Below are 284,359 nucleotides of genomic sequence, written 5' to 3'. Positions count from 1 at the left end.
CTCGGTCTAGTAGAAGGAGAGAATGGGACAAAGTTCGGAATAGGCTCACGTAACAATCAATAGAGGAAAAGTTGCTCTGATCACCTTGACAAAATATTTTACAGTAAGCACTTATTCTGAGATAGTCTCATCTCTTTTTACCACAACCCCCCCACCCTCAAACTAGTCTCCTCACCTCCACAGTCATAGTCCATGGTTTATATTTGTGGAATTGGTCCATACTTGTGAAAATACTAAAACCATCTTCCAGCATTTTTCAGCCAATTTTGTATCCACATTGCTCCTGTCCCTTTTATTCCATGAGCAATAACTTTTCTCAAAAGTCTGTGGTGTGGCACTGTATCAAATGCCTTTTGAAAGTCCAAGTACACCACATCAACAGCATTACCCTCATCAACCTTCTCTATTACCTCTTCAAAAACCTCCAGCAAGTTAGTTAAACACAATTTCCCCTTTAGAAATCCATGCTGGCTCTCCCTTATCAACCCATATTTTTCCATGTGACTACTAATTTTACCCCAAATAATTGTTTCTAGAATCTTGCCGACCACTGAAGTTAAGCTGACTGGTCTGTAATTGCTGGGATTATCTTTACAACCATTTTGAACAAGGGCGTAATGTTTGCAATTCTCCAGTCCTCCGGCACCACCCCTGAGCCTAGGGAAAACTGAAAGATTATGGGATATGCCAATGTATGGCATAGATGATGATGTACCACTGACATCAGTCTGTCAGGTGTTAGACTCTCTCTCTCTGCTCCTAGGCATGACTTGAGAGAGGGAGAATGTGCCTATTCTGTAACCTGTTTAGATGGAGTGCAAATAAACAGGTTTTAAGCAGAACTGAGTCCCACGCCTACCATCAAAGATAGGACACATCTCAGACAGGGCCATAGCAATGAAGATATTGATGTAAAAAAAAAACACATTGGCGTTGTCAAAGGGATCACGGAGTGAAGAGACCTTTGAAAGAAGCTTGTAAAAATTTCAGTGGTAGAAGGCACACCGGAGGGAGGCAACGATGAACGTACCTGGTGAGCAGTCCCTGTCTTTGCTCTGCCCATTTGACTGCCTCGAGGGCCTGCAGAGAGGCCAGAGGGAGTAAAGAAAATGCCATTTTCCCTGATATCAAACAGTTTCAGGCCTTCATGAAAACAGAGCAAAAAACTTAGTTCCTTTCTTTATGCAGTAGGTCCAGTAGCAGACAACGGTCTCTTAAGGCAAAGTGTGCAGGAGTTCACCACAGACTTTGTGTCCACAATTAAAGCCTTTTAAATCTATTTTAATCTGCCACAGAAACCAGTCATCGAGTAGGCGGTTCCGTGTGCGACGTGGCCCGAACTTCAGGTGCCGAATCACGCTATGCTCCAATGTGACTCCGAAGCTTCACATGTCTCCGTAGATTGAGTAGGCCCATTGGAAGCAGTCCCACCAATAAGAAAGCCTGTCAAACTGGGCAAGAGGGCGTGAAAGAGAAACCAACATAGGCTCCAAGACCGCCCAGCAGTGGAGCGGGCATGGAATGTTTCCAGTGTGGCAAACCTGGATATTTCAAACACTTGTGCAAATCCAACAATTTTAATCAAAGTTGAGGACCAGAAAATATTTTTGAAATGCATTCCAACCAATAAATGGAAAGTCAAGAAAAAGACAAAATTACAGAGTTCCTAGGGGAAGTAGATGGTCTCAATCCAGGCTATCGGTCAGTTACGGTCCAAGTTCAAGGCTTCAATACCACATTTAAATTTGATACTGGAGCTGCTTTAACATATCAGCAGATGACATCAACTGGCTTCAACCACTGACTCTTCATCCATCAGCTGTTAAGTTACAAGGTCCAGGCAGCATAGATCTTCCAATCAAAGGCAGGATTATTGTTCCTCTTAGCTACGAAGGGCGACAGATCATTGTATCTCTCTATGTTCCTCACCATCAACATACAACATCAATGAGTGGTGATGTTGACATATGTCTAGCAATCCTAGAAAAACCAGATGATGCTCATAATTTGAGCAACTCGCTGTCTTTCACGCAACAATCTTCAACTTTTTATTTAGAAGTGGTGAAAATTCATCCTTTAGAAGCTGAGGACATGTATACACTCAACAATCAGTTCCTTTGTTTCAGAGACACCATCCACTAGACTCTGGGCAGAGGTTGAAGTTAGGAATCTCTCAGTTCTTCATGAAGTGAGGCAGAGGATACAGAAGGCACTGTAGCAGACAGGGGGAGGTGATGGCATAGTGGTATTGTCACTGGACTAGTAATCAAGAGACCCAGGTTAATGCTCTGGGGACCTGGGTTTGAATCCCACCATGGCAGGTGATGGAATTTGAATTCAATTAAAATCTGGAATTAAAAGTCTAATGACGACCAAGAAACCATTGTCAATTGTTGTAAAAACCCATCTGGTTCACTAATGCCCTTTAGGGAAGGAAATCTGCTGTCCTTACCTGGTCTGGTAACTGACTCCAGACCCACAGCAACTCTTCACATGCCCTCTGAACAAGGGCAATTAAGGGTAATAAATGTGGGCCTAGCCAGCAACTCCCACATCTAAATAATAAAAAAAAAACTGCTGGAACTAGGACCAGGGAGAGTAATCATGGACCCTGGTGCTTCTCCAATTTCCATTCCCCTTATTCCACACCCACACCACCCTCCACCCACTTAATCATGCATGATTTTCTTCCCTTCAAGATTCACCAATCCATTCACCAATCACAGGAAGGCACTAATAAAATGATGGCGCCCCATTGTTGGCATCTGGTTACAAATATTGTCCGATGTATACATAGGCCATTAATATTAAGAGCAGCAACAATATATGTTTTGTGCATATCCTTTAAGTGAACCCACCATGACTATTAAACAAACCAGAGTACAAATTTTATTTTACCAACATCATGCAATATTGTTGATTTGACAGGAACATATCCCTTTAGTTATTCATAACACTGTGCAGGTCATAACACTGATTTTAGTGACTGCCTCAGTCCTCATTAAATGTTCTGCACATTGCAGCATATGAATACAGAGGCAGTAAATTCATATTTGAGGGGAAAATTCAATACTTGCAACCCTGATAAACTGCACAAGGTTGTTTCCCATTCTTTAGAAGACTTTCTCCTGTCTGCGTGCATGATATTATTCAATATGATTATTTCTTAAAAAGGGTGTAATTGGATTCTATTTTATCAGTAATCTCAGGGTATAAAGATCAAATGATCCCTGAGCAACAAAGCGGAATGATTGAACAACGTAGGTCTTCTCAACAACGAGAAGCATTAGAGTTCTCAGGAGTCTCTGTAAGGCACAACTTTTAAGAGGCTGGAAGACACAGACTGAATGGTTCACAATTGTATCTGTGCTTTCCTGATCAGCATGTCTGAAGACTGCTGATTGCTGCTTTTCACTAAAATATATTTTAATACCTACTATGCAACATTACTTCATCACAATATTGCAATACCTCAAAATTCTCTTAAAAGCTCTAAGATAGAGTGGGATAGTAGATAAGTAGACAAAGGACGATATTGAAGTCAATGTAAAAGATTCTTAAGAACCATGTACAGGATAAAACAGGTTATTGATCCACTATGAGCCCATTACGCACACCTGTCCTGGCAATTTCACCCCACAAAGCCTGCTAACAGTAAACTTCCATTAACAAACAGAATAAACAGAACTCCAATCATGATTCCACACTCTGCAAGATTATTATGGATGATAGTCATGCACGCAGTCATGCACGCAGACAATTCATTCACCCAGAATGACATACACATTAGGAGAAGGAGTAAGCCATTTGGCCCCTCAAACTTGTTCTGGCATTTGATAACGTTGCTTACATTTTACCAGTGCTGCATTCAAAAGTATTTAACTGGCTGTGAAGTGATTTGAGACATCATGAAAGTTACTGTATAAATGTAAGTTTTGTCTTTCTTTCATTATATCTGCACGCAGTAGGCAGAGTGACTGTAGCAATGTTGAAATCGGTGGCCCAATGCAGATTCTCTAAGGACAATTAATCAAAATTGATGTTGGAAAGAGGCTACAAAGAAATCACTACGTTTACAAAACAATTCAACTCATTAGCTAATAGAATCTTACCATTCTGACTTCTCTGGTGCCAACCCTCAATATACCATAAATGGCATTTGCTCCTTTTATGCGAATGACACTACCTCCAGGATTTGACGATCAGACATCTATCAAGCAGCTTAAGGGAACACAGTAGGCTGAATTGCTAATGTGATTTTTCAGAGGAAAATGTTAGTGCATTAATTTCTGCAAATGCTGAGTTTTTCCAGAATTTTCTGCTTTTATTTCATATTTCCAGAATCTGTAGAATTTTGCTTTTATTTTATATAAATCCAGTACAGCCTTAACTCAAGAACTGGATTGTTTCCCCTTCCCCCAGAAACTGTCAGACAAATTATGTTGTACACTGAATTTACAGCCTAAAATGGAATAATGTAATTAGAACATAAGAAATAGGAACAGGTGTAGACCATTCGGCCCCTCAAGCCTGTTCTGCCATTCAATAAGACCATGGCTGATCTTCTTGCGTTTCTATTTCCACATTCCCATCTAACTCCGATAACCTTTGATTCCCTTGCCTAAGAATTTACCTACCTCTGCCTTAAAAATATTCAGTGGCCTTGTTCCACCACCTTCTGAGGCAGAGTTCCAAAGTTGCACAACCCTCAGAAAAAAATTTCTCATCTCTGTCCTAAAAGGGTGACCCAAAATTTTAAAACAGTGCCCCCTAGTCCTGGGCTCGCCCACAAGAGGAAACATCCTTTCAACGTCCACCTTGTCAAGGCTGTTCAGGATCTTGTACACTTCAATCAAGTCACCCTCATTCTTCTAAACTCAAATGGAAACAAGTCTAGTCTGTCCAACCTTCCCTCATAAGATAATCCACTCATTCCAGGTATCAATCTAGTAAATCTCCTTTGAACCGCCTCCAACACATTTACATCCTTCCTTAAATAAGGAGACCAAAACTGCACACAGTCTTCGAGGTGTGATCTCACCAATGCCCTGTATAACTGAAGCATAACATCCTTACTTTGACGTTCAATCCCTCTCGTGATAAAGGATTTCTTACTAAATAAGAAACTCCAGCAAAATAAAAAGTGACATCCCCCCGCCTCACCCACCCCCATGCTACCCTTGCCACCTGTTGTGGAAGGGTCTGGTACATACAGGGTTAATATGGGACTGAGTACAGTACCGCCTCCACAGTGATGTAAGAAGGTGCATAACCCAGAGCTAGGGTGTGTGTGGCATTGGACAGAGAAGTGTAAAGACCTAGGGTGGAGACAGCTCCAGTACTGCATATGTGCATATAATCACAAGTAGTTATGAAAACTTGCTACCAACATACAGAAGATGACAAAAACATTTTTCATGGTGGCAGCTCTGGATTATAAACACTCATCCCCACAAAAGTGCTGAAAAATGCTGAATAAAAACTGAGAAATAGGACACCTTTGACAGATTCTGAAGCTCTCAACTGAAGCTACAGATGCTGAGAAAGTTCACCAGATGAAAGTCCCAGAAAGCAGAGCCTGGAAGCTAAAAGCAGAAGTTTTCCTGCAGTAGAAGACTCCGCTGAATCTCCCTTGGAAGTCCAACTTCAGCAAGCAGAGATTATAGCCTGCCAGAGTGCAATAAATTCTTTTAATTTTCAGGGCAGCCAGTCCTGAGAAATCCTCTTTATTAATTCAGTTAGAAGCTTCGTTTGAACGAGCGGTCGCTAATACTAACCCCTGCAACCGAGCTTCAACACGTGGCCTCCCAGTTTAAAAAAAAGAAAATAATTTAGATTAATCAGCCTCTCAGGAACCAGGCGACTGTCCGATTCCTTAAACAGCAACCTCGTGGCTCTTTGAAAATTTTGCTTCCTTACCTCACAATGCTGCACCGCTCATGGCGTCAGGTCAGCAGCCAGTTGACCCATGCAGCCATTATGGAAACTTCTTCCTGCAGCTTGCTGCCGCCATTTTGCGAAGCCCACCAAAATGGCAAGCGCCGGAAATCCACTGATTGACAGTGAACAGCGACGCCACCTTGGAACCTTGCATGCTCTTAAAGCTGTACTCTCACTTTTTGAAAATTTTCAAAAAAAAAGGATCACAATTCCACTGGGGCTCACCTATGGCCCCAGGCTGCTCATAAAAATTTGAATCTTTGGAGAAATTATTTTTTGATGGGACAGCGTTGCTCCAACTCCAGCAAAAAATTCTGCAGATCTGCAAGCCAAGGGTTACTTACCCTAGACAAAGCAATCCAGCTAGTTAGGCTGCCTGAGCGACATGAGCAACACAGGAGAATCTAAGGGGAGAGCATACAACATGGAGCAGGAACCAACCCTCATTTCAGCACATAAAAGGTCAAAGACACAGGGACAGTCCAAGTCAGGGAAAACAATTCCTGAGGCACCCAAGTGTGATCTTACCCAGTGCTGTGGTGTGAAGCGCCCTCACGGGAGAGGTCAATGTCCTGCGAATACAGACCAATACTTCCACTGCAACAGACAGGCACACTTTGTAAATTGAGCAAGTCAAAATCCCAGCGCAGCACAGAGAGGCCAAAAGGTCATCCATGAGGTTGAGACTGAAAACCCCAGAAGACACATAACTGTGCTGCTTGGGTGAGGTCAAAGAGTGCGGCTCTTCATCTCGGAATGCTTACATCTTGGTAAATGGTAATCTAACAAATTTTAAATTAGATTCAGGTGCCAGTGTGACAGTCCTGTCAGACGAGGGACCGTAGCTCCAACACCTCTGGATTTGAACAACAGACGCTTCATTTTATGGGGTAGAGGGAGTCCGACTTCTGGTCATTGACATGATCCTGGAACCACAGAGCTACAGCAACAAACAGATCTTTGAACTGATGTATGTTGTCCATAATCAGCCTCTCTCTCTCCTGAGCAGGGATGCCTGTGTAGTCCTAGAACTCCTCCAGATGGCAGCTGAGGTCAAGATGAACACTGCCATTAGCCAATCAGAACAGCATGGTGCTGAGTCCTCAAACACTAAAAAGAGTACTCAGACTCTGATCCCAACTGCGATCTTCCTTCTCTCTTTGTGGAGTAGGTTTGTCTATTATCATTCCATGTCCCAAAAAGTCCCCAGTGGTCAGACCAACCTACAAGCTTACCCACAAGAGATTACCATGGCACCTCTGGTGGAAGTGGTGCCAGAGAATGGTCAGCAGTCAGAGAAGCCTCTACGATGATGATACAGGCGGTAGACACATCAACCACTGTGGACACTGCAACTTCCAGCCAGCATGCCACAACCACAATGGATGCTGCAACCGGGTAGAAGTCTATCACCATCAACAACAAAATGCTATTCAATCTTCTTCTCACCACAGGAACACCCTTCCTCAGCCTCAGAGCATCCAAATGGCCCAAAAGGAAAATGAAAAGGCACCGTCAAGTAGACGAATGCCATTTCCATCCACCCTGTAAGAAAGGATCCAGAGTAACAACCACCCTGCACTGCCAAACCAGCCAAGCATGGTTTAACATCTAGCAATGGAAGAAATGGACGAAAGATTACTCAAATGCCAGTCCAGCCTCCAAGCCAGCTACAAGAACCAGAATCAACAGAGCCTACCAAGCGACCAAGGTGTGGAAGGGTTGTAAGGCCTCCTGAAACTCGAACTTCAAGGACTTGAAGGGGGTAGATAGGGTAGTCAGAATATTGTTAATGTTAATACTGTAATATCAATAAGGTTGGGATAGCACTAAGGTGAGATGATCATTCCAGAGCAAGCAGGTTTCCGCCCCGGCAAATCAACAACAAGCCAACTGCTCAATCTCACACAACATATCGAAGATGGTTTTGAGCAAGGGATGATAACAGGTGCTGTTTTTGTGTACCTGTCAGCAGCATATGATACAGTAAACTATAGATGTCTCCTCTGCAAGATCCTAGAGATGACAAAAGATATTCATTTAACAGAGCTGTTACAAAGCATGCTTCAGAATTGCCGGTTCTATGTTGAACTAGATGGGGAAATGCAGCAGGTGGCTTATTTAGAAGAATGGTCTGCCTCAGGGAAGCGTGCTTGTACCGCTGCTGTACAACATCTACATGAATGACCAACCTATAGATGGTGTCACACGCCATTTTATATATGCTGATGACTTGTGTCACTGATTTTAACACCGTGGAGAAAATGCTTTGAGGCCTTGGAGGGACTAACATCCTACTATGAAAAAAACCACCTTCGCACAAACCCATCAAAGATGCAAGTTTGTGCATTCCACCTCAGAAACCGTGAAGCCAAACGCCAGCTTAAAGTAACCTGGTGTGGAGCAACACTGACACATTGCAAGCACCCTATCTACTTAGGAGTCACCCTTGACAGATGCCTCACCTTCAAGAACCACATCAAAAAGACAAAGGCAAAAGTGAGCGCACGAAACAACATCCTGAATAAGCTAACACAAAATGGGGAGCAAGCTCGAAAACATTGCGAACCAGTGCACTTGCTCTTTGCTATTCCACTGCCGAATACACTTGCCCTGCATGGGAAAGATCTACTCATGCTAAGATGATGGATGCCGCAAGCTGCCGACTTATCACAGGTTGCTTAAAACGAACAAACACCAACAGCCTATATATCCTGGCGGGTATCGCTTCCCCTGATATAAGTAGAACAGTAGCCAGCAAGAAGGAGCAACTCTGTCAAACATCAGATGAGAGACACCCTCTACATAGTCATACACCTACACCCAGCTGTCTAAAGTCAAGGAAGAGCTTCATGAACAGTGTTTTTACATTACAATCAACCCCATCTGAAGCATGCATTGCCTTCTGAAAAGACCGGCTCACCAGTCTCGAACAACCCCCAGCGATGGAAATTCTACCGGATGAAAGCCTTCCCCCAGGAGCTAATTGCAACTGGCCAACCTGGTAGTGCCTTAACAGACTTAGGACTGGTGTAGGTCGTTCAAAGGTGTCACTAAGCAAATGGGGATACACAACCAGCCCGACAACTTGTGAATGTGGAACTGAGCCACAGACTATGCAACATCTCCTACAATGCAAATCGCTAGAGGAACCCTGCATTGTTGCAGAGCTTGCTGAATTCAACAAGGCGCAAAAATGTGTCCAGTTCTGGCTGGGCCATGTATAGACTGTCCGTGGACACGATTAAAAAAAGCACTAAGGTTGTAACAATAAGGTAAATGCATTAGACTTATGACAATGTAAGACTTGAAGTAAAGTAACTCTATACTTCAGGGATAAAGATTTTGGGGGGTGGGGGAGGAGGTGTATTAGAAGGGTCTGGTAATGTGGGACTGAATATAGTACCACCCATAGATTGATGTAAGAAGGTACAGGACCCAGAGCCACGACAACTCTCTATTTTTGCTTCACTTGTCCACTCCTTGCCTATTGATGGCTGTGATGTCCTCTTAGCCAACAATAGGACAGAAATATGGAATTTGATAACTCCCAAGCCTAGATGTGAAGGATACACAGAGCCAAGGATGTTTAAGTAGAGCATTTTATTTCTCACTACAGAGCTAACTACATGGTTAATCAGTGATACACAAGGTATTGCATAGATAGGTTCAGTGGAATAACGATCTGAATGCTGCTCCACTGCAGTAATTGCAGCTGGCTGCTCAAAAAAGTCAGAGATTTCATATGATTCAGCTGTCAAGTGGAATGGTTAACCAACCTCGAGGACCTCATCCTCCAGCAGATCACTCAGTGCTACAAGAGCCTCTTCCTTATTACCTTCTTCAGGAAAGGGTCAACCCAAGCCCAAATGGTCTTCATGCAGATGGCCACCGTCTGCCTCACTGCCTTCTGTATCAGCCACCTCTGGCCTAGCTGTAAAAAGAATGGAGATCCATAACCTCAATATCCACCTGGAGTCTAGTGGAGGCCCTCTCTTGGAGTGTAAACCACTGCTGATTGAATAAACCTCTCAGCTGCTGTCGGCTGAAAGTCCACTGGCTCTACAGATATGAAAGGCATCTAGTTGTCCAAATGAAGGTCATCACCCAGTTTTTCCAGATTTCCCAGTAGTATGGCAACATCTCCTCTCAATAAAGATGTGCACTGATTTTCTCCATGTTGTTCACAAAGATAATTGCCCCTTGTAATGAAGAGGGACAATTATCCTGCCTTTTTTTTTGGGAAGGTCTGTGCCATCTGGACCTTGCAATTTAATATCTGATGGATGGAGCAGTATTGGCTGAAGCCAGTTCAGATGATCAACTAGTATACTAACACCAGCTCCAGCATCTGTCAAAGCCTTTAATTTGCATTGTAACTGACCAATAATCCTGATTAAGACCACTTACTTCCTCTAGAAAATCTGTAATTTGGTTTCTGCATTGATTTCAAACCTCTTGGCTAGAGAGAATTTCATAAACATTCTGGTCTTCTTCCTCAATAAAATTTGTTGGACTCAACGAAGCGCTTGAAATGTCCAGTCTTCCCACGCTGGAAGCACTCTGCGCCTCCCTGCTGGGCAATCTTGATATGTGTTCTTTGCACAATGTAAATATCTCAAAATGGCTGCTGTGGGTTTCCTGCCCTTTCGCTCATCTTGGTGGGCTTTTAAGTGGGTGGGGCCACTAATAGGAGTCATCTAGAACCTTGGTGTCACGACAAATTATAGCCCAATTTATTTGAGTTAGGCTGACTCATGTATTGAACAACTTTATCTTAAGATGAGATCATCCTTGGTCTGTAAAAAATCTAACTGCTTTTCATCATGGACCCTAACGGTGATGTAGTCGTGAAATGGTTCATCTTTCAATAACCCAAATCTGCAAGAGCTAGCTACGGGATATAGGTTGGTAATAAATAATTCAACCAATCCCCTCGGTCTTTGGGATTTTTGATTAGTTGCTCGATCACAAGGATTCAGTTACAGGTCAAGGCTGTGAGGATGGTATTGAAGTCTGCAGAGGTCTCCTCCTCCACCACCCTGTCTCAAGAGGGTATTATTGGCTACCAGTTCTACAGCAGAAAGGTTCTTCTCTTTAGTACGGAGGCTCAATGCTGCTTAATATTAGAGAAGCGTTTCTTCCATAACTCCTACATTTGGCCTGTGGGCCATCAAGACTTTTGCATGATCAAAGTAGGGGTGTCCGCTCGCCAGGTATGGACATTGTTACTATTTTCCTGTTTGCCTCCTTCTTTGGCAAGTTTGTAGATTCTTCCTTCTGGCAGTTTTTGCACTCCCTTTCCATGGTCCCCTTGGCCACTTAGTGGAGTTAACCCTTCTCCAGATTGGTATCACCACTGTTGCTACCATGTTTCATAGACTGTGGCTTGGTTGCTGGCTATTGGTATGCATGGCCTATCTTCTCTAGATTCTAGTCTTTCTCTGCTACGTGCTTCAAATTGATTTATTAACTCTATGATAGAAAAGTTTCCTGAGTACAGGGTGTTCCATCCTCTGAACATCTAGCACATGTCTGCTGAGCTCAGCAATACAGCATGGTCCACAGCACATGATCATAGCTATTCCATTAGCCCATTACACTACAGGCTAAATCAACATTTATTATCTACCCCCAATTGCCTTTGAGAAGGTGGTGGTGGTGATGAGAAACTGACTTGAACTGCTGCAGTGTGTGTGGAATGAATACATCCACTGTGCTGTTAGGGAGGGAGTTCTAGGATTTTGAGCCAGCAATAGTGAAGGAATGGTGATATAATTCCAAATCAAGATAGGAATGCCACCAACTGTAACACACTATGCATTTGCTGCCCTTGTCTTTCTGGGTGGTAGAGGGCAGGGGTTTGGAAGGTGCCGTCAAAGAAGCCTTGGTGAGTTGTTGCAGTGCATCTTGTAGATGGTACATATTGCTGCCATTGTGTGTTGGTGGCAGAGGGAGTGAATATTTAAGGTGGTGGAGGGGAGTAATTAAATAGTCTACAGAATTCCCAGCCTCTGACCTGCTCTTGGAGCCATATTATATGGCTGATCCATTTCAGTTTCTGGTCAATGGCAACCCCCAGGATGTTGATAGGGGGGGGATTCAGGGATTGTAATGCCATTGAATGGCAAGGGGCAATGGTTAGATTCTCTTATTGGAGATGGCCATTACCTGGTAGTTCATGGCATGAATTTACTTGGTCACTTATCAAGCTGATCCTGAACCTTGTCTCCACTCTTACTGCACATGGACACAGACTGCTCCAGTACCTGAACACTGTACCATTAGTGAATATCCCCACTTCTAGATCATGCTGGAGGGAAGATCATTGATGAAGCAGCAGAAGATGGTTAGGCCTAGGCCACTAGCCTGACAAACTCCTGCAGCAATGGCCTAGGACAGAAATGAAGTGTTCCTGGTTATATTATTGGTAAGAGTTAATTGTATGTGAATATATACCGTAAGGTGCCATGTTCACTGTTGCACTGCAGTTATGTGTTACGTAGCAATGTGCATTCTACCAGCTCATGGGGCAATTGAAGAAAAACATGAAGATCCAGTATCAACTTTTAAATATGATTATTTCAAACTCGTGGAAAGATGTAACATGGTGACAGGTGAACAAAAACATTTAAAATGAATTCAATTAGAATTAACCCAATTAGAGCCAGAGAGAAAAAAAGGCTGAGTGAATCATGTTAAAAATAACCACTGCAGCAATCATAGCTCCAGCTCAGTGAATTAGGAGGCTGATTTCATCACGAAGCTTTAACAGAAGGGTGGAGTACAGTAACATTTAGTAGCTTTCTAAATTGTACTAGTGAAGAAGTGTTAGTTACATCCTTCTGATATCAGGAAAGATTTGCTTAATTGTTGGGAGCAGAGTGAAGATGACAGCAGAAACCCAGGCAAAATAAATAATTTCAAAAATTTAGTACAACTCCAGCAAAAAGTCAAATCATTGGATCAATTGCTATGAATTTCAAGGCCTGACACAGGAACCAGGTGGGCCTGTTGACAATTTCATAACAGGACTGAAAAATGCAGCCAGAAAATAAATTTAAGGACACAGGTGAAAGGCTGCTAGAACAGCTTATTTGCAATTCTGCAAACCCTGAAGTACCAATAGAATTGATCGGAAATCACACCCAATATAACAGTCTGTAGACACTGCCAGAGTACATGAAGCCTTGAGTAGAGAGGTGAAGACCCTATCCAAATGGCTAGCTTTCAGCTTAGGTCAGTAGAAAGGCAGCAGGGTTGATGCAGTGAAAAGGCAACAAAAAGTACACCAGACAAAGAAACATGTGCCAGATATATCAAAAAGCACACAAAGTAGGCCCTGCATATGGATCAAACTGCAGAGCTTCTTGAAAATTAATCACAAGAAAAAGATGTCAAACCAAAGAAGAAAATAGTAAGAGCCAGAGACAGTAACAGGGAAACCAAAACAGTCTATTCCCTAGAAGATGCGCTTGAGTATACAACAGACATAGGAACCATACAACTGCATGAAATGGATGGATGTGACACTTCCCAGAGGAATGAAATTCACAATTTCGAGAGGGTTAGAAAAGTCCTCAACCATAAATCTGAACCTGACCAAGATCTTCCCTGAAAATCAGAAAGACGCTCTGAAACTCAGTTCCCTCTATTTGCAGTTAGTGACAATTGCTGAGCTTTGACAGATAGGAACAGCCAAAATCAAAAAAGGGAAAAGGAGAAAGAGATGTTAACTGTATGTTCTACATCACTGAAAGATGGCCCAGCTACCCTGTGGTTGAGCAGTTCTGAAGAGCAGCAGCTGATCAGAAACCATGAGATGAAGATGGCTGCATTGAGGGCTAAGGTAGCAGTCATTGAAAAGCACCCACCAATCAGAAGCAAGGATGATCTAGTCTAATTGAACTCAGTTTGGAAAAGACAGTTTGAAGACTGCATCACCTCACTGTTGAGCATTTCCTGGAAAATTCTATTTGCATTCCCAAAAGGATTTCCTGCTTCGCTGTAAATTGTGAGTGGAGAAAATCTCATTGTGTTTGTCATTAGCAAGTGGCAATACAGAAATCTGCTGCTTTCCCCTCATCCCTGTAGACAAAAGGCATGTGATCAAAGCTTTGAGGATGTGCCTATATAAAATTTAGTACAATTATTCCACAGTTCACAAAAACCCACCATCTTTTACACCACATTTGATTTGACAAATATTGAATCACTTAATTTGCATTTTACTCCTATTCAGTTTCAGAAAGATGAGAAATTTAAGATGGGACATTAAAGGATCACTGTAATTCTTTGATATTTTTCTCCAGCTGGTCCACATTTGCTCCAACAACTTCAGTTACCTGAAAAGAAATTGATAAAGCTAGTTAATGTTTTATGTAAATGTTTTACAACAGAAACAGGCCATTCAGACCAACAGGTCTATGCCAGTATTTATGCTCCTCCAGCCTCTTCACACTCACTCACTATTAGCATATCCTTCTATTTGAAGAGAATATCTAGCTTCCCCTTAAATGAATTTGGACCATTCACCTCAACCACTCCCATGTGGATAGTGAGACATTTACAACATTCTCTGGGTAAAGGAATCCAGGGGAACTTAGTGATTATTTTAGGCCCTTGTTTTGCTCTTCCACACAATAACAAACTAATGTTGGACATTCAACTCAAAAGAGAGAGATAAGTGAATGTTTTGGTTTCACAATCTTTCATCAGAACTGGAAGAAACTAGATACAAGATGTTTTGAGCAGGTAGGGAAAGGGAGAGAAAGAGCTAGAGAAAAAAAAGATCTTCAATAGGATGGGTGGTAGGAGCAATTAAATGACAAGGGGACAATGGTGCAATTAAAACTAACAAAAAGGAAATGATAAGAAAAAAATGGATGTAACTAGGTGACAATTTGAAAGAGGAATCACATGTCTTGGGAAAATTGTTAAGTCATAATAGTCTATGCTGCCAAGAGTCATCTACATCAAGGGAAGCCATTTGGCCCATTTGAGTCCATGCCAGCTCCCCTAGGAGCTATCCAGGTCATTCCCACTCCCTTGCGTGATTCTGTAGCCCTGCTACTTTACATCCCTTTTAAGTGCCCACCCAATTTCCAATGATAGCCTCTGCTTTCACCACCCTTGAGTGGTCAGTTCCTGGTCATTCCCACTCACTAAAAAACTCATTCCTCCTGCATCTTGACCCAAAACCTTAACTATGCCATCTTACAGTTAAAGGAAGAGTTTGTCTTTTGTCTACATTATCTAACCATGTCAAACTTGAACACCTCCATCAAACCTCCCCTGCTCAGGGGAGAACCCGAGCCTTGCAACGAAATCGCCTCAACCCCTCCATCTCTGGACCATTCTGGTAAATCTCCTCTGCACCCAGTCAACTTCCATGCTTTTGTAGTTGATACCTCTATTTATGAATTCCAAGATCCCTTATGCTTTGCTAACCACTATGTATACCTCCTTATTGAGGGAGGTCAGCTGAATAATACAAAGAAGAACCAGGTTCAAGAGGGGAAGAAAGAAAGTAAATAAGACGCAAAAGGAGTATGAAACAGACTGGCAGCTGTCAAAGGGGAATCCCAAAACCCTATGGTATATAAATAGTACAAGTGTGGAAAAAGGAGAGAGAGTCAATTAGGGACCAAAAAAAGGGGATTCCTCTTTGAAGCTAGCCCATTGTCTAGTGGCTGTTTTTCCTGCCAAACTGATTCCAACCCATTTGGTCCAAATCCATTCTTACCCTTTGCAGGAAGCTTTCCCCCAGTTCATTATTCTCACTAGATTGGTCTTTGTCCTTTTCCACAGCCAATGTAAACCACATGATACTATGATCACTGTCCCCCAAATGTTTGCTACTGAAGATGACATCAGAAGGCTACAAAGTGACATAGGTTGAGTGAGTGGACAAAGATCTGGCAACTGTGAAATGGTTCATCTTGGCAGGAAGAATAAAAAAGATTTAAATGGTGAGATTGCAGAGCTCAGATTGAGGGATCTGGGTGTCTCAGTGCATGAATCACAAAAGGTTAGAATGCAGGTACAGTAAGAATTAGGAAAGCTCATAGAAACATTTGTGTGGAAATTGATTACAGAAATAGGGAGGTTATGCTTCAGTTTCAGGGCATTGGTGAGACCACGTTTGGAGTATTATGTACAGTACTGGTCTCCTTATTAAAAGGCAGGATGTAAATGCATAAGTAGTTTAGAGAAGGTTTACTAGGCCAATACCAGGAATGGGCAGGTTGCCTTGTGGAAAGGCTGTATAGGTTAGGCTTGTATCCACTGGAATTTGGAAGAGTAAGAGGCAACTTGATCAATTCTTACAATAGATGTGGAAAGGATGTTTCCTCTTGTGGGAGAATCTAGAGCTAGGGGTCATTCATTAAAAGAGATGAGAAACTCTCCCTGTGGGTTACAAGTCTTTGGAACTTTCTTCCTCAAAAAGCAGTGGAAACAAGTCTTTGACTTAAGGCCAAGCTAGATTCTTGATTAACATGGGGATTAAAGAGTATAGGGTAGGTAGGAATGTGGGTTGAGGTTACTTTCAGATCAGCCATGATCTTACTGAATGGTGGAGCAGGCTCAAGGTGCTGAATGGCCTATTCCTGCTCCTAATTAGTATGTTTGTATATCATTTGATCCACTTGGCCCATCTCATTCACAAGTACAAGGTCTATAGCTCTTTGATTGGAAACCTACTGTAGAAAGTTTTCCTGAACACTCCAGGGACTCTTGTCCCTGCCCTTTTACATTACTATTCCAGTCTATATTCATATCATTAACAGTGACAGTGAAACCATCAATTGTCATAAAAACCAAATGGTTCACTAATGCCCTTTAGGGATGAAATCTGCCATCTTTACTTGGTTTACCCTACTTGTGACACTATACCTAGGGCAGTTAGGATGGGCAAGTGTTGTCAGTCAATGGCACCCATATCCCATGAAAGACTGGAAATTAAATGCCAAGGTCTCTGTTCCTGCATGCTTTAGATTCGTGCTATTAAGTCTATATTGCCTTTACCTATCCCTTCTACAAAAAATGCATCATCCTCACACTTCTCCACTAAATTCCATGTGATATTTGCCTGCCCATTCTACTACCCAATGTCCTGTTGTACACAACACAGTCATTCCAAGATTGATCTCATTGGTGAAATTTCACTCTGTAATCCAAGATCTACATCATTTATGTAGCAAATAAAAGGTGACCCCAGCACCAACCCTTGAACACCAAATACCATCCCCTGGTCTAAATAAAAGCCATCTACCACAACTCACTGCTTTGTCCTTAAAGGAATTTCCCAGTATTCTGGCCTTAGTCTCCTACCCATCATAGACATCCAATTGCTCTATTACACCCTTCCCCCTCACCAGGACCCCTGGGGATTCTCTGCTTGTCTCTTGAACAGTGGTGTTCTTAACAAAAAACCTCCACTTTGAGCTTAATTTATTCAATCATAATATACCATCAAGTTTCTAAAGCAGGATTAAAATCATAGATTTGATATTTAAATTCAAGCTCCCAACATGGAGTAACACTGGAAGAGATCATGGATTAAAAGATCCAGTTTTGTGTACCCTTAGAGTATGGTGTTCCCTGAGCACACAGCAATCCTGGGTAGAATCCTGAATTTATCAAAAGGGGACAAATCAGCTAAGACTTAGAGGAAGTGTGATTAATGTACAAGCCTAAAATACCATCACTGTACCTTCTTTCCATTCTTATAAAAATGGAATGTTGGCATGGCACTGATTTGACATTCTGTAGCCACGTCCTAAAGGGGATAAACAAAAATACACAGTTATAGAAGATTACAGCACAGAAAATAAGTCAATCAAAAAATCAAATCTGTCCTAGGGCTGTTTCTCCATATGAACAAACTATGCTAATCTCAATGTCCCTCTATTTGCTTCCCATATTATTTTAAGTGGTCTTCATTAGATGAGTATAGATCTGATAGAGGTCCTTCCCCTTCCAGATGGATCTAAAAAACCCACGTCCCAGTGCCTTGGCCAACTATGGCAGCCAAATGGTAAAAGGCTGAGTTGTTCAAATCAGAGGGAAAATTGAAACAACTGTCATAACCCATTTTTGCAATTTGTATATTTTGAGATGCAGTGAGTTCAGTAGTAATAGACCAGAGTCAAGTTGGAAAAAGGTTGAGGTTTTTACAAAAACATTAATACAAGATTGTAAGCACATATGTAATATTTCATCTGCTCTTGAGCTAGGTACTTAAATGCAAATTGCCCCCTTTACACTTCATCTATTTCCCTATGTTTTATCTAATTAACAATTCAAACCTACCACTCATCTATTCAAAGTCTCTAGACCAACTGGCTTTAATCCAATTGAGACAGACAACTAAACTCTATTTTAAAATAATTTCCAACATGACATTAGTCATTCAACAATACCTGATTATCTGATCATTCATCTCATTGTTGTTTATGGAATTTTGCTGTTCAGAAATTGGCAAGCACATTACCCAGTGTATACTTGAAGCTATGAAGTGCTGTTGGATGTCCTGGCCTCATGCAAGGCTTTTCTTCCAACGTTAATGTCTGCAAAAGTGCTTCTTTTCTCCTCTCCCAGGTTACACTGATCAATGTCTCCCCAATCACCTCTACTGGGATAACAGACAGGGGTAATGTCACTGGATTAATAATCCAGACACCCAGGCTAAGAACCTGGGGACAAGGGTTTGAATCCAATCCATTGGTGTCATTTGAGTTCAATTAAATAAAATCAAATCTGAAATTGAAAGCTAGTCTTCATTAAGGCAACCCTGGATCGAATGCCAATTGTTGTAAAAACCCATCTGGTTCACTAATGTCCCTTATGGAAGGAAATCCGCCATCCTCACATGGTCTGGCCTATATGTGACCCCAGACCCATACAATGTGGTTGACTCTTAACTGCCCTCTGAAGTGGCCTAGCAAGCCTCAGTTCAAGGGCAATTAGATTTCTGGCAAAGTCCACATCTAAAAAAAAGTGTTAGAGAAATTTGAACAGCGATTAACTAAGGAATTATACCATGAGACAAAACCTCTTATTTAAAAATTTAAATCAACCACCAGTAAGACTCAATCTATAAACAGTTCCACTTTTTACTGCTGCTACCCCTGCCAAAGCTCCCCAAAAATCTTAAATTCTCCTTGGTATTCCAGCTTTTGCTTGACGCACAAGATTTATGGGCATCCTCTGCACTTTCGGCTAAGCGAGCCCCTAAATTTCTTTCAAGGCCTCAAAACTGAAGACTCCTCAGTTCAAGCATTGGGTCTCACTGCATACTTGCTTAAGCTTTCTAATGGATTCTATACACCGTCCCATAGCTTTTGCTGATCAAGCAGACTGCTTCAGCTAAATGCAGACTACCTTCTGCAAGCAAAATACAAAAACTAGACAAAGGAATTGCCCTAACCATCCCATAGTGCATCTCATGAATAATTTATAACTCCAATGGATAAATATTGGTTTCCCTACAGACTTGCTGGCATCAAAAAACCTCAATTGCTTGGAGAAGTGTCTTTGTGCACTGTGGCTTGCCATTGTCATGTGAGCTGTTACAATCCCAGCTGACAGGATCCATCAAGCTGGAATCAGGGTAAGTTTGTTCAGTAGCTACTGTTTCCAAACAGAATCAGCTGATGAACTTTTAAAAGAAAACATTTAAATGTGAAAAGGTGAACTATTTAAAAATGGTCCTTCACACACAGCTATACCTTTTATAGAGACAGATTTGAGGATAACAAGTTAAAAAACTATACTTTTAATGTCCATGGTAATTACACAGTTCATGTACCAATGGTACCCTGTGGTCAGATACACCATACTGAAACCAAGTGACAGATAGATACTTAGTCTACTGCATTCGTCGCTCCCAATGTGGTCTCCTCTACATTGGAGAGACCAAACGTAAACTGGGCGACCGCTTTGCAGAACACCTGCGGTCTGTCCGCAAGAATAACCCAAACCTCCCTGTCGCTTGCCATTTTAACACTCCACCCTGCTCTCTTGCCCACATGTCTGTCCTTGGCTTGCTGCGTTGTTCCAGTGAAGCCCAATGCAAACTGGAGGAACAACACCATCTTCCGAATAGGCACTTTACAGCCTTCCGGACTGAATATTGAATTCAACAACTTTAGGTCTTGAGTTCCCTCCTCCATCCCCACCCCCTCCCTTTTGTTTTTTCCAATAAATTATATAGATTTTTCTTTTCCCACCTATTTCCATTATTTTTAAATATTTTTAAATCTTTTATGCTCCCCCCACCCCCACTAGAGCTATACCTTGAGTGCCCTACCATCCATTCTTAATTAGCACATTCGTTTAGATAATATCACCAACTTTAACACCTATGTGTTCTTTTGTTCTGCTGTCTGTGACATCTTTTGATGATCTGCTTCTATTACTGCTTGTTTGTCCCTACAACCAGGCCAACACCTCCACTTCTCTCTCTTCCCCCCCCACCACCCAAACACACCTTAAACCAGCTTATATTTCACCCCTTTCATGGACTCACTCAAGTTCTGTCAAAGGGTCATGAGGACTCGAAACATCAACTCTTTTCTTCTCCGCCGATGCTGCCAGACCTGCTGAGTTTTTCCAGTTAATTCTGTTTTTGTTTTGGATTTCCAGCATCCGCAGTTTTTTTAGTTTTTTTGTTTTTATCTGTGTTTAATTGACTGCCACTGCTCTTCAAGAAATGCCTACCTCCTTGAAGAAGTTCTGTTCGTCTCTGTGACAAGATTTCAGTATCTCTCTTTTGCCTTGCTCACCTTCATTGCTTTCCATTTCTCTCCTGGTGTTTGACAAGGTGTTTACTAAAACCTGCTTTCACAGCCATATCTCCTTTCTCAGTGACTGTCTCCGTCTCCGACTTACCCCACGTGGATTTCAACTGAAATTCCACCCCTCATGTTTCGAACCCACCCAGGATTACAGGTATCTCTGGGACATAAAACATTTCTTGGACTGCTGTTCCCGTCACATTCTGAAATCCACACTCAGTGCCATGCACCGCCATATATGAACACACTCGACCTCTCCCTCCAGCAGCACCGCCGTACCCTTTCTCAAAGCTGCGCGTGCCCCCAATTTCATTTTATTCTTTGGCTCATCTGACGCCTCAACAAGAAACTTTTTCTCTTTCTCTCAAGTGCTAAGGAACGCAAGCTCCAACAACTCATCGACACCAACACCCATCTAGGACCCTCCACCCCTGCCTGTCCCTCCGTCCCCACCCCATCTTCCAATCCCAGCCGTGTATTCACTATACCCTCTGACCTTCCCCTCTCCAATGCTGAACGTTCAGTGCTCAGCAAAGGACTTAGTTTCATACCCTTATGCCCTCACCTCAATGAATTTAGAGCTCGGCAGGATGAACTCTTCTTCCTCCGTCTTCGTCTCCAGGCTCACTTCTTTGGGCAGGAGTCCTCTCCCAGTTCAACAGATCCTTTCACCCACCTCCAATATTCTCCCTCCACCTGGACCGCTCCCTCAGGATTCTTACCTTCTCTTGATCTTTTCATTGAGAACTGTCGGCACGACATTAGTCATCTCAATTTCTCTGCTCCTCTCACCCATTCTAATCTCTCTCTCGCTGAACTTACTGCACTCCATTCTCTCAGGTCCAACCCTGACATTGTCATCAAACCCACTGACAAGGGTGGTGCTGTTGTTGTCTGGCGCACTGACCTCTACCTCGCAGAGGCTAAGCGTCAGCTCGCAGACGCTTCCTCCTACCTCTCCCTGGACCATGACCCCACCACTGAACATCAAGCCATTGTTTCCAGGACTGTCACTGACCTCATCTCCTCTGGGGATCTTCCTCCCACAGCTTCCAACCCGATAATCGCCCAACCTCAGACGGCCCTCTAACTCCTACTCAAAATCCACAAACAGAACTGCCCCGGTAGACCGATCATCTCAGCTTGCTCCTGCCCCACAGAACTCATTTCTCGTTATCTTGACTCCCTCTCTCCCCCCTTGTCCAGACCCTTCCCACCTACATCCGTGATTCCTCTGACACCTTACATCACATCAACAATTTCCAGTTCACTGGCCCCAACCGCTTCCTCTTCACCATGGACGTCCAATCCCTCTACACCTCCATCCCCCACCAGGATGGTCTGAGGACCCTTAGCTTCTTCCTCGAACACAGAGGCCCAAACAATTCCCATCCACCACTGCTCTCCTCCGTCTGGCTGAACTTGTTCTCACACTGAACAATTTCTCCTTCAACTCCTCTCACTTCCTCCAAATAAAAGGTGTGGCTATGGGTACCCGCATGGGCCCCAGCTATGCCTGTCTCTTTATGGGGTATGTGGAACATTCCTTGTTCCAGTCCTACTCCTGCCCCCTTCCACAACTCTTTCTCCGGTACATCGATGATTACTTCGGTGCTGCTTAGTGTTCTCGTCAGGACTTGGAAAAATTTATTAATTTTGCTTCCAATCTCCACCCCTCCATCATTTTCACATGGTCCATCTCTGACACTTCCCTTCCCTGACCTCTCTGTCTCAATCTCTGGTGATAGACAGTCCACCAATATCCATTACAAACCTACCGACTCCCACAGCTACCTCGACTACAGCTCCTCACACCCCGCTTCATGTAAGGACTCCATCCCATTCTCAGTTCCTTCGCCTCCGTCGCATCTGTTCCGATGATGCTACCTTCAAAAACAGTTCCTCTGACATGTCCTCCTTCTTCCTTAACCGAGGTTTTCCACCCACGGTGGTTGACAGGGCCCTCAACCGTGTCCGGCCCATCTCCTGCGCATCCGCCCTCACGCCTTCTCCTCCCTCCCAGAAACATGATAGGGTCCCCCTTGTCCTCACTTATCAACCCACCAGCCTCTGCATTCAAAGGATCATCCTCCGCCATTTCCGTCAACTCCAGCATGATGCCACCACCATACACATCTTCCCTTCAGCCCACCCCCCCCCCCCCAAATCGGCATTCCGTAGGGATCGTTCCCTCCGGGACACCCTGGTCCACTCCTCCCCTCCATCACCCCTTACTCCTCAACCCCCTCCTATGGCACCACCCCATGCCCACGCAAAAGATGTAACACCTGCCCCTTCACTTCCTCTCTCCTCACCGTCCAAAGGCCCAAACACTCCTTTCAAGTGAAGCAGCATTTCACTTGCAGTTCCCCCAACTTAGTCTACTGCGTTCGTTGCTCCCAATGTGGTCTCTACATTGGAGAGACCAAACGTAAACTGGGCGACCGCTTTGCAGAACACCTGCGGTCTGTCCACAAGAATAACCCAAACCTCCCTGTTGCTTGCCATTTTAACACTCCACCCTGCTCTCTTGCCCACGTCTGTCCTTGGCTTGCTGCATTGTTCCAGTGAAGCCCAACGCAAACTGGAGGAACAACACCTCATCTTCCGACTAGGCACTTTACAGCCTTCTGGACTGAATATTGAATTCAACAACTTTAGGTCTTGAGCTCCCTCCTCCATCCCCACCCCCTTGCTGTTTCCCCCTTCCTTTTGTTTTCTCCAATAAATTATATAGATCTTTCTTTTCCCACCTATTTCCATTATTTTTAAATATTTTTAAATTTTATGCTCCCCCCACCCCCACTAGAGCTATACCTTGAGTGCCCTACCATCCATTCTTAATTAGCACATTTAGATAATATCACCAACTTTAACACCTATGTGTTCTTTTGTTATGTTGTTTGTGACATCTTTTGATGATCTGCTTCTGTTACTGCTTGTTTGTCCCTACAACCACACCAACCCCCTCCACTTCTCTCTCTCTCCCCCCACCCAAACCACCCTCCCCCCCCACCCACACCTTACCCAGCTTATATTTCACCCCTTTCTTTGACTCACTCAAGTTCTGTCGAAGGGTCATGAGGACTCGAAACGTCAACTCTTTTCTTCTCCGCCGATGCTGCCAGACCTGCCGAGTTTTTCCAGTTAATTCTGTTTTTGTGTTGACAGATACCACAACCAGATGCAATGGATCTCAACAGCCCCAGATACTTTTCACACTGAGCTAACCAGTCTCAATGAATTCTGTCCTTCACACAAGGGTTTCCAATCTCCATTAACCCACCTCGGAATTTTCTTCCAAACTGACTCTCAGATGCCTTCTGCAAGGGTTCACCTCCCAGGTTTTGAACTCTTCTTTCGATGTTTCCTTTCCCAAGCCACCATATGCATTCAAGTTTCCTATGCATTGACAGTCAACATGTGCTTCACATGCCCATAGCAAAGAGTTAAGCCTTCAGCTGTCTCTTCGGATCTTCTTGCCTCTTGTAAGTTCCTCATTTTTTAAAAGCTGCTTTCTACAGCTTCTCTAAATCTGAAACTTGGAGTCTCTCTGCCCCTCAACTGCACAGGACCTTTTTCCAGTTCCAGATCCCTGTCCTTCCTACAGGAAGATCTGCTTTGAACTTTCCCCTCACTCCCCCGGATTTTCAGGGTTTTCCTTAGCCAGTCCCAAGCTCTGTTCCCTTTGCTACAGTTTCTCTTGGCAACAGCTTCAAAATCAACTGAACTTCAACAGTTTCCAAAACTAACAGTTGTTTCTACTCTGGGCGGAACCTGCCTCTCTGGCCCTATTGCTAGGCAAAAGCAAGTTTACTGTTTGTTTACCTTCTCCTTAGGAGTCAAAACACTTAAGGGTACTTGCATTTCTACAGTGAAAGTAAAACCATTTGACTTTTTTCTATAGCTCTAAAAATGGATCAAAGGGTATGGGGAGAAAGTGCGAACAGGCTGAGTTGATGATCAGCCATGATCATAATGAATGGCAGAGCAGGCTCAAAGGGCAGAATGGCCTATTCCTAGTTTCCATGTAAACACAAATCAAAAGTTTAAAGCTAAAACTCATTAACACCCACAAAATACCAATATAACACTTCAGTTATTTCGTAATAGTCATCCTTGTGTATAAGGCTTATAGCTCTGATGTCATCCTTGGTATAAGGGCTTATTGAGCAGGAGCCATTTAATCCACCACTGAACACCTACATTGACAAACTGCTTCTAGCCTATCTGGGGAACTTCAGGAATTAAATTTAAATCCCTGACTGAAATAACTACAGATGTTATGGCACTACCAAAGCTATGATTCCTCCCACTTCAAGTCTGACATTGAATTAGCAAAGGTTACCTTTCAAATTAGTTAGATTTCTAAAGCTTTATTTCTTTGTCTAAAAAAAACAGCACGTGAAAAACCAAATATTCAGGGTGCATTGCAAGTAACCCTCAATTACCCCTTGTATTTGGGCAAGGTTTCACTCCATAGTCTTGCAGTGAATTTTCTCAAGAGGTGCACAATTCAACCATCAGCTACAATTATTAAATTGAGGCCAGATTTTCCAATGAGTCCTTCAATCACATGGAGATTAACAGTTGTGCAAGATTCAACTACCTCCAACATACCAAAACTACAACTCCAAGAGCAGGGAAAAAGCTTCCTCTGTTGCTGGACTTGCAAAGACATATTGAACCAAAAGAGCACTTTTTTTTTTAAAGTTATGATGGGTGACTTGCGTAACACTTTCAGGGTGAGTGTGAATAAAGTCATTTTGTGAAAACCCACAATCTGCTGCTGGTACCACACTTAGTAGATTAAGAAATTAAAGTCCTTAATTTCTAGCTCTTCTCCCAACCCTCCACCCAGGAAGCACACTGCAGCATACAGTTGGAGCTTCTGACTATGAACCTGAGCTGATATACTGCTTAGAAATATTTAAATTGTCCAAAAAGAGGCACAACAAACTCAGTTTTGGAGACTGACAGCCTAGTGGCATGACTAATCAGTAAGACACCCAATTACTCATGATACAAAAATAAGTTGCCTGATATTGAACTCCCTCAAGGAGTTTAATGTTTTTAAGCAGTATGTGGACCCCAAGCAGCTATGCCATAAAATTGTGTTGTCTGATGACTGCAGCTTTTCCATCAGTAGTTGGAAGTAATGGAAGTTCAGTTTCACAAACTGAAGGATTTGAGGCGGCTTGTCAACCATATGGACAGGCAAGGAGAGAAACCAAATCCTCCTATCCCCTTCTGTCCACAATCTCTGCTTTTTTGAAAAGTAGATGTGTTTCTTAACCTAAGTGTGGTACCAGCAGCAGATTGTGGGTTTTCACAAAATGACTTTATTCACACTCACCCTGAAAGTGTTACGCAAGTCACCCATCATAACTTTAAAAAAGTGTTCTTTTGGTTCAACATGTCTTCGCAAGTCCAGCAACAGAGGAAGCTTTTTCCCTGCTCTTGGAGTTGTAGTTTTGGTATGTTGCAGGTAGTTGGATATTAGGCTTACTACAGATTAGTAGTGAGGTACTCCAATTCCTTGAAAAATGCTCTGGGACCACAAGCTCCAGCTTTTTCCTCATCATCCAACAGTAACTTATCCCCTATATGCAGAATTGGTATTCCAGTGTCACCCTGTTTTGATTTGATACACTTCAAAAATTTCCTAGGGTCTCTCCCCCCGCCCCCACTGGGCTGATTTAATTTTTATTTGTGCTTAGCTTGTCAAATCTCCATTGACTAGCTTGGTACTGTCTAAAAAAAACTTAATCCAGGCTTCCACTTTCTTCAAAGGAAATCCTTTCCATCAGGAATATTTAGCGTGCGTATATATAGTTTCTCCATATGGAGAGGAGATAGTACTCCTAAGAGTAGATTTGAGCAACACAGTTCACAAGATAATCATGCACATTTGGCAAACATCTTCTAGTTCCTGTCCTGAGGTGGGACTCAGTTGTTGAGTAACTTGTCAACGTAGCGGTGCCAATATTCAGACTGCAGAATGGGTCACTTATCCCAGAATGGAGTCTGGCAGATCCCAAAGCCAGATGCATAATGAGAAGCTGATGCAATATATTTGCAGTTACATTGGTGCACCTCCTAGTAAAAGTCACCTTGCAGAGATACTAGTGGGATTATATAAATCTTCATTTTCAGAAGCACCAGCTCATGGTATTTTTGGGGCCAGGTCCCAAAAGAATATCCAACAAAACAGCAAGTGAGCAAGGATTAATAAACCCAGGATTGGATTTGCCAGTCTGCAATTTTTGGTTTGGTCAAAATGTTGACCACACCAGCTCAAAAGATTGTGCAATTTGCATTTGCTGTGAACCAAGTTGTGATGACCTTAATTAGGTCCAAAGTATCACATGAAGCAGATCTCATCCTTAAAATTATCCACCCCCAAAATTTCATTGCCCTGGCTTCCCAAAAGTGGAAGTTTTCTGACAAGTGTACCCTTTCAAAAGCCCTTCAGAATTAATGAGCTTTATCAAGTTACCCCTCAGCCTTCTCTTTTCCCAAAAGAGGACTTAGTCCAGTCAGCTTTTTCCCCCAGATTTGTGCTGCTCCAAATGGGAAAACAAATTTGGTTCCAATGTAACAGTCTCAAGATGAGCCCCAACACTTGAAGTGCCTCCATTAAACTGGATCAGCACTTTTTGGGTGGCGTATCTAGACAAAAGTTCAGTTTATGTAGCAAATCCAACTTACCTCAGCCTCCTCCACATTTACTTTATAGAAGATCACATTAGTATGCTGCTTGGAAAGTGCCTGGAGGAAGGAGAGCAGAAGACATTAAAATTATCCAGGTAATAGTTTCTAAAAATCCTCAATATTTTCAAATTAAGTTAATTTGAAAATACATTTGTAAAATTCCTGTGCCCTACTTTTTGTGTTTTAAAAGCATTTAAATTTTATGGTGCAATCTATGAAGCTGCTCTTGATTTGCTTATTCATGAGTCTTGATTACATTTTAAAGCCAAAGTTACACTTACATGACAATAGAGAAAAAAAAAGCAGCAAAAAAAACCCATGTCAAATAGACTGAATTCAGTTAAGTCAGTCCAAGGAATCCACACTGAAAGTTTCAATTACTTCATTGAAAGCAACAGTCAATGCCCAATATTCACTGGCCTACTCTGTATTCCCACCCAGAAGGATAAGGGCAGATGGCACATGGGAACACCACCACCTGCCAAATTCCTCTCCAAGTTACAACACATCCTTTTTTGGAATTATATCACTGTTCCAAAAATCCTGGAACTCCCTCCCCAACAACCTATACTGCATGGACTCGTGGTTCAAGGTGCCAGCTTAGCACCATCTTCAAGAGCAATAAATGCTGGCCTAGCCAGCAATGAACCAATAAAATATCTGTGAAAGATAGACTATCCCCAAGAGCTGTGTAGAGAGGGTTTCCCTAGAGTATAGAAAAACCCAGAGGGTTGGGGAACATATAAACAAGGTTTGTCCTAAGCAACAGTTTGATCCTGTTGATATTTCTTAGACCAACTGCTGTTGGGCTACAAAGCTATTAACAAGACGGGTTTAAAATGATGCCATCTCAGGATGAGTTTAAGGTAACAAGTCCATCCTTAGTATCCATTCCATGGTAACCTGAAAGTAGTGGTGCTTTATGTACCTGGGATTGTTCACCTTGGAGCAGAAAGTGTGACTGGTTGTTCAAAGGCAGCAATCGCTCAAGACAATTGTAGGGGGGTTGGGAGTAAGTTTGACAAAGGGCAACTTCCTGCAATTAAAAGTGGTCCTAGACACTATTTAAAATATCACATTCCTACAATCTTACTGTTGAGTTAAGATCAGGAGTTTGTCAAACAAACTTTGTGCAGGAGGAAGTTATTGATGTTAAGATATTTGGCACAGTAACAGGCCATTCAGTCCAACTTGACCATGCCAGGATTCATACTCCTCCCCTTGAACTGTCAGCATAACCCTGTTATTCCTTCTCCCTCAAACCTACTTAGCTTCCCCTTAAATGCATCAACATATGTGGTTCTATGGAAGTGAGTTGCTGTGATGTGTCATGTGCAATGTGGACTATTAGTCCTTTTAAGTTCAAATAGAGCAGCTGATGAAATTAAGGCTTTTGCCAAGCAAAGACAGACTTTGTTGCCACTGGTCACCAGGCATGTCTGTAATTACAGGTTGCAGAATTTCTATAAGTTTCAATGGGGGTTACAATGAGGACATACCAAGGCAAACCTCTTATGGATTTTCACACCTGCTGTCAAGAATTTTTCAAAGATGGGTTAAACTTGTAAATGGCTATCACCATTATATATTGCTATGCAACTACATTCCATGCCATCAGACAGACAATCTACAAAGAATGGCCAAGATGAAGGTGTTGATATGTTCTCCTAGCTCACAGGGAAAGAATGGGCCATTCAATAGTGATGGACAGGACAAGGAAAGCTTATCACCTAGACTGTAACAATAGCCAAAAGCAAAATACTGCAGATGCTGGAAATCTGAAACAAAAAAAGTTATATGGACTTGAAATGTTAACTGTCTCTCTCCAGAGATGCAGTCAGACTTGCTGTTTTTGTTTTTATAAAAATAGCCAAGGTCTCACCAGCCATTAGCTAATTAGTTACCTTCTGTAGAAGATACTGAAATTATGGGGAGAAATCATGTGACCAGAATCACCATTAGCAGTCAAGAGAAGAAACAGCTAAAAGCTATGTATCTCTTTCAACTGAAGAAACTCTGCCTACTTAATCATACAGGAGCCAGATAGACAAGTTCTGAAGGACAATTCCAAAACCCACTCAGGTTAAAAAAAGCATAAGGACCACAAAAATGAAAAACAGCCTCAGCCACAAAGTAGTAGAGGTCTCAGCTCTTATAATTGAATCCTAATTTCACTAAAAGTTAACTGCTTTTTATAACATCTCATGCTTGTGTTGCAAAGGTCAGGTCATGTGATAAACCCATGGTTTTAGCTCAAAACTCACATTGTTTAAACTCAAGTCTGTTGGATGAATTCTTTGCAATCAGAATGTGTCCTTTCACCTGATAACAGAGTTCTTTTGACATTTATGAACAATTGAGAGGAGTGTGAAAGACAGGGCAAGTCCTGACATCAGTGCTCACTGTCATAAACTGGTCCACATTCACGAGTCTGTGAACAGGTACACAGAGGTTTCTTCCGAATTCCCCATTAGATTTCTCAGTGGCTCATTTTTGATGGCCTCTGCTCTTCCCACAATCAAGTGGAAATATTTTCTTCATGTCCACTATCAAATCTTCCCATAGTTTTGAAAAATTCTATTAGAACCACCCTTCAGCCTGTTCATCCACTTTTGATAGAGATACCCCACATTATTGTTAGCATTACTGTTTGGTTTTGCACCCCTCTAATGCCAGTTTAGAAAAAAATGACCCAAAATTGTACACAGGACTCGAAATGTTGCCTAACCAATATTTGATACAAGCTTATCAATTCTTTATTTATTCCATTGTGTCCCCCTAGAAGTAAACTAATGCTTAGCTTTTTTTAAAAATGTGGCCTTGTTAACTGGTGTCTCTACTCTGCAATGTGTATTCCCAGATCCATTTATTCCTCTGGCCCATTTAGATTATGTTAATACTTCTTTTGGAAATTCATTAGCCAACTCTGCAAGAGTGTTAGTATTTTTAATTTGTTCCATGTAACACTTAAGGAAAGTGACGAAGGCCATTAGTGCAACATCTATTATTACTGGAACTCATTAAGTGAAAGGATACTTAATCAAGCCATGCTGACTCTGTAGAAAAGGGAAGCATTTGACAAATTTACTTGGATATGATAAACAGACTGGATAGTGAAACCATGAAGAGTGTGGTGCATTTTGGATTCCTCAAGGCAGAAAAGGTTACTACACAAAATTTTGGCAGGCAGGGGGTGCTGCTGCTAAATTAGCATTGGTACAGGGCACCAGCAAGATATCACTTGTACAGTTTTGGCCTCCCAAGGGGGAGATGATAATACTGGAGGCAGTTCAAAATCAACTCCTGGGTGAAGGGGTTTGTTTTCTGAAAAGTTGACCAGGGTGGGCCTGTATACATGTGCACTTTAAAAAATAGTTTTACTGAAACATGATTAGTGAGCTTGACAGTAGTTGATGTTTACCCTCAAAGCAGGAGACATCTAGAAGCAGTGGGGGTATAGTTTCAAAATAAAGGGGTCTCCTATTTAAGACAGATGAGGACAAATTAATCATCAAGCTTCAGAATTCTCTACTCTGGGTCATTGAATATATTCAAGGCTGAGAGTTAAGACAGATTTTTGATAAAGCACAAGAGTCAAGGGTTATGGGACGCAGACAGGAAAGTGGAGTTAAGGCCACAATGGATCAGTTCAAGGGCTGAATGGTCTACTCTTGCTCCTGTTTATGTCCTCATGTTCCTTTGTAATAACTGTCCTCCTGACCACAATTTGGGGTTTTATCTATCTTGTGAACAATAATCCCAGCACCTTGAGGTACAGCACTTCATTTAAACCACAGAAAATCTAGCCTTTTACCCTCCTACTGTCTTGAAGCCAGCTTGTTATCCATTCTATGACTTGCCCACCAACACCATATGCTCTGACTTTATTAAAATATCATGGAGCAGTTTATCAAAAGGCCTTTTGGGAAGGTAGATAAATTACATCTACCTCTTAAAAAAATTCTGCTGGTCAAGTAAGACTCTCCCCTCCTGAAATCCACACTTGACTATTCAGAGTTATTGATTTTCACTCTACTTACCCCTTGAGATAGGTTTTTCACCTACCACAGATGTTTAGGCTGATTGGTCTATATCTCACCTTCCACCAGTATAATGTTACTTCATTTACTATTCACTGGTTCTCTGGCACTACACCTTCTCTCCTTCCTATGCACAAGTAAATCTGTCTTAACTAGGGGGCTTAGTTAATATTTGTTCTTTGCTCTAAAATATGGCTTGCATTTCATTATCCATGTTCGCATATCCTTTCCCTTAGTAAATACTGTTTTTCTGATGTTGCCTGTGACACTATTCTGTTAGTCATTAAGTGGCCCTATTCCCATGGGAAAAACCACATTAAACACAAGACAGTTGCATGTGTTCAAAATATCTAGTACAAGATTGTTTTATATGCAAACTTTAGTTTTGTCCATCCTAGACTCAGTACATTACAAGACTGTGGAAAAATGGTCAGGTTTATGGATTTGAAGCTGAGCTTTTAAAATTCAGGAACTGATGGGCAGATTGGGTCACATGGGCCACTAAGATCACTTGCCAAGTACTCACCTCAAATTTTGGTGCAATTTGCTTACAAGGCCCACACCAGTCTGCAAAGAAGTCAATCAGAACTAATTTGTCTCCAGCCTCTTTCAGTTTGGCCTGAAAATCAGCCTGAAAATTTAGAAAGCATTTTACTCAAATTAAAATGGTCATAAATTTGCTTAAAACATGCAGCTTCTCATCCTTAGTAGGGAAGTGGGGGTCAGGAGTTGGCATGGGAGCAAAATTTGGGGGGCGGGGGGGGGGCGGTTGCAGGGGTGTGGGAGGATGGAGAAGCTGTAAACAGGAAAGCTTGTTGGGTTTAGCAGCCAGTCCTGTTCCTCCCAAGCCTACAGAGGATACTTCTAATAGTCCCTACCCTCCCTTCACCCACAGGGGATCACCAGCCCTTGGAAAGCCAGCCTCCATGGGTTCAAAAATAAAACTAGGGACAGTTTTCTTAAAAAAAAAATCCCAGATAGATCTGCCTCAAGACCAGGCCCAGTTCCATTTCCAGTAACACCACAAGTGAGCGGAATAGATTCCTTTCTTTTAAAACCCCTTCTCACCCAATCCACCCTTACAAACAACTCTTCAGTATTGCAGCATGAAGATTTACATACATCACGTCAGGAGATGTGAGCATTCTACACAAAAATTAACACTTTTCAGTGACTTGCGTTTCTGAAGTCGGAAGTTGTAGAGAAGTTAGCATTTAAAAACTTCCACTCCAATTCGCCAGCACTCAAGATTATTTGAAAAAGTTGAGTCAGACCCAAAAATACCATTAATAACTCAAGAAACTGTGGGCCTTCACAAGGCCTACTGTTCTCACCATCTCTGCAATCCTAGATGTTGCTACTATTTAGATAAGAAATTATGTTCTTACTCCGAATAATCCACTTCAAATAATTCACACTGCAAGGCTTTTTAGGACGAAACAAATAAACTCGCTCCAAATTTAAAACAATGCTTACCTCCTTACTACAGTCAGTGCTTCTTTAATCACTAACTCTCTCTCTCTCTCCTAACAAGAGCTTGTTCAATCAGAAATTGCTTCCTGCTATTATTACGTGCTTACTAAAACCAACTGCTCAATACGCAGCTAAATTACTTTGTTTCCCCTCTCCAAAAATAAAAAAATTTCAGGGAAGTTTCTGAAATTATAGTTAAGATGGCAGATCGGGGGAATTTTTCCCCAGCCGAAAAATTCCCCGTCCTTTCCCAGAGATTTAAACGTAGCCTCGGGACTCAGTCAAGTGAGGAGGAAGAAGGGGACGTTCTGAATAGCCTTCGCTTCTGATCAATTTTAGGGAAATGTTACAGTAAACGCTTCCGACATTATCTCGCTGCTTCCTTCCTTATCACATACCACCACCCCACTCCAGGGTTCATGCTTGTGAAGTTGGTCCATTTTTGTGAAAATATTAAAACCACCCTCCAGCATTTAAGTTAATAAAACTAAGATGCAGCTTTCTTAGCCGAGTTTAAGCTAATTTTGGGGCCTTTGCAGAACTATCCAATTTCTGGGGTTTAGGCCCAACTTTTTTGGGGGGGTGGGGACAGGGAGAGGGCATTAAAAAAAATTTGAAATAACATTTTAAAGAACAGCCGAAAGTTGCGATATATACTTTAAAAGTTTCTCGTTCACGCGTAAAATCCTCGATGTTTCGAAAGAGATGTTGCGTTAACTCAAACTGTAGTCACAAGGACAGACTTCCCGACCGGTGGAACACACCCGTCCGCGTTCAGTTCAATTTCAGTGGTATTTCCTCATTATGGAAGAATTAAACATACACAAACACACACACACTCACTATTCTTATTACTTCAACAATCTAGTTAAATAGCTAGAACTTAAAATAGCCACATAAGAGTTACAGCGTTTGGGGATCGTACACTCAACACTCGCTGTATCAGCATGACAAAGCAGATTCTCAATTCAGGAAATGAAGAACATCTACATTAAAATGTCACGATGAAATCTCACACACAAAAGAATAAATTGAGAAGGAATATTGGCTTCAAGCTTACCAAGTTTTCGATATGGCAGACCATTTTGCCCGATGCTTTAACGCCTCCAACTGTTACTTACTGATCTACAAACTACCCTCAGCAGTTTGAGGAATTCTGCAATTTATACTGAGAGGAGGGACGCAAACAGGTTTGGGTCACGTGAGCAATAGGAATGTGTGCCTTATGGTGTGATAATGGTTACTTTGAGAAAGTTGGTGGAGCTCAATTAATCTTTCTCCCCAGGTGAGCAGGAGTATGAATTGGTAAGATTTAACCAAAAACCAGCTTTAATTCATAATGTTTTGGTAATTCCTGTCCTTAATCCTTATTCCTGGCCTATCTGGTTGGCATTCTTTCACAGATTTATGTAATGGGATTTGATCTTTAACACCAAGCCTCCTTCCACAGAAACTTCCAGACCTGTGACCCCTGCCAGAAGAACAAGGGCAGAGGCACATGAGAAGCCCAGTCCCTGCAAGTTCCCCTCTGTCACATCCCGACTTAATTGGAAAAAACATCACCATTCCTTCACTGTTGCTGGGTGAATAACATTGATCACCCTCCTAAGAGCACAATGGGTCTACCTATGCCACACGGACTACAGCAATTCAAGAAAGCGGGTCACTGACACCTTCTCAGGGGTAATTAGGGATGGGCAATAAATCCTGGCCTGACCAGCAATGCTCACCTCCCATGAATGAATTCTTAAAAGTGCAACATCAGCTTAGTCATGCAGCCTCAGCACAATATGAATGAAATTTTTGTAAGTGGGTCTCGTGTGTTGAAATACATTTGTGAAAATTAAAACAATGGTAGTTAATTATTAAACTGGGAATCTTAATAATACCAATGGCATAAGGCCTTAAAAGAACAAAGAAAAGTACAGCACAGGAACAGGCCCTTCGGCCCTCCAAGCCTGAGCCAATCATATTGCCTGTCAACTAAAACATTTTGCACTTCCAGGGTCTGTATCCCTCTATTCCCATCCTATTCATGTATTTGTCAAGCTGCCTCTTAAACACCACTATTGTTCCTGCTTCCACCACCTCCTCTGGCAGCGAATTCCAGACACTCACTACCCTCTACGTAAAAAACTTGCCCCGCACATCTCCTCTATAGTTTTCTCCTTCCACCTTAAATCTATGTCCCATAGTAATCGACTCTTCCACCCTGGGAAAAAGCTTCTGACTATCTATTCTGTCCGTGCCACTCATAAATTTGTAAACTTCTACCAAGTCGCCCCTCAATCTCCGTTGCTCTAGCGAGAACAATCTGAGTTTCTCCAACATCTCCTCACAGCTAATAATCTCCAGACCAGGCAGCATCCTGGTAAATCTCCTCTGTACCCTCTCCAACACCTCCATATCCTTCTGGTAATGTGGCCACCAGAATTGCACGCAATATTCCAAGTGTGGCCTAACCAAGGTTCTATACAGCTGCAGCATGACTTCCCAGCTTTTATACTTAATACCCCTGCCAATGAAGGCAAGCATGCCATGTGCCTTCCTGACTACCTTATCCACCTGCGTTGCCAATTTCAGTGACCTGTGGACCTGTACACCCAGATCCCTCTGCCCGTCAATGTACTTAAGGGTTCTGCCATTTACTGTATAATCCTTGCCTGTATTAGACCTTCCAAAATGCATTACCTCATATTTGTCCGGATTAAACTCCATCTGCCATTTCTCTGCCCAAGTCTCCAACTGATCTATATCCCGTTGTATCCTTTGACAATCCTCTTCACTATCTGCAACTCCTCCAACCTTAGTGTCATCTGCAAACTTACTAATTAGCCCAGTTACATTTTCCTCCGAATCATTTATGTATACTACAAACAGCAAAGGTCCCAGCACTGATCCCTGTCGAACTCAACTAGTCACAACTCTCCATTCAGAAAAGCACCCTGCCATTGCTACCCTCTGTCTTCTGATTGTGGCCAATGGCAAATCTGCAAAGGGCCCTCATTTTTCTAATGCTGTGCTGGAGGTTTTGGTGAAGGAGGTTGGCAAAAGTAATAGAAGAGAATCTCCAATCCTCCAACGGGCCAGAATATATGAAAGCAAGCTGTGTGGTATGACTGTGCAAAGGTGGAAGAACAGATAAGTGCCAGAAATATCATTCCTAGAACTTAGCTGCAATGCAGGGGGAAGTTGAATAGCCAGGGTAAGTTTCCTGACTCATTTCTTTCATTAAATTCTGCATAGATTTTCATTACATGTTGCATCAGTGCTCACAATCCTTCTCCTCCCCTGATAAACAGCACTCTCCTACCACTGTAACACTCTTCACCGCTATCTATTCCCACTAATACTTTCTTCAGGAGCTCACTAGTACTTCCTTTACCTCCTCACATCTCTGCCATCATTTATACACCAGAAACATCATGCTACTTTAACAAGCATGCCCTCAACTTTCACTTCAAACTTTGCACTACTCTAATACTGACCCGCTTCCATTCTTCTTATAGGGAAAGTTCAAAAACAACAGAGACCAGGCAGCCAAATGACAAGGCCATCTTTCATTATGTGCTGTCTCCATGCTAACCACAAGTGGTGGACATTGTGGACAAAAACGCAACAGGAGCTTTCAATCTGATGAGGTTGGAGGACAAGTCCTGCAGGATTTTAAACCACCTTCTCCTAATTCCCTTACCACTAAAATCTCACATTTTCACATCGTGCATGATAAATTGTGCCGCTTTCAGAAACCACTCAGCTATTTCTGCTTACCCATGTCAATAAAATTAATCCTTATTCCTTTCTTCCAATGCATATCCAGAAGCTCCGTGCAACCCTCAGAAAGCAGAATAGAGAGCAGATCTGCAGAAGAGGATGCATTACTCAACCTACAGACTTTCAGACACAAGCTCAGAGAATGGCACTGGAGAATAGTTCAGAAGGCTTTTCTTTATTCGTTCATAGGATTCAAGTGGCTCCAGCAAGGCCAGTACTTGTTTCACATCCCTAATTACCTCAAATAGATGGTGGTGAGCCAGCTTCTTGAACCATTGCAGTCCATGTGGTGTAGGTACACTCACAGTGTTGTCAGCTGGAAAGGTCTACATGCGGAGGCACATCCAAACAGCAATAAGTCTTCAAGGTTGCCATCTTGACCATCTCAAATGCCCTCAGTCAAAGTTCGACAGTTGTGCATTTCCCAACCTGTAGCCACTGAAAAACCACCTCATAGAAACATTAATAGGTAACCTAACAACAGAGAGGAACTAGGATTCTGCGTAAGGATAATTTGCAAAGAGCCAATGGTTATGCAACTGTTTGTCAAAGTAAAGTCTTTTGGAGCAATGTAATAAAATGTTGTCTTCTGGTTTAGCTGTTGGTCTTCATAAAATTAGTCATGTGATAGGAAAACATGAGACATATTATTTTAGGACTGGGTTGGAGGAGGAATGACGACGACTCTGGGCAGGGGAAAGGCCATTGAACCATAGAAAGGTTACGGTGCAGAAAGAGGCATTTAGCCCATCATGTCTGTGCTGGCCAGAAAAAGATGAAGAAACTAGCCACTCATCTTAATCCCACTTTCCAGCACCTGGTCTGTAGCCTTGCAGGTTACAGCACTTCAGATGCAGATCCAAGTACCTTACAAGTGAGCTGAACCTTTCAGCCTCAACCACCGATACAGGCAATAAATTCCAGACGTCCACCATGCGTGAAAAAGTTTTTCCTCATGTCCTCTCTAATCCTTCTACCTATCACCTTAAATCTATGCCCCCTGGTAATTGACCCCTCAGCTAGGGGAAACAGTATTTATTGTCTACCCTATCTAGGCCCCAGAGTACACCTCAATTAGGTCACCCCTCAGCCTCCTCGGTTCTAAGGAAAACAACCCTAGCCTATCCAATCGTCCCTCATTGCTGTAATTTTCAAGCACTGGTAGAATTCTTATAAATCTTCACTGTACTCTCTCCAGAGCAATTATGTCCTTCCTGTAATGGGGTGACCAGAACCATACACAAAATTCGAGCTGTGGCCTAACCGGTGTTTTATACAGTTCCATCGTTACATCCTTTTGTATTCAATACCTCGACCAATAAAGGAAAGAATTCCATATGCTTTCTTTACCACCTTATCCATCTGTCCTGCCACCTTCAAGGGTCTGTGGACGTGCATTCCAAGGTCTCTCACTTCCTCAAATATCCTCCCATTTATTGAATATTTCCTTGCTTTGTTTGTCCTCCCCAAATGCATTACCTTACACTTTTCCAGATTGAATTCTATTTGCCACTTTTTTGCCCATTGAACCAAACCATTGATATCATTCTGGGGACAACTGCTATTCTCTTCACTATCAACTACATGGCCAATTTTGGTGTCATCTGCAAATTTTCCAACCATACCTCCCATACTTATGTCCAAATCATTAAATTATACAACAAACAGCAAGGGCCCCAACACTGAGCCCTGTGGAACACCACTGGAAACCACTCTCCATTTGCAAAAAAATCCATCAACCATTACCCATTGTTTCTTGTCGCTGAGCCAATTTTGGATCCAACTTGCCACCTTCCCCTGTATCTCATGGGATCTCACTTTTCTGACCAGTCTGCCATGTGGGACCTTGTCAAATGCCTTACTAAAGTCCAGGTAGACAACTTCCACTGCATACCCTCCTTGTTACTTCCTCAAAGAATTCAATTAAGTTAGTAAGACATGAACTTCCCCTAACAAAACCCTCCTGAATGTCCCTGATCAACCAGTGCCTTTCTAAGTGACAGTTTATCCTGTCTCAGAATTGATTCCAATAATTTCCCCACCACTGAAGTCAGACTGACTGGTCTATAATTTTCTGGTCTATCCCTTGCACCTTTTTAAAATAATAGTGCAACATTTGTAGATCTCCAATCCTCTGGTACCTCGCCTGTATCTCATGAGGATTGGAAAATGATCCTCAGAGCATCCGCCAATTCCTCTCTGGCTTCCTTCAACAACCTGGGATACAATCCATCTGGCCCTGGTGACTTATCCACTTTCAAGGATGTCAGTCACTCCAATACTTCCTCTCTCACTATGCTTATTGTATCTAATGTTTCACACTTCTCCTCATCAACTAGAATGTCTGCATCATCCCTCTCCTTAGTGAAGATGGAGACAAAGTACTCATTGAGAAGCCTGCCCACATCTTCAGCATCAACATACAAGTTACCATATACATCTCTGATGGGTCGATAGTTATTCTCTTGCTCTTAATGTACTGGTAAAACACCTTTGGGTTTTCTTTGATTTTACCTGCCAATATTTTTTCATATCCTCTCTTTGCTTTCCTACTTTCCATATTTCCCTCATCCCTGTACTTTCTATACTATACTAGGCTTTCTACAGACTTCTGTGACTGTTATAAGCTTTCTTTTTCTGCCTTATCTTGACCTGTATGCTTCTGGATAACCAGGGGGCTCTAGATTTGGCAGTACCACCCTTTTTTTCTGTGGGGACATGTCTACATTTTGCCCACAGAATCTTTCTTTTGAATCCCTCCCACTGATTTGACACTGTTTTCCCTTCTAATAGCTGCATCCAGTCCACTCTCAACAGCTGACCTCGGAGCTTCGTAATATTTGTCTTCCCACAAGTTAGGACTTTCATTCCTATTCTACCTTTGTCCTTTTCCATAATGATGTTAAATTTAATTGTATTATGGTCACTATCTCCAAAATGGTCCCCCGCTGCTACTTCATTCACTTGCCCAGCTTCATTTCCTAAGACTAAATCTAGAATTGCACCCCCTTTCATTGGGCTTGTTATGTGCTGGCTAAACAAGTTCTGTTGAATGCAGTTCAATAATTTTGGGCCCACTGTGCCCTTCACACTGTTCATATCCCAATTGATATTAGGGTAGTTGAAGTCCCCAACTATTACTGCCCTATTGTTTTTACACTCAAAAATATGCCTGCATATTTGCTCTTCCAACTCTCTTCCACTAATTGAGGGTCTATAGTACACTACTAACAGTGTGTCTGCCTCTTTTTTATTTGAGCTCAAACCATATGGCCTCATTTGATGCCTCATTTAGTATATCATCCCTCCTCATAGTTGTAATTGACTTTTTAACCAATAATGCTACACACCCACCTTTTTTACCCCCCACTCTATCCTGCCTGAAAACTCTATATCCAGGGACGTTAAGCTGCCATTTTTGCCCCTCCTTAAGCCAAGTTTCCATTATAGCAATGATATGTTGCTATGTGTCTATCTGTGCCCTCAGCTCATTGGCTTTATTTGCTATACTCCTGGCATTTACATATATACACTTTTAACACTACCAAATTCCTGTGCTCTACACTTTTTATCCTGTGCTTCTTCTGGCTTTCAGAGTCACTCACTAATTCTCCATCCCCCGTTCCTGCTCCGACTTTGCCCTCAGGTTCCCACCCCCTGTCAATCTAGTTTAACCATTCACCCACCCACCCCAACTTCCTCAACAGCACTAGCAAATCTTCCTGCAAGGATATCCATCCCAGTTCTGTTCAGGTGTAGACCGTCCAGCTTGTACAGGTCCCACCTTCCCCAGCACCAGTCCCAATGCCCCAGAAATCTGATGCCCTCCCTCCTACACCAGCTTTCCAGCCACATGTTTAATCGCTCAATTCTCCTATTTCTATACTCACTTGCACATGGGACTGGGAGTAATCCTGAGATTACTGCTTTAGAGGTCTTGCTTTCTAATCTCCTTACTAGCCCCCTAAAGTCTGCTTTCAGGACCTCATCCCTTTGCCTACCTAAGACATTGGTACCAACGTGGACTACGACCTCTGGTTGATCACCATCCCCCAGAAGAATGTCCTGCAGCCGCTCTGTGACATCCTTGACCCTGGCACCAGGGAGGCAACATACCATCCTAGAGTCATGTCTACAGCCACAGAAATGCCCGCCTGTTCTCCCAACTAACGAATCCCCTATCACTATAACTCTTCCTTTCTTCTCTCTCCTCTCCAATACAACTGAGCTGCTCCCATTCAGGATCTTCTTAATTGTCTTATTACCCTGGTAATCCCAATGCTGCTGGATTGTGCTCTCTCTCAGTGTCTTCTGGTTCCTCACCTCACTCATTATCTTTCTGCTCCACTTCTTCCTTCTCAGGCAGCTCTACAGCATCTCGGCTTTGAGTGGCAAGGTTGTAGAGCTTCGTTTCTCAAACTATTTTCCAACGTGACCCTGTTGTAACACTTGAAAAGTAATATGACCCCAGATGCCGGTAACAAAAACAGCATATAAGGCAGCATAGCAACATTTAGTATATAATTATTAAAATTCTATTTTAGATCAACATAACATCATTTATGAAAATCTCCACATCCCACACATTCTCATCAGCCCCTCTTTTGGTCTAGTTGCCAGTGCCTGTGACTGTGAAGCAGACTCACTAGCTCAGGGTAAGGAGCCTGTGCAACAGACAAACAGGAGCAGAAACACAATAAAGTTTAAAGCCACCACTCAGCTTCCTGGCTCAGCCACATGACCCCCCGTTTATTCCTGCACTCCGGACACAGTCATTCTCTGCTGGTCTCTGCCTTTGCCATGTTGGCTCACATACATCCTGGGCCCGTTTGGTACTCGCTGCTAAAAGTGTTTTCTGAAGTTAAAGAGTAGTTTGGGCTCACCATCTGCCACGTGCTGTTTGGTGCAATTGATCCAGTGGGTCCGGGGCTGTCCTGCCTAAGTGTCCAAAGTGGATTGTCTCCTCTCCGCAGTCACCATTGCTGTTCAGAGGAAGAGGAGCTTGCAACCCCAAATGTGACCTCAGCAACCCCTTGAGGAGTCACAAACCACATTTGGGAATGGCTGCAAGCAATTATGAATCTTGACAATGGCTCTGGGTTATACTGAAGGATCCCTTCCGAGCTGCCGGACAGTGGATCCAATGTTTCGGTATGACAACGGTTTGTTCAATCAGAACCCTGGTTGCCGTATGGTTCTTACATTGATGCTCAGCATCTGTAACTGAATTCCTGCAAGAGCCACTGGTGAGGGGAAAGCTCTCATTCCCAGCAGCCAGCATGCCATATGGGTAGAACAGAGGATTATTGAATACTGGGGTACATGAAAATATCATGATTATGCCATAAAAATAACAGACCTACATGAGTCACAGCCACAACAAACTGAACATTTGGCGAATGGAAGTCCTTCCTGTTGAAACATTGCTGGTTCGGGATGGGAAGCATGCAAGCCTACATGCATGTGGTCCATGATGCCCTGGACCAATGGGAATGCAGGCAATTCCTAGTGCTTTTTTACTGCTTGTCAGCCTAATTGGGGAAGGCAATGAACTGCTGACACTCAAAGAGCGCAGCAACCTGCAGGATCACTGAGCGCACAACAAGTAGGCTGATGTCACGAGAAGCAGTTTAGAAGGAGCTAGAGGGATACAAGTTTAGTGTCAAACTGACCTTCATTTTCACAGGCAGTGCAGTGCATTCCCTAATGTTAGGCTCTAATTCTCATTCTAACAGGAGGCACAGGTAAGCACCTGTCTCCCATCGCCTTATACATTGCTCCATTGAGATTCAGGTGTGATGTTCTGTTCCTGCAAACACAAATATTGCAATGGCTCCTTTGCCCTCTTTTTGCAGTTGGTGTAGATCTTTACTGCTGCTCGTCCTTCTGATTTAGGGGCCTAAGTGGTAGATTCTGCAGCATTTTCATGTTCAGCAATTAAGAACAAGCAAATCCTATGATTTAGTTCTTGCCCTCCACAAGTTCACTCTACAAAAGTCTCTTAAGATGAATACTTGCCAGAAACCTGATCTAAAAGGACCCAGAAAGATTAAATGGATCCAGAGGTTTAACTAAATAGAGGTGAGAATTCTTTTTAAATAGCACTGGTGCAAGCTGCCTTCTGCTATAATCGATGGGTGAGTTAAGGAAACCACATTTTAGGTGTGCAGGAACATTAATTTCATAAAAGGGTCCCATTTCAGGGCACAGTACCTTTATTGACACATTTAACAATTCCTATGTTTTGTTTCAGGCAGCCAGCAGGGATGGAAATCAAGTACCAAAACCAGTATGCTGTTGTGCATATATTGAATGTCAATATAGTATGGAAAGTCATACTGCAAAACTTATCTTTGTGGTATCCACTTGGACCTAGAAATTTGTGCGCAGCACATATTAATTTCTACTCCTGTCATATATAAATATGCAATAGTACAAAAGCAACTTAAAAACATACTTTCTGTCGAAGGGTCATGAGGACTCGAAACGTCAACTCTTTTCTTCTCCGCCGATGCTGCCAGACCTGCTGAGTTTTTCTGTTTGCTGAGGTAATTCTGTTTTTGTTTTAAAAACATACTTTTTGGCAGGGACTGTTTTCTGGAGATTCCAAAGCTTAAGGGTGTGGTCTTCAGAAGCTGTAACCAGCACAGACTCTACAGGATGGAAAGCTAAAGCACATACTCCAGCAAAGTGACTCCATAGTGTGTACTTGGGATTCCACGTCTTCCTAAGTGCATCCTTATTAGCCGGCAAATCATAACTAAACTAGTGTGAGTTTTATACAGCATTGATGTAAATGTTACATTTGGGTGGGCTTTGGGGGAAATCATTTCAAATAATCAAATCCCACATAGCCCATTTTTAAAAAATTCATTAATGGGATGTGGATGTCGCTGGCTAGGCCAGCATTTATTGCCCATCCCTAATTGCCCTTGAGAAAGTTGTGGTGAGCTGCCTTCTTGAACCGCTGCAGTCTCTGTGGTGTAGGTACACCAACAGTGCTGTTAGGGAGGGAGTCCCAAGATTTTGACCCAGCGACAGTGAAGGAACGGTGATATATTTCCAAGTCAGGATGGTGAGTGGCTTGGAGGGGAACTTCAAGATGGCGGTGTTCCCATGTGTCTGCTGCCCTTGTCCTTCTAGATTGGAGCAGTTGTGGGTTTGGAAGGTGCTGTCTAAGGAGCCTTGTGTCTTCTTATTAATAAGAGGAACTTTATCTTGCCAACAGGAAGCACTCATCACTGGGTAACAATGAGGCTGTTAATTTTCCAGTTGGCTGTCAGCAGGCAATTTATTTAAGTGCATGGTCCCTTTTAAATTTTTTTAAGGCAACTTAAGTGGGTTGACTTGTGTGGGAGGTTTCAGGTTGCTGCATAGTTGTGCACTGTAGCAGGAGTATTGGCAGAAAGTTGCAGCATAGTGAAGATGGGTGTGTTGGGGGTGCTGGTGGTGTGTGAAGATTGGGTGTGGGGAGGTTGAAGGCAAGAAGTTATGAGGCAAAACCTCATGGAATTGGTCCAACCAGATTTGACAACACCATTGCCAGCCAGCTAAGGAGTCTGAACTTTGTGTGTGTGTATGTGTGTGTAAATGTGTTAACTGGACTAAAGGCAACTGGTCTGAAGGCTTTGATGTAAACATGGGGGAAGTTTAGAATGTAAAGTGTAAAAGGACATTTGCATTTTTAAGTAAAGCAGACTAGATTGTTTCCAAAGGAGGGGGGAAATGTGTCACCTAGTCAGGTGAAGTTTAGAAACAGCGGGCAGAATTTTGGCCTCCGGTAAAAGCAAAATACTGCATTTCTGGAAATCTGAAACAAAAACAGATAATTCTGGAAAAACTTAGCAGATCTAACAGCATCTGTGGAGAGAAAAAAACATTTTTCCAGCATTTTCTGTTTTTGTTTCCGAATTTTGCCCTGTTCGGGCACGTGTGAGTCCGGGAGTGGTCGTAAAGCCAATCGGGCCCCAACATGGATTTCATGCTGAATGGCTGTGAAACGCGTGCTGCAGCACTCAGCACTGCCAGGGTAGGGGCAGGAGGAGCGCAAACGCGGGTGTGCGAGCAGTAAAAGCTCCCTAAGGCACAGAGCTGAAGATTTTTAACAATAAAAACAAACATATTAAAAATAATGAAAACATGTCTTCTCATGTCACTCCGCCACATGAGCAGGGACATGTTAAATATAAGTGTTAAAAGATTTTTAAAAATTTTTCATCGCTGGTCAAAAACTCATCCTGCCCGTGGATGAAGTTTCACCAAAATGCAAAGGCTGCTTGGCCTTTTTGCCCGCCCATCAGCCAAACAGTTGGACAGCCAGTGAAAAATTAGGTTCTTAAGGGCCTTAATAGGCCATGTAATTAATAAGACCATAAGACATAGGAGCAGAAATTAGGTCATTTGGCCCATCAAGTCTGCTCCGCCATTCAATCATGGCTGATAAGTTTCTCAACCCCATTCTCCTGCCTTCTCCCCGTAACCTTTGATCCCCTTATCAATCAAGAACCTATCTATCTCGGTCTTAAATACACTCAGTGACCTGGCCTCCACAGCCTTCTGTGGCAATGAATTCCATAGATCCCCCACTCTCAGGCTAAAGAAGTTTCTCCTCATCTCTTTTCTAAAAGGTCTTCCCTTTACTCTGAGGCTGTGCCCTCGGGTCCTAGTCTCTCCTACTAATGGAAACATCTTCCCCACGTCCACTCTATCCAGGCCTTTCAGTATTCTTAAGTTTCAATCAGAGCCCCCCTCATCCTTCTAAACTCCATCAAGTATAGACCCAGAGCCCTCAAACGTTCCTCATATGTTAAGCCTTTCATTCCTGGGATCGTTCTTGTGAACCTCCTCTGGACACTCTCCAGGGCCAGCACATCCTTCCTGAGATACGGGGCCCAAAATTGCTCACAGTATTCTAAATGTGGTCTGACCAGAGCCTTATAAAGCCTCAGCAGCATATCCCTGCTTTTATATTCTAGTCCTCTCGAAATAAAGGCCAACATTGCATTTGACCTCCTAACTACCGACTCAACCTGCAAGTTAACCTTAAGAAAATCCTGGACTAGGACTCCCATGGCATGGCTCCATCTCCTGCACGCGCCCACTGACCAAAATGTCGCGCAAGTGATGATGCAGTACGTTTGACCGACATCATCTTGTGGCACCTTACGCTCATTTGGTTCAGGCGTACATCTGCCCAAGGAGCGAAAATTTCTACCCAGTGTTTTTATTTTTCCCAAAGATTACTGGTAAAACTTAGTGCTATGAGAGATTATTATCAGGAAGGTAAAGTCCAAAGACATAGTGAAACAATGGGTATTTGCATTCAAAGGGGAAAATATGTATAAAGGATCAAAGGCTGTGTGTAAGGGAAGGAAGTCTAAGAGTCAACAAGTGTGAAATGCCTTCAGCCTGTATGTACCAAGCTGCTGCCTTCAGGGACTGAAGTTAAGAGAACTCACTTTGAATTCGACTGTTCAGGGTATCATTTACTTTGCCTGGGTCTTTTAAAAAATATGTCTTACTCTTGCCTTAATGAAAGGGTAACTGGGAGTTAAATTAATTAGGGGATTTAGAAGTTATCATAGTAGTAATTTGTAGACCTTTGCATGTATTTAAAGTCATTTTTTCTATTAATAACTGTTAATCTAGTTTGTAAAAACTTATAAGACTTGGTGGTCTTATTACCACTGAATTCAAGGCACGCACCTTGAAATTTATACAAACGGCAAAACAAGTTGTGGCAGTTGTTTCACGTTTCCCTTTGGGATTTGAACAACTCAGCATTTACCATCAGCTGTGCCATAACACCTTGGTAGAGATAACAGGCCTACACTGTCCTGAGAGAGAGAGAGCTTTTTTGTGTAATATTCAATATGTTTCTTAAGATTTTATGAGATTATTAGATGGTAATTTCTTACAGTGGAGAGGCCAGAGTCCACAGGAGCAGGGTGTGTGGGGGATGGCATTGGCATTCCACATTAGCATCTCTTGAGGTGCTCAATACTGTCAGCCCACTTGCACCTTTGCCAACCCCCAGCCATTTTCCACCATGGTGCCAGCAAGTCAGCTGGACCAGACTACCTTGGCAGCACTCGAGGCATATTGCACCTTGAAGTCAGCAACCAGAAGCATCTCAAGGGTCCCAAGATGAGGAAGAACATCGGAGCACCTGTAGGATTAGTAGATTTAGGAAACCTTCATTGAAGAAAAGGGGGGTGCGTTGATCACTTGTGAGAAATGAATAGAAAGTAACGATTATGTTTACCATTAATCACCCATATCAGATTTTCCACATTAGTCCGCGGTGTGTTTTGTAGTGTGTTTTGAATCTGGATTGTCAGTTTTTCATTGATGATTGCCCATCTCCTCCCCCAGCCCCTGCTTATCAGCTGCTGAAACCATCATTCAAACTTTTGTTATCTTCAGACACAACGATCCTAGTGCTGTCCTGGTTTCTGATACATTTTCAATACATTCAAAACTCTTGTTGCCTGTGTTCTAAGTCGCACCAAATCCCATTTGCCCAACACCCCTGTGTTCACTGGCCTACATTGGCTACCAGTCCAGCAGCATCTCAAACTTAAAACTCTCATCTCTGTTTTCAAATCCCTTTGTGACTTAAATCATCCCTATTACTGTAACCTCCTCTAACCCCACAACCCTCCGAAATGCCTGCGCTTCTCTGATCCTGACCTCTTGCATATCCCCAATTTTAATTGCTCCACCATTAGCGGCCGTGCCTTCAGCTGTACAGGTCCTAAGCTCTGGAATTCCCTCCCTAAACCTCTACCTCTCACTCCTTTTAGACACTCTTAAACCCTTACTGTTTGGCCAAGCTTTTGGTTATCTGTCCTATAACACCTCCAGGGTCAAGTTTTAGTACAGAACTATTCCTGTGAAGAGTTTGGATCATTTTTGTTACTTTAAAAACAATATATAAATTCAAGTTATTTTGAAAGAATCTTGACAGTTGTGTTACCAGGAGAAAGAATTAAAAAAAACGCAATATAACCACAGGATATCCCTTTTATTGGTTTTATTTGTATAATCATGTGATGGATGAAAGAAGATATTCTCACACGACTTATTTCACTTACTGAATCCATATATACACATTTGTAAAATTAAAATTGGCTACTTGCAATGTTGTCACTGTAGTTCCTTACAATCAAGTCAAACAGATGCAGCCTGGAACATTTTGATGGTGTGTTTTTAAGTGATCATGGCTCTCATGCCATTTTGAAGCAACTTGAGACACAAACATTTTATTGATTATTGTGAGTGCTACTTGCTGTTGCAAAAGCCAGATAGGGTAAAAACCTGGCTCTTAAAAAAAATTACAAATCATGAATTAAAATTTTACAACTTTCACTTTCTAAAGTTAATCTATTTGACCTGTAGCTTAATCTATACTGTTGAGTGTGTAAAAATGCAAATTTATGATTCGTCAAAGATGCCCTTAAAACATTATACAGTATTTTTCTTAAAAATCATCTTGCATATGAAAAAATACAGCTTTGTTTTACAGAATTGTATCAAAATATATCAGGATTGCAAACAATACACAATGAAGTGGTGTAGTTAAATGCCATTGTAGTGTCACCTTTGCCAGCAGTTCAGTTAAAGCAGATACTTGAGAGTCTTTGCAGGTTGTGACATTATTTAGGAGAGGGAGAAATAGGCAGACTTTCTCTTCCTGAAAGTAAAACAGAGTGAAGTGCTGTGTTATTATATGCTGCATTACAACTGATTGTACTGTGATTGTCAGCTGTGGCCCAGAGGGGTTAGTGTTCTTGTTCCCCAAATCAGAAGGATTTGGAAGCCCCCTCTACTGACTTAAGCTGAGTACTCTGCTACCTTATCAAGTATTTAAGTTAGTATTTCCGTGGATGCAATAATTTACACAATGGTGTTTCATCATATTGGTTGGGACATAGAACATTCATTCCAGAGCGGTGTGTGTCATTATTGCTGCCTTTCCAGATTTTCTCTATGGTATCTCCATAACTCCACAAGGCACATTCTCAAAAGTGCCCCACCCAAACACCCCTGCCCGTAGCCCCCTACTAACGAGAGAAAAATTGGCAGCAGAAACAGCCACAAGTTTTCAACAAAAATGTTTAAAGGAGGAAGTAGGTGGGTGGGACCACATTCCATTTAAGATACTCGCCCTCATTTACCAATCAACATTGTTAAGAACCACATCCAAAATGGGTCCAGTTTTATTTTTTAAACTTGCTCCTAAAATAGCACTCAAGTCAGGTGATGAAAAAAGTTGTGTTGGGTGGATTGGTAGAAAGAACATTTCACCACAAACATCTAGAATAAAGCAGAACAACAAAGGTAAGTGAAGCAGGAAGGTCACTGCTGCATAGAATGGGCGAAAAGAAACAAAAGACGAGGAGAGCTATTCAAGCATGAGACATTCACACACCAGGGCGGCAATAGAAGCACCATAGAGAGCTTTAAAGGTACTACATTTGGAAGTCTTAAAGGGACCACGTTCCATTAATTTCCACTACTGAACCAATTGGCAACATCCACCAACAAGTGACAGTCAACACTGGTCAGCAGCATTAACCTGAGCCGCCTGCTCAGGCTCATTGTGGTCAGCACAATGATACATGAATATGGCAAAATTGAATCAGGTTTGTGGAAATGCAAGATTTCCTAAGCCTGTTATGTCCCCCTTTTCTCCTGGCCAATATTTATCCCTCTACCAACATCACTGAAACTTCACGTATGTTGTTGATTGTGAAATAAATGGCCAGATAAATTGCTGTTGTGTCAGCTCTGGATGAGGTCATGGCGTTCTTGCCCCTGAGTTACAAGGTTGTGGGTCCAAACCCCACCCCAAAGATCTAAATCCAAGAATTAGGCTGACATTCCAAGATAGTACTGCAGTGTTGGAGGTGTGTTTTGGATGGGGCATTAAACCAAGGCCCCGTCTGCCTCCACTGACTGTAAGAGATCACATAAGCACTATTTTGAAGAAGAGCAGGGAAGTTCTCCCTGGTGGCCTGATCAATATTTAACCCTCAATCAATATCACATAAATAGATTATCTGGTCGTTATTGCTTTGTTGCTTGTGGGAGCTCACAGGGTCTGGGGGAGGACTGTGCATAAGGTGCAAAATACCAGGGGTCCATACCCTCAGGGGGGTGGCCGGGGGGTGGCAGAGGAACCTGGGCGCCACTCACAGCTTTTGACTTTGCCTTTACTGGCAGGCCCATCCCCCCTCCAATGAAGGAAAAACCAGTACAGCTTGGAAATGACTGTAACTGGTCTGAACTGGAACTCCATTTTGGAGGTGTACAAGACCAGTTCAGATTAATACCAGTCTTTTCCCAAATTTTACTGGCCAGTACTCAACCTGTGTGTTGAGCTGCCCATGGGCATGGAGACGGGGCTGGGAGAGCTTCCCGCCTTCAGCGTGCTGCCTTCTGCCTGCTACGACCCCACAATCCTGGAGAGCGTCTGTAGCATGGTGGTGGTGCAACGGGTCAGTGACCTGCTGGCTTTCCCCCAGAGCACCGGGGAGCTGCTGCAACTTGAGTTCCTCTCGTCCAACATCCAGATCCCAGTGGTCGGCATCGTGGGCAAGCAATGCCCCTGGCATTCGAAGGTAAGGCACCCAAAACTTTCAACCCTGGAAAGCAGATAACTTTCAAAAAGGGGAGAATTGGATAAATATCTGAATGGGAGCAAATGTTGCAGGAAAGAGCAAAAGAGAATGGGGCTTAATTGGATAACCCTTTCAAATAGCTAGCACAGGCTTGATGGGCTAAATGGCCTCCTGTGTTGTACCATTCTAAGATCTATGACACAATGTGTAATGTCCACCATGCACTCCACTCCAGGACAAAGGTCCAGTGTTCAAAATCTGATTGTACAGGAATGAGAGCCTGAGTCCGTGTGGCCATTTGTTTAGGCAGGGTGAATTCTGGATGATGTAGTTTGCCCTTGGCTGTTCTCTTGCTCTCCCGCACAGACGCCAGCCCACTGAAGGACTGTAGGACCCAAAACGCATTGCAAAGGCACTGGACAGAAGCCAACAAAACATGTCAGGCCCAACAGTTCATGAGAGTAAGGTAAAACCATCCATGATTGAGCATCTAGACCTTTAATTAAAGAAACTTGATTGGTGAATCTTGAAAAGGGGAAAATTGAGGAAAGGGCTCTGGGACAGGGAGGGGTGATTGCAACTGAGGGGCTCAGAAACAGGAGAAGCACCAGGGCCCAAGGTTTTACTCCCTGGCCCTGTGAGCTTCCTATGTGCAAACTAATTGCCACATTGGCTATATTTGTAGCAGCGACTAAACAAGTATTCCATAGACTGTAAAGTGCTTTGGGACATCCTGAGGTTGTGAAAGACGCTATACAAATGCAAGTCTTTCTTTCACATTGACTGCTCCATTTCCTACATTATGCATGGAGTGGTTGAGGCAATTAACATAGATACATTTAAGAGGAAGCGGGGTAAGATCATGAGGGAGATTAGAATAGAAGGATATGTTGATAGGGTGAGATAAAGGAGAATGGAAGGATGCTTGTGTGGAGTATAAAGACTGGCATAAACCATCTGGGCCAAATGGCCTGTTGTGGGCGGTAATGCGGGCTTTGGGAGTGAAGACATCAGAGATGCGGGGAGGGGAGTATGGAAGGGGCAGATTAAAAGTGAGCTCTTGGTGTTTGCTCAGCTTCATTTAGGACTGAGATGAGGAGACATTTCTTCATTCAAGGGGTTGTGAATCCTTTGAATTCTCTACCACAGAGAACTGTGGCTGCTCAGTCATTGAGTATATTCAAAGTTGAGATAAGATTTTTGGACACTAAGAGAATTAAGGGATTTGAGGGTTGGGCGGGGCAATGGAGTGGAGGTAGAAGATGAGCCACAATATTGAGCACGCTCAAAGGTTGTGTCGCCAACTCCTGCTTCTATTTCTGATGTTCTTATGTTCCCCTGAAGAGCGGGTGAAGGTCAGAGCTAGAACTGCGACATTGAAAGAAAAGAAAGACTTGCATTTATATAGCAACTTTCACAACCTCAAGATGCCCAAAACACTTTACAGTCAATGGAGTGCTTGCTTGAAGTGTATGGCATGGGGAGATGTGTAAGGGATGATGGAAAGAAGGATTTCATAACAAAAAGACACAATTTGACTTATTTGTAGCATTTCGACATGCTACATTTATAACCTCATTCTCTAGCTGATTTTCAAATATTGCCTTTTAAACTAGGACAGGAATTATTAAAATTAAGAAAATGGACTCACCTTGAGCAGTCATTGCCACTCCAAGTAGGTAGACAGTGACATCGATTAGGCCGAATGCATTTGCCACCATTTAAACATGGAGATTGACACACAGCTAATTAACGGAAAGAAACCATATCGGTTAAATTAGACCAACAAGTCACCTGACTGTTCACACATTTAGCTCTGTGTTCCTCGATATGTGATACACCCCTATTAAAACACCCCCAAGTGAACAAACAACTCATGCTGCCTAATCTTTCAGTTTCCTAGCAATAAAGACACAAATAAGCCACTGTCTGACCCGCAAACAAAATAAAACAACTTGATATGGTTCAGGAGTGATTCATTAGGTGGCTCGTTAAAGTTCATGCAAGGAGACCAAACTACTTTTGCACAGAGAGCTTGGCCTAAATAGCCAAGTGGTTATGGTACTGGGTTTGTAACCCCAAGATCAAGAGTTCAAATCTCACAATAGCAAACTATGGTTCCTTTAAAAGCTTGGCCTAAATAGCCAAGTGGTTATGGTACTGGGTTTGTAACCCCCAGATCAAGAGTTCAAATCTCATAATGGCAAACAATGTAACTTCATCTGAAACAGATGGAAACAGGTTTACTCAAAAGAGTATAAGCTTGGCCTAAATAGCCAAGTGGTTATGGTACTGGGTTTGTAACCCCCAGATCAAGAGTTCAAATCTCATAATGGCAAACTATGAAACAATGTAACTTCATCTGAAACAGATGGAAACAGGTTTACTCAAAAGAGTATCAAGAGTTCAAATCTCACAATGGTAAACTATGAAACAATGTAACTTCATCTGAAACAGATGGAAACGGGCTTGTACTCGAAAGAGTTACTTTTGCACAGAGGTTGTAGCCCAACACTATGGTGAGTGATCATAAAGACTCCAACATTTCCTCCATCACATATCTGACCAGGAATCTCTCCTGCTCTTACTGCCTGCTATTGGTGTGATTTGTAGGTTGCTGCACAACCTATTTGGCCACATTATGAACACACCTTCCTTTTGCCATCAAGTCCTGGGGTGGGACTTGAACACAGAGCTTCTGGCTTAGAAGGTAGGGACACCACCCACTGTGCCACAAGACCTCCTAGATTTAAGGGAGGTATTCAAAATCACAAAGCGTTTGAGGATAATCAGGAGAAATTATTTTCATTGGCAGGAGGGCCAGTAACCAAAGGGCACAGATCTACTTCCATTGGCAAGGGGAAGATGAGGAGGAATATTTTAATGCAGCGAGCTGTTGTGCTCGGGAATGGGCACTTTTGAAATGGTGGTGGGAGCAGATGCAAGGATAACTTTCAAATGGGAATTTTATTTATTCTTTTATGGGATGTGCATGTTGCTGGCAAAGCCAGCATTTGTTGCCGATCCCTAACTGGTCTCAAACTTAGTGGCGTGCTCAGCCTTTTCAGAGGATAGTTAAGAATTAACCACATTACTGTGGATCTCGAGTCACACGTAGGCCAGTCCAAGTAAGATTGGCAGATCTCCTTCTCTAAAGGAACATTAGTTAACCAAATGGATTTTTTACAATATTGGTTTCATGGTCACCAATATTAGCTTTCAATTCCATATTTTATTAATTGAGTTTAACTTCCAACAACTCCTATGATGGGATTTGAACCCATGCCCCCAAGGTATTAATGTGGGCCTCTGGAGCAGTAGTCCAGTGATGTTACTACCACGTCACCATCTCCCCTTAATTAACTAAGGACTTGAAAAGGAACAAATGTGTAGGGGAAAGAGTAGGTCGGGTGGCAGGAGTAATGGAAATGGGATAAAATGGGTAGCTCTGATGAAGGACTGTCATGGGCAGGATGGGTTGAATGGCCTCCCCCTGTGCTGTACGATTCATTTCAGAAACCCGTGCACTGTAACACATTGGAACCGGAAGCAGCCTTACCACGCTGGCAACGTGAACCAGTCCAACCTGATGGGCAATCACATTTGTACGGTGCTAAACAGAGGCCTCCATTCAAGCATGGTAGGATGCAGCTTGCTGTGGTAAATGGGAATAAAGACACATTTTACACAAAGAACACAAAATATGGCCACAATATTGCCCATGTTTTGCCATTAAACTTGGCAGTTTCATTATTTCAGGCATTCGCTAACGGCCTGGCAGGTAGGTAGGTGGAGAGTTCATGGTAAGTACTAATGGAATATTTTCAGATTCACAACACAGCTTCCAGGACTCAACGCTAAAGAAATGCTATATTAATGCGGTCTGCCTTGGAAATGACTTGAATATATTAGCAAACTTACTCTAGTTCTATGATGCTGTTTTTCATAGCTTACCTGGAATGCACAGAACCCACTGACTCATGAACAAACCATGCAAAATGAAAACTGCAAAACTGGCAGGCTGGATAAGACTGGCTGGTTCATCAGGTCTGCCCCACATACACACAACAGCTGGAGTAATCGTGACTAAATACTTCCACCCTTGCTGCTTACAAGACAAAAAATGGCAAGAAAATGTGGCGTTAAACAAAGAAAGACTTTAATTCAATCGTGTCTTTCACAACCTCAGGACAGCAAATGAAGTACTTTGTTGAGTCACAGGGCAGCATTTTCCAGCCAGGACACTGGCAGGCATGGTCATGGATGGACTGGGAAAATTTGGAAAGCATTAACTTTTAACGGCTCTCCAGATTTTCTTGTCCCACCCGCAATGATGCCCACTGCTGCCGGGGCTGGTAGATCCCAGCCATAGAGTCATGGAACCATTACGGCACAGGAGGAGTCCATTCGGCCCATCAAGTCCATGTCAGTGCTCTCTCTGTAGAACAATCCAGCCAGTCCTATTCATCCATCCTACTGCAAGTTCAGTCAATATTGTAATGTGGAAAAAACGGCAGCCAACTTGCGCTACGCAAGCTCCTACTAACAGCAATGTGATGGTGACTAAATAATCAACTTTGTAGCATTGTTGGCTGCGGGATAAATATTGGCCCCCAGGAGACTGGGGAGAGCTCCCCTGCTCTTCCTCATTTAACGGCTGCATGATGCTTTGTGTCCAGCTGAGGGGATAGACAAGGTCTTGATTTAACAAAACAAAAACAAAAATAGCTGGAAAAACTCAGCAGGTCTGACAGCATCTGCGGAGAGGAACACAGTTAACGTTTCGAGTCCGTATGACTTTTCAACAGAGCCTTCTGTTCTGTTGAAGAGTCATACAGACTCGAAACGTTAACTGTGTTCCTCTCCGCAGATGCTGTCAGACCTGCTGAGTTTTTCCAGGTATTTTTGTTTTTGTTTTGGATTTCCAGCATCCGCAGTTTTTTGCTTTTACCTTGAGTTTACAATTCTTCTATCCAAATCCCTACATGGCCTTGCCCCTCCCTGTTGCTGCAACCATCTTCAGATCTATAATCTTTCAGGATTTTGTTGTTTCCACAGTTCTGGACTCCTGAGCTTCCCCTATTTTCACCATTCTACTATTGGCAACCATAACTGCCTGGGCCCTGTGCTCTGAAATTCACTCCCTAAACCTTGCCACCTCTCTCTCTCCCTCCCCTCCTTTAAGATGCTCCTTAAAGCTGTCTCATTGACCAAGGGCACCTGCCCTAATATCCCTTTTCATCTGACAGTAAACTTGTTGGGCACCTTGGGGCGTTTTACACAGTAAAGGCGCTATATAAATGCATATTGCTGTTGTACATGGTACCCTATCCTTTTCCCACTGGGTGATGAATGAATATATAATAGAGTTCCAGGCAGACCCAAGTGTAGTCAGTAATATAGGGGCTTGGAGAACATTAATTTAAACATTTTTATTTTTTATCAGAAACTGTATTGGGCACCAACAGTGACATTCAGACAAAACGACTTATATCATTCATATTGAGGTCTGCATTGGAGTTTATCTCAAAGTTGTTTTTTAAAGGTTACACAGGGGTCTCTCTTACTAGCTTCTTGGCCGGTTTCCTGTCACCTGTGATTCAGTTAGAACTCTGACCTCTGATTCAGATGGTTGTGGGTTCAAGTCGAGAGACTTAGGAAAATAATCTCGCTGACATCCCAGTGCAGTACTGAGTGAGTGCTGCACTGTTGGTCATGCTGTCTTTTAGCTGAGTAAAGCTGAGGCTGAGTTAAGATGAGGCCGAGTTAAGATGAGGCCGAATTAAGATGAGGCCAAGTTAAACTGAGGCCAAGTTAAACTGAGGCCAAGTTAAACTGAGGCCCAATGTGCTTTCTCAGGTGGATGTAAAAGATCCCCTGGCATTATTTCAGAGAAAGGCAGGAAGGTTCCCTGGTGTCCTGGGCGATATATATCCCTCAACCAACATCACTTAAAAATAGGTTACCTGGTCATGTTCACATTTGCTGTTTGTGGGAGTTTGCTGTGCAAAAATTGGCTGCTGCATTTCCTATATTACAACAGTGACTACACTTCAAAGGTAAGTGGCTTTAAAGTGCTTTGGGACATCCTGACGTTATGAAAGACATTATATAAATGCAAGTATTTTTTTGACTTTGTGTGGTTGTGTAAAACTGACAATATTGTTTCAGTATTGCTGAAAAAAGAGACATGTCGAAGCTTTTTGTCTTGCACTCATCAGGACACTTCACAAGAATACCAATATAAAGGGAAAACAGCAATTTATACTGTATGAGAAGAGAGTGCTGATTGGTTGGCACCATCACAGGTGCATTCAGTCAGTCACCATCACCAGTCAGTGACCATGCAACACCTCTACCAATCAGAGTCCACTTGCCAACCAATCAGCAGTGGTGGTGGGAGGTGGTGTTCTGCAAAATAATGTGAGTATTCTGATTGAGCAGGGCCTGCAGCAGCCTAGGACACTTGGATCTCATCATTTTGGCTAAAGCTGTGTGTGAAGCGATACAAGCGTTAATGGAGCCTCTAGCCTTTTATGCTGGGGCTCAAGGAGATGCATAAAACTGTGAAAGACAAGTCCTAGCCTGTGCTACAACTGGTTTTTCAATGCTCTGCTGGATTACTGCTTTATAGGCTGCGTAAATCAAATTCTACTCCTATTTTCGTAGACATTCTGGAGAACCATATTCTGCAATTCCATCTTTTCAATTCCATTATAAACATGAAATGTTAGAATGAGTGTCATTGATAAACATCAGTCCAGGGAGAGATAGACTCCCTAGCGATAAACAGGCATATCCATCTCACTGGCATCTATAAGTAAATACCTGTCTTCTCAAAAGAAAACTAAAACACTCCTTACACACAATACTTTTATGTTGAGAATTATATAACTTTAGAGGGTTTTCCAATTACTAATCTATTTGAGAAGAGGTCTTTCAAATATAAGTGTTTCAGAGCCACTGGATGAAACAATGAATTTCAATTATTTAATGCATATACATCTTTATTACATGGGGATTGTTAGTTCAGTTGACTAAATGGCTAGTGTGTGCTTCAGAATAACAGCAATAGTGCAGGTCTGATTCCATTCAAGCTGAGGTAGACTTAAGGACCTGCCTCCTCGTCCTGTCCCTGAGTGGAAGGCAATGGCAAAGCACCACTGACAAAACCAGCTCAGGGTAAAGCATCAGTGGACAATGAGCTAAGGACTTGCCTTTGGGCAGAACGTGCATGGAATAGATACAAATCCTCTGATTATGGGGAGAGGCATATGACTCAACTTACATCAGTGATGTGTGTCAAATCCCTGCATGTGCACTTATGTGGAAAGATTAAACTTTTGATTGCTGGTTTCATTGTTGAGGGCGTGGTGGTGTGTTGAACTTTTTCGTGTGTGAGGGAGGGGGTGAACACTGTTGGGGGTTGAGGGAGAGGTTTGAGCATTGTCATGGGGTGAAGGGTGTTAGCAGTCAGTGGGGTGACGCTGTGCAGTGTCAGGGGTAATAAATGCACTTAAACCAGTATAAGTCAATGAACTGAAGGCATATCTTCGGGGGATGTCTTCAGTTCATTATGAAAAAAGGGGGCATGGATGCACTGGAATTTACTCACTACTTGGCTGCCTGATTTTTTTTGTCTCTGCATCCCTGCCTGAACTGGCAGTGGAAGATGCAAAAGCTCCAGTATAAAATGGTAAGTGGGCAGGTTAAATTGCAGTCAGTGTCGGATGCTCCCTCTCTAACACTGACTGGAAGTTCTCTATATTATAATGTCTAAAATGCATTTCTTGTTTAGCCTTTTTAATTTTTATTTCCTTTCTTTATCTTATTTTCTTTGCTCCCTCTTTCATTTCCCATTTCTCACTTCTTTCTTACTTCCTTGTTCCTTTTTCAGTTATTTTCTAGCCACACACCTCACTCACTCGCCTCATCTTCTCTGTTTCCATAAATTTCCACCTCCCTCTCGGCCACCGCCGTGACACAATGTCAGCCACACAAATGTATAATTTGACCTATGTTTCCATTTGCTACAGTATAAGATTTGTAATATGTAAAATGCAACAAAGAATACAGTGTAACTCTTTGGGACTGTGAAATATGTTACACTGTAACATATTCTGATGTTGCTGCACTGTCCCTTTCAAATCAATGTAGCAGGTACAAACAATCACTTTGGGAGTTTCAGTTTTACACACAGATCTCTGGAGGCTAATTACAGCAACAAAACAATGGATAGCTCCATTCTCACATTTCACAAGTCAGTTTCAATATGAGTAAAGTATCTTTGCAATCCAAATTCTAAACTGTATCCTATTATTTGGGAATCTTCTGGTTGAGTATTGCTGAAAAAAGAGACATGCCAAAGCTTTTCGTCTTGCACTCATCAGGACGCTTCCCAAGAGTATCAATATAAGGGGGAAATCAACAATTTATACTGTATGTGAAGAGAGTGCTGATTGGTTGGCAAGTGGACTGTCAGTCACCATCATTGGCGCATTCTCCATGGTGATGCCTCTACCAATTAGAGTCCACTTACCAACCAATCAACACTCTCTTCACATACAGTATAAATTGTTGTTTTCCCTTTGTTTGGTATTCTTGCAAAGTCCCCTGATGACTGCAAGATGAAAATCGTTGACATGTCTCTTTTTCCAGCAAAACACAGTATGAGAAATTACTAAAGAACAGATAACTACGTGTAGATGGCCCAGTGGATTGCACTCTTGCCTCTGTATCAGGAGGTTGTGAGTTCAAGTCGAAAAGTGCTTCCTTAGCTCTTTCCCACCTTTTCACTGGTTTTTTTGGAACAGGATTAAAGATCGGTCAGTGAGATGGCCACCATTAAAAAAATGCAAGGATTTATAAGTGCCTTGCAGCTGTTAACACTCGGCTGGGGCTCGTTGGCAGACTTTGCTGCCTCGGCACTTGCAACCCCAAAATTTTGACTCACAATCCCAGTTATGGTTGTGACCACAGCTTTGGAAGCCCTGCTCCAGGCTGGTTCTTCCAGTGCCACTGCTGAGGAAGATACAGTTGCTGAAATGTGGTGTTAAATTGAGGCCCTCAGGTGGATATAACGATCCCATGACACTATCTTGAAGGTGAGCAGGGGAGCTCTCCCTGAGATCCTGGCCAATCTTTGTCCCTTAATGAAAACAAATTATCTGGTCATTATCGCATTGCAGTTTGAGGGGCTTTGCTATTTGCAAATTGGCTGCCATATTTCCTACCTGTTTACACTTCAAAAGTGATTGTGAAGTGCTTTGGGACATCCTGTGGCTGTGAGAAAGGTGCTACATAAATCCAAGCTCTTTCCCTTTCCTTCAAAGCTGATTGTTGAATCAGGAATTTTGCTATGTGACAAATCAATTGCACATTCCAGATTTTCGAAAGGGAAAGTGGAAAGTGACCAAACAAGCTCAAGAACTTTAATCTATGTAATGACAAATGATGCAGAAAACTAAGCCATGTGCACATTAAACAGATTTTCCTAAATAAAAATGGAAAAACTCAGCATGTCTGGCAGCATCTGTGGAGAGAGAAACAGTTAACGTTTCGAGAGCTCTGAAGAAGAGTCACATCAACGCAAAACGTTAACTCTATTTCTCTCTCCACAGATGCTGCCAGATCTGCTGAGTGTTCCCAGCAGATTTTGCTCATTTATTTTGATTTAAATAAGGCTGTGTTTGATGCCAATGGAATGCATGGACAATTGTAAGCTTATGGGAACCCCAGTTTAGTGGCCACCATCTGTATAGGAGACAATGTGCAGCAGGACACATGCATGGCTGCCATCGTTATAGGGGACAATGAGCACCACGGCTAATTTGCAATCATATAGGTTATTCTGCCCCTAACAGTCAGGTCTTTGCTGGTACTGTGTCTCCTAAAGATGACATCATTGGTGTCCGTGCATGCGCAGAGGGGTGCGGGCGGACATCTTGTATGGCCATCTTGCCGGGGAAGACAGTGGCCAGGATTTTCCCCTCGGCGATTTGGGGGCGGTTCCCGCTCATTGAGGGGAAAATGATGCAGGATGATGTTGGGAGGAACCCCCAATGTCATCCCGGTCCCTTTAAATTTTTAGGAAGGCGGGCGGACAGCGAAATCAGCTGTTCACTCACCAACCTGACAATGGCCAATTGAGGCCATTGACAGGCTAATTAAGATAATTAAAGACCTGCCCGTCCAACCTTAAGGCTGGTGGGCAGGCCAGGAGCCCCAGCGGGCTCCAGATTATTCATGAAACTTCATCCACTGGCGGGATGAAGTTTCATGTCTGTTTTTTAAAAAATCAATAAACTTTATGTGCTTCTTATTAACATGTCCCATCTTGTGTGACATTGTCACATGAGGGGGACATGTTAATAATTTTAATATTCCTCTATTTTTTGACTTTTCTTACCTGTCAGTAAACTCCCTGAGACAGTACTCTGCCTCAGGGAGCAGAGCGCTCTTTGGAAATATCTAATCCTATCAGCATATCCTTCTGGTCACAGAATGGTTGCAGCACAGAAGGAGGCCATTTGGCCCATTATGTCTGCACCAGCTCTCTGAAGAGCAATGCGTCATTCTCCCGCCTTCTTCCCATAACTCTGCACATTCTTCTTTTTTGGATAATAATCCAATTCCCTCTTGAATGCCTCGATTGAATCTGCCTTCACCACACTCTCAATGCATTCCAGATCCTAACCACTCGCTGTGTGAAAAAGTTTCTCCTCATGTCTCCATTGCTTCTTTTGCCAATTACCTTAAATTCTGTGCCCTCTTGTTCTCGATAAAGGACCTATGTCTGAAAACAGTGATCCAACCTCTGGCTAACTTTGCATCAGTTACCCCCCAATCCCTTAAATGCATTTATACTATTCACCCCAACCATTCCCTGTGGTAGCAAGCTCTGCATTCTCACAACTCTCTGGGTAAAGAAGTTTCTCCTGAATTCCCTGTTTGATTTCTTGCTGACTATCTTGTATTAGTAGCCTTTAGTTCTGGACAACTCCCACAAGTGGAAACATCTCTATGTTCCTCCTTTCAAATTCTTTCATTATATTGAAGACCTCCATCGGGTCATCTCTTAGCCTTCTGTTTTCTAGAGAAAAGAACCCCAGCCTGTTCAGTCTTTCCTGATGGTTATAACCTCTCATGTTTGTAAATGTATTTTGCACCTTCTCCAGTGCTTCTATCCCCTGGTTTTCTCCAGCCTATGTGCCAGTACTCATCCTTTATTTGCATGTTCCTCCCTTTACTGATATCCTCTAATTGCTCAGTAGTATCCTACTGACATAGAGGGAGGAAGAGGAGAAGCTGCTGAGAGATACCCAACAGGTCAGGCTATCCAGGAGATGCCCTACACCCTCCCACCAGTGCCCTACTTCTTGGATAAAGTCAGAAAGTTGCGGTTTCAAGTCCCACTCCAGAGACTTGAGCACACAGCTTGGGTGATACTCCCAGCATAGTAGTGAATATTAGAACCATAGGAAAATAACGTGTTGGAGGTGCCTTCCCTCATTTTAGATGCTAAACTGAAGCTTTGACTACCATCTCACGGAGGGTGTAAAAAGAATCCACAAACTCTATTCTGAAGAAAAGGAGAGTTCTCCCTGGTGTCCTGGTCCAACACTTATCCCTGAATCAACAGTTGCAAAAGGATTATCATAGTGTGGTTTGTGGGATCTTGCTGTATGCACACTGGTTGCCTTGTTTCCCACATTACAGCAATAACCACACATTAAAGAGAGCTTCATTGGCTGTAGAACGCTGCAGTTCAGGAACAGGCACTATATAAATGCAAATCCTTTTTTTTTGAATGTTGTGAAGAGGATGATATTGCACCCATGGGCTTCCTCTTCCCAAATGAGATCACTCTCAGATAGATTTCTGATGGCAGTACCAGGAGATACACTACATGCCCCAATGTATAGTCCCAAGCTCTCAGTTGATCTAACTGGGAAATACAAACTAACAAATCAACTGCAAGTACTGGAAAACAGAAAGTGCTGGAAGTACACAGTGCAAAGAGTAAAGGAGACTAATTGTTGTTTCAGGCAAATGATGTGTAACCTCTACTCAGAATATTAACCTGTCTTTCCAGTTTACAGATACTGAAGGCAACTCTGGTGTACATTCTGCATTTTACTTCATTGGCTTGTTCAGCTGCTGACTCATTCCTCATGTGACTACCCATCTCCAATATAGCACCTGTAATCACATATACCAATGTCTTGCTGATCCCTGGACAGTGAATTAACCACTTGACCCATCAAGAAAGGTGATATGGTTATTGGTGGTTGTTGGTCCATTCCAGTGAGCAACGGGTTGGGCCTCAGGAAAGGCTGAGGCTGAAGGTTAAGTGTTCAATAGCTGATACCTAAACTTGTTTTGAATGGGTGCCACATCCTGATGCTGGCATAGTGGTAATACCATTCAGCTAGTAATCCAGGGGCCTAGGCTAATGTTCTGGAGACATGCGTTCAAATCCCACTAAGGCAGCTGGTGGAATTTAAATTCAATTAATAATAGTTACAATCATGGTGACCATGCCAATTATCATTATTGCTGTAAAACACCCATCTGGTTCACTAATCTGCTTTAGGGAAGGAGATCTGTCATCGTTACCCGGTCTGGCCTACATGTGACTCCAGACCCTTGATTCTTAAATATTCTCTGAAATGGCTGAGCAAGCCATTCAGTTCAAGGGCAATTAGAGGTGGACAATAATTGCTGGCCTTGCCAGCGACGCCCACATCCCATGAAAGAAAAATCCTCGGGGAGAAGGGCTGTTCAAATGATCAAGCTAACCCTCCATGTTTGCATTGGAGTCTCCAGGACTTGAAGGTTCAAATCCAGCTGCGAGAGACACCCAGGAGATACATTACTGGTGTCTTCAATAAAATTGTACTTTTATTTCATCCTTTTTGAATGCTTCCATTTATTAGTGAGGAAAATTTATTTGATGTGGGATGGTTGTTTGACCGACAGCTAACATTTAATTGTCCAATTGGGTAATAGAAAGCCTGCTCGTTTTCCAATTGGCTGTGGCAAGGCGTGACACCTAGAGGATGGACCAATGGCAAGATTGTAGGGGTGGGGCAGATGCAGCCGAGAGGTCATGTGGAATGCATCCTGTTAGAGTTGGCAACCTGGTTGCTAATCCTGTGCCCAGACTTGAAAGGATGGGGTTCTAACATACAAAAAGGATGGGAAATACGTAAACTGTGTGTGTGTCAGCTTGCCTTCATGTATTCGCCTTATGTTGCATCTGGGAAGTGTTGTACAGATCCAGAGGCTGGTTTCCAACTCTGGTTGGACATATTCCTGGAAATCTTATCACCTCACGCCTCTAACTGCCTTGCTCAGTCTAAGCCGTCTTTTCTTCCCCTTCTCCAATGGTTTTATAACGAATAGACAAAAGCTATGAAAGAAATTGGAAAATATTTTTGAATGTCCTCTAACGTTTTTATCCTGGGTGTTTTGCTCACAAGTGTCCAGGAACTAAATCCACAAGTCCCGAAGAATCCCAGGACAAAACTGAAGGATAGCAACATAACCCAGTCTGTTTCTAAAGCTGGTTGTTAGCTTTAGTGCTGTGCAGCAGCTTACAGTGTTCCAGAAAATATAAACTGCCAATGAATTGACGACTCTTTCCTCATGTGACTATTAATATTTCCAAGATAACTGTGGCCTCACAGCTCTGCAGCTTCCTCAATTGAGAATTAACTGCTTAACTGCTGGGATCAATTTGTAATTAGCAAATTGGACAAAAGGGCTGAACTCCCAAGGTGAGGTGAGAGTGACTGTCCTTGATATCAAGGCTGTATTTGACTGAGTGTGGCATCAAGGAGCCCTAGCAAAGCTGGAGTCAATGGGAATCAGGGGGATCACTGGTTTTAGTCATACCTAGCGCAAAGGAAGATGGTATGGTTGTTGGAGGTCAGTGACCTCAGCTCCAGGACATTACTGCAGGATTTCTTCAGTGTAGAGTCCTATGCCTGACCATCTTCAGTTGCCTCCCAACGCAAGTCAGAGTGGGGATGTTCGTTGATGATTGCACAATGTTCAGCACCATTCGTGACTCCTCTGCTACTGAAACAGTCCATGTCCAAATGCAGCATGACCTGGACAATATCCAGGCTTGGAGTGGCAAGTGGCAAGTAACATTTGCACCACACAAGTGTCAGGCAATGACCATCATCAACAAGAGAAAATCAAATCATTGCCCCTTGATGTTCAATGGCATTACCCATCACTGAATCCCCCACTATCAACATCCTGGGCATTACCATTGACCAGAAACTGAACTGGACTAGCCATATAAACACTGTGGCTGCAAGAGCAGGTCAGAGGCTAGGAATCATGCAACAAGTAACTCACCTCCTGACTCCCCAAAGCCTGTTCACCATCTACAAGGCACAGGTCAGCAGTGTGATGGAATACTCCCCACTTGCCTGGATGTGTGCAGCTCCAACAGCACTTAGGAAGCTCGACACCACCCAGGACAAAGCAGCCCACTTGATTAGCACCCCATCCACAAACATTCACTCCCTCCACCACCGACCCACAGTGGCAACAGTGTGTACCATCTACAAGATGCACTGTAGCAACCCACCAAGTCTCCCCTGACAGCACCTTCCAAACCCACGACCTCTACCATCCAGAAGGATATTAGCTGAAGTGATTGACTCTGTACCAGGTGGAGTGGTATCGCTGCAGCTGGCAGGGTGACTCAATCCTGTAATACTCACGTGTTTCACAGAGACGCCCCATCCATCCTTCAGGACAAGTGCACGTGTCGGGTCTTTCACAGGTGCCACCATTTTGACAAGGAAACCGACAGACAGCTAGTGGAGTGGAAACAAGCAGTAAACGGTTAGTGTGAAGCGTTTTATAAAATGAAATGTAGGACTGACTCCAGATAAATTCTGTTCTACTATTCTGTACCATGCTGAAAATGTTGGCACAATAGGAATTGAGTAGACGGAATAAAAATAATGGGTGAGGAAATACTGAGAGGTTTATCACTTTTGAAAGTGGGTAAGCCGCCAGGACGAGATGAAATGTATCCCAAGTTGCTATAAGAAGCAAGGGAGGATATAACAGAGGCTCCGACCATTCATCATTTTGCAATCCTGTCTGGCTACAAGTCTGGCGCTGGAGGACTACTATTGTTATACTATTGTTTAAAAAGGGATATGCTGCATTATTATAGGCCAGTCTGCCTAATCACAGTGGTGGGCAAATTATTGGAAAAATATTCTGAATGGTAGTGGTATTGTCGCTGGACTAGTAATCCAGAAGCCCAGGGTAATGCTCTGGGAACCGGGGTTCGAATCCCACCACGGCAGATGATGGAATTTGAATTCAATAAAAATCTGGAATTAAAAGTCAAATAATCACCATGATTGTTGTAAGAACCCATGTGGTTCACTAATATCTTTTAGGGAAGGAAATCTGCCATCCTTACCTGGTCTGGCCTACATGTGACTCCAGACCCACCGCAATGTTATTGACTCTTACATGCCCTCTGAAATGGCCGAGCAAGCCACTCAGTTACATCAAACCGATACAAAGTCACAAAAAAAGGAATGAATCCAGACGGACCATCCGGCATCAACCTAGGCACCGGAAATGACAACGGCAATCGCAGCCCTGTTGACCCTGCAAAGTCTTCCTTACTAACATCTGGGGTCTAATGCCAAAATTGGGAGAGTTGTCTCACAGACTAGTCAAGGAACAGCCTGACCTAGTCATCCTCACGGAATCATACCTTACAGATAATGTCTCAGACACCACCATCACCATCCATGGGTATGTCCTGTCCCACCGGCAGGACAGATCCAGCAGAGGAGGCAGCAAACTGGTATACAGTCAGGAGGGAGTTGCTCTGGGAATCCTCAACATCGAATCTGGATCCCATGAAGCCTCATGGCATCAGGTCAAACATGGGCAAGGAACCCTCCTAACGGCCTCCATCAGTGATGAATCAGTGCTCCTCCATGTTGAACATCACATGGAGGAAGCACTGAGGGTGGCAAGGGCGCAGAATGTACTCTGGCTGGGGGACTTCAATGTCCATCACCAATTGTGGCTTGGTAACACTACGGCTGACTGAGCTGGCCAAGCGCTAAATGAGATAGCAGCTAGACTAGGTTTGCAGCAGGTAGTGAGGGAACCAACAAGAGGGAAAAACATACTGGACCTCATCCTCACCTACTTGCCTGCTGCAGATGCATCTGTCCATGACAGTATCGGTAGGAGTGACCACCACACAGTCGTTGTGGAGATGAAGTCCTGCCTTCACATTGAAGATACCTTCCATCATGTTGTGTGGGACTACCACCATGCTAAATGGGATAGATTTTGAACAGATCTAGCAACTCAAGACTGGGCATCCATGTGGCGCTGTGGGTCATCAGCAGCAGCAGGATTGGAATCAAACACAATCTGTAACCTCATGGCCCGGCATATCCTCCACTCTACCATTACCATCAAGCCAGGGGATCAACACTGATTCAATAAAGGGCGCAGGAAGGCATGCTAAGAGCAGCACCAGGCATACCTAAAAATGAGGTGTCAACCTGGTGAAGCTATAACACAGGACTACTTGCGTGCCAAACAGCATAAGCAACAAGTGATAGAAAGGGCTAAGTGATCCCACAACCAACAGATCAGATCTAAGCTCTGCAGTCCTGCCATATCCAGTTGTGAATTGTGTTGGACAATTAAACAACTCACTGGAGGAGGAGGCTCCACATATCCCCATACTCAACGATGGGGCAGCCTGGCACATCAGTGAAAAAGCTAAGGCTGAAGGATTTGCTACAATCTTCAGCCAGAAGTGCCAGGTGATTCATCTCAGCCTCCTCCAGAGGTCCCAAGCATAAAAAATGCCAGTCTTCAGCCAATTCGATTCACTCCCTGTGATATCAAGCAACAGTTGAAGGTATTGGATACTTAAAGGCTATGGGCCCTGACAATATTCTGGCAATAGTACTGAAGACTTGTGCTCCAGAACTTTTGCGCCCCTAGCCAAGCTGTTCCAGTACAGCTATTACACTAGCATCTATCTGGCCACATGGAAAATTGCCCAGGTATGTCCTGTACACAAAAAGCAGGACAAATCCAACCTGGCCAATTACCACCCCATCAGTCTACTCTCCATCATCAGTAAAGTAATGGAAGGAGTCGTCAACAGTGCTATCAAGCGGCACTTGTTTAGCAATAACCTGCTCGCTGATGCCCAGTTTGGGTTCCACCAGAGCCACTCAGCTCCTGACCTCATTATAGCTTTGGTTCAAACATGGACAAAAGAGCTGAATTCCTGAGGTGAGCTGAGAATGACTGCGCTTGACATCAAGGCAGCATTTGATCGAGTCTGGCATCAAGGAGCCCTAGCAAAACTGGAGTCAATGGGAATCAGGAGAAAAACTCCCCACTGGTTGGATTCATACCTAGCACAAAGAAAGATGTTTGTGGTTGTTGGAAATCAGTCATCTCAGCTCCAGGGCATCACTGCAGGAGTTCCCCAGTCGAATCACCTTCAGCTGCTTCATCAATTACTTTCCTTCCATCATAAGGTCAGATTGGGGATGTTCGCTGATGATTGCACAATGTTCAGCACCATTCGCGACTCCTCAGATACTGAAGTTGTCCATTGTCCAAATGCAGCAAGACCTGGACAATATCCAGGCTTGGGCTGACAAGTGGCAAGTAATGGTCACACCACAGAAATGTCAGGCAATGATCATCTCCAACAAAAGAGAATCTAGCCATCGCCCCTTGACATTCAATGGCATTACCATCACTGAATCCGCCACTATCAACACTATTGACCCGAAACTGAACTGGACTAGCCATATAAATACTGTGGCTACAAGAGCAGGTCAGAGGATAGGAATCCTGCAGGGAGTAACTCACCTCCTGACTCCCCAAAGCTTGTGCAGCATCTACAAGACACAAGTCAGGAGTGTGATGGAATACTCTCCACTTGCCTGGTTAAGTGCAGCTCCAACAACGCTGAAGAAGCTTGACACCATCCAGGACACAGCAGCCTTCTTGATTGGCATCCCATCCACAAACATCCACTCCCTCCACCACTGATGCACAGTAGCAACAGTGTGTACCATCTACAAGATTACACTGCAGGAACTCACCAAGGCTCCTTAGACAGCACTTTCAAAACCCATGACCACTACCACCTAGAAGGATAAGGGCAGCAGATAGATGGGAATACTACCACCTGGAAGTTCCTCTTCAAGTCACTCACTATCCTGACTTGGAAATATGTCGCCGTTCTTTCACTGTCATGGGGTCAAAATCCTGGAACTCCCTCCCTAACAGCACTGTGGGTGTACCTACACCACATGGACTGCAGTGGTTCAAGAAGGCAGCTCACCAGCACTTCCTCAAGGGCAATTAGGGATGGGCAATAAATGCTGGTCTAGCCAGCAAAGCCCACATCCCGATGAATGAATAATAAAAAAAAGCATAAACTGTCATTTAAAAAGGCACCAAGGACAATCAACATGGATGTATTAAGGGAAGGTGGTAACTTGATTGAGCTGTTCAAAGTTGTAATGGGAAGGTCGATGAGGGGAATGCATTTGATGTACTTTTTTTTTATTCTTTCATGGAATATAGCACTGCTGGCAAGGCCTGCATTTTTTGCCCATCCCTAATTGCCCTTGAATGGAGTGGCTTGCCACACTATTTCAGAGGGCGGTTAAGAGCCAGCCATTTGGGTGTGTGTCTGGAGTCACATGTTGGCCAGACCAGATAAAGTTGGCATATTTCCCTCCCTAAAGGGCATTAGTGAACCAGATGGATTTTTGTGACAATAATTTCCTGGTCACCATTAATGAGAGTGGCTTTCAATTCCAGTGTGATTTGAATCCGTATCCCCAGAGCATTAGCCTGGGAGCCTAGTGATGTTATAAATATACCACCGTCTCTCCCTACATAGATAAGGCTTTTGACAAGGTCCACATGACAGACTGGTGAGAAAAGTCAGAGCCAACAGAATCCAATGGCAAGTGGCAAGTTGGATCCAAAATTGGTGACAGGAAGCAACGGGTTAATGATTGATGGGCATTTTTGTGATTGAAAGGCTGTTTCCAGTGTGGTTCTGCAGGCCTCAATACTAGGGCCCTTACTTTACATGTATATATCAATGATTTAAAATTAATTTTAGGGGCCATGATTAAGAAGTTTGCAGACAATATAAAAATTGGCTATGTGGTTGAAAGAGAGGAAGAAAGTTGTAGACTGCAGGATGATATCAATGGATTGGTCAGGTGGGCGGCAAAGTAGCAAATGGAATTCAATCTGGAGGAGTGTGAGGTAATGCACTGGGGAGGAGAAACAAGACAAGGAAGTATACAATAAATGGTATAATTGTGAGAAGTATAGAGGAACAGAGGGACCTTGAAGTGCATGTCCATAGATCCCTGAAGGTAACAGGATAGGTAGACAAGGTGGTTGACAAGGTGGTTAAGAATGCACATGGATATTTTCCTTTATTAGCTAAGGTACAGAATATAAGAGCATGGTTCTGCTTGAATTGTATAGCTCGAGTGATGCCCACAGTTCCGGTTACCACACTTCAGGAAGGATGTGATTGTATTAGAGAGGGCACAGAGGAGATTTATGAAGAATGGAAATGTTTTCCTATGAAGAAAGATTGAATAGACTGGGGTTGTTTTCTTTCAAATTGATTGAAGGGAGATTTAAAATTATGAGGGGGCTAGATAGAGTGGATAGGAAGGACTTAATCCTATTAGCAGAGAGGTCAATAACCAGGGGCCATAGATTTAAAATAATTGGTGAAAGGATTAGAGGGGAGTTGACGAGTAATTTTTTTACTCAAAGTGGTGAGGGTCTGGAACTCATTGTCTGAAAGGGTGAGAGAGGCAAAAAAAACCTCATAACATTTAAAAGAAATACTTGGATATGCACTTGAAGTGCCATAGCCTGCAAAGCTAAAGACCAAGAGCTGGAAGATGGAATTACTCTTTAATTGGCAGGCACAGACACAACAGGCTGAGCGGCCTCATTCTGTGCCATAAATCAATCAATGTTTCTATGTAGTGTCTATATGGCACCAGATTCAGGGGATTATGGTTCAATAGTTAAGAATGTGACTCTAATGATGTTAAACAATCCATCTTTCAGATAAAATGTTAATAGTCGTTTGGTATACAGAACTTGAGTATTGCGGAGACAAGAGACTTGTTGTCAAAGCTTTTCATCTTGCACTTATCAGGACAATTTGCAAGAATACCAAATGTAAAGGGAACAATTATTTCGTATCCTTGCGAGTTGTTCCCGATGAGTGCAAGATGAAAAGCTTTGACAACAAATGTCTCGTTTCTTCAGTAATACATAAGATGTTTCAGGAGATGCTGTCTGCCTTCCTACCAGGACAGGCACTGTTTGAATTGATATTAGCTGTGCCTAAGTGGGTAGTGCTCTTGTCTCTGTGTTGAAAGGCCCTGGGTGCAAGCCCCATTCCAGACAGTTGTGCTTATGATCCAGCCTAATGTTCCTCGTGCCTGTATGGTGGGAGTACTGCTCTGTTGGAGGTGCTGCCTCTGTCACGTGAATTGTTAAACCAAGGTCTTATCTGTCCTCTCAGGTAGGTGTAAAAGATCCCATGGCCATGCCTGGAGCAATATCTACCCCTCAATCAACATTGCAAAGTCAGATTCACTGGTCATTCCATCTGACTTTGGTTGAGGAATAAAGGATTCAGGCTTAACAAAGATTCCAGTTCAAAGATTCAAGTTCCCAGTTCTGTCGAAGGGTCATGAGGACTCGAAACATCAACTCTTTTCTTCTCCGCCGATGCTGCCAGACCTGCTGAGTTTTTCCAGGTAATTCTGTTTTTGTTTTTAACAAAGATTCCTCTGCTTCCATTCTCAGCAGGGTGAGAGAGACAGGAAACTCTTGATTCCGTCATGGTGTTGGGTGAACATGCTTCCACTGTTTCTGAGGTAAAATAAAACTGAAGCAACTTACTTGTTAGAACTCAGGTTTTTTTTAATTTTTAACTTCCACTGCCTATAAACTAAAACAATGGTAAGTAGCAATGTGCCAGTTGTTTTGTATTTTCCCCTCACTTACCAGTCTTTTGTAATCTCAGTTTAAATTTCCATTGCAGTACCTAAGCAACAAAACTTCCAGAGCAACAATACCTTTGCATTTATATAGCACCTTTTAGTGTGGTAAAACAACACAAGAAGGTGCTTCACAAGAGTGAATATCAAGCAAAATTTGTCACCAAGTCATGTAAGGAGATATTAGGACAGGTAACCAAAGGCTTGGTCACAGAAATAACATTTAAGGAGTGCTTTAAAAGTGGAGACTTGAACACATAGACCAGGCTGTGTACTCGCCAAGAGTATGAGCTGGCCTGTTTCGCAACGATAAAATATTTATTGATTTATGATAGATGTTGGCACATAAAAGTCAACATTAGCCTTGAAAAATTCCTCCAAAAGTGTGATGAACCGCCAGAGAGGGGTGTGGGAGGTCGCCATTTTCAAATGTCATCAGCATCCGACAAAAAGATTGGGCATGTCTTAAACACCTGTGCATTTTCACGACACAACCCATACCACCTGCTTGATTCATTTGCACCTAGTTATGAGGTGCTGAGTAGTAAAACATGCATTTGTGAGGTAAAAACGGAGGCTGACTACCAATGTCAGTATAGCATGTTATGGCTTTAGAGACGGGGGTTGCGGGGGACGGGGGGCGGTGGGATGTCACCTTGCACATTGATCTTATGCGATACCATGACTTTTGGGGCTGGAAAAATGGGGTCGTCTTTTACGCTGGGTTGACTTATATGCCGTGACTTACGGTATTTTAAACATGAATAAAGATGAGTGACTGGCACGATTGGATCAGTTGTGAAGTCTCCTGTGATGGAAGAGCCTGCAGACACTGGAAATCAAATCATCCAGCAAGGCCGCTAGTACCGGTGGGTGACTGCGGCATTCATGGAAGTGTTATTCCAGATGAGGCAGTGCCTTTAGGGGAGTAGGGGTAAAAAAGTGAGAGAGAGCGAGAGAAAAAAATGAGTACAACTGTGCAATGATTAATGCCAACTAACTGCAGTTGGGTCAAATTTGTGATCTTTCAGTACCTCTGCAAATGGGAGGTATGCTCCAAGTTCCATTCTCCAGGCAGCTACTTGCCCTTGACCCTTCCAGCATGTATCCGCTGTAACAGGAGTACATTGCTATGTCTCCCACATGATAAAACGCTCCTCGGACAAATGCATTTTTCACCTGAACTGGTGCTCCGCAAGATATTTCTTTGACAAAGAGAGAAAAAAAAGAGAAATTATAGTTTTCAAAGTATTGCTGAAAATGGAGACATAGCTTTGCATCTTGAACTCATCAGGACAAACACAAGAATGCAAAATTTCAAATGATCACCACAATTTATACTACAGCAGAAAAAAGGATGCTGATTGATTGGCAAATCAACTCTGATTGGCTAAGTCGCTACCATGGAGAAAGCCATGGGGAACTATAGGCTCCCCAAGCTTCCAGATAATTTAAGAAAGACACAAGGCTTGAACATATTCCTTTTGTTTGCAGAGAATGGGTTCCTGCGTATGAATGTATTTTGCTTCCAGCAAGCATAAATGAGCCACGTTACGAGCTTGACTGATTATCTTAAGTTGGTTGCTTTTGTAGCTATTAGTTATTTACAAAATACTGTTATGTCACAAGGGATGCAACTGGTACAGTAATTTCACCAAGAATGTCACCAAATTGCAAAGAGATTAAAGAGCTCTACAAAGTGTTGTGTGAAACAAAAAGGTGACTCTTCAGGTTTTGGAACACCTCTCATGTGTTTTGTTTTTGTGCTCACTGAGGTAAAGAATGATTGGAAACTGTGTCCGTCCTGTGTGGACTATTACACTCCAACACAGCGAACCGAGTTACCAAAAATGATCAATTAATTATCAAAAATTGCCGTTTTCCAGTATGTTTTACATAAACTTTCAGATTGGGACCATGACCGAGAGTTATACTGGTTCACAACACTTCCCACCCCATCCACATCCCTCCCCAAGCCCACTATTCTGTAATGGAAACACCACAAAAGCAAATACTCAAGATATGATTCCAAGTCAATAGATCTCAGGCTGCACACCACAGAAACTAAGGCACCTTCCACAATACGTGGTGGACAACCACATTGTGGTCTGTGGGGAGGTAATTCCCCCTTCCTATTTGTCTTGACTTTAGCAACACTGATTACTCCAGTAGGAAAACCCTGCGTCTCAAATAATGTCACTAAAAAAAATGATCCGGTCATTTATTTCATTGCTGTTTGGTGGGAGCTTTCTGTGCACAAATTGGCTGATGCATTTCCCCATCTTGCAACGTACTAACATCAAAATTAAGAGCTGGAGTAGGCCACTTGGCCCTTCAAGCCTGATCTACCATTCAATAAGATCATGGCCAATCTTCTAGCTCAACTCCACATTCCTGCACTACTCACATATTTCATAATTCCCCAAGTATAAAAAAATAGCCTAAATATCTCTGTCATGAACATACTCAATGACTGAGTACCCACAGCTCTCTGGGGTACAGAATTCCAAAGGTTCTCAACTCTTCGAGTGAAAAAATATCTCCTCACCTCAGTCCAATATGGCCAACCCCTTATTCTGAGACTGTGACTCCATGTTTTAGATTCCCCAAAAAGAGAATATGTTTCCTTAGCATCTACCCTGTCAAGCCCTTTAAGGGTTTTATATCTTTCAATGAGATCATCTCTCATTCTTCTAAACTCCAGAGAATACAAGCCCATTTACTCAATTTCTCTTCACAGGACAATCTCCTCATCCCTTGAACCAGTCTAGTGAATCTTCAGTGCGCTCCCTTTAGGGCAAGTATGTTCTTCCTTAGATAAGGAGACCAAAAGTGCACATGGCACCCCAGGTGTAGCCTCACCAATACCCTGTACAATTGCAAAAAGATTTATTTACTCTTCCACTCCAATTCCTTTAAAACAGAAGCTAACATATCATTTGCCTTCTTAATTGCTTGCTGTAGCTGCATGTTAGCTTTCGCTTATTCCACTTCAAGGACACACAGCTCCCTCTGAATGCAAACATTTCCCAGTCTTTCACCATTCAAAAAATATTCCATTTCATAGTGGCTGCAATTCAAAGGCACTTTATATCCTGGGACTTCAGGTGTCCTGTAGTTGTGAAAGGTGCTACAGAAATGCACGTTCTTTCTTTGTTATTGTTTTAGAGTAACTCACATTGCCTACCCACACAGACAATGGCACAACTTGGAGGATATAACAATAAGCCTTCCTTTGTCAAGTGAACTACGGACTGTTTGTCACACATTCTGTTTCCTGGGTGTGGGACATTCTGGCAGGACTGTGGATGGCTGTGAGAAGATATTGTCTCAGGCGAACGCTCCTTGATCAAGTTGAAGTACCTACACAAATACACAGAATAAATACTGTGGCTACAAGAGCGGGTCAGAGGCTAGGAGTCCTGGAATGAGTAACTCACCTCCTGACCCCACAAAGCCTGTCCACCATCTACAAGGCACAAGTCAGGAGTGTGATGGAATACTCCCCACTTGCCTGGATGAGTGCAGCTCCCACAACACTGAAGAAGCTGGACATGGTCCAGGACAAAGTAGCCTATTTGATTGGCACCACACCCATAAAATTTCACTCCCTCCCATCACTGACGCATAGTGACAGCAGTGTGTACCGAAGGACATGAAACTGTTAACCTCGACAGACAGAGGGAATAAGCTAATTGACTCATGATTGATTTAGAGACGGGACAATGTCAGAGGTTCACTGTAATTACGAATTGGGTGTAGTTCCTGTTTTGAGAATGAAAGGAGCATTTACACCTGAATAAGCTATGAGCTAAGGGCTCCTTACGGTGGGAGAGAAATCATATTATCCTTCAGTTGTGTAAGCAGCAGTTGCTGTTCTGCATAGCTCAGGACACTGAAAGGGCCAGGGTAAAGGGGTGCGAAGAGCTGGGCAATCCATCGGAATATTAACAGGCTCTACACCTGAGGCCCAGGTGTGTGATAGAGTGACTTGAATAGTATAAAATAGGGACAACCTTGAAGTGCGGAGACAGCAGTCAGGAGATGGAGGACGGGGACCGGTCATCTCCAGATCCAGGCCCACAATCAACATTAGAAGCGTCTAACTGCGTAGGTGATTGTGACTTTCAGTCAAATCGTAAAGGGGTTTGTACTGTGATTTTGAGAGTTCAATAAACAAATGAATCTGAGGTTGAGCCAAACGCTGTTGGCTGCATGCATTCTGTCTTCGTAATCCTGAGGTCCAACAACCACTGTAAGGAAGAAGGGTACAGAATCTCTAACAGATCTTGGCAATTGCAGCAGGACCTTAAGGCCAGGAATAAAATGATGAACAAGGCCAAAGGCAAGAAACCCTTGATGGAGGATAGGATTTCCACGTTTGTGTCCGGCAAGGTAAACATTTCTGAGCCACAGGTGTGAGAAACGATTCACTCTGAAAATCTGTTGGAAAAGGTGGCAGACCAGACAAATAGCAGCAACCATAAAAGACAGAAAGAGAAGGCGATTTGGCTACTGAGTTTACAAAAACAAAACCAGATTCTTATGGAGAGAGTCACGCAGCTAGAAGAGGAGAAAAGAAAATTGGAGAGTTGGGCTAGTGACAGAGAGGCCGTGGTGAACTGGGTGACAAAAGGTTTAAGTGATGAAAGACAGGAAAGGAAATGCAAGAAGAAACGGCACGAAATACGGTGGAGTACTTACAATGTCAGGGTAGAGAATGTAAGAGGCAGTGCCAGGGTCATTGCGAGGAAAGTGCCAGGAACCTACAGAGAGCCTACAAGGGCAGAGGAAGGTGGCATATAGCGTAGCTCAGAGTCAGGGGTATGAAGAGGCTGATCACGGGGCCTGTAACGAGAAAATGTGTGCAAACATCCTAAGCATTATCCAGAGCCAGGGGTATGGCTTGTCTCATGGTGCTGGGAGAATCTGGAGAAGACTGGGATGAGGACGGAAAGGAGCCCGACGATGGGACCCAGTATAGTGAGGGTCAGCCAGCTCCCCAGGCACAGGGGTGACCCAGACTGACATGTTTCCTGAAACAGCAGAAGAACGGTGCACCGCCGGCAGATGGTGGTCCAGCACTGTTGCCCAATGATGCTGTGCTCCCATATACATCCCTCTAGCTGCAAGAAATGCTGACTAGTGTGTTAAACTGAAGCATGGAAGAGACGACTCTGTCCACTTTGCTGATGTAGAACTGGTAGGTGGCATCAATAACTGCAACGATGATGAAATGAAGAAACTGAGACTGTTCTCCCCAAACAAGGAGTTGGATCAGAGTCTGCAGGTAACCATTAAATTAGAGGGAGGTGGGGGATGGAGGGGGGAAATCCATGGATGGTCTGAAAGAAGAGAATCTAGTGGCACTTGGACATGGTAGCCCTTTCTTCCAGGTTGAGCAGATGAGACAGCTAGCAGGCGAGGTGCCAGATGATTTTGCAGATAGATTGTGGCCCGTATACTTGAGAGTGACTGGGGGGAAATCTAATATGCGCGGATTTAATAGGGACTCCCAGGAATAATTGGCTGAGGACCACAGTGGCCAACAGTTTGCTGTGGATCAGAGCGAGGGCTGAATCATGCTTTGACCCTGGGGACAATACAAATACGGAGGTGGACGTGTTAAAGAAGCTTACTTGGGCTTTCAAATCCGACTGAAGGGAAGAAAATAATCAAAAGGGGAAGTTGTGTGTTAGTGAAAGGGAATTGAAGTGGTGGGGGGTTGGGGGGAGGGGGTGGTGGGAATTGTGGGCAGATCCCAGGCATGTTTCAACTGTGGGAAAACAGGACATGGAGTAAAGAGTGCAGGTTCCCACAAGGGGGGAAACCAGGATACAAGGATTTCTGGTGGTCAAAACCATGGGTGGTGGAGGTAGAGAAAGAGGAGGTAGAAGGCCAAGTGAAACTCCTGGTGGCCGCAATGCAGCAGGTGGGCAGAGATCAAGGGAAGTTGGGCACTGCAGTGCACAACAGAGGATCCCGCATGTCTGGCCCCCACTGCAGTGACAGGGCTGCACCCAGACCAAATACCTGGGCCCACTCACCCATGATGAATGGGGCAGGCTGCGTGTGAACATCAAGATACAGACCGTTTGGGGGAATATCTAGTGGACACTTGGGCCTCCAGTACGGTGGTCCATTCACCAAATCTGATCACTTCTCCCTGGACGAGCAGAGTCCTGTTTATCTGTAAAATTCATGGACAGAATTTTGCCATCGGCGAACAGGGGGCGGGGCCCACTTGCCGACGCGTAAAATGACATGGGGTGATGTCAGGGGTTCCCGCCCCATTTAAATTTTGAGGAAGGCGGGCCCGCAGCAAAATCAGCTGTGCACCCACTGACCTGTCAATGGCCAATTGAGGCCATTGACAGATCAATTAAAGCACTTAGTTTACCAACCCGTCCAACCTTAAGGTTGGCGGGCAGGCCAGGAGTGCTGGCGGCAAACAGATAAAACATGAAACCTCATCCACTGGTGGGATGAGGTTTCATGCAGGGTTTTAAAAAGTTTAATTAAGTTATCATGTAAATTATGAACATGTCCTATCTCATGTGACATTGTTGCATGATGGGGACATGTTAGGGAATTTTTAATTTTATTTTTAATCTTTTTCAAAGTGGAAGCGATCACCCTGAGGCTGCACTTAGCCTCAGGGAGATGTGCGCTCTTTTGTGCGCGTGCGCGAAAGAGCGCACTCTCGCTTTTAGGAAATTCCCCCCCACCGCCCGCACAGAGAGCACATAGCTCTTCCCGCCAGACGTAATGCTGGGCGGGCCTTAATTGGTCCGCCCACGTAAAATGGCGGTGCGGCCCACTTCGCTGGCAGGGATCGGCTCCCCGCCCACCGGAGATTGGGTTGGGCCCGCCCGCCCGACAGGCAGAAAATTCTGCCCCATCGGTTTTACAGGTAATGAACAGGCTGGGGTGGTATCGATATCAGGGACAGACAAGAAAGTGGATTTCAGGCGACAATCAGATCAGTCATGATCTCATTGAATGGCTGAGCAGGCTCGAGGGGCCAAATGGCCTACTCCTGCTCCTAGTTCATATTTTCTTATATTACTCACACAGAGTTGGCTTGATAAGAACAAAGTGGCGTTATCACACAATTAAATCACTACTCTCTTCAAGAGTCTTGCAAATATCAACTATACTGTGTTTCAAGAAAGCTTTTATCTAAGAACTTCCCTGTATCACCAATCTGTTTTGGGATTCTGTCAATTTCCCCAGCAGTTCACAGAATACCATTATCACTTATAATAGGATGTGAGAAAGTAGTAACAGGATTTACTGGAAATGATGATGTGTCATTGCTTGCTTGCCAATTTTAACATTAGCAGCTGCAGTTGTTCATCATAAGAACAGTGAGTGGAGGAATAGAACGGAGACCAGGGGACAGGGGTTGGGTGAGGTTGGGATGGGGAAGTTGGTGGCAGTTGCGGGGGATGGGGAGGTGGTGGGTATATGTACACAGCTTCTTGACGGTGGCAGGAGTAGTAAAAAAAGTCATTAAGGATCCTGGGTTTTATAGTGAGAGGCAGAGTACAAAAGTAAGGAGTATATAATGAGCGTTTTATATAACTCTGGCTCAACTTCAAATGGGCACTGTGCTTCAGGAAGGATGTGAAGGCTTCAGAAATGGTGTGGATACAATTTGCAAGTATGGTTCCAGAGATGAGGGACTCCAGTTCTATGGATAGGTTGGAGAAGCTGGGATTGTTCTCCTTGCAAAAGAGACGTTTGAGAGGAGACTTGATAGAGCATACAGGGGTCCGGACAGAGCAGAAAGGGAGAAACTGTTTGTAGAGGTCATCAATTTAAGATGATTGGCAAAAGGACCAATGGCAACATCAGGGGAGATCTTTTTATGCTGTGAGTGGTTAGGATCTGGAATGCACTGCTTGTGAACTGAGGCATATTCAAACATGGGGCTGGATTATCCACCATGGGTAGGCTCCCTGCTCCCCAATCTACATTTTGGAGACGGACCTGTTGTGCTTTAACTTTGCAGACAATGGCCCTTACATCAGTTACAAGGCCCTCCATCTCCAGGAGCAAATCCCGCTGCATAGTGCTGCCGGCCATTCAGAAGCCAGCAGTTCTTCTGCACCACAGCACAATTGCTGGATACTGCTGGTATTGCAGGAGGCCCGAGAGGAAGAGGATTCATGGATGCCTCCAAACCCAGGTAAGTCCGAGTCTCGCTGGGTTGGGATGGCAGCAGCTGGCGCAGGGTTGGCCTGGGGTGCATGTTATGCTGGGTGGGGGTTGAGGGCGGGGCAAGGGGGTTGAAATGTTGGGGGAGGGGGGCTCTCTGATTGATATAGGGGAGTAGGAAAGAGGTACACCCCTCCCTCTTTCCACTGACCAACAAGCTGCATGGTTAATCCTGCTGGGTTACACATTGGGCATCGGCCTTTCCTACCGCCTGTTAAATCGGAGCAGCAGCAGGATATTAATTGCCCACTTAAGGGTCTCAATTCGGCCATGGGTGGGTGGCATGGGTGGTCCACCTGACACCTTCTCTGCTGCTCATAAAATTGTGGCAGTGGCCTGCCATAGTTGGCATGACACCCTAATGTATGTGTCCATCTGCCTGTTTTCCGCCTGCAATGGTCCGTAAAAATTCAGCACCTTGACTGGAAAAATCTGCAAGGCTACAGAGCAAAGGGTCAGGTGGTGAGGCAGCGGGGGTACAGTGGGATGAATTACATTGCTCTTTTAGATGGCCTGCATTAATATGACGGGCCAAATGGTCTTCTTCTCTGCTGTAACCATTTGATGATTCTAGATGCTGAAATTATGTCAACGGTTCCCGTCATGGAAGTTAACGTTTCGAGTCTGTATGACTCTTCTTCAGAGCTCTGGACTCGAAATGTTAACTCTCTCCACAGACGTTGCCAGACCTGCTGAGATTTTTCCAGTATTTTCTGTTTTTACATCACTTTTCTGTACTTACTCTCACAATAGGCAGTGACTGGACTCCATGTCTGGTTGGTATGACACATAATGACTGAGTTTCCATGTAGTTGATAACCTCTCTGGCACTGAATTGTGACCTTCTGGTTCACATAGAAAACTGTGTCTGTAAGGACAGCCCCCTCTGGCATGTTGGGAGGAGCAGCACAATGTTTTCCTGTTTAAACAGAACACATTGGAGTCATTTCAAACCGTCCTATAATGCCCCAATCATTGTAATCAGCGTAAAAGCAAAGGTTTTTAGTTGACTGTGTACCAGTTGAATTGGTGTTGACCCCCATCAAATTTACAGGACTATGGGGGAAAGAGCAGGTGAATAGGACTTCATCCCATTCATCACATTCACAGAATTTCATCACATTTCTACTTCTCTTTAGCTCCGAAGAAGAGTCCTACGGACTTGAAACGTTAACTCTGTTTCTCTCTCCGCAGATGCTGCTAGACCTGCTGAGTTTTTCCAGCATTTTCTGTTGTTGTTTCAGATTTCCAGCATCCAGTATTTTGCTTTTACTTTCGGAGATTGGGACTAATTGGATAGCTCTTTCAAAATATCAGCACAGGCACAGTTGGCCGAATGGCCTCTTTCTGTGCTCTATGACTCTCTGCAAGGTAATCTCGTGATATTGTGGTTGAGATTGTGAATGCATGAGATTTTTTTTGCAGAGTGTCAAGTGAAAATGAAAGGCAGGTGGGATAGGATCATGCTCACCTTTACACACAGGTACAGGTTGACTCCAGCTCCCATTGGCCATACATTCAGCGGAAGATATCCCTTCAACATCATAGCCTTCATCACAATAGAATTCGATCATTTGACCAACTTCAAGGGTGTTGTACTGAACTTGTCCATTTGGGGGTGAAGATGGTGCATTGCACAACACCTCTGAGAAAGAACAAGAGAGATTTGGCCTAGAGCTATATAGAATGTAAAACACAGAAACAGGCCATTTGGCTCAATAGGTCCACGTTTCATACAAACCGCCTCCCATTTTACTTCATCTCACTTTATCTGCATAACCTTCTATTCCTTTCCCCCTCAGCTGTGGCTCAGTGGCTAGCACTCACACCTCCAAATCATAAGGTTCTGGGTTCAAGTCCCACTCCAGGACTTGAGCACAAAAATCAAGGCTGACATTCTCGTGCAGTGCTGAGAACTTGCTGCACTGATGGAGATGCCTTCTTTTAGATGAGGTGTAAAAGCTCAGGTGGATGCAAAAGAAAAGATCCCAGGGCATTCCTCTTGGTGAAGAGCAAAGGAGTTATTCTTGGGTCCTAGTTAGTATTTATTCCCCAATCACCATCAACAGAAAACAGATTATCTGGTCATTATCACACTGCTGTTAGTGGGAGCTTGCTGTGCCGTCATGTTTCCTACTATTAATGGATGCCAGAAATCTGAAAGGAGAAGAAGAATCTGAAGAAGAGTTATATGGACTCGAAACATTGACTCTGTTTCTCTCTCCACAGATGCTGCCAGACCTGCTGAGCTTTTCCAGCATTTTCTATTTACATTTCGAAAGTACTTCATTGGCTGTAAAGCATGCTGAGATGCCCGGTGGTTGTGTAAAGTACTATATAAATGCAAGTCTTTTTTTTCATGTACCTTTTTTTTCATGCTTCCCCCTTAAATGCATCCATTCTGTCCATCTCAATATTCCACATTCTATCTACTCTCTAGGTTAAGAAGATGCTCATGAATTCCTGATTGATTTTCTCAGTGACTATCTTGTATTTAAGGCCTTTAATTCTGGTCTCTCCCATAGTGGAAACATCACCTCAACATGTAAACCATCAATCTCATTCATCATTTTAAAGATCTCTATCAGATCACCCCTCTTTTCCATAAAAAACAGCCCATTTCCTGATAGGTGTAACCTATTTCAGTTTAGTAAGTATTACCACCCATATGAATCAAGAGGGATAATCTGAAATGAGCACATAACATGTTGAAACAAAAACAAAAATACCTGGAAAAACTCAGCAGGTCTGGCAGCATCTGTGGAGAGGAACACAGTTAACGTTTCGAGTCCGTATGACTCTTCAACAGAACTAAGTAAAAATAGAAAAGAGGTGAAATAAAAGCTGGTTTAAGGGTGGGGGGGGGGGGCGGTGGTAGGACAGGTAGAGCTGGATAAAGGCCCAGTGATAGGTGGAGATAACCAAAAGATGTCACAGACAAAAGGACAAAGAGGTGTTGAAGGTGGTGATATTATCTAAGGAAGGGCTAAAAGGTAGGGATAAAGTTTTATCTATCTGTATCTTGCTTGTCCTGCTTTCTACCCTTAATTATCACACCTCTTTGTTCTTTTGTCAATGACATCTTTTGGCAATCTCCACCTATCACTGGCCCTCTATCCAGGTCTACCTGTCCCACCCACCCCCCCACCCCCCCCCAAACCAATTTATATTTCACCTCTTTTCTATTTTTACTTAGTTCTGTTGAAGAGTCATACGGACTCGAAACGTTAACTGTGCTCCTCTCCGCAGATGCTGCCAAACCCGCTGAGATTTTCCAGGTATTTTTGTTTTTGTTTTGGATTTCTAGCATCCGCAGTTTTTTGCTTTTATCTAACATGTTGAAACGTTGGGAATAAAATTTAGAACTCTTAGTGTCGAGCGAATTAGATTACTGGATCACATCAACTTTCTGTGTGAGGTATTTATAAAAAACATTTATTTTATGGTTTTCTATTTTTACTCAGAATTGTCTTTAAAGCTTTATCACCATAGCTTAGAAAAGAGACATGTCTAAGCTTTTCATCTTGCACTCATCAGGACACTTGCAAGAATACCAATAAAAGGAAGAAAACAACAATTTATACTGTTTATGAAGAGAGTGCTGATTGGTTGGTAAGTGGCATTGCCATGGAGAATACACCAATGGTGGTGACTGACAGTTAACTGAATCACAGAATCTTGATGACACAGAAGGAGGCCATCAGCCCATCATGTTTGCTATCCAAATGAGCATTATGACCTAGTGCCATTGCCCTGCCTTTTCCCCGTACCCTTGCACATTGTCTCTATGCAAATAATCAAATAATCATCTAATGTCCTCTTGAATTCCTCGATTGAACCTCGACTCACCACACTTCCAGGCAGTGCATTCCAGACCCAAACCACTTGTGTGAAAAAGTTTTTTCTCATGTCACACTTCTTTTGCAAATCACTTTAAATCTGTGCCCCCTTGTTCTTGATCCTATTACGAGTCTCCCTACATAATGCAAAGCATTGTTTGAAATTTAAACCAGGCAGCTTGACTCTGATTGATCAACGCATTACCCTGACAAATGAGTCAGTGAATGGCTGTCAATATTTAGTTTAGATGAAACAGGAGCAATGTACATGTTCTTTCTGTCTGCAAAGCTTCAACATTTCTCTTTTGTCAGCAATACTCAAAATCTCTATTTATTGACTAATCTATTGGTTAATCAAAAATGCGGGTTAACAGGCAATTACATTACCCCAGACACAAGACAAGGTGCTACTCTGTCTTTGATGGGGTGAGGCAAGGGGAAGCAGCTGGGCAGTCAAGGGTCCCAGCACAGCAGGGCATCACAGTAAAAATCACCATCACTGAAGACTAAGGTGATACCACAATTGACACCATAACCATCAAACAGACTTTTAAAAAAAATCAAGCTATTGGTTGCTCCAAGTGGTGTCGATTTGCTCAGGCACAGTAACCAAAACTGACCCAATAATTTAATAAGTTCGATGCACAGCCTAAGAACAACTGCTACAGATTTACAATCTAATGTTATTGTTATCTGATCACTGAAAGTGACCAGTTTTTAGACAAAAGGCGAGCTGCCAGAAACTCTGGTTACTAGAAGGTTCCAGTTGGTAGTGCCAGGTAATACAAAGTTCACTGTGTGATGTTCTGATGAATGTTCAGCTGATGAGGTGCGAGTCTGCTTGAGGGGGAGGTCAAGCCATTTGCTGTACAAACAATTGGCACTTTTTCTGACTTGACCCCATGGATACGCGAATAATTATTTGGCCCCTGGCAGCTGGTGTTTTGAATAGTCTGTGGTTTTCATTTTAGTGAATTTTATCTGGAGCTTTACAAAGATAAGGGCATCAAAGCAGTAATAGATAAATTACTTAAGGTTTGGCACTATGTGGAGAATTTTTCCTATGGTGGGCGGGCTCTGTGGGAGGGGGTGGGGGCAGAGCCGACCGTCGCCCACGATTGGCTGAGTGCCATTTTACGGGGTGGGCCAATTAAAGGCCGCCCAGCCGTAACGCACGGCGGGTAGCGCAGCGCTACTTGTGCAGGCGGGGGGAGTTGGGGCGAAAGAGCGCAGCAATCTCCCTGGGGCCCAGAGCTGCGTCGGGGAGACTGAATGGATTTGAAAACTTTTAAATAAATAAAGTAAAAATTTATTTAAACATGTCCCCTCATGTGATAGTGTCACATGAGTTGGGGCATGTGTGTGAAGTGAGAAAAATTTATTTTTCATTTTATAGAAGCTTCAGGAAACCTCATCTTGCCTGTGGATGAGGTTTCCTGAAAAATGCGAAGGCCACCTGGGCTCTTCGTCTGCCCTGCCAACATTAAAGTTGGACGGGCAGTGCTCCTAGCAAGTTTAATTACTTTTCTAACCACCTTACTAGGCCGTTGACAGTTCGGCGGGTGCACAGCCACCTCTGGCGCATGCCCGCTGAACAAAATATCAAAATGACGCGCGACGATGTCAGGACACATGCCTGACATCATCGTGTGTCATTTTACACACTGTTATTGGGCCCACCCCCTGCACGCTGATGGCAAAATTCTTCCCTATATTTACTCAAGAATGACATTGAGAAAGCTTTTACAGGCCTTTGGTAATATATAGGAATCAGATATCATAACTAAACCTACTTTTTAATTATCCTTGTTATTTCATCTTCCAGTTTTTAAAAATATGTGTGAGACCCAAGTTCAATTAGGGCAATTCCCAGCCTATATTTTCCTTAAGATCAGGAAAAGTGAGGTGATAGCAAACTTATTGTGCTTGTACCCATATAACAGATTTGGAAATTGAATGGGGCAACCTGTGAGCATTACAACACCATCAGTCCAACATATGTGCCCCACATTCTGGAAGTTGTTCCATCCATTTCCTTCCATCTTATTTAAAAGTTTGAAATTTTTAAATTTCTAAACCCCTAGCGTAGTGTCACATTGCTACTCCTTCAATATTTTCAATCGCTGTTGGCAAGAGCAACTTCAAATTAAACAGAATTAAAAAAATGTGATAAAATCAGTCTCAAGCGCAGAAAGGAAGTTGCACAGGGTAAGAAACAAACTACACAGTTCCTGAGGTAACAGGAAAGAAGGAAAATAATCAAGGGCGTAGTGAGCGTATGTGACTTCTCATTTTTCATTTTGAAAGCTCAAAATTGGTCATCATATCAATGAAGGGAATGTTGCATGAGTTCGACATGTCAATTAACTTTAATAAAAACTTTTATTCAATTTATAAAGCCCTCATGAAACCTTATCCTGCCCGTGGATGAGGTTTCATGATAAATGCGAAAGCCGCCTGGGCAGCTCAGTTAATTACTTTAATTGGTATTTAAATGGCCTTAATAGGCCTTTGACAGTTTGGCGGTGCGCAGCTGACTCTGGTGCGCGCCCGCCGAACTGAATATCTGAATGACGCTTGGTGACATTGGGACACATGCCTGACATCACCACATGTCAGTTCACGAGTTGGTGAGCGGGGCCTGTCCCACACGCTGACCCGAAGATTCTGGCCCTGGGAATATTGGGGACGGGCAATTCACACTGCCTCATTTATGATTGGGTATCATGCACACCAGCAACTTGGGAAACAAAACGAGTGGGAATTTCCCACCCAATAAATTAATATTTAAATGAGCTTTGGTACCTCTAGGCTTCTGCTTCCTGTGCAGAGTTCACTCGCCTCTGGATAAATGTCTGATGCACAAAACGGACTCCTAACTGCTAAAAATTATTTTTCTGATAACAATGGTGCAAGTTTAAAAAAGTGTTCAGTGCTTATTGTTTTGTATTTTTTCTTTCCTGGGGTTTGGGTGTTGCTGGAAAGGCCAGCATTTGTTGCCCATCCCTAATTACCCTTGAACCGAGTGACTTGTGAGGCCATTTCAAAGGATGGTTAAGAGTGAACGACATTACTGTGGGTCTCGAGTCGGCCAGACCAGGTAAGGATGGCAGATTCCCTACCCTAAAAGGCATTAGGGAACAGAATGGGTTTTTATTGACAGTTTCATGGTCACCATTACTGAGACTAGCTTTCAATTCCAGATTTTTAAAAAATTAATTGAATTTAAATTCCACCAGCTGCTTTGGTGGGATTTAAACACATGCCCCCACAGCATTAACCCTGGCCTCTAGATTACTAATACAGTGGCATTACTATTATACCACCATCTCCTAACTCGTTGTTGATGTTGTGACCAGTTTACTTTGAACATTTCCCTTCATGCATTAATAAATCAATATGTAGTGAATCTTTGTCAAGCATCTGATCGTGCATTGACTATTGGCCTTAAGTTGAGTGAGGTGGAACATAACTGGACAGTCAAGTGAGTGAAGTTGCTTATTGAATGAAATATGTGTTTCGATTCACTTTGAGTTTGGCAACCCTGACAAGCTGCCATACTTAAATTGAATGTCTCTGCTTTACATATGAGGCATTCTAGTTCAAGAGTAGATAAGGAGGAGTTGTAGAATGTGAGTACGTTAATTATCCTCACAGCGAGGAAGAGGTTGGCTCCATGTTTTATTAGCAAGACAGGTGATGTTCAGAGGCCCAACTTGACGGTAACCAAGGTTACAAACAAAGGTGATGTTATTCATATACATATCTCCAGCTCCAATAGACACTGCGTTGTCGACCAGTGAATGTGGTTCACATATGATTCCTTGAATGAAAGACAAAATCCTGCTATTAGCAGGTCATATACATAAAGGAAGACAGGCACGAATATAATGCCTATCATGACTTCAGGATGTCCCATTGTTCTTGACAGTCAATGAAGTATTTTTGAATTGTAGTCACTGTTGAAAAGTAGGAAACGCCAGTTTGCACACTGAAAGCTTCAACAGCACTCACGTGATAAATGGCCAGATAATCTGAATTTTTTAGCGAAAATAAAGACAGAAAATGCTGGAAACACTCAGCTGGTTATGTCAGCATCTGTGGAGAGAAACAGAGTTAACGTTTCAGGTTTGTGACATTTCGTCAGAACTGGGAAATGTTACCCAGAAGGAAAAAAAAACAGTTCGGAGCAGTGCTCTTATTTCCCAGTTTTTACTGGTGTTCCATTTTAAGGTATACAAGACCAGTTTGGACCGGTACTCTTATTTCCCAGTTTTTACCTTCCGAGTAGAGATTTAACAGCTTTCGAGCAACAGGTAGGCGGGACAGGAACAAAAGGAAGCTCTGTGATAGGAAGGAAGACAGGAGAGCTGAATGACAGAAGAGTTAGTCTTCCAGAGCCAAAGGGCCTAAGGATGGAGCAAGAAACAAAAGGTGAGGCGAGAGTGGGTGCACTGCTGACTGAGGGGAAAAGAAACCAAAACAGGCAAAGAAAAGGAAACCAAATGGATCACAGATTACGGTCTGAAATTGTTGAACTCAGTGTTGAGTCCGGAAGGCTGCAAAGTGCCTAATCGAAAGGTGAGGAGATTGACATTCCTTGAGCTTGCGTTTAGCTTCACTGGAGCAGTGTTGCTTCTCCTGCCAATCACCATAAATCAGTATCCCCCGGTTCACAACCCTTCCGTCGACAGGAAGAGTTTCTATCTACTCTGCCCAGACCACTGATGATTTTGAATACCTCTGTTAAATGTCCCCTCAACTTTGTCTCCTCTTAAGGGGAACACTCCCAGTGTCTCCAATCTATTCACAGAGTTGAAGTTTCTCATTCCTGGAACCATTCCGTGAATCTTTCCTGGACCCTCACTAGTGACCCGAATCATCCGAGTAGTGGCAGTCACTGTTGGTTTGCTGCTCTGCTCCTACTTCTCTGTACCACAATGGAGCTATGCTTTTCTGGCCTCTTCCAAAATGCGGAGCAGCTGAACTGCTTCCCCGTAGCGTTGGGTTGTCAGGGGGAAGACAGAGGCCATGCCCCCTTTTTACAGCACTTGCTGCTGTGCTCTGGTAAGTGTTCACTAACACTGAGAAACTTTGGGACATTTAAGCAGCTTTTCAGTGCATTAGTGAATAACCGTATGAGCGAATGCATAGCTGTGTAACTGGGTAAGGTGGGTGAGATAATTGGGCAGAGTGGCAGATGGGGGAGTGGATAGTGGCTCAGGGGGGTAATCAAGTCAGGTCAGGATGGATTGTCAAGTCAGAGACTCGTCAGGTGGGATTGGGGTAATGTTGAGGGGGGATTGGGGGGTAGTCAGGTGTTTTTTTTCTATTTATTCGCAGGATGTAAGCATCGCTGGCTGGGCCAGCATTTATTACCCATCCCTAATTACCCTTGAGAAGGTGACGGTGAGCTGCCTTCTTGAACCGCTGCAGTCCATGTTGTGTAGGTACACCCACAGTGCTGTTAGGGAGGGAGTTCCAGGATTTTGACCCAGAGACAGTGAAGGATTGGTGATATATTTCCAAGCCAGTATGATGAGTGGCTTGGAGGAGAACTTCCAGCTGGCGGTGTTCCCATCTATCTGCTGCCCTTATCCTTCCAGATGGTAATGGTTGTGGGTTTGGAAGGTGCTGTTGAAGGAGGTTTGGTGAGTTCTTGCAGTGCATCCTGTAGATGGTACACTGCTGCTGCTATGTGTCGGTGGTGGAGGGAGTGAATGTTTGTGGATGTGGTGCCAATCAAGAGGGGCTGCTTGATTGGTGGGGGCTAGACTGATCGGGTTGGGAGGGTGGAGTGGGTGGGTTAATTGTATAGTTATCCAGCAGGTGACTAGGACATTCCCATCTATCATTTCCTGGGTAACTATCCAGGTAAATGAGTCGGAACCACCCAAAGTCTCCTACTGTAAGAGCTGGAGGCCTTTTTGGAGGGTCACGGGGAGCAGGGGAATTGCCCATCAGAAGTTCAAATTTCCCAGGAAATTCCCACAGAGTCAGTGTGCTGGATGTCCGCAGGTCCCTGAAGAACATCTTGGGGGGTAGAGGTTACGTCTGGTCTCTGACGATCCGGAGACCGGAAGATCTGGGCCATTATCTTCAAATCCTTCTGGAAATGTGGTGCCCAGAACTGGGCACAATATCCAGTTTCAACACCTTTCTGGCGAGTGGCTACATCTAACATGATAAATGTTTGCTACAAATTTTGCTTTTGAAAGAAATTTTATTCCTGCTGGAATCCCCTGGGAATGAAATGGATTATTTTTGCTGTGCCAAATGTTCCGAATTACAAAAATACAGAAAGTCCTGCCGTTCGCGGGAGGTTACATTCCCACGAAATCGCAAATGGGCAACATGCTTTTGAATGGGACTCAGTTAGATAGGTTCCAGCCATACAATGACAGTACTGGCTTGGGCAGTTACTCTCCAGCAAAACTGTGGTGCAGGACCTGTATAGGAACCTCTGGGGAATACATCGATGATGATTTAAAATTGAGTAGAGCCATTATTGCAGCTCTGGACCCAGAAATTCGGACATGTCTGGGTTAATCCGGGCTGCACTTCAGTTGAAACCATTCCAATCTCTGCTCTGTCATGGCTGCCGTCTCCCCACCTCCCCTCCTAACCCCATCCCCACCCCTCCCCACCCCCACTGGGGAGAGAAGAGAGAGGGAGAAGAAACTGCGGATAATCAAACATTGCTCACACAATGGTCGATGCTGTGTACAAAGTACAAAGCACGGGTAAGTGAAACTGTGAATGAGGAAGTCACAAACAGCATGACTTTACTGCATCTCCTAGCTGATACATTGTGCTACGAGGGATAAATATGTTTCAACGGGTTGCTTTTAGTTCCTAAAATGGACTGTTAAATTTTTTAACTTTTGAGAATGTCAACAATTTGCTTTAAAGCCCACATCATCAAATAAATCTCTATCGCAAAACGGGGGCACTATTCGTAATGCAATCACATCACGTGGGCTCTGCCTGAAAACAGTTCCTCGGCTCATTATCAGTCATTACTTCACCCTAAACTGTTTTTGTCAGTGGCGGTTTGCCATTGCCTTCCATTCACAGGGCAGAGCGAGGAGGCAAGTCCTAAGCCTACCTCAGCCAGAGCAGGAATCGAACTCTGGTGCTATTCTGCACCACACGCTAGCCAACTAAACTATCCAGCCCCTATTGCAAAGGATTTCCCCTTAAATAAATAATTAAAATCAATTGATTCGGGATATTAGTGGACTTCCGTTTGCTGGCTAGGAACGATGGCCGGGATTTTCCAGTTCCCTGTCCCCAGCAGTGGGATCCCCTGTGGCGGGGCCGATGAGCCACTGAAATCTCCGTTCACCTCGGCGGGACTGGAAGATCCCGTTGGTGTGAGTTGCTGGAAAATTCCGGCTGATGATGCTAATCAATGGGAGTCAGTCGTTTTAATTCGTCCATTGCACTCTGCAGTGAATTGTAAATATACCAAGATTCCCGGAAGGAGAGATGTTCATCAAATTTGCAAAAACAAAAGGCCAGCAATTCCATGGTGCTGTCCCCACTACGACACCGTAACTCCAACATAAGTGTGATGGAAACCCCATTTACAATTGGGAGCAGATTTTTCGCCAGTTATGGTAAAAATATAAGAAATAGGAGCACAAGTTGGTCATGTGTCCCCTCGGGCCTGCTCTGCCATTCAATAAAATCATGGCTGATCTCCTACCTCAACCTCCACCTTCCTGTGCTATTTCCATATCCCTTGGTGTCCAGAAATCCATTGATCTCTGTTTGAGTGTACTCAATGATTAAAAACCACAGCTCTCTCAGGTAGAGAATAACAAAGATTCACAACCCTCCGAGTGAAGAAATTTCTGCTCATCTCATTCCTAAATGACTGAACCTTTACCCTGAGACTGTGACCCCTAACTCTTGACTCCCTAGCCAGGGGATATAGCCCCCCACCACCCAAACGCAAATGATAACTTTACAATTCAATTGTCATTGATTGACAAGTTAAAATGGCCGAATCTAGCTAGTCAGTATCAGTATTTCTAGCTCAGCGAAGGATAGGCAGCTAATATTCCGAACTCATCGCTTCTTGGCCAAAATTACTCACTCCGACAGGAAGCTTCTGTTCCGTTCCATGTCCCGTCTTCTTGACAGTATCTCTCCACATCGCCCTGTGACAGAAATAATTAGCAGTAACTAGAAAATGAAGAAATGTGGAAGTGGCAACCTGTACCGCATTAGACCATCAGCAAAATCCCAGTTTGACATTCTAGTCAGATGGAGTCCAAGAGACCCATCTATGTTTGTGATCTCCTGGACTGCTTTCGGTGCCAAGGAGCTGGTAGGTCAGAGAGGAAATCTTCAGACCATTTTCCCCTTTATGTGGAATTCCTTCTCAACCTCTCCGGACATTGATCTCTCTCTGCTCCTTTTAAAAGGTTCCTTAAAGCCTACCAAGCTTTTGGTCACCTGCCCTAATATCTCATGTGATTAGGTGTCAAATTTTGTTTGATTCCTGTCCATTGTGAAGTGTCTCGTGTCCTTTAATTGTGTTAAATGTAAGTTATTGGTCCTTTTTTTCCCCCTCTTCTATGCCACTCTCAGGAGTTTCCTTGATTGCAAAGGGTGAATTGTGGGATTGAGAGGATCAAGTATCATGATACAGGATCTTTACAGTGTAGAACATGGCCATTCAGTCCATCGAGTCTACACTGGCTCTCTGAAAGCGCATTCTACCTAGTCTCACTTCCCCTGCCTTATCCTAGTGATGACTGCAAGACAAAAAGCTTTGACAATATGTCTCTCTTTTCAGCAATATTCTGAACTGCCAAGCAAATTGTAGACTTTTAGTTAAAAATGCCATCCAGGTCCCCAGCTGGCTGAGTAGGTTACAGCAGCAAGTACCTGAACCTTAATATAGAAAAATATTAAAAGGTCAACAACCCCAGTGGTGAGTGAATTTATCCAATTCATAGTGGAGTCATGTAGAGTAGCTAAAGTCCCATGTCTGATCTCTAATTTCTGCTCCATCAGCTAGCCTTAGCTAAGGTGAAAGTACAAATGCTTTAACTGGACTTAGCCACTCCTAGATTGGGAGAGGATGAGGGATGGTGGGATGCCAGAGGATAGGGTTGGGGAAAAGATGGCCAAGATTGGTGCTCTTGATGACTCTTCAACTGAAATTCTAAATATTTGAAAAGTAAGAATGTGGGGAGAGGCTGAGGGAGTAGCAGTTCATCAATCACTCCTTAGGAGAGCCAGCATGGACACGATTGGCTTAATGGCCTTATTCTGTGCTGCACCAATTCTCTGATTCAAAGTGCCACAACAATGCCCGAGTGTGGACAAGGGGATAAAGGTTTAATGTTGATGTTCCCATTGTTGGGTAGCCGTTAGGGCTCACAGGTGAAGAATGGTCAACGTAGTGGTTGGCAACTGGCACCCCATAGTATGATCCTGAGAGGGTATGGTGTTTCCTTGGTGATGCTTCTGGTTGAATGGCAACCCAGAGGCTTGGACTAATAATCCAGAGAGCATGAGTTCAAATCCTACTACTACAGCTTGTGAATTTGAATTCAGTTTTAGAAAATCTGCAAACAAAAAGCTAGTGCCAGTAAAAGTGACTATGAAACTGTTGGACTGTCGATAAAGACCGAACTGCTTTGCTCTTATCCCTTGGGGAAGAAAAGCTGCCATCCTTTATAGTCTGACTTATAAGTAACTCCAGTCCCACGCCCATACCTGCCCTCTGAAGTACTGGTGCAAGTCACTCGCTACATTGAAAAATATGTTGCCATTTATCTTAAATCTGTGCCCTCTGATTATTGGCACTCTTCCAATGAACCACAAGGACACAAGAAATCAGTTTCAGTCTATCTACCCTATCAGAGTGCCAAACACCGGCTGTACCAATGATGCCCATGTTGGTTTTAAAAAATGCCAGCAAGGAGTTACAATGGTGAGAAATGGCAGATAACTGCAATTTGCTTTTCAAAATGTTGAAGTAATAAAAAGCACACACAGAAACATGGAGAGATACCTGTAACTCATAGCCGTAATCACACTGGTAAGTCACACTGTCTTGGTATTCATAGCTGGTTCCTTTAACTGAGCCATGAGATGGAGGGAGTGGTTCCACACAGGATACAGGGAGGCAGAAAATATCTGAAATTGGTGGATCCCAGAAACCATTCGGCTGAAACATCAGAAAGTCAGTTAAAGCAGTGATCTCTGCAAAGTAAGGAAGTCTTGTGATGCAGTGGATAATGTTCCTGCCTCTGAGCCAGAAGCTTCAGATTTAAGTCCTACTCCAGGATTTGATTGCTTGATGGATAATGCAGCCAAACAGGTTGATAACAATCTGTAATTCCTTTCAACACATGCCAATGGCAGGTGGTAGGAGTGGGAGAGATTCCTGGTAAGCTACATGATGGTGTCAGGAAGACATAATATTATTCAAATTTATTTGTAAAGGAGAGTATGTGTGTCTGGTGTGTGACTTAATTGAATTAGAGGCAGCTAGTCTGGGTGCTTTGATGTAAGAAGAGAAGTTAGGTTTGAAATGTTAATCAGGTAAACATGGGGAAGTTTTAGAATGTGAAATGTAAAGGGGGTAATTTTCATTGTTAAACAAACTAGTGTGGCTTGAATTCAAAAGTGGGGATGTAGTGTACATCTAACCAGCAGAAGTATAAGAAATAGTGTTTATTTATTTTTCCCAAAGATTGCTGGTGGAATTGGTACTAGCATAAATTTTTATTAGTAGAGAGGTAAAGTTCAAAAGACATAGTGAAACAATAGGAATTTGCATTCGAAGGGGAAAGTATGTATAAAGGAGCAAAGGCTGTGTGTAAGGGTAGGCAGTCCTAAGATCTAACAAGTGTAAAAATGCCTTCAGCCGGTCAATATCAAATTGCTGCCTCTAGGGACTGAAGTTAAGAGAACTCACTTTGAGTTCAACTGTTCAGGGATCATTTACTTTGCCTGGGTCTTTTAAAATCTGTGTTTTTTACTGTTGCCTTAACGAAAGGGTAACTGAGAATCAGATTAACTAGGGGATTTAGAAGTTATTGTCGCAGTAATTTGTAGATATATGTATGTGCATACAAATCTTCTTTTATTAATAAACGTTTAATTTAGTTTTATAAAACCTCTTAAGACTCAGTGGTCTTATTACTGAATTCAAACCCTACATCTCGAAACACAAATTGTAAAAATTAGTTTTGAGAGTTGTTTCAAGTTCCGCTCTGGGATTTGAACAGCTCAGCATTTACCATCTACTGTGTCATAACAATGGAAAGAAAGTTGGAGCCTCTCCTGTCACTATCCAATGCTCCAGGCCACAACATGCATGTAAAAATGTAACAAAAACAGGAAATGCTGGAAATACTCAGCAGGTCTAGCAGCACCTGTGGAGAGAGAAACAGAGTTAATCTTTTCAAGTCTGTATGACCCTTCTTCAGTGTACGTCCTATAGCGACTTGGACTCCCTGACTAAACTGTAACACACCTCCGCCACCATATAGCAAGCCTAAGTGAAAGACAGTTAAATTAAAAATGATCATATGGGAGGATAATGATTACATTTGGAATAATTATTTGATTGCACTAAGCTTGCAAATTAACAAATCTAATCACATTTTTAATTGCTGTCATCTTTGTCCGCACATCAAGATAAGGAGTTGAAGTGTTTGCAGCAAAAAAAATTTGTTGCAAATAAGAAGTTTATAAGATTGTTATGGTTTGGGACTCTATCTTTAATTTCGGGTAAAATGGAGGAATGAGGGGTCATGTAATTTGTTCCGAATTCTGCTGTCAGTAGCCCTGGGTGGTTTGATTATTAAAGATTAAAGACAAGCCCAGGTTGTTTTACTGGGCAGAAGGTGCAAGATATTCAAACTTCTAGACAATGGCAGAAGCAACTGTGCTGACTGTTAGTCTCCAAAGTCCCAGGAAGGTGTTAAGGATGTCAGATTTTAAAAATGGTTATAATTTAACTATGTACTCAGTTTTGCGGTAGAATGCAGTTGCGAGTCAAAAGGATAGCTAATTATTATTTCTACCTGGATACAAGACCTATGTGATTCACAATGCTGTAGAAATGGGCTTTGGAAGGGGTAGTCCCATAGGAAGCCATTTGTAAGATCCGGTTACAAGCTTTCAAAAAGATATCTCTGAAACTCACAAGCAAATCAGTCTGCCAGAATCCGAGAGAGAGATCAGCTAGATGCAGCCAGTCTCCATGGTTCATCACGTGGGAATGTGGGTGGGAGCTCGCATTCAGACTGAAATGACCAAGTTTGTGAGGATTTGGAACGAGGCAGCAAGATTCACCAAGCTTGTATTTGAGGGAGGATCTCCAGGGAAAACCTTTACCATGAAAGACATTTCCAAGTCAGGATGGTGAGTGGCTTGGAGGGGAGCTTCCAAGTGGTGGTGTTCCCATCTATCTGCTGCCCTTGTCCTTCCAGATGGTAGTGGTCATGGGTTTGGAAGGTTCTGTAGAGGAAGCCTTGGTGAATTCCTGCAGTGTAACTTGTAGATGGTACTAGATGGTACACTGCTGCTACTGTGCATCGGTGGTGGAGGGACTGAATGTTTGTGGATGTGGTGCCAATCAAGCGGGCTGCTTTGTCCTGGATGATGTCAAGCTTTTTGAAAGTTGTGGCAGTTGCACTCATCCAGGCAAGTGGAGTGTATTCCATCACACTCCTGACTGTGTCTTGTAGATGGTGGACAGGCTTCGAGGAGTCAGGAGATGAGTTACTCTTCGCATGATTCCTAGCCTGTGACCTGCTCTTGTAGCCACAGTATTTATATGGCTAGTCCAGTTCAGTTTCTGGTCAATGGTAACCCCCAGGTCGTTGATAGCGGGGGATTCAGTGATGGTAATGTTATTGAACATCAAGAGGCGATGGTCAGATTCTCTCTTGTTGGAGATGGTCGTTGCCTGGCACTTGTGTGGTGCGAATGTTACTTGCCACTTGTCAGTCCAAGCCTGGATATTGTCCAGGTCTTGCTGCATTTGGACATGGACTGCTTCAGTATCTGAGGAGTTGTGAGTGGTGCTGAACGTTGTGCAATCATGAGCGAACATCCCCACTTCTGACCTTATGATGGAGCAGCTGAAGATGGTTGGGCCGAGGACACTACCCTGAGGAACTCCTGCAGTGATGTCCTGGAGCTCAGATGACTGACCTCCAACAACCACAAGCATCTTCCTTTGTGCTAGGTATGACTCCAGGCAGTCACCATGAACACTGTATCATGTCTCAATTAGCAGCAACAAATATGGGAAAATAAAATGCCTTCAACTCCACGGCTTCCATTTGACCTTGAAAAATTTGAATGAGTGTTGACTATTAAATTTATATAAACCCTAAAAACAAGGGACTATAAATATAAGACAAGTCACTATTAAATCCACTAGTGAAATCAGGAGAGAAACTTCTTTGCCCAGAGAGTGGCTAGAATGTGAAAGACACTATCACAGAAAGTATAGATGCATTTAATGGGAAGCTATGGTAAATACATGAGGATGACAGGAATAGAATAGAAGGGTATAAGTTGGAGGAAGCTCAAGCGGAGCATAAATGCTGGCATAGTTGGCTCCAAACCCATGACCTCTACCACCTAGAAGGACAAGGGCAGCAGATGCATGGAACACCAGCACCTGCAAGTTGCCCTCCAAGTCACACACCATTCTGACTTGGAGCTTTATCGTCATTCTTTCACTGTTGCTGGGTCAAAATCCTGAAACTCCCTTCCTAACAGCATTGTGGGTGTACCTACACCACATGGACTGCAGCAGTTCAAGAAGGCAGCTCACCATCACTTTCTCAAGGGCAACTAGGGATAAGCAATAAATGCTGGCCCAGCCAACGATGCCCACATCCCATGACAGAATAAATAAAACCATGGCCTGTTTCCATGCTGTAAAATTCTATTGATATTTCATGTTTTTACTCAGATTAATGAATACAGGTATGTCTATATCCAATATTGAATATGTATAAGGCTTGATGTAGTGTGTGGAATGCCCGTGGAAGCCCGTGCAATGCACTGACTTATTTATGCAAGTTCTCTCATACAATGGTTTCCTACGATACATGCTGTGAATTATTAATATACCATTAGTGTGTAAAAATAAACTATCCACCTGACTGGAGGCAGCACAGGATTTCACTGCTAGCATGAAGCCAGAAATACTATCCCTTCTTTCAATGGTAGAAGTCTTGTCAATGGCGTCATATTTTAATAATGACCATGCAAGTTAAAGCAAAGATGTTGTGTCCAATTAGTCTCACACCACCTGCTCTTTCACCCCCAAGTCCTGCAAACATTTGCCTCTTCAAATATTTATCCAACTCCCTTTTGAAAGTTAATATCGAACCTGCTTCCATCACCTTTTCAGGCAGCACATTCCAGATCACAACTTTGTGTTAAAAACAATACTCCTCATACCTCCTCTGGCTCTCACCTTAAATAAGCCAGACACCTTTGTAATGCATTTTGTTTTTGAGAATTGTATACAAATAATTCTGGAGTTGATTAAGGGTCATGACCTGGTTTGCAGAAACTCCCCACCTCCCTTTATATGCTTTGAGCGGAACATCAAAGGTTAGGAATTCATTTCGGCTGTTTTCAAACACTAAATGGGACAGGGAACAATCCCAGCGCATGAGAGTGAAGGCCCAAAGATCATAAGGAAATTAGTCCTCATCTTAAATAATCGCCCCTTGCCTCTGGCAACTGTGGGGCCTCCCAGATGTTTTAAAGTCACTCCCCTACCCAGAAATTACAGCGGTTGTGAGGATGCATTGGCTCTGGTTAGGGTTGCCAATCTTCCAGGATTATCCTGGAGTCTCCTGGCAGAATTCTGCAAGCAAATACCCTGTAGAAAAATCACAGAAGCATTAAAAATCATTGCATGCTTCCTTCAACTTCTTTGAGCACCTTTGTTCATTAGTTGTAAAAATATTGGAGGTTGGGGTTGGGGAGGGTGGGTTGGGAAATGGCTGTTTGATTGGTTGAGATGATTAGAGGTGCAAGGTCATGTGAAGAAACCTCTAGGAATGCAATAAACCAGAATTGGCAACTGTAATGCTAAATCTGCTTACAGAATAGTTTCTAAAGTTATGGTAGTTGCCCTTGTGATAAATGGAAACAATAAGGAATTGATAATGTGTTCATTTTAATTTATCATGCTCAGTTATAATGCTCAAATATGGGTTTTACATCAAGTTATAGGGTATTTACAGTCATTTGGCCCACCTGGTCAATTCTGGCATTTATGCAGTGCAAGAACCTCCTCCTATCTTACTTCATCCCACCCAATCAACGTAACGTATTATTCCTGTACGTATGCTGTGCTTAATAAACAGTTTGCAAATATATAGAATATTGCTTTGTGAAGAAGAATATGCCAAGAGCAAACCTCATGCATTCCTGGAGAACCCGTTTCATAAGTTGAGAGGAAAAAAATAATTGCTGGGAGTGCTTACCTGGCAGGTAGACAAGTTTGCTCCCGACAGTCTGTACCCTTCTCTACAGGAGATGACAATACTCTTATTGAGTGTAAATTGTGTTCCAGAGACAACAACATTTGTCATATTGCTGAATGGCAGAGGACAAGACTGTTGTTTGCATTTAATACGATGAGTGGACCAAGAACCATCTTCTAAACATGTTCTTATATCTTCCTCAGTTTCCATTACATAGCCCTCTAAACATCTGCAGGTAAAGGGATATCATTTTGCATGAGTTATCTTTAAATACTTGCACGCTGAAGATCATACATTTGTGTTTCAATTCTTGAATCTTCGTCAAAGGTATGATTTTATACACAATGTCAATATTCAATAATGATTGACCAAAAATAAAGATCAACTGATTAGTTTGAAATCAAAAGCGATGAATAGGCAATAGTTAGTCATTTAAATATGTTCAAGAGGAGTATAGCTGAACACCTTTAGATGGGAATGATACAGGTAACAGGATATAGGTAAATGCATTTGGAAAATATGGTAATGCTCATCACAAGTGATCGTTTTCTGGGAAGCATCCTGGTTTAGATTGGTAGAGATTGAGATATAGTAATAAATTCAGGGGACTTCAACTACCCTGATATTAATTGGACAGAAGAGCTAAGTAAAGGGGATAAGGGAATTGAATTTCTACAATGTGTACAGGACTGTTTTCTTACCAAAATATATAAAAAGCCCAGCAAGGGAAGATTCATGATTGGGTCTAGCAATAGGAATGAACCAGGGCAAATAAGAGAAGCAAAGGTAGGGGAGCATTTAGGCAATAGTGACCATAATACAATATGCTTTAAGATGTGATAGAGAAGGACATAAGTATGATGAGAATCAGGTTAATAGACTGGAGTAAAGCTGCTTTTGAGGGGCTGAGAATAGAACTGGGGAAAATAAATAAAACCAGATTAACAAACCATGAGATTGAAAAAACAATGAGTAATATTGAAAATGCTGTTCAATAGAATGCAGGGAAAATATGTTTTGCTAAAAGGAAAAAACAAATTAAACACTAGTGAGATTCCATGGATAAATAAAGACATATGGAAATAACCGCGAGTTAGGAAAGATACGCAAGTATCTAGACAGTAGAGGAATACATAATAAGAGAGAATACAAAGAGATTAGCAGAGAAGTCAAGAAATTGGAAGACAAAGAGGAAAAATGAAACTAAATTATAAAGGAACATAAAACAAAATATTTTACAGACACATCTATAAAAAAAGACCGATTGGAATAGAACATTATGGGATAGCCAAGATAATACCACAGATAGCAATAGAGAAATTGCAGAAATATTAAATAATTATTTCTCTTCAGTATTTACCAGGAAGATAGAACAGGTAGATATGGTATTGAATGATGAGATGAGCGATGAGATATGCACATTTAAAAGGAAAAGGTGGGATGAATTGAATAAACTAAACAAACTCAAAGAGGATAAAGCCCCTGGGCCCCTGGTCTGGATGAATTGCATCCACATCCCTGTCCTGTGCTTATGTAAAATATGGGGTGATAGTATTGGATCTAACATCTTCCCACCAGTTCCCAATAATACAGAAGGCACATGAGTGCCAAAAATTGGAAGTGCAGGGACAAATTGGATCCAAACAACCAAGAATTCATTGGCGTTGCATCAATATCAGGTAAAATAATGGAAATGACACAATTGATGGAAGGGATTAACATTAAAAGATACTTAGAATTTAAGAAATATAGTCCTTACCTATAACGAATTTTACTCTTGAATGTGTACAGGTCTCCTACAGTAGCAGCATTCTGCACTGGTGGGGGTGGGCCACAGAGCAGTGGCACACATTTTGGATACGGTCGACTCCATCTCCCTTTCTCTGTGCAGAGCACCTCTGGATTCCCCTTTATGGTGTAGCCGGGCAAACAGTTGTAGGCTATGGCATTGCCATGCAAGGAGCTGCTTCCGTTAAAGAAAGCATTGCGTATGAATGGAGGTGAGCCACAAGAAATCCGGCCGCAGTATGGAAGACTTGAATTCCATGAGCCTCCATCTTCGCATAGAATCTGTGAGGGGCCCAGCAGCTTGAAACCTTCCTCGCACTGGAAGGATATTAGGCTCCCACAGCTGGTATCTTGACTTGTAGTAAACCCGTTATGGACAACTGGCTGTTGACACTTGCATGGTTTACACTCTGGGACGCTGCCACTCCACGAGCCGTTTTGTAGACAATGCCTAACTAGAGTCCCTGTCAGCTTGTATCCGACAAAGCAGATGTACTTTACAGAGTCACCAAATCTGAAATTAGACCCATTTATAAATCCATAGGAGATATCTTCTGGAGGTCCACAGCTGATGGGCATGCACTGTGGTGCCTCGTCACTCCATTTGCTATCCGCCTGGCACATGATGCTCGGTGCACCGTGTAATAGGTAACCGTCCTCACACTGGAAACCTATTTCCTTCCCATGTGTGAATTCCGATCCGACGGTTTGTCCATTCTGTATAGCCGCAAGCGGTGGACATGCTACCAACCTGCATTCCGGCACCTTCCCACTCCAGCTTCCGTTAGCGAGACAGACGCGAGTCAAATCTCCCTCAATCAGGAATCCGAAATTGCAGCTATAATTCGCCAGGCTCTGGAATGTATATTCCCTCCAGGTCACGTTGCCATTGTCAGGAATGGGTGGCAGCCCGCAAGAGATTGGGACACACTGCGGCTCCTCTCTATCCCATTCTTTATTGTCCTGGCAGGTTCTCCTCTCATCCCCAACTAATAGAAATCCAAAACTACACTTGTATACAATCACACTGGTGTAAGTGTAGTTACTACCATTCACCATGCCATTTGCAATTTGGCTGGGAGTTCCACATGATACAAGTTGGCACACCGGGGGTGCAGTACTCCATTCACTACGCGACGTACAGTACCCAGTAGCTGAACCTACAAGCTCGTAGCCAGGGTCACACTCATATTGCACCACACTCCCAAGTGAGTTGCTCGAAAACTTGATGTATCCATTTTCTGGATTCACTGGGAGCTCGCACTCTATCAGTAGACAGGCAGGGGCACTGCCATTCCAAAGGCCATCTTCTTGGCACTCTAGCACATGAGATCCTACCAGCTTGTAATTACTGTAACAATAATAATGAATGATAGTTCCACTGAAGAACTCGGATGTCTGCAGTAGGCCCATGTTCGCTGGAGTATTCCATATCTGCTTCTTGTTGCTGGAGCTCATTTGCTCAGAAACTGAAGTCGGAGTATCCTTGTTGGTCCCAAAGTCTGACGTGAGGAGGTTGTTCGCGGTGTCAGAGTCACTTGCCGGATCGTCTGGTTGCACAAAGCTTTCAAGTCCTTCGTTGCCTTGTCTGTCCTGACTCTGGATGATCGCGTACCATCCAAAATCGATATGAGGTGGGAGGCCACAGTCGACTGGCGCACAGTAAGGGAGGGCACTGGACCAGGAGGATTCCTCACAGACGTGCATGGAGTTCCCGATTAAATGGAAACCAGGGAAGCAGCTGTAGAATATGAGTGCGCCGAAGCTGTGATCAGAGCCTTCGACAAAACCATTTTCTATAAGCTGAGGAGGGTCACATTTGATGGGTTTGCAGACAGGGGCCTTTCCATTCCACTGACCTGTCTCTGAACAAGTCAGACTTTCCTGGCCTTCCAGCCTAAAGCCTGTGTTGCACACGTACGTGATGGTATCTCTATAGTATACCTTCTCAAACAAAGCTCTCCCACCAGCTATTTCTTGTGGAGCAGGGCATTCGATGGGCTTACAGATTGGCCTTTTCCCCCGCCATTCACCATCTTCACCACAAATCACCGTGGTATTCCCTATTAACCGGAAGCCTGGCTTACATGTGTACACGGCTTTGCCAAGATAGGTCAGTCCCTGGATGTCTACAATTCCATTTCCGATCAGCTCGGGCTGCAGACACTCGACTGCCACACACTCTGGCACCAGTAAGCCCCAGGTTCCATTGGCTTGGCAGGTCAGGAATGACTCCCCCTTGGCTACAAATCCATCGGTGCAGGTGTAGTTGGCAATGCTGCCAAAGTGAAGGTCAGAAACCAAAACATCACCGTACTGGATCTCCGGGGGCCTCCCACAAACAACGGGCCTGCAAACCGCCAAGGAGTCGTTCCACCGCTGAGAGGCCAGGCACTTCAAAATCGATGGCCCCTCCAACGTGTAGCCCTCCGCGCACTCCAGCTGAATAATCCCACTCGTGTTTGTCTCGTGGACAGTCAAGTGACTCTCCTGCCCGGGGGCCAGCGGCTCTGGGCACCTCAGCCGATGGCACTCTGGCATCTGGTTTCCTCCCCACTTGCCGTCGCCCTGACAGGTCAACAGCGAGTCCCCAGAGATGGCGTAACCTTCCTCACAGTGGAGTCTGACTCGCGAGTCTAGGCTGAAGTCTGATCCCTCAAAGTGCCCGTGTTCGACAGCTGGAGGTCGGCCGCAGCTCACAAGCACACAGGAAGGAGACGATTCACTGTACCAGTGTCGGTTGCCCTGGCAGGTACGAATGGGACTCCCCACCAATTGATAACCAGGATTACAACGATACCTGACTTCACTCTGAAACAAAGTGCCATTCTTCATCTGTAGTCCAAGAAAAGGAACAAAAAATTCATTATCTATTTACCTGTATGGTTGACAGGCAATTTGCTTATTTTTAAGAGCTAAAGCTAATGCTTATGACCCCCTCAAATAAAAATATAACAATCCGTATGGAATGATATATCGGAATTGTGCAATTGTTGTAAATGCTGTGATCGTAATCATCTACATTGTGTGTGAATTATACGGAAATATATTTAAAAAATGTACCTTTGGATATGATGAGTACTTTATTGAATCTACTTGCAGAGCCCTGTCAAAATTACCAAACTTATCAAGCCCTTATCAATTCATCAGCTACAGGAAAAAATGAGCTCATTTTTTAGTTGTGTTGCATTATCTTATATTCAATCATGAGCAATATTATTGCAAATTTTATCTTAAGGTGTGGTCACATAAGATTACAAATTATTGCTGCGATTATCATTTTAATTTTTTGTTGTTTGTGGGAGCTCTCTGTGTGCTGTGTTTCATTCATTATTACAATAGTGCCTATACTTTGTAAAGCACTTCACTAGCTATAAAGTGCTTTAGGATATCCTGAGGTTGTGAAAGGTGCTAGACAAATGAAAGTTCTGTCCTTCTGTAAGATGAAGGATATAGAGATAACAGGAACACAGAAACAGCTGTCATTCAATGAGATCATGGTCCATCTCTGTGCTAACACTATCCACCAGTCTTGGCTCCATATCCTTTTATACTTTAAAAGTTTAGCAAATATCTATCCATACTACTAAAAAGATTAATTGAGTTATCATCTATTGCATTTTGAGGGAGAGAGTTCCATATTTCTGCCGTGCTTTTATTGAAGAAGCTTTCTCTAACCTCACGCCTGAATGGTCTGGCTGTGACTTTTAAAAAAATATTTATTCTTTCATGGGATGTAGGCCAGCATTTGTTGCCCATCCCTAATTGCCCTTGAACTGAATGGCTTGTTAGGTCATTTCAGAGGGCAGTTCAGAATCAACCACATTTTAATGTTATGTTTCCTTGTCCTAGACTCTGTCACCAGTGTAAAATGATTCTCTTTATCTTGCTGATAAAACTTCTTTCATAAGCCTAAAAAAACAATCAAATCATCCCTCAATCTTCTATTTTCCAGAGGGTACAAGTCTAGTTCTAGAAATCTCGCCTTTGTTACTTTATATGTTTTCTCCAAATTAAATTTTACAGTCAAACCAGAGTAAGGTACTTAAGAATGAGAGAAATGGGAGCAGGAGTAGGCCATTCTGCCCCTCAAGCCTGTTCCACCATTCAATAACCATAGCTGATCTTCTACCTCAACTCTACCTTCCTGCACTACCCTCATATCCCTTAAGTAACGAGGGAGAAAGGAATGGAGGGTTGCAATGGCACTTTTTGATGAGATAGGAGGAGGCTTGAGTGGAGCATAAACCCACAATGGACCAGTTGGGCCGAATAGCCTGTTGCAGTGCTGCATATCCTGTGTAAATCTATCAATCTCTGCCTTGAATATGGTGAAAGACTGAGCATCGATAGCTCTCTCGGGTAGAGAAGTCCTAAGATTTATAACCCTTTGAATGAAGAAATTTCTCCTCATCTCTGTCCTAAATAGCTGACCCCATCCTCTGAGGCTCTGACCCCATGTCCTGGGTTCTCCATACAGGCGAATCACTTTCTCAGCATCAACCCTGTCAAGCCCCTTAGGAATTTTGTATGATTCAATTCTCATTCTTCTAAACTCCAGGGAATATAGACCTAATCTACTCAATGTCTCCACAGAGGACAATTCCTCCATCCCGGGGAACCAGTCGAGTAAGCCTTCATTACACTCCCTCTAGGGTAAGTATGACCTTCCTTAGATAAGGAGACCAAAACTGTATATGGTACTCCAGGTGTGGTCTCACCAATGCCCTACATAATTGTAGAAAAGCTTTATTCTTACACTCCTGTCTCTTTGTAAATAGGTTTGAGGTTTTTGATCACCTACTTCAACATTTCCATTTGCAACACGAGGAGGATCGCCACACGACACGGGCTGGCAACTGGGCAGCTGCCCACTCCATTCTCCATCTGCCTGGCACGTTCGTTTCTTATCGCCTTTGACGTAGAAGCCCGTGTTGCAAGTGTACGCCACGATGGCCCCAAAGCTGTAGTTGGCTCCACTGACCTGGCCCCGCTTGATGACGGGAGGCTCCCCGCAGCGCACGGGGATGCACTGAATGCTGAACGGTGAGGGGCTCCACTCCCCACCCCGAACACACTCGATGGAGGCTGAGGTGTTCAACACGAAGCCTTCCGCGCATTTGTAGGTGACCTGGGTGCCGGCTGCAAACTTCTCCTTGCCAATGGTCTCCAGGATGGCGTAGGGCGCAAATGGCGGCTTCTGGCAAAAGTCTGCCACGCAGTGGGGCACAGGCTGGCCCTTGGGTGGGGCCCAGGATCCTTGGGAGTTGCAGACCAGCTGTGAGTTGCCTGAGATGCTGTACCCGTCCGTGCAGTAATAGATGGCAATGTCCCCGTAGAGTTGGTGGCCGGTTTCAGGGAGGGCGTGGTCAATATTTGGAGCTGGGCCACAAGACAGAGGAACGCACTGTGGTGCACTTGGACTCCACTCCCCATTGGACAGACACTCCTTACTCTCTGAACCTATCAAAGTATAGCTGCAAAGAGAGGAGACCAGAAAATAGGTTACAGTGGACACCAGAATCATTATGCTACCATCGGGAGAACAACACCATCTTGCATTTATATAGCACCTTTAAAATATTAAAACTTCAGGTGCTTCGCAGGAGCATTATCATTCAAACTTTGACACTGAGTCATATAGGCCAGATGACCAAAAGTTTGGTTAAAGAGGCAGGTTTTAAGAAACATCTTAAAAGGAGGACAATGAAGTAGAGAGTCAGAGAGCTACTGGGAGGCAATTCCAGAGTTTAGGGCCCTGGTAGCTGAAGGCATAGCCACCAATAAGGCAGCGATTAAAATCGGGGAGGCACAAGAGGCCAGAATTGAAGGAGCGCAGAGATCTCGGAGGGTTATAGGGCTGGAGGAGATCACAGAGATGGGGAGGGCAAGGGCATGGAGGGATTTAAAAACAAGGATGAGAATTTTAAAATTGGAGTGGTTGGGACTGTTCTCCTTGGAGAGGAGGCTAAGAGGCGATTTGACAGAGGTGTTCAAAATCATGAGGGGGCTGGATAGAGTGGATAAGGAGAAACTGTTCCCACTCGTAAAAGGGTCAAGAACAGGAGGGCACAGATTTAAAGTGTCTTGCTAAAGAAGCAAATGTGATGTGAGAAAAAACTTTCACACAGCGAGTGGTTCAGGTCTGGTATGCATTGGCTGGAAGTGCGGTGGAGGCAGGTTCAATCGAGGCATTCAAGAGGGCATTGGAGTATTATTTAAATAGAAACAATGTGCAAAGGTGCAGAGGAAAGGCAGGGGAATAGCACTAAGTCACAATTCTCATTTGGGGGTGCAGACACGATAGACTGAATGGCCTCCTTCTGCACAATAACAATCTGTGAGGCTGTGATTCTGTGAAGTCGCGACATAACTGGACTGGGAATTAATCTGGTTGATCTCAGAGGTGATAAGGGATTGGGATTTGGTGTGAATTAGGGTACGGGCAGCAGGGTTTTCAATGAGCTCAAGTTCATGCATAAACACCACCACTGAAATGTCCAGTCGCTTTCAAATGGCCAGTCACATATTGGCCAAAAAAGTAAAAATCAGCTGGTAATGGATGTTAGCTGTGGCTCAGAGGGCAGCCATCTTGCCTCTGAAGGTTGTGCGTTTTGTCCCACTCTAGGGACTTGAACACAAAATCCACGCTGATGCTCTCGCTGTCCGCGGTGCCATCTTTTGGACGAGATGTTAAATGGAGGCCCAGGGTCTACCTTCTCAGGTGGACATAAAAGATCTTTGACACTATTTCTAAAAAAGAGCAGGGGAGTTCTCCTCAGTGTCCTAGTCAATATTTGTCCTTCAACCGACATCACAAAAACACCACAGATGACTGGTCATTGCTGTTTGTGGGAGCTTGCTGTTTGCAAATTGGCTGTAATGTTTCCTTTCATGACAACAGTGACTACACTTCAAAAATATTTAATTGGTTGTAAAGTGCTTCAGAACACCATGAGGTAACAGAAAGGCACTATAGAAATGCAAGTTCTTTTTCATTATTCATTTACATTAACATCAACTTCAAGGTTACTGGTTATTACATCTTAAATTACTCTGTTTCAGGCAGGAACAACCTTGGTTGTCCATTAGTTTGCACATTGGCAGTAAAAACTAGAACAAAAATAATTAAATAACACCACACTCACTGTCATTGGTGGCGACTCTAAACATAAACATGCCCTTTAAACAACAGCTTGCATTTATAAAGTGCCTTCAGCATAGAAAAACATCCCAGGGCATAATCAGAAATAAGGTTCAAAAGTCTCATTACATGCTCCTGTGAACCAAATGCATATTAATGGCAACTAGAGGCAAAATGTCAGAAATACTCTACAACTCAAGTGGTATCTGTGGAGAGGGAAACAGAGTTAATAAGCTGGATTTAACTGCAGGTTTTGGGATCCCCACCTCAGGGCCAAATGGGATCCCTTAGCCCGCGCTTTGCCAACAGTGGGATCGGCACCACAATCTTCCAGGAGGTGGTTTCCTAATTGGTCAACTCCACACTCGTCATCCTATTGAGGGTGGTGGGCGGAGTCCCAATACTACTGGTCCAATCAGAGGGCCGACACCTCTCGAGAGTCCGCAACCCCGCCTGGAGGAGTGGGCGCTGCTGAAGCAGGTCAGGGACCCCAAGGGCGCCTCAACATGGGTGTTCCCTCGCTGACCAACACGGGTGGGCTGCACTGAAGACGTCCGGACATTAGGTAGGGACAACAACTTTAGGTCGTGAGCTCCGTCCCCCATCCCCACCCCCTTTCTGTTTCCCCCTTCTTTTTTTTTCCAATAAATTATAAAGATTTTCCTTTTCCCACCTATTTCCATTATTAAAAAAAAAACCCACTAGAGCTATACCTTGAGTGCCCTACCATCCATTCTTAATTAGCACATTCGTTTAGATAATATCACCAACTTTAACACCTATGTGTTCTATTGTACTATTGTCGTTGACATCTTTTGATGATCTGCTTCTATCACTGCTTGTTTGTCCCTACAACCACACCAACCCCCTCCACCTCTCTGTCTCTCTATCTCTCCGCCCCCACCCACACACCTTAAACCAGCTTATATTTCAGCTCTTTCCTGGACTCGAACTCAAGTTCTGTCGAAGGGTCATGAGGACTCGAAACGTCAACTCTTTTCTTCTCCGCCGATGCTGCCAGACCTGCTGAGTTTTTCCAGGTAATTCTGTTTTTGTTTTGGATTTCCAGCATCCGCAGTTTTTTTGTTTTTATTATTAGGTAGGGACATTAGGATGGAGGGGAAACCCCTCCGCAACATTGGATATGGTTGCGATTGAGGCCTTTCATCCATGCGGTCCGGTCATTGTGGCACATGGAGCCTCTGGCTTGGACGGTTCCCCGGACTGGTGCAGAGAGACCACCTCCAAATAAGCCGTTGGTCTCCGTGTGCAGCAGGGGCCACTGCGCTGGTGAGAAAGTTCCAGAAATTAATTCAGAACATGCCCCTTATTGGGGACTTATCCACCCTATAACTGGCTGGCCGTACAGCCAATCCAGTTATCAGCCTCTGCCCCACCCCCGGTGATGAGAATGCATCGGGGACCCGTCCTAATGTAGCTCCCCTTATTTTCACAGCCTCCCCATCTTCAATCCCGTCTCCACAGGTGGTGGAAAATCCAGCCTCTTGCTTCAGCTCGATGACTTTTTGTCAGGACTGCATTTTTCTCTATCCACAGATGCTGCCTGACCTGCTTTCTATTGCCAGCATTTTCTCTTTTTATTTCAGATTTCTAGCAACAGCCTTTCCATAGTGTTAATTTTTCTCAAATTATGCTTTGTGAAAAGAATATAGAGATCATTATTTCGTCATAGTTATACGTCATAAACCTGATTAGCAATGTTGATCCAACCATGTATAAAAGAATGCAGGTTATAATTTGTTTTCAAAATATATTCAGGCAATCGTCCACAGTTTACAAATGGCCCAAATTATTTGCACATTTGTCATTATGCAAGAAGATAATGTTGATTGAATAATGTTTTATCAGTTAAAACAGAGAGAATGGGAAACTTTTTTCCTCTCTTCACCCAAATTCCTTGATTATTACATGACTTTGGGGGCCTTAGTGAGTTAAGTGATGAATACATGTTGCATACTCCTGGCTTGTATTCGTTTAAGTACAGAAGGCTCAGTTGGGTGGTCAGATTGTGATGTTTCAAATGTTGAAAGTATTCACTGGAGTAGATACACTGGAATAGATACAGAGATATGAGTTCCTCTGATGGGGGGAAATCGAGAGGGGGCATAACCTTAAAATTAGAGCCAGGCCATTTAGAAGGGAAATCAGGAAGCATTTCTTCACAGATCTGGAAACATCTCTCCTTCAAAAAGGCTGTAGATACTGGGGGACAACTGGGGGCTTTTAATATTGATGGAATTTTGTAAGGTACAGCTTTACACAGCATATATGGCACAGAAACAGGCCATTCAGCCCAACCAGCCCATACTAGTGTTTATGCTCCACTCAAGCCTTCTTGCCAACTTTCCTCATTTAAATCTACCATTGTAACCCTCTATTCCCTTCTCCCTCTAGATTCCCCATAAATGTATCTATACTGTTCACCTCAGCCGCTCCTTGTGGTAGAGTTCCACATTCTCACCACTCTCTGCGTAAATACGTTTCTTCTGAATTCCCTATTGGATCTCTTGGTGACCATCTTATATTGGTAGCCTCTGGATTATGCTCTTCCCCACAAGATGAAACATTCTCTCTGTATCCACTCTATGAAAACCTTTCAGAATTCTAAAGGCCTCTATTAGGTCACCCATCAGCCTTCTGTTTTCAAGAGAAAAGAGACCCAGCCTGTCAGTCCTTTCCTGATATGTTTACCTTCGTCAGAGACAGGTAGCCAAGGCTTGGTGGGTGGAGTACAGGTACTGATCAACCATGATCTAAATGAACAGGGGAACAGGCTCGAGGGGCTGAATGGCCTCCACCTGTTCCTAGCCTGTAACCTTGCTGACAGGGAACAAGATAATTTTTTTTAAACAGATACTGCAAAAGGTCTTACCCTTCCTTACAGCCATAGGAAATTGAGTTTCCAAAGATGAAGTTGTCTCCGATGATGAAAGCATTGGGAAGTGCAGGAGGTGGCCCACAAGATATGATCTCACACACTGGCGTGGTGCCATTCCATTGGCCGGTGCTGTTACAGGTTAGTGTGGATGGTCCCTGCAACCTTCAGGGGTTCAAAGGAGGTTAAAAGGAGCTGCAAGTGTGACATATCAGGTTGACAGATTCATATGACAACTTGCATTTATATAGCACCTGTAATATAGTAAAACATCCCAATGGTGCCTCCACAGAGCGTAATCAAACAATATTTGATGCTGAACCCCCATAAGGGGATATTAGGAAAGATATTAGAAAAGCTTGGTTGAAGAGCTAGGGTTTTAAGGAGCGTTGACAGACAGACAGACATGGGGAGATCGAAGTGATTAAAATCAGGAACGTGCAAGATACCAGAATTTGAGGAATGCCATGGTCTCAGGAGGGTTGTAGGACTGGAGAAGGTCATAGAGGTAGGGCCACACCGTCAAAGCCGTGAGAAATGAGCAATGTTACTGTTCATTCTAAGGGTTAACTTACTGATAGCCACTGTTGCAGGTGTATGAAACTGTAGAGAGGTATGTGATCCCATTCAAGTTGTATCTACCACTGTCAGTATCCTGTGGGGTAGGGCACATCAGAGGTTCACAAGTAGGTGGTTCATGACTCCAACTACCATTTGCTAAACAAGAGATTTCTGCTGCTCCAGACAACACATATCCCTTATTGCAACTATAAAAAGGAAGAAAAGTGGCATTTATTCTCTCTGTAGGAAAGGATATGTAAAAAAAAGATCTTTGGATAACGTTATATGGAATGACAGAGAATTTTACAGTTTAGGAACAGACTATTTGGCCCAACTGATTTATTTTAGTGTTTAAACTCCACACAAGCCTCCTCCCACCCTCTTCATCACACCCTATCAGCATATCCTTCTACTCCTTTTTCCCTCATCTGTTTATCTAGCTTCCCCTTAAATGCACCAATGCTATTCACCTCAACTACTCCTTGTGGTATTGTACGAGTTCCACATTGCATCTCAACTTTGCATTTGAGATTAAGTAGCTTCTGAGACCAGAATTAGCATTTAAAGCAAACACCTTAAAAATGATTAAACATATAGGAATATAAAATTACATGTGAATGGCTAGCTCTAAATATTTCAGTATAACCTAGCAGTGCCTGAAGAACTTCAATATGGGTTACTTCACTTCATGTTCAGTGTTCTTTTTCTTCATAAGACATTAATACCTAAAAATATCAATGGGCGGCTGAAATATAGACACATGTAAGCCACACAATTGAGGAAGAGAATTGAGAAAGGGGCAAATTGATTGTGTTAGTCCCCAGAATATGAATAATTAATTTATGATAATAGGACATGTTGATGTCACAGCCAAAGCAAATTCTTGGGTCCGCAACCAAACAGAATCTGGATTCAAAGTGGCGTGACTTCAAGTACGACATAATAAAGAATGCTCCCGGGTTAGTGAGGCTGAGCCTCCTGGATAATGCGGTCCCTGTCTGATCTCTGACTTCTGAGGAGTTTGCTCAGTCTTAGCTAACGCATTGGCGGACATGCAGCCATTGGCTTCATTGGTTTTGGGGGTGTGAATTTGGCTCAAGCCACCGGAAGATGTTGGTGCCAGCGTGCATTGCACTTGCATAGGCAGGACATGGCGAGATGGAACTGGGTTGTGATGCCCCCAGAGGTGAACAGCCAACTGACATTCGACATCAAAGTCCATAAGTGAATAATGGCCACTGGCATGTTTGAGCAGGTGTGATCCCTGTGGAACCAGAACCCAGCGAGGGGCTGTCAACTTCAGTTCAGTAGTGTAGAAAGTTAAGAAACAAAAGAGAGAAAGCAACATATTGCCAGGTCATGACTTAAACTGAATCATGCCAGGGTTGTGAAGGAGGGGAGTTCATCCAATTAAGTAGGTTCTACTGCAGCTTTAGTAAAGTTATGGGGCCTGGGATGAGTCTTCTGGTGCAGTGTAAGGAGACAAGAATCAATTGGCCCCATCTTCCATGAGCCAGAAGGGAAGGCATACTATTGACTGCGAAGTTCTTGGGACAGAAACAGTTATATATTCAGCCAGAGATGTTTAGAATTAGAACTGCATGAGCTATTAAACATGGATCCCTTATTATCTCTTCCTAGCAGACTCTCTCTGACACCGACTCCAGATTTAACGCACATGATATATGTGTGTGAAGCACAATTCACTGGAATTTTGCGCTACTTCTAACCTTATGGAAAGGTCTTTGATGAAGCAGCTGAAGCTGGTTGGGCCTAGGAAGGCCCAACTACCCTAAGGAAGTTCTGGGGCTGAGATAATTGGCCTCCAGCAACCACAACCATCCTCTTTGTGCTAGGTATGATTCCAACCAGCAGAGAGTACCCCCTCCGACCCGATTTCCATTGACTTCAATTACTAGGTCAGTGACTTGGCAAGGGAATGGAAGAACAGGAAACCCCTTTAAAAGACGGTTTTGTACCTGTACATCACCTTCCCACCAAAGGTGAAGTCAATCCCTTCAGTTGTACCATTTGTTGGAATGTCAGGTACCCCACAGGATCGAGCTAGATAAAGAGAAAATCACATTGCCATAAACAAGCAATAATAGAAAAATGATCAAACTAAAACTGTGTGTGTAATATAGATACAGGAATGCAGGAAATAGAAAGGCAGATTGGGAAGGGGGTAATGGAAACTGGTCTTCATTGAAAGTGCGAAATGAATCTGCATCGTCTCTTTCGTCCTGATGCTTAGCTGTCCCACTGCGTTCCCTATTGACTTCAGTGGAAAGTCAATGGAGAGGGGCATAAAACACAATGCAGCTTCACTATTGTCCATTTTGTACTGTTAAGGAAGACCGAACTCACCCCTTCTCATGCAGTTTGTTCAGGAAACATCCATAATAGGCCCAAACTATAAACAAGCAGCTCCAAATGTCTGAAATAAAAATGCTGGAAAAACTCAGCAGGTCTGACTGCATCTGTGGAGAGGGAAACAGAGTTAACATTTTGAGTCCTTATGACCCTTCTTCAGAGCTAGAGAGAGGTAGAAACAAGTTAGATACTGTTGGAGGGGGGGGTGGAACAGGTAAAGCGGAATAGAAGGTCAGCGATAGGTGGGGGCTAAGGAGAGATTGACAAAGATGTCACAATATAGTCTACATCACTATTCATAGAATTACATCAAACTTAGTGTGAGAAACAGGGTCATTTGACCCAACTGGCCCATGTCTCCCACCCTACTTCATCTCCACCCTACTGAGGGGAATTTTCTCACTTAAAGAATTGTTGAGATCTGGAACACTTGAACTGAAAAGGTGGAAGCTTATTTCACAAATACTTTTACAAGGGAGTTAGATAGGCACTTGATAAAAGACTATAGGACTACGGACAAAAAGTGGGGATGTGGGACTAAGCACAAGTGCTTCTTCGAAGAGCCAGCTCAGAGCCAATGGGCCTAATGGCCTCCTTCAGTGCTGTAACTTTTTATGATTCTCTTCCTTTCTCCCTCGTATTTATTTCACTTCCCCTTAAATGTATCTCTGCTATTCACCTCAACCACTCCCCGGTGGTAGTGAGTTCCACAATTCTCTGGGTAAAGAAATTTCTCCTGAATTCCCTATTTGTTTTATTAATGACTGTCTTATATTGATGGCCTCTAGTTGTGGACGCCCCCCGCTCCTCAAGGAAAAATCCATATCCTATCAAAACCCTTTATTATTTTAGAGACCTCTATCAGGTCACCCCACAGCTCCTTCTTTACTTAGGAAAGGTCCCCAGCCCGTTCAGCCTTTCTAGGTAGTTGTATGCTCATAGTTCTGGAATTATCCTTGTAAATTATTCTTTGCACCTGTCCCAGTGTCTTTATGGATGGCAGATTGTGACTCCAGTTACACACCTTGGCAGCGAGGCATTGCATCACTCCACAGCCCATCCTCTAAACATGTGACATTCTGAGTACCGTCCAATTGGTATCCATCCTCACAAGAAAAGGTCACCTGACCTCCGACAAAGTACACATCGCCCTGAGCCTGGCCATGAGCAGGCCTCCCAGGGTCTTTACAGCTAATTGGATCTAAGCAAGGGAAAAACAAAGGAATTAAGCTATTTCTATACAGAATTACATAGAATATACAGCACAGGAACAGGCCATTCAGGCCAACTGATCACTATGGAAACTGGTGTATATGCTCCACAAAAGCCTTCATCCATCCTTAGGAGATATGGTAGTGTAGCAGTAATATCATTGCATTAGTAATCCACAGGTCCAGGTGAATGCTCTGAGGACATGGGTTCAAATCCCACCACTGCAGCTGGTGGAATTTTTAAAAAAAATTGAAATACAAAGCTAGTCTCTATAAAACTATTATCGATTGTTGTAAAAACCCATCCAGTTCACTAATGTCCTTTAGGGAAGGAAATCTGCCATCCTTACCTGGTCTGGCCTACATGTGATTGTAGACCCCACAGCAATGTGGTTGACTCTTAACTACCCCCTGAAATGGCCAAACAAGTCACTCAGTTCAAGGGCAATTAGGGATGGGTAACAAATGCAGGCATTGCCAGCGATGCCTACATCCCATGAAAGAATAAAAAAAATTTCCTCTCAATCTAACATTTCCTTTCTCGCTCATGTACTTACTTAGCTTCCCCTTAAATGCATCTGTTACTTACCTCAACCAATCTATGGTAGCGGGTTTCACATACACGCTGAATGAAAAAGCTTTTACATGGTTTTAAATTTTCATGTGCTACTAAAAAGGTTCAGGAATCACTATGGAAACTCAGTAAAAAATGACAGTTAAGCTCATGGTTTGGTCAGTTTGAAAAAAAAATGTGGCCTGTATTGAGTAAAAATCATATTAGAGTTTGTCTGGCAATCCCAATTAATGCATTCTTGCCAAATTCCCATCCTGATGGTTAAGACAAATTGTACAGTGACTGAGAATTCTCTCTCTTTCTCTAGCTGTTTAATGTAAAAGAACGCCCTTTAAGAAAATAATTGGCACTTCATGAACTTTGCATCAGGAAAAAGTAATTTGCTTCTGATTGTACCTCATGGTTATAGCACTTGATGCATAATCCAGAGATTGGGAGTCGAAATTCCACCAGTTGAATTGAATTATTTAAATTTAGTGATTTATGGGCAGGGATTTGATAAAGTAAAGCCTAGAAATTGCCCTATTGCCACAAAAATCAACTGGTTCACTAAAGCCGTTCAGAGAAGGGAACCTGCCACCCCCTACCTAGATTGGATTACATGCGACTCCAATCCCACACTACAGAGCTGACTCTTAACACCCTCAGTGCTATTTGGGATGGGCAGTAAATGTCAACTGTACCAGTGCAGTTTCTTCCATCACCAGTGTACGGTGGCCTGCAGGTGCAAGTGTACGATCCAACGGTATTGGTGCATTCAGACCTTGTGTCACAATCTGACCCTAATGCGCATTCGTCGAGATCTAGAAACAACAGGGAACATTAATTTTTAATGCATAAGAGTGAGATTATATGATGTATCGCAGATCCTTCACTGTCTCTGGGTCAAAATCCTGGAACTCCCTCGCTAACAGCACTGTGGGTGTACCTACACCATATGGAGTACAGCAATTCAAGGAGGCAGCTCACCACCACCTTCTCAAGGGCAATTAGGGATGGGCAATAAATGCTGGCCTAGCCAGCGACACCCGCATCCTGTGAAAGAATTTTTTAAAATGATACACATAGGTTATTATACACACAGGAAACAAGTAGAATTGTGACATTAAAAAAAATCCTTGTGTGGAATTACCAAAAGAGGGTTGAAAAGTTCAAATGAAAATTCTGATGGATGAGTTTCCTTTTAATCTAAATCTCCCCTTCAAACCCATTGGGTTATAATTAGGAGTCACTATCTAAAATGTGTACATGGGTATTACTTCAATATTGAGGTGAAGCCCACGATCAATTCAGGCAATCACCAGGGACACCTATAAAAAAACGCCCTGATGAATTTCTCAGCACCCGAATTTCTCTGCTGATTGGCTACGGTATATGCTCTGTTGTTGCAGTTTTACGCTCCCAAAAATGCACAACTGTGTTGAATTCAAGTTAAAATACATTGAATTTACAATCTAGAAATAGGCCATTCAGCTCAATTGGTCTATGTTGGTGTTTTTGCTCCACATGAGCCTCCTTTTACTCTATTTCTTCTCAGTTTATTAACATATCTTTCTATTCCCCTCTCCCTCATGTGTTTATCTTGCATCCCTTTAAACATATCCTTGTTGTTCGTCTCAGCTGCTCTGTGGTAGCGAGTTCTACATTTTCACCACTTTCTGGATAAAGAAGTTTCTCCTGAATTCCCTGTTAGTGCCCATCTTATATTTATAATACCTACACTTCTCTACATCTGTACCCATTTCAAATTTACAAACGTTTGATCAGGTCACTGCTCAGATCTGCTCTCTTCAAGGGTAAAGGACCTCAGCCTGTCCAGTCTTTTCTGACAGTTAATTAATTAAATTAGGCACCCTACACACTCACCTGACTTTGCAGCTTGTATATCCTGATTTATTTAGGCTACAATCATGCCTTCTGGCAGTCATGGTAATTTTTAAAATTCATTTTCACAGGATGTGGGCTTTGCTGACTAGGCCAGCATTTATCGCCCATTCCTAATTGCCCTTGAGAAGGTGGCAGTGAGCTGCCTTCTTAAACCACTGCAGTCCATGTGGTGTAGGTACACCCACAGTGTTGTTAGGGAGGGAGTTCCAGGATTTCGACCCAGCGACAGTGAAGGGATTACTGTCACTGCAGCCAGGAAGGAGTGGCAATTGTAACAGCATCCCTGCAAGTTTGCAAATGTGCGCTATTCACGTAAATATTTGCATTGAAGGATTTACTATTTACTATAGTCTCCTATAGTGGACTGCTGGCATAAACAGCAGCACAAGTGCTCTGAATAAGTGTCATATCAGCTTATTCACTATCACCAGATTTGGCTTTTCATCCTTACAATGTTCAATGTATTCCCACATTCTTATTAGCTTATGACACCGCAGGTTATACTTGCGCCTTTGACTCTGAAGGTCATGGGTTTCAAGTTGCACTCCAGTGACCTGAGTGCATAATGAAGCTGACGCTCCCAGTGCAGTACAGAGGGAGTGCTGCACTGTTGGAGGTACATTCTTTGGGATGAAATGTTAAGTCAGGGCCCTGTCTGCCCTCTCTCTGGTGGATGCAAAAGATGCCGCTGCACTTTTTCAAAGAAGAACGGGTGGTGGGGGATGGGGTGTGGTGGCATGGGGGTGGGGGTAATTTTCTCCTGAATTCTTTAACCAACATCAAAACAGATGGTCTGGTCATCATCACATTGCTGTTTTTGGGAGCTTGCTGTGCACAAATTGGCTCCCATATTTCCTCTATTATAGCAGTGGCTACACTTCGGAAGGACTTCACTGGCTGTAAAGCACTTTGGGGCAATCCTGAGGTCATGAAAGGTGCTACAGAAATGCAAGTCCTTTTTTTATGAGGACTATTTCAATTAATATTAAATTTAGTTCAGGTCCTCAGTATCAGTTCATAAATCTTTTTGGATTTAATTTTTTTTTGACTTACCAAGGCAGACAGGCACAACGCCAACCCAGTCTCCATCAACAGCACAAAAGAGTTTGGAATCCCCCAATAGGTAGTAACCGTTGTTACACAGATAGGACACAGCACTGCCAAAGAGGTAGTCTTCAGCAGTAAAGCTCCCGTTGTCCAGGGCAGGAGGCAGGCCACAGTTAATCCCTGAAAACCACACATAAAAACAGGAGGGACAGGAAATTTACACCATGTCTCTTCTACAGAAACTGTAATCCGAAATCAAAGGGAGAAACACAAAACAGAAAATGCTGGAATTCTATTCGCCAGCTCAGTCCAATCTGAGGAGAGAGAGGAGACGTTAATATTTCACTCCTGATGAAGCCTCATTGTGTTCTACCACATATCGCATTTAAAAGTACTTCATTCGAAGAGGGGGTAAGGGGTGGAGGGCTCTCTCCCCTGTATCCTGGCGAAAATTTATCCTAAACCAACGTCACAAAAAAGCAGATTATCTAGGCATTATCACATCGCTGCTTGAGGGAGCTTGTTGTAGGCAAATGGGCTGCCGTGTTTTCTACATTACAATGGTGATCACACTTCAAAAGTACTTCATTGACTGTGAAATGCTTCAGAACATCCTGAGATCATGAGAGGTGCTATAGAAATGCAAGTCTTTCTTTAAGATTTCCAAACGCAATTTAAAATTTGAAAATTTAAAAATTCAGGTCTTTAAAATGGGCCTAACCATCATTTTTTGGGTTTGGCAAGTGGTTTTACAGTTGGATGCCCTGCTGCCATTAACTCCCACCCCATCTCCCCCCTAACCCCCGCCATTTATCCAGCTGGGGTCCAACACCGATACACACTGACTTGCCTACAGCAATAGAAAGCAGAAGTAATGGAAATGGAAATTAAGCAACTTATTAGCTCTGGTTGGAGTAACTAGAAGACATGTAGTGGAATGTTATATGATACTTTTCTATCGCTGAAACTGAAAGGAAGAATCTATAAGACAGTTGTGAAATCAGTCTTGTTATATGGTGCAGAAACCTGGGCAACATCAAAAAGAGAGGAACAATGACTGAATACTAATGAGATGTGGATGCTAGGATGGATGTGTGGATTAATGAGAAAGAACAATTTGAGGAATCAGCACATCAGGAGGTCAGTGAAGATTGTGGGAATATTGAAGAACATAGCCAAGAAGGGATTGGAATGGAATGGTCATCTGTTGCATAGAGAGAGGGGGCATGTGGTATGAGTGCTGGAGATGAGACTGCCAGGGAGAAGAGGGAGGAAGGTCAAGGTCCAGATGGAAAGATTTGCTGGCGTAGTGGTAATGTCACTGGACTAGTAATTCACAGGCACAGGCTAATTCTCTGGGGGAATGGGTTCAAATCCATGGCAGCTGGGGGAATTTAAATTCAATGAATAAATGAATGAAACTACCATTGATTGTTCTAAGAATCCGTCTGATTTGCTAATGCCCTTTAGGGAAGGAAATCTGCCATTGTTACCTGGTGTGGCCTACATGTGACTGCAGACCCATAGGAATGTGGTTGGCTTTTAACTTCCCTCTGAAATGGGCCAGCAAGCCACTCAGTTCAAGGGGTAAGCAAAAATGCTGGCCTTGCCAGTGATGCCCACATCCCATGAAAAAATAAAAAAAGGTTAGTGGGGATTCACTTGTGCTCCTGTAAATAAGAACTATGTTGGTTGGGTTTAGTGATGTATGCATGTAATGTGTATCTCTGTTGATAAAAGCTTATGAAGTTGTAAAGGTTCAGCTCCCATTCTATCCTTATATCAATGCATGATCTAAGTCACAAGGTCGTGGGTGCAATTCCCCCTCTAGAGACTGGAGTGTACCCTCTAGGCTGATACAGTGCCTGTAGCAACCCACTCCTGACACTCAAGGCATAACCAAGGTGGACACTCCCAATGCAATACTAATTGGGTGCCACACCGTTGGAGATGCCATCTTTCAAATAAGGCATTTAACCAGGACCCCAATTTTCTTCTCAGGTGGGCACAGAAAATCCCATGTCACTATTTTGAAGAACAGGGGAGCTTTCCTGGCCCATTATTTATACCTCAACCAACATCACTAAAGCAGATTATAAGTCATTATTATTATATTGTTGCTTGTGGGAGCTTGCTATGTGCAAATTGGCTGCTGTGTTTCCTGCATTACAACAGTGACTGCATTTCAAAGAATATTTCAGTGGCTGTGAAGCTCTAGTGCTGTCCTGAGTTTGTGAAAGGTGCCATTTAAATGAAAGTCTTTCTTCTTTATATCAAAGTTCCACACTGGCCAATATTTATCCTAAACCAGTGTCACAAGTTGTATTTCCCAAGTGAGTTGTTCTGCAGCACCTCATGTTATAGTCACAAGAATAGTGCAGAGTTGTAGCAGGCGACAACTTACTTTCACAGGAGGGGATTGGATAGCTCCAAGCTCCAAGGTTCTGACAGTGCTGCACACTGTTGCCAACAAGGTGGTAACCCAATTCGCAAGACAGCTCCACTCTTGACCCTGGCTTTACATCAGGACTGGACACTCGGAGACTGGGCTGAGATCCTTCCAACATGGGGCAATCTGAATTTTAAAAAAGAACACAAGTAGATACATTAAATCCTTCGCCACTTATCTTAACCACAAGGGGATGGAGAAAGTCATATATCAGGGTTAGTTTGTTATAGATGAACTTGTCGATTAAGAATGGGATGGGGGTAAACAATTGATTTTTACCCAAGAAAACATAGCCCTCTGTGTATGTATATTAGCAAGGTGATAGAATTACCAGCACAGAAAGGACTCCTGGGGTTTTTCTTCACTCTTCCGACAATTCCTGACAGAAAGTCAGGCCAAGCCAACACATTGCCTTTTTTAAGGTCATCGGGACAAGCTGTGGCCAGTAACTTGACCTGAAAAATGAGGAAAATAGTTAAAAAAAGGATTAAACTTTCCTTCAGTAGGCTGGTAGGTCAAGCATACTGCCTGGCTACTTTCACCTGGTTACCTCACCCCAGGTTACTCTCAGCTTGCTTAGGTGCAGCAGATAGAGAGAACACCACATGTCCACGCATAGTCATGGTCGCCAGGTAAGAAACATGACAGCCAATTTGCACACAGGAAGCTCCCACAAACAGCACCATGATAAAAGCATTGTTTTTATTCTTTATTGTTCTTATCTTATTGATCGTTTTTTCCCCAACCTAATGTATGGCATGAAAAGACCACATGCAGATGGATAAGAACATAAGAATATTAGAAATAGGAGCTGAATAGGCCAATCAGCCCTTCGAGCCGACTCTGCCATTCAGTAAGATCATGACTGACCTTCTACCTCAACTCCACCTTCCTGCAATGCCACCAACACCTCTTCATACCTTAAAATCTATCAATCTCTGCCTTCAGTATACTCAATGACTGAGTATCCACAGCTCTTTGGAGTAGAGAATCCCAAATATTTACAGCTCTGAGCAAATAAGTCCCTCCTCTCAGTCCGAAATGACTGACTCCTTATTCTGAGACTGTGACCACATGTTCTAGATTCCCCAGCCAGGGAAACATTTCCTCTACATCAACCCTGTCAAACACCTTTAAGAGTTTAAAATGTTTCAAAGAGCACTCTGCTTATTCTGCTAAGCTCCAGAGAATGTAGGTCCAGTCTACTCAATCTGCTTTACAGGAAAATCCCTTCATCCCAGGAGCCAGTATAGTGAACATTCATTGCACTCCCTCTAGGGCAAGTATAACCTTCTTTAGGTTAAGAGACCAAAACTATGCACAATACTTCAGGTGTGGTCTCACCAATGCTCTGCATAATTGTAGTAAGAATTCTTTACTCTTACACTCCAATACCTTTGTGGCGAAAGTGAACAAACCATTCACCTTCTTAACTGCTTGCTGGAGATAATGTAGACACACTCCAGTAAGATTTTTTTTTTCCTATCTGAATCTGCCTTGTACCTATGTTTTCAAGATCTTAGGATCTTGTTTTGGGAGAATGATCTTTATTTGCCTCCCTCACTATCTTAAACTGTGTGTTGGGAGCTGGGAGTGTGCTAGGCTCCTGCTAACATGCAATCCAGTCAATAAAACACACGGGACTGACCCTCTGCTTACTTTGGTGGAAACAGCAGACTTAATCCAACTGCACTTTTGTAGGAGCAAACTTTCATGGTTCAATGATGCCAGCGGTTACAGAATGAATTTATATCAGATGCTGGTTAGACCTCAGCTGGAATATTGTGCACAGTTCTGGGCACCACACTATAGGAAGAGATGTGAATGCTGTCACGAAGAGATACTGATGTCTATAAAGTTATTGGAAATTATTTTTAAATTGGAATTGTAGTGGGGTCCGTGTAAATGTGTTTGAGTGTGTATGTTTTAATTGGATTAAAGCCAGCTAGTCTGGGTGCTTTGATGTATAGTAGTTTGAGATGTTAATAGGGTAAACAATAAGGAGGATAGAAGGTAAAGTGTACATTTGCAGTTGTTAAATAAAGCATTCAAGAGTGGGTGTAAAATCTTGCATCTAGCATGGGAGATGCCAAGCAATGTGTTTACATTACTAATAAAATTAGTGGGATGGAAATGCTATTGTTAGAAGATGTGATGTTAAAAGCCTAATGATACAATGGAAAATTTTCATTCAAAGGAGAAGCTAGGTATAAACAGGAAGGAGTTTGTGTGTGCATGTCAGAGGCACTTAAGATCTATCAGCCTGTAAGTCTACAACTGTTTCTGCAAAGGAACCAAATTGCAAGGAACCTCATTTTCAATTCATAAGGTCAAATGTGCTTTGCCTGGTGCCTGTTTAAAGTCTATGGTTTACTGTTGCCTTGGCGAAGATTTACCTGGGAGTGATTAATTTGGGGATTTATTTAAAAGTTATTATGGTAGTAATTTAAAACATGCATATGCATTTAATCTGTTGTTAAATAAATAAATGTTTAATTTATTTTTATACACAAAACCATTTTGAGGCTTTGTGGTCTTATTCCTGAATTCAGAGCTGCATCTCAAACATACCAATTGAAAATATAGGTTATGACAGTTGTTCAAGTTTCCCTCTGAGATTTAAACAACTCAGCCTTTACCAGCTGCTGTGTCATAACAATGCACTGGAGAGAGTGCAGAAGAGGTTTACGAGAATAGTTCTAGGGATGAGACACTTCAGTTATGAGAAAAGATTAGAGAAGTTGGGACTGTTTTCTTTGAAGAGGAGAAGGCTAAGAGGAGACTTGATCGAAGTTTTCAAATCATGAGGAGCCTGGACAGAACAAATAGGGAGAAACTGTTCCTGCTCGTAAACGGATCGAGAACTAGAGGGCACAGTTTTAAAGTGTTTTGCAAAAGAAGCCAATGCGAGGGGAGATAAAACTTTGTACACAGCGAGTAGTTAGGGTTTGGAATGCACTACCTGGAAGTGAGGTGGAGGCAGGTTCAACTGAGACATTCAAGAGAGCTTTGGATGCTTATCTAAATAGAAACAAACGTGCAGGGTTACGGGGAAAAGGCAGAAGATTGGCACTAAGTTGAAATGCTCAGAGAGCCTGTGCAAACACAATGGGCCAAATAGCCTCCTTCTACACCGTAATAATTCTGTGATTCTGTCACATTATGAGGTTTATAAGACTGTCATGTTTTGGGCTGTGTCTTAAATTTGCAGTAAAATGAAGAGGGTCATGTGACCTGTGTTGTGGTCTGCCAGACAGCAAGCCTGGGTGGTTAGAGATTAAAGGGGGCCCACATTATTTTACTGGGAAGAAGGTGCAAGGTATTTACAGTAGGAGACAATGTGCTAACTGTGAGTGTCCTAGTCCTAGAGAAGTGTTGAGAACATCAGGTTGTAAACAGTTATGCTTTAAACTGTCCATTTAGTTACAAGATGAAAGACAGCTGAGCTCTCAAGGATACCTAATCAGCATCTCTATCTGGATACAAGGCCCATGTGATTCATGTTGCTATTGAGATGGCAAGTGTACCGGGGAAGTCATCGTGATATCAGGTTACAGGCTTTCCTAAAATATCACTGAATCGGCCAGGGTCCAAGTGAAAGAGAAAACAGAGGTTGAAAGTCTTAACGGTTCACCATGTTGGAAAGAGGATAGAAGGTCACACTCAGGTTGAAAAGACCAAATTCATGAGGAGTTAAAATGAAGCTGGAAGATTCACCCTCTCTTGTGCTAGAGGGAGGATCAATCTGCAATAATACTCTTACCCTAAAGGACAGTTAGCAGTTACCAGGCTGAGGAAGGAAAAGAACAGAAGTAAATCCTTGGGAACTAAGAATCATTTTGGACTGATTCTGGGAGATCCGAATGTTTATTTAACGAGCAGCATAAACTACACCTGTGAAATGTGTTTTTTTCAGTTGTGCAAAAAATAAATTCAATTCTGTAGTTTAAGTATAAAATTGCCCAAAGAGAGAGTTTAATCAATAGTGCTTTTAGTCTGTTTGTTACAGTAGACGCCTGAAAATGTGAAATCATGTACTGTCATCCTTACAGCTATTAACTGGAAATTCAGATTTCTTTAGGAGGTGTACTGGATTCCAAATCTTGCCTCATTTACCCTGAGGCTGACAGAGGGAGAGTCCCGCAACTCTCTTGTGCTAAACATGTCTGGAAATGGCCAATTTGGTACTATGCAGAAGAATATCTCTGTCTGGATGTGAAATGTATGCCGTGTGTGGTGTTACGTTTGCTTTTCTATGTATTCAAGGTACAATAAAGATCATGGTTGCGATTTTCTGGACCCATCATGATGGGACTCCCACAGGGGATGCAGCGAACCAGCCACAAGCCCATTCACTTCAGTGGGACCAAATGATCCGGGCAGCAGGTGGGGCTTGAAAACCTCACTGAATATCAACACGTGACCTACACCAGATTGTCTTCAAGCCTGCTATATCCTATATCTGTAATAAAGACCAACATTATCATATAGAATTACACCCACAGAAAAAAGCCATTCAGCCCAATTGGTCTGTGCTGGTGTTTATGCTCCACATAGGGCCTCCCCCACCTCTCTTCATCTCACTCTCAGCATATCCTTCCACTCCTTTCTCCCGCTTCTGTTTATCTAGCTTAAGGAGTTCTCCCTGGTGCCCTGCTCAACATTTAACCCTCGGCCCAACGTCACTAACACAGGTTGTGTGGCCATTATCACATTGCTGTTTGTGGGAGCTTGCTGTGTACAAATTGGCTGCCGCATTTCCTGCATGACAATAGATGATATGTCAAAAGCACTTCATTGGTTGGAAAGCACTTTAGGATGTCCCAAGGTTGCGAAAGGTGCTATATAAATGCAAGTCTTTCTTCCTTTCGAATTAATGTGGTGGTGAATTAGGGAATGTTTGGAGAGAAAACCTGTGTACAACACATCGTGCTTACCTGTCCTGGTGTGAGGACATAATCCCATATGTTTAACTGGCTCAATGAACCCACAAAAGACTCTGCAGGGTTAAAGCCTTCTCCTCTCTGATCCTGCTCCTGTCCAAGCACCAATACTCCACCACCTTAAGAGATGCAAAAAGAACATATCAGGCACCCTGGATACCAGCCGAGGGTTGACAACTCCAGTCAGACATATTCCGAGAGTTTTTATCCTCCCCTATATCCATTATTATTTTATATAACAAACAAAACAGGTAAAGAAAATGAGAAAAAACACACCGGGCGGAATCTTCCCAGATTTGCACTAAGTGTGGTAGCAGCCGGGGAAAATGATGTTTTACCTGCCGGCCGCAATGGCGGCTTCTCGCGCCATATCGTCCCAAACCCGCCGCATTAATTATGCATTCCCGGGAAACACACTGCTTTTGATGGCGGGCAGGGTCTCATTCACCCGCCACATCATCACCTCGCCACTTCATCACACCAGGCGCCATATTTAAAGTGCAGCCATGCGCACACCTCTCAGTGCTTCCAGCCCAGGACTGCTGCACAGGAGACAGGATGGCCCCAAAAGACAAAAAGACTACAGCCCCCTGGTTTAGTGCTCCTCCAGCACCTTTTGGATGGCGTGGAGGCCCTGCCATGTCGTCCTCTACTCTCGATCTGGCCGCAGGAGGGGCAGCGGCATCACTAATCCGGCTTGGGAGGTGGTGGCAGCTGTGGTCAGCGCCAATGCCCTGTGAAAGAGGATAACCACCCAGTGTAGAAAGAGGAGGAAAGATCTCCTCCGTTCCGCCAGGGAAAGCCACCCTTCTCATCACTCTCAACTCACACACTCACAAACCCATCACACACCCACAGGGCCCTCACTCACTGCCAGTTCAAGGGACATCACCATTCACTCTCTCACACATACCATCATTGTCCTCATCCGCATTCACCACCCACACAGGCCAGGCACACTTATCACCTGGCCTGGCAGGTGTCCTGCTTATGCTCTCTCCATCTCTATTCACGCAGGACAAGCTGGCACACAACAAGAGGGAGAGGTTGCAGACCAGTGGAAGAATGTCTAAAATCAAGGTCCTCACGGACTTTGAAAACAGAGCCATCCAGCTGGCCGGCAATGACCGGGACCGGTCCTGTGCTGACGGTGAGGTTGGTGCTGCTCAACCAAGTGAGGATCCAGCAGTGCAGCATCCATCAGACAAACATGCTGTGAGTGATGTGTCTGCTTTCACAGGCCACTGCCATGTGCTAATTATCTCTCTTTGTTTTCGCAGGCACATGGGGAACAGCTGATGAAGTCCACAACCCAGGGCCTCCAATCAAGCCCTGAGGGAAGGTCAGAAGAGGAATCCATTTAAACCATCCCTGAAGACCCATCACAGTGCTCACACACACCCTCCACCAGCACAGAGACACGCACTGCGGTGGGACTTAGCTTTCCAGTCGCCTTGGGATCACAATCTGGTGAGCACATCGCATTGTCTGATCCACAGCAGGTGGAGGCAGGGACTTCCCAGGTCTCTGGCAGTTGGGGGACTGCTGGAGGCCAGACATTTGCTGACTCCAAGTCAGATGATGAGCCTCTGGAGTCAGTCATGTCACAGTTGCTGGAGCTGCAAAGGCAAGCTCGGGAACATCAGGAAGGAGTGTCCACGGCACTCTTCAGATTGCAAGGCACAATGGAGGAGACCCATCCACCTTCGCTGTGAGGTGATAGCGCCTCATGTCAATGTACAGAGGCCAACACTAGTAGGATGGCAGCTGCCATGGAGATCTTGCTCTAGGTTGTTGCTCCTGCACTGCTCCGCGGGCTGAACTCCATCACCGACACTGTAGTTGGCCTCCAACAGTGTGTATATGAGAGGGGTGCGGGGCAACCCGATCTCAGTCCAGCTACCACTTCTCAAAGAGTCAGCCAGGGGCCCTTGGGCACCCATAGGGAGGAGGATCAGCAGGTGTACAACCCGGGGCCATCCATCCAGGTGACTCCGGCCCATCCGAATCCCCTCTTCCTGTGACCTCAGCAGCTCCAGCTCTACAGGCCGAGGAGGGTGCCACTGCCACACAGTAGGACCCCGAAAGCAGGCCAGGGCTCGCCAGGTCTCGGCCCTCCAGAGGACACCCGCTAAGGTCATCACAGGCAAGGTGTAGCAGTCAGCAGCTACCTCCACCTCTGCTGTGGATGTCTGGTGGGCATGTCCGATGCCAGCAGGCTTTTTTCCTGTGCTCACATCAGAGTCCTGCCATTCCTGGAGACTCCAGGGCAATCCTCGAGGGTTGGCACCAGAGAGGTGCCAGTCAACATGGTTGCTAACACCGTGGAAAGAAAAGCTCTGGAAGGATGAATGTTATTGCTAATAATTTTGTTGGGGGGGAGGTGGGGGTTTGGTGGCACCTGATGTTAAAAGGATGCTGCTGATGGAGGTGCTCATCCCCCCCAATCATTTCCCGTCTGAGGCCTGAGCAGGGTCACATCTCGGGCTTCCCCCCTGCCCCTGTACTCCTCTTGCCAGCTTGAAAATGAAGGGTGGGTGGGAAATGGCCCTTAAGTTGTCAATAATTCAAAGTCATGTTGTCAAACCTAACCTTAGCATGGGGCCTGAGGAAAGTGTTTGGGTTTTGGAGATGCAATGCTGTACTGACTAACTGGCTTCTTGTATTCATTTGATTCTCCCCTGAGGCACTCTGCCTCTGGGGGCAGACACCTTAAGATCAGTTCAATAAAGACCCCTCGTAGGTACACACTAACAAAGATTGCTGCCCTTATATTTGAAACATGGGGCAGGATTTTTCGCAGAGTGGGCAGATGCATGCCCGATCCGCTCGAGCATTCAATGACTCGCGATGGCATTCAGCGAGCGTCCCAACGTCATCGTGCACTTGCGCGATATCTCGGTCAGTGGGCGCGTGCGGGAATCAGCCGCATGCCTGACAATTAACAGTACCAATAAGGCCATTAAAGTCATAATTAAATTCAATTTTTGTCTAACCTTACGGTTGGTGGGCAGACGAGAAGGCCAGGCGGCCTTTGGGTTTCTTATGAAACCTCATCCACGGGCAGGATAAGTTTTCCAACAGTAATTAAAAATACAGTAAAAATGTTCACATCTCTATTATAACATGTCCCTGTTCATGTGACAGTCACATGAGGGGACATGTTTTTAACATTTTAAAATTCTTTTTGTGTGTTTTTAAAAGGCTTCAGCTGCCTGAGGCAGCTCTGTGCCTCAGGGAGCATTCAGTGCACACACCCACATACATACGCAAACTTTCATGCTCGCCCTCCTCCCACCCCTGCCCTGGCAGTGCTCCCGACCACTCCCGGGACTGTCCGCTTCATCCGCCGTGGTAAAAATCCTGCCCATGATGTACAGAAGTGAAGAAAAACTAGATTTGTGAGAGCCCTGCAAAAGGAGCAGAGGAGACACTGAAAACACAAGAATGTAGAAAGGTACTAATCTGCAGAAAAAAAAAGGAATAAAGAAAAGCGCACACAGGCTGCAAGTGAACTTGCCGGCTGCAGAGAAAATGGACAAAGGAAACACAGACAGAGGCTGCAAGTAAATTACTGAGTGGAGTAAAAATAGCTGCAGTAGATTTTTCAACCCCATCTCCAGTCCAGCGGAAAAATGATGCATGGCAGAACTGGCAGTTTTTCCATTCAATGGCAAAACTATGGCGATTGCAACAGAATTAATGAACAACCTTGAACCAAAAAGAATAGCCACACTGTTAACACTGCTGGGGAGGGAGTGCTACAAAGTGTATACCACTCTAAATCTAACAGACAAGCAAAGAAAAAAGACGACAGAGATTTTGAAAGACTTGAATGCACATTTTGAACCCCAAGTCAATGTTACATATGAACATTCTGTATTCAACACTAGACTTCAGAGTGAAAAGACACCATTGCATGATAGGTGACAGTAATAATGCAGCTGGCAGAATTATGTGAATGTGGACAGCTAAAATGGTCTTAGGCATCAGAGACCCCTCAGTGAGAGCAAGTCTGCTGAAAGATGAAAAAATGTTAAAGAAAGCGATAGATATATGTTGAAATGTGGAAGTTGTGAAACAACAGATAGAGCACATGTATGGCAGAGCAGACCAGGAGATACGTTGTGCTGAGAGATAGTCTAAGCCAAAAGAGCTGAGCAATCACAGACAAAGGGCAGGATGCGAATACTGTGGAGGACAACATGCACAGGAAAAGAAGTTCTGCCCAATGTGGGGAAAGCAGTGTTTTAACTGCAAGAAGCAAAATCATTTCACACACAAGTGCTTGGCCAGAAAAAAGTAAAACAAAGCTGATACAGACGACCACTGGACAGATATCAGCAGATGAGTCTGACGAAGAACTATACACCATAAAGCAGGTTGGTTCAGTCAAGTCTATAGGAGGCAAATGGGGAGGTGATGGCATAGTGGTATTGTAACTGGACTGGTAATCCAGAGACCCAGGGTAATGTTCTGAGGACCTGGATTCGAATCAGTTGAATTTGAATTCAATAAAAATCTGGAATTAAAAGTTAATGATGACCATGAAACCATCACTGATTGTTCATTAATGTCCTTCAGGGAAGGAAATCTGCCATCCTTAACTGGTCTGGCCTACATGTGACTCCAGACCCACAGCAATGTGGTTGACTCTTAAATACCCACTGAGCAAGGGCAATTAGGGATGAGCAATAAATGCTGGCCAAGTCAGTGATGCCCACATCCCACAAACAAATAAAAAAAATGGTTTGTGATTGTTACAATGATGACCATAGAGAGAAAGTGTCAAGTGAACAAGTAATGTCAGATGGACACTGGTGCGTCATGCAACATAATGACCATCACAGACCTGTGCGAAGTGGCTCAACATGGTGATCTCAAAAATGAAGCCCTCAAAAGTTAGATTGAGACTATACGATGGCACAAGACTCATACCGAGAGGGCGAATTAGTCTGACAGCCCAATGCAACGGCACGAAGGACAATCACGAATTCCAGGTCATAGATGGGACACAACGGCCACTTATCCCAGCTGGAGCAAGTCTAAAGGGTGAGATTATAACCCTGGAACATGCCAACAGAGAATGGGCGACAAAAGACCCCAGAGGAGAGAGAGACAATATTCAAGTAAACCGCAAGATGGTTGCCGACCGCGTCAGTGCAATGAAATGCACGAGCCAAAGGTAAATATTCTACAGGAAAATGTTTACTTCTGAACTGAAGAGTTGAAGGGCAAGATTCCAGCTGAGTCTATACCTTTGAAAACGCACGATAAACTGAGTCTTCAATGAACCAAGCTTTGCGAGATCTGAACAAACAAATTTCAGGGACAACACAAAGGTACCAGGAGGAAAGAATGACCCACAATTCCACAGTTGACAACTCAAAGTGGAAGCTGAGAAAACTGAACCAGATATAAAGGCGTAACCGCAGGCACTTACGGTCAACAAGTGAAGCTGCTCCTTCACTGCAATCAGCCAGTCAGGGAGAAGGGATCTCACCAGCTGTACTGAGTACAGAACTTCCATCAATACCAGGGGTCCATGAGTCCCCAACAACCACCCTGGAACAACAAGTCACCACGGGAGCATCAATCTCCAGACAAGGAATATCACCCAGACGTACAGTAATGTTAACATACACATGGTCCATTAAGTGACTGACCAATAGAACAAACAGTTGTTAATGCATGAGAACAGTGGGTGTATAGTGAGTGACAGGATTGTGCATTCAAATGTGCCTTTTGTTCACTGGGGAAAAAAGGGGATGTTTGTATCTTTTTGTTATGTGAAAAAGGGATGTTTGGGTTTTGGAAATGCAATATCATGTGACTTTGCCATGAGGCACTCTGCCTCTGGGGGCAGGCATCTTATGTAAGTTCAATAACAACCTCTCAGGCACACACTAAAGATGACTACTATCCTTATAATTGAAACAGGAAGAGAGGGTGTTTGTTGAATATGACTCTTTTTCTTCACATTGGACTCAAAACGTTAACGCCTGTTTCTCTCTCCAGTGATGCTGCCAGACATGCTGAGTTTTTCCAGCCTTGCTGTGATTATTTTAAATGACGACTTGGCTTGTTTATGCCAGGCACACTAATGGAATGGTAATGTCTCTTTAGTTTTATTTTTCAAATGAGCTATTTCATTAGACAATCTTCACTTGGCTGATCAAACAATTCTGTTATTGTTGCTTTTTTAAAATTTATTCTTTCATGGGATGTGGGCATTGCTGGCAAGGCCAGCATTTTTTAGCCAACCACTAATTGTCCTTGAACTGAGTGGCTCATTTCAAGTCAACCCCATTGCTGTGGGTCTGGAGCCACATGTGGGCCAGACCAGGTAAGGATGGCGGATTTCCTTTCCTAAAGGACATTAGTGAATCAGATGGGTTTTTACCAAAATCGATGATGGTTTCATGGTCGCCATTACTGAAACTAGCTTTCAATTGTTGAATTTTTTTCAATGAATCCATGGTGCGATTTGAACCCAGATGTGTCCCCAGAGCATTAAACTGGGCCTCTGGATTCCTGGTCTAGTGACATTACCATTACACCACCATCTCCCTTAGTTTAGGTTGCCATTGGTCAGGATCGATAGAGACTGCAGGAGGCAAGGCAGTTGATAACATTTACCTTTTATTAAACATTCTTCTAACTATATACAGGACAAAGCCAGGCACAAGGCTTCACACAGAACCATTCCTCAGCTACTCTTACATGTGATTGATGATTTAGACCTACATATACATATTTAACATTAGCCCTTTGCACTGCATCTACTTCGCCACTTCAAGTCTCTGACTCTATTCAATCCATTATCCTTCAATAAGCAGCTCAGGAGCATCATAAATTATGCAAGGAAAATTTGCAATACAAAGGTGTAATCTTTGAGCACAATGATTCCAACAGAGACTCTGCCACTTGTCAAAATGTGTTGTTCACAAACACAATAGGATGTTTTCCAGAAAACAGTTTTCTTCCTGTAAAAACTTCAAATTGGATATGAGCAGGAAAAACAATGCTGCAATGTCTTGCAACCAATTTTTAATCAAACACCTGCATCGGAGCTCTGTAAACGTATTACCTGGTATACTTGCTCCAGTGGAAAGACCCTTGCCTCCATCGGAGACTTTTCCATCTATATAAACTCTCCACGCTCCGTCCGTGCTATTCCAGGTGATGGAGATGTGGTGCCACCTCCCATCGTTTACTGATGGGCAATCGGTAACTTTCTCCTTGCCATTGACGTATAATACCCAACTGATTGGAAGAAAGGAAAAGAATCATCAGCTCTGCACAATAAGGCTTAAGCATTGCTCCCGTACTATACATCACTGAGATATAGAGTACATCAGCATAATTAGAATGCTTTCCAGAAATACATTGAATGGATTCTGCAAGACGACCAGTACAGTTTCCTGGAGTGGTTCTCGTTAGAACAGCAAAAGTTAGGACGAGATTTAATGGAGGTGTTTAAAGCCATGAAGGGTTTCGATGGAGCAAATAAGGAGAATTAGTAACCCAGAGGACACACACTTTAAGTAAATGATAAGAGAGAGAGAGGGGGGAGATGAAGAGAAATCATTTTACGCAATGCATTGTTACAATCTAGCAGCAGAGATAATGGTAACTTTCAAAAAGAAGTTGGATACGTACTCAAAGAAAAAGAATTGCAGGGCTATGGGGAAAGAGCAGGGGAGAGTTGGACCAATTGTTTGGCTCTTTCAAAGAGCCTATCTGTTGATGAACTGGCAACCATGTGCTCAAGCTGTCAGGTCCATTGTTCTGATTTTGTCTGCTCTGGTCCTCCCCTCTAAAGGCAGTCATTATATATCAAATAAAATCATCTACCCTCAGCCAAGCAGTAACCTCCAACACACATGTATAGATATGCTTCCTGATTGTTCCTTTTCTTTTGATGAAACCAATTAAATTAAATTCGGAAAAACGAGGGACAAAACAGGACACAGCCCCTTAAAGGGACACTGCGAGTTAAAAGTTAAACATTAAAGGAAACTTACAAACATTAAATAAAAATGTGATCAAAGGGGTCTAAAAAGCACCCCAGTCCCCACGGGACAGAAGTCCTCTTTGTTCCTCTCTGATTCTACCACAGCTTTAGCCTTTAAAATGCCTTAACTGCTACAGTAGAAGGTTTTAATATTCATTGGCTATTGTTCAATCCATGAATGTCTGATCTCTATCTCACTCCAGTTCCATGTTTTTGTAACATGTGTTACCAATGGCTCACCACTGTTTTCTAATCCCAGAGTTGGTGATCTGGAACAGGGTGATATTGGTGACGTGATCTATAATTGTTCTCATTTCCAGAGAGCATCGTTTCTCTTAATAGCCTAATTTCCTGAATCCCAAATATTAAAACTATCTAGTCACCTATAATGTTCCCTCATTTTTCTATAAGATGTGTTTACAGTTTAAAAGGTGAAATATGTTAAAAAGGTGTTACAGCTTTCAATTATTTCTGCAGCCATATGATAAGCTAATCACTTAGAAGGACTTTTATGAACATTGCAACCACTAATTTAAAATGATACCACAACAAAATGTGAGATTTTTGCATTACATTTACTCTTGTCTCTCTAAATAAATATAAAATAATTTTGAGAAATTAAAAGATGATGGATTGGGAATTTCATTTATCAAACTGTAAACCCAATAAATTGCGAAAAAAAAATAATTCCTTATGGATTGCATTTTATCCTTACTCAGAGCCACAAGGTTTGGGCTCCAAGTCCCACTCTAGGACTTAAGGACTAAAATCAAGGTCAAGATTCCAGTTCAGTACTGAGACGGTGCTGCATTGTCGAAAGTGTCATCCTTTGGATGAGATGCTAAACTGAGGACCCCCATCTGCCCTCACAATCGGATGTAAAAGATCCCATGACACTATTTTGAAGCAATTATCACGTTGTTATGGGAGCTTGCTGTGTGCAAAATTGGTTGCTGCATTTCCTGTATTACAACAATGACTACACTTCAAAAGTACTTCATTGGTTATAAGGTACTTTGAGATGTCCGCTGTTGTGAAAAGTGCTATATAAATGAAAGATTTTTTTGATTTTTTTCCATTGTTCTTGCAGTAACTTACTGCTTCTGTGTATTCATGCACCTGTGAATAAATCCAACTTATAGTTTTAGCCTATATGTAATGGTTTAATAGAGAGGTGCTTTCCACTTTGTGAAAGGAGTAAGGAGTATTGGTGGATATGTCAAGTGACTTTCATTGACCAATATCGTAAATTAAGGGCAGAATATTTTTCCTCGTCAGGTGGATGCAGTGGGCGGGCCTGGGAGCGACTGCAAAACCGACCGTTGCCCCCAATCGGGCTCCAACTGTGATTTCATGCTGCTGGGCCAATTAACGGCCAGCCAGCGTGAAATGCGCGCTGGGGGCCTCAGCATGCTGGGGTGGGGGCGGGAGGAGCACAAGCACTTGCACGGGGGACCGCATACTGACAGCTCCCTGGAGGCACAGAGCTCCTCAGGGAGCTGACGGATTTTAAATTTAAAAATAAACTTTTCACATAGGAGATAAACATTTCCATACACGTGACACAGTCACATGATGAAAAGAGATGTTTAAAAAAAAATTTCTTTTAGTAAGCGCTGGAAATGTCCAACATGGATGAGGTTTCATTAAAAATACAAAGGTCACCTGGCCTATTCACCTGCCCGCCAACTGAATGGTTGAGCAGGCGGCAAAAAATGCAGCTTAATTAATTTCCTTAAGGGCGCGCGCAAGAGACAGCAGCGTGCCCACCAACCAAAAGATCGCAGGAGTGCCCGATGACGTCGGGATGCTCACCTGACATCGTCATCGTGCACTATTTCACTCCTATTCAGGTCAGGTCCGCACCCACCCACAGGACGAAAAATTCTACCCTCAGAGTATTTGTTAATCCATTGCTCACTAGCTTAGATACACTTTTGTTTACATGCACAGACTTCAGTTCAAAGGAGACTCAGTTTGTTAGTGGAAACAAACTTGCTTCTTGGAACATAAGAATATTGGGTGCAGGCGTAGTTTATATCTGGAAAACCAAGGCTCTCAGATCTGTTTTCTAATGGATGAAAGATGCAGAGAACTGCAACTATTTTTGTTAATGCAGTAGAATTTACCCATTGTAATCCGTTAGTAGGAATGCATTGTCACAGCCATTGTCCAAGGCATAGGAAATTGGAGTCCCGTAGTTTGTGGTATCAGAAGATTTCATCCAGAAAGCACAGGTAAGAGCACTGAGCATTGGTAACATGTTATCCAGTAAAACATAGCCATAGATTCCCGAGACATCAAAATCCAGGTTAAAGTTGGAAGATAACTCTAAAAAGAAAATAGAATTCAAAACAGGCAATGCCATCTGGCAACGTGCAATTAGAAAACACGACTGCTATTTGGTCAATATTCCAAGTGTAAAGCTACATCACCTCAATCCAATCTGAATTAAATAAAATTAACTGGCTCTAAGATGGGGCTTTTCATATCATCACCCCTGAAATTCAACAGTATTATTGTCATCATCAATATCCTGGCAGTCAACATGGACCAGGAACTTAAATGGACCAGCCACATGAACACTTTGGGTACAAGAGCAGTTCAGAGGCTGGGAATTCTACAGTGAGTAACTCTCCTCCTGAATCCCCAAAGATAAAAGATATAAGTCAGGAGTGTGATGAAATACTCTCCACTTACCTGGATGAGTGCAGCTCCAATAACACTCAAGAAGTTCAACACCATCCAAGACAGACCAGCCCTTGTAAAGAGAATATCACTTTCCTAATATTGCTGGGGGATACGGTGAAGCAGGCTGGTGGGGACTGTGTGTGTGTTGTGTGGGTGACTAATTTAATTAAACTGAAGACAGTTAGACTGCAAGGTTTAAATCATTAGTGGGTTAAGGTGTAAAAGCAGGCATTTTGAAATGGAGATGGACAAGCAAGATGAGATCCCAGTAGATACAGGATGAAAGGGAATTTGCATTAGGAGATAAGTGAGGAGTGAATTGCTGCTGTTGAATTTCAAAGAGGCATAACAGGAAGTTTTACAACTGGCAAAAATTGTAAATAAATAAGGCAAAGTTATTAAGTTTATTTTTCCCGAAAGTGCTGGCCATAATGACAACATGGAAGATTTTTATATTCTGTGAAAGGTAACTACCAAAGAAAATTTAGAACAAAGGGTTGAGAGATAAAAGGGGAAAAAATATATTTAAGGGAATATTGAAAGCTGTATGAGCTCAGTGGCCATGTAAGATCTTGAAAGGTGGGCTGTGCAAAGACAGACCTGTGAAGGGAGCAGCCTCTAGCCACCCCATAGAAGTGTTTGCTTGTCCCAGAAAGCAAGGTTTTGTTTTAGCCTTGGATTTCCATTGTTAAGTGAGAGAGAGAGGCAAGCCCTATGAAATACCTCCCTTATAGTAACAGTGGGTACTTTGTTGTAATATTACTGGATGTTTTATAGATTAAGAATCTATTTGGACTGTTGCCTGGAAAAAGGGTGTTTATTTGAGAGTCTAGATAAGTAGAAATCTTTTTGGAAACATTATACGAATAAATTTAACTGTGTAACTGTAATCTTGTGTGTTTAAGTGTTTTCTTTTGTTAATAAATGTTTAAATTTAGTATTTAAAATCTCCAAGGGTATTAGTGGAATCTTTATTTCTGACTTCAGTGCTCATACCTTCTCGTAATAAAATACAAACTGCATATTCTTGTAATTGGAAAAACTCAGCCGGTCTGGCAGCATCGGCGGAGAAGAAAAGAGTTGACGTTTTGAGTCCTCATGACCCTTCAACAGATTTCTTCAGCAGTTTCTCGGACTGCTGTTCCCGTCAGATTCTGAGATCCACACAAAAAGTTCTGTTGAAGGGTCATGAGGGCTCGAAACGTCAACTCTTTTCTTCTCCGCCGATGCTGCCAGACCTGCTGAGTTTTTCCAGGTAATTCTGTTTTTGTTTTGGATTTCCAGCATCCGCAGTTATTTGTTTTTAAATTCTTGTAATTGTTTGGCCAAGTTTCCCTTTGGGATTTGGTCAGCCTGGCAATTATCACCTGCCTTACCATAACACGCCACAGCAACTCACCAAGGATCCTTTGACAGCACCTTCCAAACCTGTGACCTCTACCACCTAGAAGGACAAGGACATGGGAATACCACCACCTGTAAGTTCCCCTCCAAGTCACCTTGAATCCTGACTTAGAAATATATATATAGAAATATTTTTTATTACAGTTCTTTCACTCTCATTGGGTTAAAATCCTGGAACTCCCTCCCTAACAATGGTTGTACCAAATGGACTGCAAGCGGTTCAAGAATTTGGCTCACCACTACCTTCTCAAGGGAAATGATGGTTGGCAACAAATGCCCATACGCACATACGAAGGAGCAGTAGGCCATTCAGCCCCTCGAGCCTGCTCCGCCATTTGATAAGATCATGGCTGATCTGATAGATACCTCAAATCTGCATTCAGCCTACCCCCAATAACCTATCACCCCCTTGCTTACCAAGAATCCATCCACCTCTGCCTTAAAAATATTCAAAGACTCTGCCTCCAACGCCTTTTCAGAAAGAGAGTTCCAGAAGACTCACGACCCTAAGAGAAAAATTTTGCCTCATCTCCATTTTAAATGGGCGGCTGCTTATTTTTATACAGTGACCCCCTAGTTCCACTCCCACAAGAGGAAATATCCTTTCCACATTCACCCTGTCAAGTCCCCTCAGCATCTTACACGTTTCAATCAAGTCGCTTCTTACTCTAAACTCCAGTGGATACAAGTCTAGCCTGTCCAACCTTTCCTCATAAAACAACCCACCCATTCCAGGTATGAATCTGGTAAACCTTCTCTGAACTTCTTCCAATGCATTTACGACCTTCCTTAAATAAGGTGACCAATACTGTACATGGTGCTCCAGATGTGGTCTTACAAGTGCTCTGTATAACTGAAACATAACCGCCTTACTTTTGTATTCAATTCCCCTCGCAATAAGTGATAACATTTCTATTAGCTTTCCTAATTAGTTGCTGTACCTGTATACTAGCCTTTTATTATTTATGCATTAAGATACCCAGATGTCTCTGCATCTCAGAGCTCTGCAATCTTTCACTATTTAGACAATATGCATTTCATTCTTCCTGCCAAAATGGACAATTTCACATTTTCCCACATTACAATCCATTTACTAGATCTTTGCCCACTCACTTAACCCATCTATATATTTTTGTAGCCTCATGTCCTTTTCACAATTTACTTTCCTACCTATCTTTGTGTCATCAGCACATTTGGCAATCGTCCTGTCCACACCTTCATCCAAGTCATTTATATAAATTGTAAACAGTTGAGGCCCCAGCACTGATCCCTGTGGCACACTACTCGTCACATCTTGCCAACCTGAAAAAGACCCATTTATGCCTACTCTCTGCTTCCTATTAGCCAGCCAATCTTCTATCCATGTCAATATGTTACCCCCTATCCCATGATCTTTTATTTTCTGCAATAACCTTTGATGTGGCACTTTATCAAATGCTTTCTGGAAATCTAAGCCCGTGACACCTACATCCCATGAACAAATGCATTAAAACAAATCCAACAACTGCTCTTTGAACCTGTGGCAGCCCTACCTGTAAGTAGAAATGCATGATTTATCTTTGTTTCAAAAGTTCCATCGAGTATTAACTAGGAGATAAGAAGCCAAAGGAACTAAAAACCGAGGGGATGTGCGGCAAGGGTTGGGGGGAGTTTAATGTGCGGTCGGACTGATCTTTCCTGTTTAACTCCATTATCCAACCTCAGCATTATTCCCTGCTGCATTCATTTCTTGTGAGCATTGATTTGAGAGTCTGCTCTCCCATGCAACAGTAAAACAGTCTTTCAGCTCATCTGCCATAACAAGTTCAGCTGAGCTTTGTCCTGATTCTACGACATATTGTGGCAGAAATTTGGCATCGTGAGACCTTTACCTGTTTCACATCGGGTTCCGTTGAAGCCTGGCTGGCAGTTGCAGGTGTACGAGGCTAGATCATCCACACACAGCCCATGGTTCAGACACGGATTTGACTCACATTCATTCACATCTATTTCACAGACCAAACCAGTGTAGCCTGGGACACACTGACACCTACATGAGAAAAGCAATAATTAGGCAGTCATAATCATTCTGTGGCTTCTAAATAGATGATTTCAAGCAAGGCAGCAGCTAAACCTACATTTAGGCCTGTAGGATAAGTGTGTTCGGCAGAGGAATGGTTAATGTAGGACTGGAGAACAGCACCACCCACAGTATGATGTAGAGAGTCACATGATCATAGACTGTCTTCGCAGTTGAGTCTGGAAAGAGCGGCATGGAGAGAGCACCCACTACCTTGGATATGTATATAGTTATGGGTTACCAATAAATGGTTTATGTTCAACCATACAAGCCTCCAGACCACTGAGACACCAAACAACCTTTACAACCACGCCAATGTCGGCTGGCACTCATCGGGTAGCACACCTGCCTCTGATCTCACAATGTTCTGCGTTCAAGTCCCACTAAAAAAGCCCAAAAATCAAAGCTGACATTGAGGGAGTGCTGCACTGTCGGAGGCGCTGTCTTTCAGATGAGACATTAAACTAAGGCCCCTTCCACCTGTTTAGGTTGCTGTAAAAGATCTCATGGCACTATTTCAAAGAAGAGCACGGGAGTTACCTCCTGTGTCCTGGCCAACATTTATCCCTCAAATGACATTATCTAGTCATTATCAAATTGCTTGCTGTGCGCAAATTGGCTGCCACAGTTGCTGCATTACAACAATGATTACACTTCAAAAGTACTTCTTTGGCTGTAAAGCACTTTGCGAAATCTGGTGATAGTGAAAAGTGCTAAAAAAATGCATGTCCTTTTTTTCTGTAATTTATGAAACTTCTTCAGAGGATTTGGGCCATATTTTCCAAAACTAATCCACTTGGAGAGCTAAAGTTAGGCCTCTGCCTGATCCAAATAAAAACAGAAAATGCTGGAAAAACTCAAGCAGGTCTGGCAGCATCTGTGGAGAGAGAAACAGAGTTAATGTTTCAAGTCCATATGACTCTTCTTCAGAGCTGAAGAGGGGTATTTTTGTGATGGATTTTATACTCTTGAAGAGGGGGTGGAGTGAAATAGAAGGTCAGGGATAGGTGGGAGCTCAGGAGAGATTTGACAAAGATGTCATGGACACAGGACAAAGGGAGTGTTTTATCTGCCTGACCAGTCCTTTCTTTATCACATCATCTATGACAGGAGAGGGAGAAGAGGGAATAAATGAATTTATGAACTTTTCATATTTCAGTGTTAGAGTGAAGGAATGGCATAAAGATGTGTTTCTGCTGTGCGTCTAGTGAGGTTACAGCGATGGAGTAAGCAGTCAAACAAATTCCTGATCAAAGATCTACAAACTCTGCATTAACTTTAACATGGGGACGCAGTGGTGTAATGGTATTGTCACTGGACTAGTAATCCTAGACAATAGCTGGTTTCCTTTTCTTTTCAGTTGAGTACAACAATACTTTAATGAAATAAAAACAACCTAAGGTGCGATTATCAAGTAAAAATTTGACACTGAGTCACTTCAGGAAATATTAGGCCAGGTGAGGGTAGATCTCAAGAGATGACTAAAAGGGGGAGGGAGAGATAGAGAGGTTTCGGGAGGGAATTTCAGAACTCGGGGCATTGGCAGTTGAAGGCATGGCCGCCAATGGTGCAGCAAAAGGAATTGGCAAGAAGCCAGAATTAGAGCATCATTAAAATCTTGGGGTTGATTGCTATTGTATACTACCCAGAAAGCAGGCCCCCAGGTTGTTTGAGAGAGATTGTGCCTTAAAAGCATAAGAATCTTTAGAAAATGGAAGGGGCTATGGGACCCAACGGGACCATCCTTTTCCAGTTAATTTGAACCCCAAAGACCATCCCTTTCAATATATTTTTCAATTCCTTATCTCCCCATGAAAATACCTAGTCCCAGCTATGCTGTTGACTTCAACAACATTCCCTGCTAACTTATTCCCCATTGGGTGAAAAACATTTTCCTTCTTTTTCAAACAACAAATGCAAAAGAAAAGTCTGGATCACAAGTGAGCAAGATCGAATCCGTGACACAGTTGTTACAATTCTCTTAGAGACCAATAACTTTTTTTTAAAAAAAATGTTGTATTTCCAGTGACTGACTGGAAGGATCACACAAGATTTCAAGTATTAAGATTTTTACTGTAACAAACAAACTGGAAGCAACCATGACTAAACACAATTTTTGTAGGCAACTTAAACCCTAGACTACAGAAAAGTCCCCCATTTAACTATTAAAACACCCAAAAATTCCCTTCCAATGTTATACTTTACTCTGTCCCTTAAGTAGGCACTTTATTCCCTATTCTAAAGTTATTCTCAGCTCCCGATGGCTTGCTTCCTTTTTCCTATTCCAGCTGGCCAACCTCTAATCCTTGAACTGACTTTCATGTGAGGGTTACCCTGGAGGTTCCTCCCTCTAGCCAAAGCTAGGCAAATCTTCCAGCCTCATTTAAATCCTCACAAATTTGGACTCTTTAATTCAAGCGTAAGCTCCCACCTGACAATCAGTGTGGAAAACAATAGAGACTGGCTGCCTCTATCTTTCTGATTGTTCTCGGATTCTGGCTGTGTCTGGGAGATTCGGGGTATCTTAAGAAACCTGTAACCAGATCCTACAATAGCTTCCTAAGGCCTTCTCCCTTTCCAAATCCCATCTCTACGGCAATGTGAATCACATGGACCTTATATCCAGGTAAAAATGCTAATTAGCTATCCTCTAGACTCACAGTTCCGTTCTAGTTGAAATTAGGTAGACAGTTTAAAGTGCAAACATTCATAAAACCTGACATTCCTGACACTTCTCGGTGAGACTTAGAGACTATCAGTCTATCCACTGTCAGCGTGGCTGCTATGGTCATTGTTTATAGGTTATGAACATCTTGCACCTTCTTCACAGTAAATCAAGCAGGGCCTCACTGTCCCCATAAAAACCAAGCCACCCAAACTTGTTGTCGGGCAAAAATCTAGAGCAGGACACTTGACACCCTTCGTTCCTCCATTTCACTCTAAATTAAAGAGACGGTCCCGAAATATAAACGCCATATTTGTAACAGTGGTTCTGACCTGAAGTTGTTGACATCATCCATGCATGACCCTCCATTTAAACAGGGCAAGCTGGCACATTCATTAATATTAACATCGCACGTGTCTCCCGAAAAACCAGGCCGGCACATGCACTGAAATCCTCCGATCAGGTTGCGACATGTCCCATTGTGGAGACATGGCATTGAAAGGCACTCATCGACATCGAGCTCACAGTGGACTCCTTGGAATAAAGAAGAAGCGGAAGGCATCAGTTAAAAATAAAACGTCCTGGAGGGTGCAATGTAATAAGTTATAAAATGAGGGCGGCACCTGTGAGGAAGCGTTGAAATTGCTACCAGATAGCCCTGTTATCGCATTAATAAAAATATAAAATTAAAAACAGAAAATGCTGGATAAACTCAGCAGGTCTGGCAGCATCTGTGGAGAGAGAAGCAGAGTTAACGTTTCGAGTCCGTATGATTCTTCTTCAGAGCTTTCAGCATCTACAGTATTTTGCTTTCATCCTGTTAAACCAATGTTCTCTAACCAGTATCGCCTCAGCAATCTGCAATGGAAAAGAGAGCTGTGGATGCTCAGTTATTGATTATAATCAAGACTGAGAGTGATAGGTTTTTAGACACTAAAGAGAGTTAAGTGATATGGGGATAGTGTGAGAAGGTGAAGCTGAGGTAGAAGGATCAGCCATGATTGTACTGACTGCCGGAGCAGGCTCGATGGAGGGAGAGGGGGTGAGGAAGTGGTAGTAAAGCTCCTGCTATGTTCACATTGGATCAATCTTTCCAGAAAGATCTTTCATCCACTTACGACCCAGTTCCTGATGGATTCATAACAGCCAGAGAGTAAATGAGCTGAAGAAACCAGTGCAATTCAGCACAAACCTTACCCCAGAGAGATGAGTGTATAAATATGAATGTTCACCTGCTGTTCATCTGAGCTTACAAGCCAACCTGACAGAATGAGCAATTAAATATGAAAAGTTAATTATGCCCATGGGTGATTCAAAAAAAAATTTTACAAGGATGATGCCAGAACTGAGGTTATACCCATCAGGAAAGATTAAACAAGCTGTTGCTCTTTTCTCTAGAGAAGAGAAGGATGAGGGATGACAGGATAGGGGGTCTTTAAAATTCTGAAAGGGTTTGGTGAGGTAGACGTAGGGAAGATGTTTCCACCAGTGGAGCCATCAATATAAGATAGTCACTAATAAATCCAACAGGGAATTCAGGAGAAACTTCTTTACCCAGAGTGTGGTGAGAATGTGGAACTCACTACCACAGGGAGTGGCGTAAGAAATTGCTGTCAACCTTACAAAAGCTTTTTTAAAAAAAATTATTGAATATGTTCCGTAGCAGCTTGCTGTCCAGTGGCTCTCTCTGCCCAGGACATGTCTCTAGCTTAGGCTTTGAAACAAGCTAAACCTGATGGCATTGTCATGGCCCATTTTTAAAAATTGGGATGTGGGTGTCACTGGCAAGGTCAGCATTTGTTGCCCATCCCTAACTGCCCTTGAACTGAGTGGCTTGCTAGACCATTTCAGAGGGCAATTAGGAGTTAGCCACATTGCTGTGGGCCTGGAGTCACATGTAGGCCAGACCAGGTAAGGATGGCAGATTTCCTTCCCTAAAGGACATTAGTGAGCCAGGCGGAGTTTTACAACAATGGATGATAGTTTCACGGTCACCATCACTGAAGCTAGCTTTTAATTCTAGATTTATTAATTGAAATTAAGCTGTCCTTAGAGCATTAGCCAGGGCTTCTGAATTACTAGTCCAGAGACATTACCATTATGCCACCATCTCCCCCTGTGCAAACCAACTGTCTGACTAAAGGTTAAACAGGATGCCTCAGCAAATGGTAAGCCTCGAAATAACTTCATGGATTCTGGATGTAAACAGGAGGGTGCACACTGAGTGTCTGTCCCTTGGTGATTGGTAAATGGGATCGAACATGCGATTGACAGAGCACCCACCAACCTCGATAATTATAGTTTATAAACTGATGCTCGGGAGAGAAGCATTCAGTAGTCTATGGATGGCAGAGGATAGGGGGAGAGCTTAGCTCAAGGAGGCTGGGAAGTAAAGGGACTGCCTACCAGCTACAGAGGTTAGCACTAACTCTGCATCATCTGTCCATTTGTTCTCCAGGACCAGTAAACCATTCTCACTTGTCACGGGTTGTATTTGTTTTCTGTCTATTTAGGTTATGCATCATATTTAAACTGCTGCTTCTCAATAAAATGCTTTAAAATCACATGATCTCAACCCCCTTTTTTGGGTAATTTGAGACTCCAGGACCAAAATCTCACAATAGCATGGATGCAATTAAAGGGAAGTTGGATAAACACCAGGGATAAAGGAATAGGAGGTTGTGCTTGTAGGGTTAGAGGTGGGAAGAGGCTTGTGTGGATCATAGAACACTTGGGCCAAATGGCCTGTTTGTGCTGTAAGTTCTACATAATCACAGCTGCAATCCATATATTGAAATTAGATTTCAATCCTTGCTACAAAAATTTCCTGTACGTTAAAAGATTTGTCAGTTATCCATATCCACAAACGTCAGAAAATATTTTAATAAAATAATCAAATTAAACAAATACCATGGCTCATTTTGCCAGAGAGAAATTAAATCCAAAAGGGCATGATGACCATGTTTTTACCTCTAAACCCATCAGTACATCTGCAGTGATATGCATTAATCCCATCAATGCATCTTCCTTCATGAAGACAAGGTTGAGAGTTACACTCGTCTAACTCTTCTTCACACAGCAGACCTAGAAAACATCGACACAAAACGTTTGCTAACATCTATGTTTGAACGTCAAAGAGTGCCATTGCTCTCTGATATCTCTGTCAGTTGACGTTAAGTCATTATAAATATATCCATTGCTTCAGACCCTGCCATTAATACTCCTCAACTTATCTCTACATCCCCCTCCAGCCCAGAACATTCCATGATCTCGGAGCTCCTCTAATTTCCTTCACTCCACCATTCCCTCCAGCTCCCAAGGCCCTAAGCTCCAGAATTTCCTCCCTAAACCTCTCCACCTCTCTCACCTCCTTTAAGACAAACTTTTAGTCATCTGCCCTAATGTCTCCTCATGTGGCTCAGTGTCAAATACTGTCTGATAACCCTTCTGTGAAGAACCTTTAACTCTTTTATTATGTTAAAGATGCTACATAAATGCAAGTTGTTTTTGCACAGAAAATAAGTTTGGAAAATAAATAAACCTTCCCATGAAAGAAGAAAAAAAAATCCCTGGAACCTATGCTGTACACGTCTATGACATTAATGCCCTTTCTATAATGAGATTCCTAAAACTATACATAGTATTCTGACTGTGATGTAACTATTGTTTATACAGATTACACTTTATCCCTGAAATTTATGATCCTGTTTATTATATCGAGACTGATACAGAATTGATTATGTTTTAATCCATCTGTATTCACGCTTTCAGGGAATGATATATTTGAACTCCTAGGTTTCTTTGTTCTTTTCTGCCATTTATTGAGTCAGATTTTGGCCTCAGCGATGAATGGACAGAGCCAGCCGTGAACCACATTTGCACTTTTCCATGGATTTATGGGCCTTCTATGGGACTTTGCAGTGAAACTTGCTGTGAATTTGAGTCAACCAGCACAGCACTCTCTACAGAACATCTGGGATTGTGGGGACAGGGAAAACAACCGTACATCTCCTTAACTTATCAGATTGAAGAACAGTTAATGAGCAGCGCAGACTCTGAACCAGGAAGTATCAGTTATAATGTGTGGAGCTTTACGCCAGCGGGATTTTACGGTCCTGCCGAAGTCAGCGGAATTTTGAATGGCTTGCTGCGTTTTACAGCCCCACCCCCACTGGGATGGGCTCGTAAAAATTCTGGCCCATGTTAAATTCGGTGCCAAATCAGGCAGAGAAAGCCAAACAAAGAGATGGAAGGAAAAATTGGATTTAGAGATAAAAAGGGACAGACAGAGAAAGCAAAAAGAACATTATTCAATATTCAATGAGCAATGGCCACCAATGGAGTTGCAAAGGAAAATGGGGATGCTCAAAAGACCCGAATTGGAAGGGCTCAGATCAGGGAGTGTTCACCAAGGCCAGCATTTGTTGCCCATCCCTAATTGCAATTAAGATGGTGGTAAGCAACCTTTTTGAAAAGCTGTAGTCCTTTGACTTTTCTGTAGCAGTTTGAGGGCAGTTAAAAGTCAACCACGTTGCTGTGGGTTGGAGTCAAGTGTAGGCCAGACTTGGTAAATACAGCAGGTTTCCTTACAGGAAGGAGTTTTACAACAATCGATGAGTATGATAGTCACCATTACTGAGACTAGCTTTCAGGTCCAGATATTTATTAATTAATTGAATTTAAATTCCACAAGCTGCCGTGATGGCATTTATGCCCATGTCCCCAGAGCATTCGCCTGGGCCTCTGAATCATTAGTTCAGTGATATTCCCATTATGTCACTGCCTCCCCTACACGTAACTATCATTGCAAAGAGAGACACTCGAGACGTTGGAGCCATTTCCACTGGAGCAGAGGTAGCAAAGAGTTGATCCAAAAGACGTTTTATAATTGGGGAATTTTGAAAGATGGAATAGGGAAAAGACTATTTCTTTCTTGTTGGGGAGTTAGTGATGTGGGTTTATTGATTTAAAACTGTCACTGAGAAGGAAGGAACAGAGGCTGTGGGATCTCGGTCCATGTGGAGAGTTGGAGTGTGGAATGCTCTGCCAAGGAAGTAATTGAGACAGGTAATGGTCGATGAAGATTTAAAGCAATGGAAAATACGGCCATATGGAAAGAGTACTGCAGGTACTGCAAGTAGCCTCCTTTTTTACTGTTAACCAAAGTGGATCTATGGTGTTATCTTAGGGGATAGTTTAGGTTTTGAATGCCCTGCGATCTTGGAGAGGGACACCAATTCTTCATTTCCCAGTTTTTCACAAATATGTCATGAACTGGGAAGTGCAGGTGATCAATTAGAGTCATTAAAAATGTGGAGCTAAATGTGGGCTGATAACATTGTGTCACTCTGAGGGAAACCTGCCATTGTTCATTCTCTTAGTGAAAGGACTTCATGAAAGGAAACTCACCCAGAAAACCAGGCTGGCACAAGCAAACAAACTTTCCGACTCCGTCCTGGCATGCGGCACTGTTTTGGCAGGGGTCTGACGCACACTCGTTGATGTTTGTTTCACAGTTAGAGCCTGAAACACAAAAGTGGCATTTAACAGTGAGCCAGATAATACCTGTGCTGTGATTCCAGGAAAAGTCGAGTGTAAACCGAGTTCACCTACCTGTAAATCCAGGCTGACACACACAAGCGTGTCCTGACCCAACACTTTCACAGCTCCCATTGTGCTGGCATGGTTGCAAGAAGCATTCATTAAACTCCTTCATTCAAAGGGGGAGAAAAGAAATATTTATTTTCAGTTCAACTAATGAGGTCTTCAGTCCTGCTCACAATCTGTGGTAAACATGTTCACCATCCTTATGAGACTCAGAATCATCTGTAAGTGTTTAAGAAAATCAATTAGGCCAATGGCTCTCATCTAAATGAGTGACACTTGTTTCACAGAAATTCTGTTCTGATCTATCTCATCGTCTAGTCGGTGACTTTTTGAGATAATGGGTTGAATCTTTAGGCTCTGATGAGGTCAACAGCGAAATTTGACACCACTGGTGTGCAACCTGCCCCAAGGCCATTTTCCTGGAGGTGGCATGGGAGCAGCAGCACTATCCGCCCACAAATGACGGATAACCAATCAGGCCTGTTTAAAGCCTGCCAAGGCCCAGGGGCCAACTGGAATCTTCCGGTTGGTCTCCAAGCACCTAGAGGCATTGGAGGACCATGCAGCTGCCTAGGAGGTGGCCAGCCCAGGGGCCCAGAGCTCCAAGTGTGCTCTGAGGCTGGCCTGCCTGGCTTCAGCTGCTTATACAGGCCACCCTGTGGAGCAGCTCCCCCTCCACAACGGTCGCCCGCAGATTCTATTTTTGAATTAAAACTTCAAAAAGCTGGAGAGAAGGCACCTCAAAATCTCCCTTACTTATTCTTCAATGCTGGATGTGGTGTCAATTTGAGGGGCTATAACTAAATTCTACGGAAATAGTGTATAGTTTTGATCACCCTACCTAAGGAAGGATCTACTTGCCTTAGAGGGGGTACATTGAAGGTCCACTGGATTCATTTTGGGGTGAGAACATTGTCCTGTGAGGAAAGGTTGTGTAAAATGGGCCTACATTCCCTGGAGTTTAGAAGAGTGAGGGGTCATCTCATTGAAACGTATAAAAATTTGAGAGGGCTTGACAGGTTAGATGCTTAGAGGCTGTTTTCCATGGTTGGGGGAGTCTAGGACTAGGGGCCAGTCTCAGGATAAAGAGTCAGCCATCTAAGACTGATATGAGGAGAAATTTCTTCGCTCAGTGGATTGTGAATCTTTGGAATTCTCCCTCGCAGAGAGCTGTGGATGCTCAGTCAGTGAATATATTCTAGACTGAGATCATACATATGAATTAGGAGCAGGAGTAGGCCGCTCTGCCCCTTGAATCTATTCCTCCATTCAATAAGATCATGGCTGCTCTGACTGATAGGTAGATTGATAGGTATTTGGACACCAAGAGAATCAAGGGATTTGGGGATAGAGTGGGAAAACAGAGCTGAGGGAGAACAGTCATGACTTTATTGAATGGTGGAGCAGGCTCAATGGTCTATTCCTGCTCTCTTTTCTTATATTTTCTCTATCATGTACAACATAAAGGGTGATCCTGTTGAATCATACCTGATTTGCTATAAGCATCGATTTCTTCTCCAGAGGTGTTGGTATCAGTTGACTCGCTGTTGCCACTATATATCCAGAGTTGAAACCTTGGAAAGAAAACAAGCTGTTTTTTCATTTTTGTTTTCCAGCCTTCTCTGTCGCCTTGACTGTCGTCAACAGGACAGTTGGATTGGAAATCAATTTTGTGGCATTTCCTCCTTACCAGAGCAGTCACTTCGGGAGGTGGCTCCAGTGATGGTGGTTGTACCGTAGAGTGGGCAGGCTAGACAGAATGACTTGCCTGCATCAGGTTGATAATAATCTCTGGGACAAGGGTAGCAAGGCACGATACCAGAGCGAGAAACATGTCCTGCTGTACACGGCACTAGACATGGGGAAGAAGAGGTAGTATTTCAAAATTTAGTGCCCACATTTTACTGCATGAAATCACAAGTAACTTCAACTCCCTCTGTAACATCTTGCTTGTCTTTAATTTTCAATTGTTGAAATTCAAATGAAAGTGATCTGCAAGCACATTCTTTCACCAAATCATTCATGGTTTAAGCAGAAATTTATACCTGCCTTGACGCTGAAACACATCAGGACTGGATGCTGGTGGATGGTGAGGAAGGAGTCTTAACTTTTTAAAATCTCTCTGTAAAAGTCTAATTTTGTTGGTAGTCAGCATTCAACTGAAATCTACAGTTTAAATTCTAAAGTTCCCCAGCCTGAAGCAGCGTTTTAACAAGCTCTCCACTGGGTGAGCAGTTGGGCTTAGTCAACTAATGAAGCAGCTGAAACTGGTTCCTCTGTGACTGGCTCAGCTTGCTTTTGTTTTAGGAGTATATAAAGCTAGCCAACTTAGTGTGACTCAGCACTTGAGTGTAACTTCTAACAGACTGCTGGGAGTTGGGTGATTAAGGGAGTTAGGGGAGGAAGGGAAAGAGACTTGCTTTTGCTTTTGGCATTTGATAACGTGAGAGGAGCAGAGACCATAAAGGGAGAGGGGAACCAGGCCCGAGAACAGAGTGGAACCAGGAGCCAGCATGAGAGGAATGGCAGCCTTGGCAAGTAGGACCTGGTGAGCATTTCTACCATCCAGGCTTTAAAGTAAGAATTGGTCTTTAGTTTAGATTAAGTAGTGTTTAAAGTATAAGTAGTAAGGTCCCTAGTATGTATTTAATATTCTTTAAACCAGAGAAAGAAAAAGTAAAGGGCGTAATTTAAGGGTAAGTCATGGCAGAGCAGCTCGGCCACATAGAATGCTCCTCCTGTGCAATGTGGGAAGTCAGGGACACTCCCAGTGTCCAGGGTGACCACTTGTGCAGGAAGTGTCTCCAGCTGCAGCTACTCAAAATCCACATTTCGGAGCTGGAGTAGCAGCTGGAGTCACTGTGGAGCATCCACAAGGCTGAGATCTTCATGGATAGCACGTACAGTGAGGTGGTCACACCGCAGATAAAGAGTGCACAGGCAGAGACAGCATGGGTGACCACCAAACAGAGTAAAGGCACAAGACAGGAGTCCCCAGGGTCCATCTCCCTCTCCAACAGATTTTCCGTTTTGGATACTGCTGGGGGAGGTGGTTTCTCAGGGGAATGCAGTGAGAGCCAAGTCCATGGCACCACGAGTAACTCAGCTGCATTGGGGGAGGGGGGTGGGGGTGGTTGGTGGTGGTGATGGAGGTGGGAAGAAAAAAAAGTGGGAGAGCAATAGTGATAGGGGATTCTATTGTAAGGGGAGCAGAAAGATGTTTCAGCAGTCATGACACCAGGGTTGTATGTTGCCTATCCGGTGCCAGGGTCAAAGATGTCACTGAGCGGCTGTAGGACATTCTGAAGGGGGAGGGCGAACAGCTAGAAATCGTGGTCCATATCAGTAGCAACGAGATAGGTAAAAAGAGGGATGAGGTCCTGAAAGCAGAATATAGGGAGCTAGGAAATAAATTAAAAAGCAGGACCTCAAAGGTAGTAATCTCAGGATTACTCCCAGTGCCACGTGTTAGTGAAACCAGGAATAGGAGAATAGACCAGATGAATGCATGACTGGAGAGATGGCGTAGGAGGGAGGGATTTAGATTCCTAAGGCATTGGGACCAATTCTGGGGAAAGTGGGACAAGCTGGATGGGTTGCACCCCAGCAGGACCGGGACCAATATCCTTGCAGGGGTATTTGCTAGAACTGAGTGGGAGGGTTTAAACTAGAGTGGCAGGGCGTCGGAACCTGAGCAGGGAGACACAAGAGAGGGAAACAAAGTTCGAAATGAAAGTTAGAAAAGTAGAAAGCAAAAGCAGAAGGCAGAGGAAACAAGGGCAAGCAGCAAGTAGGGCCATAGTACAAAAAAGATGTGTAAAAATGTTAAAAAGACAAGTCTAAAGGCACTATCGGAATTCATGGAGCATTCACGATAAGGTAGATGAATTAACAGCGCAAATAGATGTAAACGGGTGTAACATGATCACGATTACGAAGACATGGCTGCAGGGTGACCAAGGCTGGGAACTGAATATCCAATGGTATTCAATATTTAGGAAGGACAGGCAGAAAGGAAAAGGTGGCAGTGCTAGTAGAAGATGAAATCAGTGCAATAGCGAAAGAGGATATTGGCTCAGAAAATCTTGATGTAGAATCAATCTGGGTGGAGCTAAGAAGCAACAAGGGTTGGAAACCATTAGTGGGAGTTGTCTATAGGGCTTCCAAACAGTAGTGGTAAGGTAGGGAAAGGCATTAAACAGGAAATTAGAGGTACATGTAATAAGGGTGCTACAGCGATCATGGGTGACTTTAATCAACATATAGACTGGGGAAACCAAATTAGCAATAATACTGTGGTGCATCAATTCCTGGAATGGTTAGAAGATGGTAAATCCTGAGGGCCTGATAGCATACATTGCAGGGAACTGAAGGAAGTGGCCATGAAATAGTGGGTGCATTGGTTGTCATCGAACTAAATGACCAAGTCCACAGGGAGAAGGGGAGCTTCTTTCATTCCATAACCATTACCCACTGGGGGGGTCGGTGAAAGAGTGGGATTGTGAAGACCATGAGTAAAAATTAAAGTTACACGTTGTTCCAGCAAAGTCCCCTACACATTGTCATTAGCTAGGCGGTTGTCCTGTTCAGTTGTGAAATATAAATACAAGGCATGTTTGGCGACTTTTTGTCATTCATGGGATGTGGGCTTTGCTGGCTGGGCCAGCATTTACTGGGGGTGGTTAGCTGCCTTCTTGAGCTGCTGCAGTCCATGTGGTGTAGGTACACCCACAGTGCTATTAGGGAGGGAGTTCCAGGATTTTGACCCAACGACAGTGAAGGAAGGGTAATATATTTACAGGAAGGTGAGTGACTTGGAGGGGAACTTCTAGGTGGTGGTGTTCCCATCTATTTGCTGCCCTTGGCCTTCTAGACGGTAGTGGTTGTGGGTTTGGAAGGTGCTGTTGAAGGAGCCTTGGTGAATTCCTGCAGTGCATCATGTATTGGTACACTGCTGCTACTGTGCGTCAGTGGTGGAGGGAGTGAATGTGATGCCAATCAAGCGGGCTGTCCTGGACGTTGTCAAGCTTCGAGTGTTGTGAGAGCTGCATTCATCCAGGCAAGTGCGGAGTATTCCATCACACTCCTGACTTGTGCCTTGTAGATGGTGGACAGGCTTTGGGGAATCAGGAACTGAGTTACTCGCTGCAGGATTCCTAGCCTCTGACCTGCTCTTGTAGCCACAGTATTTATATGGCTAGTCCAGTTCAGTTTCTGCTCAATGGTAACCTCCAGGATGTCGATAGTGGGGGATTCAGTGATGGTAATGCCACTGAACGTCAAAGGGCGATGGTTAGATTTATTCTCTCTTGCTGGAAATAGTCATTCAGGCCACACGAGTGCCAGGCACTGTTACTTGCCACTTGTCAGCCCAAGCCTGGATATTGTCCAGGTCTTGCTGCATTTGGACATGAACTGCTTCAGTATCTGAGTCGTCGCAAATGGTGCTAAACATTGGAGATGTTCACTGCTGATTGCACAATCCGACCTCATTATGGAATGAAGATCATTGATGAGGCAGCTGAAGATGGTTGGGCCGAGGGTGCTACCCTGAGGAACTTCTGCAGTGATGTCCTGGAGCTGAGGTGACTGACCTCCAACAATAACAACTATCTTCCTTTGTGCTAGATATGACTCCAAGCAGCAGGAGCCTTGGTGAATTCCTGCAGTGCATCATTTCCCCGATTCCCATTGACTCCAGTTTTGCTAGGGGTCCTTGATGCCACACTCGGTCAAATGCTGCCTTGATGTCGTGGGCAGTCACTCTCACTTCACCTCGGGTGTTGAGCTCTTTTGTCCATGTTTGAACCAAGGCTGTATTGGTGTCGGAGCTGAGTGGCCCTGGCAGAACCCAAACTGGGCGTCTGCAAGCAGGTTATTGTTAAGGAAATGCCACTTGATAGCACCACTGCTGACCCCTTCCATTATTTTACTGATGATCGAGAGTAGACCGATGGGGCAGTAATTGGTTGGGTTGGATTTATCCTGCTTTTTGTGTACAGGTAATACCTGGGCAATTTTCCACATAGCTGGGTAGATGCCAGTGTTGTAGCTGTACTAGGACAGCTTGGCTAGGGGCGTGGCAAGTTCTGGAGTACAAGTATTCAGTATTATTGCTGGAATATTGTCAGGATCCATAGCCTTTGTAGTATCCAATGCCTTCAGTCATTTCTTGATAACACATGGAATGAAATGGATTGGCTGAAGATTGGCATCTGTGATGGTTGGGACCTCTGGTATGCTGAGATGGATCATCCACTTGGCATTTCTGGCTGAAGATTGTAGCAAATGCTTCAGCTTAATCTTCTGCACTAATGTGCTGGGCTCCCCCATCATTAAGGATGGGGATGTTTGTGGAGCCTCCTCCTCCAGTGAGTTGTTTAATTGTCCACCACCATTTATGACTGGATGTAGCAGGACTGCAGAGCTTAGATCTGATCCATTGACTGTGGAATCACTTAGCTCTCTCTATCTCTTGCTGCTTATGTTGTTTGGTATGCAAATAGTCCTGTGTTGTAGCTTCACCAGGTAAACCCCTCATTTTTAGATATGCCTGGTGCTGTTCCTGGCATATCCTCCTGCACTCTTCATTGAACCAGGGTTGATCCCCTGGCTTGATGGTAATGGTAGAGTGGGGGATGTGCCAGGCCATGAGGTTACAGATTGTTTGAGCACAATCCTGCTGCTGCTGCTGATGGCCCACAATGCTTCATGGATGCCCAGACTTGAATTGCTAGACCTGTTCAAAATCTATCCCATTTAGCACGGTGGTAATGCCACACAACACGATGGAGGGTATCCTCAAATGTGAAGGCAGGACTTCATCTCCACAAGGACTGTGCACTGGTCACTCCTACCGATGCTGTCATGGACAGATGCATCTGCATCAGATAGGTTGGTGAGGATGAGGTCAAGTATGTTTTTCCCTCTTGTTGGTTCCCTCACCAACTGCCTTAGACCCAGTCTAGCAGCTGTGTCCTTTAGGACTCGGCCAACTTGGTCAGTCATGGTGCTACCGAAATTGAAGTCTCCCACCCAGAGTACATTCTCTGCCCTTGCCACCCTCAGTGCTTCCTCCAAGTGGTGTTCAACATGGAGAAGCACTGATTCATCAGCTGAGGGAGGGCAGTAGGTGGTAATCAGCTGGAGGCTCCCTTGTCCATGTTTGACCTGATGTCATGAGACTTCATGTGGTCCGGAGTCAATGTTAAAGACTCCCAGGGCAATTCCCTCCCAACTGTATACCACTGTGCTGCCACCTCTACTGGGTCTGTCCTACCAGTGGGACAGGACAGAGCCAGGGATGGTACTGGTGGTGGCTGGGACATTATCTGCAAGATATGATTCTGTGAGGATGACTATGCCAGGCTGTTGCTTGACTAGTCTGTGAGACAGCTCTCCCAATTTTGGCACTAGCCCCCAGATGTTAGTAAGGAGAACTTTGCAGGGCCGACAGGGCTGAATTTGCTGTTGTCGTTTCTTGTGCCTAGGTCGATGTCTGGTTATCCATCTGGTTTAATTCCATTTTTGTGACTTTGTAGCGGTTTGATACAATGAGTGGCTTACTCGGCCATTTCAGAGGGCATTTAAGAGTCAACCACATTGCTGTGGCTCTGGAGTCACATGTAGGCCAGACTGCAGAAGGACAGCAGATTCCCTGCATTTTCCAACAATCGACAATGGTTTGTTGATCATGGTCATCATTAGACTTTTAATTCCAGATTTTTATTGAATTCAAATTCGACCATCTGCTCTGGTGGCATTCGAATCCGGGTTCCCAGAGCATTACCCTGGGTCTGGACTACTCATCTAGTGACAATACCACTCCATCTGTTTTAATATTTAATACTGCTTTAATGTGAAACAAAAAATAAATAAGCATCATCAGCTGGTCAGTATATAAACTGAAATTAGGTTTCCTCCAAGCCTCAGTATATCTGGAATGTTCTTGCAGGCTTGATGTTAATAATAGATAAGGTTTCTGAACAGCACTGCACAGAAGCTTAATGGTCTTCCATTCATCTGTCTGCACTGTTTCAATACTGGCATTCATCCATTTATTTTGAATAAGTTAAAACTTGTGCAAATAAAAAAGGCTGGTAGTTAGCACAAGCATGTTAGGGATTCTGAACAGGTTGAGTACCAGTCCAAATTTTAAGTCAATTTCTTTTGAATCAAGATTGTGTGGATGGTCTGATTTCAATAGACAATCGGCCAATGTTATCACTTGAAAAGTAAAATAACTTAATGTAAAACAAAAAATAAAGGACCGTCACCGGCTAGTCAACATTTAAACTGTCCTTTCACTAGTGATTGGTCTTATTTAACCAACGGAGAAGATTTGAGGTGTTAATCATACATATGCTTTATGACTTCTGATGTACCTCCGCACTCAGAAACTTCAATGGCTCCTCTTTTCACTGTGGTCAAACCATCTGGACATGAAAGGCACCTCTTTGCACGATACGCTGGCTGAAAGGTCCCCAGTGGACAAGATTCACACGTTTCCAGGCCATTTGTAGAGTAAGTTCCAGGCCTGCACTGACCTAGCAAAGCAAGAAAGACAAAAGTCAACACATGGCAACATAGACGGTAGAACAGAAAGCAGGCGGTTTTTATTCCTGTGCAATTTACATTGTGCCTTTCACCACCTCAGCACGTCCCAAAGCACTTTACAGCCAATGAAGGATTTCGAAGTGTGGCCGCTTTTGTGATGTAAAGAAACACCAACTGACGCACAGCAAGATCCCAAGTGCTAGATTATCACAACGCCCAAAATTTGGTTGTCACCAGATAAAGTCGAGGCTCTAATTTGCCTCTTTTACTGCTGTGAAGAGCACAGTTGGAAGTGAGAAGAGGTGCTTCAACTTTGAGGACTGTTTTAAAAGGAATTTAGAAATAAATAAAAAGCATTATGTGTGTGCAGAGAATCGAGATGCGCCTGAACTGTGTGCTTCAATGAGTCCTGAACTTGTTTGATGACAAGTTTCTAATTGCATTCAAGGCTGGGAGTTCAATGCATTTTAAGCCTTTAAGCCTGTTTTTTTTTTAAATGGGGAAAACTAATTTATCAAAATACATGAAGATCACTGAGTTTCATTTATACTGGTGGATTTCTACACACTTCAAGGTGAGGGATGCCATGTTTTTAAACATCTCTCCTTTTGCATAGTAACACACGACCCAAGCACTCCCAGGTTAGGTACAGTGCAATCAGATGGGGAGTAATGTAAAACATGCTCTACTTACTGCCATTGTTAAGATGCAGTTCACTCCCAATGTTAAGGGAGTAGGACTGAAGAGGGCAGGAGTTATCAGCAGGTTCAAACTTTCCCTGCCTCCTTGCAGCACAGGGAATTTTGAAATCATCTACACAACGATAAAGAGGACTCTACAGTCATACAAGCAAAGCCCAGTTTAAATCGCCAGTCCCATGTAGCCAAGGCAATATGTAGCCACGGCAGCCTGGCCAAGGCCAGTGATTGTCAACTTAATGTTTAAAAGGACACATTCAATGAGATCTGGAAAAGGCAGTCCAATTTATTTTTCCTTTATTCTCTCATGGGATGTGGGCATCACTGCCAAGGCCAGCATTTGTTGTCCATCCCTAATTACACTTGAACTGAATGGCATGCCACACCATTTCAGAGTGCTGTTAAAAGTCAACCACATTGCTGTGGGTCTGGAGTCACATGTAGGCCAGACCAGGTAAGGACAGCAGATTTCCTTCCCTAAAAGGACATTAGTGAACCAGATGGCTTTTTATGACAATTGATTCATGGCCACCATTGCCGAGACTGTCACCATTAATTGAATTTAAATTCCACCAGGGAACATGGTGGGATTTAAACCTTTGCCCCCAGAACATTAGCCTTGGCCTCTAGATTGCTGGTGCAGTGACATTACTGCTATACCAGCATCTCTCCACAACCCCTTATGATAGTCAGATGGAGAAAAAGGCTGGCCAGAACCTATTAAAACTAGCCGCTAACATTGCTGTTCTATATATTGCATATATTATATGTTACATCAGGTGATGTAAATACTGCAGTCAATTTAAAAAGGGCTTTCAAAGAGCTAACACAGACATAATGGGTTGAATGGCCTCTTGTGCTGTAGTGATTCTATAATATCACATTCAGCTGCATGCATCTAACAGGGATCTGCTTTTCAAGATTTTATCATCAGCCTCATCTGACTAGAATCTCTGATCATTGGAGCACCATGTGTGCTCACATACATGAGATTTAGGATTGTTCTTGAGTTGCCAACCCTCCACGCTTGTCCTGGAGACTCCAGGAATTGAAAATTAAATTTCCAGGACATTAGTACGAGTAAAGGGAGCTGGGAGAAAGCCAATAGTGGGCATGAAAACAAGTCATTCTCTTTTATTGCTTTAGTTTATCAGTGATGTAAGTGTTGGAGTTGGATAAAGAAAGTCTGTTGGACTGACAGTCAAGCAGGTACTGAAGAGTTTGCTGGCTTTCCAATTAGCATGGGAATGGACATGTTGGGCGACCAATGAATTGAGAGTGGGGTCTGGGCACTTGGAAGGAGGTCACATGGACCTCCAGGATTACACGTGGCCAGAGTTGGCAACTCTGCATCGCTCCTAGTTCCATTTGTACCTATCTTTAAGAGTCTGCGCAAGAAAATATCTGTAAAATTGCACATCTCACCCTTGCATTCATCAGTGCTCCTGCCATGCATATATTCAGTTGAAGTGCCAGGGGGACACATCTTGCATTCCAGCTGTCCCTCTTGATCCTGGTAGGCCCCTATCCAGCAGCTTTCACAAGCGCTGTGTTCCAATGAGTAATATGTTCCCACGGGGCAGTTCACTGTAAAGTTTTGTTTTGCACAGAGCAGGGAGAAACCAAATGGAACAATTAAAAATCAAGTATTCCATTTATTTGACCATGGTTTCAAAAAAAATTGAATGTATATGGCAGTTTTCATGACCACCAGAGAATTTTACAGCCAATGTGATACACTTTGAGGTGTATTTATTTTTGTAATGTAGGAAATGCGGCAGATGATTGATGCACAGTGAGCTCCCAAAAAACAGCAATGTAATAGTGAGCAGATCTTCTAGATGTTGACTGAGGGATAAACATTGCCCTGTACACTAGGGATAATTCATGCAAAAGACAACAATGGAACTTTCCACAGCCAAACATCTTTCCAATAGACATCTTTAATTCATAGGATGTGGATGTCACAGGCAAGGCCATCATTTATTACCCAAGTCTAATTACCCTTGAGAAGGTGGTAGTGAGCTGCCACCTTGAACCGCTGCAGTCCATGTGGTGTAGGTTCACCCACAGTGCTGTTAGGAAGGGAGTTCCAGGATTTTGACCCAGTGATTGTGAAGGAACGGCGATGTGGTTCCAAATCAGAATGGTATGTGACTTGGAAGGGAACTTGTAACTGGTGATGTTCCCATGCATCTGCTGCCCTTGTCCTTCTAAGTGATAGATGGGAAAGGTTGATGTACAAAAGGGACCTGTGTGTCTTTGTTCACCAATCACTGAAAGCAAGCATGCAGGTGCAGCAAGCAGTTAAGAAAACAAATGGTATATTGGCCTTCATTGCGAGAGGACTTGAGTACAGGAGCAAGGATGTCTTACTGCAGCTGTACAGGGCCATGGTGAGACCACACCTGGAGTATTGTGTGCAGTTTTGGTTTCCTTACCTAAGAAAGGATATACTTGCCATAGAGGGAGTGCAATGAAGATTCACCAGACTGATTCCTGGGATGGCAAGATTGTCGTAGGAGGAGAGATTGGGCCTGTATTCACTGCAGTTTAGAAGAATGAGAGGAGATCTTATTGAAACATGTAAAATTCTGATGGACAGACTGGATGCAGGGATGATATTTCCTCTGGCTGGGGGAGTCAAGAACAAATGGGTTTGACCATTTAGGACTGAGATGAGGAAAAACTTCTTCACTCAGAGGGTGGTGACCCTATGGAATTCTCTATCACAGAAGGCTGTAGAGGCCAAGGTCACTGAAGATTTTTATGAAGGAAATAGATAGATTTCTGACTCTGAAAGTGTCAAGGGGTTTGGGGAGAGTGGAGGAGTATGGTGTTGAGATAGAGGATCAGCCATGATTATATTGAATGGTGGAGCAGGTTCAAAGGACCAAATGACCCACTCCTGCTCCTGTTTTCTATGTTTCTTTGTTTCTTTTTAGGTAGTGAAGGTCATGGGTTTGGAAGGTGCTGTCGAAGGAGCCTTGATGAGCTGCTACTTTACATCTTGTAGATGGTACACACTGTGGATGGGTGGTTGAGGCAGTGAATGTTGAGGGTGGTGGTTTGGATGCCAGTCAAGCCTGGATGGTGTCAAGCTCCTTGAATGTCATTGGAGGAGCACTCATCCAGGATCATACTCCTGACCTGTGCCTTGTAGATGGTGGACAGGGTCTGGGGAGTCAGACTGACTGGGATCAGGAATATCTATGGAAACACTGAGTGGAGGTGATCGATCTTAGTTTGGAAATGGTATATAATGGAGGAGGGTAGAGCATTGAAAATGAGGAGAAAGTAATTTGAAAGGGGGTGGAGTTATTTCAAAATGATAGAGAAGAAGATAGAAAAAGAGAAAGAATGATAGAAAGACAGACATCAGGTCATATTGATAATATACATTGTGTTGCTAATAGTATGTTTAGTATATTGTTAAGATACACAGATGAAGGGCATTAGTTAATTAAGTACTTAGAGCACTTATAAAGAGAGACTGCTGGGGCACCTGGGTTGCTAGGTAGGAAGTTGACATATGTACTGCTGAATTCTGTGAATAAACTGATTATCAAGGAAAGTATTAGAGTCTAATTTTATACTTCACCAACTGGCTTGGGATTGTATTAACAGATGTCCAGTAAACGTTCCTTTCCAGCAAGAATACTTCAAATTAATTATAATATTAACCTACCAATGGACTTACCACACATACGTTCCTTCAGCACAGAGCCTGGTCTGCAGAATAAAGCTGTTTTGCTGCTCTCCAGTGACTTGCTGTCTGACTGAATAATCTCAGAGCCAAAGGAGAATTGATAAAGTGGCTCGCTGTCCAATGCCCTCTTCAGCCGCCTTGTAACGCGTTCCAACATGTGAAGGAGTCGTCTTTGATTATCTGATTCCGCTGTGTCATTTTTATCATTTGGCAGTGCTACACTGGCTGGGAATTAGAAAGAAAGGGAAACAAAACAGTGTCACTGTCTGTTTTCATGTGTTGATATACAGATCAATACTCACAAGAACACCCTGAACACGTATAAAGCACCAATTTGGCCTCAATTAGTGTATTGCACCCAGTTTTGGGAGGCATGTGAAGGTGCAAAAAGCATTCACAAGAATGGTTCCGGAGGGTTCCGGAGATGAAGAACTTCAGTTACTAGATAGATTGGAGAAACTCTCCTTGGAGAAAAGAGAGGTGAGATCATATTTTATAGAGGCGTTCAAAATCATGAGGTGGTTTGGACAAAGTAGATAGGGAGAAACTGTTCCCATTGACAGAGGGGTCAAGAACCAAAAGACACTGGCCGGATTCTTCCAGCGCCCCCGCCTGTGACGGGTTCCGCTGCAGTAGGGCCAGCAAGCCATTGAAATCTCAGTTTACATCGGTTGTATCAGATCCCGCCAGCGTGAGGGGCTGGAAAATTCCGGCCACAGATCTAAGGTAATTGGCTAAAGAACCAGAGGTAACATGAGGAAAAATATTTTTGTGCAGCAAGTGATTAGGATCTGGAATATGCTGAGAGAGTGTGGTGGTGGCGGCAGGTCAAATTGTGGCTTTCATAAAAGGGAATTGGAGAATTATCTAAAGAGAAAATAATTTGCAATGCGATGGTGGAAAGAGTGGTTCTAGTGGAGTAGGTCTTTCAGAGACACAGGTACACATGACCTAGTGCTACGTCTCCACCGCTCAACATGTCAATCATCATGATGCTCCGCCTTCCCAGGCCATAGGGAAGCCAATAGACTCATTATACGAATATACAAAATAGGAACAGTAGTAGGCCATTCGGCCCCTAGAGCCTGCTCCGCTATTCAATAAGATCATAGTTGATCGGCTAGTGTTTCGAGTTCTACATTCCCATTTACCCCCAATGACCTTCAATTCCCTTGTCTAACAAGAATCTATCTACTTTTGCCTTAAAAATATTCAGTGACTCCACTTCTACTGCCTTCTGAGGCAGAGAGTTCCAAAAATCGCACAACCCTCAGAAAATAATTCTCCTCATCTCTGTCCTACAAGGGCAACTCCTAGTTTTGGACTCACCCATTCTTTCCAAATCCACCTTTCAATACCATTCAATATCTTATAGACTTCAATCAAATCACCCCTCACTCTTCTAAACTCCAATGGAAACAAGCCCAGTCTGTCTAACCTTTCCTCATAAAACAACCCACTTATTCCAGGTATCAATCTAGTAAACCTCCTCTGAACTGCCTCCATTGCATTTACATCCTTCCTTAAATAAGGAGATCAAAACTGCACACAGTATTCGAAAAGCGCTCTTACCAATGCCCTGTATAACATTCTTACTTCAATCGGATGATTCTTGACCTTCAGTCAAATCGTCTTTTCCTCTCCGAATAAATGAAACTATTCAAAGAAATTGAATACATCTATTTTTTTTTTTTAAATGAGTCTAGTGATTTTTCTCCAGAATTTGTTGGCAGGAGTGGCCCCTGGAGATTAGCCCCATCAATTGGCAGAGACTCCAGGACAATCCTGCATGGTTAACAACCCAAACCATAATGTCCACTTACCGCTGATGTTAAATACTAGGTGGATTTTCTGGTCAGTCTCTGGAATGTTGAAGCTGACTTTCCGGTTATGTTGTCTCTTTGTTTTCAGAGACGCCAGCTTAGGGGTTACAGTTACAGGATTCTGCTTGCTGGACCGTTTCTGTATCCTGGAGGATTTCACTGCGCTGAAAGAGTAGTCTGTTTCACTCAGCGGCTCATAATTATCTCCCCATATTCCTGGTTCTGATGGCAAGAGAATGTATTTCTAATTAGTGTGGATCACTGCTTAATGCTGGGAATAATAGAACATTATTTCTGGTGAGACCGGGGTTAGATCTATTTAGTAACATACGCAACATAGAAAGGAAATTCAATGTGACCAGTTGCAGAAATCATTTTAGGATAGAAAACAGTCTCAGCTTATGTTAACTGAACCTGAACATTAGGCTGATATGGGAACAAGAAGAGGCCATTCAGCCCCTTAAGTCTGTACCACCATTCAATTAGATCATGGCTGATCTGTATCTTAATCTAGTGTTGATTCTGTAACTTTGAATATTCTTAGCAATAAAAATAACAGTTTTGAATTTTTCAACTGACTCCCCCCACCTCCCAACAACATTAGCAGCTTCGGGATTTGGAAGAGAGTTCCAGATTTCCACTACCCCATGTGTGAAGAAGTGCTTCGTGACATCACCCCTGAACAGCCTGGCACCAATGTTAAATCCCTTGTTCTGGACTCCCGATCCCACCCTCCACCCTGACCAGAGGAAAGGGTTTCCCTATATCTATCCTATCAATTTCTTTAACCATCTTAAAGATCTTAATTAAGTCACTTCTTAAATTTTCTATACATTAGGGAACCTTATATATGCAACCTGACCTCATAATTTACCTCCTTTAGCCTCAGTATCATTCTGGTGAATCTGTGTCACACTCCTTCTATGGCTAATATTTTGCTTTTATCCTTCCTGAGATGTTGGTTTCAGAACTCAAATGCAATACTTTACATGGGGTCTAACCAGAGCTTCCGATAACTGCAGAAAATTTCCACTCCTTAGTATTTCCACCTTTTTGAGACAATGGCCAACATCCCATTTGCCTTTTCTTTCTTTTTATTTCCATGTATCAGTCCTATTTCAAGTCGTCCTCCAGGATAGATCGGTTCCTAAGTGGGACAGGTGGAATTGGCAGCTTCCAGGCCCCTTCCTAATACCTCTCTAGAAACCTAAGAGCACAGTCACTAAAGCACATTGGTGGTCCAAGCCCACACTCACCTCAATCCCCACTGGGACAGACTCATCTCCATTTGGTGTCTCCCTCCAACTCCCTACCTGAGGCTGGGAAACTGGGGTGCTGTCTCCCAAACCTTACAACTCCTCCTCCTTCTAAATTAAGACTGGAAAACGGTGCAAAGTACAAACCTGTGCTCGCAAGTAAAGTTTATTTTGTTGGCCTGAGAGCCTGGCCAAAAATTGGCCTCATATGTTTGACTGTGGAACTTGGGCCTGCCATTTACCCCCCAACTTCTCCCCAGTCGCTCACATTCCAATGTGAAAATGAGATCAAAATTCACTTTGACGATGGGATTGACATTTTTTTCAGTGATGTGAAACACCTCTCTGCTCACTGACCTAAAATGTAGCTATTGGAGCAATGCCCTAAATTTAGAATTATCATTGTTGCATACAAATATCTTCATGGCCTCACCCCTCCCTATCACTGTAATCTCCTCCAGCCCTACAACCCTCTGAGATGTCTGTACTCCTCCAATTCTGGCATCATGCACATCTCCAATTTTAATTGTTCCACCATCGGTGGCTATACTTTCAGCTGCCCGAGCCTCAATAGTCCACATGAAAGCTCTCCAACTTCACCTCTCTCTCCTCCTGTAAAACATTTCTCAAACTTACCTCTTTGGTCAAGCTTTTGAACTACTATGTCCTTCTGCCGTCTGGTGTCAAATTTTGATTGGTAGAAGCAATGGGATGTCTCACTTTATTAATGGTGCTATATAAATGCAACTTGTTGTGGCACATTCCGTAGCTTCACAGCTTTTGACACAGAGAGCTTTCTCCTGATCTCTGTCCTGAACCTTTTACATTTAATCTTGTATCTATGTTCCCTCGTATACTTTCCATTTATCTTTCTCACGTGGTGTCGGTGTCACTGGCTAGACCAGCATCTATTGTCCGTCTCTAATTGCCCTTGAGAAGATGGTGAACTGCCTTCTTGAGCTGCTACAGTCCCTGTGGTGTAGGTACAGCCATAGTCTGTTAGGGGGGGGGGGGGGGGGAGTTCCAGGATTTTGACCCAGTGATAGTGAAGGAACGGCGATAGATTTTGAAGTCAGGATGGGTGGTGGATTGGAGGGGGACTGGCAGATGGTGGTACTCCCATGCATCTGCTGTCCTTGTCCTTAAAAGATGGTAGAGGTCATGGGTTTAAAAGATGATGTCAAAGGAGCCTTGGTGAGTTCCTGCAGTGCATCTTGCAGGTGGTACACACTGCTTCCACTGTGCATCGGTGGTGGAGGGAGTGAATGTTTAAGATGGTGGATTGGGTGCCAATCAAACAGGCTGCTTTGTCCTGGATGGTGTCGAGCTCCTCAAGTGCTATTGAAGCTGCGCTCATCCAGGTAAGTGGAGATTATTCCATCACACTCCTGGCTTAGGCCTTACAGATAGTGGACAGGCTTTGGGGATTCTGGGAGTGAGTAACTCTCCCCTATCATTTGAAACATTTTGTTTCCTTATGTGCAGTTTCATCCCTTCATAATTTTAGATCTCTTTTCAAATCACCCGCTGAATAGCTTGATAACTGAATTATAGAGACCTTATATTACAGGGGCAATCCATCAGGCTACAACCAGCTGGTGTCGGTGTTTCAGCCCTTTGCTGTGTACAACTTGCTCTCCTTAAATAAGGATGGGTATACTGGTCTTAGAGGGAGTGCAACCAAAGTTAATTGGACTATTTCTTGGCATGAGGGGATTGTTCAATGAGGAAAGAGTGAGTAGACTGAGCCAGTATTCCCTAAAGTTGAGGAGCATGAGGGGTGATCTAATTGAAAATTATAACGTTCTTAAGGGATTTGACAGGTTAGATGCTGGGAGAATGTTTACCCTGGCTGCAGAATCTAGAACACCAAGTCTCAGGATAAGAGGTTGGCCATTTGAGACCAAGGTAAGGAGAATTTTCTTCACTCAGGGGGTTGTGAACTTTTGGAATTCTCCACCACAGAGACCAGTGGATGCTCAGTCATTTAGAATATTCAAGACCGAGATTGATAGCTGAGGTGAACGCAGAAAATGCTGGAAAATCTCAGCAGGTCTGGCAGCGTCAGTGGAGAGAGAAACAGGAGTTAATGTTTCGAGTCCGTATGACCCTTCTTCAGAGCTAAAGAGAAGTAGAAATAAGTGAACTTTATACTAGGGAGAATTTTTTCCCTGTTGGGCGGGGCAGGCGGGCGCGCAGCCAATCACCGCCCGTGATTGGCTGTGTGCCGCCATTTTACGTGGGCGGGCCAATTAAGGCCCACCCAGCGTGACACGCACCCAGAAGCACTGAGCACTCCCTCTGCGGGTGGCGGGAGAAGGCTGAGTTGGGGCCTGCGCTCTTTCGTGCATGTGCGCAAAAGAACGTGGAAATCTCCCTGAGGCACAGAGCTGCCTCAGGGAAATCAATTTGAGTTTAAAAAATTTTAATAAAGAAAGAAAAAAAAAAATTAGGACATGTCCCCTCATGTGCATGTGTTACATGAGCTGGAACATGCCTGAATTTTAATGAAAGTCTTTATTTCACATATAAATCATTCATGAAATCTCATCCTGCCCATGGATGAGGCTTCATGAAAAATGCGAAGGCCGCCTGGGCTGTTCGCCTGCCCGACAACCTTAAGGTTGGACGGTTAGGTGGTTTAATTAGTTTTCAAATGGTCTTAATAGGCCTTTGACAGTTCGGCAAGCGGGCAGTCAACTCCGGTGTGCGCCCACCGAACTGAAGATCTGAATGACGCGTGCTGACGTCATTGTCCTTTTGTTCATGACATCTTTGTCAATCTGCCCTTTGCCCCCGCCTATCACTGGCCTTCTATCCAGCTTCACCTGTCCCACCCACCTTAAAAAGGTATAAATTTAATCACATTTCTACTCCTCTTTAGCTCTGAAGAAGGGTCATACGGACTCGAAACATCAACTCTGTTTCTCTCTCCACAGATGCTGCCAGACCTGCTGAGCTTTTCCAGCATTTTGTTTTTGTTTCAGATTTCCAGCATTGGAAGGTTTTGCTTCTATCTGAAATGGTTAGCTATTTTGATACTAAAGGAATTAAGGGATATGGGGTTAGAGGAGTTGAGGTAGAAGATTAGTAATGACTTACTGAATGCAGAACAGGCTTGAATGGTCTACTCCTGCTCCTATTTCCTATTTTCCTGTTTCCTTGTCAACTGATATCAATTTCAGACATTGAGCCCAAACTGATGTTTCATCTCCGTTCTCATTTTTCACCCCCAAAACATCCACGGAAAGGAGCCACACGCACAACAACAATCAACCAGCACGTAATGGACAGGGATGCAAGGTGCAGCATTTTAATGGAGCAAAGGCAGACACCATACCTATGATGGCAAAGCCATTATCGTAGTTATAGTTATACTCCAGGCACTGTGCTTTGGGCAATTCCTTCACATTACATTCAACATCGTTATCATCGCTGCACAGGGATGGAACCTAAAGACAATATAAAGAAGGAAAAGGCCAATGAAAATTCATTGCCTCAGACTGATCAAGACTGTGGAAAATGTGTCAGTAACAGTTTTAGTCTCACAGGACCAAAGGGAGCAGTGTACAAGAACGTGAACTAGCTAAACCTTTTCAGTAGGGCCAGTGTTTCCACTTTGGGTGCAATCCAAAAAAAAATGACCTCCTCCAGTCCCACAATCCTCCAAGATACATGAACTCCTGCATTTCTGGCCTCTTGCACATCCCCGATTTTAATCACCCCCACCCTTGGTGGCAGCATCTTCAGCTGTCTAGACCTTACAAACTGGAATCCCCCAGCCTAGCCTAAATCTCTCCGCCTCTCTCTTCCCCTTTAATGTGCTCCTCAAAACCTACCTCGGGTCCTGTCCTGCTACCTTTTTATGAAACTTAGTTTGAAAATCGCTCCTGGGACGTGCCAGGAGAAGTTTTGCTATTTGAAAAGTGCTACATAAACGCACATTGTTATTGATAATTTTCTAACGCTGCGCTCGGAAAGTCTACCTCATTGCGCCGATATGGTTTTACCGTTTCGGCTAAGGCGTTGTCAAAAGTCCTCTCAAAGTTATCCAGTAGAGTGAAGTCATCACATCGATTCACATTGTACTGCACCTCAAATCGCTTGTTGCCGTTATTCCCAAAGCGTTCTGCTGCGGTGAGTCAAAAAGAGAGAATGGGTGTTCAATTAAATACAAAAGGTGCCCCCAACCCCTCCCAATCCTTTATCGCATTGGGAACCTGACGTCGGGTCCATTTCCGGATCCCAACCACGCACATTTCAGTGGCACACCCTCTGGTTTGATTTTACGAGAGGTGCTGATTAGTAGACCGTGAACATGTTGGCCACCCCAAATGGCAGGGCTGGTCGTGGGCCGGCTAATGAGGGAGGCTGGCAGCCTGCTCTTTGGCTGCAGTTGGAGTGCAGCTCGAGTGACTGGAGCACAAGAGGGAACACCGCCAAGAGAGACAGGGGAGGGGGAAAAGGGACCGGAATGATTTTCTTCATCCTCCCCAGTACTCTGTGGTAATGGCAGGCCTCTGCCTGCCCTAGGCCGCAGGCTTCCTGCTGTTTTGATTATTTACCCATCGCGGAAATCTGGAGCCACTTGGTCCTCCTGCTGTGCAGTCACCTCCTGCTGGGCTGGCCGGCCATATACAGAGCAAGGGATTCCATTGCCTCGGGGACAATTAGAATGACGTGGATAAATGCGGCTTAATTACTTCCTCATCTCCTTTAATTGGTTTCCTGCCGATGCCAGGTAAGTAGCCATCAGCGCAGCCCCAGTAAAAACAAGCAGAGGCTAAACATTTTGGGGGACTGGCCTGATGGGTTTTTCACCGCTTACCGAGATGCCCTCCCCCCCGCACCCCCAATCCCAACCCCCCACACCACCCTGACCCACCTCCGAACCTGTCTCCAAGGCATTGGGAAAATTTCCATCAACGTATTTGTTCACGCAAGCAGCTGGGCCACACGGGATAGCGAGATTCCCTATTGGATCTCTCATCTGCAGCGAGCTTGGGGATCTAGATTGGGGTGACACTGCTAATTCTGTGTAAAGATGGGATTTCCCGTTCCCAATCACCAGCCCTCAATTTGTGTCAGGGTTTCGGGGGGTTGGCGGGGGAGGGTGAAAATCTAGCTTGGCTGCGATATCTTCCACAATTAACCAGCCTGGACAAGATCATTATGGACCGGATTTTACACCCGCAGATTTGGCGGGTCGTTTCCCGCCCCTCCCCCCACAATACGAACATAAAAGGCGGTGTGATGACATTAGGTCGGCAAAGCTACATCATCACGGCAGACGTTACAGAAGGCAAGCGAGCGCCAAAATCAGGACCCGCCTGCCGATTTGGAGTGACCAAGTAACAGACTATTGAGCTCATCAAAGCGCCAGTTTGTGTTGCCCACTGTGTTTTTCCGATGTTGGACAGGAAAACGTTTGGGAGAGTGCGGCAGCTATGACGAGGCAGCACATGGATGGGGTGGGGAAGGCCTGCATGTAGTAGCAGAGACCGTAGGTGAAGGTGGCAGCACCTATGTTTTTGCACTTCGTTTATTTACATTTATGAACCTGCCATGAGAAAAACAGAGATTGAGAGTGCAGCGGGTGGCCTTTAAATACGTAGCCATCATTTACTTCCTGTTCACAGCATAACCCCTATCCCACATGACACCCTGGCCTTGACTCCTGATTGGGCGCAGAGCCCTTCCTTCACACCTCTAATTGGCTGCTTTCCCGCTGGGCGGCTACTAATTGGCCGACTGGCATTTGATTGGCTGAGCTGAGACAGCGGGGATGGAAGCAAGCAGACCATGTACTTCCCAATCCGCCTCCCTCGAGCCGCCAAAAAATCCGGCCCACTACCAAAACTCATCCAATGAACAATGGCAGCGTTGAGATGGAATCTGAGTTTGGGATTTGAGATGCTCGCCCCTCCCATTTTGAGATTACAGTCGTCTACTAACAGAGCTGCTGGCATTACTATCCTGCCAATCATTTTGCATTCATTATAAATCTCAAAGGAGTATTTGATCAATAAAAGAAAAGAATCCATTGTCTGCTCTGGCAAATGTCACTTACTGGAGCAATCAGGCCTCATGGATGAGGCAGCTGGAATCCACAGGCCATCATGAGCACAATAATAATTTTCAACTGCTTCGACAGCAAGTCCATATCCATCAAAGCAGTACAGAGTGCAGTTCACACGCAAGTCATCAGCAACACAAGAGAAGCCTCCATTCAGAGGAGTGAAAGGCACTCCGCAAGCAGTATCTATTGAGGAAAATAGGTTCGAGTATCAGTGATTGACCTTCCAGATACCCTGACGTGAATTTTCATTGTTTCCTGGATGGGTGCAGCCCCAGTGACGCTCAAGAAGCTCAACACCATCAGGATTTGATCATAACTGCTGAAGACCACTTGCTACCGGACTTAATATCCATCCACTGCTGATGCACTGTGCCTCCAGTATCCAAAGTCTACAGCACTCATTGCAGCAACTCATTAAGGTTACTTCGATACACCTTCCTCCCCTGTGATCTCTATTGTTAATCCAATCCCAGGCCAGTTGGTGACGTATGAAGCTAGACACTTACTTTTCTTGATAACAGGCTTTTTTTTTCACAGCATGAAACGTTACATACATTTGTTTCCTACCTCCCAAACCGTGTCCCGGCAGTCTCTCTTTATACTCTTTTGTGCATACCAGTAAATTAAAATAATTAACAAATTAACCAAACCGATTAAGCAGATTGACAGCTCCTTAAAAGGGCACCATAACAAAAGACAAAATCTTAAAGGCAATTTACCTAATCAAATTAAAACACTGCTATCAGGGCTGATGGAGCACTCCAGCCCCTGCAATGCTCACCGGTTGTGGAATGCCTCAAACCAGCCAGTGGACACTGCGTGCTCCCTCACCAGAGACACCCAGCTACAAACATAGCTGCAGAAGAGGGGAAGACAGTTGGTCCAGGTGACCCCCTCAACTGCCCGCTGCCTGGACCTTTTGATGACCACCTTGGCCAGGCCCAGGAGCAGGCTAATGAGGAGGTCCTCCTTTCTCCCCCCACCCCCCTCCACACCAGGTGTTCAAAGATCAGGAGCATGGAACTGAAGTGCAACTGAAACTTCAGGAGCAGCCCCTTCAAATAACTATAAAAGGGGCTGTAGCCTTGTGACATCTACATAAGCATTGAACACAGACTCCTCAAAGCTGAAGAAAACACAGGCGACCTTGAACCATCTGAGCCTATGATGTAGAGGACTGCAGCCTGCAACACCCTCCACACTAGGTTCCTGATGGTAAAGGAGAGGGCAGTCCCTCTTTATAAATGCTCGAAATAGTTAAACAAACAATACCTTTCACCTGTGTATCTTAAAATAATTAACATACAATTAATATAATCAACATACCATTAACAGCTGCCATTGAGAAGGACAAAAGCAACAATGCCATAGGAACTCAGTCACCTTCAAGCTACCCTCTAAGTCATACACAATCCTGGATTAGACAGATATTGTCCTTGTGCCATGGTTATTGGGTCAAGATCCTGGAATTCCCAACCTGAAGCCCCTGTGGGAAACATGCCCTGACAAGACAGCAAAACTGGTCCAAGGAGAAGGTTCACCATCTGGATCGCAGGGAAACCGGTGACAGGCGATCAGTGTGGCCTCCCTGACCTTCACCCACATCCCAAGGTGAAGTTAAATAAATTCAAACATCTGAAATATAACTTCTGGCTCTTTCAGATGACAAGGGTAGCATTGGTGAGAAGCGGTCTTACTTGTTTAACTCTATGGAGCAGATCTCAGGTATCAAGACCTGAAGGCACTCTGAAGGGAAGCGGGATGTAAGCTGCCTTCCTCCAGAGGGTTTCGTTCCTCTTCATCTCGTAGCAGATTGAGCCCCAGTTCTGAGTTTAAAACACAACATTGCTGACCCTACAATTGTAGATTGACATTTTTCTGATGGCTGCTCCTAGATTCAGTGCAACACCAAAGCACTGCAAATATCTAAAAAGGTCTATACAGGAACTATAGAATTGCAGAATGGTTACAACAGGGAAGGAAGCCATTTGGCCCTTCATGTCTGTGCTGGCTCTCTGCAAGAGCAACTTAGCTAGTCCCACATCCCCTTGCCTTTTCCCCATATCCTGAAATTTCTTTTCTTCTGTTCGAGTGCTTATCCATTCTCCTTCTGAAAGCCACGATTGAATCTGCCTCCACCACACTCTCAGGCAGTCCCTCACAAATCCTAATCGCTCGCCGCGTGAAAAGATTTTCCTCACGTCGCTGTTGCTTCTTTTGCCAATCACCATAAATTGGTGTCCTGGCTCTTGGTTCCTCTGCCATTGGGAACAATTTCTCTCTATATACTCTGTCTGGACCCCTTATGATTTCAAACACCCTTATCAAATCGCCTCTCAATGTTCTCCCCTCTAAGAACAGCCCCAGCTTCTCCAATTTATCCATGTAACTGAAGTCCCTCATTCCTGCAGCCATTCTCACAACTCTTTTCTGCATCCTCTCCAGAGCCTTCACATCCTCCCTAAAGTCCGGCACCCAGAATTGGACACAATACTTCAGTTGAGGCCAGACCAGTGTTTTGCAAAGGTTCACCATAACTTCCTTGCTTTTCTATGCCCCTGTATATAAAGTCCAGTTTCCCGTATTTTTAATCAAAAAATGCTGGAAAAACTCAGCAGGTCAGGCAGCATCTGTGGAGAGAAACAGAGTAACTTTTCAGGTCAAGTGACTGCTCATCAGAACGTTGTGTTTCAGACTCAATGGCTACTCAGACTCAGGTCAGTCGACCTGTTTATCTCCACAGATGCTGCCTAACCTTCTGGGTTTTATAAACATCTTTGGTTTTTAAGTTCAGATTTACAGTATTTTGTTTTATTGCCGTCTCCCTTTTAAATGCTTTGACACCTTCCACGATCCGTGCGCGTATACCCCCAGATCCCTCTGCTCCTGCACCCCCTTCTGATTTTCCTGCATTTGCTGACTCCACTGCAGCTGATGCAAACCCAGGAAAAAGGCCCTTGAGCGCAAATGCAACAAGGTAAAGTTAAGTATCCATTGCCCATTCAACGGTCGGAACTTTCCGGCCCCTCCTATTGCAGTGGGGCTGGAAAATTCCAGCCATTGAGTCTGAAACACTGTCACAATTTAGTTTAGGGTGAAGTTTAACTTTTTGGCAGGGGTCCACATAGACCAGTGATGGATCAATCGCCCATCGTACAACTTCCTCAATGTTTCCTTTTCATTGATGCACAATGAACAGCCATAAGAACATTAAGAAACAGGAGCAGGTGTAGACCATAATGGCCCTGCGAGGCTGCTCGGACATTCGATAAGATCATAATTGATTTTCTACCTCAATTCCATTTACCTGCCCAACCCCTGTGTCCCTTTGTTTCCCTTAAAGTCCAAAGATCTATTTTTGAATATAACCAAGGACTGAACTTCTACAGTCCCCTGATGTAAAGAATTCCAGAGATTCACATCCCTCTGGTTGAAGAAATTTTCCCTCGCCTCAGTCCAAAATGGCCTATCTATCCTGAGACAATGATCCCTAGTACTGGACTCTCCAGCCAGGGGAAACAGCTTCACAGCAGCTACCCTGTCAAACCCAAGAATTGTATATGTTTCAATGAGATCACCTCTCATTCTTTTAAACATAGAGAGTATACACCGATTCCACTCAATCTCTCCTCATAGGACAACCCTCTCGCTCTAGGAATCAACCTGAAGACAAGTGTATCCTACCTTGGGCCACACAGTACTCCAGGTGTGGCCTCACCAGAGCCCTCTATAATTGCAGTCAGATTTTCTTACACATATACTGCTACCCCATTGCAATAAAGGTTAACATACCATTTGCCTTCCTGGTTACATGTTGTACCTATATATTAATTTCCTATGATTTGTGTACAAGGACCTTTAGATCGATCACTTCTTAAAAAACGATTCTGTTTTTCTATTCTTCCAACCATAGCTTTTAATTTCCCCACATTAATCTCCATCTGTTATCTATTTTCCCATTCACTTAACCTGTCCCTATCCCTTTGTAGCCTTTTCATATTTCATCACAGATTACTATCCCACCTAGCTCTGTGTCAGCAGCAAACTTGAACATATTACAATGTGATCCCCTCATCTAGGTCATTGTTATAGGTTGTAAATAGCTGTGTCCCCCAGCACTGATCCTTTGTGCACCCCTCTAGGTACAACCTGCCAATCAGAAAATGGCTCATTTAATCCTGCTCTCTTTTTCTGTCCATTAACTAATCCCTCAATCCATGTTGATACATCATCATCACTTTGAACCCTAATCCTGTGTAATCTTGAGTATAAAAATAGGGAAGTGTTGTTGCAACTGTACAAGGCATTGGTGAGACCGCACCTGAAGTACTGTGCAGTTTTGGCCCCCTTACTTGAGGAAGGATGTAGTTGCATTGGAGGCGGCTCAGAGGAGGCTCACTAGATTGATTCCAGAGATACGGGGCTTGTCTTATGAGGAGAGATTGAGCAGTTTAGGCCTACACTCGCTAGAGTTTAGAATGATGAGAAGCGATCTAATTGAGGTATATAAGATGCTAAAGGGGATAGACTAAGTAGATGTGGAGCAGATGTTTCCCCTGGTGGGGCATTCTAGAATGAGAGGCCATAGTTTTAGGATAAAGGGTAGTAGATTTAAATCAGAGATGAGGAGGAATTACTTTTTTCAAAGGGTCGTGAATCTGAGGAATTCACTACCTCAGAGTGCAGTGGATGCCGGGACGCTGAATGTATTTAAAGGAGGAGATAGACAGATTTTTAATTAGTAATGGGTTGAAAGATTATGGGGAGAGGGCAAGAAATTGGAGTTGAGGCCAAAATGAGATCAGCCATGATCGTAATGAATGGCGGGGCAGGCTCGAGGGGCTGAATTGCCTACTCCTGCTCCTAGTTCTTATGTTCTTATGTAACAATCGCTTGTGCAGCATCTTACTGAATGCTTCCTGAAAATCCAAATATACTACATCCACCAATTTCCTTTACCTATCCTGCCGGTTACTTCCTTAAAAATCTCTTCGTAGATTTGACAAACAGAATTTCCCTTTCATGAAACCGTGTTGTTTGGCCTAAGCACATCATGATTTTCTGAGTGCCCGGTTACCATGTCCCTAATAACAGATTCTGGCATTTTAATGTCAAGTTAACTGGCCTTTAGTTCCCGATTTTCTCTTTCCCTCCTTTCTTGAAAGCCGCGTTACATTTACTACTTTCCAATCCACAGGGACCACTCTGGAGTCTAGGGAATGAGATCAAGACCAATGCCATCCACTATTTCTGCCACCGCTTCATATAAAACAATGCAGGCCATCAGGACCAGGGGGTTCATCTGCTTTCAGTCCTATTCATTTCTTTTCTCTTTATTAATATTAATTACTTTAATTCCTCCCTCTCATTAGACTCTTGTTTCCCCAACTCCCCAGGTCTATTATTGCCTGTTTTGCAACCCATCCCCAGGTGTCAAAGTCAAACTTCACCCCTTTATTTCTCAAAGTTGTTGAGAATGACTGGAACGTTTAATTGAATCATAGAATCTTACAGCATAGAGTGAGGACATTGGGCCCATCCTGTCTATGCTGGCTCCTTGAAAGAGATATCTAATTAGTCCCACTCCTCTGCTATTTACTCATGGCCCTGCAAATTTCTCCTTTTCAAGTATTTATCCAATTCCCTTTCGATTATTGAACCTTCTCCCACTGCCCTTTCAGGCAGCACATTCCTGATAAAAACAACTTACTGTGTAAAAAAAAATTCTCCTCATTTCAGACTAGCTCCTTTCCCAGCTCTCTTAAACCTGTGCTCTCTGGTTATGCAATTGATATGAATAAAATATTTACTGAACCACAACATCATTTTATACCTCTGATGACAATGTGAATATCACAAGTCCTGTTATTGCCGGAAGGATCTGTCGCAGTGTAACGCACAACTGTCTCTCCACGGGAGAAGAAATCTCCAAGTGAATGTGTCTTCCTAATCTTTACTGGAGCACCTAGGAACAAGGAAGCAGAGAGGTTTGAAAAATAGAGTTACGTGTCTGACTGCTTGTGACAAAGCAACATCTTTGCCAATGGCTGCATTTATCCATCTGTCTTTGGAGTAGGTATTCGTCTTCAGCACCTGGGCAGTAACATGGCAGAGTAAATAACCTATCCCTCATAGAACTCTAGGAGTGCAGGGGCCACTTGAGTTCATTGCGCAAACCAGAAATCTCCTCCTTATTGAAGGGGGAGAGGCAGTTGTGTTTATAATGGGGTGGATTGTCATGAATTCCGTGGCTTCACCCCCCCCACCACCCACTCCATCTCTGTAAACTCCTCCAGCCCTACAACCCTTCAAGATCTCTGCACTCATCCAACCCTGGCCTCTCGTATCTCCCACAATTTCCATTGGTTGGGCAGTGAAGGGAGAGAGCTGATACTCTCATATTCCTAATGAGGACAAGTTAGGAACAGGAGGAAGCCTGTTCTGCCATTCCATGAGACCATGACTGATCTGTGGCCTATCTCCACAGACTCTCCTTTGCTGCTTATCCCTTAACATCTTTGGCTAACAAAAGTATATGAATCCCAGATGATAACTAACAATTGATCTAGCATCAATTCTCATTTGCAGAAGAGAATTCCAAACTTCTACCACCCTTTGTGTGTAGGAGTGTTTCCTAATTTCACTCCTAAAAGGTCTGGCTCTAATTTCCAGACTCTGTCCACTAGTCTTACACTCCCCAACCAGGGTAAGTAAATGGCCCCTCTCTCGCTACCTTATCTGCACCCCTCCTTGATACTGTACCTGGAAACTGAGCGTTCCCCAGAAACACAGAGGACGATTCCCTTCTCCATCACCCACGAGTCACAAATCCTACTTTCATACAGAGAAATAGCTACCATGATACATAGCCACAGGGAGACATCAAACCTAAACTTAAACAATTTAAATTTAAGTTTATTTAGATAGTGAGATTTGGATTTGTGCAAACTGCTTCATAGCTGAAAACTGCAGTTGATAATACCTGAATTATCGGAAAACTGAGGTTCCTCCCACATGGCTTGATAAGTCTCCTCATGTGTCAGGATGGGCAATGGTGAGCGACACCTGTCAATCACAGGGGGTTCAGTATCTAAAGAAATGTAAACAAATCATTCCCTCAGTAAACTCTGTCCTGAATGGTTACTCAAATGTAAATAATGGTTCCACAGGAGTTAGGTAGATTGTACAGCACGCAGACAAAGCTGTTCCAATGAATCCGCTTCTATTGTCCCTTCAGGAAGTTTATTCCAGGTCACATTAACTCACCATGTGAAAAAAGTCTCCACATCTCTGATTCAATAGCATTGCAATACTCTGAAAGTTCCCATTTCAGATACACATTGCCACTGAAACTGCCTGACAGAATGGTCTATCGATTCCCCCGTAACTCTCTTTCTGATCTGTACAAGAGTCAACACAATTTTGAAGTGTACCATAAGTATGTTGTGGACAGTTAAATCTTTTTCTTACTGCTGTTCCCACAGGCATCTGGCTCCATATTCAACTAGGTTAAAGATGCTCTATAAAAACAAGTGTTGTCATTGAGCAACAAGATGTTTGAAATAGCAACTTTCAGAATATTGCAGCGCTTATAGGTCAGATCCCAGTTTCAATGTTTTTTTATTATATATTAGGAAAATAAATGAAGGATCAGGACCTAAAGTCAAGGGCTTTGCCAAGGATTAAATGTATTAGAAACACTGGGGTAGGCAACGTGAAACACTGGCGGTTATACAATGCCAAACTTAGGTTTTAGATTCAGTAGATCTTATGAGGGAGGAGAGACTGAAGGGAGAGAATGTATAAGGTAGGAATCTGAAATACAAGTCTTGATGTAAACAGGAGATCTTGTGGTGTAGTGGTAGCATCCCTACCTCCAGGTCAGAAGCTTCAGGTTCAAGTCCCACTTCAGGACTTGATAGCCATAGGTGGCATGTTCATAACATGGCCAAAAAAGTTGATTATCAGCCTGAAAATTCTTCCAATATGCTTGATGTAGGCAGTAAGAGTGAGAACTGCTGAGAGCAATGTCAAACCACTGCAGTATTTACCAAGCATAATCATGGACCAGTCCAATGGAAGTTCATGGTCACCAACACCTCTTAGGGCATGGGACCTGAAAAGGGAGGAGGATATAAAACCAGTGTGGGTGTAAAGAGGACAGAGAGTGCATATTAGAAGCATTTAAAAAAAAAACAATGGTGCAATGGCAATATTGATTAAAGAGGATAAGACAGGCTATGGTGTGGAGGGATGTTGGACCCCAAAGCTGAGAGAATAACCACCTCCAATGCAGGAGGCTTTAGGAGGGCCTCCAAAAAATACAAATATAAATTAGTGCCTTTGCCACATGACAACTGTGTAATCTTTAAGGCCATGAAGGAGAAAGTAGCCATCATTCCAAGATGCATAATCTTTCAGGATCACCAATACCATAATTATACTTCTGTCCCTTAGCAGAAAACTACTGGACAGCACTTAAATCGCTAAAATTAGAGGAGTGTCAGCTGAGATCACTGTATCACAGCTGTGATTGTTCACAAGTAGTGTTTACTCATCAATAACCTATCCAGTGGCTACTCACCAATAACTTTTATATTTAAGGAGCAATTTGCTTTGTTCCCACTCTTGTCCACTGCTGTATACATGATGCTGATTTCTCCAATTGGGAAAAGGTGAGGTGGAACCACTGCAGGAATGACTTGTAAAGACACCTTATGATGAAGAGGAAAGATTACTGTGAGCGACAACATCCGTAAATTCAACCATGAGTTAACTACGAGAACCCTCCAGCTCTTAAACTAGTGACCATGGAATCTTCCACGCCCAACTAAAAAGGGCAGACAAAGCATTGCATTTAACATTGCGTGTGAAAGATGGCACCTCTGACAGTGCAGCACCCCCTCAGTAATGACAGCCGAGGGTTTGTGCTCAAGTCATCGGCAGTGAGACTTAAACCTGCAATGTTGTGACTCAGGGAGAAGAGTGCGCCCCACTGAGACCCAAATGGTGCGGGTTGGGGAAGCGGGTGCTGGGGGGTGCGGGGAAAGGGTGATAGTGGCATAGTGGTGATGTCACTGAACTAGTAATCTAGAGGCTCAGGCTAATACTGTAGGGGAATAGGTTCAAATCCCACCATGGCACTGGGTAGAATTTGAATTTAATCTGGAATTGAAAGAGAGTCTCAGTAATAGCGACTGTGAAACTATCATCAATTGTCATTAAAAACCCGTCTGGTTCACTAATGTCCTTTAGGGAACGAAATTTGCCGTCCTTACCTGGTCTGGTCCACATGTGACTCCTGACCCACAGCAATGTGGTTGACTCTTAACTTCCCTCTGAAATGGTCTAGCAAGCCACTCAGTTAAGGGCAATTAGGGATGGGTAACAAATGCTGTACTTGCCAGCAATGCCCACATCCCATGAAAGAAAAAAAACACTTAATCTGGATCAATCCTTAAATGGATACTTGGCATGCACCTCATCAGCAGAGTTATCGTTGGCTTCTGGTGTCTGCCAGGTGACATTTGCTGTTTTCTGATGTTCTGAAGTCGCTACCTGGACTTCCTCTGGACAGTGGATTTGGGGAGCCTCAATATCTAATTGATAAAACAGTATGAAAGACAAAATCACCATTTTGTCAACTAAATTAAAACTACAGTGTAAAACAAATACCTTTCCATCGTAATATTGTTGAATGGTAATCAAGCGACAACTATACAACAATAACTTATATTTAGATAGCAACTTTCATGTAATAAAAATGTCTACACCAGACAAGAATGTATTAAATTTCTGATATATCGGAATACTCAGACTCATTAAAGGACAGGGTGTGAATGAATCCTGCCTGCAGATACACAGTGCTGTGTTGTAACAGACACAGTGACCAGAACTTTCTCTGAGATAGATGCAGCTTTCCTTTTTGTTCACTGTAGAAATTGTTCTAAAAGAAATGGAAAGCAACAAGTTACAAAGTCTGACAAATCCTAGCAATCTGGGTGACATCAAGGGACTAACCAAAGGAAGATAGATTTACCTTTATACAACATCCTTCACGATCTCTGGACATTCCAAAGGCTTTACAACCAATGAAATATTTTTTAAATAAAGGGCAGAATTTAAATCCCCCCCAGATTGCGAGATGGGGCAAAGGGTTGTATAATTGGATGAAAAGTGCAGGGCTGAGAGCCAGTCGCCTTCCCAACTCTTTCCCAATGAAGCATGGAGTTGGGAAGGTCAAGGGCGACCTTCCCGTCTGGAAGCTATTTGAAGCCCTTAAGTGGCCAATTAAGGGCCACTTAATGACATGATTCTGAAGTCACTGTTATCCTACCATGTCTGAGTATGGGTGCCGTGCACCATGCTAGGGAGGTCCCCTGACAGCCTCCCTGTGGGCTCCCGGTATGGGGAGGGCCCTCCTGAATGTGTGCCAGCTTCCCTGGCAGCCAGGGTTGCCCCCAAACACCTCCCCCCAGAGCCTGCCCCACTCGCCTATCTGCTGGGCATTGATGCCCTGTTCTGTGGCCTGCTGCACTCCCAGAAGAGGCCACCGCTCCCAGTGGTGCTGCTGGGAACGAAAAACTGCCAGCTGCCTTTAAAGCCACAGGAATCCCGATAGCTCCCCCGCGATTAACTACCTGATTTACATTTAGTCCTATTGAAGCTCCCAGAAACGGCTGTGGTAGGGTTGCCACTGGCAGGGACATTAAATTCAGTCCATGGTCAATGTTTTTTTTTATTCATCCATGGGATGTGGGCTTCACTGGCTGGGCCAGCATTTATTGCCCATCCCTAGTTGCGCTTGAGAAGGTGGCGGTGACAACTGAGTGGCTTGCTCGGCCATTTCAGAACATTGCTGTGGGTCTGTAGGCCATGTAGGCCAGACCAGGTAAGGATGACAGATTTGCTTCTCTAAAGTATTAGTGAACCAGATGGGTTTTTACAAAAATCGACAATGGTTTCATGGTCACCATCAAACTTTTAATTCCATATTTTTATTGAATTCAAATTTCACTATCTGCCATGGTTGTGTATGAACCCAGGTCTCGGAGCATTACCCTGGGTCTCTGGATTACTAGCCCAGAGACAAAACCACTACATTATCACCTCCCCTGTTCAAGGGAAACATAGGAAATGCAGTAGCAACATCCCACAAACAGCAAGGTGATAATTAGGCAACCAGACTATTTAGCAATGTTGGGTTTTTGATAGATATTGGCCCAGGATACCACCAAGAACTTTCCTGAGCTTCAACAAATTAGTGCCACGAGATGGTTAACATCCACCTGAGAGGGTAGATGGAACCTTGGTTTATAGTTTCTTTTGAAATGGCCGCGCTTGGTACTGCACTGAAGCGGCAACCGAGAATTTTGTGCTCAAGTCCCTGGAGAATGGGTCTTGAACCCAGAGGCAAGAACCCATTTAGCCAACTGCAGAAGCACAAACTGGGCTGGATGCCTTATTCTGAACCAAATAAATTCGGATTAATTGTGATGATGTGTCAGAGCAAAAGTTGTTAAGGATAGCTTTTTTTGCCCAATTCCCATTGTTACTTAATTACAGTGAGTGTTTGTGAGCCTAATGGGCTAGCTAAGGCTATTTAAACACTGAATGTATTAAACTCCCTCTTAGCATCCAGGGACTGACAATAGGATTATTAATTTGTAGCTGCTGGACCCGAGCAGATAATCCACCCATAGGGTGGATATTGACTGGCAATTTCTGTGTAAACCTAGTTTGTCCACCCCTCAATAAATTAGCAACAATGTGCATTTGTAAAGCACCTTGAGCATAGTAAAAGTCGCACAATACTTACAGAAGTCTTATCAGACTTAATGTGACACTGAGCCACATAAGGAGATATAAGGTGATCAAAAGTTTGGTCAAAGAGGTAGGTTTTAAGAAATATCTTAATGGAGATCTTAATGGACAGCTGGAGATAGTGGGGAGGGAATGCCAGGGCTTAGGGCCTAGACTGCTGAAGGCGCGACTGCCAATTATCACTGTAACAAAACTGTCCAAATTAATAATCCAATACAGAATAGATGGAATTCTTATGTTCTTATATTTCTTATGTTCTTCAATGATAGATGTTTGGACTCTAAGGGAATGAAGGGATAGGGCAGGAAAGTGGGGTTGAGGTCAAAGGTCAACCATGGTCTCATTGAATGGCGGAGCTGGCTCTAGGGGCCGTGTGTGGCCTACATACTGCTGCTCCTATTTCTTAAGTTATTCTATTTGGTCAGGAGCGTGGATGTTGCAAAAGGATGTTCCAAACTCAAGCCTTATTTTAGTGAGAAGATAAAGTTCTGGAGGTACCTCGACAAAAGGCTTTTTGCAACACCTGACTCCACTTGCCGCTGCTCAGACAGTAAACGTCCTCCATGACTCCCGACAGACTGTAACCACGACGACAGCTCAATTTGCACACGCTCCCTGGTTTCATTGCAGCCTTCCTGCAAACACTGGGGGATACCGTCACCCCACTCGGCTTCTGCATGGCCGGACAACGGACTTCTGTTGAAATGAAGAAAAAAAATGGATCTGTAAATAGGCAGCAGCAGTAATAAATCTAACAAAATAGATTGAATTTAAATGAAAACATCAACATGAAAACCAGGCAGGCTTCATGCATATTTGTCCATTTTATTTGAGCATTGGACTTGGGTGTCAGGTTTCTATATGGAATATTTTGTTGACTGCGCAGGCAGGTATGTTTTTGCATTGATAGTCGGGAATTCTCTATGTGGAGCTGAAGGAAAGTGAACATTCCTCTTGAGACAAGCCCTGCAATTTAAGGTAGCACAGAGAGACAATAGCAGTGTAATTAGCAATTGAACTTTAATATAGATAAACGCAATAAACTTCAAAAGGATCAATAAGGAGACCAAATACTGCTCGGAAAACAAGTGACGAAATGGGGTAGAGGAACAGAGAGATCTTGGGGTTCATATATGCAGAGCCCTCAAATTATTGATTTTTAGCAGATTAATGTGGCCAAATAAAAACACAAACAAATGCACTGGGATTCATTGCTAAAGGGATGGAATTGACATTAAATTTGTATAGAATCTCGGGTGATAATGATCAGTTGATAATGGTTCTAGTATCGCCCACAACTTCTCCACATCCTACAATATCCAAGCATTCCCTAACATTAAAGACCATGGTCAGCTCATCCCCTCATACCTCTCTTTTCTACAGAAAAGACCACCAATCTGTTCAATCTTTCCTTGTAGGTATAACCCCTCAGTTCTGCTATTACTCTAATGAACTTTTTTTGCACCTTCTCCATATCTATATTCTTCTCATAATATCTTTGCTTTTCATGGGATGTGGGCACAACTGGCAAGGCCAGCATTTGTTGCCCATCTCTAATTGCCCTTGAACTGATTAGCTTGCTAGGCTATTTTAGAAAGCAGTTAAGAGTCAACCACTGCTCTGGGCATGGAGCATGTCTATTTTATTCTTTCATGGGATATGGGTGTCGCTGGCTGGACCAGCATTTATTGCCCATCCCTAATTGCCCTTGAGAAGGTGGTGGTGAGCTGTCTTCTTGAATTGCTGCAGTTCATGTGGGGTAGGTACACCCACAATGCTGTTAGGGAGGGAGTTCCAGGATTTTGACCCGGTGACAGTGAAGGAACAGTGATATATTTCCAAGTTAGGATAGTGTGTGGCTTGGAGGGGAGCTTCCAGGAGGTGGTGTTTCCATGTATCTGCTGCCCTCGTCCTTTAGGTGGTAGAGGTTGTGGGTTTGGAAAGTGCTGTCTAAGGAGCCCTGGTGAGTTGCTGCAGTGCATCTTGTAGATGGTACACACTGCTGCTACTATGTGTCGGTGCTGGAGGGTGTGAATGTTTGTGGATAGGGTGTCAATCAAGTGGGCTGCTTTGTTCTGGATGGGTCAAGCTACTTGAGTGTTGTGGGAGCTGCACTGATCCAGGCAAGTGGCGAATATTCCATCAAACTCCTGACTTGCGCCTTGTTGATGGTGGACATGCTTTGGGAGTCAGGGAGTGAGTTACCCCCTGTAGGATTCTTAGCCTCTGACCTTGTAGCCACAGTCTTTATAAGGATGGCAGATTTCCTTCCTTAAAGGGCATTAATCAGATGGATTTTTACAACAATCGATAATAGCTGTACTGACAATAGCAGATTCAAGATTTGTTAATTGAATTAAAGTTCACCAGCTACCATGTTGGCACTGTGAACCCACGTCCCAGGAGCATTAGCCTAATCCAGTAATATTACCACAACACCCGCCTCTTCCCCTAGAAATCAGACTGGTGCACGGTGCTCTAAGTGCGGTCCACCCAAGATTCTATACAAATTTAACGTCAATTCCATCCCTTTAGCAATGAATCCCAATGCATTTGTTTGTGTTTTTATTTGGCCACATTAATCTGCTATAAATAAATAATATAAGGGCTCTGCATATATGAACCCCAAGATCTCTCCGTTCCTCTACCCCATTTTGACACTTGTTTTCCAAGCAGTATTTGGTCTCCTTATTGATCCTTCTGAAGTTTATCATATTTATTTATATTAAAGTTCAATTGCTAATTACACACTCATTCTGCACATTTTTTTAATGCCTTCCTGTATATTGTCACAGTCCTCCTCTATATCAATGACACTCAGTTCGGCATTGTACGCAAACTATGGAATGGTTGTGATGGTAACAGCAGTAGTATAATCGCATTCTGCCTGGGAGGAGTGTGAGCAGATCCCTGATGCCTCCAAATTGAAGCCAATTTTTCTGATGTAATTGCCAAGCCTGCCAGCTGGTGGCAGTGCAATCACAGTTACGATGACCAAGGAGAAGAGGCTGCATTGATCAGCAAAGGTGCTGTCACCAGGAAGTTCTGGCTTCTGACTCACAAATACATGCTTATTAAAATGGAGGCTTACTGCAAGGCGGTTAAAGTGATGAACATGCAAGTCTGCGACTTTGTCTTAAACTGAGAGAGGGGAAAAAAGTAACTATGCCCGGCTCACTACGGCCATCTATTTTATTCCAACATTATCGTTTTCTGCTAATCTCCAAGAAGTTGTGACCTTCCAGGCTGAGGCAGAATTTTAATCCAACGTGAGCTTTTTTTATTGGGAAGAATATTAAACTGCAGCACAGTAAGAAATGAACGGAAAATTGTCAGGCTGTAGTGACTAAAATATTCTTTTTTAAATTGGCTAATCAAGATCAATACTCAACAAATAATCGTTTGGAAACCCTCAGATCCTGAAATTCTGCTTCGAGCGTGGGGCTTCGTTCAAAGCTGTTGTCAGCTGGTGTGAAGTTATTGAGGAGGGCACTTGAATTCCAATTTTTTTCCAGTCCTGCACCTTAAATTCATCAGAAGGAACACACACCTCAGCAGATATGGGCCAGAAACTTACCTATGTCGGGCGGGCTGGGTGGGGGCGGGTGCAGAGCTGATGGCCACCTGCGATTGGCTGCACGCTGCCATTTTACGTGGGCGGGCCAATTAAGGCCTGCCCAGTGTAATGCGCAGCCAGTAAGCGCTACCTGTGTGGGCGGGGGGAGGAAGGAGAGTCGGGCCCGCGCAGCAATCTCCCTGAGGCACTAAGTTGATATTAAAATAATTAAATAAAGCATTTAAAAAGTTATCTAAACATGACCCCTTGTGTGACTATGTCACATGAGATGGGACGTTTTTATATTTTGGGAAATTTTAAAATTTATTTAATAAAACCTTCAGGAAGCTTCATCCGCCCATGGATGCGGGGAGGATGTTTCCTCTTGTGGGAGAATCTAGAATTAGGGAGTCACTGTTTAAAAATAAGGGTCGCCCATTAAAGACAGAGATGAGGAGAAATTTTTCTCTCAGACGGTGGTAAGACTTTGGAACTCTCTTCCTCATAAGGCAGTGGAAGCAGGATCTTTGAATATTTTTAAGACAAAGTTAGAGAGACTCCTGATTAACAAGGGGGTGAAAGGTTATCGGGGGTAGGCAGGAATGTGGGATTGAGGTTACAATCAGATCAGCCATGATCTTTCTTATTGAATGGCAGAGCAGGCTTGAGGGACTGAGTGGCCTACTCCTCCTAATTCGTATGATATTCCCAAACACATGGACAATAATAAATCTCTCTGCTCTTATCTAAGAATAATCCACCAACAGAACTAAGAACAGCCTTTCCCAAATTACATGGAATTTTACAGCACAGAAACAGGCCATTCAGTCCAAAAAGTTAATGCTGGTGTCAACTCTCGGCAAGAACCCTTTCCACTCCCTTTCACCTCACCCAGACAGCAACCCCTTATATTCTTTTCTCCATCATGTGTTTATCCAGCTTCCCCTTAAATACAATTCTCCTCAAACCACTCCCTGTGGTAGCACATTCCCAGAAGGAAAAAAAACAGTTCAAACCATTACTCTTATTTCCCAGTTTTTATTGTTTTTCCCTCCTGGGTGCTCACTGCTCTCTGGGTAATGAAGTTTCACCTGACTTCCAAATTGGATTTATAATGACTGTCTTATATTGATGGCACCATCATTCTGGTTCTCTTCATAAGTGGAAACATCATCTCCACATCTACCATATTGACCCCTTCATCATTTTAAATACCTCCGTCAGGTAACACCTTTTTTTTGCCAAGAGTAACAAGCTCCAGCCTGCTTAATCTTTCCTGAAAGATATGACCCCCTTAAATAAGAAATATAAGATGCTATTTTCCAGGAACATTGAGTTGAATTACCAAGATTTTTCACCCATTACGTGTCCTGATAAAATGCCACGTCTTTGATAAAGATGTTCATCACAATCTTGTCATATCTGCAGAGCGGTGCCAAGGGAGGAAGGAAAAGGAAGCCAATCCTGCACTCCAGATTTCACTACCTCCTGGGAGGTCCTGCCCCATGTCCCCAAAGAAAGATCTGTGGGTTGAGATTTGGTCCGTCTAGTCACATGAAGACCAACGGCAGAAACTGGTGACCATCAGTAGATGGAGCATCCTCGAATTGAGGGACAGCCGATGGTATCTGCACAGTGCAGTTGATTGCTGGAGAAGTCATTGCTCTCCTGCCAACTGTGAGTTATTCACGAGACTTACCAATGCATCTCGGCTCCTTCCTATCCCAGAGCATGTTCGCCAGGCAAGTGAGCTTTGACCTTCCCTCCAACAGGTAGCCTTTGTTACAGGTCACATGGCAAACAGTCCTGTAGGATGTGTCATCAGTTGAGCAGTTTATAGACCCATGCTCAGGTTTCTGTAACCTGGGGCAGGAGCGAACTGTAAGGAAAGAGGGAAACAGTCAGGAAATAAATAGGAAGCTGCTGGAAAGGACAGTGTGTGGAGCACAATTTCTGGTGTGACTTAAACAGCTTCTTACAGCCTGGTTTAATACTCTCCTTAGCCCCCACCTATTACTGACCTTCTATCCAGCTTCACCTGCTCCACCCCCCATAGGCAGTATAAATTTTATCACATTTCTACTTCTCTTTAACTCTAAAGAAGAGTCATATGGAATCAAAACATTACCTCTGTTTCTCTTTCCACAGATGCTGTCAGACCTGCTGAGGTTTTGCAGCATTATCTGTTTTTATTTCAGCTTTCCAGCATCCGCAGTATTTTGCTTTTATCCTGCTCTGATACTTACTGGGTCCTGAGAGAATGGCTTAAAAGGAACATTCCTGTGACAGTCTCCATTTACTGGGGACATGGGGGTCGGTGGGGCTGGCTAGTCAAACACACCGAGCAGAACCTTACGGGATATAGGACACCCCCGCCCAGCGTGGGTCTCTGTTGACTTCAGTGTAAAGCTGATCACATTACATACTCTGTTTGGGTTGAAATCTCCACTTTTGACAGTCAACTGTCTAAGTCCACTGAAGACACTGTGCCAAGGCAAATTGAAAGACCCCCGAAAAAGTGGAGGCCCTCTGTCACCCGGACAAAATAGGTTGGATCATTCACACTGCATCATTGACAGGGGCATTAGAAACTGTTCACACTGGAGTAATGTGAAACCTTTTTAGAACTTCACATCCCCCCCCCCTTTGATGCTACTACTATACCCGGCATCAGATTTACAAAGACCTATTGGTGATTCCAAATTTGACCACGATTTTTCACTTGAACATTATAAATGATCATAAAAATGTTGACAACAAAATAATTGACCTTTTCAATGTCTTGTAAATTCACTTGAGAGAATTTCTTTGAGCTGAATCTGTCATGGGAGATTGATGTGAATGATAAATTATATTATTCTCTCTATTGTTTATTGACTATTTCAAAGATAATGGCCTATAAATTTAACTGTGCAGGTTGAGGTGCACAGGGATTTTGTTTTCATTCTTTCATGGGATGTGGGTGTTGCTGGCTGGGCCAGTATTTATTGCCCATCCCTAAGTGCCCTTGAGAAGGTGGTGGTGAGCTGCCTTCTTGAATCGCTGCAGTCCATGTGGTGTAGGTACACTCACAGTGCTGTTAGGAAGGGAGTTCCAGGATTTTGACCCAGTGACAGTGAAGGAACAGCGATATTGTTCCAAGTCAGGATGGTGAATGGCTTGGGGGGGAATTTGCAGGTGATGGTGTTCACATACACCTGCTGCCCTTCTCCTTCCAGGTGGTAGAAGCCACAGGTTTGGAAGGTGCTATTGAAAAAGGCTTTGTGAGTTGCACCTCGATGATGAGGCCTGAGCAACGAGGTGGAAAATGACCAGATGTAGTGGTGCTGGTCGAAGACACCATTTTGGGGACTCCCCTGATCTTCATCAGACGAGCAGTGTGGAATCTTTTACATCTATCTGAAAGGGTAGGCAGGGGCCTGGGAGGAGGATTAGCAACTCAAAGGGACACAGATAGAGAGAAAAAAAAATCGGAGGAGAGATAAGAAACTTCTTTGCATAGTGAGGTATGAGCTTGACTAGGCAGTCTGAAAAGACAGTGGGATCTAAGTCAGCTGTAACTTTCAAAAGGAAATTGAGTAGATATTTGAAAAAGGAGAAATTGTAGGTGGGAAGGACTAATTTTTTGGATAGCTCTTTAAAAGATATTCAGTCAACTTGTTTCTCATTAAAGATTCCTGAGTTATCCATACCATAGGTAATGAACTAACCGGCATCTTTGTCACTGCCATAGCTTGGCCTTCCTCTTTGAAAATGAGCATTACTTTGGCCATCTGCCATTCCCCTGGCCTCTGGCTCACATCCAGTTTCAGTAGAGTGCTGGAAGAACGTTATTTTGTGTGTTCACAAGTATTATGCTCCAGATTATTTTGGGGAATATTTTTGTGCTATTGGAACCCGTTGGGGAAGTGAAACTTAAAAAGTGGACCGTGTCTCCAATTTCCTTCAACCTATTTTACATTTTTGTCTTGTTTCTCTTCCCAGTGTTCTCACTGTCACACAGCGTCGCTTGCCAAGAGGTCAGGCAGCCAGTGTCAAGACTGTTGATGGAGGTCTTCCATCATCAATCATCAGAGTGTCTACGGGGAAAGAACGGGGGAGGGTGGGCCTAATTGGAGGATCATTTAGAAAGCCAGCACAGACACAACGGGCCAAATGGCCACCTGCTGTCCTGTAAGCTTAGTGACTTGCATTTTCATGCATAATAAAGCTTGAAATCTATGACGGCCCACCAGCTAGCCCTCTGAGATACCTTATCATACTAGAGATATCCTGTTTGTCAATATCTTATCAATTACATTGTTAAGGCTTGTTATTATCAATTACACTGTTATGGTTAAGAAAAACAGGTGATGGGTAGCTTTGGTTTAGTTAGCCAAGTTTCCTTTGACATTTTTTTTTTACTTACAGTGCCCCACCAGGGGCTGTCACCCCCAATTTATTAATTTGTTTTATTGTTTTTTTTTGTTTTCATTAAAAGAGAATATAAATAGGGGATAGTTGGGACACTGGGTGTGTGGGAGAACAGATGTGAAACTGAACAATAAACTGTCTTAATAAAGAAAAGTTATGTGTCTTGGTTTTTGCTTCACCCAGGGGCTTGGGTAATGTTAACACTGTTGGTCACAAAGTCACTCCTACTGTATAACAAAAGGTGCCGATAACCTAAAAAATATGATACATTTCATACAGCAGAAAGGATACATAAAAAGAAACAACATAATTCAGCATTAGAAGGCTTTGATTTTAACAGTTACCTCTGCAGTCGGGGTTCAAGCCTGACCAGAGGCTGTTGGATTGACACAAACGAATGCTGCTTCCCACCAGGTCGAAGCCCAGCTTACACCGGATTCCACAGGCAGAATTGTAATAGTTATTGCAAGAGTTCTGGATGAAGTATCCGTTCTGAGGTGGCTGCAACTTGGGGCACTGGACTACTGCTCATGTACAGAAAGATAGGTTAACACATCACCCCATCCCCTGCTCATTAAACAATTGTTAACACATCATCCAGTCTCCTGCCCATTAAACAATCATTAATACATTACCCAGTCCACTGGCCATTAAAAATCATTAACACATCAACCCGATCATTGCTCATTAAACAATTATTAACACATCACCCAGTCACCTGCCCATTAAAAAATATTAACACATGACCCCTATCACTGTTCATGTACGGAAAGTTAGGTTAACACATCACCCCTATCACTGCCAATTAAACAATCATTAACACATCACCCCTATCACTGTTCATGTACGGAAAGTTAGGTTAACACATCACCCCTATCACTGCCAATTAAACAATCATTAACACATCACCCCTATCACTGCTCATCAAACAATCATTAATACACATCACCCCATCCCCAGCTCATTAAACAACCTTAAACACATCACCCCAACTCCTGCCCATTAAACAATCATTAACACATCACCCCTATCACTGCTCATCAAACAATCATTATTACACATCATCCCATCCCCAGCTCATTAAACAATCATTAACACATCACCCCTACCACTGCTCATTAAACAATCATTAAGCTTGGCCTAAATAGCCAAGTGGTTATGGTACTGGGTTTGTAACCCCAAGATCAAGAGTTCAAATCTCACAATGGCAAACTATGAAACAATGTAACTTCATCTGAAACAGATGGAAACAGGTTTACTCAAAAAAGAGTATCAAGAGTTCAAATCTCACAAGGGCAAACTATGTAACTTCATCTGAAACAGATGGAAACGGGTTTGTACTCGAAAGAGTTACAAATCAGATAGTTCCATAAGAGGCTTGGCCTAAATAGCCAAGTGGTTATGGTACTGGGTTTGTAACCCTGAGATCAAGAGTTCAAATCTCACAATGGCAAACTGTGAAACATGTAACTTCATCTGAAACAGATGGAAACAGGTTTGTACTCGAAAGAGTATCAAGAGTTCAAATTTAAAAGATTTAAAAGATTATCAAGAGTTCAAATCTCACAATGGCAAACTATGAAACAATATAACTTCATCTGAAACAGATGGAAACGGGTTTGTACTCGAAAGTGTTAAACAATCATTAACACATCACCCCAACTCCTGCCCATTAAACAATCATTAACACGTCACCCCATCCCCTGCTCATTAAATAATCATTAACACATCACCCCATCCCCTGCTCATTAAATAATCATTAACACATCACCCCATCTCCTGCCCATTAAACAATCATTAACACATCACATCATCACTGCTCACTAAACAATTATTAACCCATCACCCCTATCACTGCTCATTAAACAAATATTAACATATCACCCCATCCCCTGCTCATTAAACAATCATTAACACATAAACCCATCTTCTGCCCATTAAACAATCACTAAAATTTCACCCCATCACTGCTCATTAAACAATCATTAACACATCATCCCATCCACTGCTCATTAAACAATTAGTAATACATCACCCCATCACTGCTCATTAAATAATCATTAACACATCACCCCATTCCCTGCCAATTAAACAATCATTAACACATCACCCCATACCCTGCTCATTAAACAATCATTAACACATCACCCCTATCACTGTTCATTAAATAATCATTAACACATCACCCCATCCCCTGCTCATTAAATAATCATTAACACATCACCCCTATCACTGCTCATTAAACAATCATTAACACATCACCCCATTCCCTGCCCATTAAACAATCATTAACACATCACCCCTATCACTGCTCATTAAACAATCATTAACACATCACCCCATTCCCTGCCCATTAAACAATCATTAACATATCACCTCTATCACTGCCTATTAAACAATCATTAACACATCACCCCATTCCCTGCCCATTAAACAATCATTAACACATCACCCCTATCACTGCCTATTAAACAATCATTAACACATCACCCCATTCCCTGCCCATTAAACAATCATCAAAACATCACTCTTTTCACTGCTCATTAAACAATCATTAACACATAACCCCGTCTTCTGCCCATTAAATAAGCATTAACACATCACCCCATCCCCTGCTCATTAAATAATCATTAACACATCACCCCATCTCCTGACCGTTAAACAATCATTAACACATCACCCCAATCACTGCCCATTAAACAATCATTAACACATCACCCCAGATTCTGCCCATTAAACAATCATTAACACTTCACCCCATCCCCTGCCCATTAAACAATCATTAACATATCACCCTGTCTCCTGCCCCTTAAAAATCATTAACACATCAACCCTATCACTGCTCATTAAACCATTATTAAAACGGCACCCCATTCCCTGCTCACTAAACAAACATTAACACCTCACCCCTATCACTGCTCATTAAACAATCATTAATACATCACCCCTATCACTGCTCATTAAACAATCATTAACACATCACCCCATTCCCTGCTCATTAAACAATCATTAACACATCACCCCTATCACTGCCCATTAAACAATCATTAACACATCACCACATCCCCAGCTCATTAAACAATCATTAACACATCACCCGTCTCCTGCTCATTAAACAATCAGTAACACATCACCCTTATCACTGCTCATTAAACAATTATTAACACATCACCCCATCCCCTGCTCATTAAACAATCATTAACACATAAACCCGTCTTCTGCCCATTAAACAATCATTAAAATTTCACCCCATCACTGCTCATTAAACAATCATTAACACATCATCCCATCCACTGCTCATTAAACAATTAGTAATACATCACCCCATCACTGCTCATTAAATAATCATTAACACATCACCCCATTCCCTGCCAATTAAACAATCATTAACACATCACCCCATACCCTGCTCATTAAACAATCATTAACACATCACCCTTATCACTGTTCATTAAATAATCATTAACACATCACCCCATCCCCTGCTCATTAAATAATCATTAACACATCACCCCTATCACTGCTCATTAAACAATCATTAACACATCACCCCTATCACTGCCTATTAAACAATCATTAACACATCACCCCATTCCCTGCCCATTAAACAATCATCAAAACATCACTCTTTTCACTGCTCATTAAACAATCATTAACACATAACCCCATCTTCTGCCCATTAAACAAGCATTAACACATCACCCCATCCCCTGCTCATTAAATAATCATTAATACATCACCCCATCTCCTGACCGTTAAACAATCATTAACACATCACCCCAATCACTGCCCATTAAACAATCATTAACACTTCACCCCATCCCCTGCCCATTAAACAATCATTAACACATCACCCTGTCTCCTGCCCCTTAAAAATCATTAACACATCAACCCTATCACTGCTCATTAAACCATTATTAAAACGGCACCCCATTCCCTGCTCACTAAACAAACATTAACACCTCACCCCTATCACTGCTCATTAAACAATCATTAACACATCACCACATCCCCTGCCCATTAAACAATCATTAGCACATCACCCCATACCCTGCACATTAAACAATCATTAACACATCACCCCTATCACAGCTCATTAAACAATCATTAACACATCACCCCTATCACAGCTCATTAAACAATCATTAACACATCATCCCATCCCTTGCTCATTAAACAATCATTAACACATCACCCCGTGTCCTGCCCATTAAACAATCATTAACACATCACCCCTATCACTGCTCATTAAACAATCATAAACACATCACCCCTATCACTGCTCATTAAACAATCATTAACACATCACTCCTATCACTGCTCATTAAACAATCATTAACACATCACCACATCCCCTGCCCATTAAACAATCATTAACACATCACCCCATTCCCTGCCCATTAAACAATCATCAAAACATCACTCTTTTCACTGCTCATTAAACAATCATTAACACATAACCCCATCTTCTGCCCATTAAACAAGCATTAACACATCACCCCATCCCCTGCTCATTAAACAATCATTAACACATCACCACATCCCCTGCCCATTAAACAATCATTAACACATCACCCCTATCACTGCTCATTAAACAATCATCAACACACAACACATCTGGTGTAACCCAAAGCAAAACTGATTATCCGGATTGAGTTGCTGAGTCGTTAAGGAAGCATTTATCGAAATCAATGACATTACAGCTATGCGATTTCAGTAATGGACAATTACTGATCCACTTCACCAGTTTTACACCAAGCAGCAAGTTGAAGATCTGCCCGATCTATACTGGATAATAACATTAGCTCGAATCCAAAAGATAGAATAACCCTTGTTGATGGTGTTTTGGTTCATCATCGAACTGTTAAGATTGCCAACTCTTTTTGAGTGCATTCTTGGAGGTTTCATCACATGACCTCTCACCTCCATCTGCCCCAGCATGCACTCCCACCATTGGCCCATTCCACAGGTGCACTACCTTCCACAGCAAATTAAAGAGGGAAGTTGCACTGTTTCCCAATTGGATTAACCTTGGCAGCGAGACAACATTTTCTCCCACCATCTCCAATATTTTATCACTAATAAATGAAACTGTTCCTGGAAAATGAAATATAGGCACAATTTGGTTTAATTTTGTTAGAATATTTCTCCTGGGTTTTGTTCACAGTAACAATGAGGAAGGGGTGGGGATTTTTCCATTTCTGGAGACTCCAGGGTGATTCTGTAGGGTTGGCAGCCCTGAGCACCAGGCAGCAGAATATTAGGATGATGTGGTTGTGGTTTTCCTGAAAAAGCATCTCTCCTAACCCTCCTCGTGACTCTGCAGTGTTCAATAGATCGACTTTTCTGTGTTTGATTATGTGAGTCTGTTTACTATTGATGCTCACTGTGCTTGACTGGTGAAGCCTGTGTGTGGACTCAGGGAAAAGTAAACAAACTTTAGAACTATAAGTAGGAGCTGAAGCATGGAGTAGACATTTTAAAGCACTGTGAATAAAGTCTGTTACACACATAGAGACTAGTGTAATCTAGTATCAGGAATGATTCTTGCAGATTAGAAAGTAGCAAATATCACCCCACTATTTAAGAAGGAAGGGAGAGAGAAAACAGGGAGCTACAGACTTGTTAGCCTTAAATCAGTAATAGGGAAAATACTAGAATCTATTCTAAAGAATGTGATAAATGGATACTTGGATAATAATGATCTGATTGAGCACAGATTGTGCACAGAACATGGATAAGATTCTAGAAACAATTATTCAGAATAGAATTAGTAATCACATGAAAAAATATGGGTTGATAAGGGAGAGACAGCATGGATTTCTAAAGGGGTAATTGTGTTTAACTAACTTGCTGGAGTTTTTTGAATAGGTAGCAGAAAAGGTCGATGAGGGTAATGCTGTTGATGTGGTGTACATGGATTTTCAAAAGACATCTGATACAGCACCACACAACAGACTTGTGAGAAAAGTTATTGCTTATGGAATAAAAGGGGCAGTAGCAACGTGGATACAAAATTGGCTGAAAAATAGGAAGCAGAGAGTAATGGTCAATGGATATTTTTCAGGCTACAGGAAGGTTTGTAGTGGAGTTCCCCAGGGGTCTGTATTGGGACCCTTGCTTTTCCTGATATATATTAATGATCTGGATCTTGGTGTGCAGGGGGCAATTTCAAAGTTTGCAGATGATACAAAGCTTGGGAGTGTTGTGAACTGTGAGGAGAATGGTGTGGAACTTCAAGAGGACATAGACAAGTTGGTGGAGTGGACAGATAGGTGGCAGATGAAGTTCAATGTGGAGAAGTGTGAGGTGATACATTTTGGTAGGAAGAACATGGACAGACAGTATAAAATAAGGGGTGAAATTTTGAAGTGCAGGAGCAAAAAGACCTGGATGTATATGTGTATAGATCATTGAAGATGGCAGGACAGGTGCAGTTAATAAAGTATACAGTATCCTGGGCTTTATTAATAAGGGCATAGAGTACAAGAGCAGGGAGGTTATGCAGAATGTATATAAGACACTCATTAGGCCTCAGCTGAAGTATTTTTGTACTGCTCTGGGCACCACACTATAGGAAGGATGTGAACACATTGGAGAGAATGCAGAAGAGGTTTACAAGAATGGATCCAGGGATGAGAAACTTCAGCTATGAGGATAGATTGGAGAGGTTGGGATTGTTCTCCTTGGAGTGAAGAAGGCTGAGAGGAGATTTGATAGAGATGTTCAAAAACTGTTCCTGCTCGTAAAAAGGTCAAGAACAACAGGCCACAGTTTTAAAGTGATTTGCAAAAGAAGCAAATGTGATGAGAGAAAAAACTTTTTCACACGAGTGGTTCAGGTCTGGAAGTGTGGTGGGGGCAGGTTCAATCGAGGCATTCAAGAGGGCATTAGATGATTATTTGAATATAAGCAACTTGCAAGATTACGTGGAAAAGGCAGGGAAATGGCATTAGGTCATAATGCTCATTTGGAGAGCCTGTGAGCACATGATGGGTTGAATGGCCTCCTTCTGTGTTGCTAAAATTCTGTGATTCTGTGATAGTCAACACGGATTTGCGAATGGGAAATCATGTTTGACAAACCTGTTGGAGTTTTCTGAGGATGTTACTAACAGAATTGATAAAGGGGAGTTGGTGGACGTAGTTTACTTGGATTTTCAGAAAGATTTTGCTAAAGTCCCCACAGGAGGTTGGTTAACAAAATTAAAGCACATGGGACAGGAGGTAATATTCTGGCATGGATTAAGGTTTGGTTAACAGGCAGGAAGCAGAGAGTAGGAATAAACGGGTCATTCTTATGGTGGTAGGCTGTGACTAGTGGGATACCACAAGGATCCGTACTTGGGCCCTAGACTGGGGAAACTGGGCCGGTATTCTCTAGCGTTTTGAAGAATGAAAGGTGATCTCATTGAAACCTACAAAAAACTAAAGGGATAGACAGGGTAGATACAGGCAAAATTGGGAGTTAGAACCAGGGAACACTATTTCAAAATAAGAGGGAAGCCACTTTGGACCGAGACGAGGAGAAATGTTTTTACTTAGAGGGTTGTGAATCTTTGGAATTCTCTACCCCAGAGGGCTGTGGAAACTCAGTCATTGAGTCTGTTTAAAGCAAAGATTGACAAATGTCTAAATACCGATGACTTAAAGAGATATGGGGATAGCATGGGAAAAAGACATTGAAGTGGATAATCAGCCATGATCGTATTGAATGGCAGACAGGCTCGATGGGCTGAATGGCCTACTCCTGCTCCTATGTTCCTATCTCCGCATAGCTCCGAGAAATGAAATATATGACAGACTCACCTTGACATGCCTGTCCTACAGCTTTGTATCCTTCCTTGCAGACACAGTCTTTGATTGAGGTGCTTCCTGGTAGCGATGTGTAGTTCTCACTGGGGCAGTGGAGGCAGGTACTGATCCCACCAGGCTTCGCTTCTGCCTTGTAAGTCCCAGATGGACAAGCTAGAGTAAAGAAATGCACAATGGGAATGTTAGCATTAATTACAACCTGCACATGTAGGAAAATCAGTGGGTACAGCAAGCATTTAGGAAGGCAAATTGAATACTAGCCTTTATTGCCTCCACCTATCACTGGCCTTCTATCTAGCTTCACCTCTTCCCACCACCCCCACCACCCGTTAAACAGTATATAGTTCACCACATTTCTACTTCTCTTTAGTTCTGAAGAAGAATCATACGGACTCGAAACATTAACTCTGTCTTTCTCTCCACAGATGCTGTCAGACCTGCTGAGTTTTTCCAGCAATTTTTGTTTTTGTTTATTGCCAGGGTGTTGGAATATAACAATAAAGAAACTTTGTTGTAATTATGTAGGCCTTTGGTGAGACTGCACTTGGATTACTGTGTAGTTTTTGGAAGGATATACTTGCCTTAGAGGAGGTGCAACAGAGGTTCATTCGACTTCCTGGGATGTGAGAGTTGTCCCAGGAGGAGAGATCGAGTAGAATGGGCCCGTATTCTCCCGAGTTTAGAAGAATGAGGTGATCCCATTGTAACGTGGATAATTCTTAGAGAGCTTGACAGAGTAGAGAGGCTGTTTCCTCTGACTGGAACATCTAGAACTTGGAGTCATAGTCTCAGGATAAGATGCCAACAGGAGAGTGGTGAGAATGTGGAACTCGCTATTACATGGTGTGTTTGAAATAACTCTGCTTTACCAACTGCATCGGTCATAACACCTTCACACCAACAGAAATTATTCCAGTTCAGAACCCAGGTTTTTAAATGTCCAATTTTCCCTTTCAGCTTCAAACTCTTGGGGCAGAATTTTACAGTCGGCGAGCAGTGTGTGGGGCCCGCTCGCTGATGCGTAAAATGACGCGGGATGACATCAGGCGGAACCCCCGACATCACCGCACACCACTTAAATTTTCAGGAAGGCGGGGGCGCAGCAAAATCAGCTGCGGGCCCGCTGACCTGTCAATGGCCAATTGAGGCCATTGACAGGATCATTTAAACAATTAAAGGACCTGGGTGGGCAGGTCAGGAGTCCTAGCTGCAAACAGATAAAACATGAAACCTCATCCAGCAGTGGGATGAGGTTTCAGGGAGGGTTTTAAAAATTGTAATAAAGTTGTTCTGTAAATTATGAATATGTCCCAACTCATGTGACATTGTTTATTACTGCAACCATTTAATTTACAGATTATACATGTCACTGGGTGAGAAAATCTGATGGTAGATGCTTTATCAAGGGCAGAATTTTCTGCCTGTCGGGCGGGCACGGAGCCAATCGCTGCCAGCATTGTCACATGAGGGGACATGTACGGGAATATTTTTTTTTCTATTTTTAATATTTTTCAAAGTCCAGGCGATCTCCCTGAGGCTGCACTTAGCCTTAGGGAGATGTATGCTCTTTCGTGCGCATGCGTGAAAGAGCGCACTCTCGATTTCAGGGATGCCCCCTGCCCGCACAGGGAGCGCATAGCGCTTCCCGCCGGACGTCACGCTGGGTGGGCCTTAACTGGCCCACCCACATAAAATGGCGGTGCGGCCCCGATCGCTAGCAGCGATCGGCTCCGTGCCCGCCCGACAGGCAGAAAATTCTGCCCTTGATAAAGCATCTACCATCAGATTTTCTCACCCAGTGACATGTATAATCTGTAAATTAAATGTTTGCAGTAATAAACTCTACCTGAATAACCTTGCACTTCTGTCTTGAAATTTGTCCACAAAATTTTCAAAGGATTGTGATCTGTATAAACAATTGTTTCTGATGAAGTTTATCCACCTAAATTTCAAAATGCTGCAAGGCTAACACCAAACCCAAAGTTTCATTTTCAATCATTGAATATCTTCTCTGTTGTACATTCAGCTTCCATGAAAAATACCCTATTGGTTTTTACAATTCCAATGTCATTATCTTGTAACAGTACAGCCCCAATTCCTATATCACGGGTGTCAACAGCCAATTTAAATTGATTGGCATAATTAGGTACTGACAAAACTGGTGTTGCAGTTAATACAGTTTTCAAATTGTCAAATGCCTTCTGAGACTCCTGTGTCCACTGAAGCTTCTCATTCTTTTTTAATAGTTCAGTTAATGGAGTAACCACTTGTCTAAAATTCGGTACAAATTACCGATAAAACCCACTCATGCCCAGAAATCTAAAAGCTTCTTGTTTTGTTGTAGGCACTGGGAAATCCAAGATTGTCTTGACTTTCGCATCTCTCGGAGCCACCTTACCATGTCCAATGGTATGATATGTAACTTGTGCTTTTGCAAATTCACTTTTAACCAAGCTCATCACCAAATTAGCTTCTTGTAATCAATAAAAACAATTCTTCCAGATGCTGTAAATGCTCCTCCCACGTAGGACTGAAAACTATCAAGTCGTCAGTACAAACAGCACAATTCTTCAGGCCTGCAATTACTTTGTCCATCAGTCTTTGAAATGTAGCAGGTGCATTCTTTATACCAAACGGCATGACCTTAAACTGATATAGTCCATTTGACGTTACAAAAGCTGATATCTCCTTTGCTCTCTCCGATAACAGTACTTGCCAGTATCCCTTTAGCAGGTCAATCACTGTGATAAATTTTGAACATCCCACTTTCTCAATGCAACCTTCCAACCGTGGTATAGGATATGAATCTGCTTTTGTGACCGTATTCACCTTTCGATAGTCCACATACAGGGCAGGATTTTACCTTGTCAGGTGGGCGCGGCTGGAGGGCTCAGTCTCGAAGCCGACTGCCACCCGTGATCGGACACAGAGCTGCCTCAGGGAGCTGAAGATATATAAACTCAAAAAGAAAAAACTTACTGTTAAAAACATGTCCCCTCATGAGCAGGGACATATTATAAATGATATTTCAAAATTTTTATTTAATTTTTAATTCCTGTTAGAAACCTCACCCCACCTGTGGATGAGGTTTCATAAAATATCCAAGGGCCGCTTGGCTTCTTTGCCTTCCCGCCAAACGTAAAGTTGGATGGGCAGCACAAAATTTCATTCAATTAATACTTTAATGGCCTTAATAGGCCTGTTAATTGTCGATGGGCACGCCGTCGACTCCTGCACGTGCCTGCCAAGTGAAATATCGCATGAGTGTGCAATGGCATTGGGACGCTCGCCTAATGCTATTGTGCATCATTTTACGTTCGAACAGGTCGGGCACACACCCACCCGCTCAGCGAAAATTGCAGCCCACAGTCTTTGTGTTCCATCTGGCTTCAGTCCCAGTACAATAGGCAAACCCCAGTTACTGCAACTAGACTCAATTATATCATTTTGAAGCATGAAGTCAATTTCTTCCTGTATTTGTGATAACTTTGCCGGATTTAATCTATAAGGATGTTGCCTTAGCAAAGATGAAACTTCTGCACATACATCATGTATAGCTAAGTTTGTCCTTCCCAGCTTATTTTCACAAATATCTTTGTGTGACTGCAATAGCTTCTCCAAATCACTTTGATACTTGTTTGGAAGGTAACTCAATATTACATTTAAATTTTCAAGTGCCCCCTCATTATCCTATTTGATTAGAGGAAAATCAATTTCAGAATCCTGCATTTCTATCTATTTCTTATAATCTACCACCACTAACACCTCCTTTTTGTCCTTTTCCCTGTCAAAGTACTTTTTAAGCATATTTACATAACACACCCTCTGCTTCTTTCTTCTATCTGGAGTATTTATTAAATAATTTAATTCACTCAGTTTTTTTTCAATCCTATTAGGCCCACTAAACCTTGCCTTTAATGAGTCACCCAGTGGTAACAGCACTTTCTCTTCAGCAACAAAATTCTGAGCTGTAGCCTTCCTTTCTGCTTTCACTTTCATCACTAGTTGTGATATCTTTCAATGTTCCCTCACCAACTCACATGCTTGGTCCAATCTCTCTCTTAAATTTGATATGTAATCCAGGAGAGTAGTTTCTGAATTTTGTCCTGTCACTTTCTCATAAATCAATTTCATCATAACCACAGACTAGATGGAAAGGACTAAAACCAGTAAATACCTTAGAAGCATTCCTAATAGCAAACTGTTCATTACTTCCTTTAACAGCTATGACATAAAAGTTAAACCCTGATCTGATTGTATTTCCTTTGGTCAACCAAATCATGTAAACAATTTAGTTAATTCTTCCATAATTCTCTTTGTTGTAATGTTTCTCAAAGGTATTGCTTCAGGAAACCTGGTAGACACATTTGTTATTGTCAGTAAGTACTGATTTCCACTTTTTGTCTTAGGGAGGGGTCCTACATAATCAATCATGACCTCAGTAAAAGGTTCTTCAAATGCTGGAATTGGACTTAAAGGTGTCGTTTTAATCATTGCTTGTGGGTTCCTATCACCTGACATGTGTGACATGCTTGCAGAATTTGACTACATCCCTATGCAATCCAGGCCAATAAAAATGTTTTTGTATCTTCGCCTGTGTCTTTCTAATTCCTAAATGTTGCCCCATTGGGATGTCATAAGCTATCCTCAGATCTTCATTTATATATCCAAATGGTATTACAATCTGATGTACCTCCTTCCAGCTTTTATTTGCTGGAACATGATAAGGCCTCCATTTTCTCATTAAAATATTACCCTTAAAGTAATAACATTCTGGAATACATTTTGCCTCTGTTTCTGAGTAAGCTGTTTGATATAAATGTATTTGCAAATCCATTTTCCACCATTCCGCCAACTGCCTTGAGTTAAACACTTCAGCTGAATTGTTTTCCAGTCTTTCTTCCCAAACAATGTTATCAAACACAGTGTCAGCTAATTGGATTTCCACACCTTCTCCCTGCCTTTGAACTTCCTTTTCTTCATGTTTCAACCTATAAGTCTGTGATCTTGTTATCAAACAATCTGGAAATAATCCAGATGCTCTATTTGCAGAACTTCTGTTGAAGACACCGCTACTGGCTGCTCAACTACCTTAGGCATTACCCACATTTGTGATCCAGCTATATCATGACAGAAGATAAATTGAACTTCTACAATGGGCAATTATTCCGCCACTCCAACAGTCACCTTGCCTGTTTTCCACTTACTCTTTAAATTTACCTTCCACAAGTGAATAGGTTTAGCATCTCCATGAACACCACTTATTATCACCTGTTCCTGCAATACTCCCTCTGAACAACAAATATCCCACAACATTAAGGATTTACTAACCCCTGTGTCTCTCAAAATTTTAACATCTTTAGCTCCTCCACCCTGTACATGTGGAAAGACTTTCTCTTCACATACAAAATCTTTAACCATTTCTGCAACCTGCTCCTCAAAACTCTCTGGGGTAAATTGTGAACACATTCCCACTTCTTTACCTATCACTGATCCTTCCTGTTTTACCCATGCACAAATCACTGGTTTTTCCTGTGCCTGAACCTCAGAATCCACAGTACTTTTACTTCCAGAATTTTTCTGCACCTGTATGATTCCAGCAGATTTTCCCTGCAATTTCCAGAACACTGACTTCGTGTATCCACCTTTATTACAATGAAAACACCTCAATTTTCAAATGTCACTTCTACCCTCAGCACCTTCCATTTTATTTTGAGAAAAAACTTCTTGCAAATTCCCACCTTCTCCTCTTCACTGACTACCCACCTTCCTTTCACTTTCCCATTTTCTATCCTTTTCTGATTTGAAGGGGTGACAGAAAAAAGGTTTGGCTCTATGAATTAACTCATAGCCATCAGCTAGATCTACTGCTTGCCTTACTGTTTGAACCCCCTGTACCTCCACATGAGTTCTCACTACCGAAGGAATTGAATCTTAAAATTCTTCCAAAAGAATTACTTCTCTCAGAGCTGGTTATGTTGTCTCTATCTTTAATGCCCATTTCCGTGGTTAAGATTACTTTATTTTACTCTTTCAAACTCAATATAAGTTTGTCCAGGCTGTTTTCTCATATTTCTAGATTGCTGCCTGTATGCCTCAGGAGCCAACTGATATGCACTCAATAGAGCCTTTTTTACCACATCATAATTCACTGACATTTCTTCTTGACAGTGAAGCATAACCTTCATGTGCTCTACCCACCAATCTGGATTGTAACAACAATATCCAGTTTTCCTGTGGCCATTCCATTTGTTTAGCTATCTTCTCAAATGAAATAAAGAATGATTTAACATCTGTTTGGACTTTGGAAGAGCTTGTACAAATTCAAACATCTCCCCAATGGGTTTTAGGATAAATGTTTTCTCTACTTCAGACCTTTCCTCAGCATTTGATGTCTCTTTTTTAAAATCCGACTTTTTAAGTCGGTACTCTCTGTCTCTTTCCTTCATTCTCTCTTCCATTGCTAACTTTTCCCTCTGGAGATCATGTTTTCACAGATCAATTTATTTTTCAAATAATCTCTCTTTTTCCCTTTCTTTACCCTCTGCCTCTAGTTCCAGTTTTTTTATTTCCAATTCTTTTTCCTTTATGTTTGCCTCCAATTCACATTTTCTCGGTTCCTTTGCTTGTTCAAATTCAAGCCTCTTCATTTCTAATTGAAGTCTCACTACCTCCAACTAGTGCCAGGTATCACTTCCAACTTTAAATGCTGTGCTATACATTCAATTATATCTGCTTTCTTAGCCCCTGCAGGTAACCCCAATTGTAATTTATCCGTCAATCCCATTAACTTAACTTTAGTTACCTTATATAAACCAGCCAACGTTATAACCTCAACTTCCAGACAAGTCTGAGCAACTGCCAAAGCCATATTGTAGTCCCACCACTTCAAAAAAACTTCACACTAACTCCTGAATTGAAATGCTTCTTGTGCTCGTAACCTTAAGATTCACCAGCTCCAACCCAATCAAGAAATTTCAAATATATCCTGCAAAGAGCCCCCAACTATGTTATGGCACAGATGATGGTAAATGCTGAGCTTTTCAAATCCCAAAGAGAAACTTGAAACAACTGCCACAACTTGTTTTGCAATTTGTACAAATTTTGAGATGCGTGTCTTGAATTCAGTAATAATAAGACCACCAAGTCTTATCGGTTTTTACAAAACTAGGTTAAACATTTATTAATAGGAGAAATTATTTTAAATACATACATAGATCTACAAATTATTGCTTTGATAACTTCTAAATTCCCTAATCAATCTAACTCCCAGTTACACTTTCGTTAAGGCAACAGTAAGACACATAGATTTTAAAAGACCCAGGCGAAGAAACATGATACACTGAACAAGTCAAATTCAAAGTGAGTTTTCTTAACTTCAGTCCTTTGAAGACAGCATCTTGAGGCATAGATGCCTCACACTCGTAAGATCTTAAAATGCCTACCCTTACACACAGCTTTCACACCTTTATACATATTTTCCCCCTTGAATACAAATTCCCATTGTTTCCCTGTGTCTTTGGACTTTATCTTTCTGATATTAAAAATCTCTCAATGCACTAAGTTTTGCCAGAAAACTTTGGGAAAAATAGACACAATTTCTAAACTTCACCTGGCTGGTTGATACATTTCACTCCTCCTTCAAAAACAGTCTGCTTTATTTAAAAATGCAAATATCCTTTTACACCTTATATTCTAAACTCCCCCCATGTCTACCATGTTTACATCAAAGCCTTCAGACCAGCTCGCTTTAATCCAATTAAGTCTCTCACACACACACGCATACACATATATAAACACACCCCACTATTATTCTATTTAACAATAAATTCCAATCACATTGTGAGAATTATTATATCTTCCTGACAATAGCTGGATAAGGGGATTATAGGGCAGGAAAGTAGAGTTGAGGCAGAAAATCAGCCACGATCTTATTGAATGGCAGAGCAGGCTCGAAGGACCACATGACCTACTTTGGCCCTTATCATATTTTCTTATCTTTCAAAATTCAGGTGGTTTAAATCAAAACTGTGTTTCAATTTTAACACATTTTTTCAACATACTTGCGAGAAAAGTATCCAAAACTGGATTGGCTGTGCATGCCTTCTCCGCCGCTTCCCCATAGAGTTAATTGGATTGAAACTTAAATTCAAAAAAATCCCCATTAAAGCATATTGATTTTATCTTTAGGTAAAGCCACTTTGGGATATTTCAGTTTTGTTTTAAGTTACTCACATATGACTTTGATTTTTACAATTTTGTCGGGATCCTGATTGTCTGGGGGCCTGAGATGGGTGGCCAATGAGTTGTAACTTGGCCTTGTTGCTGCTTTTTGGAAAACACAGGTAGGCACAGGAAATAGAATTACAAATATACACAAAGAGGGACAGAATATTCAAAATGACAATAATGAATTTGGTTATGTACTTTTTACATAGAATTTACAGCACAAAAACTGGCCATTCGGCCCAACTGGTCCATGCCGGTGTTTGTGCTCCACACGAGCTGATCCCATTGCCTTCACCTCAACCAATCAGCAAATCCTTCTTTTAATTTCTCCCTCATGTTTATCTAGCTTCCCCTTAAACGCATCGAAGCTATTCACCTCAATAACTCCATGCAGCAGCGAGTTCCATATTGGCACCACTCTCTGGGTAATTTTATTTATTCTTTCATGAGACATGGGAGTCGCTGTCAAAGCCAACATTTGTTGCCCATTCCTACTTGCCCCTTGAACTGAGTGGCTTGCTCGCCCATTTCAGAGAGCAATTAAGAGTCAACCACATTGCTGTGGGGTCTGAAGTCACATGTAGGCCAGACCAAGTAAGGATGGCAGATTTCATTTCCCTAAAGGGGAATTAGTGAACCAGATGGGTTTTTACAACAACTGATGACAGTTTCACAGTCACCATTACTGAGACTAGCTTTCAATTCCAGGTTTTATTAGTTGAATCCAAATTCCACGAGCCACCATGGTGGGATTTGAACCCATATCCCCAGAACGTTAGTCTGGACTTATGGATTAGTAGACCAGTGACATTAGCACCATGCTACCATCTCCGTTTGTCTCTCTGTGTCTCCCATGGTAAAGGAGTTTCTTCTGAATTTTCTATTGGATTTATTATGATTATCTTACATGTAATAATATAATGTATAGTAATAAGTGAAGTACAGCCCACACCTACAAAACCCAAAATAAAACATCTACTGTTAGATGTGATTCCTCACTTGGGCAGCACTTTCTGAACAATCCTGAGTGCACTAGGAGCTACACTAACAACCAATTTAAGATAATCAGTCAAACTTGTAACATGGCTCGTAGTGACGTTACACAGGGGCACATTCTATGCAAACAAAAGGAAAATATTCAAGTCTTGCACCTTTTTTGGATTACCCAGGAGCTTTGGAAACCTATAGTTCCCTGTTGCTTTCTCCATGGCAACACCTCAGCCAATTGAAGTCCACTTGCCAACCAACTAGCACCCTTTTCTCCTGTTGTATAAATTGTTGTGATTGTTTGAAATTTGGTATTCTTGCACTTGGCCTGATGGGTTCAAGGCTAAAAGCTTCATCAACATGCCTGTCTTATCATCAATCTCTTTAATTTATGGCCCCATAGTTTTGGCTTCCCCCACAAAATACAAAACTGTAAATCTAACCATGAAATGGTATGCTATGTGTGCTCTGCCAGAAGGCATGTTCTCAGCTCAGTATCCACTGATATTTCATCCTGAGCTGTTTTCTTTGCAGTTATTTGGTTAGTGGTGATTTACCACTGCCTTCCACTCTCTGGAGCAGGAGGAGGCAGGGCCCAAGTCTGCCTCAGCCAGAAAGGAAATTGAACCCGCATTATTCTGAACCAGGAATGCACCATCTAGCCAACTGAGCTAACCAGCCCTCCAGTTGCACTGTTATTGCACTGCTGCAAATCACCAAGGCTCCATTGACAACACCTTCCAAACTCGCGGCCTCCATCACCTCAGATGCAAGTTCCCCTTAAAGTCACACATCAGCCAGGATTTTCCGGTCCAGCCAAATTTCTGCCAAAAGCCAATGGACGTTTTCCTGAGTCGCTAAAGTTTCACACTCTGCCCACGATCCTGACTTGGATTCTGGGTCCTGCCCAGAAATCCCACCCACCATCCTGACTTGGAAATATATCGGCCATTCTTTCACTGTCGCTGGGTCAAAATCCTGGAACTCCCTCCCTAACAGCACTGTGGGTGTACCTACACCACATGGACTGCAGCGGTTCAAGAAGGCAGCTTACCACCACCTTCTCAAGGGCAACAAGGGATGGGCAATAAATGCTGGCCCAGCCAGCAAAGCCCACATCCCATGAAAGGATTAAAAAAAAACTTGAAATAACACCATGTAAATCTTCGCATGCAAAGAGAATTACGTGGTTATCTGTGGATTTAACAGCGGTAATTTAAATAGTCTAAATGCACTGATGCTTCCCTAATGTCCTGGTCAATATTTATCCCTCAGCCAATAGCAATAAAAAATAAGATTATCTTCTCATTATCACATTGCAATTTGTGGGATCTTTCTGTGTGCAGTGTGACTGCTTCATTACCTGCATTACAACAGTGACTACAATTCAAAACATGCTCCATTCACAGTGAACTGCCTGAAGCCTTGAAAGAAGCTATCGAAAAACACGTTTTTGCCTTTTCTTTTACCCCAGTGAGTTGCAACTTGTACTGTAGCTTGTTTAGTTTCATTTTGTTGTTTTGACCGCTAAACATTTCAACACAATTACACACAACTGGTACTTGTAAGCACATTCACCAAAACCGCTCCAGAAAATCACTTCAGATGGTGCGCCCAAAATCTGAATTGAATATTCTCGTGAGCTTAATCCCAAATCACACTAAATAAACGTTGCTTCAATCTGTTCAATTTCAGAACAGTAACAATAAGATTTGCCCAGTGCCTAGTTTGAAGTGATAACAATTGACAATTTGTTAAACAGCGGGTGTTCCGCTATTGAAGCAAAGCCTCATGCTGATGAAAGTTGCTGCTTAATTGATTCCAGATCTGATCCATCTGACTGCCTATGATAAGTTATAAACTAAAAGTATCTGATGATCTGATGGGCGCACGTGCGCGTGTGTGTGCGTCTGTGTGTGTGTGTGCGCGCGTGCGTGTGTGTATGTGTGCATGTGTGTGGGTGCATGTGTGTGTGCATGTGGGTGTGTGTGTGTATATGGGGTGGGTGCATGTTGGGCAGGTGTGTGTATGGGGGTGGGGTTTGTATGTGTGTATGTGTGTGTATATGCGGGGTTTGTGTGTATATGGGGTGGGTGTGTGTTGGGTGGGTGTGTGTGTGGGGGTGGGGTGGGTGTGTGTTGGGTGGGTGTGTGTGTGGGGGTGGGGTGTGTGTGTGTTGGCTGTGTATGTGTGGGGTTTATGCGTGGTTGTGTATTTTGTTGTGCTCAGTGGATGAATCCTAACTATGTTCTGAATGTTGTTTTCCTGCATGTACTCTTGGGCAACAGCTTTTTCTCACTTCCTTTGAACTTACATCCAAGATGGTAAAGCTGGCCCGGAACCCCATGAACAAGAGAAATGATTTTGAAAACAAGATCCATGCAAATCTATCATGGCCTGTATTTCATTATGAAAGCTTGGGAGAGTTTTATCTGTTCATCCATTTCAGATTAGGAGCTTCCAAGGGACAAATTGGGCCTTGCAGAGAAGTTTGGTAGCAGTGTAACCCCTGAGCTTCAACATGGGGTGGCCCTGAGGAGTTACCTAGGTACACAATCTACCCAACAGAAGCACTTCAAATGGAAGGAGGGCAAATCACTAGGATCGTCCACGCAGGTCCACTGATGTGCGCCTCATGATGATTAATCGCTGTAGATAGTGGCATCACAAACCTTGGGCAGCATGGAGATAATTGGGTAATTGCCAATTTCAATGTAACTATTTTCAACATAAGTTGGAGAGATGCCCTTACCTGTAACCATGCAGGGGGAGAAAAGCGGACGTAAGCTTACAACAAAGGAGCTCTGTACCTTGCTATTTTCCCAGATGGAATTATCATACATTCCTGATGGGAAGACTTTCCATATTTTACTTTATTCCATGCTTAGCATTAGGAACATGGTTCCACTGATCCTGCCAATTCCACCATTCTAATTTTGTTCCCAATGCAGGAACAAAACGGCGCAGTGTGTTATCTGGACCATTGGTAGTAGGTTGAAATTGTCAAAAAGATCACAATATAATTGCAGTAGTGTATGAAAGGGGTACGCTTGCCACTAGCGAGTGCTATTCTTATCATGCTATTGAGTCAGAACAACAACATTTGCCTTCAATTTAAAGTTTTGCTGAATACATGCACAGCCTTTCCACACTGGTTCAGGATAGGATGAGCTTCATTGCAAACCTGCGGAGCAAAACAATGCTACACTAATGGCCCAAAAACATCCACACGGAGAGACTTTCAAAGCCTTTGGAAAATAAACACAAAAACCTCTACAATCCTATCAGCTTGATTCATTGTGCAAACATTTCAGACAATTACATTCGAGCCTGAACATTTTGTTTTCTGGAGCTGGGGCGAAGATGGACTTTAGTGCCAGTAAAAGCAAGCAAAGAGGACAAATCAACAGTTCAATCACTAAAATAATGCTGAAGCCTCCTTAAAACAGAAGGTCACAGAGATTCCAGGAAACATATACATATATACACATAAACACAAACTCATGTGCATGCATACACATGCACACACACATGTATACACACACAGGTGCATGGCCACACATACATACACACTTATGCACATATGCACACAAATGGACAAACACATGCAAGCACATATATATATACACATATACATACAGACACTTATGCACACATGTGCTCATCTACATACATGTTCATAAGCACCCAAGTGTGCACTTGCACACACATGTGCATGCATATGCACACTTTCACTCACGTGCGCACACAAACATGCACATACACACATGCACACATTCGCCACATGCAACCGTACACAAACATATGTATGCATATGCACACAAATACACAGATGTGCATGCACACACTGATATATGCACACACATGCAAATGTATGCACACACATGTATGTACACGGGCATATACACACAAGCGGGTATACACACATACATGCACACTTATGTGTACACATACGTTTATGCACATATGCGTACACACAACCCTATGTGCATGCACATACATAACCCTACATGCAAGCACGCGCACACATTTACAAGCACACCCCCCGACATACAAGCATGCATACACACAAACCTCATGTAGCTGAAATTGTGTTGTGTGATATTAGCAGTGCAGTTTTCTGAAACTTCTTTCTTTCAAAGAATATTTATTTGATGGTTGCCCTAATATAGAAGCCAAAGAAATTTCACACAAATGTGTGAATACTTTCCTGATCAATATTGTGCAATTCAATTCAGCTCTTCGCAGTGCTGGGTTCAGAAAAAACTCTTATTACAACCACAGTAATGTCAATAGAAAACCGATACCTATGCCACCTTACCTGAACAGAAAAGATCACTAATATCAGCAATGTATTTTTCAATAAGACTTTTCCTTAAATTGATTTTGCAACTCCCATTACTGTGACCCTGATCTGGACAGTGTGTAATTTCTTGCCTCTCACTTTAATAATGGGCAATGAACATATAACATAGCTGTAGTGTATTGAAAATTTCAATGTGCATTTTATCCACTTGAGGCTACCATACACACATGTACCAGCAGAGGGGGTCTGTTAGGAAGAGCTAATAAGGGATCCATGTTTAACAGCCCATGCAGTTCTAATTCTAAATGCCTCTAGCTAGATAAATAACCACTTCTGTTCCAAGAACTCCACACTGATCAAATACTCTCAGCCATGGTAGAAGTGACATAGGGATAGGGAGTGACTTTTCTCATGCAGTAATAATTGGTTTGTATTGAATTCAAATCCAGTGCAAATTGAATAAGGCTACCTTTTCTTGAGTATTAAAGTGTGGAGTGAACTTGAGGGAAGGTTGTGGGTTTTCAGTGACTAATTTTGATAATCAGGTTTTGGGCCCTGCTTGTCAAGACATTTCTTTGAAAAAAAAGACTGCACATTAATTACAGAGATTTAGTTAAATATGAGCAGTAAATGAGGAACACAGATTTACTTCTGTATTTATTTACCCATGTTGAGCGAGGGGGGCACATTTCCTGAATAATTGAATTCTTTAAAATTGTTACCTGTGAGCAAAGCTGCTGCACTAGCCAATTTTTGGGAGTAAGAATATTAATGGTCCTGGAACCAAGGCAGATAGTTGGAGTTAAGATAAAGATCGGCCATCATCTAAGTGAATGGGCCAACAGTCTCAAGGATATTAATGGTTTACAAGTGCCAAAAAAGGCAGTCCAACAGCAGTGCCCTCTCTCAAGCTAACTTTTTTTTATTCGTTCAATGGGACGTGGAGTTGCCCACATTCCTAATTGCCCTTGCTCAGAGGGTAGTTAAGAGTCAACCGCATTGCTGTGGGTCTGGAGTCACATGTAGGCCAGACCAGGTAAGGACGGAAGATTTCCTTCCCTAAAGGACACTAATGAAACAGGTGAGTTATTACAGCAGTTGACAATGGTTTCATTGTCATCATCAAATGTTTAATTACAGATTTTTATTGAATTCAAATTTTACCATCTGCCATGGTAGGATTCAAACTCAAGCACTACCCTGGGTCACCAGTCCAGTGAAAATGCCACCAAGCCACCGCCTCCCCAGGATCCCCCACCACTCAGCATTGAGGTGCTAACCATTCAAAACCAGCTCTGCTGGGTGGGACATGTTGCTCGTATGCTTGACACTGGGCTTCTGAAACAACTGCTCTACTCGGAACTTACTTGTTGGAGGAGACTCCCAGGAGGGCAGCGGAAATGATTTAGGGATGTCCTCAAAGCACCCCTGAAGAGGTCAAACATCCCCATTGACTCATGGGAGTCTCTGGGCTGTGACCGACAAAAGTGGAGAAGGTTCATTTGGGAAGGCACCAAACACATTGAGAGACTTCACCAGGAATGCGCAGAGGTGAAGTCAAGGTGTTGGAAGGAGTGCACAAGCCTCCAAACAGCCCAGCTGCCCAAACCTTTAAGCGCCACCTGCCTGGCATGTGGCAGAGACTGCGGATCGCGCATTGGACTCATCAGCCATCTCAGAACCAGAGTGGGAGCAAGTCATCCTCCATCCCTAGGGACAGTCTGAGAATGAGAGCGGGTAACCCCTGTTCCTGCGATCAAGGAGAAAAATGAAAGGTTAGATCACTTCCATGACCTGGAGCTGCATTACTGTCTCTATTACTCAACTCTAGCAAGAGTTATCAAGTAAGGACTGCAAGACCAGATCGAGGTCTTTCAGTTAGTAACGTCCCAGGAAAGAGGAGGGTGTCTAGGACATACCATCAGGAACTCACTTGCAAAGGTTCTAAGATAGGCTCAGAAATAAAAGGCAGAGGAGACAACTAAGGGGCAACATGGAGAAAAATTGAGAAAAATGCAAAGTTTATGGATATTGCCATGGGTTTACAGACCAGACAAGGAAAGGAACATCTAGCATGATAGGGGATTGCCTCATGTGATGCCTAGCATAGAAGGTGATGATAGTATGTTATAGATCACTCAGGGAGTCCAAGTTACTGTGGCAACATGCACTTTTATATACATGTTGTAGTCTGGAGCTACGGATAATGATGGTCGAGATTCCATAAGGTCCTGAAAGCAGATTTTAGGGAATTAAGGAGGAAGTTAAAAAGCAGGACCTCAGGAGCAGTAATCTCAGAGTTACACCCAGTGCCACGTGCAAATGAGCATAGGGATAGAAGTGTTGATTGATTCAACACCTGGCTGGAGAATTGGCGTAAGATGGAAGGCAACAGGTTTCTGAGGCATTGGGACCAGTTCTGATGTAGGTGGAGCCTGTACAAGTTGGATGGGTTACACCTTAACAGGACCGGGACTTATATTCTCACAGGGGGATTTGTTAGTGCTGTTGGGGAGGTTTGAAGCTAGCTTGTCACAGGCAAGGGTACCTTAGGGTTAGCTCAAATTGGATGAAAATAAAGCTGGTAACGATCAAATAGAAAAGTACCAAATGAAATCAGAAGGCAGGTGAAACAAAGGCAGGCATCAGCTAAGCATAGAATACGGAATAATGCCAAAAAGACAAAGGGTGGAATTGTCCCAGATTTACACTAAGTGCGATAATGGGCAGGTAAAACAACATTTTACTCGCCAGCCACAATGGCGGCTTCTCATGTTGTATCATCCCAAACCCGCTGCATTAATTATGCATTCTCGGGATACACACCACTTTGATGGCAGGCGGGCTCTCATTTGCTTGCCACGCCATCACCTTGCCGCTTCATCGTGCCAGGCACCATGTTTAAAGTACAGCCGCGCTCAGTGCTTCCAGCCCAGGACTGCAGCAAAGAAGACATGACCCAAAAAGGGAAGAAGACTGCAGCCCTCAAGTGCCTTTTGCACGCCATGGAGGCCGCTGTGATGTCCTCTACCTCAGCTCTGGCAGCAGGAGGGGCAGCAACATTACCACTCTGGCTTAGTGGATGATGGCAGCTGTGATCAGTGCCAATGTTGCACAGAAGAGGTTGGCCATCCAATGCAGACAGAGGGTGAATGATCTCATCCGTGCCGCCAGGGTAAGGTAACCATCTCATCATTCCAAACTCACTCACTCACAAGCCCATCACACATTCCCTGGCATCTCACTCACTGCCAGCTCAAGGGACATCACCACCCATTCTCACACGCAGACCCTCACATCTCTATCTGGTCTCATCTCCTCTGGAGGCTGCCTCCTCAGCCCTCACCATCTTGAGGCCACTTGCATAGATCAACATGTGCCCCCACACACACCCTGGGATACCCCCTTCCCCAGTACAGCCCTCGTCCTGCAGCCTCTTCCCTTACCTAAGGCCAATTCCCCCCCCAACCCCACCCCCACCCAGGCCCCTTCCCCAAGCAAGCACCAGCCCTATTGCCATTGAAAAGCCAACCACATATGGCTGGTCAGGTAGGTAGAGACCTACCCGTAAGCCCCCCTAAAATTGATGCGGTGCTGCCTGTGAAGCCTGGTGCTGATGACTGCGAGTGCTGCCCGAAGCAAGGTAGGCAAATAAACCTCAAAGTCCCAAGTTAAGTACAGCTTGCCAAGTGAACATCATATGTCTGCTGTTGTGAAACACGTCAACGTGTTTTCCCACCGACGTGGGTGGACGATCCAGCAGTGGGGGGACAATTCTGGCAGGGCAGCCTAATAATGATATGCAGGTGTTCACAGTGAGGCTCTTGGTATCCGATGGTGGGTGATGGGACCCACCATCATCAGGCTGAGTGGACAATTGCAAACTGGTTCCAAGCCATCGTGAAACCGATTGCGCCATATTTTTTGCTCATGCCATCGAACTCGCCCGACGCTGGTGGGCATGGAAAATCCCAGCCAAAGATAAGGGCACTCTACCTGAATGCACACAGCATTCGCAACAAGTTAGACAATTTAAAGGCACAAATAGAGGTAAATAGGTACGATCTCAGTGCCATAATGGAAATCTGGCTATAGGGTGACCAAGGCTGGGAACTGAATATTCAAGGATATTTGACATTTAGGAAGGACAGGCCAAAAGGAAAAGGGGGTGGTGTTGTGCTGATAATAAGGGATGGGATCAGTGCATTAGTAAGGGAGGATCTTAGATCGGAAGAACAAAATGTGGAATCTGTTTGGGTGGATCCACGAAATAGCAAGGGGCAGCAGGCGTTGGTAGGAGTTGTTTATAGGACACCAAATAGTAATGGTATTGTGCGGCATGGTATTAATCTGGAGATTAGGGAAGCAAGTAGCATGAGTAATACAGTAATCGTGGGTGACTTTAATCCGCATATAGACTGGGTAAACCTAATGAGCACTAATGCTGTGGGAGACGAGTTTCTGGAGTGTGTTCAGGATGGTTTTCTAGAGCAATATGTTGAGGAACCGACTAGAGAACAGGCTATTTTAGATTTAGTATTACTTATTGGAAAAAAAGCTAATTAATATTCTTGTTGTAAAAGAACTTTTAGAGATGAGTGATCATAATATTAAAGAATTTTACATTCTATTTGAAAGTGAGATAGGTCGATCTGAAGCCAGGGTGTTAAGTTTGAACAAAGGAAATTATGAAGGTATGAATGGCAAATTGGCTGAGAGGAATTGGGAAAATACACTAAAAGATATGACAGTACATAGGCAATGGATAGTCTTCAAAGAATTATTATATAATTTGCAGCAATTACACATTCTTTCAAGGTAAACCTTTCAAAAACCCAAAACGAAAAGTCAGCCAATCGTGGCAAATAAATAAAGTTAAGGATTGTATAAGGTTAAAAAAAAAGTTGCCAGAAATAGTAGTAAATCTGAGGATTGGGAGCTGCTCTGAAGAAGAGTCATATGGACTCGAAATGTCAACTCTGTTTCTCTCCCCACAGATGCTGCCAGACCTGCTGTTTTTCCAACATTTTCTGATTTTATTTCAGATTTTCAGCATCCACGGTTTTTTGCTTTTACTCAGATTATAAAGATCCGATTGGGCATAGTCAACATGTATTTGTGAATGGGAAATCATGTTTGACGAACCTGTTGGAGTTTTTTAAGGATGTTACTAACAGAATTGATAAAGGGGAATTGGTGGATGTAGTATACTTGGATTTTCAGAAGGTTATCGATAAAGTCCCCCACAGGATGTTGGTTAGTAAAATGAGAGCACATGGGATAGGAGATAATATCCTGGCATGGATTAGGGATTGGTTAACAGGCAGAAAACAGAGAGTAGGAATAAACAGGTGACGAGTGGGGTACTGCAAGGATCAGTACTTGAAACCCAGCTGTTCACAATATTGATGACAAAAGCAAAATACTGTGGATGCCGTAACAAAAACAAAAATTCTTGGAAAAACTCAGCAGGCCTGACAGCATCTGTGGAGAGAAAGACAGAGTTAACATTTTGAGTCCTTATGACTCTTCTTCAGAACAATATTGATGATTTGTATGTGGGGCCCAAATATAATATTTCCAAGTTCTCGGATGACAAAGCGAGGTAGAAATGTGTGTTTGTGAGGAAGATGCAAAGTGGCTGCAAGAGGATTTGGAGAGACTTAGTGAGTGGGCAAGAACATGGCAGATGGAATATAATGTGGAAAAATGTGACGTTATACACTTCGGTAGGAGGAACAGATGTGCAGCATATTTCTTAAATGTTAAGCGATTAGAAAGTGTAGAAATACAAATCTATGTGAACTTGTCAATAAGTCACTGAAAAATAACATGCAGCTGCAGCAAGCAATTAGAATAGCTAATGAAATGTTAGCCTTTATCGCAAGAGGGTTTGAGTGCAGGAGTAGCAAAGTCTTGCTTCAATTGTATAGAACCTTGGTTAGTCCACACCTCGAGTACTGTGTGCAGTTTTGGTCCCCTTACCTGAGGGTGAATTATTGCCATAGAGGGAGCGCAATGAAGGCTCACCAGACCTGTTCCTGAGATGGCAGGATTATTCTATGCAGAGAGATTGGGGAAACTGGGTCTATATTCCCTAGAGTTTCGAAGAATGAGAAGTGATCTCCTACAAAGTACTTAAAGGGATAAACAGGGTAGACGCAGGTTGAGGAGTCTAGAACGAGGGGACACAAGGGGGAAGTCAATTAGGACCAAGATGAGGAGAATATTTTTCACTCAGAGGTTTGTGTCTCTTTGGAATTCTCTATCCCAGACAGCTGTGTAGCTCAGACAATGAGTATGTTTTAAGTAGAGATCGACAGGTTTCTTTAAATGCCAATGACATAAAGGGATATGAGAATAGTCTGGGAAAAAGATATTGAAATGGATGACTGTATTGAATGGAAGAGCAGGCTTGACAGGCTGAATGGCCTACTCTTGCTCCTATATTCCTCCAACATTCCTTCCATCACATGGCTGACCAGGAATCTTTCCCATTCTTACTGCCTATTACTCAGCCTGTTTAGCTGCGTTCTGAATACACCTTCCTTAGCCATTAAGTCCTGGAGTGCGTCTTGAACCCAGAGCTTCTAACTCAAAGGCAGGCACGCTACTCGCTGCACCGCACAACATCCTAGCACAGCGGGATCCAAGTCTAATTAATGGCTGCATTCTTGTCGATGGCATGCTCATTTTTGCCTCACTTGTGGTGACCTTGGCTGCACTTTCAGTGTCCTTCCCACTGACTGTCACTGCCACTCAGGACACACACACACAGCATGGTCATTGGTCAATTGCTTTCTAGATAATTCTCTGCCAAAACCATCAGTTATCCCTCCAAGATCAACTATGGCCTGCCGTCAGCCTTGACCACATCCCCATGCTACAGCTCTCTCCTACAGGCACAAACCCAAGCTCAATCCTTTCCTACAGAGAGGAGAAACGATTCTCTGTGGATGCTAAATTTATCCTGTTTGTTAACCCCACTCCATCACCACCCCACCGCCTCACCGCCCCACCCCCCCAACCCCCCATCAAAGATAAGGTGACTGAGTGAACTTAGCATTAAGTATTTTAAAGACTGCTGCTTTACCCAATTGTCAATCATGGTCTCAGGTTCATTTATTGTGACTGAAAAAGAGTAACCAACAAAAACACAAAGTTGTCCAAAATAAAGAAATGTGCTGATTGATGTCACATGATGTTGTTCCTGGGTGGTCTTGGACCTGGTCTGTAGTTTCCAATGTTTATTGTGGTTCTGCACTGGGATAGCAGTTTGGCCATTATCTATATTACAATATTACACTTCAACATTATATCATATGGTCAAACGATTAATTACCTTAGTGAGACTGAATGGCCTTACGGATATAGGCAAGGATTCTCCTCTCCTGTTTCCACTGGTTTTATGATGGTGATGTTGTCAGGTATTAAATTAGGCCAGGAACCAGTGATGCTGTATCCCTGACTCAGGAGAAGGTAGAGCAGTTGATGTCCAAACACAGTTCGGATATTCACATGGGGTAGTAATGATATGTGACCTCATACTGTTGCACATTTTATATATCCCAGGCCAATGTAGAGATGACACTAGTTTCCAGGTGTGTAACAGGTTTAGTTGCAAGAGTTTTAAAATATCTCTGCAATCACAAAATGTCTTCATTCACATTTTTCCCAGCTCTAGCTTCTAGGTCTTTCTGTTTACTTTGCTCTGAGTCCACACTTAGGCTTGACAAATCAAGCACAGAGAGCATGGGTCAGTTACCAGACACATAATCAAACACAGGACAATTAAACCATTGACCACGACACATACGTCACATGTTCTCTTATTAGGACCCTAGTTAAAACTAACAGGTCACCTGTCACATCAATTCATTACAGGACACTCAGTGTATCTACCAATGTAGATCAGTGACTAGGATTCTTACCTATAAATCAGAAGATTGTAGGTTCAAATCCCACTCCAGATGTTTAAGCACATAAATTTACGTAAACACAGTGCAATTCTAAGAGAGGTGCCATCTTTAGGATGAGATCTTAAATGAAGACCCACTGGTCCTCTCTCAGGTGAAGGTAAATGATCTCACTATGTTGTTTTGAAGCAAATGAGTTTTCCCTGGTGTGCTGGCCAATATTTATCCCTCAGTCAGGATCAGATTATCTGGTCATTATTGCATACCTGTTTGTGGGATCCTACTGTGTGCAAACTGCCTGCCCTGTTCCCTACATTACAACAGTGACAGTGCTTCATTGGCTGTAAAGTGCTGTGGGACACCTTGAGGTTGTGAAAGGTGAACTGATCAATCACTATGGCTTTTTTTTACTAAAAGCGAAGCGGCAAGGATCAGGGATATGCAAGAGGCCAGAATTAAAGGAGCGCAGAGATCTCAGAGGATGTTAAATAGGGAGTGGGGTGAGGTCATGCAAAGGTTTGAAAACAAGGATGAGAATTTCCGAATAGAAGGATTGCAATGGTTTCGGTGCTAATGGGGAAGGGAATTTGATAGAGAGCAGAGCAGAATTAAATGTGGATGATCTCGGGATTGATGAATATTATAAAACCTTCCGGGATCAGGCAGTTTTTGAACTAAATGTTTTCTCAGGATCCTTGAAAAGGTCAGGTTATTTATGACTTCTGGAAACTATTTCTGTGTAAGTTTGGGAACAGAAGAGCCCTGGGACCTATGAGTAAAAAAAGAACTGGCTCTTCATTCCTGAATATGACTACACCTTGCCTGTGGTTCTTTATAGAAACTCGCTCATGGACATTTTGATGGGCTTTATCTACCAAGCTGTACGAAACACATTATAAATCAATTGCACGGAGCTGAATTTTACAACTGCACACTTTCTGTGTGGAGCTAAGAGCACAAACTTAACACCTTGTGTTCAAAGATCAGGCCACCCTACATAATTTCCTTTCTATTCAAATTAACTGATGGAGCATCCTCCGCATCCACACTGTGCTATGAGACATGAAATTCCTGCAGGCCTGCTCATTTAAAGCTGTACCTTTCTAGTTCAGCCCTCAAACGTCTTTTTTTTAATTCATTTATTGGACGTGGGCTTCGCTGGCCAGGCCAGCATTTATTGCCCATCCCTTGTTGCCCTTGAGAAAGTTGTGGTGAGCTGCCTTCTTGAACCGCTGCAGTCCATGTGGTGTAGGTACACCCACAGTGCTGTTAGGGAGGGAGTCCCAGGATTTTGACCCAGCAACAGTGAAGGAACGGTGATATATTTCCAAATCAGGATGGTGGGTGCTTGGAAGGGAACTTGCAGGTGATGGTGTTACCATGTGCCAGTGTCTTTGTTTTTCTAGATGGTAGTGGTCGGGGGTTTGCAAGGTGCTATCTAAGGAGCCTTGGTAAGTTCCTGCAATGCATCTTGTAGATGGTACACACTGCTGCCACTGTGCTACTCTGTGTGCTACTAAGTTATTTAGCATTGTCCACATTGACAGCATCCATAGCTGTCAGGATTTGGATTGTGTCTACATTCAAACCTTCTTTTCCTGTTGAGTCCCTCCGAATTCAGACCCTCAGACTCTTGAATCATTCTCAATCTTATTCTCCCCAATCCTAGATATGGCAGAAATCTGCTTCCCCAAGAAGTTGTTCAGGCCAGGGGCAGGGGAACTCAATCGAAAATTTCAAAGCTGAGATTGATAGATTCTTGTTGGACAACAGGTATTAAGGTACCAAGGTGGGCAGGTAGGATTAAGAGACATACCAGCCACAATGTTTGGAAAGGGCTAGGAATCTAACTTCAAGCACATCAGATAAAGGGATGACAATGAGAAAGGGGACAGGAAATACAGGACTGAAGATGTTGTATCTGAAAGCACTCAGTATATGAAATAAGGTAAATGAGCTTGTGGCGCAGATTGAAATTGGCAGGTATGATGTGGTGGACATCACGGAGACATGGCTGCAAGGGGATCAAGACTGGGAGCTAAATATCCAAGGATATACATCCTATCAAAAAGATAGGTCAGTTGGCAGAGGGGGTGGGGTTGCTTTGTTAGTAAGAAATGAAATTAAATCGATAGCAAGAAATGACATAGGGTCAGATGATGTAGAATCTGTGTGGGTAGAGTTGAGGAACTGCAAAGGTAAGAATACCATAATGGGAGTTATGTACAGGCCTCCGAACAGTAGTCAGGATGTGGGGCACAAGGTACACCAGGCGATAGAAAAGGCGTGTAAGAAAGGCAAGGTTACAGTGATCATGGGGAATTTCAATATGCAGGTAGACTGGGAAAATCAGGTTGGTAGTGGATCCCAAGAAAAAGAATTTGTGGAATGTCTACGAGATGGCTTTTTGGAGCAGCTTGTGGTGGAGCCCACTAGGGAACAGGCAATTCTAGATTTAGTGATGTGTAATGAGGCAGATTTGATAAGGGAGCTTAAGGTAAAGGAACCCTTAGGAGGAAGTGACCATAATATGATAGAATTTACCCTGTCATTTGAGTGGAAAAAGCTGGAATCAGATGTAACAGTATTACAGTTGAATAAAGACAACTACATAGGCATGAGGGAGGAGCTGGCCAGAATTGACTGGGAGATGAACCTAGCAGGAAAGACAGTGGAACAGCAATGGCAGGAGCTTCTGTGAGTAATTTGGGAGACACAGCAAAAATTCATCCCTAGGAAGAAGAAGCATACTAAAGGGAGGATGAGGCAACCATGGCTGACAAGGGAAGTCAGGGACAGCATAAAAGCTAAAGAGAAAGCATACAATGCGGCGAAGAGCAGTAGGAAACCAGGGGATTGGGAAGCCTACAAAGACCAACAGAGGACAACTAAAGAAGATATAAGGAGGGAGAAGATTAAATATGAGGGTAAACTAACCAGTAATATAAAAGAAGATTGCAAGAGCTTTTTTAGATATATAAAGGGTAAGAGAGAGACAAAAGTGGACATTGGGCCACTGGAAAATGACGCTGGAGAAGTAGTAGTGGGGAACAAAGAAATGGCGGAGGAACTGAATAGGTACTTGCATCAGTCTTCACGGTGGAAGACGAGTAACATCCCCAAAGTTCAAGAGAGTCGGGGGGCAGAGGTGAGTATGTTGGCCATTAACAAGGAGAAGGTGCTAGAAAAACTGAAAGGTCTGAAGGTGGATAAATCACCTGGACCAGATGGATTACACCCCAGAGCTCTGAAGGAGAAAGCTGAAGAGATATTGGAGGCGTTAGTGGTGATCTTTCAGGAATCACTCGAGTCAGGGAGGGTCCCACAGGACTGGAAAATCGCTAATGTAACCCCCCTGTTTAAGAAGGGAGTGAGGCAAAAGATGGGAAATTACAGGCCGATTAGCCTGACCTCGGTCGTTGGTAAGATTTTAAAGTCCATTATTAAGGATGGGATTTCAGAATACTTGGAAGTGCATCGTAAAATCAGGCAAAGTCAGCATGGTTTCATCAAGGGAAGGTCATGCCTGACAAATCTGTTAGAATTCTTTGAGGAGGTAATGAGTAGGTTAGACAAAGGAAAGCCAATGGATGTTATCTACTTGGACTTCCAGAAGGCCTTTGACAAGGTGCCACACAGGAAGCTGCTCAGTAAGATAAGAGCCCATGGTGTTAGAGGCACGGTATTAGCATGGATAGAAGATTGGCTGTCTGGCAAGAGACAGAGAGTGGGGATAAGGGGGTCCTTCTCAGGATGGCGGCTGGTAACTAGTGGAGTTCCGCAGGGGTCAGTGTTGGGACCACAACTTTTCACTTTATACATTAATGATCTAGATGAAGGAACTGTGGGCATCCTGGCTAAGTTTGCAGATGATACAAAGATAGGTGGAGCGACAGGTAGTATTGAGGAGGCGGGGAGGCTGCAGAAGGATTTGGACAGGTTAGGAGAATGGGCAAAGAAGTGGCAGATGGAATACAATGTGGGGAAGTGTGAGGTCATGCACTTTGGTAGGAAGAATAGAGGCATAGATTATTTTCTAACTGGGGAGAGAATTCAGAATCTGGAGTGCAAAGGGACTTGGGAGTCCTAGTTCAGGATTCTCTTAAGGTTAACTTGCAGGTTGAGTCGGTAGTTAGAAAGGCAAATGCAATGTTGGCATTTATTTCAAGAGGACTAGAATTTAAAAGCAGGGACGTGCTGTTGAGGCTTTATAAGGCTCTGGTCAGACCACATTTAGAATATTGTGAGCAATTTTGGGCCCTGTATCTCAGGAAGGACGTTCTGGCCCTGGAGAGTTTCCAGAGGAGGTTCATGAGAACGATCCCAGGAATGAAAGGCTTAACATATGAGGAACGTTTGAGGACTCTGGGTCTATACTCGATGGAGTTTAGAAGGATGAGGGGGGATCTGATTGAAACTTACAAAATACTGAAAGGCCTGGATAGAGTGGACGTGGGGAAGATGTTTCCATTAGTAGGAGAGACTAGGACCTGAGGGCACAGCCTCAGAGTAAAGGGAAGACATTTCAGAACAGAGATGAGGAGAAACTTCTTTAGCCAGAGAGTGGTGAATCTATGGAATTCATTGCCACAGAAGGCTGTGGAGGCCAGGTCACTGAGTGTACTTAAGACTGAGATAGATAGGTTCTTGATTGGTAAGGGGATCAAAGGTTACGGGGAGAAGGCAGGAGAATGGAGTTGAGAAATTTATCAGCCATGATTGAATGGCGGAGCAGACTTGATGGGCCAAATGGCCTAATTTCTGCTCCTATGTCTTATGGTCTTATGGTCTTACAATCTAATTAAAATGTGGAATAGGTTAAAGGAGCTGACTGGCCTCCTCCTGTTCCTATGTTCCAATGCTTCAGTCCATTAAAAAAAATACTTTTTCAATAGAGCAGCAAGTACTTTTGCCTTCTTGAAATCCTCCCTTTAATCGGAATATCTTTGATCTTTTCGTGAGCTGTTCATGGATATAAATACAAAGCTTTCAGCCTAAGGCACATATCCTATTCTTGATGGATGCTGCTAACACCCAATGCAAGGTAGACCAGCGTTTACCTTGGTACATTCAGCTACTAACATACCAGTGTGTAAACACACTTACTTGACATTGTTACACTAAAAGCTTCCTCAATTCTGACACTACTCAGCAGAAACCAAGCTTTTGTTTGTTTCTGCAGCCTAATTTATTGTAAATATTTCTGTATCCATGACTACTTTCAACTAATTCCATACTTAAGTGCAAGAATTTTAAGTAGTTAATGTCATGTATTGTTTATTTGGAAAGCCATCAACAGCGTTGTTCCTGCCTGACAGACGATACAGGATGTTGATCATTAAACTCACCAGAAATGAACCACTTTTAAATAGACAGCAACCAGCTTTCCACTTAATATTCACTGGCAGGACAGTATGTGAGATGTAATAAGCTTATAGGATCTGCAGTAAAAAAGGGGAGCCATTAGGCCCATCAAGCCTGTGCTGGCTCTTTGAAAGAGTTATCCAGTTAGTCCCACTCCTCCACTTCTCTTTCCCCAATAACCCTGTGAATTTTTCCCCTTCAAGTATTTATCCAACTCTCTTTTGGAACTTGAATCTGCTTCCACCACCTTTTCAGAGAGTGCGTTCCAGATCATAACAACTTGCTGTGTAAAGTATCCTCCTCCTCACCCCTCTCGTTCTTTTGTTAATTATTTTCAATCTGTGTCCTTTAGTTACTGGTCCTCCTACCACAGGAAACAGTTTGTCTCCAACAACGCTATCAAAATTCCTCACAAATATCCAAGTAATTTTAAAAGGTCTCTGAGACACAGGAACTTACAAGGTTATGTGTCTGGACATGACTATTCTTTCGAAGAGCTGCTTCCGTGCTGCAAGTCTCTATGATTCCTTTGATTCTGTGAGCATTCTGAACACCTCTATTAAATCTCCCCACAACCTTCTCTGCATTAAAAGCAAAAGAATCCCAGTCTCTCCAGGTGTGCCACGTTATCTTACAGATTTTGGTCGGCATTGTCCGCACCTGGCCGCCTCCGGGATGTTCCCGGTCCCACCGCAAATCAATAGACTTCTGGCTGGGGCTCCGCCTCGCCCACATCGGGTCCCACCCGTGACAGGGCCGGAAAATCCAGGCCTTTGTCCCTGCCATGCTATATATTCTTTGTATCTCGCAGATTCAGTCAGGCTGGCCAGTCCCCACACTCACCCTTTGACAATGTAAGCATATAGGTTGTGTACATCTGTTCACTTGTGCAGAGAATTACACAGGAACTTGTTTTTATTTATTCTTTCATGGGACATGGGCATTGCTGGCAAAAGCCAGCATTTGTTGCCCATCCGAGTATCTGTTGCCTGGGTGCCTGGATTACTAGTCCAGTGACATTACTACTACACCACTGTCTCTAAAAATAATCTGACTTCCACTGATACTGCATGTAAGTGTAACACTCCATGAGCAGTTTCTTCAGAATTTTTCAGGCTACAGACGCACACATGCACACACACACGCCCGCACACAAACACAGACACATGCATGCACACAAATGCATGCGCACCTGTGCACTCACACACACACACTTGCACCGTCTGCAAACTTAAGCCCATCCAAACCTCAGCTTCCATTTAAATATCCTTATTCTATGCTTTCACATCCCCTCCCATGGTCTCATCCCTCGTGATTTTTCTAATCTCCTCCAACTCTATAAGCTTCGAGATCTCTGCACTCCTCCAATTCTGGCAGCTTGTGTACCCCCGGTTTTCACTGCTCCACCAATGCGGGTCGTTTCTTCACCTGCCTAGACACTCAGTTCTGAAATTCCCTCCCTACATCTCTCCACCTCTCTAACTCCCTACCCTCCCTTAAGATCCTCTTTCAAACTTAATTCTTTCGCCAAGCTTTTGGTCCTAATATTTCCTCACGTTGAAAATGTTATCTTTATGTGCACCTCTGGTTTGCAGAGCAGTGCATTGTAACATCTCCAGTCCAGGATGTTTGGGACAAAGTCATTTCTGGATTTTTGAATTTTCTGGATTTCAGAATGACGTTAGAATGTCTAACCACAAGTGTGATTAACACTGTAAATATAAACATTTCCCTCAAGCCTAAAAAAGTGATAAAACCTTATAAAACAGTATCAAAATGGTTTTACTTATCCAAATAATATATCTTCCTTGTTCCTGCTTCCAAAGTACTGTACTAAAATGATGCCATGAATCACTTAGACCTGCTCAAGAAATATTCTGGACAACTGGTGTTTCAGAACAATAGATTTCCAGAGTGTACTATCTGCATTTTATTGTCAAACTTGTGCTCTACCCATCCCTATAATAGAGACTACCAATGCAGGCTTGTCACGCTATAATTGGATCCTCCTTTCAGTGGGGGTGCTGTCGTACCTCAGGTTTCCATTTCCCAGCTTCATACTGCAGAGAAGCCTCTTACACTCCAGCCATCGCCTCTGCTTTCCAAGTTTCTCTGGGTTTTACCAATTGTTTCCCTTTGGCCCCAAACTGCAGTAACTCCAGGCCAAGGAAGCAAATGCAAAGCCATGACAGGATGGTCAAATACAGCATGCCGTGTGAATAGTGGGTTATGTAACCTGTTGGAGCCGACAAACCATATTTTATTCATAGCAAGTAGAGGGGAATGTAAAAACTGTGGATTTAAGAACAAAATACAACTTAATGTGGTGAGTTACTTCAATGAAGGCAGGGGAGCATTCAATTGATGATGCTGTCAGAGCCTACAGTCCTGCTAGGCTTCTGCACTCCTCCAAATCTTGCCTCATTGACATTCCAAACTTCCAGCACCCCTAACTTCCATCATCCTGCCCTGAGCAGTTGTGCCTTCAACGCCCTGGGCCCTAAAGCCCTCCCTAAACCTCTCTGCCTTTCTCCTAGCCTGGCTCTTCCTCTAAGATGCTGCTTAAATCCTACCTCTTTGACCAAGCTTTTGGTCCCAATAACAGCTTATGTGGCAATGTGTCTCACTATGGGATGTTTTACTACATTAAAGGCACTGTATAAATGCAACTTCTTGTTGTTAAGGCCTTGCAATACAATTGCCTGGGCAACAAAGCTGCATCCATATTGTAGAACCAGAGTTTATAAGTGATATTCATGCTACTCAGAACGTCTGCTGCCTCATTTCACAATATTCCAGGAATCCAAGACAAAACACACTTTCCTAAAGTCTAACTGGATTGGGAACATCTGGCGGAAGCTGACCTACAGTTTAATGGTTTTGCAGGCAGGGGCAAAAAGCAGACAATTGCAGTAAATGAGTTGAAGTAGAAGCACACGAACTAGAAGTCATTAGGGAATAGAAAAATAACACTGCAGTCAAACACGGTGTGTAACCTTTTGAATGCTGGATCAACTCAAAACATGACCAGTCAGGAGTGTGATGGGATACTCTCCGCTTGCCTGGATGAATGCAGCTGCAACAACACTCAAGAAGCTCACACCATCCAGGACAAAGCAGCTCACTTGAGTGGCGCCACATCCACAAACATTCACTCCCTCCACCACCGACACACATTGGGAAGAGTATGTACCATCTACAAGTGTGCTGCAGAAACTCACCAAAGCTCCTTAGAAAGCAGCCTTCCAAACCCACGGTCACTACCATCTAGAAGGATAAGGGCAGCAGACACATGGGAACATCACGGCCCGCAGGTTCTCCTCCAAGCCACTCACCATCCTGACTTGGAAATATATCGCCGTTCCCTCACTGTCACTGGGTCAAAGACATGGAACTCCCTCCCTAACTACACCAGATGGACTGCAGCAGCTCAAGAGGGTAGCTCACCACCACCTCCTCAAGGACAGTTAGGGATGGGCAATAAGTGCTGGCTGAGCTAGCAATTCCCACATCCTGCGAATCAGTTTAAAAAACCAGAATGTTGCATGGCCAAGCTTAGCTGGTGTCATGCTAATCTATTGTTGGGTTTTACTGCCATCCAATAACTTGAGAACATATACAATTTAGTACACAAGTTTGAACAGCAAACACTTCAGTTGTAAGAAATTCTTAAGAGAACAGTTACAATTACATGAGCAAAGTTTCTGGTTACTTTCCAAATATCTGCACTGCATTTGCATCAGATGAGGCAGGTACAAATTGATGTATTAATCCAAAATACTGACCAAATAAGAATGATACTAATAATTTATTGGGGAGATGGTGACATGGTGGTAATGTCACTGGACTAGTAATCCAGAATTCCAGGCTCCGGGGGTACATGGGTTCAAATTCCACCACAGCAGCTGGTGGAACTTAAATTCAATTAATAAATCGGGAATATAAAGCTAGTCTCAGTAATGGTGACCTTGAAACTATAATTGATTGTTGTAAAAACCCATCTGGTTCACTAATGTCATCTGCCATCCTTACCCGATCTTGCCTACATGCAACTCCAGATCCACAGCTATGTGATTAACTCTTAACTGCCCTCTGAAATGGCCTAGAAAGCCATTCAGTCCAAGGGCATTTATTGAGGGGAAACAAATGCTGGCATTACCAGCAATGCCCACATCCCATGGAAGAATAAAAAAAATACTAATAAAGTCTTACAACCCATACTTAATTCTTAGGGTTTGTCTGAAAGATATTCTGCTGCCCAGGACACACTCTGGCTGTTTGACAAGCATAGGAAACAGGAGCAGGAGCAAGTGATAGGCTCCCTGCTCCACTATTTACTAAGGTGATTACCTTTCCCAAATCTCAAATCCACTTTTCCGCCATATCTCTTGGTTCCCTTATTGTCCAAAAGTCGATCAATTTCAGTCTTGAATATCCTCAGTGACTGAGCACCCACAGCTCTCTGGGATTGAGAATTCCAAAGATTCACAACCTTCTGAGTGAAGAAATTTCTCCTCAGCTCAGTCCTAAATGGTTGCCCCCTTATTCTGAGACTGTGACCTTTAGCTGTGGACTTTCCAGCCAAGGGAAGCAGCCTCTCACCTCTACCCTGTCAAACACTCTAAGAATTGAATACATTTTAATTACTACTCTTCTCATTCCTCTAAAGTCCAGAGTACATATGCCCATTCTACTCAACCTCTCAGGCTAGTCCTCTCATCACAGGAATCAATCTAGTGAACTTTATTTTGCACCCTCTCTAAGGCAAGCGTATCATTCTTTTGGTGTTGAGGCCAATACTGCAGAGTAGTCCAGGTGTGGTCTCGCCAGAGTCCTATTCAATTGCAGTAAAACTTTCTTAATCTTTACTCCAATTCCATTGCAATAAAAGCTAACATACCATTTGCCTTCCTGATTGCTTGCTCTATGTAGCTGCATGTTAACTTACCGAGGTTTGTGTACAAGGGCCCCTAAATCCCTCTGCATACCAACAATTATTAATTTCTCACCTTTGTGACAGTCACATTGTGCCAGTAAAGATAATTGATTTTTCGAAAAGGAGCAACATGGAATAATGGACACTGTTCCCTCTCAAAATGGTTCCTGGAAAGTCAGAGGACTTCTGATTGTGGTTTCTGGACAGACAGAGACAAAATGTCTGGGAGGTTACTTAAAAATGCAAACAGGTTTTCCAGGTGCCAATTAACTGACCCTCACCATTTCAATGGAAGGGACATGAAAGGCAATGGCTACCAGACCTGCGGCATCATAAAGATGGGATATCAAATAAGGACTTTCAGTGAGCTGACCATAACTGGTATATTGATGGGATATCAATCACCACACCACTCTCTCACCACCACCCCCTCCCCAAAATTGTCTATCAATCTCCAACCCATTATATGGACAATGGGACACATCAAAACTGTCATCACATGACCAAAACCAGCCGGTGATGTGGTCGATATTTTATTACACCACAAGGGGAACCCAATAAGGCAGTCTGGGACCAGCAACACAGAGGGATCACACCCAGCAAAGAAGAAAAATGTCCTGCCTAAAAGAAGACAGTCATCTCAGGAAGTGAAAGGGGCTAATTTGTCTTCACCCGCTAGATTATAGTTCTTCTCTACAGAAGCTCGACCACATTTTCATATGAAAAACCCAAAAACTTGCAACCTCCATTGCTTTCAAAGAATCAAGAGAGAGAATTCTTCAGGTCTTCAATTTGTTTCATCTTAAAGGTCTGGTTAAGAACATGTAATCTATTTCTTGTTACTCTGTTAGTAATCTAAGTACATGTGTTGGCTCTAGAACTCATCTTTTCTTGTGTGGGTTTGCGTCTGTGCATTTGTGGGAGTGGGTGTTTCATTGTGTTGACATTTCGGGTGTTGTATAAATAAATGTTCATCCTTTCTTCTGACTGAAACTTAACAGAAAACTTGTTCATGTCTATTCTTTAAAGTCACAGCATGCAAAAGGTTCAAAATTCTGCTTCTTAAAAAATATCTTGTTGCTGTCAATCAAAAGGTAAGAACGAAAGGGGAAAAGTTATCCTACCACCTCTCCCTGTCCATAACACCTTTAAAAAAATTCTGTATTTCTATTCTTCGAACCATGGGCAGTTTCACATTGTGCTCCTTTCACCATCTTCACTTCCACTTACTTCACTCATTTAATGAGTCGGGAAGAGTCTGAGGGTGGACCCATCTTTCAGCTCTTTCTTTCCCTTCTGTCCTGAAGTAAAATCAGCAAGGATTATTTCAAAATGAGGAATCCACATATATGATGTGCACTGTAGAGGCAGTCAATGTCATCAATGCTTTCATACCATGTTTGTAAACAGAGCCATGTATCCAAGCTTGGTGATGACATAAAGATTGGTGGCATAGTAACTACTGCAGACAGGAGTATATAAGGTACCTGGATTTTGTGGTCAGTGGTGAATCATTGTTCATTCCGTTTGAACTTGCCCATAAATGTCCTGTGGGCTTTTGCTTGGGAGTTTGAGGTTATCGCATAGTTGAGAAAGTGCGATGCCCTTTACAGGAAATCTGCAGGGTGCGTGAATAGACCGAGCAATAGTGTGTATCCTGAACCAATCAGTTTGAAGAATACTTACTGAGACAAGCAGAGTCTAAACCAGGAAGTACTAGTTAGAATATTTAATTCAGAGCAAAGTCATGGAGAGAAAACAAAATAAAGGGAAAGAAAGAGTGGATTAAGGGAGTAATATAAAGAAAGTAGAAATAAGACAAACTTTACCTAAAGTTTTTCATTTTTCAAAATCTCCAACAAAAGTAAAATCTGAAGGAATGACATCGACACTTGTAAAACAAAATTTTCAGTTCTAGAGAGGTTGTTTGGCAGTAATTAAGACTTATCATACCGATAAGTTTTCAATTACATTTGAATGGACAAGCCATAACTTTTTCTGACATATTTAGTGGTTATGTAGTGGATAAGTACTGCAACTGCACACCCTTCATGCATTTGAATGTTGAGTTTTTCAGCAAGGTACTGTTAGAGAGAAGCATCTTGAGGAGCAGGACAATTTGCTGATTTTTGTGTTTACGTAAGCATGTGCAGACATTGGAAGCTGCTGCACAATTTATTCCACAATAATGGTGACTGCTGATAGCCTCAAAATTACTCTTACAGCAAAATACTAGCCATTGATACATTAAGGGAAGAGGTGAAACTGGGGCAGATGGAGTAAGTGTGAGATCATCCATCTTAGAACAAAAATGGATGGATACAAGTATTAGTTAAATTGTGATGAGCTAAGAGCGGTGGAGGCTCTAAGAGATTTGGGGAACCATGTACACATGTCACTAAACTGTAGTAATCAGGTGCAAAAAGTAATCAAAATGGCTAAGGTAATGATAGCCTTTATAACTAGAGGACTAGCAGAAAATGGAGAGGAAGCTTTTCTACATCTACACAAAGCTAAATGGCTCAAAGGTTTTCTGAAATGTTTTTTAACTGATGTTTCTTTCCTTAGCAATTAAAGTTTTAATGTCCAAAATAAAGGTTTAAACAAAATAAATGGTTAACATCAAAAACTACAGATTTCACAATGATCTAATTAAGTTTATCTGCTGAATTGTTTTTTGCGTCATATAATTAATTAATTAAAGATTCAAAATGCCAGGCATACTGGAAATCTGAAATAGAAACAGAAAATGCTGGAACTTGTGAGGCAGCATCTGTGGGGAGAGAAACAGAGTTAACATTTCAGGTCAATGATCTTTCGTCAGAATCTTTTCTCTGGTGAACGGTTTTGACCCTGAAATGTTAACTCTGTTTCTTTCTCCACAGATGCTCCCTGACCTGCTGAGTGTTTCCAACATTCTGTATTTTTATTTAATTTATGTTAATATATGAAAGCCTCACCTTCTCCCAAAACCTTGCAATTGGACCTAATAATGATGCAGGGGGCAATCGCTTTGTGCATTGAATTTAGATAATGGAATCTGCCCAAAACAATAATACAAATTTCAAAAGCTTAATTGAAATAACGTTTATGTTGAGCTTTTTTTTAAACAAAGGGTTTTGTGTGTGCATAAGAAAAATACAAATTACAGTCCTGGTTACATATTTGCTATAAGTTTTATTTTGTGTTTTGTAAGCATTATAAAGTGTATTAAACCAAGAAAGAGAGAAAGTGGAGTAAAAGAGAAAGGAGGAGCGCTAAAAGGTAAAGTGAAAAATAGGTAGGGAACAAAAATGTCATAATTTACTTTTAGTTCAATTTTCAAAAATAACACCAGTTGATTATTTAAGCCAACTAATTATTGTTATGATCCCTGTAGAGACAGATTACCTTCAAAAGAAAAGAATCCCCCACTGTAACAAACCAACTAAAATCAACATGGTTCAAACATTAATTAACAAGTGAAGGATATTTCAAACAAAGAAAAAATTTTCACTTGAAATAACGAACACAACAAAGATACGCCTCATGTAGTTACAAACACTTGCATTACTTCCGGAACAAATGTGCCATCACGTATAATCTCACAGCCTCTCTAACTTGGTCATCATTTTGTAGGATCTTTCACTTCCTATTCAATCATTTCATTCTTTGCATCACATTCACCAGCAGCCATATTTCATACAAAGCTTCTGGACTCTGTTACCATCAACAAAGTGCACGTCTATGAACCCTCTCTCACTCAGGTCACAACAGTCCTGATAGCACAGAATCCCCAGAGACTCCCTTCTCCAACCCTTTTTAAATGGTGGGCTTTGGCACCACTTCAACAGCACCAATGAGTATTGTCCAATCCATAATCCCTCTCTCTTCCTGTCTTCAGTATCCTGTCCCTTCCAAATATATCACAGACACAGTAACACAGCCATTGCATTATTCTCAGAGACCTGCTTCAACACCAAGGTCTGTTCCTAGAATGTCAAACAGCAAACTGTACCATTCAGAGAGAGCCTAGATTGTTCTCCATCTGCTTGAGTTCCCAGTGTTCTCAACTGCCAAACAGCAAATGTGGGCCAATCCTTTCCAATGCAATTAGCTTTCTATTTACCCTTGATTTCTTAGCTGATCAACCCCATGGCAAATCCAGGTCATATGGTCATTTGTTGGAGCCTTATGATGTCATAATCAAGAAACCAATTAACAATCTTTAAGAATACTCTCCAGCAAATTTTTACATCACATAAAACAACATACGGGCTTTTCCCAGCACACGTGTCATCACATTATCTCACCCATGTTTGAAAGTCAGGAATGGTCAAAGCAAATCACAATGAGACAGTGATTTTAATGACTTTGAGATGAGAGAGACTGACAGGGAAAAATCAAAATAGTGTGAAAGAGAGAAAGGCAGTTTCTTTCCTCATGCTAATGTGACATTCCTTTTGGAAACATAATGTTGAATTTTGCAAAAAGAGTTTTTTTGAAGGAACTACATAAGAAGGGATGGAGGAGGGGCAAGTGTGGATTGGGGAGCGAAGGGAGGGTAGAAACCTGTTGATGGTGAGGGGGACCTCTGACCTCTTGACACTATTCTTGAGAGTGAAGTTAGTAGATAAAGGGTGAACTGAATGTCAGTGGAACATGTTGGGTGTTGGAGGAAGAAGAATATAAGGATTGCTAATGCAGTTTGAAGGAAAAGAGGTTGGGAAAGCAGAGATGATAGGAAGCTGAACTTAGTAGTGAGAAGGTGGGAGTTATGAGACATGATGGAGCAAGGGTTAGGAGGGAGCATAAGTGATTGAGGGAGAATAGTGGAGTGTTAAATGCCACATTTTCCTGCTCCCTCCATACCAGGTTTGTTAATGCAGGTTGCTCATTTTTCTATGTAAAGGTTGGTATTACAAATTGCAAACCATTTTATTTATTTTCCTTATTTCATAATTCAAGTTAATCTAAAATTCCAAATATAGTCCAACTTATAGCTTTGCTCCTGGAGGATGTGCATCTTAATAATAAGGGCACTTATGCCAAGTAGGAAATAACATTTTTACTTTCCAGTGTCATAATCTGTTTTTTATTAAATAGTATCTGGATTTGTTTTTGCTAGCACTTCGAAGATCAAATTTAACAGCTTAGTCCATTGTTCTGTGATCTAGGATCTGAGGATTCTATGTCATGCCACTTTACATAGTGGAAAAAGAGACGCAGTGTCTAAAGTACCTACGTATTTCAGGTGATTAATCTGAAAATGGGGTCCTATGACATAAATATGATCCCGATTGCAATTTTAGATGTGAATTTGTTGGAGTCTGTGCAGTCCAGACTCGATCAGTTCTAAAGGCAATGGAACAGAAAAGGTTCTTATGGTAAGTCTTGAATTATTTTTGTAAAATCTACACCCATGTGCTAGGGATGAATATTGCTTCACCCAATAAACATCTAAACAAGATGTCTACAATGGTCCATGCCTCCAAATTCTTATAGATTAGTGGACTGGGTCAGGAATACATCCTGAAGAAGAAATTTAAACTCTAGTGGCTGATTCAATCTTTATGGTTTTCTTTGTATCTCTCCTGTATTCTTCTGTTTCTCTATAGTTATGGTTATCAGAATAAATCTGACTACCAGTATTAGCCTGAAAGATGTAGTAGGCAGAAAAGCAAGCTTCTGCTATATAACTGTAAAAGAGTAATTATTAATCTTAAGGCAGGCTGCTGTCACCAGGGGCATGTGTGGATGCCTACAAAAGTGGCGCTAATGTGGAGAACATTACCACATGGAGTGGTTGAGGTGATTAGCATGAATACATTTAAGGGGAAACTAGATAAGTACATGAGGGAGAAAGAAATAGAAATATATGTTGATAGGATGAGATGAAGTAGGGTGAGACAAGGCTCGTGTGCAGCATAAACACTGGTACAGACCATTCGGGCTGAATGATCTGTGTCCGTACTGTTAGGTGAGTGTAAGCTTCAGGTCACAGTATATCTGACTAATATTGAAACCGCAAATGGGGAATGGGGAAAAGGAAGTTTTGGGAGAGCTCAAACTTTAACACCCAAAATAGTAGCATTTGCATAAATCCGTGGAGGCCACCCAGTTTCTAATCTACAAGAGATCACACCTCAATCCCAGCACTCACAGCTCAGGTACTGCCAACATTGTCAGCTTTAATCCATATCAAAACAACCTTTACCTTCGCTGTCTTCAACTTAACTGATATCCCAAGCATTCCTCTTGCATCAGAAACTAATGATTGTGCAATTTTTACATTTATACACTAGGTGGCATTTTATTCCACATTTCAAAATGACACATGAGAAGAAGTTTTCATTAAGGTCTTTCAGAAATGGTTGGTTTCTCTATCATTGGATCATGCAACCCCATGTTCACTCCATCCACCACACATAGTGGCACACAGTGGCTGCAGTGTGTGCCATTTGCATGATGCAATGCAGCATCTCACCAGGGATCCTTCAACAGCACCTTCCAAACCCAGACCTCAGGCACCTAGGAGGACAAGGGCAGCAGATGAATGGGAACACCAGTATAAGGGGAGACGGTGGCATAGGATCTTATATGTGTCAATGAGATCATCATCTCCCATTCTTCTAAACTCCAACAGATACAGGCCTGGTCTGTCTAACTTTTCTTCATAAGATAGCACCCCCACCTCAGCCCCTCATTCCAGGCATCAGGTGAGTGAACCTTCTCTGAACTGCTTCGAATGCATTTATATCCTTTTGTGGTAAAGTGAGTTGCCTGTCTCTTTAAGAGAATGCAAGTGTACTGATCATGTGACAGTAATGATGAATCACTGTTCAGCGTGGGCAACTGCGAACTGTAAGTCTAGTTCTGGAAGTTTCTGAGTGAGCACGTATGATCTGGTGCTCTGCCCCATGTCTCAATAAATCATCACTGTTTATTCTTACATCAGTCTCTCCCCATTACTGATTGCAAGCAGGATTTGAGGAGAACATAGGAAGGTGTGCAGTTAGAGTTTGGCTGATTAATGAACTAATTTACACAAGACATAAAACCTTTCTTAATTAAGGAGATCAAAGCTGTACATAGTACTCAAGATGCAGCCTCACCAATGCCCTGTACAACTGGAGCAAAACTTGCTTAATTTTATATTCCATTGAAGAAGAGTCATACAGACTTGAAACGTTAACTCTGTTTCTCTTTCCACAGATGCTGCCAGACCTGCTGAGCTTCTCCAACGCTTTCTGTTTTTATTTCAGATTTCCAGCATCCACAGTATTTTACTTTTACCTTTATATTCCATTCCCCTTGCAATTAACAACAGCATTCCATTTGCCTTCCTAATTAATTGCCGTAATTGCATACTAACTTTCTATGATTTACATACCAGGACACCCAGATCCCTCTGTACCTCAGAGTTTTGCAATATATATGGAGTAGAGATGTTCATGCTCATGGTAAACTATTTCTGATTTATTCGATGAACGTGCAGATTGGAATATTACAGTAAGGTGGCTAGAAACCTGGGAATCCATTCTGTCTCATCTGCCAGTATGATTTAGTTCATATTCACCACATGGTTTGGATAGAATCCTAGACCAGAAAAATAAAATGCATTGCTCATAAAAAAATTCCCTTGCAGGTGAAAAAAAGAAATATTGCTGGACTTAATTCCCTGATTAGTTTTCCAGGGCTATCTGTAGAAACGAGACAAATTATAGGATAATGATGATAATTATTGCACTGAAAAACGCCACCCCATTACACCTGAAATAACATTTCTTTAAGCTTATCGCATTTCTTAAATTATTTAAAATGATTGGAAATTCATAAGAAGTTTGCTTCAACCATTGTGGATATTATTTCCCATCCACCCTATAAGTGCTATTAAGAATGTGTCACATTCTGGGATTTTTCATTATGCCATGATGGGGGGCCCTGCTAGAGGGGCAAAAAGTCACAAATCCTTTCTGAATACCAGCAAGAGGCGGATTTAGTAGCTGGATAGGAACAAAGGAACAGGAGGAGGCCATTCAGCCCATTGAGCCTGTTCCATCATTCAATTAAATCATGGCTGATTTGTATCTTAACTCCATCTATCCATTTTGGTCCACAACCCGTAACGCTCCTTGCCTATATGAACATTTATCAATCTTAGTTTGACATTTTCAATTGACCCCCAGGACAAAGCAGCCCGCTTGATTGGCACCCCATCCGCCATCTTAAATGGGAAGTCTTGTGGCTCAATGGGTAGTGACCCTGCCTCTGAGTCAGAAGCCCTAGGTTCAAGACTCACCCTAGGACTTCATGGCTGAGGAAGGTGCATTCATAATGTAGCCAAACAGCCGGAGCATCAACTTGCAAATCCTTGCAACACACGCCAATGCCAGGTGGTAAGAGCGGGAGCGATTCCTGGTCAGCCATGTGATGGAAAGAAAGTTGCAGCCTCTCTCATCACTATCCATAGCTACAACATGCATGTAAAAGCGCAAGCTCCACAGCAACTCAGACTCCCTGAGTGAACTGTAACACCACCACCATCTTAAACATTCACTCCCTCCACCGCTGATGCACAGTGGCAGCAGTGTGTATCATCTTCAAGATGCATGGCAGAAACTCACAAAGGCTCCTTCGGTAGCACCTTCTAAACCCCCAACCTCTACTGCATTCCATGAACGAATAAAAAAAGTACATCTCAAGATAGTCCTATAGTATATTACATTATAGCCTTATAATTCAGCCTTATCAGAAGTTATTTCTTTATATTTGTGCAACATGATTAAGCTGAGCAGTGATATCTTCATGTACCTTCTCTGGTACCCATAGGGACCCCTATTCATCCTGCTTAAATGATCAAAGCACACACAACTGCCTGGACAATTTGCCAACAAATATTTCATTGGCTGTAAAGCACTTTGGGACATCCTGAGATCATGAAAGGCGCTATATAAACGCTTTCTTTCCCGGAGACCTTTGGCATGGAGTGAAATCATTGGCCCTTTCAGTATGTGAAATAAATGTAGTCATGTGCTACAACAGTACCAGTCCAGAATACCTAGCAATGGTTATTAAGTGACCCTCTACTGGATTATATGTCGAACAACGTTAGAATGAATAAGCCAGCTGGGACCCATTGAATGCAGTAAAATCGACAGGCCAATGTCTGTGTAATCCTGCAAGAATTTAACAGCTCCTAACACCTTCAGTCCCTCAGTAACAACGGACATGAATTGGCAAGTCACTCTGATGTAGAGGTCAGTCAGAGTTTGCCTGTTGAGCCTAAAAGCACCTTAAGCATTTCCGTGTCTGAAATGGCTGGATAAGAAATTCCCAGCCAGGAAGGTTGTGTTCTTAAGGGAATAGTGATTTGAACCACTGGAAAAAGGTGGATTTGGGTCAGGTGGGGTGTGAAAGTTTTAAAAAATCTCAATCTTGATTTCAACTTCTGCTTTTAACAGGGATTCGACAGGCAGCTGATAACCAGTGCTCCCGTGAGGCGCGTTGACCCTGTAAATAGTATAATGAGGGTGCATGCCTCCAACTTGATCTGGCTTTCAGGTTTAACACTTTAGTGATTTGGGTTTCCCAGTCTTCAGGAATCTCGGCAGGTAAATGGAGGTGAGGACTGCCGTGTTGGGAAGGTATTTGCCTTGCCTGTACTGCTTGTGGGACTAGAGGGCCCTCACGGTCCACCAAGCAAACTTGCATCCCCTCTCCAGATTAAACAGATATGGCCCCTAAAATGGGTTTGTGAACGAATGAGATAAAGAAGAAACATGTCATGCACAAATCCTCCAGAAAGGGACAGCAGATGGGAGGATGCTCGTTGAAATAAATGCAACAAGTTTCAGAAAAAGGGTTTAAAAAATGGTGAGAGGTACTTGGAAAATTAGCATCACAGTTGAGGTTAAATAGAACAATGTTGGAAAAAGAGACTTGTTGTGGAATCTTTTCATGTTGCACTCATCGGGACAAACACAACAGTGTCAAATTTTAAACAATCACAACAATTTATACTACAGGCAAAAAGGTACTGATTGGTTGGCAAGTCGACTGTGATTGGCCAAGGCATTGCCTTGGAGAAAATGATGGGGATCTATAGGTTGCCCAAGCTCCTGAGTAACTCAAGAAAAGGCACAAGGCTTGAACATATTCCTTTGTTTGCGAAGAACAGGGCCGCGTTTCGGGTGGCCAACTGTCCTGGAACATTTCCGAAGAAAAGTCATGTTGGACATTATGAACAATAGTGTCAGAACATTAACTCTATTTTTCTCTCCACAGATGCTGAGTTTTTTTTCCAGCACTTTCTGCTCTTATTTTACAACAGTTTAGCAGTTCCATACTCATCATTGCTGGAAAAAGCTTTTTAATCCAGGTTTACTTAACTTCAATTCCCCCAGCAACCATAATGGGATTTGGATTCATGTCTCCTAGGCTAGCCTAGGCCTCTGGATTACTAACCCAGTAACAAAGCCAATAGGCTACCATATCCCATAGTGCGGTGCATCTTAACTTCTAAAGGCTCTTGACAAAGTACCCCATGAAAGGCAATTAAGCAAATTCAAAGCTGTGTGGCTTCAGGATAGACCCTGGGAATGGATACGAAATTGGTCAAAGAGTGGGAAACAATTCATTCAAAGTATTATATGGGAGTGCGATAGAGTGGGGTGGGAGCGTAGACAATACAGAGTAAAGTTTTTTTTAATGCACTTATGGGATGTGGGCATTGCTGGCTAGGCCAGCATTTATTGCCCATCCCTAACTGCCCTTAAGAAGCCAGTGGGGTGAGCTACCTTCTTGAACCGCTGCAGTTCATTTGGTGTAGGTACACCCACAGTGCTGTTAGGGAGAGAGTTCCAGGATTTTGACGCAGTGACAATGAAGGAACGGCAGTATATTTCCAAGTCAAGATGGTGAGTGGCTTGAAGGGGATCTTCCAGGTGGTGGTGTTCCCATGTGTCTACTGCCCTAGTCCTTCTAGGTGGCAGTGGTCGTGAGTTTGGAAAATGCTGTCGAAGGAGCCTTGGTGAATTCCTGCAGTGCATATTTTAGATGGTACACACTGCTACGTTGGTGGTGGAGGGAGTGAATGTTTGTGGATGGGGTAGGGACCTCTATTATTTCTCAATGTACGTAAACATGGATTGAGAAACTTAATGCAAAAAAGGGAAAATTTGAAGATGATACAAAGCTAGGGGAGACAGTTAAGTGTCGGAAACAGGTATTGGGCAAAATGTGTTATTGGGTGAACAATGGCATTGGTGAAATTTAATGCAGAAAAATATATAATACTATATGTAGGATGTAAATAAAATGAACCTGGTATTCCTTGAATGGCACTGGAGTAGCTATGGATGAAGCTGAAGGCACCTAGCAGTCTTAGGAAACACATCCAAGTAACCAACAAAGCCAACAGGATGTTGAACCATGTCGTCAAAACTACAGAAAATAAAATGGAGGAGGTAGAGCTCTTATTCTGTAGCACTCTCGCCAGACCTCACCTTGAGTACTGCATCTTGTTTGGTCGTTAAGAAGCAATGCCAGCGGTGGTTCAGTGAGTAGCACTCTCACACCTGAGTTAGAGGGTCTTGGGTTCATGTCCCATTCCAAGGCTTGAGCACAAAAAGGAAAAAAGCAATGAGAGGCTTGATTTTACAACCCTCCTGTTGGATGTGTTTTCGGTAGTGGAATGTGAAATATGATGGTTGACTAGCCCGCTGCCTTCCTCCCCACCCCGATCTGGTCCCAGAATATGGGGGGGTGGGAGGTGAGTAAGGCGCCCATTAGCTTGCTGACCCATAGGCCTATCGAGGCTCTTAAGACTCTAATTCTGTCTCCACTGCCATGATACACTGGCTAGTGGAAGACAGATGAGAGTGCGGAGGTTGTTTTTTTTTTCACACCGGAGCTCTCTGCTGTGAGGAGTGGTAGCCGGAGCCACTGCTCAGGGATCTGAACCTCCAACAGTACGGGTTCATGTGGCTGGTAGAGTGGAGGGATCGAGCTACTGGGGCGACCAGGGTCTGGAGCGTGTTGGATGGCAGAGGAGCGGGCTGGAGGATGCCACATGAACTGGTGCGCCATAAGCCGGTCGATGTCCAGCTCGCAGCCAATGTCATCCAGAGCCTTAAAGCCATGATGCTCAGCCCTGATACCGCACCCCTGGTGTCGAGATGGCTCAAGTGCGTGGTGACTCCCATCTCGACCGACCCCCCGTTCAGAGTTTCACATTGTCCTCAAGCCCTGAAACCTCCCCTGGGAACCTCAGCCCCACAAATTGAGCCGTTGCGCGGAAATTCCCTCTGTGCCTTTGCATTCTGCGTGGATGGGTTTCCTGTATGGGCTGCTGCCGCACATCCTTCACTTCACTGCCCTCGTCAATTGTCCGGACATGGTGTGGCGTTCTGTCATGCCGTCCGACGGGGTGGTGGGAGGTCCCAGTGGAGGGCTCCCCCTTACCATTGGGGATCTGGCATGGAGGGTGTAACATGCAGCAGTCCCGTACAAACGCAGGCTAAGATGGTTCACAGACTCCCAGGCTGCCTGTATTTTCTGCAGATATGTTCCATGTTTATGTAGATTGCCCGAGGTTGCAGCCTCAACCTTTGGTAGCGATTCAGCCCCTTGACTCTGATCATAGGCCACCCGGTGTGGAGGGGACGGGGGGCGAGCAGAGCGGAAGTTGTGGTGAGCAGAGCAGAAGGTGACCTTGTAAACCTGCTCCTGGGCCTGGCCAACGTGGCCAATAATAGGTTCAGGCAGTTGAGGGGATCGTCTAGCCTCACCGTCTGCCCCTCTTCCTCAGCTATGTTTGTAGCCGCGCATCCCTGGAGTGGGAGCACGCGTTGTCCACTGGTACGCTTAACACCTTCCGCGGCCAGTGGGCACTGTGGGGGCTGGAGTGCTTCATCTGCCCCAGAAATAACATTTTGATATAATTACATGAGTTTCCTTTAAATGTCTGTTTTTCATTACAGTGCCCCTTTAGGGGGTTGTTAATTTGTCTAATTGGTTTGTTTAATTGGTTAATTGGTTAATTATCTTATTTTACTGGTATAGTCAAAAGAGTATAAAGGGAGACTGCTGGGACACTGGGGTTGTTAGGTAGGGAGCAGATGTATGTAATACTGCATTCTGTAAATAAAAGCAGGATTTTCCCCCCATTGGGGGGGAAGTTGAAGTGCGGGCGATCGGGCGGGGGGGTGCCATTGCTATTTTGCGTGGGCGGGCCAATTAAGGCCCACCCAGCGTGATGTCCACACAGAAGCACTGTGAAGGCAGGGGGGGGGAATTCCAAAATCAACAGCGCACTCTTTCACGCATGCACACGAAAAAGCGCACTCATCTCCCTGAGGCTAAGTGCTGCCTCAGGGAGATCATCTCTACTGTACAAATTGTTAAAAATAGAAAAAAAAAATTCCCTGACATGTCCCCTCATGTGACACTGTCACATGAGTTGGGACATGTCCGTAACTTTTTAAAAAACTTTAATTAAATTTTTTAAAACCTGCCGGTGGATGAGGTTTGATGCTTTTTCTATTGCCCGCCAAGGCTCCTGGCCTGCCTGCCAACATTAAGGTTGGATGGGCAGGTCCATTAATTACTTCAATGACTCTGTCAATGGCCTCAATTGACCATAAGCAGGTCGGTGGGCACACAGCTGATTTTGCTGTGCCCCCACCTATCTGAAAATTTAAATGGGGCGGGATGACATTGGGAGTTCCGCCCGACATCATACTATGTCATTTTATGTGTCAGCAAGTGGGCCCCGCCCCCTGCTCACCGACGGGAAAATCCTGTCCTAAGTATTAGTGCCACAATTTATACTTTGCCAACTGGCTAAGGATAGGAATAACGGCTGTGAGTTCCACATTCTTAGCATTTTGTTTGGGTGTAGAAGTTCCTTCTGAATTCCCTATTGGATTTCTGGTGACTATCTTATATTGATCTTAACAAGAGAAAAGATGCTGGAGTAGAATAAGGGGACACAGGTTCAAGCTGCAGGTGGCGGCTTTTAGGACAGACATTCAGGAAATAACGCTGAACACAAATTATTCAACCTGAGGAATAAGTTTCAGATACAGGAGAGCAGGCAAAATCCCTGGAATGTGATTGGATGATGGAATGCGAGGGCATTAGGATCGCTCTAGATCAATAAATCAAACAATCCAAATGGGCTTCATTATCCATGATTATTCTTTGATATTTTGAGAAAGATCCTATTAAATTAAGTGAAGGCCCCAGTATTAAATCTTATAATAGCATATGCTTCCAGATTCATAAATCAGGGTCAGGATATGTATAATACCACATGTTTGACTTACACTGGCTTCTGGCCTAGCAATTTTAGAATTTTCACTCTTGTTTTCAAATCCCTCCATGGCCTCACAGCTACGCCCCCTCCTCCCATCTCCATAACCTCCTCCTGCCTCACAACCCTCCGAGAATTCGGCACTGATCTAATTCTGGCCTATTGCGCATTCCTCGCTTTCGTCGCTCCACCATTGGCGGCCATGCCTTCAGCTGCCCAGGGCCCTAAACTCTGGAATTCCTTCCCTAAACCTCAAACCACACCCCCACCCCCACCCCACCCCCCGTACCTCTCTGCCTCTTTCTCCCCCTTTAAGAGGCTCCTTAAAACCTCAGAGCGGGATTTTCCTGTGTCACCCACAGTGGGAACCACCGTGGGCAGGGTGTAAAATTTGATGGACCAGTCAAAGGTCCATTGACTTCAGACCGGAATTTCTGTCCCTGCGATGGGCGGGACCCGAAAATCCCAGCCTCTGTCTTTGAACAAGTTTTTGGTCACGTTATGTCTCCTTGTGTGTCTCGGTGTCAAATTCTCGTCTGATAACACTGCTGTGAAGCACCTTGGAATGTTTGACGATGTTGAAGGCACTATAAATGTGAGTCAATCATCGGTCAATTTGAAGCTCTTCCAATGTGCATCATTTAGTCTTGAGTTGCATGTTTCGGGTTGTCTCCTGAATTGATAGAAATGTAACTCCCCTAAAAAAAGTCTAAATCATTTTTGAATTGCTCCTGAATACTGCAATGGCTGGCTTTACTGAGGCTAAAGACATTTCTTTCATCTGAACATGAGAAGTACGAGCAGGAAGAGGCCATACAGCCCCTTGAGTCCGTCTAATAGTGCAAATTGAGAGTGGCAAATGGAAAAGGCAGATGGAAATGATAAACGGCAGGAATGTTTCCATGTAGAAAATGATTCAGTAATCCATGCCGAAAGATTTATAACTTCCAGCCATTTTTCCTATAAAACAGTCTGCCAGACTCTCATTGAATGTTAGATTCCAATACAATACCACAATCGCAAATTGTAACATTGAAAGTCCAAGTCAATGGATTTTAATAAAATACATACACATCAATATAATAATCTGGGAATGGTCAATGTTGATCCTTAGTGGTCCACAGAGAATTTGCCTCATTTTAAAGCCATCAAGCAGCAGGAGGTCCATTAAATGTTGAGATGTTCACTCCTTCACACTTTGCAATCACTTTGCTGGTGAATGTTCAAACCCCTGAGTCAAAGTTGCGTGGGGTGAACAGAACCAATTCAAGACAGGACCTCGAACCACAATTTAAACTGTGCTCTGTACGTCATGGAGATGTGAAACCTTGTTGTGTCGCCACAGGAGCAGCAGTGCAGTTGGCGTATAGATCATCTGCTCTCACGGCTGATTATATCGCTGGAACAGTTTGCAGGTTGGAGGCAGGGTAGGAGAGTGTTAGGTGCTGGAGGTGGTCACTGTAACCCTCATAAAATAGGGGTGAGGACAAGAGTAAAAGTAAGAGCTAAGTTGAGATACCTGCCCATCTGGCCTGAGCGAGGATAGGAATGGCAGTGGGGGCATGGGGTCAATAAAAGTGGGGGCAGTGGGAGAGTGGGTTGGGTGAGCAGGAGAAGTAGGGATATCAGGAGATCAGGGGGTATGAGGATGCAGTTGAAAGAGCAAGGGCAGTGGGGATGTCAGGACATCAGGGCTGTGGGCCCCACCAGAAAATCTGTTAAGGACAGAGCTTCAGTCATTTTAAACAGGGAAAAACCTCTTACATTGAAAGCAGCCAGAGAAACCAATTCTGGTGGCAATGAACTTACCTTCAGGGGACAACTGGGTAGGAACCATAGAATTTTTCCAATTGCAATGACCCTTTACAGTATGACGGACATTCCCATAAGGACTAGCAGACATCATTCAGCTCCGGGATCATTTTAAAATGGATTCACTGGGAATTCTTGAATTCCTGCCAAATTCCATCATAGACCAGGGTGGCCCGATTGCCATCATTATGACAGATGTTGAAGTCCCACCACACATCTACCCCAAGTCACATTCCACTTAGCTATTCGCTGATTCAGCAAAATGTTTTCTCAGTGGATGTTTTGCTCAGACGATTTTGCTTTTCTATTTAGGGATTGGGGAGATTCACATTTTGCAACAAGCCAGACCAAGCCAAGCCAACAGAGTGATGTCTGGTTTATATCACGACAACCCCACGATATAACTACATCCCAGAAATAATTAAAATGCCCCTAAAACCAGTGGTGTATGTTCAAACTGAGCTCCCAGCTTTACGTGCAGCATCGTTCCTTCATTAATAAGCATCATGTAAGGTTGTGTTTGATTAATTGAGTTATCAGTAATATTTTGGATATCATTCTTTATGAAATATCCATAGCACAAGCCAATGTAGCATGAATTACCTGGTGAATTGCTTGGGTTTTGATTGTATCTGGAGACTGATTTATTACAAAACCTTTTAAAAGCTCAATTTATTTGGCCAAGTTTAGCACTTATTTTTCCTCAACAGATGACATTGTACTGTCGGAAGACTGTAGGCACTAAATAATATGCATGTTTTATTCCCTCAATAACTGATTTTTATCCCTGCTCCATGTGTACAGCAATCATTCTCTCCCGATTGATGCATAAAGAGAGAAAGGAAGATTTGCATTTAGATAGTGCTCCTCACAACCACCGGGTGTCTCAAAAGCGCTTTACAGCCAATGAAGTACTTTTAGCCATTTTGCACACTTCAAACACATACAAATAACAATGGCCAGATAATCTATTTTTGGGATCCTGGCTGAGGGATAATTATTGGCCAGAATGCCAGGGACTACCCTTTTTCAAAATAGTGCCATGGCATTTTTTTTCTACATCCATCCGAGCAGGCAGATGGAGCCTCACTTTAACATCTCATTTGAAAAACAGCACCTCTGATGAGGCAGAACTCCCTCAGTACTGCACTAGAGACTCAGCCTTGATTTTTGTGCTCAAGTTCTGGAGTGGGACTTGAACCCACAACCTGGTGAAATGCGGAATATATACAAGCATACAAAATTATGGGGGAGGAAAAAGACATCGAGACCAGCCCACAACTCCTGATGGTTGAAGCACCATAACTAAGCTTTTCTAGCTCCTAGTGCGTTTACAGTTTCTTCAGCGAAAATCAATGTGTGAATCGTGCTATGCCAACGAAACGTGCGGCTACACTTTCTCCAAACCACTGTCTGGTGCAACGCTAAAGAATTGCGGTAAGGAACACGTTGAGGAACAATTAGTTAAGGAGTCATAACAGTGTTGCAACATGCCATTCGATCAAGTGGGGCTACCGCATAACATTAGTTGAGCTCCATTGGATCACACCATCGCTCGACCATCTGAGCACTCATGGGTGCAACATCATTAGAATTTCACTGTTGTTAATAGGGTATTAAAAAGATAGAAGCCAGTTATTTACTCTTTCCCAGCGTGTATAGTATCTTAAAATTCCTTTTCTACCATCTTCAGTGGGATCGCTGCAGTCCCTAGTGAAAATCTTCATTGACTTGGCTTGCTACCACTTCAGACCTGTGCAAATTGGTTCTTCAAGGAAAATAATCATTGCTAAAGAATATTTATAGGATGAAATGATTAATTCCAGTACACGCTCGCTGTATTACAAAGGACACAGTTTTACATTCGGCGTGAAAATTCTCCCGTGACTTCTCACTGGCAAAGATCGGGAGCTCCTACCTGTGCATTCATGCTGCAGCCCCTTCCCGTAGTAGCCTTTCTCACAGATGCACTCATACTGGCCCGTGTTGGTGCCGCACTTGCAGCTCGCCATCTCATCACAACAGTCCTGGTTCAGTTCACAGAGGAATGAACAGCGGGCTTGGTCTTCCTGGATGTAGTCGCCAGAGGGAAGATCTGTGAAGAAGGAATGCACCTCATTTCCACAACTTGAAAGAACCTGACCGACATCATTTGTTCCAATGATTTTCCTAAAAAGAACTCTCTGTAGCTCCTTTCACAACCTTAGTGTCCATGAATTTTGCTGATCCCGTGTGGTCTATCTGCTCTGGAGCTGAGTGCAAAGAGTTCTTTCACCTTGGCTCAGTGGCTGGCACTCCGACCTCTGAGTCAAGCGATTGATGTGGATTCAAGTCCGACTTTGGAGACTTGAGCACAAAATCTAGGAAAATGTTCCGCCTGTAGACCTGAGGGAGTGCTGCATGGCCGGAGGCGCTGTCAGATGAAATGTTGAAGCACAGTCTGCCCTCACAGGCGAATGTAAAAGACCCCCACCATTTTGCAACAACAAGGTACCATTGAAGTGTAGTCACTGTGGCAATGTAAGAAACACAGCAGCCAATTTGTGCACAGCAAGATCCCACAAACAGCACTGTGATAATCACCAGATAATCTGTTTCAGTGATGTTGGTTGAGGGATAAATATTGGACAAGAGAAGTCCACAGTTCTTCTTTCAATAGTGCCCTGGGGCCTTTTACATCCATATGAGAGGGCAGCCAGTGCCATTACATCTCATCCAACAGCACCTCCGACAGTGCAGCATTCCCTCAGTTCCACATTAGAAGTGTTATCCTAGATTTTCTGCTCAAATCTCTGGAGAGGGACTTGAACACCCACCTCCCATGATTCAGAGGTAAGAGTGCTACCTATTGAGCCATGGCTGATAGGTGAAGGTGTCACATTTAGCACTGTGCTCCAGATCAGATAGAAAATTTGGGTCAAAAAGTTCATGGACAATTAAGGCGCTTAGTATTACATTTCTGCTTGAGTTATTTGTACAAAAGCATTAACCCAGTTAGAATACAGCTTGACATTTACAAAGTATACCTACATGTATTCTCAGCTACTGAACTAGACCAATAGGGAACGTCATTAATTATTGCTGAAAAAAAAATGCCATCAAAGCTTTTCACCTTGCACTCATCAGGACAGATGCAAGAATACCAAATTTCAAAGGGAGAAATTTGATATTTGATAATCTTGCAAACTGTCCTGATGGGTGCAAGATGAAAAGCTTCAATGTCTCTATTTTCAGTAATACTCAAACCCTGTACATAATTAATTATCACAGAAACCACAATGGGGATTTATTTTAAAAAGGCGGCAGGGAGATTGTGAGTTGTAATTGTGGATAAATTATACCAATACTTTTTTTTTGGGTAGAAGTTATGGTACGCAAAACCACTTATCGACTTCCAAATTTTGTGGTGCTTTAAGGGCCTCCCAAGGCCTCCCTGGATCTTGAAATCAATGTTTGAATAAGAAAACTTTTATCAATGAGTGCCCAGGGTGTGGTCATCCAGGCCAGAAAATATCTGGTGTAATCATTTAGGAATCAGGCAGAAGCAACCATAGTTAAAGGAGCAGGTGTCAGCCTAGATGTTGTGCTCAGGTCTCTGGAATTGGACTTGAACCTACAATGTTCTGGCCCAAATCTGAAAACTCTACCCACTGAGCTTGGTCGAAAATGTAGACTTTAAGCTGCGTCACACAGGAAGAGAGAGGCAGAGAGGTATAGGGAAGGAATTCCAGAGCTTAGGACCTAGGTAGCTGAAGGCACAATGGAGCAATTAAAATCGGGATTGGCAAGGGGCCAGAATAGGGGAAATGCAGAGATTTTGGATGGTAGACGGAGATAGAGGAAGTCTACTTGGGTACAAGGGAAAGTCTACCTGTATGAAACAGAGGGACTTCCTTACCTGTGTGTTGATGGGGAACTAATGCTGGTCATTGGTGAAAAAGCAGCAATGCAGCATTAAAAACAAAAAGAGCTGGTGTACTCACCTAACCAACTGTCAAGGTTCAAGTCTTATTTTCCTGATCCCATCCGGAGCAGACACCCACGCGGTGCCAAAAATGTACTGGGGCTGCTCCTTTTATGCTAATGACCCCTTGACTATCTCGGGTTCAGGGGCCAAACCAGCAGGAAAGCCTAAATTTCTGTGCAGTGGCAGGAATTTTTGCCCCTCTGTTTTTAGAAATAGATGCGCCATCCTCTGGTACAATCAAGAATAGCAGCTGCTTCTGTGACAGCATCACTCACTCATTTCAACAGACAATACAAGAAAATAAGACTCAGGAGCAGGAGTAGGCTATTCGGCCCTTTGAGCCTGGTCTGCAATTCGAGACATTAAAACTGGGGGAGATGATGGCATAGTGGTAATGTCACTGGACTAGTAATCCAGAGGCCCAGGCTAAGAATTCAAATTTCACCATGGCAGCTGGTGGAATTTAAATTCTATAAATAAATCTGGAATAAAAAGCTAGTCTCAGTAATGGTTACTATCATGGAACTATCATTGATTGTTGTAAAAACCCATCTGGTTCACTGTGTCCTTCAGGGAAGGAAATCTGCTGTCCTTACCCAGTCCGGCCTACATGTGACTCCAGGCCCACAGCAATGTGGTTGACTCTAAACTGATCTCTGAAATGGCCTAGCAAGCCACTCAGATCAAGGGCAATTAGAAATGGGTAACAAATGCTGATCTTGCCAGTGGTACCCACATCTCAAGCAAGAATAAAGAAGATAAAAAGTGCTCCCAAATTTAGGATTTTTTAGCCATATTTGAGAATTTATAAGGACTCAGAAAGCTGGTTAACAATGCAAAAATCTATCTAATCCTCTCCGTCCAATTGTTTCAGCTTGCTTTATACAGGGCCCTGAATCTTCTGCTCAGCATGTGGGGGCGGGGCCCCGCTCGCCGACACGTAAAATGATGCGTGGTGACATCGGGTGTGCGTCCTGACATCACCGCGTGTCATTCCCATCTTCAGTTCAGCAGGCGCGCACCAGAGTCGGCTGCGCTCCTGCCGAATTGTCAAAGGCCTGTTAAGGCCATTTAAAAACTAATTAAAACAATTAATAGGGCTGCCCTTCCAACCTTAAGGTTGGCAGGGGGCAGGTGAAGAGCCCAGACGGCCTTTGCATTTATCATGAAACCTCATCCATGGGCGGGATGAGCTTTCATGAAGGCTTTTGTTAAATGAAATAAGAAATTTTATTGAAACACATAAACATGTCCCAGCTCATGTGACACTGTCACATAAGGGGACATGTGTAAATAATTTTTTTCTCTATTTATTTCAGCGCCATGCCTCAGGGAGGTTTCTGCTCTCTTTGGCAAGCATGCGTGAAAGGTCACAGGCCCCGACTCTACCTCTTCCCCCCACCAGCCCGCACAGGGAGCACTGAGCGCTTCCAAATGCGTGTAAAATGGCGACGTGCAGCTGATCGTGAGTGGCGATTGGCTGCACGCCCGCACAGCAGGACGAAAATTCTCCCCCAGGTTTCTATGTTACATGGCTTCCCATGGTCTACTCTCCATAAACTTGAGGCCATCCAAAATTCTGCCTGTGTCCTTACTCACACCAAATACCCCTATCACCTCTGTGCGCGTTGACCTACATAGGCTCCTGGTTAAACAATACCTCGATTTCAGAATTGCCACCTTTGTTTTCAAATCCCCCCATGGCCTTCGCCCCTCCCAATTTCCTCCAGTCCCACAATCCTCTGAGATATCTGCACTTCTCCAGCTCTGGCCTCTTGAGCATCCCTGATTTTAATCACTTCACCACTTGCTGTCTGTGCATTCAGCTGTCAAGGCCCCAAGCTCTGGAATTCACTCCCTACATCTCTCCACGTCCCAACCTTGCATTCCTCCTTTAAGATGCTTTCTTAAACTTATGTCTTTGACCAAGCTTTCACTCACCTACCCTAATATCTCCTTAAATGGTTCAGTGTTAAATTCCTCTTTGCAATGTTCTGGTGAATTGACTTGGAACATTTTATTTCATTTAAAGAGCTATATAAATGCAAGTTGTTGTTGTATAGGAGTATTATTCAGCATAAGAAAGAAAGAAAGATGCCTGTCATGACCGCTGAACATCCCAAAGTGCTTTACAGCCAATGAAGTACTTTTGAAGTGTAGTCACTGTTGCAAGTTAGAAAAGATAGCTGCCAATTTGCACACAGCAAGCTCCCACAAGTGTAGTGTGATAATGAGTAGATAATGTGTGTTTAGTAATGTTGGTTGAGGGTTAAATATTGGCCAGGACAGCAGGGAGAACTCCCCCATGCTCTTCTTCACAATAGTGGCCATGGCATCTTTTACCTCTACCCTGAGAGGGGTCTCAATTTTAATGTTCCATCCAAAAGATAGCATCTCCAATAGTGCAGCACTTCTTCAGTACTGCACTGGTGTGCCAGCCTGGATTATATGCTCAAGTCTCAGGAGTGGGACTTTAACCCACAATCTTCCTTGAATCTTTTTTTTTGCAAAAATATACTTTATTCATAAATCTTCAAAAACATTTCGAACCATTTCAAATCACTATTACAAAAATACAATCAGGTTCAACTTTTACAACATGAATCACAAGGTGTATCAGAACAAACAATGAATATTACAATCATTGGCAGACATTCATTTTAATCTGTACAGCCTGAGGGGCTCTTTACAGTTCCCAGCCCCTCAGTGCACTGTGGTAGAAAGGTCTTAGGCAGCGACCCTTCCCCATTGCGCCTTTGCGGCGGCTGCCCCAAGCTTAACTGTGTCCCTCAGCATGTAGTCCTAGACCTTGGAATGTGCCAGTCTGCAACACTCAGCTGGGGACAACTCTTTGCGCTGGAAAACCAACAAGTTTTGGGCAGACCAAAGAGCTGATGATCCTCCAGCTGCCATTGATGTTTGTCTCAGTGTGTGTCCCTGGGAACAGCCCGTAGAGCACAGAGTCCTCTGTCACAGAACTGCTCGGGATGAACCTCGACAGAAACCACTGCATCTCTCTCCAGACCTTCTTCACAAAGACACAATCTACAAGGAGGTGAACAACGGTCTCTTCCCCACCACAGCCACCTCGAGGGCAATGTGCAGAGGGGGTGAGACTCCTGGCGTGTAGGAAGGATCTTACAGGGAGGGCCTTTCTCACCACCAGCCAAGCTACATCTTGGTGCTTGTTGGAAAGTTCTGGTGATGAGGCATTCTGCCAAATGACTTTGTCAGTCTGCTCAGGGAACCATCCCACAAGATCCACCCTCTCCTTTTCCCTCAGGGCCTTTAAGACGTTATGTGCCGACCACTGCCTGATGGACTTGTGGTCGAAGGTGTTTCTCTGCATAAATTTTCCCACGAGGGACAGGTGGTACGGCACGGTCCAACTACTTGGAGCGTTCCGCGGCATCGTGGCCAGACCCATCCTTCGCAACACCGGGGACAGGTAGAACCTCAGCATGTAGTGACACTTGCGTACTGAGGGTCTACGCACCGCTTGATGCAGCCGCACACAAAGGTGGCCATCAGTATGAGGGCGATGTTGGGCACGTTTTTTCCCCCTTTATCTAGAGGCTTGTACATCCTGTCCCTGCGGACACAATCCATTTTCGACCTCCAGATAAAGCGGAAGATGGCTCGGGTGATCGCCACCACACAGGAGTGTGGAATGGGCCAGACCTGCGCCACGTACAGCAACAGTGAGAGTGCCTCACACCTGATGACCAGGTTCTTACCCGCAATGGAGAGGGAGCGTTGCTCCCACATGCCCAGTTTCCTTTTCACCATAGACACTCGCTCCTTCCAGTTTCTAACGTGTGCCCTGGTCCCTCCGAAACATATCCCCAGCACCTTCAGGCCATCAGCCCTGACAGTGAAGGGGACAAAGGATCGGTTAGCCCATTTCCCAAAGAACATGGCCTCACTCTTCCCACGATTTACCTTGGTTCCCGAGGCCAGTTTGAACTGGTCGCAGATGTGGATAAGTCTGTGCACCGACAGCGGACCCGAGCAGAAAACGGCGACATCATCCATGTACAGGGAGACTTTGATCTGAGTGCCTCCACTACCTGGGATCGTCACTCCTCTTTTGCCCGGATCATTCCTGATGGACTCAGCAAAGGGTTCTATGCAACACACGAAAAGAACAGGCGAGAGAGGGCAGCCCTGCCTGACTCCAGATTTAATAGGAAAGCTATCTGATTCCCACCCATTGATTGAGACTGCGCTACTGATGTTAGTGTAGAGCAGTTGGATCCAATTGCGAATTCCCTCCCCAAACCCCATTTTGGAGAGCACATCCACCATGTAGGTGTGCGATATTCTGTTAAAGGCCTTCTCCTGATCCAGGCTGATGAGGTAGGTGTCCACACCCCTGTCCTGTACATAGGCAATCGTATCCCTGAGCAGCGCGAGGCTGTCAGAGTACTTCCTGCCTGGCACAGTGCAGGTCTGGTCAGGGTGGATCACCAATTCCAGAGCGGATTTGACCAGATTGGCGATGACCTTGGACAGAATTTTATAGTCCACATTCAACAGTGAAATGGGTCGCCAATTTCTAATTTCCTCCCTTTCCCCCTTGTGCTTGTAGATGAGGGTGATAATGCCTTTCCTTATGGATTCTGACATACTGCCGGCCAGGAGCATACTCTAGTACACTTCTAGCAGGTCTGGGCCGATCCAGTCCCACAGAGCCGAATACAACTCCGCCGGCAAGCTGTCGCTTCCGGGAGTTTTACTCTTCTCGAAGGACTCAAGGGCCTCAGTCAGTTCGTCAGGAGTTAGCGCTTTGTCCAGACTCTCCCATGTACTGATGTCTAAGACCTCTGTGATAGAGGACAGGAAGGACTGGGAGGCCATGTTGTCTGTGGGCTTCACGTCATATAATCCGGCATAAAAGGATTTGCTGATCCTTAAAATGTCAGACTGTGATGACTTTACTGAGCCATCTTCTTCCTTCAGGCTGCTGATCACAGAGCTCTCTCTGTGTACCTTTTGGAAGAAGAAACGTGAGCATGTCTCGTCCTGCTCCACGGAGCGGACTCTGGAACGGAAGATGATCTTGGAGGCCTCCGAGGCAAAGAGCGAGGCTTGCTGGCTCTTCACCTCTTGGAGTTCCTCCTTGACATCGACCCCCATCGACCGCAGCCAGAGCAGGTTCTGCATGTTTTTCTGGAGTCGGGACATTTCCCTCTGTTCCTTTCTAGCTTTCTGGGTGCCTTTGAGGACGAAAAACCTCTTGATGTTTCCCTTGATCGCTTCCCACCAGTGTGTCAGTGACTCAAAGTGGGGTTTCATGGTTCTCCAACCTTTGTAATCCCTCTTGAGCTCCTCAATGTTCTCTGGGGTCAGCAGTTTCACGTTTAGCTTCCATGCCCCCCTGCCAACCCTCTGGTCCTTCTCTAAGTGACAGTCAGCCAGTAGGAGGCAGTGGTCAGAGAAGAACACCGGCTTGACGTCGGTGGATCTGACTGCGAATGCACGGGACACAAACAGGAAATCTATCCTGGAACAGACGGACCCGTCAGGCTGCGACCAGGTGTATCTACGCTGCGCTCCGTCTGCAGTGTTGCTGAAGACGTCGTGCAGCTTGGCATCCTTTACTGTTTCCATCAGGGATCTGGACGTAGCGTCCAATCTGCTGTCGGCCCTGCATCGATGATGCAGTTGAAGTCACCGCCCAGAATGACTGGCCTGGAGGTTGCCAGCAGCAGTGGGAGCTGCTGAAAAACCTCCAGCCGCTCAGCCCCTCGTGACAGGACGTAGACATTAATTAACCGGAGTGGAGCATTCTTATACATTACGTCTGCTACGAGGAGGCGCCCGCCCACCACCTCCTTAACCTGGGAGATGGTGAAGCTGCCTCCCCGCAGCAAAATACCCAGGCCGGAGGAACGAGAGTCGTTTCCACCCGGCCAGATCGATGGCCCGTGGGACCACCATCGTGACCATTGTCTGTCGGAGCTGAGGTGCGATATCGCACACTCCTGCAGAAACAACAGGTCAGCTTTGACATTGGCAAGGTAGTCCAAGGTCGCAACACATCGCGTAGTAGATTTAATGCTATGCACATTTATGGATACAATCTTTACACCCATTTTAAAGCAGTTAGTCGCTTACCAAACCTGTTGTCTCTGAGAGTTCCAGACCATTGGTCTCCTCCTTCATGCCTGTAGTGTGCTCAAATTGCTTCACTTTGGATGGGCTGAGGAAAGCGTCCTGAACCTCCCCATTGGCGGTGTTCTGCTCGGGTGGCATCAGGGGGTCCGTGCAGAGAGCGGGGTTTGAAATGTCCTCTGTTGGAGAAGCTTCTCCAATCCTCTCCCCCTCTGGGGCGTTGCTGCTCCCGGCTTCCCGGAGCTGGGGTGCGCTGAGCGCCTCACTGTTCCCAGATTCCTGGGGTTGTGGTACACTGGCCTCTTCGGGCTGTGGGCAAAGTTGGGGTGCGCTGCTCTCCTCATTGTCTCCAATGTTCTGGAGCTCGGGTGTCTCATCCTCCAACTCCCTAGCGTTTTGCCGCTTCTTCTGTTGGCGCCGCCCTGGCCCTTCTTCGTCCGAAGAGCTGCTGCTCTTGTTATCCGTGTCGGATAGGAGACGCCTCTTGACTCTTGTCTGGGAAGTGGCTTGGTTTCTTTTTAGCCCCTTCTTCCTTTTGGCTCGCTTCACCAGCTGCCACTCCTCCTGCTGCTTTCCGACTGCTGCCTCCTCCTCCTCCGTTGATTCGCTCTCCTGAGAAGTGGGAGGTTCAGGGGGCAGTGCTGTTGATTGGCCTTCTGTTGCCCCAATCTTTTCCTCCACCTTGTCTCTTTCTGTGTCCTCCTTTGTCCCGTTGTTCTCCCTGGGGGCCTTGGTAGTTGGAGTGACACGAGGCATTTCTTCTGCTTCCCCCTCGTTGGCTTTGGCTGCCTGTGCATAAGTACGGCAACGTTTGGGGCAGGTCTTGTAGAGGTGACTTGCCTCGCCCCACTGGTTGCAGCACTTAGCCTGTTTACAATCTTTTGTCTGGTGCCCTTCCTGTTTGCAGTTCTTGCAGAGGACAGCACTGCAGTTGGCCGCCACATGACCAGACTTGCCGCATGAGCGACAATGTTTGGGTTGCCCAGCGTAGACAAGGTAGCCACGGCTTCCCCCGATAGCGAATCTGGAAGGGGGGTGGAAGATGGCTCCCTTACCGTCGGTCTTGAGCGTGACTTTAACCTGGCGTTTACATGTCCAGATCCCTAAATTATCTTTAACCTCAGTGCAGCTCCCAGCCTTATCGAAGTACCTGGTAAGGAAGGTGAGCATGTCAGCGACAGGGACGTAGGGGTTGTACAGATGCACCATCGCAACCCGTTCTCATTGCAATGGTAGAGCAAAGAGCAGCTCCGCCGTCAGGATCTTCATTTCTGGCAGGTCTTTCTTCTCCTCAAACACATTCAGAAGTTTGACACAAGCTGCCACTTGCTTGAAGGTCACATCAAAGAAACCAGCACTGGGGAAATCCTTTAGGCAGTAGATCTCCGTAGCCTCGAAACCACACAGCTTGAATAGGATCCTCTTGGTGAAGAAGGTCCTATCCATTCCTGTTCCTTGCTCGCTGCCCTTCACCATGACTCGGATGGTGTTAGGTACCCCATGGTAAGGAGTTCAACTGGTTATAGCCATTTCTCTTTCCCTGGCAGAAATGCAATAAAGGTCTGTCCCCTGCCAGGTAAGTATCTTCCTTGAATTGGAGGTGTGACTGCCACCTACTGAGCCATGGCTGACACCGTAGTTAATATAAATAGGACAAGTTACATTTGTATAGTGCCACTTCAGGTCAAACTTAGCAAAATGTTTTATTTTGCAATGAATTCCATGCATCTATAATGGACAAGATGGCAAACTGGTTGACTTATGGAGAAAGGATTGACTTATTTGACCTGTGTGGATGAGTAACATTTTTAAAAATTACTCATTCATGGAATGTGGGTGACGGTTTAGCTCTGGTTGGAGTAACTGGGAGATATGCTGTGGAGTGTTATACAATAGCAAAGTATCACTGAAACTGAAAGGAAGAATCTATAAGAGAGTTGTGAAATCAGTCTTGTTTTATGGTGCAGAAACTTGGGCAACATCAAGAAGAGAGGAACAATGACTGGATACTCATGAGATGCAGATGCTGAAATGGATGTGTTGAGTAACGAGATAGGACGAGATCAGGAGCCAGCACTTCAGGGGGTCAGTGAAGTTTGTAGGAGCACTGAAGAAAGCAGTCGAGATGGGATTGAAATGGTAAGGTCATTTCTTGCATGGAGAGAGAGGACGTAACGAGGTGAGTGATAGAGATGGGACTGGAAGAAGGAGATGAGCAAGGTCTAAGACTAGACTGAAAGTAGTGGTGGTGAGGGACTTAAACACAGCGAGATTGGAAGAGAAATGGGTCACTGACAAGAGGAGATGGAGATGGTGATCAACCAGCATTTTGGTGACCTCGAGTAAAATGAGAGAAGCCAGAAGAAGTCACTGGCAAGGCCACTATAATGACCCATCCCTAATTAGGAAGGCGGTGGTGAGTGTGGCATTTATTTAAACAGGAAACTCACCATTAAATTCCAAAGAATTTAATGCAGTTTAATCAGCAGTCATACATGACAACTTATTTTATTGTCAAGTCCTATTAATATAGGAACTGTCAAAATTAAGAAAGTAAAGCTAATTGTTTTGAAATATGCAGTAGCTGACTGACTGATCACAATACACACTGGGAAATGATAATTTCCAAAGCAATATATGATGCACCTCAGAGCTGACATATTTTTCTCTTGACAGAGGCACTTTGTGTGTTGCTGTTTGGGAGTTCATGTGACATGGGGCTTCCCACATACAATTTTGACTGCCGCTCAACAGTCAAGAAGGCCGGTCAGGTCAGATCTGCCCTTCTGAATCATAGATAATGTTAAAAGGGAGCTGGATGGGTATTTAAGGATGAGGGATTTACAGGATTATAAACAAAAACCGAGGATGCGGGACTAAGCACAACTGCTCTTACCAAGAGCCAGCAGAGGCGTGATGGGCTGCATGGCCTCCTTCTGTGCTATTGGTTCCATAAATCCATGTTGTTGATTGTATATCAATTGTGTTTAACGATATGCAGGTGGAGGGCATTAACTGGGCTTTCACTTGAGCCCATATAGATAGATACTTATTGAAACTGTGGTATGGTTGAGCTAGGAGATGTATGCTTAACTCTGTAAATAAATGAAAGACTGAGTAAAGATTGGCTCCAATGCTAACCTGCACCAACCAGCTTTCCAAAATAGAACATATGTGAGCTGCTGCTCACTGGGCCAAATGACAAGTAGTCCTCATATTTAATCTTGATATTTGATTTCATTGTTTTATCTGATAGTGAACTAAAACCAGTGGTTCTGAACTGGCAATATTTCCTTTGCTGCACTTTTTGAAATGAGTGCCATGTTTTAGGCTGTTTCCAGTCTGTTGGTGTCTTCCAGGGTTCATTGACTCTATCCTTGACAAATCTCACAAACCTCCTACCTTATCCCCTTCAGTACCCTGGGATGATTTTATTTTGAGCCCTTTAAGTCTATCGAGGACTTCCACTTTATTTAGATCAAAGTCGTGAGCTCCACCATTTCAAATTGAGGAGCGCCATCGGCACTGCCTCTCCTCACAAGTAATAGATTAATGTGTTCACTAGCTCATGCGCCACATCTTTCAGTCACATTAGTAAGTTTTAGGGGTTTTATCTGGCTGGTTTCTTACTGCTAAAGCACTGAACGATTGGGTTATTACGCTCAGCTTCGGCTTCTGTCCAAGACTTTTAAACATTCTTTTCACCCGTGTTGGCATTTTCTCATACTGATCCCACCTGAGTCCCTTTCTTCCTACAGGACTTGCACATGCCAGTTCTTTAAAAGATATATCAACACCAGAGCCTCGTTTCCAATGTTTACTAGACTGATTCCTGGGATAATGGGATTGTCCCAGTGAGGAGAGATTGAGTAGACTAGGTCTATATTCCTTGGAGTTTAGAATAATGAGAGGTGACCTCATTGAAACATATAAAATTCTTAAGGGGTAGATGTCGGCTGGGAAATCTAGAACATGGGGTCACAGTCTCAGAATAAGGGGTCGACCATTTAGAACTGAAATGAAGAGAAATTTCTTCACTCAATGGATTGAGGATCTTTGGAACTCTGTATCCCAAAGAGCTGTGGGTGCTCAGTTGTTGAGCACATTCAAGACAGAGGTTGATTGGTTTTTGGATACTAAAGGGTAGGGGGATAGTGTGGGAAGGTGTTGAGGCAGAAGATCAATCATGATCTTATTGAATATCTTGAGAGCTCGAAGGGCGGAATGGCCTATTCCAGCTCCTATTTCTTATGGTCCCAGACTCCTGCCTGATGTCATCCAGTTTGAACTAGCTGGATAGCGGGAAGGAGCGGTATTTGTTGACAGGAGGCTGCAATGTGGGACCCATGGGGTGTTTTACTGGTACGAGTTGAAGGATATGGGGGAAGCTTTGGAGGCAATCATTTTGGAGGGGAGGGGGATGGGATGAGGAGTGGTGGGATGTGGGAAATGCCTAAGGCTAGGGCCTGTGCTCCTTCTGGCCAGTAAGGAAACCTAAAATTCAATTTTGAACCTTATCTTAAGATCTCAAGGGCCATGGTCACCTCACAGGCCTGGTCTTCCTGTTTTCCCTGGTCCCCTAACTAAAATGTTCCAATCTGCACATTTAAGCAGGACCTCACTTGCTTCTTGCAGGTGTCCCACTCCCCTGCTCAACAGAGCTTGCTAACACTGGGACAGGACAGCAAAGTAGTGGGGATCAGTGGACATGAGTGACTGGCCTAATTTTAACTGCATCTTGTTAATGGTTGGTTGATTATGTTGTTAAAGATACACAGGTGATGGGCATTATTTGATTAAGGGCTGGGATCACTAGGATAAAGAGAGCCAGGGTATCCGCTGCTACTGTAGAGGCCTTTCACTACTGGTGGGCACTGCAGGGGCTGGAGTGCATCATTAGCCTCAGGAGCATTATTTTAGTTTAATTTGTAAGGCTTCCTTTTTGTTACAGTAGCCCTTTAAGAGGCTGTTGATTTGTTCTTCAGTTTATATATTAATTAGTCTATTTTATTAGTTTTGCAAAAGAGCATATAAAGAGAGTCAGCTGGAACACTGGAATGGTAGATAGGAGGCAGAGATCTGTAAGGCTGCATCCTGTGAGTAAACCTACTATCATGGAAAAGAATTTTGTCTTGTTTTGTGCTTCACTATCTGTCTTGGATCTGTTTAACAGTCATCCCCCTCCATTTAAGATCATGAAGGGATTCGATAGTGTAGAAGTAGAGATGATGTTTCCACTTATTGTGGAGACCAAAACTTGGGGTCATCAATATAAGATAGTCACTCATAAATCCAATGGGGAATCCAGTAGAAACATTGTTTCTCAGAGACTGATGACAATGTGGAACTTGCCACCACAGGGAATAGTTGACATGAATGGTATAGATGCAATTAACGGGAGGTTAGGCACATTCAGGAAGGAGATAGAAACAGACGGTTAGGGTGAGATGAAGAGAGGTGGGCTGAGGGTCATATAGATCATAAACACCAGTACAGACTGGTTGGGTTGAATGGCTTGTTTCTCTGCTGTGGACTCGACGTTAATCTGCATGATGTTGTACTGCAGATTGAGCAGATTCCTACCTTCATGCAGTGCTCTACGAGCCAAGGCTTCAAACTCCGCGAAGCTGTGCAAGATGTAGCAGTGCTCCTCCTTGGGATGTGATGCCATGTCCTGCAGCTCCCGAATGTTGCCCTGCCATATGCCGAGTGTGAAGATCTCCACCCCCAGGTCCCGCAGGGAGGCAGCGATTGGACGCGGGTCCCCGCCATTTGAGTAGCCGTCGGTGATGAGGAACACCACTTTGGTGGAGTTGGCCCGCGAGTGTCGCAGGATTTGCTAGAGGAAAGAAGAGCAGGCATGTTACTGGGAGTCAGTCAAGCCAGAGTTTCCTCAGAATTGCTTCTAATGCCGCTGGCAGCTTGGTCGGAAGTGTGTCGGAGGAGCACTTTCCAGGGATTTTCCCTCCACACTTCCAGCAAAGTCACTGCAACAGAATGGGAGCAGCTTCGAGCAAGTTCTCTGTGATGGATGGACGCTGGTTTCTCCATCCATAACCGACACTCTTCACCATTTCTAAAACATGAGCAACCGCAATCAAAATATTCAATGTTTGACTCTGACTTTTTCTATTTGCAAAGTCTGTAGATATAACCATGACAATAAAATTACATCATTAGACCAGGTGGCACATTAAAGGAAAGTGAATATGATTAACCTTAGTGGGAAAAATAAAGGGGAGTGAGGAGGAGAGTGGGATTGGGATATAAAAAGGTGTGGGATGTGAGCAGAATTAGGCTGGGTATTATTTTAAAGGGCTCGTGGGTTAAGCAGGAGAGTGGGATTAAACTGGGTGGATCCTAAGAGAAATACCAGCACATTCCTGATGGGCTGAATGGCCTGTTTCTGTGCTAGAACATTTTATGATTCCATGTTTTGATCTTGGAAATCATCATTTGCTACCAGATTAGGCAAGTTTTTGTTTCTGTGATTGTGAACACATTTGGTTTGATGAAGGTGCAAAGAGGGTTGGACAGGATTCTTGGCTAAGACTTCTAAAAGTTTTGCACTGCTTGTGGAACAGAGGGAGGGGACCTTTGAAAAGGAGGAAAGTGCGAAAGGGCATTGGTGGGCATTTAAGGGTGAGAGGAAGTTGCAGAGATAAGGTAGAGTGAATGAGGGCAGATTTATAAAGGAGGGCTAGAATCTTTTAACTTTGCACTGAGAGACAGAAACATGGAGCGAGTGTGGATGAGTGAGATGTCAGGGAGATATAATAATTTTCATAATGTTATTGGAATTTATTGTAAGGTAGAGTAATAGTGGGATCTGTGTCTATGGGTCTGTGTGTGTGTGTCTGGGTGTGTGTGACTTAATTGAATTAAAGACAGTTTGGTCTGCGGGCTTTGATGTATCAGGAGGTAAGCCAGGTTTGAAATGTTACATAGCTAAACGTGGTTGAAGTTTTAGAATGTGAGGGGTAAAGGGAACATTTGCATTTTTAAATAAACCAGGCTAGCTTGAATCCAAAAGATGGGGTGAAATGTTTCACCTAGCCAGGAGAGGTAAAGAAACAGTGTGTTTATTTTTCCCATAGATTACTGGTAAAATTGGTATTGAGATAATTTTTTATTATTAGAGGTATAGTCCAAAGCCATAGTGAAACAATGGGAATTTGTATTCAAAGGGGAAATCTGTATAAAGGAGATAAGGCTATATGTAGGAAAGAAGGAATTCTAAGATCTAAGCATCTAAGCCTCAAACTGATGTCTAAAGAAACTGAAGTTAAGAAAGCTCACTTTGAATTCGACTGTTCAAGGTATAATGTTACTTTGCCTGAGTCTTTTAAAATGTACGTGTTGCCTTAATGGAGGTGTAATTGGGGTTTAGGCTAATTAGGAGATTTAGAAGTTATAGTAATAATTTGTAAATCTATGTATGTGTTTAAAATAATTTCTTCCATTAATAACGGTTTAATTTAGTTTTGTAAGAAACCTACAAGATTCCTTATTACTACATAATTCAAGGCAGGCATCTTGAAATACATACAAATTGCAAAACAGTTGTAGTAGCTGCTTCAAGTTTCCCTCTGGGATTTGGGCAGTGTCATGCAGCTGTTAATGTATATAATATTTTGGAAAATATTTTTCTTTAAAAATAAAGGTTTGGTCTGCGGGTATGTCTTAATTGGATTAAATTTGGCTGGTCTGGGTGCTTTGATATGTACTAGTTTGAGATGTAAACAGAGAGGTGAAGTGTATTTTTTGAATAGAGCATTCAAGAAGTGGGGTGAAAATTGACACCTGTCTAACAGCTACCAAGCAATATGTTCATATTACTAATAAAATTGGTATTATGAAAGAGGTCTCATTGTTAAAAGGTGAAGTTCAAAGAGGTTGTTGATACAATGAGAATTACCATTCAATGGGGCTGGTAGGAATAACTTCAGTAGTTTTCGGGTGTATGGGGCAGAGGCAATGTGAGATCAAAAGGCAGCTGCAAGTCTCCAACTGGCTCCACAGTGGAAAGAACTTCATTTTCAATTCGTAAGATGAAAATGCTTTGCCTGGTTCTTGGTTAAATCTATGGGTTGCTGTTGCCTTAATGGAGATTAGTTTGGGGATTTGTTAAAAGTTATGATGGTAGTAATTTGTAGCCATGTGTGTATATATTTTAACCTGTGTAAATTAATTAAAAAGTTTCATTTAGTTTAATGTAAAACCTTGAACTGGTGGTCTGATTCCTGAGTTTAGAGTTGCATCTCAAACATAACACTTAAAATTATTGATTACTACAGTTGTTTGTTTGACGTTTCCCTCCGGGAATTTTAAATAACTCTGTTTTACAAACTGCATCGGTCATAATAGGCAGCTTGGCATTTACCATCCGCCTGCGATAACAGAGGGCAGGGTGATGTGTGAGGCCTGGGAGTGGTCATTGTGTGAGTCAGGGTGAGGCTGGCGGGGCTGGCTCAGGGTTGGAGGCAGGCAAGAAGGACACTGGAGAAATTGAGGCAACAAAGGTTGGAGTTCACTAGTGACAGAATTAGGGAGAGACAGTCGACATTACAAAGGCAGAAGTAACAGTCTTGCTGAGGGTTTGGAAATGGGATTTGGAATTCAGATCCGAATCAAACACTGAGATTGCCAGCAGCCAAGGTCACCCTGAGAAAGCCGCGGGGAAGGGAGAAGGGCTCAGGGGGCAGCTGATTCAGATTTTGCAGTGGCACAGTGGTATTGTCACTGGACTAGTGTTCTGGAGACCCAGGGTAATGCTCTGGGAACCTGGGTTTGAATCCCACCATGGCAGATGGTGAAATTTTAATTCAATAAAAAAATCTGGAATTAAAAGTCTGATGACCATAAAATCATTGTGGTAAAAAACCATCTGGTTCACTGGTGTTTTTTAGGAAAGGAAATCTGCTGTCCTTACCTGGTCTGGCCTACATGTGACTCCAGACCCAGCAGCAATGTGGTTGACTCTTAAATGCCCCCTGAACAAGGGCAATTAGGGATTGCAATAAATGCTGGCCGATCACCGATGCCCACATCCCATGAACAAATTTTAAAAAAAAATGAATTAATCTTTCTCAGTCTTCAATTGGAGGAAATGTTGGCTTATTTGTGAATCAATAAGGAACTAATAAACTGCTGGCATAGGGGCAGTGAGGTAGTGGAAATATCACTGGACTAGTAGCCCAAGCTAATGTTTAATGGGGACATGGTTTCAAATTCCACATAACAGCTGGTGAAATTTAAGTTCAATTTATCTAGAATTATAAAACGAGCCTCAGGGACCATGAAACTATCATCGATTGTCGTAAAAACCCATCTGGTTCACTAACGCCCTTTAGGGAAGAAAATTTGCCATCCTTACCTGGTCTGGCCTACATGTGACTCCAGATTCACAGCAATGTGGTTTAATCTTAACTGCCCTCTGAAATGGCCTAGCAAGCTGTTCAGCTCAAAGGCAATCAGGGATGGGCAACAAATGCTGGCCTTGCCAGCGATGCCCACATCCCATCAAAGAATAAATTTAAAAATGATTGAAGAGTCCAGGGCACTGACAGAGCTCGCAGCTGTCAGCGCACACGTGGAAGCTGACGTGTGGCTAAGGGTTGCAATTGTAATTGAAAATGTTGCCGGAGTGGGTGGGGCAAATAGAAATTATTGGAGAACTAACAACAGAGATGATTGTGTGGAATTTATTTTCCATTTTCATTTATTTTTGAAGTTCTCCCCTGCTGAACATCATTCCCATACTAGTCGGAAATTCCTCAATTCATTACATTGATCCCTTGAGCATAGAGACTATGCGTTGTATGAGAGTAACTTTGGTATTTATCAACCAGGTTTTATGTAGTTTGATTATTGACTTAAAGTAATTGGAGCTTAACTGTTCCTGTTGCTTGTAGGTCAGTTTATTACCAGTTTTCCCCTCAAACTTACTTGCTATAAGTCAAACAATCCTTTGTCATTATATTTCAATTTTTCTTTGGAAGATAAAGGGTCTCTGTAAGTATTTTTGTAACTCAATCATTTGTTTACAAACCACTAGTACTGTCCATCACCAGTAAAACTCATGGCAATAATTCTTCGCTTTCTCAATCAGTCATTGAGTCAGGCACCAGTGTTGTAAGGTTTCTGTCATTGTGATTGACAAGGTTGGCCCTTTGACTGTAAACAAGGCCACATTTTCCAAATACTGGACTCAGAACCAAGAGTCCCAAATGTTTTTATAACGAAATACGGCAGGAGTACAATGTTTGGTATGCTGCAAAGATTAATGTCTGACAAAAAATTGTAAAGGTTTAATGATGGAGCTTTAAATCATTCTAAATGGCCATCAGCCGATGCCTTAAAGCGGGGCAAATTAAGTTCCGCACAAGTATTATTGTTACATATTACACAAGATAGCGGAAAGATTTTGAGTTGATGTTGAGTTTAAAAATTGATATATTTACTTCACAGCACAAAAGGAGGCCATCTGGTTCATGGTGCCTATGTGAAAGAGTTCTCTAATTAGTCCCACTGCCCCCTGCTCTTAACCCCATAGCTTTGCTAATTTTTCCTCTTCAAGTATTTATCCAATTCTCCTTTTCGAAAGTTACTACTGAATCTGCTTCCACCACCCTTTCAGGCGATGCAATCAGATCAAAACAACTCACTGCATTAAAAAAAAAAGTTCCTGCATCCTAGCTCTTTTGCCAATGATCTTAACTCAGTGCGCCAATTGTATACTGACCCTTCTGCCCGTGGAAACATTTTCTAGTTTCCAGTTAGAGCTGGAGGAGTGGTCACTGCCTGATTGTTTTGAACATTGCGGAGCGGTCAAGGGGAACAAGGAGGGTCAATGCACTGTTATACATCATTGCATTGTCTGTAAATATCTGTAAAGAGATAGGAACTAATTAGCTAGGAACTAGTTGCTTTGCGCAAGTGTTCCAGGGAGCCACATTTTGCAGCTGCACCCGGCTGATGTGACATGTAACTGAACCAGTTTGAACTGGTCCTTCTTATGTACAAGGTAGCATAGCAAGTTAAAGATAAAGAGTTCTGATATTCCCAAGACAAAGGTTGATTATTACCAACATCAGGGGTCAAAAAAGCAGTAAGAACACACCAAAGTGTCCATCAGAGAGGCTGTCATTCGTGACTTTGAAAGAAAAAAAATACTTGCATTTATGCAGTGCTTTTCCTGACCACCAGACATCTCCATATGTTTTACAGTCAATGAAGTACTGAATGTAATCAATGTTGTAATCTAGTCAGGCTAGTCAGGTTTTAAACTGGGAGCTTTAGGACCAATGGGCATTGTACTGGGAGACAACATATGGAGAAAGTTAGTGAGGAAGATGAGGTTAGAGACAGGTGGATTCTGCTGAAAATGGACCTTTTGAGGGATGATAACCTTTAAATTCAGAGGAAAAGCGAGCTTAAATCCAGAGAACCATGTGTAGTTTTGGCACTCATGAGACCATGAGGAGTTACATAACAAGGAAGGAAAATGAGAAAAATGCACCAAAACAGAACAAAAATGTATTGGCAAAAAGACTGACAATACACAATGGTACAAATTGGAAACAGAACTGTGGACTCTGCTGGAACAGGTCTTGGATGTGTTTCTGAGACTTCAGATTCCTCTTCCTTAGGAGTTTCGATGTTCTGGAAATCTCTGCCAGAATCCATTTCCTACAAGCATCCAGAACAGGGTGCAACCTCATCTGTTAAAAGTTTAACAATGCTCTCAGATAGTGAAAAGAAAGATAGAAAAACCTACACTTAAGCAGCACTTTTCACCAGCTCGCAACATCCCAGAACACTTTACAGCCAATAATGACCTTTTTGAAGTGTAAGCCAAGGACAGATGTCAGCCTGAGAGCAAGGTGGAGAATTAAAATGACAGGCCACCAGCAGCTCAGGATCATGCTTACAGACTAAATGGAGGTGTTGTGCAAAGCGGATACTTAATCTGCGTTTGGTCTCCACAAAGTAGAGACCATTTCGGCCGCCTCCAACATTGATGCTACCAATAAGCACATCTTCCCCTCCTCTACCATTTCAGCATTCCGAAGGGACCATTCCCTCCGTGATGGCCTGGTCCACTCCTCAGTCACCCCTGACACCCCATCCACTTCCCAGAATCCCTTTCCATGCAAGTACAGGAGATGTAACAAATAACCTTTCGCCACCTCTCTCCTCACAGTCCAAGGCCCCAAACACTCCTTCCAGGTAAAGCAGCAATTAACGTGTATTTCTTTCAATTTAGTATACTGTATTCACTGCCCACAATGTGGTCCCCTTACATATATTTAAGTATAATATATATGTAATCATATATATATATAATATATATCCAGTGCAATACTGAGGAAAAATTGCACTGTCAGAAGTATTGTCTTTTGGATGAAATGTTGAACTGGGTGGATGTAAAAGATCCCATGACACCATTCCAAAGAAGAACTGGAGAGTTATCCCTGGTGTCCTGACCAATATTTATCCCTCAATTAAATCACAAAAAACAGATTATGTGGTCATTATCACATTGCATTTTGTGGGAGCTTGCTGTGTGCAAATTGGCTGCCACATTTCCTACATCATTACCGTAACTACACTTCAAAAAGTACGTCATTGGCTGCTAAAGGCTTTGAGACTTCCAGTGGTTGTGAAAAGCACTATATAATTGCAAGTCTTTCTTTGTTTTTTTAATAATTCCCAGGGGAAATTATAATGGGGAATAGGGAAATAACAAAGACATTAACAAATACTATGCATCTGTCTTCATGTGAGATGACACAAAACACATTCTGGAAATAGTGGGAAACCAAGAGTCTAATGAAAACAAAGAACTGAAAGAAATTAGTTTTAGTAAAGAAATAGTACTGGAGGAATAAATGGGGCTAATAGTGGACACATTCCCTAGACCCTGATCGCTGCACCCGAGTGTTTTAAAGGAGATGGCTGCAGATATCATGGATGTATTAGTTTTAATCTTCCAGAGTTCCCTAGATTCTAGACTGGTCCCTGTGGATTGGAAGGTAGCAAAAGTGCCACCATGGTTCAAGAAAGGAGGGAGAGAGAAAACTAGGAAATGAAGGTCAGTTAGCCTGACGGGAAAGTGCTAGGATCTATTATTAGGAATGTGGTAGCAGGACAGTTAGCACAGCATAATATGGTTAGACGGAGTCAATACGTATCTATGAAAGGAAAGTCACGTTTGACAAATCTGTTAGAGTTTTTTGAAGTTGGAGCTGGCTGGATAGATAAAGGGGATCCAGTGGATGCAGTGAATTTGGAAAAAGTGATGAGGAGAATGCAAAGAGGCTACAAAGGGATATAGATAGGTTGACTGAGTAAGCAGAAACATGGCAGAAAGAATCCCATGTGGGGAAATGTGAAGTTATGCACTTTGGTGGAAAAAAAGGAAGAGCAGAATATTTCTCTAAATGGTAAGAGGTCAGAACATGTTGACATACAAAAGGTCCTTGTACACGAATCACAAAATTAACATGCAAATACAGAAAGTGATTATGAAGACAAAACGTGTGTTAGCCTTATTGTGAAGGGAATTGGAGTATAAGAGTAAAGAAGTCTTATTACAATTATCACTATGACGGGAAATTGTGGCTGAATGAGATCTACCTATAACTTCACTAGCTAACCAAAAACGTATTGACCTGTTTAAAGAGGAGCTTTTTTTTTTTCAAAAATGTGAGAAAAGACACTGACCAAAAATAGCTACTTGATGTCTGGTATTGTAAGTTGACCACTCTTCTGGGAAATTCCTATATGGATTGCATTGCATACCTGCCCTGACACACCTGGAGGGGTGGTTGTTGGGGTGGGGAGGTTGCGTCAAGGTCCACTTCAAAAGGACACTCTTGAAAGGAAGGCATTAAAAATGGAAAGTGCTAGACTTTAATCAGCTATAATTCAGTCAAGACAATGGTAATTGCTAACCAGCCAGATACACTCAACAGACACTCAAACCCTCCTTGTGGAGAATGAAATAACCCCACCTCCTGTTGGTTTCTACTATCTTGAAATGTGTCAAGATTCTGAGATGAAAGATCAAAAATGTGATTACTTGGTCTACTACAATGACTACAAGACATGTTAATTGATTTGCTATCTTGGATATATAGACAGGAGTTTTTAGAACTGGTTTTGCCAAGCCATAAACAGAGAGAAATCATCAAAGTCATCTGTAAAAACTTTCCAAAAGAGCAGTAAGGAATCTTTCTCTCTTAAGAGGCAAAACAATCACACATGGCCTTGATGAGAGCACACCTGGAGTAGTGTGTGCAGTTTGAACTCCTTACCTAAAGAAGTACATACTTGCCTGAGAGGGAATACAATGAAGGGCTGGACTGATTCCTGGGATGAGAGGGTAGTCCTTTGAGGAGAGATTGAATGGAATGATCTTATATTGCCTAGCATTTAGAGAGGTGCAAAATCCTTAAGGGGTTTAACAGGGTAGACGCTGAAAGGCTGAGAATGTGGGTTACAATGATAAATGTTTTATGCTCTGAAAGATTTTTGAGCTCTTATAAGTGAGCTGGGCAATGTTACAAATAAAAATAAGCAATGTTTAAGCATCTTAAGATACGCCCAGGAAGAAATTAGGGTGAATAACCAAATACTAATGATCAGCATCTGTACAGTGTAGAACACTGGCAGTGAGTTACAACACAGCCAGAGACAAACAGCTGTGAGGATGTTAGATTAATGGTGTTTGAATGTCAGGAGAACTGTATGTTTATTGCTTTAAATTGAATGCCTTAAATCAAATGTGTTTATTTTATTCTTTTAAATGAAATATTCTTATCATGATAGAGGGTTTGATGGTTAAATCCATGTTTGAAGATTATAGCGATGTACAATCAGGAATGATCTAACTACTCGATAGAACACAATGGTTCCTGTGCAGTGATCAGCTGGTGAATATAAATGGAATGCAATATTGGAGTAACAGCTTTGAATTTTTACTAGATTTCCCTAGAGGGTCAGGGAGAAATTACACAAAAGTTTAAACTTTCTGGAAATCTTATCCCTGCTTTTTTTTTAACATGCGATGAGAAGTGACTCGATTACACTGAATCTTTGCTGGTAACTTTGACACTGCCTGTTGGAAACACCTCGATGGGACAGTAATTATTTTCTTCCACTGGCAAAATGAAAGCTGAATGTTCATGAAAAAAGAACCATTTGAGGAAATAATCATTTGGTGGTACAGAACTTGAGTATTGCTGAAAAAAAATGTTGTCAAAGCTTTTCATCTTGTACTCATAAGGACAATCACAAGAATAGGAATGTCAGGGGAAGCAACAACCTTATATGAGAAGAGAGTGCTGATTGGTTGGTAAGTGGACTCTGATTGGTAGAGGTGTTGCCATGGAGAATGCACTAGTTGATGGTGGCTGACTGTTAACTGCCAAACATTGTTTGAAATTTAAACCAGATAGCTTGACTCTGATTGATCAAGGCATTGCCCTGAGGAATGAATCAGTGAATGGCTATTATGTATTTTGTTCAGCTGAAACAGGTGCAATGTGTGTACATGTTCTTTCTGTCTGCATAGAACAGGGCCCTGTGTATTAATATGTGTAGCTTTCAGTGATTTTTGAGGAAAGTTTTTATACACACAGTGAGTTATTATGATCTGCAATGCACTCTGTCAAAAAGGGGAGTAAAACAGATTCAATAGTAACTTTTAAAAGGAATTGGATAAATGCATTTGTTGCATGGGATATACAGCACAGAAACAAACCATTGGGCCCAACCAGTCCATGCTTGTTTATCCTCCACTCAAGCCTCCACCCATCCTTCATCTTTGGGGAGGTGATGGCATAGTGGTATTGTCACAGGACTAGTGATCCAGAGACCCATGGTACTGCTCTGGGGACCTGGGTTCGAATCCCACCACAGCAGATGGTGGAATTCAAATTCAATAAAAATATGGAATTAAAAGTCTAATGATGACCATGAAACCATTGTCAATTGTTGTAAATATCCATCTGGTTCACTAATGCCCTTTAGGGAAGGGAATCTGCCATCCTTAGCTGGTCTGGCCTACATGTGGCTCCAGATCTGTTGAAGCCTCATGGCATCAGGCCAAACATGGGAAAGGAAACCTCCTGCTGATTACCACATACTGCCCTCCCTCAGCTATGAATCAGTGCTCCTCATATTGAACACCACTTGGAGGAAACACTAAGGGTGCAGAATGTACCCTGGGTGTGGGAATTCAATGTCCACCACCAAAAGTGGTTTGGTAGCACCACTACTGACTGAGCTGGCTGAGTCCTAAATGATATAGCTGCTAGACTGGGTCTGTGACAGGTGGTGAGGGAAAAACATTCATGACCTCATCCTCACCAACCTGCCTGCCACAGATGCATCTGTCCATGACAGTAGGAGTGACCTCCACAAAGTCCTGTCTTCACATTGAGGATATGCTCCATCGTATTGTGTGGCACTACCACTGTGCTAAATGGGATAGATTTCAAACAGATCTGGCAACTCAAGACTGGGCATCCATGTGGCGCTGTGGGTCATCAGCAGCAGCGGAATTGTACTCGAACACAATCTGTAACCTCATGGCTCAGCATATTCCCCACTCTACCATTACCATCAAACCAGGGGACCAACCCTGGTTCAGTGAAGAGTGCAGGAGGGCATGCCAGGAGCAGCACCAGGCATACCTAAAAGTGAGGTGTCAACCTGGTGAAGCTATAACACAGGACTTCTTATGTGCCAAACAGCATAAGCAGCAAATGACAGACAGAGCTAAGCTCTGCAGTTCTGCCACATCCAGTCGTGATTGGTTGTGGACAATTAAACAACTCACTGGAGGAGGAGGCTCCACAAAAATCCCCTTCCTCAATGATGGAGGAGCCCAGCACATCAGTGCAAAAGATAAGGATGAGTTTGCTACAATCATCAGCCAGAAGTGCCGAGTGGATGATCCATCTCAGCCTCCTCCAAAGGTCTCCAACATCACAGATGCCAGTATTCGGCCAATTCGATTCACTCCATGTGACATCAAGAAATGGCTGATGCCACTGGATACTGCAAAGGCTATGGGCGCTGACAATATTTTAGCAATAGTACTGAAAACTTGTGCTCCAGAACTTGCCATGCCCCTAGCCAAGCTGTTCCAGTACAGCTACAACACTGGCATCTACCTGGCTATGTGGAAGATTGCCCAGGTATGTCCTGTACACAAAAAGCAGAACAAATCCAACCTGACCAATTACCGCTCCATCATCAGTAAAGTAATGGAAGGGATCATCAACAGTGCTATCAAGCGGCACTTGCTTAGCAATAGACTGCTCACTGATGCCCAGTTTAGGTTCCACCAGGGCCACTCAGCTCTTAATCTCATTACAGCCTTGATTCAAACATGGACAAAAGAGCTGAACACCTGAGGTGAGCTGAGAGTGACTGCCCTTTGCATCAAGGCAGCATATGACTGAGTGTGGCATCAAGGAGCCCTAGCAAAACTGGAGTCAATGGGGATCAGGGGAAAAACTCTCCACTGGTAGGAGTCATACCTAGCACAATGGAAGATGGTTGTGGTTGTTGGTGGTCAATCATCTCAGCTCCAGGACATCACTACAGGAGTTCCTCAGGGTAGTGTCCTCAGCCCAATCATCTTCAGCTGCTTCATCAATGACCTCTCTTCCATCATAAGGTCAGAAGTGGGAATGTTCGCTGATCGCACAATTTTCAGCACCATTCGCGACTCTTCAGATACTGAAGCAGTTCATGTCCAAATGCAGCAAACCCGGACAATATCCAGCTTGGGCTGACAAGTGGCAAGTAACATTTGCGCCACACAAGTCAGGCAATGACCATCTCCAACAAGAGAGAATCCAACCATTGCCCCTTGACGGTCAATGGCATTACCATCACTGAATACCCTATTATCAACATCCTGGGGGTTATCATTGACCAGAAACTGAACTGGGCCAGCTATATAAATACTGTGGCTACAAGAGCAGGTCAGAGGCTGAGTGCAATGAGTAACTCACCTCCTGATTCCCCAAAGCCTGTCCACCATTTACAAGGCACAAGTCAGGAGTGTGATGGAATACTCCCCACTTGCCTGGATGAGTGCAGCTCCAACAACACTCAAGAAGCTTGACACCATCCAGGACAAAGCCGCCCACTTGATTGGCGCCACATCCACAAACATTCACCCCCTCCACACTGACACATAGTAGCAGCAGTGTGTACCATCTACAAGATGCCCTGCAGAAATTCACCAAGGTTCCTTTGACAGGTTCCAAACCCATGAGCACAACCATCTAGAAGGACAAGTGCAGCAGATAAATGGGAACACCACCAGCTGGAATTTCCCCTCCAAGTCACTCACCATCCTGACTTGGAAATATATCACCGTTCCTTCACTGTTACTGGGTCAAAATCCTGGAACTCTCTTCCTAACAGCACTGTAGCACTGTGGATGTACCTACACCACAGGGACTACACCGGTTCTAGAAGGCAGCGCAGCACCACCTTCTCAAGGGCAACTTGGATGGGCAATAAATGCTGGCCCAGCCAGCAAAGCCCACATCCCGTGAATGAATAAAAAAAAATCTCATCCTCTCAGCATATCCTTCTATTCCTTTCTCCCTTGTGTGTTTATTTATTCTTTCATGGGATGTGGGTGTCACTGGCAAGGCCAGAATTTTGTTGCCCATCCCTGATTGCCCATGAACAGAGGGGCTTACACAACCATTTCAGAGGTCATTAGAGAGTCAACCACATTGCTATGGGTCTGGAGTCACATGTAGGCCAGACCAGGTGAGGACGATAGATTTCCTTCCCTAAAGGACATTAGTGAATCAGATGGGATTTTATGACAATCATTGTTAGTTGTCATGGTCACCATTACTGAGACTAGCTCCATAATTCCAAATTTTATCAAGTGAATTGAAATTTAAACCCAGCAATCACGGTGGGATTTGAACCCATGCCCCCAAAGAATTAGCCTAGGCCACTAATGCAGTGACATTACCTCTACTCCCGCTGCTGCCCCTTAAATGCATTAATCCTATTCACCTTAGCCACTCCCTGTGGTAGTGAGTTCCAGATTCGCACAACTCTCCATGGATGGACATAAAACAGGTGGAGAAAATGAGGAGAGGAGAGGTAGAAAACCTAAATGAAGAGAAAGGTCCTTCAATCAGTGAAGTGGGCCAAATTGGCTGAGAGAGTAACTGTCCATAAGAAAGTGGTGGGAATATGGGATGAGAAATAAGTTAGCTTCACTGGAAAGGAGGCTGCGTGGATGACATTATGGCTAGAGCAGGTCTTGGAGGCAGGAAAAGGTGAGATCATAGAGTTGAAAATGAGGACAGGAAGATAGAGAACCAGTGGAGATTAACAAGGATAGTGGCAATGAGGGGTACAAGCCTTAGTGTGTATGAGAACATGAATCATGGCATTCTAAGTGATTATAGATACACAGAGGTCAGCAATAAAGTTCAGCTTCAAAATAATATGTTATATTAACACCTACCTCATGAAAACAACTGGCAAGACCCGACAACCTATCACTTACTCACTGACCTTAATCGAATAGTTTTAATGCTGCTCTACAACTAGCACGGAAAGATCAGGGAGTCAACTTGGTGAAAGGTCATCCGATCTTCTCTCAATCCCCACGGGAAAGCATCCGGGTTTAAGTCATCTCATAGCAGTGATAGCTGGGCTGAGATCAGGAACTCTTTGTGGGAAAGTAATGGGGAGAATCCACATCCCATCAAAATGGAGCACAGATTGCTGACAGACAGGTACACTGCAGCCCGGCTCACTGAACAGGAAAGCGTACTAACAGAAATGAGGGACCAAGGGAAGTTGAGGAGCAGACAATTAAACCACATGGTCTTGAAATGACAGTGCAAGGTGATGCAAGAAAAGGGAACATTCAGCTGCAATATCGTAAGCTACTCATCCTATATCTGAATACTCAAATTCAAACAAAAAATTGAATTCAGAAATAGCAATTCCTTTGTTGCTGTTTTAATAGAAGTATTCACCCTTTAAGAAACAGGGAGTGGTTATTACATCCATTGATATAACAGACAAGGTAATTAGATATTTATATTCATGGGCATTGCTAGCATTTGTTGCCTGTTCCTAATTGCGCTAGATCTGAGTGACTTGCTCAGCCATTTCAGGGGCCCTGTCTGCCCTCTCAGGTGGCATATCAAAATCTCCTGCCACTGCTTTGAAGAGCAGGGCAGTCCTCCTTGGTCACCCCCGTATCCGCTAGAGTTTAGAGGAATGGAAGACGATCTTATTGAAACATATAAGGTCCTGAGGGGACTTAACAGGGGGATGCTGAAAGGATGTTTCCCCGTGTGGGGCAGGCTAGAATTTGGAGACACAGTTTAAAATTAAGGGATTGCCCATTTAAGACGCAGATGAGGAGAATTTTTTTCTCTCAAAGGGTTGAGTGTCTTTGGAACTCTCTGCCCCAGAGAACAGTGGAGGCAGGGTCATTGAATGTTTTTGAGGCAGAGGTAGATAAATTCTTGACTAACAAGGGGGGTCAAAGGTTATCATGGGTAGGCGGGAATGTGGATTTGAGGCCACGATCGATCGGCCATGGTCTTATTAAATGGGGGAGCAGGCTGTAAGGGGCTGAATGGCCTACTTCTGCTCCTAATTCATATGCTCACTTGCTCTGGCCAATATGTATGCAACTGTGTACTGCCTGCAAATTTCTATGAATTAAAAAAGACTTGCATTTATATAGCACCTTCCGTGACCACGTGCCCCAAAGAATTTAACAGCCAATAAAGTACATTCAAAGTGTAGACACTGTTTGAATGTATTAAAAAAAGCAGCCAATGTACGCACAGCAAGTTCCCACAAACGGCAATGAGATAATAATTTAGTTTTCGTTTTAGATATCGCTGAAAAGAGAGTCATGCTCCCGAAGGTTTTCATCCTGCACTCGCAGACAGCGCATTTGCCCTGATGAGCACAAGATGAAAAGGATCAGCAACATGTCTCTTTTTTTTTTGCAGTGTTCAAATTCTATACTTCTAAACGGTTATTTTATTTTTCGGCGTTGAGGAATAAATATTGGCCAGGACACTGAGGAGAACTTCCCTATTCTTCTTCAAAATAATGCCATTGAGATCTTTTACCTGCATCTCGAGCAACACCTTATACAAAAGACAGCTCCTCCAACACTACAGCACTCCTTCAATGCAACATTGGGGGTATCAGCTCAGCTAAAACTTAAACCAACAACCTTTTCACCTGGAGCCAAAAGTGCTACCCACTGATCCCGAGCTGGCACCTTTGTTTTGTTTGCTATTTTCATGGTAACAATATCTTCTTGTCCTCTAATATTGCACCAAACAACTCTAATTCAGATAAAAGCAAAAAACTGCGGATGCTGGAAATCCAAAACAAAAGTAAAAATACCTGGAAAAACTCAGCAGGTCTGGCAGCATCTGTTGAAGAGTCATACGGACTGGAAACGTTAACTGTGTTCCTCTCCGCAGACCTGCTGCCAGACCTGCTGAGGTTTTCCAGGTATTTTGATTTTAACTTTAATTCAGAAGCCGGTTACTGTCCGAAGCTCACGGAAGGGTCCAGGCTTTGTGTAAGTTACGATTCAGCAGCTCCGAGAGCTGGCCATGTCTGTAAATTACATTCTGCTGTGGATTTGGCTAAGAGATTAGAAATGATTGTGTTATCATCCCTCACTGCCAGGCAATTCAAAGGCTTGTGAGTCAGCACACAATGTGTGACTGTCAACCCTTCCCATATCAGATTTATACAGCCCATGTGGTCAGACTACAGTTCTTGCAAGCGGATGTGTTGCTTCCCCAAGCCACTGTGAACAGACAAAGACAACATCAACCATAACAATAACAATTTAAATAGCATCTTTAACAAAGTAAAATGTCCCAATGAGCTTCACAGGAGCATCATCAAACAAAATTTGCCTCTGAACCACCGAAGGAGATATTTCCTAGGAGAGGTGACTAAAACCTTGGTCAAAGCAAGAGGAACGTCTGAAAAGAGGTGGGAGAGGTTTAGGAAGGGAATTCCGGTGCGCAAAAGGCCAGGATTGGAGAAGCGCAGAGATTTTCCAGGTTTGTAGGGCTGGCAGAGGTTACGCTGATAGTGAGGGCTGAGGGACTTAAAATTGAGAGAATCCAGTTGGTCAAAGGGCACAGGGGTGACGGGCGAACGGAGCTTGATGTGATTTAGGATATGGGCAACAGAGTTTGGGATGATCTCAAAGCCTTTCCATAGCATACGTGTCTAAGATGATGACTGCAATTTCACTGAACCTTGAGCTAAAGCAATAAAGGTTTATAATGTAAATTACAGTGTACCTGGGAGGAGGGGAGCATTTTCCCCTCATACCCCTCAATGCCAGTGGATCATTCACATTCAACCTTTTTAACTTTTCAGCCTTACATTCCTCTCATGCCAACTGGCTAACTTTCCTATCCTCTCTGAGAAGTGAATGGTAAACAGGAGGGTGCCTTACTGCTGCCTGCTGGAAAGCTCCCTTGGTGTAGGTGCCACCTCCCCTGTAGCTGATGGCAGGGATCTCCTCATTCAGCAGAGAGCACTTGTGCTGGTGGTACTGGGGGGCTGAGATGTAGTCGACCCTGGGCACGACGTTGCTCCTGGACGAGAAGGTCACGATCGCCACCCGGGTGGCAGATGGCACCACCGGGAAGTCCGAGAGCAGCTTCTTGACAAACTTCAGCTCATTGTCGAAATTGACACTGCCCACGCTGGAGGACTCGTCCACCAGGAAGACCAAATCAAGGTTCAGGCTTTTCTCTCTCAGCTTGCGCACGTTCCGCTTGAAGACTGAGCCCAGCTTCAGTACCCTGTTGGTGCCCGTGCCCAAGCTGTTGCGATGCTCTTTCAACTCAAAGGTCTTCCCTTTTAAGATGCCCCTCTGGAAAGCAAATGGGAGATAGGAAGCCACACAGCAAGCAGCGTGAAGAAACAAGGAGAGGGTTACAGCCTGTCGCATTATTTAACAAAGTAAACACAAGACAGGAAAAGAATAAAGTTAATAATTCAATCTTCCCAAAATCTCCCAAGGCTTTCTACAGTTTCTTCTGCAAGACGGACACAGGGAGAACAATCTCTCTCTCTCCAAATCCTCTCTTATAACTGCACTTTCTCAGGAGAGCAGTACAAGGAGTCAGGTTGTGATAGGATGAAACTTTTGAGTGTCTTTCTGACACTAAAGCAGTAAAGGAGAGGGGCGGGCTTTTTTAAAAAAAAAACTGCTGGAGTAACTGAGATTCCTTGTCGCTGTTACTTATGCGTCAAGCTATCAGCATTCCCAAAAAAAACATCAGCACAAACTTCCTGATTGATCCCATATGTCTGGCAGACCCAGTAACCGAGAGTGCCATTTTAATTGAAAACACTTTGGCTACTTTTGAGTCCCAATTGTTAAATAGCTCAGCTTCACCTTGGACAATGGTACTTCTTCCAATTGGCTTCTGCTAAGCAGTCGAGAAGGTATTTTTTTAATTAAGCCAAATGTAACTTTGATGAATGTGCTCAACTCCCAATCGATGCAGAGGATAACTAGAGCAGAAGATTGACACATTCCATTAAACACAGGCACTTTAAACAGCCTTTTCAAAACATGTTTTATTTCTTACTATTACTTTTGCCCTATACATGCTAGCAAACAGCTTTAGGGACTGAATGAGGAATGAGTTCGATTTTTAAAAAAACTACATCAGCTGCTAAACCTGGCTAGAAAACTCAAAAATCTCGCTTCTGACTATAGCATTGCTATGAAAGGGATTCCAGTCAGGATTATTTCCAAATCGACTAGATTTGCAAATTAAGTGTGTTTCCAACAATACAAAGACTTGAATTTCTATAGCCCTTTTCTCTTGCAGCCTCAGGACATCCCAAAGCGCTTTACAGCCTACCATCATACTTTTGAAGTGTAGTCCTGTAATGTAGGAAATGCAACAACCAATTTGCACACAGCAAGCTCCCACAAATAGCGACAAATGACCAAGTAATCTGTTCTTGTGATGATGTTTAATGGCTAAATGTTGGTCAGGACACCAGGGAGAACTTCATTGCTCTTTCACGAAATAGCGCCATGGGATCCTTATGTGATCCTGAGACCCCTTTGGTTTAACATCTCATTCAAATGACTGCACCTCAGACAGTGCAGCATTCCCTGAGGCTACATTGGGAGTGTCAGCCTGGAATATGTTGTCATAAATCCCGGCTTTATATCAAAAATGGCTTGATGTATTTACTGGCTGAAAATCACTGACTTTCAAAAGACCGAAACCACATTCCAGTGACTTTTTTATAAGAGGGCTGAACATAAGCATGACCATAAACTTATACTTTCCAAAGCCATTAAAATGGAGTCAGCCTCCCTCGCAAACCCAGCAAAGCAGACGCCCTTGGAGTGTGAATGGGATCATCTCCTAACCCAGTCACAGGAAATCCAGACAATCACCTGGGCAGAATTTTGCCCTCATTGGGCAGCACAGCGGGCAGGCCTGAGAGCAGTCGTGAAGACGACCTCGCCCGCGATCGCCTCTCGACACGGATTTCATGCCGGCCGGCCAATGAACGGCCAGCCAGCGTGAAACATGCGCTGCAGTGCAGCGCTGCCAGGGTGGGGGGTGGGAGGAGCTCGAGCACGGAAGTTCGCGCATGCCCAAGGGAAGATTCGCACAGTAAAAGCTCCTTGAGGCACGGAGTTTCCTCAGGGAGCTGAGGATTTTCCATATCGCTGCAGCGCGTGTTTCACGCTGGCTGGCCGTTCATTGGCCGGCCGGCATGAAATCCGCGTCGGGAGGCGATCGCGGGCGAGGTCGTCTTCACGACTGCTCTCAGGCCTGCCCGCCGTGCTGCCCAATGAGGGCAAAATTCTGCCCAGGTAATTGTCTGGATTTTCTGTGACTGGGTTAGGAGATGATCCCATTCACATTCCAAGGGCGTCTGCTTTGCTGGGTTTGCGAGGGAGGCTGACTCCATTTTAATGGCTTTGGAAAGTATAAGTTTATGGTCATTCTTATGTTCAGCCCTCTTAGAAACAAGTCGATGGAATGTGGTTTCAGTCTTTTGAAAGTCAGTGATTTTCAGCCAGTAAATACATCAAGCCATTTTTGATATAAAGCCGGGATTTATGACAACATATTCCAGGCTGACGCTCCCAATGTAGCCTCAGGGAATGCTGCACTGTCTGAGGTGCAGTCATTTGAAAAAATAAAGATATTAAAAATGTTAAAAAAAACATGTCCCCTCGTGTCACTGTGTTACATGAGCAGAGACATGTTACAGATGAGTGCAAAAAGGTTTTTTTTATATAATCACTGGTTGAAACCTCAACCCACCCGTGGGTGAGGTTTTGCCAAAAATGCAAAGGCTGCTGGGCCTTTTGCCTGCCCGCTAACCGAAAAATTACTTCATTAAGGGCCCAATGTTATCGCGTGTCATTTTACGCTCATTCGAGCACAATATTCTGCCCCTGGTGTATTCATCTGGGTGGGGCCTACGCATTAGATGTAATCACCTCTGACAATAAACTCTGCCTGAGAAAGGAATTCGCCCAGCCATAATCTAGCCATGTAAACTATAGATCTGGAATCCATTAGCCATGTCCATGTTTGGGTAACTGAGCAGCTGAAGAAGGAGGATTCTAGGACAAGCCAGTTAACCCTATTTTAACAAACTGTTTTTCTGCAGGCTACAATGACAGAAACTGAAGAGACTCCAGAGAAGCTGGACCCCTGAGTGGGCCACTCTCTCTCTCTTTCTCGATCTCTCACTCTTACTCTATCGTGCCTGCAAATTTGAACCCTGTCTGATGATTGACTATCCACCCACTGCAGGCAGTCATTTATGAATTAAACAGCAGTCACTGACTCCATAAGAATAAATATAAATCATCTATCAATGTATTTAAATCGTCTCGATGCCGGATTAGTAAAGACCACCAAGCCCAGCCTGAAACCATCCTATTCATCAGCCTACAAGACTCATATAGCTTTAACTTCTATTGGACTCTAAAAAGACTGCTTAAACTATCCTCCCATGCTGTAACTTACTGGTGTGTGTGTGTCTGTGTGCATCTCCACGTATGAGCCTTGATTGTGTGTGAGCGTGAAAGTTGGAGCATTTTTATTATTTTTATTAGATCGGGTTAAGTGCAATAAATATTGTTCTCTTGTCATTTTAAAACTTAAAGGAAACCTGTCTATATGTGTCTTTTACAGTCACATCAGTTAAACAGTTAAACACTCATTCAATTGGCAAGCATATCCTTTTGAAAAAAACCTGTTGTGGTCAAACGAGGGGTGGGAAAAGAGGAGAACTATTCTAAGCCTCCTCAACTGATCGCAACAATGTCTTTAAACAATTTTTATTTTACAAAACAGAGAGATATGACTTGGAATTCCAATTAAGCACAATAACAGTTTTAACCACTTAAATTGATAAATATTTGGATGTTCCCTCTGTATTTTTACATATGATTAGCAAACTATAATTTTCTATGGCATAAGTAGTGTTATTTGAATTTTTAGTTTAGACACAGTTCCTTTCTTGATAAGCTGGATCAAAATCAAAATATCAGTTTTGATCGACACTTCAGAATGTACAAAATCCACAACATTCCCCTGGCAAAATTGAAGTCAATAGAATCAAGGGGAAAACTTTTCACTGGTCGGACTCAGGCCGAGCACAAAGAAGATGCTTATGGCGGTTGGAAATCGATCATCTCAGCCCCAGGACTTGCTGGATGAGTTTATCAGGGTAGTGTCCTGGACACAGGTATCTCCAGCTGCTTTGTTATTCACTTTGCGTCTATCAGAAGGTCAGAAGTGGGGATGTTCGCTGATAATTGCAGAGTGTTCAGTAACGTTCACATCTCCTCAGATACTAAACTAGTCCCTCCACAACTGGGGCACAGTGGCTGCAGTGTGTACCATTTATAAGACGCAATGCAGCAACTTGCTAAACCTCCTTTGACGGTGCCTTCCAAACTCCATGACCTCTAATATCTAGAAGGACAAGGGCAGCAGACACATGGGAACACCACCACCTGCAAGTTCCCCTCCAAGCCACACACCATCCTAATTTGGAAATACATCTCCATTCCTTCACTATCACTGGGTCAAAATCCTAGAACTCCCTCCCTAACAGCACTGTGGGTATACCTACAGCACATGGACTGCAGCGGTTCAAGAAGTCAGCTCACCACCACCTTCTTGAGGGCAACTAGGCGAGGGGCAATAAATGCTGGCCTTACCAGCTATGTTCACATTGCAAGAACAAAGAAAGTAAATAGAAGAGGCCTTTCAAATACTATGATTGGCTTATAGAAACATTTTGGGAAATTTCAATTCATGTCACCTTCTCTTAAAGGCCTACTGTAGAACTATAACGGCCCTTGTCAGGAATATTCATGTCCACTACTGAAGTGCTGTCCAAATTTATGTAACAAGTTAGTGAGTAAAGTGTCAGGTGTGATCATTGCATGCTTGTTTTTATTTATTTATTGGATTGGCTAACTGGGCTTTGGTGAGGCCACACTTGGATTATTGTTTACAGCTTTGATCTCTTTACCTAAGGAAGAACATACTTGCATTAGAGGGGCTGCAACAAAGACTCACTAGATTGTTTCTTGGGATGAGAGTGTTTTCGTATGAGGAGAGATTGACTAGAATGGATGTATATTCTCTGACGTTTCCGAGAATGGGAGGCCATGAAAACATGTATAATCCTTATTATTTGACAGGGTAGATGTTGAGAAGCTGTTGGCCCTGTTTGGAGAGTCTAGAAAAAGGGGACTGTCTTGAAATAAGAGGTTAGCCATTTTGGACTGAGATGAGGAGAAATTTCTTCACTTGGAGAGTTGTGAATCTTTGGAGTTCTCTACCCCAGAGAGCTGTGGATGCTCTGTCATTGAGTAAATTCAGGACTGTCGATAGATTTTTGCACACTAAGGAAATCTGGGAGTAGGGCAGGAAAGCGTCAAAGATCACCCATGGCCTTAAGGAATGGTGCAGCAGGTTCGAGGAGCCATACGGCCTACTGCTGCTCTTATTTATTATTTTCTAATGGCTTATTAAGAGAGATAAAGCAACCTCTGGGAATAACTTCTGAACTGAGACAGTACGAGCTGCTGTTTCAACAGGCACCGTGTGTTTTTTGCAGCAATATAACAGCACCAGGTCAAAAATCTCGACAGTATAAAGAAAAGCAAATGGAGAATTTGTTTGAAATTGCATTCATTTGTTTATTTTCATTCCTGTGATCCTGGTTGGATGACAGTTTTAAAATTGA

The 284,359-nt window shown here is 43.3% G+C and overlaps 2 protein-coding genes across 2 annotated transcripts; both read right to left on the bottom strand.

Annotated features, from left to right (window-relative positions):
* Window positions 1–12,504: 12,504 nt before the first annotated feature.
* LOC121277192 (thioredoxin-like) lies at window positions 12,505–34,185 on the bottom strand. The gene is made up of 5 exons (XM_041186338.1): window positions 34,029–34,185; window positions 32,022–32,126; window positions 27,453–27,512; window positions 17,657–17,722; window positions 12,505–14,285 (listed from the first exon to the last, which is right to left on the bottom strand). Exons 1-5 carry the CDS (start codon window positions 34,050–34,052, stop codon window positions 14,223–14,225), a joined length of 318 nt encoding a protein of 105 aa, XP_041042272.1. The 5' UTR covers window positions 34,053–34,185; the 3' UTR covers window positions 12,505–14,222.
* A 13,586-nt stretch (window positions 34,186–47,771) lies between these two features.
* Window positions 47,772–280,623, bottom strand: svep1 (sushi, von Willebrand factor type A, EGF and pentraxin domain containing 1). The gene is made up of 51 exons (XM_041185318.1): window positions 280,524–280,623; window positions 279,498–279,616; window positions 278,547–278,969; window positions 261,599–261,854; window positions 247,850–248,026; window positions 198,080–198,238; window positions 190,616–190,795; window positions 187,558–187,737; window positions 182,801–182,998; window positions 179,960–180,078; window positions 179,064–179,193; window positions 177,462–177,569; window positions 176,313–176,444; window positions 170,471–170,662; window positions 168,411–168,532; window positions 167,741–167,852; window positions 163,145–163,366; window positions 161,313–161,546; window positions 159,038–159,199; window positions 156,743–156,904; window positions 150,049–150,210; window positions 149,847–149,932; window positions 148,365–148,461; window positions 148,161–148,274; window positions 145,722–145,835; window positions 143,084–143,285; window positions 139,899–140,056; window positions 136,062–136,263; window positions 133,006–133,181; window positions 125,910–126,034; window positions 121,304–121,427; window positions 120,928–121,098; window positions 118,530–118,703; window positions 116,273–116,392; window positions 114,829–115,005; window positions 113,411–113,495; window positions 111,446–111,637; window positions 110,868–111,035; window positions 105,635–106,307; window positions 100,802–103,665; window positions 99,043–99,271; window positions 93,579–93,734; window positions 91,647–91,710; window positions 87,259–87,365; window positions 81,175–81,346; window positions 80,446–80,622; window positions 72,515–72,685; window positions 65,112–65,207; window positions 53,927–54,022; window positions 52,019–52,112; window positions 47,772–48,437 (listed from the first exon to the last, which is right to left on the bottom strand). Exons 1-51 carry the CDS (start codon window positions 280,621–280,623, stop codon window positions 48,404–48,406), a joined length of 11,067 nt encoding a protein of 3,688 aa, XP_041041252.1. The 3' UTR covers window positions 47,772–48,403.
* Between the last annotated feature and the right edge of the window lie 3,736 nt (window positions 280,624–284,359).

This window comes from Carcharodon carcharias, chromosome 4, assembly GCF_017639515.1.
Source record: "Carcharodon carcharias isolate sCarCar2 chromosome 4, sCarCar2.pri, whole genome shotgun sequence".
NCBI classification, from domain to species: Eukaryota; Metazoa; Chordata; class Chondrichthyes; order Lamniformes; family Lamnidae; genus Carcharodon; species Carcharodon carcharias.
The sequence above is the reverse complement of the archived record's forward strand: the minus strand, read 5'-3'. Positions and strand labels throughout refer to the sequence as shown.

Bases quoted from the DNA above. Each gene is read 5' to 3' on its own strand.
- LOC121277192 (XM_041186338.1), bottom strand. From the start codon at position 34,052: ATGGTCTGCCATATCGAAAACTTG. The intron at 27,513-32,021 runs GTGAGTACTTGG...TCCTTCCTCCAG, and splicing joins AAATTGCACCAAAATTTGAG to GCACTTTCCAAGCAGCATAC. The intron at 17,723-27,452 runs GTAAGTTGGATT...TATCCCCTTTAG, and splicing joins TAAATGTGGAGGAGGCTGAG to GACGTGGCTACAGAATGTCA.
- svep1 (XM_041185318.1), bottom strand. From the start codon at position 280,623: ATGAAATCCGTGTCGAGAGGCGATCGCGGGCGAGGTCGTCTTCACGAC. The intron at 148,275-148,364 runs GTAGGTGAACTC...TTTGTGTTTCAG, and splicing joins GTGTCAGCCTGGATTTACAG to GCTCTAACTGTGAAACAAAC. The intron at 91,711-93,578 runs GTATCTCTCCAT...TTTCTGTCACAG, and splicing joins ATTACGGCTATGAGTTACAG to GGCGATGTGGAGAGATACTG.